The sequence below is a fragment of the Halichoeres trimaculatus genome, unplaced genomic scaffold, assembly GCF_033239565.1.
Source record: "Halichoeres trimaculatus isolate MK-OKI-2021-1 unplaced genomic scaffold, fHalTri1.1 fHalTri1_scaffold_11, whole genome shotgun sequence".
In the NCBI taxonomy this organism is placed as follows: Eukaryota; Metazoa; Chordata; class Actinopteri; order Labriformes; family Labridae; genus Halichoeres; species Halichoeres trimaculatus.
The window spans coordinates 20,052,683-20,326,929 of NW_027437189.1; the positions used below are offsets into that span (position 1 = coordinate 20,052,683).

General features: G+C 40.2%; 10 protein-coding genes across 25 annotated transcripts in view; 2 read left to right on the plus strand and 8 right to left on the minus strand.

The window, feature by feature from the left end:
* The window catches only part of casz1 (castor zinc finger 1), a 175,883-nt gene extending 156,625 nt beyond the window's left edge, over positions 1–19,258 (minus strand). The window contains exons 1-3 of the mRNA XM_074681913.1: positions 19,197–19,258; positions 17,874–18,163; positions 16,282–16,338 (exon numbers count right to left, since the gene is read on the minus strand). The gene's annotated coding sequence lies outside the window, so the exon portion shown is untranslated. The remainder of the gene's footprint in view (positions 1–16,281; positions 16,339–17,873; positions 18,164–19,196) is intronic.
* Positions 19,259–67,890: 48,632 nt separating this feature from the next.
* On the plus strand, positions 67,891–74,216 carry tardbpa (TAR DNA binding protein a). 5 transcript variants are annotated; one of them, XR_012599242.1, is made up of 7 exons: positions 67,892–68,665; positions 69,247–69,410; positions 69,534–69,674; positions 70,153–70,323; positions 70,424–70,508; positions 71,317–71,463; positions 72,222–74,216. XR_012599242.1 is itself a non-coding variant. In XM_074681863.1 (6 exons), exons 1-6 carry the CDS (start codon positions 68,416–68,418, stop codon positions 71,409–71,411), a joined length of 906 nt encoding a protein of 301 aa, XP_074537964.1. In that variant the 5' UTR covers positions 67,891–68,415; the 3' UTR covers positions 71,412–72,211. The 5 variants fall into 5 exon arrangements, 3 of the variants coding, with proteins under 3 accessions (XP_074537964.1, XP_074537962.1, XP_074537963.1); XR_012599243.1 differs by having other exon boundaries at positions 67,892–68,656; positions 72,222–74,213; XM_074681863.1 differs by lacking the exon at positions 72,222–74,216 and having other exon boundaries at positions 67,891–68,665; positions 71,317–72,211.
* Positions 74,217–75,982: 1,766 nt separating this feature from the next.
* On the minus strand, positions 75,983–82,997 carry pgd (phosphogluconate dehydrogenase). The gene is made up of 13 exons (XM_074681017.1): positions 82,853–82,997; positions 82,266–82,341; positions 81,986–82,165; positions 81,822–81,887; positions 81,616–81,734; positions 81,062–81,131; positions 80,828–80,962; positions 80,548–80,737; positions 79,271–79,401; positions 78,944–79,077; positions 78,332–78,431; positions 76,912–77,034; positions 75,983–76,471 (listed from the first exon to the last, which is right to left on the minus strand). The coding sequence occupies exons 1-13, from the start codon at positions 82,858–82,860 to the stop codon at positions 76,352–76,354; spliced, it is 1,452 nt and encodes a 483-aa protein (XP_074537118.1). The 5' UTR covers positions 82,861–82,997; the 3' UTR covers positions 75,983–76,351.
* A 1,694-nt stretch (positions 82,998–84,691) lies between these two features.
* kif1b (kinesin family member 1B) lies at positions 84,692–142,049 on the minus strand. 8 transcript variants are annotated; one of them, XM_074681014.1, is made up of 50 exons: positions 141,789–142,049; positions 140,423–140,576; positions 123,067–123,143; positions 122,788–122,967; positions 122,040–122,108; positions 121,551–121,729; positions 120,693–120,804; positions 120,098–120,175; positions 119,927–119,992; positions 119,747–119,764; positions 119,368–119,443; positions 118,791–118,869; positions 118,563–118,705; positions 117,853–117,894; positions 116,078–116,211; positions 114,259–114,338; positions 113,763–113,838; positions 112,482–112,561; positions 111,918–112,024; positions 111,527–111,610; positions 110,846–111,026; positions 110,650–110,722; positions 103,416–103,521; positions 103,304–103,321; positions 102,489–102,637; positions 101,513–101,691; positions 101,203–101,340; positions 99,834–100,085; positions 98,125–98,243; positions 97,605–97,690; positions 97,161–97,290; positions 96,328–96,481; positions 95,096–95,186; positions 94,882–95,000; positions 94,727–94,782; positions 93,184–93,292; positions 92,834–92,900; positions 92,536–92,620; positions 91,966–92,071; positions 90,541–90,655; positions 90,326–90,459; positions 90,174–90,235; positions 89,944–90,089; positions 89,577–89,837; positions 89,383–89,454; positions 89,084–89,205; positions 88,817–88,969; positions 88,356–88,548; positions 88,113–88,231; positions 84,692–88,008 (listed from the first exon to the last, which is right to left on the minus strand). In XM_074681014.1, exons 2-50 carry the CDS (start codon positions 140,526–140,528, stop codon positions 87,966–87,968), a joined length of 5,424 nt encoding a protein of 1,807 aa, XP_074537115.1. In that variant the 5' UTR covers positions 140,529–140,576; positions 141,789–142,049; the 3' UTR covers positions 84,692–87,965. The 8 variants fall into 8 exon arrangements, with proteins under 8 accessions (XP_074537115.1, XP_074537110.1, XP_074537112.1 ...); XM_074681009.1 differs by having other exon boundaries at positions 116,078–116,289; XM_074681011.1 differs by lacking the exon at positions 119,747–119,764 and having other exon boundaries at positions 116,078–116,289.
* Positions 142,050–142,972: 923 nt separating this feature from the next.
* ube4b (ubiquitination factor E4B, UFD2 homolog (S. cerevisiae)) lies at positions 142,973–161,685 on the minus strand. The gene is made up of 27 exons (XM_074681291.1): positions 161,343–161,685; positions 159,902–160,121; positions 157,542–157,677; positions 157,138–157,225; positions 156,664–156,808; positions 156,315–156,540; positions 152,686–152,827; positions 152,289–152,389; positions 151,991–152,105; positions 151,583–151,666; positions 151,228–151,284; positions 150,999–151,115; positions 150,699–150,797; positions 150,500–150,613; positions 150,020–150,218; positions 149,708–149,846; positions 149,524–149,623; positions 149,210–149,337; positions 148,968–149,066; positions 148,493–148,728; positions 148,234–148,360; positions 147,963–148,107; positions 147,326–147,460; positions 147,011–147,202; positions 146,186–146,360; positions 144,258–144,404; positions 142,973–144,081 (listed from the first exon to the last, which is right to left on the minus strand). Exons 1-27 carry the CDS (start codon positions 161,364–161,366, stop codon positions 144,017–144,019), a joined length of 3,555 nt encoding a protein of 1,184 aa, XP_074537392.1. The 5' UTR covers positions 161,367–161,685; the 3' UTR covers positions 142,973–144,016.
* Positions 152,861–156,300, minus strand: LOC141799157 (uncharacterized). The gene is made up of 2 exons (XM_074681292.1): positions 155,631–156,300; positions 152,861–154,321 (listed from the first exon to the last, which is right to left on the minus strand). Exons 1-2 carry the CDS (start codon positions 156,149–156,151, stop codon positions 154,027–154,029), a joined length of 816 nt encoding a protein of 271 aa, XP_074537393.1. The 5' UTR covers positions 156,152–156,300; the 3' UTR covers positions 152,861–154,026.
* A 601-nt stretch (positions 161,686–162,286) lies between the features above and the next one.
* On the minus strand, positions 162,287–165,076 carry rbp7a (retinol binding protein 7a, cellular). The gene is made up of 4 exons (XM_074681514.1): positions 163,594–165,076; positions 163,140–163,318; positions 162,925–163,026; positions 162,287–162,798 (listed from the first exon to the last, which is right to left on the minus strand). Exons 1-4 carry the CDS (start codon positions 163,664–163,666, stop codon positions 162,739–162,741), a joined length of 414 nt encoding a protein of 137 aa, XP_074537615.1. The 5' UTR covers positions 163,667–165,076; the 3' UTR covers positions 162,287–162,738.
* Positions 165,077–166,736: 1,660 nt separating this feature from the next.
* Positions 166,737–172,074, minus strand: nmnat1 (nicotinamide nucleotide adenylyltransferase 1). 4 transcript variants are annotated; one of them, XM_074681512.1, is made up of 6 exons: positions 172,006–172,068; positions 171,867–171,918; positions 171,533–171,661; positions 170,828–171,011; positions 168,126–168,250; positions 166,737–167,481 (listed from the first exon to the last, which is right to left on the minus strand). In XM_074681512.1, the coding sequence occupies exons 3-6, from the start codon at positions 171,645–171,647 to the stop codon at positions 167,081–167,083; spliced, it is 825 nt and encodes a 274-aa protein (XP_074537613.1). In that variant the 5' UTR covers positions 171,648–171,661; positions 171,867–171,918; positions 172,006–172,068; the 3' UTR covers positions 166,737–167,080. The 4 variants fall into 4 exon arrangements, with proteins under 4 accessions (XP_074537613.1, XP_074537610.1, XP_074537612.1 ...); XM_074681509.1 differs by lacking the exon at positions 171,867–171,918 and having other exon boundaries at positions 172,006–172,074; XM_074681511.1 differs by having other exon boundaries at positions 171,867–172,046.
* A 66-nt stretch (positions 172,075–172,140) lies between these two features.
* Positions 172,141–175,087, plus strand: lzic (leucine zipper and CTNNBIP1 domain containing). The gene is made up of 7 exons (XM_074681513.1): positions 172,141–172,361; positions 172,635–172,758; positions 172,928–173,063; positions 173,180–173,278; positions 173,421–173,516; positions 173,740–173,821; positions 173,914–175,087. The coding sequence occupies exons 2-7, from the start codon at positions 172,658–172,660 to the stop codon at positions 173,967–173,969; spliced, it is 570 nt and encodes a 189-aa protein (XP_074537614.1). The 5' UTR covers positions 172,141–172,361; positions 172,635–172,657; the 3' UTR covers positions 173,970–175,087.
* A 3,145-nt stretch (positions 175,088–178,232) lies between these two features.
* Positions 178,233–215,083, minus strand: clstn1 (calsyntenin 1). Of its 2 annotated transcripts, XM_074681507.1 has the most exons (19): positions 214,818–215,083; positions 196,787–196,909; positions 191,716–191,745; positions 190,009–190,204; positions 189,141–189,349; positions 188,286–188,435; positions 187,850–188,035; positions 187,486–187,734; positions 185,972–186,093; positions 185,669–185,831; positions 185,258–185,308; positions 184,091–184,248; positions 183,334–183,482; positions 182,349–182,593; positions 180,877–181,047; positions 180,598–180,743; positions 180,360–180,495; positions 179,401–179,585; positions 178,233–178,545 (listed from the first exon to the last, which is right to left on the minus strand). In XM_074681507.1, exons 1-19 carry the CDS (start codon positions 214,897–214,899, stop codon positions 178,351–178,353), a joined length of 2,946 nt encoding a protein of 981 aa, XP_074537608.1. In that variant the 5' UTR covers positions 214,900–215,083; the 3' UTR covers positions 178,233–178,350. The 2 variants fall into 2 exon arrangements, with proteins under 2 accessions (XP_074537608.1, XP_074537609.1); XM_074681508.1 differs by lacking the exon at positions 191,716–191,745.
* Positions 215,084–274,247: the final 59,164 nt, after the last annotated feature.

Genomic DNA, 274,247 nt, shown 5'->3' on the forward strand with positions numbered 1-274,247 from the left:
ATCAGACATGCATTCATTGTTGATTAATAAAGATACAGATGAGCACATTCTATTTTATCAAACCCTACATCGACCTCTCATTCTCCATATCTATCTGCTAATTTGCTCTTAACATTTCTGAATACCTGGGGTAACTGATACTGATAATCCCTCTGCATTGCCCTGTGAGTCCAAAGCTAAACAGCAGCGGGGCTGTCGACTCTGTCAGTGCAGAGCGGCTGACTGAGGCGGTGCTCAACTGTTAGTCTTCTCCCCCTTATGGCACGCTGTGTTTACGCTGATCCTCCAGGCCATTTGTTTGCAGCACTTCCTTGCCCCACAGCACCATGCATAATGCAGGAATGAAAATGTTAACTGTGGCAAATAAAATCGGCAAGGTGCCCCCACAAATCAGGGCAGTTTAGGAGCACATTTAATCATCCATGCATTTGGGACAACGCATAGCAATTAATTGTGGCATTTCAAAGAAGATCAGGACCCCATTTTTCCAGGGCCCTTTAAGCTTCTTGTACAGTTGCCCCATCAACTGCGGACCAATGGCAGCGGTCTCTGTGCACAGTTTGGCTCAATTATGTTTATTATCTCTTTGCTCTGAAGGAGATGAGAGGAGAACTCATTGAAAGTTGCAAAGAATTGCATCAACAGAGCCCACCCAGTGAAAGATATAACAAAAAACAGGCATTGTTTGAAGAGGGTCTCTCATGTATACACGCTAGAAGAAATCCAGTCTAGGTCTTGCATCCTCCACTATGCTCCAAGACAAACAAGTTTCAGCACCATATGGTGGTGTCAGGAAAAATAAATAATTTACAGAAATTCATGTGCGGTGCGCAGATGAGCAACCACAGAAATACCAACACAGGCATCCTCATACTTAACCCTTCTAATAAGAACCTTCAGCAGAAAGAGGGGAGTGGGGGGGCACAGAGAAGCAGCCACAATTCGGGCCCTAACTGGATTGAGAACGACTTTGGAATTTCAAAGAGCGGGACTGGCAACTGTCTGTGGACGTAAGGACAACATTTTGTGCAGATACGATCTGCAGTGCCTTTCAGCACTTCCCGAACACGAGACAGCCTAATCTAATGAACTGAGGGGGGCAGAATCAGCCCAGGCTTTTAGCCCAGTGCCAGCATGCTTCCTCTCACATCTGACTGCAGTCAAAAATCCACTTGTTATTTTTATTTTCACTGTATTTTCCCTGAGGTGTACTGTGCGCGGCTTGAGTCATCATTGTTCAAGTCTTTAGAGTCGGAAAAAAGCACACACACACGCACACACAAGCTGGTGGCAAGGTTATAGCAAGTCAGACAAGGGGCACTCGTATTCTGCCAACCCCAGGGAAAACTCACAGAGGGCTCCAGAGATGGAGAACAGAGATGTGCCATGTTGCTGACATGGCAGCCGTCACATCACACTAACCACTAAGAGTGATGTGCAAAGACAGCACTGAGATTTGTAGAATACTGTAGTGGCTTCTTACCAAAACAGAGAGGGCTTTGCTGACAACAAGGCCTGTGATAGCTAAAAAAAAAAAAAAGCGCATTAAGAAACAATGGCGGCAAGAAACAGTATGATAACAACCACTGAACAAACTGCTCCTGAAATATCCAGTGGTTGAGGAAGCAAAGGAGATGGCTTGCTACATGGACAGTGATCTTAACACCCTGATTCATCAGATCACCAACGTAAAGTGTTGAAGTAGTAAAAAGCATTAAAGTATGATTAAGAGGCCTAGATATTGTGCACCCTGACAAATAAACAAAATCCGTTTTAAGGTTCAGCTTTTTGTCTTTGTGCTTACCATGCATCTCTGATGTGCTGAGGATGAAAAGAAGCTTCTCAAGTTTAATTTTCAAACAAACTACAACCATCCCCAAAGCTACAGGTCTTTAAAATACTACTAGAGCAGATGCATACTGTAGGAAAATTGTCTGAGTTAATAAAGAGCATGAATTTAGAGACGATCGTAACCAAAGTGCAATAAATTAAGAAACCACTCTAAGTCAGAAAATGAGAGGCTTGTAGGGAGAAAAAGTTGACTTCTGAATTAAAATGCTGGAATGTGGCCGCTAAGGGAATTTGTGTATTGCCAACATAGAAAAAAAAAAAAATCCTCTGGAACACAGTCATGATACTCTGCATGACCCTGATTTGATACTCGATTCCAAGTCCAAACCAATGAAAGGTGCACCACAAACCACCAGACTGTGTCGCATCTTAAACTATTTTCAGACGTTTCGGCTTCTCATGAGCTTTACTTTGTAATTAAAAAGACGTGAGACTTCACATTCAATTTGTAGCACCACAAGTGAAAAAATGATTGTTAAAGAAGTAACACAGGAGACAGACATCAGGAAAAACTCTGCTCTTATTTACGTAAAACACACCATCAGTGACTCTGGATTTTGTTCACGAAGAGGTTTTTTGTACATTTGTACATTTAACCTTGAGCCTAACCCAGATAACCAGGTCAGACGAATGCTACCAAAATAATTAGCAAGCAATACCAAAGGTAAAACAAAATTGGCTCAGGCGTATTTTAGACCAAATCTGTGCAACATCTGATCAACTGTGTTTTCTTTCTTTTACATTCCCTCTGACAAAGAGAGTGGCTCCACAAAGTGTTAAACTGTACATGGGTATGAGACGCATTAAAACTTTTAAATGCTGAAGCCATATATCACTCTGTATTTCAAGTACACAGGTAGAACAATATCTGCTCCTAACATTTTCATGACTTGTGAAATGGCAGGCTTTTAACATGATGCTTCTCTCTTTAATGTGCGCATCAGGACAAAGCAAGCGACCAGGATAAGCAAAACAAAAACAAGATGGCCTGAGCTGCTCCACATCTATGATAAATCACTGCCACTTTTATAGCCTCTAATAAGTTGATGCAAAGCCATTTTTCTTCCTGCCCATCGTTCAAACATTTAGGGCATATTTACAAGGAACTTGTTAAAATATTTAATAATATTTAGTGGCAATTTAGGAGCAGCCTGTCACGGAGAAATTTATCACCTTTAAGTGTTTAAAAAGGCGATGACATGAATAACAAACTGTCAAAATTTCCTAATTTGCATAGACAGGCCATAACTTGTGATACCTTGTATTAAAAAAAGAGGTTTTTAACAAAACGAGTCATAAAATACGCATTCAAAGTGAGTGATGGCAAAGACTGTTCCACAAAGTCGCAGCGCAGAGACGGCCCCCCCACTACAGATGCTTCCAAGTTCAAGTCAGCCAATAAAAGGACATATATCCTGCTGCTCTGACTTATTTATCCTGTGTGGATGAGCTCAAGATGGAACATCTCCTATAGGCAAGCTTAATTAATTGTGATAAAGGGGCTAATTCAGAGGCTGCACAAGAAAAGTGAGCCAAACAATAATATTCCCCACAAATCATCACCACCCGTCAAATATTTCCTCCATAACTTTCTAATTCAAAGTCCTTCGGACGTGAGGCTTTTGTTAAGGAACCTCATGACGCCACATAACCTCCCACGTATTTCAGGTTTTCCGCCCGCTCTCCTGACTGAAATCATTAGATGAAACTGCCGCACTGTGCTGTTAAACTCCTGTCCTTTGTCTGACTCAACAAGATGGTGGCCATGTTTGATGCTGCGTCCTCCACCAGATCCAATGGTTTCCACGACAAGTCTCAGTGACCTGGGCCTGCCCTGGCTGTCCTAGTCAGAAAAGGGCCCCCGTTGACACTGATTGCAAGGCTATGAGTAGTCTCTCCCCTGTGCCCTCTCAGTGCAACTCTAATTAATAGCCAATTCATCTTCTCTGATCTGAGCCAGCACATGGAGTAATATATCGTTAGTTTGGCAAGCGAGCTATTAAAGTGTAATAACCAAGTACCAGCACTCGATTTGGAAGAGTAGCACATACTTAACCATGAAGTGGAAACAATTAATTTATTGGAGGATCTCCTGTAACCAATCATTTACTTGCGCTCACACTGTGATGCAAAAGCCATCCCCTGTTGTGTGTGGTACAAGTCAATGACATATTTTAGGCTCAGTGCCTGAAACCTCTCGCCCTGTGACCAGTTATGTAAGCTTCATCTAAGCCCCACCACATATTCTGCTCACAAAACAATCCGTTACATGGACTCCTGCAAGGTAGGGAGTTCATGACAGACAGGACAGCATGCCTGATAATAGATAACCTCTTTTTAGCATATTCACTTCATGCACCACTCACAACACATGAGCAGCTATTTCAAACAAAACATGATCATTCAAAAGTCAGGGCTTCATCATTTTAACTTTATCAAAAGTGTTTTTTCTTCCACTTATTTCTTCATCTTTTCACTGTCCGAAGCAACTCAGGCAGCAACTAAGTTACAAAACCAGTGTGTGATGACCTCTGTAATACCCAATGCCAAGCATAGGTTGTAAAGTTACTAAACTTATTGAACTTTCAGGAAGCTAAGTACACTTTTAAAAGGCTATTTCTCTAGTTGAAAGAAACATTTTTGCCCTGAGGAAAAAATAAAAAAATAAAATAAAACAAAATGAAACAAAATAAAATAAAATAAAATAAAATAAAATAAAATAAAATAAAATAAAATAATACAATAGAAATAACAAAATTTAAAAAAAATCCTCTTATCTCCTGAATTTTGTGAAGTAAAAATTAGTGGAAAACAGGAAATCATTTCAGTAATAAACTCATTTAAACTCATCAACCCTGGGTAACATGCTGCAGCTGAGTATCTCTTTGGTGAATCTCTGAGCAGATAGGAATTTACTTCACAGAGGGATCTAACTGCTGTATTTTCTTTAACTTGGAAAGTTAAAGAAAATGTAGTTAAAAAAAATTGGTCAAGAGTTCACGACCAACATTTTGACATAAGGCCAAAACGAGAGGCAAATTGGGACAAAAGACTGAGACACGAGTGGAAGAGCTGTGGAAGAGCTTCAAAACATTGCTTGTAAAAGATCCTGAAGTTCTGCCCCCTGAATAAGTTAACATGGTTATCTTCTCTCAGAGTCTTGTGCTGATCCAGCAACAAGCCATGATATTCACACTGCCCACTTTATTTGAACTGAGATAAAACACAACTCAACTTTTATCAAATAGAAAATAAGTGGGCTGAACTGTAAATTTGCTTTCTTCTGTGGTAAGGACGCTACAAATGCAAAAGAAAAATGTGGTGTATTAACACACAAGTATAAAAAGATACACAACCCATGGTTTCATCCTGAACATTAGCCAACTGTATAATCACCTTTACTTCTCAGAACAAGAAAACTATGACAGTTAGAAAACAAATATATTGCATACCACATTCTCCCAACACTGAATACAACTAACTTTTGTCCTGTCTCAGACAATTAAAGTGCACATTCAGTAAGAAAAACAATCCACTGTGTCTGCTTCCTCAATCATGCACCTTAAAACAATAAAGCCTTCTTTCCAACTTTGATAATTAACGGAAATGAATGAAAATTCTAAGTCACAAGACTGACTCTTGTGCTTTTACTCTGCCTCTAAAGCAAAACCTTTAAAACCCATTATTCGTTTTGCAAGAACTAATGACGTTTTTTTGTCTCTCCAGCTTAACACACTAATTGACAGTTTTTTTGGAGGATAGCCCAGATGGAAAAATAAGTACCCCCTTAAAGACCCAACTCCCTTGCTCATTCCCTGAGCTTTAAGTCCCTTATTAATTAAACTTTCACCAAGTCAGGATTTTTTATTAAAAAGATAAAGTCTGCTGTACCGTAAAACAGAACTAGCCTATTGTCTCTGAAGCTAAAATTTTATTTCTATAAATAAAAGAGACTTTTTAATACCATCATTTGCAGCATGGGGGACTGGGACCAAAGGCTCCACACAGTGCAGTAATTAGAGCGAGATTTTCATCCCCAACTACTCTGAAATTGGTCAGCTTTAACCAATACCCTTTGCTCCAACTGAATAAATACCCTCAGACTGTTCATTTGTGCATCATGGGATATTATTTACTGTATGGCAAACAGAGGCAGCATCAACATGCTCAGGAGAGACTGTAGTGTAAATATGTATTATCTACACTGTGTGTCTATATGCATCTGCCATACAACTGTCAAACTGTTCCAAGAGGGAATAAAGCTACAGTCAAATATTGACTGCAGCTTTATGATCAGTCACCCACTTGATCAATTAAATCCCCTCTTGTGTCATTAACTTTGCGACAATATTTGTCAATCAGCTTCCTAAGACTTCCTCGGATATTTTCCTTTTCTTCTTCTTTAGTTATTCTTTGCTGTTGCTTTAATATAAAACAACATTTTTTATTTATTTTTTCACTATAAGAAGTGAATATTCATTTAAATAAAACTGGCTTAGAGGTGTCAGACTAGGCTTCTCAAAAATCAGAAACTCAAACGGCTCTTAAACTAATCTAATGCTGTAGGGCACCTCTGCTTTACACAGAGAAAGCTGTTGAGCAATAGAAGTGTATTGGGTTGGGTTATGTTTTTTCTGTCTTTAAATTAAATGAAAGGTATGCACGTTCATGATGCTTTGAAAAGCAGAACCCGGAGAGGCTTTTTTTTTCACACAAGCAATAAGTTGCTTAACCAGTTTGTGGAAACAGAGAGCAGGTGAGGACATAGTCATTGGAAAAAACTGTCACTGTGTTATGTTTATGGCCTCCGTTGTTGTCATGGCAAACAGGACTTGATAGATAGACGATTTAATTCTAAAACCTCTGAAATACACGCCCAAGAAAAGGGTTATTCATATCAGTTTATTCAGTCTTAGAAAAGCAGAATAAAGGTCTCAAGAGATTTTTGTGTATTATTGTTAAAGATTGTTCCGGACTGTGTGTGAGCGTGGATATCCGTCTTGAAGGTGGGAGAGGTGTGTGTACATTTTATCTACACATGTAGCGCTCAGGTGAACACAACTGAGATGACTAGGCAACATGTGAACAGAGGGCAGAGACGTGTAGCATTCAGGTGTGTTAAATAGACGGAAAAGTCATTTATCATCCGAACAGAGTCATGATGCCACCACAGTCAGTGTTAGACGGGCAACAAATCACTGCCAATTAATAACCCTTTAAACATACGAGTCAAGCATCACTTGTTGTGCTGTCCAGGGTTGTATGGCAACGAAGCACTTCTGATGGCTGAATCAGTTTTGTGAACAATGTTGAACTTTACAGGAAATGTGGACTGCGTATAATAGTGTCAAAAGCAAACACATTATTTAGTGCATTCAAGAAACATGACCCAAAAGAGGAAAAAATAAACAGTGAACATTTGATCCAATTCCATCCCTTCATGAGAATCACACTTTCTTCTTGTTCTGAGGGATAAACAATTCAGCCCTGTTTCCCAAATTTTTGTGTCAGTTTTCTGTTTTCTGCTAACGAGATGTCACTAATACGTACTGGAATGCAGTGTGAACTGGCAATTTGATGGGCCACGAAGAACTTAATGATGTATACCAAATGTGGGGGGACAGCTTCTAAGCGCACATTTTTGTAGACAAACATCGCTGTTGACAACGTTTTCCACCCAGTTTGCTATTTCTGTCAGACTGAAAATCTGAAATTAAGCACAAAATGTTTCCAAGGTACCACAACTGTTAACAAATCAGGTCTTATTAGCATTTTGCCTCAATCGGTCAAATTGGTAGGACACATAATGTAAAAAAATGTCACTTAGCAAGTTAGAAATCATAATTAAAAGAAAAACAGAATTCCTGCATGCGAGTTGAGAAAGAACAAGCCTGACTGTGTACCTGAGCTCCTTTTAACTGATTTTAAAAAGCATAAATCAAACATTGCATGTAGTCCATTTACATAAACAGTCTCCTATTGCGAAGAGAATTTTGTTGTATTGTTCCTTTGAGCACACAGGAGCTTATTCCAGCTTAATTTGTGCCACTGTGTCTTCCTGTGAGCAGACCCAAGTCATCTTTAAACGGCTCCATTTAAAATGCAATTTGATTATCTGCCAAATTGCTACCAAGTCTTTCCCTCTGCAGCTTGGGGATGGGGGGTAAAAATTTTAATTAGCATTTGTGCATAAAAGAGAGGTCTTTGTTGCATTTTGAACACGGCATCCCAGAATGACCACCACTTTCAAAGAGTCATCACCCAAACGATTTCAAACTAATGGATCCAAAGGGAGACGAGCGGTCCTGGCACGAAGGGGTGGGGGAAATCACAGAGGTCTTCAGTTGTACTGACAAAAACCCACAGGACATGGCATGTTTAAATAATCCAAAACTTTTCTTTAATCGTAGTTTAGAAAATTGGCTGGGACCTTCAGCAGGAGACAGCTGCTGTGCCCCATAGCCATTTAATGAGATTCACCGAGGGTTTCCCTTAAAATATTTACACTGTCCCATGGCACAGCAATATTGTCCTAGAATGGGTAGATAAGAGCCAAGGAGGTGTGTTGAAGTTCTCCTAATCAATTTGCTAATTACTGGAGCGGCTATAGGAGCGTAGTGAGGAGTCCCTTCTGGCAAGCTGTATTCTAATAAACGCTGAAAAATTTATTTACTCCCTTAGCCAAGAAGAGTTCTGAAGTGGGATTACAGCAGAGAGCTGATTGAGACAGAGCTGTGTTTTGGTTGAGGTCGCAATCAAAGGAGCAAGGAGAGTTCTCCAAACATAAAAGGATCTCTCAGGACTTGCACCTTTGCATCTGCTTGGGGAATGAAGATGGCAGACTTACAGACTTGGCACAAAAACACCTGACTGCTATAGCTACAAATCAACAGATATTAATGAGACTTCTGGTTCCTGCATAATAAAACAGGTTGTTGTGACAGTCAGTTCATATATATGCACTATAGATGAGCTAAACTGGCCCCAAAAGCACAAAATAATGCATGAACAAAGTGTATCTATAGAAATACTGACATGAGAGCAGACAATCACTTTATTACTGTAAACAGAGAAGCAGAGAAGGGTTTCATCCTTATGGGAGCAAAGGGCAGCAGTCCTAGACATTTTGCCAGACGCTGAGGTTGTGTGTTTGAAGCCACCAATGTGCCCTCTGGCATAGGCTGACCCCTCCTCCCAACCCCTGTGACTAAGGGCAACCCTGGACCTGTCATAGGACACAGCCCACATCTTCTTAAGGGTTAGGGGTAAAATCTGCTGCAACTCTTCAATGCCACGTTTTCTTAAAGTCCACGTCCCACTCAGAGGCCTTTAGCCAATGGCAAGTTGCCTCTTTCAAGAAATGTCAAAGGTCAGCATAAACTGAAAGCTTAGGGGGCATTAGCCTAAGCTAATCCCTCGACACTACTGCAAAAGTACAGTAAAGCACTGAGCAACACTGAGCAACAATGGGCCTTCTAGTTACCAGTACTGTCTGCTGCAGGGTAATCTCAGGTTTTGATTTTAAATATCATATTAGGTTAAAAAGGTCAGGTTTATACATTGAGTTCTTTACTAATGGACCGAAGTTCAGGAAACTGCTGTACTCACTCTAGGTTACACATTTTAAGTTACGCAGATCCTGAGTTTGATTTCAATAATTAATTATGTTGCTTCTTTGAATTTATGATGAACTATTTAACCACTTAGGAAAAACTCAAATCCGTGCATTAAAAAAAAAAAAGATTTAATACAGACATAAATTTAAAAAATTGTGGGATTAATTTCCAAACAGCTTAGGATTCACACTTTTGAAAAGGACATTACTTATGTTACACAAATATTTTGATATAATTGTGTGATGAGATGCTAAATGTCTGAATATTTTAACTGTCAGGACCCAGAACAGTTTTGTTCCACTCTGACCTATACGTATCAAACACATTAAAAAAATACAGTCTCACATAGATATTGTGTGTGTTTTACCCTAATTGTAGACACAACAAAAAAGCGGGAAAAAAATGTCATTAGTATTTGCCATTCTATCCCCATGTCACTGTGTTCATTCCTCAGATCCACTTGTTTCTATAACAGACTCACAGTCCCTCCAGTGTATCATGGATCTGAGTACAATCCCACAGAGAATTGAGGCAAAAACAAAAACACAGAAAAACCTGTTGCTGTGGCATTTTGTTCCCTCTCACCTCAACGCACAGCAGCCACAATAGACCGGTGTGGGGGATCTGTGTTCAGATCACCATGGTGATAGCTCTCTGCCTCCCAAGGCTCCCCGGAGGGGGGTGGAGAGCTGGGGGGGGGGGGGGGGGGGGGGGGGGGGCATTAATGGAGTAGGTTGCCAACCAAGCCCTGGCCAAAAGACAGTCGAGTCAAGAGAATAGTGAAGATGATCTGTTCCTGAACCCACTGTTGTCTCTAAAGTCAACATACTGTACATACTGCTCCCCAGAGAAACTGACACCTCAGCATTCAACATGTTCACAAGTTGTGGCAAAAGCCATTCACTCTTTAACCTTTAAAAGAGCAAAAAATAGAACAAAAAGATGCAGGTTAAAGAGCAAAGGTCTAAAATATCTGTCTTGAAATAAATCACCCTAACTTGACAGAAAGGCAGAGATGGCTTTACATTAGGCAAGACAAAAACAAGCTCCAGTTGAGTTTCTTAGTTTAGCCACATTTGGACCAATAGCAAGCATGTTGACTGGAGGATCGAGTGACATTCAAATACACCAACAGTATGAAAAAGGACACAGATATTGTGTTCCCCTATATTTTTAAGTTATATTGGGTTCTTTTTAATCAGAGAAAAGCACAGTGGATAGAGCAGAAACCAGGCAAGTGTGGGGAGTGATCTGCAGGATAGAGGCCACTGGCTGGATCTGAACCTGGGCTACCCACTCGAGGGTCAACCTCATGGGGCACAATCCAAACCACTAGGCCTTATTTGTGCCCCAAGTGTCAAATATTTCAATGAAAAAAAAGTGATTATTTTATATCTCTCAAAATGGATAAAATCCAGTTAATTTAATACATCTTTAAATGCTGACCAAGTTTTTAAACCATTGCAATGTCATAAAAATGTTTTATTGTTGATTAATACTCATATTGATCATCTGTAATTGTTTAAGGATGGTAGGATTCACAACTATGAATTATTTTTCATAATTCATTCACATTTGACCCTTAAAAGCAGGAGGGGGGCATTACAAACACTTAAAGGAAATCTTGACGGTTAAAAGATTCATTCAAGTAAGTGATATTCACCATTTTATAAAATCTGGACAAATCACTAAGTTCTCCTTTAAAATATTAAAAAATAGTACAAACCTTTTTGTTATGAACATTTTAAGTCTTAACTCTTAAAACATCAAGAAGTTTTGTTTTTTTTTTGTTTTGTTTTAGATTTTGTTGAGATCATATTATCTCCCGATAACAGCTGAAATGAAATGAAAGAGCTTACAGAGGTCCAACTTTTTGCATACAGGAAAATGTAGGACGTTTTTTTATTTCAGTGAAAAATAAAAATCAATTTTCACACTATTTTCTGCTTTTTTCCATTATTCAAACAGAGACACTAATCAAGGCCTCTAATTTTAAGCTTTGGCGTGCTTCATGTCGTAATTAAACATGCTATGAGGAGGATCTGTTTTAATTGGACTGCCTCGCCACCTTCTGGCCTGGAGCCTCACGCACACTGATGTAAATTACTTTTAGCGAGGTGTGTGTTTGTTTTGGAGTTACATGAAGATTAGATCAAAATTAATTTTCAATTCCACTTTTTACTGGATACAACGTGCCAAGGTAAGGTATGTAACAGTACAGTTACATAGCACTACGGTTTGAAACATGACATCAAACAAATGTTGTAGTTGCCAGCTATATGTAGCTGCATCAGCAGCCCTGTGCTCTGACGTATCTGAAGGCTAATGTAACAACAAGTAAACAGTATTAGTTTGGTAGTTCAGTAGCTGTCTACATTTAGCGCAGCTGACAGCTGAGTGCTGAAAGACATGTCTGTGATGTGTAACGTTAGTGAATCCTAGTTAGCTATGTCCTGCCATTCATCTACCAAGCAGAGCTAGCGTAACCTCACTCTTCATTTTATTGATAGACTCTAAAGTTTGAACAGACCACTGCAGAATAACTGCTAGATGAGGATTGGAATGAACATTATCACAAACAGATTAGCCCCGTGTGTTAGCTTTTAGCTCATGCTCTATCTCTCTCCTGTTTAGCTTTCTTCTGCTCTTCTGTCCTTTTTCTGTCTGACAGTTAGGCTCCTGTGTCCACCATCATTACAAAATTAATCACAGAAATCGTTTTCGGCAGAGGAAAACACAGATCTCTCTTTTTACTACTAAACTAAATAAGCAAGTATGTTGTTTTCATAGAGACTTAGACATGCCATAAATCAATTTGGTCTGGTTCGACCCAATCGAGAAGCTAATAAGTAGCAATTTAAAATAAGCTGTAACCTGTAATATTGGTGCTAATAGTCTCATGTTTAAGGCTTTTTCAAGATCACTTAAAAAGTCCCCGCAGGCCCTTTGAATGGACCAAAAACACTTCTTTCATAACCGATACAATACTGATACAAATGAAATATGAATTTGGATTTAATCATGAGACTCCCAAAAATTCCAGCACTCTGTTATAAATGAAGTCTGAATTTAGTCAACTATTAAACGTAATCACCCACATCAGTCAGTATTTTAGAGTCATCAGAATTTCAAGTCATTTAAAAATATATATTTATATTTTTTGACTGTAGGCCCACAAGGCTAGTCATATGTTGTGCCTAAGCTGTAGCCTGTAGCATTGGCTGGGGCAGTCACTCATGTTTATTGCTACAGCCAAATGCAACTATTCTCCACAACCTATATGTAGGCATGCACAGATTTCGGATGGTATTTTGCACTGAGCCATGGTTTGGCATTAGTTATTTTTTGGAAATAAGATTGTTTGTGGGCTGTGTTTGGTTAAACAAGTATAGTACTGCCTGGCTAGAGAAGCTGACCGTGCACAGAGGTAATGTGGACATTGAGCTCACCCATAATGAAAAGTGCTCTATTAATAAATTTCTTTTAAACTTTATTCTACTTTCAGACATGTTAGGCTGTGTAGAAATAGATTGCGCTCAGTTTCCAATGTTTTCTGAATTTTTTTTACCTCTGTAGCTTCCCTAGTCTTACATTTAGGAGTCTTTTGATCAAACAAGCACTCCGCAAGGTGTATTAACTAAAATATACACCATTTATTTCTCTGTAGGCCTAATTTTGACATAATGTGAAAGAAAAGTTGCTAAATGCTGGTACTCAGCTTGCATCACTTAGCAATAAAATAAAACTATATTTTTAGAGCAATTTTCAAAGGAGAGTTTTCCAGGATGCTTCACAGAGGAAAGTGGGTGAATGCAAGAATTAACAGGAGCAAATATTCAGAAGTGCTGCAATGGGGCAGTAGGTCCGTACCATTGTCTAAATTTAAACAAATAGGAAATTAGTTGCTTCAGAAAATCCTGATTATATCAGGATTGGGTGAGGAAGTTATTTGTGTGTGTGTGTGTGTGTGTGTGTGTGTGTGTGTGTGTGTGTGTGTGTGTGTGTGTGTGTGTGTGTGTGTGTGTGCACATGTGCACTTAAGTTTTTATGTTTTGAATCTGAAATTAATTCCATGCCAAACTGATATGACGTCCTTATATTACACAAACATTAATACATTTTGCACTCAAGTTCCATTGGTGCATAGATGGGATTGATTATATTAGAGAACACAGGCAATGTAACAAAAGGAAAAACCACTGTACTAATTACCAGAAGTACAAAATCTCCTGCTGTGGTTTTACTGTGGACTAAGATTAATGTGCCAGACTTGTCTCACATCTGATTTGATTAATGAACAGGAGCACTGTAATATTACTAACACTGTAAAATGCACAGAGTGACACTGGGTGACAACACTGGACTACAAGTTTAGTACTGAATATAAAATAATGCAGCATTGAATTTCCATTAAAGCAACGTGGTTGATCAACCACTTCAAGTGGCTGGCAATTTGTCAAATGAGTTAATTGGTCACCAGTTCATCCAATTCATCTTAATGCTTGTTTCTGGACCACACCCAAAGAACAGTGAATTAGGCATGCACAGCAGCCAACAGTTACTTTGAGTACAAGACTGAATCCCTTGTGGCAAAGAGTGCCAAAGTCAAACAAGTCCTGTTTAGAATAAAGCTTGAACTCCTCACCTGTCATTTCATAGTTCTTCTTCTGAATTACTGCAGCGTACATCAGGCCAGATATGACTGCTTTCAGATTGACAAAGAAGTGTTTACTCACTAAATGCCAGGTGGCCCAGGCGCTGAAAAGCTACTGGCTGCAGGGGAAAGGGCCTAACCTTTATACAGTGTCTGAATGTCCTCACTTTCTCCTTGAACATCTATCCTTAACCGTGTTCCTCTGGTCCCCTCCCTGTCCCAAAGTGGCCAGCTGGGAACGGTGCACATGTGCTGACGTCCCTACTAACCTTGGCCAGTGTAAGGATTACCGTGCATTTACACTCAATGCTCCTTCTTTCCTTAAGACTTATTAAGAATGATAATGAGCTCGGAAAGGGGCAGCATGTCCCTTTTTCAACTCCGTGAAAGCTTTTCTCTCTCTCTTTCTTGCAGTTCACTCATCCTACAACTCCCTCTATTCCTCTTCTCTACCTTTCCTGCAGTCTATCTCTCTGTCCCAGTCCATGCATCTCTCTCTTTCTCTCTGCCTCTTTCTCTCTCTCCACATCATATTGAAAGGACCCAGGACAAATGACTAAAAAGGCCATTTTCATCTTTGAACTGCAGGATTTAATCGATACTTATTTCATGCCTTCAAAATCAACCCTATATTACTGTTGTCTGTGTGATTTGTTTATTTTGCTATGGAATATTCCTTCAGTCGGAGGGGGGAAATGCACGGGATGCAATTCACCTTGAACCTCCATTATATTGGATTTTTCTACTGGCTGATCAAGCATGCAAAAAGGACATTTCCTTAGCACTAAAATAAAAACAATAATGATGATTAAAAAAACATGTGTGCTATTTGTGCCGGTATAACAGTACGTGTTGAAGGCAGTATATTTTTACAAGGCAAAACACTGCGGCTGTGGTAGTGAGAATATGTATACAAAATCATTACAGTGAGGGCAATTGATAAAGCTTATGTGCCGAGAAACAAAAGCAATGGTTCCTGAAGCCTGTCAAATGCCACCTGGGATTACTGACGCTTATTTGACATCAAAGAGCTGAGGTCTACAGCCAAGGTCAAACAGAAAAGGAATACACATGGGTTTAATTCTACACACCCCTTGGCAGATGCAGATGGGTACTTATGAGATATGAGGCATTTCGCTGACTGATGGAGCAGCAGAAATAAGAATGTTTGAGGCATTGCAAACTGATTAAGCTGTGAGATTCAGGACTTGTACTGTGAGCAAGGAGCACTGCACTACAGGCAACAGTTTGAGTGCTATTTTAAAGAGAGACACGAGATCCAATCAAAACGCCTCAAGGAACACATCTATAAACACCAAACTAAACACACAAACCAAATTGCTATTAAAACAGCACAAATGGATGATTAGCATCTCTGCTTCCCCAGTTCAGAAGCACTATCCAGCTCTATTTTCACCTTTAGTCAGAATGAAAAATTATTGAAGACTGGAGGCAAAGGGTGAGTAAAAGAGAGGCAGAAGGAGAAGGGCAGTATGTTTGACAGATGGATATTGCAGTGTCTCATCAATGCCGAAGAGAGATGAGAACCCATACCACCAGTCTGACGGTGAAGGCTGGCTATGGTCCAGCTGCAGAGATGGACCTCCGGACAACACACACATGCTGCACGTTCCACAGATACACAGAGGGAGCACACACAGGATGAGGAGTCTTAAACTGCTTGGACTGATCACATTAAACACTTCTTTGAGCACTTCTACAACAGTGCATGTAAAAGTCTGCAGCGCTCTACGGTGAACTGCTGTACCTTGTGGTGTCACCTGCTGCTGATTATTAATTTTGGTGACCTCGTAAAGCATGAGACACCATCAAAGTAAACTTACCAATGTTCTGGCTAATGCTTGTTATTCAAGGCACACAAAATGGAAGCTGATTTCATGTCTAAACATGTGTTTTTAAGCTCGCTTGTTGTGTCAAGTGTGTGCTTGCTTTGCATGCATGAATACATCTGCAACAGTTAGGCGGCACAGCTGTTGCATTTTGAGGCTGTTATGGAAACTACCTTAAAAACACACACTTTGTTCATGATGCCTCTTTTTACATTGCATACACATTAAACCAACATCTAATTTCTTTACTAACATATAAAGTACAACAACTGATATCAAAACAGTAATATATAAAAACTTTAATGTTTACCTTGTGTTTTACTTAAAGTGGCATTTCCTATATAGAAGGTGGCTTTCCATGAATGATCTGTTTAACCAAAGACAGCAGAGAGGGAGAAAACAAGGATAATTAATTACTTTTGTGAGCTATTCCACGGCAGAGACAATAAACCTGCCTGGTCGCCATGGATATGACATATTTGCTCTGAAAACAACACAATAATTAGCAAAGGAGAAAGATCCGGTGAGAATATGAGAACTCCGGTTTTAAAGTGCCAGTGATCTATTCCTATTCTCATCCCTGTGCCTGAGAATAAACACAGCAAGCATCAGCACAGACGTTTATGAATCCACACAAGGCGAAAAAGTGACCCTTTACTCAAGCTTGTTCAATTAACTTTCATGTGACTAATGTGTTCTGTGTAGATCACAACAAACCAAACAGAATATGCAGTGTTTTGAAACAGACTGATTATTTAACAGCAAAGGTGAAAGACAGAAAACCTGCCTTACAGCCACTTGAAGTAGGAACTGCAGAAACATCATATTTGCCATAGCAAATACAGCTTGTGAGTGTGAGAGTTTCTATTTGCCTGTCTGCACTTGTGGTCTCAGAGAGGTGTTTTACCTGCCAATAGTTCAAACAACACAGAGCCAGATGGCCAGGTTTACTACTCATGCAATCCCTATGGTTGTATTTATTTATTTGTGTCTTTGATTCTTAAAAACATATTGAAAAATTCTCATAAAGTCAGTATGATATAATAATTATAGCTGTCTGAGGGGGAATCCTTAACTTTTCCAGATGCATCCTTATTTAAGTGTGAAGATGAAAAGCATATAAAAAAAATCTGATAAAGAACTTCCGCATTTCAGGCTTAGAATACTGGCTCAATTTTGAGAAGTTCCTCTATTTACGTAAATGAAACTGTTAGATGGCGACTACCTGTTTGGGGACAACCAAAGGAGTTTCACTTAGTTGATTTTTTTTTTTTAAACCAAAAAGTGACGCACGTTTTTGTCGTTTATGATACTTTTGGAGAAGTGTCACGGACTTCTACAACTTCTTCTGTAAATTTACCATAAAATGCGTAATGCCAGTTGGAATTGTCCGTTGTCGCTTCCATGCTTTATAATAATTGAGGATTTGAGATCGCCAGAACTGGGCAAAAAGTACGAACAGAGGGTAAAAGTTGCACCTTCGTGTCGAAACTTTACCAGCGCTGTTTTGGTTGAGTCGCATTATGATATTTCCGGTCACATTATTCGCCTGTTGTAAAATAAATTTCAAAGTTTGATGAAAGGTAGTTCCCTTCACCGGCTTTTTCAAAGATACACTATCAGACAGCATGAGTCGCTCCAGACCTGCTGCTGCTGCTGCTGTCGGCGCTGCTGCTGCCGCCGCTGCACCGGGGATAAGTCACACCGTGTATACCGACAAGTCCTTACACTGAGTCCAGACCCTACAATGTTTGTCATAACTGTTAAAAAACTACACATTGCTCGTTTTCTGTGTCGCAGCTGCTGCTAAGGACACTTTGAGTTCGCTTTATGTGGAGAGTGATGTATTTTGAAATAAAAGGAGCGCGTACAGTAGTTGGAGAGGAAAAGGAAAACTCTTACCTGTGTTACTTCGCTTGCTTTCGGTGACTTCCACCTAAAGGGACTGGTGTGTTTACGCTTGATGGCTTCAGGGCTTTTATTATTAAAGTTGCCACATTTTTTTTCAGTTTTTCGGGTTTTATTGTAGCATTTTCTAATTTCTTACAGGGCGAGTCGCCCGGAAGATCTGCCCTGGAGACCGGCTCCGAGTGGGAAGAGGATCTCCTTAATTGAATTTCTTGCTTCGCAGGTGTGGCTTGGAAAACCTGGACCGGAGTTAGGTGGTGGCCCCCATCTCATCCGAAGTCCGACTATATTGTTTACAGAATGAATAAATAAAATTGAACGACGTCATTAGCTCGAGAAAGTCATAAAGTGTCCATTTGACACCACAGACTGTGTGTTGGCAGCAAATACAACCTTTTTTTCCTGATACTAAGATAAACAGTCTAAGTGCCCTTGCCTAGCTTAGCTTTTAGTTCCTAAACATTAGCTAACTACTAGCAGACACGTCTAATAATATGCACTCTGCTAGCTTAAGTTGCAGAACAACATCTTTGCTAGCACCACTCCCATGTGCATCTTTGAATCATCTGCTGTTTCCAAACAACTCTCAATACTTCCTACAGTTTCTTTTCTCCACGCGAATAAAATGTTATTTTCTGTCAGCAATTTTATTTTTTCAGTAATTACTCAGGGTGTCCCCTGCAACTTTCACCTTAACGTCTCACTTTCGAAGCCCCACCCACAACTTTATCTTCATCTCCATAAAAGCTCCTGACATTATACAAACATTATACTTTATTCTGCTTTTCTTTTCACACTTTCTATTTTCTCTTTAACTGTGGAGGATTTGAAATGATCCAACAGTAAATAAATCAAATCAAATCAATTAGCTTGCTGTAGTTGCCTCATGGGAGTTGTAGTTAAAGTTGTAAATGTTTAACTCAATTTTACAACCGTACAGTAATATCATGCCATTGCAAGGTTGTATTTTTCAGATGCAGCCCAGATAATGTTAATACAATGCTAGAACTATACTTTAGCTTTGGTGAGAGGTTAGTGTGGAAAAACTCTGTGGGATAACATCTGCTAACAGAATCTAACCATGGTTAAACATGTAAGCCAAGTTATAAACGGATGAGGTGTTTGTTCAACTTGCTTTTATGGAGGTGATAGCTCCTTATGTCAGGGTTCAGTCAGAAAAACAGGAGCAGGGGGGGGCCCAGGTGCAGATTTCATCTTAAAATGTATTTATTGATCTGACTCAAATGTCCAAAGACACAATTGACAAAAACCAAAAGTCCAAATTTCTTTAAAATCAAAGTTCAAGAAAACACTTACATAGGGGAAACATACAAGCCCAGAAGACAAGATGACAAGAAGGACCAACATACAACAATGAACTGACCAAGAAGGGAAGAAACACAGACTAAATAGACACAGGGTAATCAGACACAGGTGAGACTAATGACACAGCTGATGAGAATCAGGGCAATCACAGAGGCAGGTGAAAAATACAAGAAAAGAAACACTCAGATACACAGGGAACTCAAGAATATGACGACCACTAGAACAAAGAAACTACAAAATATGACAGGGAGCACTAAGCACTAAACTATGAAACATTAAGACAAAAGCACACAAAACAGAACTTCAACACATGACACCTTTGATATAAAGTAAAACTTCATGGTCTTAGCAAACAAAATTTGATATTGATTTATGTAAAGCGATATCACGAACTGCAATTTTAAGTAGGATGTAGCAGCATGGAATAGAAGGCCTGTTTTTTATTTTATATAAAATAGAAGAAATATTTCAGGAGAGGGTTTGTAAAAGTTGAATGATGAAATATTTTTTAGAGAGTTTATAAAGTTTCTAAAAATGTATTAGCTGTAGGCTTTTTTAGGTAACATGCAGGAGTGGAGGAAGTGCTGAAATGTGAAATTTGAGTTTAGCACGATTCCTTTAGTAAAACTTTAAAACTTTGAAGTGGAAGTAAAAATGCCTGTATGTTGACAGACTCAAGTGAAGGTGAAAACTAAACTGTACCCTTCTTTACCCAGGGTTACTCAGCACTTTGGTAACAGGTTGAAGATATGTTTTGAAATTTTCAAAAGTAATGGCTAGCTGATGAGTAATTGACTCGAGAAGTTTAAATAAACTTGTGTCCAACTTAAGCAAAGTCTGTTTTTTTAGGGATTTTAGCTTACACATTCTCCTCTGCTTCATGGTGGGGTTTTTGTTTGTTTGTTTGTTTGTTTTGTTTTGTTTTTATTTTCATTTTTGGCAACAGACATGATGTTAAATGTAGCCTAGTGCAATACTTTTTACAGAAAATACTGACTTAAAAATTAAACTAAATGCAATTTTTGTTTACTTTCAAACCCAGATTGTAAGTTGGGAGTTAATGCTCCACAATTGCTAGGTATGTATAAATATTTTTTAAAGTCTAGTCTCGGTTTACTTTCTTAGTGGCAAAACAATAATGTCCCCTCTGTCTTTGTTTTTCTTCTCTCTCACCTTTCCTACCTCCTAGCTCGTATCAATAATTTACTGTAAAATATTCAGAGCATGAGACTCCTTGAAGATATCCCAGGAGCAAAGCCCAAAGGAATAGGGGGGGCTGTGATAATGTATTTTAAACTTGAACTTTCCTTATCTAAATTCTGCAGTCTCGTGAACTATCGACAAACAGATTATTGCCAATTAGCAGTTTTGTGATGTGTCCTGTTGTACATAATAAAGAATGGGGAGCAATCGATAGCAAAGTCAACTAACAAGGTAGATAGTGCTTTAATCTCTTCCATGTGTGCTGACAGATTCAAAGACTGTGACCTGTGCTGCTTCATATAGCACCATGAGTCTGGAAAACTGATTCTTCATAAAATCATAGAGTAACATAAATCACATCTCACTCATATCAGAAACACATTCTGGCTAAACTTTTATCCTTATTTGTTAGAGAACTTTTTTCTCATACATATTAAACATAATCAAGGTTTTCAATTACATTTTGGCTTTTATTTCAGTAAATAAATATTGAAAACTAATAGGTCAAGTATTTAAATCACATCAAACTCTAGTAAGGCACTGCAAGCTGTATCGTCCTTAGATGAAAATGCATAGAAAATAATACAACACAGACAGTGATTCTTTGTACAACATTCATTTTCATATGTTTAACAAAGCTGTGGGACATTTAAAAAAAAATTATAGGTGTTAACTTGCTATGAATGATAATATCTTACGCCAAGTACCCTGGAATGTGTTATAAATAGTACAATCTAAAGCAACCCCCCACCCACACGCCCCCACGGTCACTGCAGAGGTCCAAGCATCCCATCCATCAGTGGGTTCCTCCTGATGTTGCAATACTGTGATACAGAATAATAAAGAAGTAAGAAAGACCAGAAAATCAATAGATTATTCTGCAGATCACTTGATTCAGTAATGATCCAGTCCATTTATCGCTGGCCGTTGATTCATAAGGCCTGCTCTCAAGGGCATACCCACCCCACCTCTGCCCTGCTGACTGCTTCGCCATTGATACTACTAATTATAAAACATTTAAAGCTAATCACATGGCAGTCCAAGGTTAGAAAAGACTTACAGTTTGGTTAAACTAAAGGCTTCATAGCATCCTGAGAGGATCAAAGCTCAAATAAGCTTCGATTCAGAACAAGCTACAGAGAATTTTAAAATAGAGCCACACAGTCACACCTGGCAGGACCAAACATACATACTCCTATTAAACACAAGGCGGTGGTTTTGAATAACTTGACATTATAGTGCTACTTGTTTATTTACTTATTTAATTTTGATCTCCATTTACTGTACCCTGGAGCACAGCTAGTCTTCCTGGGGTCCGGGCTAAAAAAACAGACATATTTCCAAGCATAAAATATATACATCTAAATAAAAAAAAAACGCAACACAGTTTGTACAATCAATCACATTTTGGAAAGAGACATAACAACATACGACACACAAATTGAAACTTTACAATAACTTCTGTCAAAAAACCATAGATGTAATGCACAAAACATTGATACAAAGGTTAGGACAAGAAGAATACCACCACTGTGCCTAGTGTCCTGCAAATCTGATGTGCCAGTGTGTTTTTTTAATCTGTTTTTTAAAAAATACATTTTTGGGTTAATTTAGTCAATAACAGTGGTAGGGAATTCCATGTCTTTATTGCTCTGTTCTGTGCTGTACATTTTGGAAAATTTGTATTTTCTTTCAGTAATGAAAAGTGTACATTGGTTGCCTATCTAATGTTGTGTCTGTACGGTTATAAGTTAAGTTTAAGTTCTTCGTACTGATAAACAGGGATTTTAAATTGCAAAAGTTCCCATGTTGCCAGTGATAATGAAGCAGTCATCTTCTCCTCCACCTATAGTCAGCCCAGACTTCTATTCATGCTGTTGATGCTAGTGTCATATGGACATTGTAGAGCCAGGCGTGCTGCCTTGTTTTGCATGAGCTGCAGTCTACTTAAATCTTTTTTTGATGCATTTGACCATATTAATTAACAATAATAAAGCTGTGAGACAACAAGAGTACAATTTTAGACAATTCAGGGGTAAGAAAATTCTCTACTTCTCATTTCTTCTGCTAAAGACCTTCCCATTTTGCTGATCAGTGTTTCTATATATTTAGACCATAGACTGTATAAAGCATGGATGTAGTCTCCCCAATGTCACCCATCTGTTTCTAGAACGCACAATAAAGCATATTGGCTATAGCGGCCATATAGGTAGTGGCAAAGGCTTTGCTTACAGCTATAGGGGGCCTGTCGGTCACATGACCCTGAGCTGTGCCTCTGATTGGGCGCGCTTGCGATCTTAATATCCTCTGAATTGCTGAGGTAAGAAGACATCACACCCCCGTACAGTGTGTGCCAATAGTCAAATTAGCGACTCAGGCAGGAAACATTTTTTTTAACCAGGCTGTAAATAGGTTAATTTAAAATAATTGCTTTTAAAAAGGCTTTTTTGGCTTGGTTTGTACGTAACTTCCGTCACTTCCGGAGCCTGCCTCAAGCGGACACTCGAGCAACAGCAGATTGTAGCACTTCAGCATTGTCTCTTATTCTTAGGCCGGAGGCTCCCTCTTGCTTTGGATCAGGACAATTTGTGGTTCAAGGTAATAGTTTGATTTCCCTAACTTGCTCTATCTGTGAATTATTGATTAACAGTTTAAGCTCCAGCTCCTGCCTCAGAGAATGATTTGACCCAAAACAATACTTGTGAGTTCAGTATAAGCTTGTTTTCTTGAATCCATTTTCTTATAGTTTCTAATTCCTTGTTTAAAGTGGATGTCGATTCAGCCAATGTAGTTGTTGATGCATAAAAAGTGATATCATCTGCGTACATTATTGATATAGCATCTAATAGAACACATGGTAAATCATTTGTGTAAATAGAATAGAGCAGAGGTCCTGGGTAGCTACCTTGGGGTGGGCCACATTCTAAAGAGAAACTGTCTGAAAAATTTCCATAAAAGAAAAACTATTTATGTTCTATTTGTCAGATAGCTTTGCATCCAAGTTACTGCTGATGGCCTAAATTCGTAAGCTCGTAGTCTTCTTAGAAGAAGTTTATGATTGATCACATCAAAAGCAGCTGTATAATCTAATAGACTGCATAACTTTTTGTTAACTCTTTGTACCAATCGTCTGTCATTTGGGTAAGAGCTGTGCATGTAGAGTGTCCTTTTCTTTAGACATGCTGGGAATCTGTGATCAAATTATTTTCTGAGAAGTATTCTTGTATTTGATCAGATACTGCCTTCTCCAGAATATTACTTAGTACTGGTAACAAACTTATGGGCCTGCTATTGGGTTTATTGTTTAAAAAAAAAAACACCTTCTGGGGAAGAACAAATTTACGTACATACATATAAATAGAAAAGAGATCCCAAGCCAACTGATAAAAAGCACTAGTGGCTAAAGCAAAAGTTTTTTTATTTATTTTGGTCAAACCACATTGTTTTAAAGAAAACTGTTGTATGGGACAAGTTCTAGTTGTTGTCTTTTAGTTAAATATTAAATAGTCACTTGTTAATATTATACTCAGCATTCATTTAGAGTTATAAGTTTTCTGTCAAAAGGATAATTTATTACTGCTACAGCTAAAATTTATGTAACATAATGTTTAATTTCAGTTTTGGACTTTGGTGAGTTATTGTAGCTTTATGAGAGAACTCCATCAGGCATAAAGCCTTTACGTGCTTATACAGGTGAAAACTTTCTGGCAGTGCAGTCACACTGTTTTCATACCATGTTCGTGTCCTATATCCTATCTGTATTTTTGGTTAAACTGAAGATAAAGTCATCCTTCTGGAGAATTTTGTGACACTTTTGGAACAAACGTTTTTGTGTTTTTAACATGCAATGTGAAGTGGATAAATGCTACTACATACAAGGAGACACGTGTGAACTACCAGCTAGCCTAACAGTTTAGACTCCTACAACAGTAATTAGCCTATGCAAGTGTTTATAACAGTGGAAACATAGATTGCATGTAGTTTGGGTTTGTCATACTCGGTTTGTTCTATACAAAATACAAATTACTAACACAACTTCATCCAGTCTAACTTGGTACATCCACAGTTGCCAGTCTCTGGTGAATGTAGGGGCTGTCATGCACACATTTTTATGAGGAAACTGTATATAGAGTGGACAGGGTGGCTCCACCATTTACCATTGTGCGGTTTTGAAGCCAAATACCCCCGTCACAGGCGCAGCCATTGGCAGCAATTGCAGCCAGAGTCTGCTCAGTAGAGATTGTGAGGGATTCTGGGAGAATCTGAGTGGAGCTGGGTGACAAAAATAATAACATTTTTTTTTCCCTTTGAGAGTCTAATCACTTCTTGACCCTACCCCCCGACATATTTTACCATCCCTGAAAAAAATACATGAGACTGGCAGCTGTCAATCATCATTAAACTTTACTTAAAACTTCGTTTTTAACCTCGTATAACTAATGAAAACGAAACTTTTCAAAAAAAGACAACTTAATGCAAGACAGCCAACTGATATCTTCAAATCATCACAACAATCATGACATGAGAAACATTTCTACGAGGAGTATTGATTTTTCAAAGTTTGACCACAGCCCATCTGGAATGACTGGAGAGCCAGATTTTGTAACCTAAACTGCAGCCAGCCACCAGGGGGAGCAGTTTTGTGGAGACCTCAATTCGAGCCGAAAAGGGCACGTCCATTTTTTTTTAACTCTATGCTGACTAAATAGAACTGCCAGTCTTACAGCTGGTAGCTGCCAGAGCTGCCACACCAGTTTTGGTGGCTTGTTCCTACAAGCAGATGCTACAGGTGTTGATCCCTTAACAACCAAGAGCTACTGGCATAGTAGCTACCAGAGCAGCTGATAGTCATTAAAGACGTTAACATTTATAATTTTACTTATCCTTAGGGTATATGTATTCAGTTGATTATCTGAAGCTAAAAAAGGCAGGGTACACCTAGTGGCTACCAAGAGCTGCCATGGCTATGTTGACTCCTGAAAGTACGCTGATCGGTAACTAAGAAAGCAACACAGCAAATACTCAAAATAACATACTCAATGATACATGTGTATGACTTAACTAAAGTGGATTTTAATGTTAACTGATATCAAAACCTTCAGCTTTGTGATAAATCAGGGAACTTTTCCCCTGACTCGTAAAGTAAGTGGTGTCCTTCAGTATATGAATTACACCAAATTGAGAAGCCTTTCAAAGGTTAAATGATTTGTCTTGTGGACATAACAGCTTTTTACCCGTATATACAAGGCAACCCCACTTTGAGGACAGGACTTTTCAGATGCAGAGTGTGATTATGAAGGACAGCAGCTGTTGGTCAAAAATAGCTACAACATGCAACTGCTACTGACACCATAATGTATCTGTTTTCTTTGTGTACACTTCTGGAAAGAAAAAAAACAGTTTCAAGCTTTGGAGATTTGAATATTTTTTCTTAAACTTGAGTAGCTTTTACCCCCTACAGCTGGTCTTAACAGCTTTACCTCTTTTACTGTTTGACACACTGAGATAAAACTTATCTTATACTTGTCATTAGCTTTTGGATAACAGCTTTTATTAAAAAAAAAATTTGATCATATTTAAAAACCTCACCCACCATCGTACAACATATTGATTTCCAACCCTGTGTCTACCAGGGTTGGCAAGTTGTTGAAAATACACACACAATAAAGCAAATTAGTGCAAGAGGAGCATTTTAGTGGCTTAAAAATTGGCAGTGATGCAGATGCATTCACTGACATTCGGCTGTGTGATGGCGTATCCCATGACAATCTTTATGTCATCTGTTTAACACAAGCATTTTTGTTCTTTGTGAGCTGAAATAGCGGGCTGTGATACAGTGATTTGAGTTTAAATTCTAAAAAACTTGAATCCACTCACAGGGAAAAACAATGTAAAGTAAAAAAATAAGACCCTATGTGCTTTGAAAAACCACTGCACTTACTTTTATCAGGCCTGCAGGCTTCAAAAATCTTTCTTTTATCTTGAGTCAAACAAAACCAGGTTTTACACTGTAATCAATGGGTTGTCTTATTATTTTTCATACATAAAAAGTATTTCAAGATCAAAGAAACTATGAAAAACAAAAGCCTAGTAAGTTTATGTTTAAATAAATTAGCAGTACATTTTTCAACAAGAATTTCTGTCATGAAATCATTGTGAAAGCATAGCATTTTTGTGCGTACACTGATGGATTTCAAAGACATGCGTCCTCTACAAGCCTCCACACAGCCACCTGCAGGATCCTTATCAAGGTCGACATATTTTCAGTCACATTGCATGAGGCGGCCGATGAACTGGCATTCACCTTAATTAAATAAAGACATGTACAAATGTCCTTTAGCAGGTGGCTGTCTTATGGAACTTAACGGTGGTGGCAGCTGCCTATGTATGGTAAACAGGGAGCATTTTTGAAAAGTGATGGTGGCTGGTGAGGGAGGGAGGAGGGGGCAGGGGGAAGATTGGACAGCTGTCGCCATCCCCACCTCAGTGTGCTGACTTAGAGCTAATGCTTGATCAAGCCTTTGTATATATTTTTCCAGTGCATTTTCAAAACTAAGTACACCTAGAGTTTGAGGCCACACAGCGACACATGTGGTGTGACAGATGCATGTGGCATACGAGTGATAGAGGGCATGTGCTGAAGATCTCGGCCAGTGAATGACTCTTTTAGTCAAACTTCAGGGACAGGCAAGAGTTTCCTGTGACATCAGAATAACAGCCAGTTAAATGTGTTTTTGCACTGCAAATTGTCTCTTTTATATTTTGTTTTAGAAACAGATGACAAAGGCATATAAAAATGTTGTACATTCTCTCTATCAATACATGTATAATCCTATAAACTTGGCTGGCCTTTTACCTCCACTCAACTTAGGTTCCAAATACGGACAAAGGTCAACAAGAGCAAATTAGCTACTTCTAAAACCACCTCTAACAAGACATAAAGGAGCAATCAATCCATAAATTACATCAATCCTAGATGTAGTCTCTGTGTTCCTCTTGGCTCTACAGCCCCATCTCTACTAAGCGATCCAGTATGGATCAGTACAGTTTGGTAAGGGATGGATTGGTAAAGCCTGTTCCTGTGTGCATTTCAAAAGCTATCTGTGCTCTTCATGGTAGGCAGCATGTAGGTCGAATGCCTATAACGTCAGCTACGTAATAGCATGATGGCTTAGCAGCCCAACACAGTGTACCCTGCTAACTAAAGTTATCTTCACAAAGTTGACGAGAGATTTAAAACATGGCAGGCTTACGTGTTGTTCTTTACCATCTTTGTCACACAGAAAGTGATGTTCTTTCAATCAACCAATAGACTGCAGTGTTTCTAGCTCCACCTTGGTTGGAGGTTGGATCAGTATTTCTGGCACCCCAACAGAAGGGTACCCAAAAATGGGACAGTATAGCCACGTTTCCACCAAGCAGTCCGTTTCGGCTCAGTATGGTTTGGCACAGTTTGGTACAGTTAAGCCTGATCCTGTTTGTGTTTCCACAAAAAACTGTGCCCCCTTGTGGTAGGCGGTGTGTAAGTCGGATGCTTAGAGCCCCAGCTGTTGAATAATAGCGTGATGCTGTAGCAGCGCGACACAGTGTACCCCGCTAATAAATTCAACGAAGTAGAAAAACGCGACACAGTAAACAAAGAGCATTGATGGAAGACATCCAGCATTTCGTCCTCTCTGTGATTGGCATGTAGCTCTTTGATAGAAAGTGCAATCAAGCTTTGTTTCAGAGAAGTCTGTGTGCCGCCAGGAGAAATGCAGCCGCTTTTGTGATGATTCCTTTGGCCAATCAACAGTCTGCAGTGTTGTTGCTCCACCTTCCGAGGGCGGATCGGTTCAGTCTGGCACCCATACGAAAGGGTCCCAAAAAGTGGGACGGCTCGTCTCCGTTATTTGGGGATCTGTCCTGGGATAAGTCAGCGGAAACACCATAAAATGCACGCCGTACCGAGACAAACTGAATTGATCTGCTTGGTGGAAACACGGCTTATGGGTCATTAATTTGGAGACCTGCCCTGGTTTTAGTCAAAGGAAACGCCACAAAATGTTTGCTATACTGAGATGAACTAAACTGAACTGAACTGCTTGGTTGAAACGGGGCTTAAGATGCCAAAGGGTGGTTGTTTCCACCTTGGAAATGCTAGCTCCTACCAACATTCTGAAGTCTGGAAACTACCACAGTTGTGGCCTAGCTGCCCAGTAAACGGAAACAAGCCCACACCTTCCAATCAAATAAGCCATACCCTCCTCTGATGACACAAAACTCTCAGTCTACATATAATCAAATAGACAAGTGTTTAAAAAAACATTCACTGTCTGTGCTGTTGGGATGCATAAAAAATTGGAACAAAGTGACAAAACTGTGAGAGGGAATGGTTAAACTAGACATCTGAGGCAAGCCTCCAGTGGACATTTGGAGAAGGGAAGTTTAGTCTAATCCAAGGCTAAAGGCTAAAGGTGGTCTAATCATAAAAAAAAAGCTGTTTGTGATCTAAGTCAGTTCTGTTATTCACAATGTAAAATACCGTCAAGAAAGAGCTTTATCCAAATGATTCAAGAGGCTGTATTCCTGTATTCTCATTTCCAAACCGAAAACAAAGTGGTCACTGTACCATATGGTGACAAGGTGATTAGGTAAAATCTAATTTTAATAAATTCCTAATCAGCTTGGTAGGGTGCTGAAACAACGTAGTTAATACAAATGTGTAGAGTCAGCAAGGTCTTTCACAGCTGTGGTCTTTAATAAGATTTGAGAGGCATACAACAACACTGCAGTCAATGTCATGTTGAGCTACTCCCTCTGTCTGTAACTCTGGTGGAGAGAAAAAAGAATGGACAAATAAGGGAGGCAAGGGGAGGCAAACATGGTCATCTGTTTCAAAAGAGCTGAAATCTGATCCCTGGGGGGAGAGGCGTCGTCGTCGGAGGTGCTGTATAGCACATATCATCTCCCTCTGATCATTCATGCTTTCTAATTACAGAAGGTGAGGAGGGCCATAATTTTATCGTATTTGTTTTGCATCACTGCAAAAATAGAAAATGAGGGCTCGCCAAGCTGCACCAATTTACTTCATTTCGACCTTGATTAAAAGAAAATTAATTGCCACATCTCTCATTATGTCGCAGGCAGCATTTGATGACGCGAATAGAAAAACTCAAAAATAAGACGCAAAGGCTCAGAGGGAGTGAGAGCTCGACCTGGATGTTCAAGAGACCACTCGGTCCTCTGATGATGAAAATAAACAGACTTTCCAAAATACCACGTTTTAATAAAATGACTAAAGCATCTGAATCAAAGAGATGATTAAGTCTTAATATTCTGTCATGCAGTCATTCTCAGTATTTGTACAGCTTATCTATTATTGTTTTGAGCCAGTGACAACCACATTTTTTAAGAACACATATTATTTATTCATCGCATGTGTTTATTTTCAACACAAACTATTGCTTTAAAGACCTTGATTACAAATCAGCAAAACAGAGCCACTCCAGGGTGTTGTCACAAAAAAATTGCCCTTTGCAAAGAGTCACTAACCAAACATTTTAATCCTATTTATGTCGCCATAGCCCTAGAAGCTCCTCCCCTCCCTAAAACACCATATGTCTCCGTGGATCAACTTGAGAAGTTTTCAGTAACCGTGGTGTATGATTACATGAGAATTTCTCTCAGAGAAGGCCTCCAGGAGAAGTAAAATGCTAAATGCTATTTTTGAAATGAAATTCTCCTTCATGTGGCTGCACCTGTTTCCCTGAGAGAGTAAACAGAGCAGACATCTGATAGAGAGGGCCTGGCCCTGACACACACCTAATTCTAAAATATTTATTAGCTTTTGACACTCTTTAAAGTCACAGTCTAGGACAAAGGCTTCCCTGTTCCTTCTTCATTTGTTTGGATATACTTATTCCTCTTCCCCCCTCTTCCCTGGGCTCGCTTCAGCTGCTTATCTGTGATGACGCTGACAGAGACATTAAATGCAACTAGCTTCTCTTTGCTCTGCTGTTGACCTGGACCAGGTCGACCTGACACATTTTTCCACAGTTAGGGACCAGTCAACAAGGGTGGAATTAATGCTTTGCTGTTGTTGGGAGCCTGTGCATGTGAATCTACATGTTTAGATGAGTATTGGAATTGAGCATTGGAGTTAGATGGGTTTGTGCTAACTTGTGAGCATGTGCAGTGGAAGGAGGGGGTCATTGTTTGGCATGTCTCATCAAGCCATCATGCAGGCAATGGGGGCATTTGAATAATTGATTGAAATAATGTAAAGTAATCCAGCCAGCTTTCATTCTTGGATCACCTGCTTCTCTTCTATGACTGCTCTCAGTTGACAGGGGACAGGGAGGGACATTTAAGGACATAGGAGTGACATGGAGGAGCACATTTTACCCACCATTAGCTGTCGTCTCTTATTTCACCATGTTCTGACCAGCATTTTGTGGTGGATAAAAGAGCGTGTTTGCTCTCTTCACAACACTGTTACAAACACTGCTGGTACGTCATAGGAGGCATTCAGTAAATCCACATCAGATGATTTCCAGTTGTTACAGTTAAAAAAACAGTTTTAAAATCTTTTTTTTCACTGCTACAGTACTGTTTATATGAGTGCTTGTAGTGTGGCACATTATCAACATCAAGACTACATAAGAAATGTAAAATCATGATGGCTAAGTGTATAACTGATAACTTGTCTGAGTTTGAGGCACATCAGTCACACATGACCGAGCGTCTCTGTTTAGTATATGAACAATCAGCTCAGACTCTGTCACTCACTCTGTCTTACACTGTAATAAACTTGTATGATTGACCATAATTGTCCCCTCGGGATCTGAGGGCTCCTACTAAATTAAATTTTTCATTTTTAGTGCTTCTATTTAAGTAAGCTTAGAAGCTGACACACACAAAAAAAACATGCTTTACACTTCACCGAGGAGAAAAAGAAGAAGAAGAAGAAGAAGAAGAAGCGCTCTGTGACTGTTACGCCAGGTGTTATTAACAGATGCATACTGGCACACCTGCTCTCTACCCACACCTTGCCACTGTGAAATTCCATTTATTCACACTGTAGGATACAAATTGCTCAACTGCAATAATTGTGTTGTGATTTTGTGAATGACATATTTTGGGGAAAATACCTTACACCTAACTGCTGCTGTGTGCAGCTTTGTGCTGATTCTGTCTCTAGATGATCACATTTCCACCTGTTTGTCTGAAATACATCCCAGAACACTCTTTTTTTCTCTATTTGAAGCATGTTGTCAGACTTTCATTCATTTTTTCTTTCCTGTTTTTCACCTTAGGTAATACTGTGAGCAGTTGCAACAGTAAATTGGTGCTTGCTTCACTCTGAGGGAAGGTGTTGAAAAGCAGTTGGTCCTTCACAACTTCCCTGGCAAGACTCACAATCCCCCTCCTCCTGCATTTGGTTGAAACAGCATCGGGACAAGCTGTGTACTTTTCAGAGCGTCACGCTGGGTGCTGTTGGATCCACTATATCACCTGATATGGCGTTTATCCTTGAAAGCTTTATTGAATACCTCAAACTCCCCTGGCAGGGACAGAACCTGACATGTCTGTCCACAGTGCAGCTGTTAGTCAAACCGCTCTACTCAGACACTTTGTCAGAGTTAAGAATGAGGAATAAAAAAAACTGATGATGAATATTTTTTTAAATAACTCATCACATCTTGTACCAGGGCAAAGTTTCTGTTTCTCCAGTGTGTCCTCCACTCCTCACTTGGCAAATGGCGCCCGCTGAAAGTGTTCAGTTTTAGGACACAGGGGTCACACCTGTTGTGGAACTTGATAGAAGGCTTATTTATAAACTTTCTGAGTTCTAAATTCCTCCTTCAGAGAAAACGCTGACACACAAAGAGTGAGGGGGGGGTCAGCTTAAACACTGTTTATGAACGCAGCAGCCACTGGAAAATCCATATAAATACAAAAACAAGGTAATGAGCGTGCCATCTGATCGGGGGGTTTGAAGGATTTTAGGTTATGGATGGAGGACTTTGGACATGGTAGCAGTAAATGTGTCACCTGCAGTGTTGTTATCAGGGTTTTATAGAGGTCCACTATATAAAAGGTCTGTATTTTCTCTCCCTGAAGCTCTTATACTCTGTGTGTCATGTGTTTTCTGGCAGCGTTTCTCTCTTAACTGTAACTGTCGTGAAAACACTCCTTAAATCACGTCACATTGTGTATTCTGAGCGACCTTCGACGAGTCTTTGTGGTAAAACTAAACAGGACACAAGGACGGTGCTCCGTTAAACGGCACGCTTTGCTCCCAAAAAAAGGCAAAGAGTCATGAAGGCTGTCCGGCGGGGGGGTGTCTTGATATATTGCCTAAATTTAGGTCTTGAGTTATGGCCCAGGAGATATCTGGGTGGGCTCATGTGACATATGAAAAGTTGGAGAAATGCTGAGTGGATTTGAAGTCTAAGAGGGAATTAAATATGATGGCTGTGGGGGAGATTGCCGGAGCAACTGACTGAATGACAGTTAACAAGTTTCTGATGTGGCCTTTTGAAAAAAAATTTGACATTTAGGTGCTTGAGAGCTGTGTTTCCTTACACATAGAAGATAAATGTTTATTTCCTCAGATAGTTTCTTTTCTTTTAGTTTTTAGTTAAGCCCTCACACCTAACGGATAACAAATGAATATGAAATGAATGCAGCACCTCAGTGGTTAAATCCAGCATAATTTGCTGCAGACTGTTTCAGGTTGTTCAGCAGGGGGGCACTAATAGAAGGATCATCATATTCTGCTGAGCCCCTCTCCCCGCCACTCTTGCTGTGCCATGTAATGTAACGTTGTTCCTTTAACATTTAGCAGGGTTCAAGTCATTCTGCACTGCTCAGGAACTTGCAAGGACCAGATTGCGCACAAGTAAGCAGATACTCCACACTTTATTATAGACATCTGGGTATAATATTAGTCATCTCTGCCAATACCAGCAAACCTCACAGGCAAACCATGTGACAAGGTGCAATACCAGACAAATCGATGGCACAAAACAGATTGCATTGCAGAGATTCCCTTTGCTGACAGGCTCCAGGATAGTTTTGGCTTTTAAAAAATAGCGACATCTTTTGAGGTGACCCCTAGAGTGCTTCTTATAAAATTACAAGAGACAGAAATCCATTTGCAACTGTGCTATAACACCGAGATTACATTGTTACTTTAGAGCCTCGGTGCAAATTAATTTGAGGTTCATTTCATGTATTATATAAATGGATGGTGGTGGGAAAATTAAATCCCTGTATTGCACATTTCTATATATTGTTTTATTTCTGCAGAGGGTGTTTTGGATCACTGTGTGTGCCTTTCAATTGGCCAGCAAGGCAAGGTTCCAGCAGATTTAACTCTTTTATAGCTGCAGCTGTCAGGAGAGGACAAGGACAAAAACAATCCTGGGTGCATCATTCATGTGAGTAAAGGATAGGACTTCTTCAGACGCATTAATAAAAGTCAGGAAGTAATCACCGTGTAGAAATACAAATAACTGCAAGAGACATTAGTGAACATTATTTAGTTTCTCTGATTTTTTTTTAACTGCTTCATTAAACACTCATCTTCTGGCCACATATTTGAAATATTTATTCAAAACTGACAAAATTCTACTTTGAGATCTCCCCAGGAGTTTGGCTCTGTGTCAATCTGCATTTTTAATGCTGAAACTCACCTGGCAGCAAGGTCCCCTGATGATTTAAGACCCATACTCAGAATGGAGTGCAGCATTGTAAAACAAAAGTTTGCTTGTTGCATCACTTTGTTCTCTTTAGGCTTTTATTCCTAGCTATCAATTATGCTGTAAATGTATGCTGTCACAGTGGAGACGCATAGGACATTTTAAAGGTAGAGCAGAGTTTACTTATTTAGTTTTTTATTTCATTTTTCAATTCAATTACAGCTTAAATGTGTGTCTGCTGTAAAAAGCAAACTATCAGGACATTTAGTTTAATGTATAAAAAATAGCTTGATTTAAGAAAAAGAGCAATTTCTTTATCTTTGTAATTGTGGCACACTGGATTCAATCATGCAGAGGCAGCATTGTAACATATCTGCTGTTATGAACCTGGGTTTTTGAGAACTGTGATTTCTTTCCCAGAGGATTTTGGTGACTGTGTTTACACAGTTTACCCTCTCAGACATCTCTGAGTATCATTGTCTCTCAGCCTTCGGGCCTGACAGAGTTACAGCAGCAGTTACCTGTAAAGTTGTAAACTCTCTGGCCTGGCTCAGCACCCTTGTACCCACCAGCAGCCACACATATGGAAAAAGTGCAGAGCGTGTCAATGGGGCAGCCCTGTCAGGGATGAATATCGCAGCATCTCCTACCCTATCTGGGGACCTTGGAGCCATGTGTCGACATGCATCGCACTGTTAGCTACATCGCCTGGTCATATCGGGGACAGGAAAGAAGTGGCGGAACAGAAGCACTCCAGATGTTCTTCATCAGTGGGCCACAGGGGAAGTCTGTTACCACAACACCTGGCTCATTCTGCTCGCAGCGCTGATGCTCTGCCACAGTCTGGCTGTCCTACTGAAAAAAATCACACTGCTGGAAGAGAGCACCGGATCCCCTGCACACACAGACCATGGCATGTCAACCCCTCTATGGAAACTTTAGAAACAATATGTCATATTAATAATGAATAGATGCACAATGCATACACTATACAGGTCCAAACACACAGGTTTAAAGTTAAAGAGAGCCTCTACTCCATGTCTGCACCTTTAGACACTCCAGTTTGTTCATTAAGTTTTTAATACTTAACAAATGCACAAACTGAGTGTCTTTTTATCCCTGATTTATGACTGTATTTCTTGAAAAAGCATCAAAGCAAACTGCATAAAACTAAGAATGATTTTATGAATGAATAAAATCTTTATGTGGTAGCACCAAATCATGTGGATACAGTTTAATTATGACTGCAGCCCATCAAGGTGTAAAAGTGTTGTTCTCCACCTCAGTGCTGCATCCACGGGCATATGATTTGGAGCTTCAGGAAAGAGGCATTTGTTTTAATTTTTGCAGTGGCGAGCAGGGAAAGTGAAGAGGGCAGTGTCCCATGTAGGTGAAAAACGACAGATGCCACGCTCAATAATACCAATGTTAAAATCTCCTTGACCTGCAGGTCATCAAATAACAACCCCAATTCGTTTCATATTTTCCTTGCTGGATCAATGGTGGCATAAATTTGGGGCTCAATGACAAGAATAATTTAAAACAGATCTATAAACGATAGAATGCTATTCCCTGTGGTCACAGATGCATAACAATTTTCTCCCTGACAGGGTGGATCTTTCCAAAGCTTGGCCATGTATTCACATGCATGTGGGTGTAAGGAAAAAACAAAACACTCTCTATAATAACAGGCATGTGTGTACATAAACACACCTTGCCCTGCTTGGTGTCTCTGCGCCTTTATCTGGTGAGTTCAAGTACATATTGAGAAATCGATCTTTGCTGAATTTCTTAGGCTTTTCTGCTCTGATCAGCAAAGATAGGAAGGACAAATTGTTTAACATGTCTGAATAAATAACAATATCAATGCTGACCCCCACCCTCCCCTACTTAAGTCAAATGAGTCTGACTTTCAGCACCTTCAGGGGATAAATTAAAGCAATAACTGAGGGTGAAATGTGATTTTTTTTAAGGGGGTTGCCATATTTTTCCCTTTATTGTAAAAAATGTGTGATATGAACGGAAATAATACAAAAATGAGACATCTACAGGCTTATCACATCCCAAATCTGTCTGCACAACACACCATTTCCCTGCTTAGAGGACAAGATTATTGGAGTTCACGCTAATACTGTTTTGCAAAGCATAAAAGCCTCTCGCTGATAAATATTAATTTGAGCCTTCATGATGTATTTGAAAATTCCGGCTAAAATGTCACCACATGGAACATTAATGTAATATTTCAAGGCCTGAGAGCAATACTCATATTGATTGCATTTATTTGACTCTGGGGAGGAGAAATAATTCTTCAATGTGGAGACACATCTGGTAGCCAAAGATGCGGAGCAGGGAATGAGAAAATGCAAAATAACAATAAAAAATAATAGGACTTGTATTTAAATGCATTATCCCAGCATTGTTTGGATACCAGTGCCTTATTATAGCCAAGAAAAGACAGATGCAGCTGGGTCTTTTACTGCTACCTCTGAAAGGTTTAATTTTCTATAAAGTGTTTAATGCCCAACATGAAGAGAGCACATCGTTTGCATTCAGCTATTTTCTGCCCTGCCTGTTATTTGCAGCAGGTCCCCTGTGATAAAGCTAAACAGCTAAATGACAAGAGTCCTGGGAGAGGCTCCTTTCTGTGATAATGCTGCCTTTTCTTCTGGTAATATTAGGGCACACTCTTCGTTTCTACTTGTGAGCTTTTGCGTCTGAAAAATCGCGAGTGTACACGGGGAAGTTTCACGCGTGCTGGCACTGTGAGGCTCCTGTCCTTTGTTATGAGCGGTATTGACTGGCAGCGGGTCGAGGCGCCTGATTGTCGATGTGCAAATGAACTGAAATCTGAGAAACAGCACCTTGACCCTCAGTCCATCCGTCAGCTGCTGCACACACTTTATTTCCTGGATAAACAGTATTTGTTCACGGCCATGTGTCCCTGTAGAAAAACACTCACCTCCTGTGCAGCGCTTAGCAGCTTCTCTCTGTGATGTGAAGACTGATGCTAATGTCTCTAACTTGCATGCTTGAGGAGGCAAGTGATCCACCAATAAAACGACTTTATCTTTAGTTTGTGTCGCCTGAAGGATCTGATATGATGCATGGAAATGTGTCCTATGCGCACTTAAGCATTTTAATGCATCTGTGGAACAGTTGTGTCCTTGTGCATCAAAAACGTGATCAAAGCGTTTATAAAAATCAACCTTCATCTTTACTTGAAGGACCATATCTTAACTTTACAATATCAGTGAAAAAGACGTATTTTGTTAAGATCCACAAACTAAGAGAAGTGCATGGCAGAAAGTTTTCCACTTTGCAGAGAAAGCCTCTTCATCCTGCTCACCGGCTGTTGGGATACAGCACGGCTAAAGCGCCTCCCACTGGCGAATCAGAGAACCAGAGAGCCGGGCATGCTTCATCTAACACCTTAACACTTTTCTTGTGACTACCCTTGGATTAAAATGATTAGAATGATTTTTTTAAACAATAATAACAACAATAATTGGTATTAATACAGCTGGTAATAATGCTGGTGAGGAACTGGTGAATAAAATGCACACAGAGGAAGAAGACTGCAGCCTTTGCATGAGGCTTTGAGCATCTTTTAATCTTTCTTCTTTTCTTGAAATGTGATTATAAAGTGATTTTCGAATTATGTTAAGGGGTAATAAAAGTAAATCTTGCAGATGTAAACATCACTTGAAACTTTATTTACTGTCCGTTTTTAATGAAATGTCTCTTTGCTTGAATTCATGTGAAAAATCAGATGCTCTAACTTAAGAGGATATCACCTCTGACATCTTTGACAGTCAGCTCTCAGCAGGTGTTGATATCAGGCTATCGTGTAAGTCCATATTGACCCCATGTGCCAACTCTTGGTGGCCCATGCTACAGAGGCTTTGACAACAAAATCTGTTTTGTAGCTGAAGCTCTTGCTTGTTAATATAATTGTTTTGGACACTTTTGGGTGCATTTCTGTTTTACTGAGAACTTCAGAGCAAAAAGAGAGAAAGAGGGAATATGGGAGACAGATGATGTGACAAAGGTCCTGCTCTGAATTCTTTGCCAATTTGATCCCACTTCATTCATGTGTCAGCGCTACTCTACCACATTCAAACACAACCACAGACGATTTGAGCAGATATTCCCTCTCTTTGGGTACAAGTGTGTCAATCTGCTAAATATGCAGCTGCAGTGTTTGGCTGGGAGAAGTCTCTGCAGGGCCTTAGAGATGCAAGAATGAGAACGACAGGTCTGCTGCAGACAAACAGATCTCTTTCTTGTCTCACTTTTCATTAAAACTTTTTGAATTTGCACAGTTGCACAGGTGTAACATCCAGGGGAAACTCTTCCTGAGTGCGCTGGGCCACCAGGTACCAGGAAGTTTTCTCCAAATTCATAACAATAACACATCCAACCAAGGATATCCTAAATAATGGATTTAGACAAAAACCCAAGACAACGCCTTCAAAAAGCAAACACCTTTTATCACCATCTGTAGACGACACCTGGGAAGGTGGGCTTTGTGTGCGGCAGAGTGAGGAGGGAAATCAGGGTTTTGGCGCAGACAATGTGAGCATTTAAATAAGAAATGGAATCTGAGCCCTGACTGTTTGCTTTATTTCTCAATTCCCACGAACGCTCCCGAAAGCAGCATGGAAAAGAGAAAAAAAACTGAATCAGTGACAGTTTTTTTTCTGCCTGCATAAAACATTCAAGGAAATGACAAGCTTTAAAACAAACTGTGACTATGACCAATCTATTGAGGGCTTTTTTTTTTTTTTTCTCATCTTAGCTTTTATCTTCCTCTTATTACATACGCTGCTTTATAACTGTGGAAAAAAAGCAGTCACAAGGAGAGCTTATCTGGACCAGAACTATCTGTGACATAAAACAGAAGTATGTTCTGTAGGGGCTCGACGGGTCAGCCAGGCATCAGCAGCAGCATCAGTAAAGTGGCTGCTGTGTGGCAGGTGATTTAATGGTTGTCACAGCAGCGATGGAAGTGCACAGAGACAGGATTCCAGTCAAAGCTAATATTTGTGATGAATCACTGTCACGCCAGAGGTAAATGTAACACTAATAGACGTGGAGAGATCTACTGTTAGCTGCTTTGGCTAATGAGCGTATTCTTTCAGAGAGGTGGTGTCACTCCTGCACACTGGTTCCATACAGTTAGGAGAGAAATGAGGGGGGGCGCTTATTGGATTGGGTGTAATGAGAGTGTCACAGCCATGGTGACTGCTGTGAGAAGCTCAGAGGAGATGCACAGACATGAGGTGCAGACTGGGGTGTTAAGGTCTGAGATTTGAGAAACATTTATTGTTGATGAAGTTGAGGTGGATTTAGTTTGTCAAAGAGAAGTGCATGCTGGGTACTTAAACAGAGGTTGAGGCAGAGTTTGGGTCATTGCTACTTGAGTTAAGTATTTCTTGCTTGCTTTTCCCATCATTACAACAGCTATCGGTGCTTATTATTTTCTTTTCTTTTTGTTGTTGTTGTTGTTGTTGTTGTTGTTGTTTTGTTTTGTTTTGTTTTGTTTTGTTTTGTTTTGTTTTGTTTTGTTTTTTTTTTGTTTTGTTTTGCTTTGCTTTGAGATTCATTAACCATGAAGCATCTTGAATAGTTTGCTACCTTTTCTGAGTAACAATTGTCTTTCTCCAGGTGTCAGTCTACCTGGAAGAAAACGGTCTTTAATTCGATTTTTCCAACTCAGGTTTTTTGTTATTTATTCACATACATCACATGTAGATGCTCAACTTTGATCAAAAACAGGCTTTTCCCACTAATTTTGCTATTAAGCATGTTGCTACCTCCCTACAAATAAGGCTTGATTATTGACTCCTTAGCAAAAAGATAAATTGAGGCCTGCAGCCTGTCAAAAGAGAGAGCCACCACATAGAGTCTCAAATATTTTATTTAACAATCTTTTTGAGTGATAAAACCCTCAAAAGTTCAACGTTTAAAAGAATCAACCAGTGAAATAAAAGGGTGACCGTGAATGCAAGAAACAGAAGGCCACATGTAGCAAAGCTGAAAAAGATTAATGCCACAGTTATCATGATCACTCATACTGTCATTTATCCATGTGTTTAGACAAGTATAACTTCAGTAATATGCCCGTATAAGTACAACAATATATGATTCTCTTTGTCTCTATTCTTCTTTCACTTTCTGCAATTCCTTCATCACTCTCTTAGCCACTGTTGCTAAGTGCCTTCTCCCAGAGGGATCTTTATAAAACAACAAAGAGCACAGTTTAGACCTGCTGCATAAGTGGAAGGTGGTTATGATTTGGAGCTATATTAATAAAAACTGAGTGATTGATAATCTACTATATGACCCATTAACAAATAAAGCCCCTGTGAGGGACTCACTGCTTATATCACATAAGGGCAAAGTGATATGTAATATGTCAGCTGATTAAGTCCTGAAATGTCCAGGTAGTGTTTTTTCACTTTGGGTGACTCTCTTTGGTTCCATATATCACTTAATGTGGAAAATGTTAAAGAAAACAGAATAAAAGAGCTGTTTTTTCAGTCAGCTGTGAATTGTGTGGTTTTATTCCTCCCCATTCACAGTGAATAAAAGAATCACAAAGTAATTCATATAAAAAAATGTTGTTGTTGCTGGTGGTCTGGTTTGCTTTTTTACGTCATATAGAGACATCAATATTAATTTTAGTCTGTTTCTTAATGGAAAAACTCCCTCACAGTGGCTCAAATTAAAAAAAAGAAAAAATATATTTATATAACTAACCAATCAATCATTCATTTAGTGCATTATCACTGCAAATCCAGCATCTCAAATGTGAGAATTTGCTGTTTTCTTCGGTTTATTATAATTGCAAACCTAATATCACTGTGGGATTTTGAGCCTCTGGGAAATTTTGATCACTTTAATGATTATAATCATTAGCTGATGTCCTACTGTGACTTCTAATACTCTTCCAAAGACAATTAAAAGAAATGTCTGCCACATTATCAGCCTCCCGATACCTCATAAGCCCTCTTTTGATGACACTGGGATGTACTGTGGCTCTCTGTGAAGGGGGGGGGGGGGGTTCTGTTTTTGCTGAATAGCAAGTGTTTGGTTTCGTGTTCAGATCAGCCAGCTTTAAATCAGGTGCTGTGATACTCGACGTGTGGAGACAGTTTCTTCATGTCGGAAGGTCACAGAAAAGTTTGCACGATGAAGTGGCTGCCAAGGACTTTCTCAGCCAGGTGAAGTTGGTCCTGTAGTGGTGCTGGTTTTTGAATGATGCTGTATGATGCTATGTGTCGCTTTGCACCAAGATAAGTGAGCTGATAAACTCTATTAAAACCACTGGCTGGTCCTTGGTTCTGATGATGTTTGGGATGACATAAACTTGGTGTTTGATGTCAGGAAGTAGAGTTGCATCATGGGAGTTGTTGCTTATAACCCTAAATATTAATCATTACTGGTCAAATATACTGGGTGTGTCCCAGGCTGAACCAACCAGTTTTGTTATTTTTAATAATGATATTGAATATGCTACGTGTTGTACTGTTAAGGGACAGTTATGAAAAGTTATTCAAAAGTGTAACAAAGAGTTGTTTTTTCGCTGACCCAAGAATTTAAAGCCTAAAACTAATGTACTGTGTCAACAAAACTTACTCAGTCCCTAATTTTCAGCCCCCCGTTTCTTCGAAACTTCTGGTAAAAGATCAAACGTGTTTAATTCCCTTCTTGCTGTTAAAATATAAGCCATGCACACTTGTTGAGGTAGATTTGAGATTTTAAAAATGTCTGTTAAAAAAGAAAATATGTATCCCTGGTTTAACTTGACAGACCTTGCAGGACGTTTAAATTGGATCCAGCTGCACATGAAAAATTTGGAATATTTTCTCTTATTGTACCATAAATTTTGGATTGTGCTTGCCATCACAGAGCTGAAGCTACTCTCTATTTGTGTTTGAGTTGACACAAAAAATTCTGCAAACAAAACACCCATAAATTTTCCTCTAATTTCTCAATCTGGATTTCCACCCTTTCCAGCAGCTTCAGCTGAACTGTGGAGTCAGACAGCGATCATATTTCATTTCCAAGTACTGATGCCAATGTAGATTTACAAATGTGCCTATATAAACCAGGAACCACAAAAAAGCACTCGCAATGATCTCACACTGACTTAGTCCCGTTGGCCGTCCACCCACTCTTTGAACTCTATCTTGTGAACTGACTTCCTCTGGAACCAGACGTGGCAACACCACATGATATTGTTCAATTCACTGAGTCTTCAAAATGACTACACGGTCTGTTGCGTTTGCAGAAGCTCACAAAAAAACCCAAAGCCTATCAAATTCTGATGGCCTAATTTGTCTTGTTGGGGGTCTCACTCAATCCCCTGAATCTGAGTAACACACCATGCTCTCTCGCTCAGTACTCCCTCCCAACACATTCAGCCCAAGCCCTCAATTGCTTGTTTAACTTGACACATAATTACTGTGGAAATATTTGTGTATTTTGTACGAGTGCCACAGTCTGCATTGCAACTGACTGCCAAGTCCTCACAGCTCCCACTGCAGCTATCGCAGCCAGAATCCCTGATTAAAACAAGATGCTTTCATTTGGGCCAGCTTTGGAAGAAATCACTCCCAGAGACGGGCCTCTCCCTGCCAAGCCCTGCCGCAGCACACTTTGCCATGTGTGGCAAAGCTGACATGCTCATTGTACCAAAAGAGGATTTTTTTTATTTGGTTCAAACCCAAAATTTGCTACTGAATCCAGCCTGCTGCATCAAAGTGGAGCTCTAAAAGACCACAGTGTAACTCAGTCAGTGCCACACGGGTCAACATGAAACATCACTCCTATAGCTGAGCCAGTTGTTATTAAAACCCCATGCAGTCTGAGGTCATCCCTGTAATTTTTTTCAAACAAAACCCTCTAATTTAAAACCTATTTAATAACTTTTCATATGAAGATGAAGGTGAAATGTGCGTGAAATAACTTCCTTTCAGTAGAGGAAAACCACAGTGCTGCTGATTCGGCTAAACTTTGATGAGTCATCAAGAGTCCTGCTGATTTATTCTCAAATTTTATTTTATTTCTGTGTAGACTTTTTTTAAATAACGTGCAAGTTAGGTCAGTCTACAGTTCACAGTTTCGTTTAGCAGACGCTTTTGTCCAAAGCAACGTACAACACAAGCAAGAATTTACACAGAAGGAAAACCTAGTTAGTGCGACGACAGTGCTGCAAGTTATTTGGCTGCAGGTGTTGCCTTTAAGTGAAAGTTTTTTTCTTTTTTCCTTTTTTTTTTTTTTTTTTTTTGGGGGGGGGGGGGGGGGTACAATAATCAACAAGCAAACAAACAACAATTAATAGCTGCAACAGTATACTTCAATCTTCAACAAAACTCAGTAGTAGTGCTAAAAAATCACAAGAGCTGAGTCTTAGACCTACTGACTCATTCTACCCCTGAGGGCAAAGAGGAGAAGGGTCAGCTTAAGTGCACAAGTGTTCCCTGAACAGATGAGTTCTCAGACATCTCTTTAAAGTAGAAAGGGACTCTGTAGATTATATAGAGTTAGGTAATTCATTCCACCATTTGGGCACAACGGAGGAGAAGAGTCTGGCTAGTGATTTTTGAGCCGCACTGGGCTGGGAGCACCAAGCATCTGACATCTGACTCAAAGATTTAAGGGGTCTCAAGATATTTTTTAGGCCACTGTGTTTAATAAACTAAAAAAAATTCGAAATTTGGTGTGTTTGGTCCACTGGTGGGTTCTTACGCTTTCTTAACATCATTTTTTCCATCTATCTCTGTCTGCAAATGCAAATTTTTGTCAAAAAAGTTTTAACATTTAGAGATTTTTCCTTTGGTGAAACACTTACACAGGTCTGTGACACAAAAAGAGAGATAAAGGTGTTATTAAACTGTCGGTTTGAGCTGTGAATCTCCACTTTGCACTGTTTTTTTGTGCATCATTTTAACATTTCATATGCAATTATTAATTCATAGATGTCATGAGAATAAGCTGTTTGTGACATCTGTGAGCACAGAAGGATAAGTCAGGAAAATGCTGGGTGAAAATGTCCTCTGACAGGTTGTGAAGTCACTCTCACGCGGCAGTGAGTGGACGTCTGAGGAGTCTGTCTGCAGTGCCAGTTTGACCCCCGTCAGACCTGACTCACCAGCAGCCTTATGACACAAACTCCGAGGAGACGTCCGGTTTTATCCTGTCCTGGGACTCTGATTTGTTGTCTAAACTGCTGATGATTCTCAGTTAATTTATGGACAATGTAAATATTTTTCAGTGATTTTAATCTTTCCTACTGTAAGATGAAATACAGTAACACACTGTGAGCAGCAAAATAAGTAAAACCCAACACTTCAATCAATGTTGGGGGCCACTTTCATGTAAATTGGCACCTCATTCACAATATCCAAAGCAAATTATCTTCATTAGATTTCCAAAACCATGCCCCTGATTTGTCAAGCTGTGAATGATAATGAAGTTGTGTGGTTAATGAAGGGCTGAAGATGCAGGCTTTCACAATCATCATCATCTTCTATATAGCCCTTATGAATATTTAAAGATCTTAATTCTGTATATAATTGTGCACCAAAGCTTGCCATCTCTATAGACTTCACAAATATAGTATGTAATGGAGGAGACAGACCTGGCTATATTTCATTAATCATTGACATTAATTAACTGGTGATAATATAAGATGTTGCACTTATGGGACCCGCAGGGAACTGTGAAAAATGTGCCGAAGATTTCTGTGAAAATTTAAGTGAGTGACTGTTCGCAGCAGCTGGCTCACATTTGAGTTTGCACTTGTTGTTCTGCATTTGCAACCTGAGATAAGAGAGGATGAATTTGTTCAAATAAAAATGATTTATAATTTTAATGTTTTGCGAGATAAAACTTTTTTTTTTATTTCAAATCAGGCTTATAGGGTTCATATCATTCAAACTAAACAGAAATAGTTTAGCAGATGGATGAAAAATGCACGAGACTCACAGATCACAGGGTTAATAAGCAGGAAGTAAATAAGAGTGTTTGCATGGGGAGCCTACCTGCTGCCTGCTCCCAGAGCAGCTTTTGGAGCGAACAGGAGTGGATTTGAGTGTCATGGTGGAAATCCTCAGTCAAATAAAACAAAGTGGGGCTGCATCGATGCTCTGTCTTGTTTTATATGATGGCTTGAAATAAATGAACTTTAAATGGAACCTTGGCAGGGACGCGGGCTATTGATCGATTGAAGCAGGAGCTGAAGTTTAAGGGCACAGCTTTCCCGGGGCTGGGGCTGTAACTGGAGTAATGAAATTGATTAGGCCAGGGGAGGGTGACAAGCCAGCAGAGTCAAGCCCTTGATGTAAGGAAACAAGAGTGCCATCTAATTGGGGTGTAATATGGGTCTTTAGAGGACATTAAGCACACAAGTGGCGGAAGGGAAGCCACTCTTCTGGATGGAGCCCAGATGATGTTGCACCGGTGTTATTATTTTGTAATTATTCACCCAGCTGATTGGATTATGGGAGTCAAAACCGAGAGTCCAGCCAAGGGTCAGCTTCTACCCAAACTGTTGTGGCTTTCTTAAAGCACCTCCATCTCCATCTGGCTGGTGGTATTTCTGATACAAGTGTGAGTGTGTTGCACAAAGGACAAAATAAGATGTGTGTTTTCAAGAGTGGAGAGTGAATAAAAGATTCACTTCACTCTGAAATATGTAATATCACTGAAATTAATTTGATAAAGGGTACAGATGAAATGGTCCTTAATCAACACAAGGCACTGAAACAATCCTCCGTGTGGATTTCATGGCATCCCCTCCAAAAAACAGAGAAACAAAATCAGAGAATTTAACGACTGTGAATAATGAATTATTGTGTTTTATGTTTATTTTTTCCAAGAAGTCTGCTGTGTGTTTAGACTTTGTTTTTTAGCCATTCTTCGCTTGTTTGGAAATGTTTCGAATTAACAGCAGTGAGGCCAAACAACATTTTTGGACTTTATGTTCAGAAAACCATGGGATGAGGAGTGGGAGGCTGAGTTACAGGCTGATGGACATAATTTTAAGGCCACAGTCTCAGTTTGCTGCTAACGCCTTATAACAATGACAGCTTTCGAATTTGCACCAGTGCTAGAAATGCTAGAAATGCCTCTCCCTCTTCAGCCCTGCATGTTTTTAGTTTCTTTTATGTGTTATGTGTCACTTGGTTTCTTGGTTTCCACCAGTTGCATGATATTAACATCATCGCTCCTGCCCACAGTAATTTTTCCCAAGTATTTCCAGCTGTGTTCTCGCATCAGCTCATCTTTCTTCATGCAGAAGTTACACTGGGGACTGTTGGGGAAAAGTCTTTGTGTTCACACGTGCAGCTCACCTAAACATTTTCTGCAAATTTTAAGGACGTTTTTTTTTTTTTTTTTTTGCATGTGTGCATGATGCAACTTTAACCGTCAACAATGGAGAGAAATAAATAATTGTTTTCCTTTTTTCGAGAAGAATAAACGTCACTGCCAACAGTCACAGCAACACCCTAGTTAACTGTTTGAGTCCAACATGAAAATGCATTCAAACAACCCATTTTCCATCAGATTCAGCCCACTTTTAAGGCAAAACCTGGCCACATTTTGACCTGCCAACAGACAGATTGGCGCTCACTGAGCTGTCACTGTTTGAACTCCAGAGTGAGTGTGTCTGGGATCACAGGGAGTGCAGTGTCCTCCTGCCAGCAGAGGCCCTGTCCAGCACAGGGGCATTTATCTCCTGGCCTGAACTGTCTCACTCAACAGGATGGCCAGAAGTTACGGTGCATTACAAGCACTTAGCGCAGTGATATCAAGGTTCACCTCCGATTTCCAATCTCAGGCCAGAATAGTGGGCTGGGAGGCCGTCATTAAAAAGCCATTACATGCCCATATTTCATACAGCAGTCTCTCCTATGTTTCAAGGTGTTAAAAGCTCAATGTATATTTCCTCTATATTTAAGCGGCAGGACAACGGTGCAGCACATAGCATCTCACTAGCAGCCATTGACCTTGGCCTAGCCAGCCTTCATTAGCTTTTAGACACTTATCAGTCATAACTGGGTTTGTCCTCTCCGCAACGTTTCCTCCTTCACTTCACTTAGGCCGGAAAATAATGGCTGAAATCCATTTATCTGCCATTTCCAACAAGTGCGTGACATTAACAAATTATCTACTTTTCACTAAGTATGGGCAAGGTACCCTCTAAAGGATTCCTCCACTCTGCTGGCCAAGGTCAGACCTTTTTAGAAACTGACTTTTTTTTCCTTGTTCCTGAGCTATTTTCTTTCCTTCCCATCTTTAAATATTCATTCTGCTTTAGCATGCCAGGGCGGAGATTTTATGAGCACTATCAGCCGTATTTCTCCAAACACACATCTTTATTTGTTTTTGATTATTTATGCTCCACTCTGACTTTATAACTCACATCCCTAGGAAAACATTGATCCAAGAGGCAAATGAATCTAATTAGGGCCTCTTTCTTCTGTGCTGAATATTGACTTGTTTTGAAAGGTGCCTCTCCATTTCAAGTGAATGTCTCTGGAATGCTCAGTCCCAATCTCTTGAAGGAAAACTCCTAAACGCTGATGAGATATTTTAGTCCATAAATGCAATCCTGTAAGGATCTATAGTGGCGCCTAGTCATTCATAATGTATCACATTAATTGCAGGATGTCATCAGTGCTCTAATTTCCAGCTCTTAGAAAGACAGGAATTGTTTTTGCTATTCTCAAAGGCTTTCGTTCTTTCTTTCTTTTTTTTAAAATCTTAAATATCTTAAACATTCTCGAGGTGGAGATATGTGTAATCTCTGCAGTGCACTCTTGCACATCCACAGCCCCTTCCACAGCCTGTCAATCTGTTCAAAAGGCCGGTGTAAGAAGTGCTGATGTACCATTAGTCAAGAACCATCTCAGCTAAGAAGAATCTTTGTTCTTGACACAGAAAACTTGTGTTCCATCTCGATCAGCGAGGAAATGGGGCCTGGCGAAGCGTGCGTCGTCTCGCATTTGTCTTGAGCTGCCGTCCCAAGGCACCAGCGCTTGTTCACAGCATCCCGCTGCCTGCCTGCCTGCTTTTTGATGTAAAGCCTGAGCATTTGGCCATTTCACACAAACCCAATTCTTAAATATTCTGTCGCATTGCATGTAGTTGATTTCTATTTAAAACAGTCATGATTATTTCATTTTGTGACATTAATGGAAGTACATTCAGGGTGGAGGGAGTGGGGAGGGGACTTAGAAGGCATTTGCAATTCATATTCCCCTGCATGATTACATTAAGAGTATGTTCTGTCATATTTGATTAATGTATTGTGTTTTCTCTAAAACAGGATTAAAATATGAAAACCGACAGAAATGAAGCTGTTACAAAGAAATGATCAATTTTTAATAATCTGCTCAAAGGAGGAAAAATGAAGTGCTGCTCAGAAACACACTGATCAGGATCCTGCAACACTTTATAATCAGTGTTTGGCTGCAGAAACAAGCTTTGTTTTAAGGCACATGAACAATTAACATGAGAGGCTGCCAGGCCAAGCTTTTATAGCTTTCATGTTCTGAAGTTGAATTAGAGATATTGCCAACCACAGCTGCAAGGTGTTCATGTAATACCACGCTGCATGGCACTTTTATGTTAAACTGCACAGATTCTGCCGCTTTATTGGCGTGTTTTTGTGAGGAATGACTATAAAAAATCCTTTTTCTACTATCAGCACAAACTCTTAATGTATTTACTGTAGATATCTTTTAAATCTCACCATAATTTACACAAGCAATCATAAAGTTTAATGCGCAGTCTTTAATTCCAGTGCTTGAAAACATAAATAACTGAGAAACGCAGGCTTAAATACTGGTAGTGCTGAGAATGTTGTGAAAAGTACTTTAACTGTCAGTTACTTACGAGCCAGTAATACATCATCACATGTACCTGCACATGAATATTTTGAAATGTATTTTCAGGATTCTCTATTAAACCCTCAGAAGGAGACATTTTCACACACACGTGAGAAATACTACATTTTGGCGGATATTCAGCGACAGAAAAAGCAGCTCCTTGCTCTTTGGTCAGCATCAACAGCCGTTTTTCGAGACAAAGTGTGTGTGTACTGGAATAAACGTGGGCCTCCAATTCCACTGTCAGCCATTTAGCCTGACCATGGGTGACTGTGAATTAAAAAGAGGGGCCTTTATGAGCGACCCTACAGCACAAAAGGCTACATCCATAACTTATGGAGACAGGGAGGCCATTAGCCGCCACTGCCGGGCCACCTTTACATAATATGGTGTGTGTGTGTGGACTAATCACTGAGCTGAAACACCATGTACATCTACATCCACATGCAGGGAAACAGGGTAGGACATGGAAACGATAACATAACCTTAAGTATATAGACACACTGACACTCAAAAAGTATGGTCTCACCACTGGGCTGACCGTGAAACTCTGCTCAACTTCAGTTAACTTTTATCATATGAGATCAATTGACCATTGTGTGTCTTTGTCTGTGTGTGTGTGTTTGTGTTTGTGTTTGTGTGTGAATGGAAGCCTGCTTGCTCCTCCAAAACAAATCACACCCATATGGTCTTCCACATGTGAGGACAAATCATAAAGTCTCTGAAAAGCCAATTATTAATGCTGAAGTGGGGCTTTTTCTGAGGGCGAGTAAAGACAACAAAGTGTGACTGAGGAACCAGAACCACATGGGCCGGGGCGATGATGCTCACAGAGGAAGTTCCAACAACAAACGATTAGCAGCTGTCAACATGGCAGAGTGTGAAGCCCATATGAGCCACATTTTGTCCCAGGCTTATCGGTTAAAAGCAAAAACCCTCCTTAACATTTTTCTTACTTTTTTCAAATTCCCTGTGTGCTACTTTAAGCACACACACTACTTCTCTGTTATTTTGAAGACATGGTTTTATCCGCATTAAGCCAATAAAAATAAGTAATACAAGCAAATTGTTTTGCTCTCACTACCCAGCGTCTAAACCTTAAAATAAAGTGAAACACAAGTGTCTTTGATTGTGCTCATCTAAACCAGTTAGACTCACGATAAAGTTGCTACTTGTGCAGAAATCGGGTAAATGATACCGTGTACGCTGCTTAAAAAGGATTTGCAAACCATTTGGCCTGACTGCTCTTCATATTACCTTAATGTCTCCCAAAAGGCCAAAGCCAAGAATGAATTATTGATAGCCATCATATGGATCGCACGCTGTGGCTCCACATGCCTATTAGAGGGTTTTGTTCATTCATTTACGCTAGCTTGGACTGCTGCCTTGAAAGACGCATCACTCTTCTTCTTTTACTTTTATCCATTAGCTGTTAACAATAACTGACTTTATGCAGGATGCTGAGTTTCCAGCAAACCGAGAAAACAAAGTAGCATTGTGGAGAGATTGGTATGCTCTGAGCTGTGCTGACGTTCTTCTTCACTGCCTGTAATTTGACCTTTGACGTCTCTGGTTAGCCTGCAGTCCATTTGAGGCTTTCCTCCATTTCTGCATAGAAGCGGAGACAACACTTTGTCCTGAAATGATAGTCTGAATGATAATTGCAGAGTTTAAAAAACAGAAATCTAATTGTGCCAATCCCCCTGGAGACTAATATTGGACTATCTTATAAAAGGCCCACAGTATCCCAGCAATGATTTATTGCTGAATTCCAGTCATTTTCAATACATTATAGTTTCCAAATTGTGTTTAAATTGAGTGTAGAAGAGAAAAGGCCATTAGGAGATGCAGAAATGAAGATTATATTTAAATATTCATGCACTCGCTACCTTATTATTGAATCTGTACACTAACAAAATCAATATTAAGTGCAGTTTGACATAAATTTATTTATGAATTTCGACTTTCTAAGTACTCCCGTTTTTTCACTCAAAAAGGATGAATATAATGCTGTAATGATATCAAAACAGCGTGTCAGGGTGCATTAGTCTGGGAGTTTATGAACACCCACATAAAAACTCAGGAGCGTCCCTGTAGAAGTGCTTACTAGGCAGAAATGTCGCTTTTTACAAACATCAGTCATTTTACAGGCCTGTATCCTGGGCTGCGGGTGATAGTTAGAGAAAGATGCAGTCATCTTGTTTGTCCTAAATGAGATCTTTGCAGTAAGCCTACTTGTATTAAGGCCTGGGAGTGGGACTGTGTAACATTTAATTAAAATGGATGTCTCTCGTTGTGCCTAACCTGTCCCCCTAACTCCTTCTTGTTTCCAGGCCATGTCTTTGTTTAGACAACAGTCCAATGTGACACTTGTGACATGAGGACGCCCGGGTTCAGAGGATTTTCTCGTAGCATGAGTCTTAATACAGCAGCATAAAGTATCATGTGATTGGCTGTCCCTTGCTTCAAGGAGAATTATAAATATACTGTCAGTAATAAAATATCAATGTCTTTCCTTTTTCATGCTCTATTTTTTACTGAGAGCACAGGAATGGCAAACTTTCTCATTTAAAACACACGTTTTGTGAACACACAGAGGACAATCATTTAATTATGATTAATTTCTGTACGTTTTCAAAACAGTTTTCTCATCTGATTTTTTATAAGAATGTGAGCAAAGTTAAAAGGCTCTTTATTGGAGGAGCCACATCTCTGGACACAAGATGATGCCATAAAAGCAGGAAGGCATGGAAAAGCAAAACATCAATCTGAACTAAGAGGGGGAAGCAATAAATCAGAGAATCATAGCCTTCTGCCCCGCCTTTAAAATCATTTAAACAGATTCAAAAAGCCTGATTCTGCTCCAGTCTGTCTGTAAGCACCCTTATAAAGCCTTTATGTGCCTTAGACACAGAGGATAAAACCATGAAACCTTATTGAGAGACAGAAAAAACGATGCCCTGTTCTTGGGATGTGGATGCTTTAAAGGGTAGTATCGGTATCAGTATCACAGAGCGGAGATGAGTAAGTAAGGATCAAGGAAGGAGTCAGTGTTAAGCATTCCTCTAACATGTTTTACAAACCTTTCCAGGTCACTGTTCCAGTGCTCACTTCCAGGTTTGAAGAATTAATGTGAATTTATGTGATCTTAGTGCATCCAGATCAGTTTAAATTTCCTTTTTTAGACACACATCTGCGCCTCTGTTTGAAGTCAGATAAAACAACAATGTCAATTAATCACAGTAATGTCTGAGCAGATATTGGCACTTTAGCGCTCTGTGTGATACCCAGGGCAGAAATGATCCTGTGGAAGTACAACATATATGAAAAGGAAAAGCTACTAAAACAGGGCAGCCCATAAAGGGTCTGTGTCCTTGTTTTTGACTTTATCAGCACAGCAGAGCAAACACACAGGGCTGGCTAAAGTGTAGAGGAAAAGGAAAATCCCTCAGATGTAATAAGATTTGAGGAAAAAATTCTGGGTACTGAGTTATTTAAGTTAGCATTAGGCTTACAGACATTCAGTGAAAACAGGGAGATGATGGGGTCTGTATTTTATTTAAATTATTATTATTATTATTATTATTATTATTATTATTATTATTATTATTATTTATAATTTTTTAATTATATATATATATATATATATATATATATATATATATATATATATATATATATATATATATATATATTTATATATATATATATATATATATATATATATATATATATATATATATATATATATATATATATATATATATATATATATATATATATATATATATATATATATATATATTTTTTTTTTTTTTTTTTTTTTTTTTTTAATCAACAAACCTGCGTTTGGAGACATATTTTAGGAGACATCTGGGTTAGCCCTTAAATAAAGACAGGATGTAGAAATACTCCCACATTTTTGCACTGGTATTTTACCTGTAATTTGGGATCTGAATTAAACTTTCAGTTTTTGGTTTCATCTTCTATAATTAGACCATCTTCTCACTCCAGCAACAACAGTTTCTTGTAAAAAAGGAAAAATATTACATCAGAGTGGAGACTGAACTCAGTTAGCGTATTGAGAGAGAAATTGCTCTTTCATTTAGCATGAATGCTTGTAATTTCACTTTTCTAACACGTCATGTTGTTCACTGAAATGTACCGTTAATGTTTTTCTGCAGCTTTTGCACACATGCATTGAATCTTTTGCAATTGCTCTTTTTTCTGAAATTTCAATGGACGCTCTAAACAAAACCACTTCAGGACACAAAAATAGGCAAGTCATATCCAGTATCATTTTGGTGTGGGTTTGAGACACTGGGAGAATTTCATGTCTTCATGTAACAAAGATAGAATTGTTGTTTGTGTGTCAGCTGTGCATTGGCACATTAGGACTTTCCAGTTGATCGAACAGCTCTTTCTGATCCACTGGATGTTGCAGTGTTACTGTTGAGCTGATATCGTTATACAATAATGCATCCGAAATGTATTCAGGTTGTCTACGTGGTGACAAAAGCTGAAAATACTGGATATACCTATAGAGTGAAACAGACACTGCATCTCATTACTTCAGAAAGCAGATTTTTTAACACACTTCTACAGTAACCAATCAAAGATGGAGTCCAAAAACTGGCGTGGAAACAAATGAATAAAATCAAAAAAATTGTGGATGTTTTGCAGCTCTGGTTGCAGTGAAATAGCCAAAGATTTTTATCTACTATAACATATACTTAGAGAGGATTGAAAACTTCACGCTGAATTGAGCTCTTAAATGCTGTTAAGACTCACTGAAATGTTCTGAATCATCCCACAGTTTAGGCTTCATAATTTTCACTTGAAACAATACATTTGTGAGGAAATATAATAATAGGGATGAAAAACAATGAATAAGTGTTAAACCCTTGGTGTGAAAATGTGATGTACTGGGAGAAAGTAATCCCTTTTTGACACTATAAAGCTCCCAAACGGGAAAAAAAAATAATAAGGGAATAGCTGCAAAGCTTAACCAAAATGTGAAAAATGCTAAAATGAGGGATTAACACTGTGAGGGAAATTGGAGAAAATATGGTCAGGCAGTGTGAATAAGAGACTCACACTCAATTCACAGACATCTTCATTCATAATGTAACCCAAACATTAAATTTGAGACATTTTTTTTAACAAAGTTTGGCTGGGGTCTTTTAAAGGAAAGGATTGTAATGCATCAGTATGAGGGTGGTAAAGTTTTTCCAGCAGTCCTGATGTGTCCTCTGTCTGTTTCAACCCCTCGGTCCTCTTTCATCCCTGTTCACCCAAGAAATGGAATCATAAAAAGCATTCATGCTAAATGAAAAAGGGCATCATAAAGCTGCATTACACTGGAGTACACTCCTCTGCACCTTCCATCCTTATCAATATCGTCCTTCGTCTCCTCCTGCATCTCTCTTCCCGGAGCCTCTTGAAACAAAGCATAAAAGCTTGAGAAAGCAGCACAATCTGTCATTCCTGTAATATAAGATAAAAGTCTTTAAAAGCTAAAGGTGCAGGTTGTGTTTTTTCTCTTTGCTCTTTAAGACTGCTCCTCAGGATTAGCTGCATGGAGAACTATATATTATTTGCAGAAGAGCTTAGTGAGCAGAGTCTGAGCCTATACATATAAGTCAATTTATATTAGAATTTCCATACGTGCATTTTCTTGTTACCGTCAATATGCAAAAATGGTACTTACTAACAAATAATGCATAATGTACTAGAGGCAGGGCATCAATAACAGCATTTGAGCCTTAAAAGAAAATGCAGAAAGGCAGAGCATAAAGATGGGCCCTGTAAGATATACAACACATTAAAGAGGAAAACGTCAAAAATATAAAGATGGCTCTTTGCTCGGGAGACAGCAGGTCATTTATCTATAAAGAGGAGGAGGAAATAAAGAGCTTCCATCCCCGAGCTCCTGTGTATTTCATTTACTAACAAAGTCAGGTTATCTGCTTATACAGGCAACTCTCTTCCTGCTGCCAGACCTCCACCCTCCATCAGAGAGACAGAGACCGGAAGAAACAGACAGACATTCACATCTCTCATCATCTGTGCTCCCCTTTTAATTTAACTCCCAAAGAAAATGCTTTTTCTGCTTCAATCTAATAGGGAAAACACATGCTCTGGACACCTTTTTGGGCCTGAAAAGGAGGATTTGTCCCTTTTTAAAATCCAACGGGAGAAGAGAGAGTAGTTACTTAAAGAGGAACAGTTTAGGCTAGCACTTTTGAATACAAAACCTGTCAATGTACACCTCCTCCGGGCTCTTTGGTACACCACATAACACATGTTCCTGTGTGTTGGCTGGCTCACAGTGGAGAGGATGCCGTGTAGTTTTGTGGTGAGGTGTTCTGTTGCTTCTGTTGCATTTTCTCCCACTGGTTTGACATTCAAGATCGCTCAATTATGTATGAACGGCAAGCAATATCCTTTACCATCAGGCCCTGATGTAACATATTTCATTTTCAAGGGCTGCAGAGCACAATCAGACCCTCTGTGTAATTACGACTTATTAAAAATGATTCCAAATTATCAGTGGATCTGTGGGCTGGTGTCTGGGTCCAAACTGAGAGCTGTTGCTCTGTATTACTTGCAGAATAGCTTCCCTATGGGTGAAGGGTCTGCCAACAAAGATCCCTGTCCTTAGATCATTGAAGGCTACAAATTAATTAAAGGAAAATCACGTCCATCATTGAATTTGTACTCTTATACACAAAGAATCACCTATGGAAGCTGGGTTTTTTTAGTTTATTTTTTTTATTCTGTTGGGAATACTCATTATTGGAAAAGGGTGCCCTCAATGACTTGTTGCAATACACTTTAAGCACTTCCGTGACTAGTTTTTGCTCCCTATACACAGTCTCATAATGAGAAAACACAGTTCAGCAGAGAAAAGACATCTCAAACAGCATGTTTACCCTTCACACAACATGGAGGAATTAAAAATGGATGAGCACCCCATCCATTATTTCAGCCTCCAAATGGCAAAATCTGTATAAAGCTCTGAGTATCCGTCTGGGCGAAAATAAATAAATCAAATATGCACTTCAGCGTTTCCTGCCTTTTTTCTGCCTAGGATACGGTGTCGTGTTTGTGGAGGGCACATCCTGCTCTTGAAAACATGATGAGCTTTCTAAACGTATATAAATAAACCAAGACTTTTCAATTAGCTTTCGCATCTTTTCTGTTAATTCAAATGATTTTGTCACTTTTCCAGGGCAGTGCATTTAATATTTAGACCACTCTCATACTTCTGCCGGCCCCGTTCTCCCTGCTGAATTTCTCCTATCTGAAGTATTCTAATTTGCAAACACAGTGGTGTCAGAAGTGATTTTGCAGCAAAGTCACTAATTATATGCAACATCAACGCGATGTGGGGAAAACGTTAAAAATTTAGCATCACAAGACAAATGGAAAAATGCGTGCTGAAACAAGGAAAAGAAGCACTAACATTCACAGTTTTTCAATGAATAATGCATGTTTTTCTCTTCTGCTTCACCAGGACTCGCCCAGAATGGCTTCAGTGTCACTCTCATCTTTCTCCTCAAAAAACTATCTGTTTATGGCTCTTACAGGCAGCACTTCTGTTTGAATCCACTCAGAGGAATTGTTGACAGTACCAGACATTGTTCTGCTAACAAACAATAAGAAATGAGTCATGCAGTAAGAAACTTCACATCATGCACAGTTAATCTTTCATTTTTAACATGCAAGATACTTTTTTCTCAGTAAAGCAACATTAACACATAAAAGCAGACAAAGGAAGTCCTGTAAATCAGGATCAAAAAGTTCGTTTTGGCAAGAGGAATTGCATTATTTTTAATAATATGAAAGGTGCTATATAAACAAATAGGGCTGAACAATTAATGGATTTAAAACCAACACCGCAATGTAATAGAATGTAATTTTCAAATCGCAAAGGCTGCAATTAGAAAAAAAAAGTTTCATGTACACAGACCTGGAGGGAATATAGTAACTTTTACTTGTTCTCCCTTAAAACCAGCAAAAGTCAAAATGCTGGGGGTTTTTTGGCAAAAAAAAAACAAAAAAAAAAAACCTGTGAGCTACAAAGGTCCATCCAGTAGATTGTAGAGCCAAACCCCTTGGTCACTTTTTTGGTTTGTTACTCTTACTGACAACTGGAGGTCAGTAAAATTTCACAGTGTTCCTTTTCCTTTTTAATTAAGAAATGCAAAAAAAGACTTGTTTAATTGCTAACAGTATCTTTTGTTGGTTAGTCATACTATAAAATGACTTAAAACTTGTGTTAAGTGAACAATGCAGAAGATCCCCCCCCCCCCCAAAAAAAGATAATAATAATAAATAGATAAATAAATAAATAAATAAATAAATAAATAAATTCTTTAAAAATTAAAAAATAAAAATAAAAATAGAAATAAAAATAAATGAAAATTGTATGCTAAATCGCAATCGCAATATTGGTCTAAAAAAATCGCAATATTGGTCTAAAAAAATCGCAATTACATTATTTTTTCAAAATCGTTCAGCCCTATAAACAAACCACCTTTCATATAAATGCACAGCCTAGACTACTTCATGCAGAGACAGACAGAACAAATATGTAAGCAATTGAAAACTTTGTCATCATCAAAAGGATCAAAATGATTTTAGAAAGTTCAGTTCATAAGAAACAGTAAAAGAAAAAATAAACCCAAACAAACATCAGAGACAAAGCAGAAGTTCCTAAAAATGAATAAAGTAATAAACAGAGGGGGGAAAAAAACTTACACCCAGGTATAAACAAAGTAAAAGAAAAAAAAAAACCTCCTTGTAATTACTTCACCTGTTTACAACAAGACTGAACTCAAGTACCAGAGCCTTGTGGTTTATTGTTGCTCCCCAGACACTCACCAAACAGCAGCCATGTGTGCTGCACAAAGGTGCAAAGGAGCTTGATAAACTGTTGGTGCATCACTCTGACAGCAGCTAACATGACCTGCTCTCTGAACTCTGTTAACCAGGACTGACATAGTGGGTCAATGCTGGCCTGTCAAACAACTTTGCTTTATTTTGAAGGTATTTTCATGGCTCCCTTTACACAGTAATTATATTCCAAATCATTATGTGTTGTAAAGTCTATTGACCCCTAGTAAACTTATATTTACCAAGCTGGAACAGTTAATGAAATAGTCTTTTAATTAGCACTCCTCTTAAGGGTGGAACATCTGAAAGGGTCCCTGTTTTGTTTTGGCTTTGTGGTTGACTGAAGAGTGCAGATCCACTGTTCTAAGATAAAACAGTGGTATCTTAATTAAGACGAGCCGTTTCACTGTTTACAGGCAAGTCAGAGCCATGGTATGAATGTACATATGCATGTTGGTATGTACGCACCTCTGTGCCAGGGGCGGAACCTGCATTACAGGAATATTCACCACACCATGAATCAATAAAACAATATCATAATTTCTTCTTTTGTTTTGTTTTATTTTTTTAGGGCCAGGTCGTTTTTCAAGCTTGACTGATTGAAAGTGGTCTGACTACTCAAGGTAACAACTGGTTGGATATGTGTGTGTGTGTGTGTGTGTGTGTGTGTGTGTGTGTGTGTGTGTGGGGGGGGGGGGGGGGGGGGGGGGGGGGGGTTCTTTGCTTCTTGTATAATGCAGTCTTTGGCAGCCTCTCTCTTTGTATTAGATACATTAGGACGGAAATGTGCACTAACTTAAAAATGCTCATGTGAAAAAACATGGAATGTATTAAATTAATGGTCTCTTTTGCCTCGGGGCAGTAATGAAAAGGGACCCCCAATGAGTTCATTTTTCACGGCTTTGGTTATGCATTCAACACTCTAATTGAATTTCAATGTAAGTTTTACAAAGTCTTTATTACGGTGACTCTTGATGTAAATTACATGTGATCTATCGCGGGACTTCCACCCATTAAGTAATTTAATTGTGACATGCACTTTCTACGCACCTCGTGCTTTTATGCCTATTCCTCTTCATCTAAATTGTCAGTTTCTTCTATTATCGGCACTGTTTGTGTGGATTGAGGAAAGTAGTCTGCATTTACTCTGGGCAACTTTCATGAGAACAGCTCCTTAAAAGGAGTAATTGCTTGTCTCTCCCCATGCTAAGAGAGGGGACAGCACCCAACAGCTATTGTATACTGTAGTCAACACAAGTCACAAGGATTTGCAAGATGTTCACAGATGACTGCACAGGGTGCATTTTTATCTGGGAAAAGTATATTATTAGATTTATCTTGTGAAGAGGAAAAATACAGCACTCAGACCAAGCAAAATTTAGTCTGTTTTTGTCATTTCTGCTCAAAAGAAGCAAGATTGTGAAGAAGCTGTAAAATGTTTAACACAAGAAATACATGCACAATCCAAACAGAGACAATACGCTGTCTTTGTGCTTATTGTTTCAAACGCTACAAACTCTGTTCTCTGACCTTATGTATGAAAACTACCCAGGTGTCTGTTTCTCTGTCTCCATCTAGTGTTTCTGCTTGAAGCCTCTTTTTGGGCCTTCTCCCCTGCAGGGCATAAATAGAAAACTGTCACCTCCCTTTCCCTTTACCATAAAGGAACAATAACTCTAAAATAAAACATACACACACTCAAAAGACGGAAATTTTAATCACAAACTGTATGATTCTCATCAATAGCATGTCTGCATGTGGCCCACGTGTGAATGTGTCTGAGCTGTCTGAAATACTGAGGCTGATTTGACCTGATCATTAGAGGGGGGAAGAGGCTTGACCTGATATTTCCTCTGTTGTTTTGTCAGGAAAGGGACGTTATTGTAAAAAGGCTGTAAAGATAAATAACCTTGCCGTTTCCATGGTAAATGCGCAAACAGTGGCTGCTGAAGACAAAAGAGCAGAGGACAATAAATCCAGCACTGTCAATTTTGTTTAGTTTCCAGAGTGTTTTTGAGGGAAATACGGTTTCAAAACAACAAGCCACGTCTATTTTTCCAAGGAGAAAGGGAAATTAGATCAGTTTTTTCTGCTTTTCTTCTAAACGGGCCACAGTTTAATCTTGTACATTTCTTTCCAGGCCACACCATCCTGATGGTAATAGGAATATCTGACACCATATTTTGCCTTTGGATCAGGAAACTCCTTCTACAGCTGTATACATGTTTTTATAGCCTTCCAAAGAAAGGGTATTGTCTTCAAACGCCTAAGAATGCTTTGTCCAGCCTTCAATATTTAAGTGGAAAACCATCCCAGGCAATTTTTTTTCACTCCAGTCAAACAATCAAGGGTGCACATGCACATTTGCTTTATTTCTGAGGTCAACTGGAGTTTATCTCCAATGGGAAAAATCCAGGTTAAAACTGTCATCAACTTTTCTCATCAAACACGGACACATTAAAGAGAGAAAAATAATCTACACATCAAAAACATCAAAGTATGCCTACAGGACTTTGGGAATACAGCTGCATGCTTAGAAAAGTTGGTGTTTCTTGATGCTTTGTGAGTTCTGATTTATCACCTCTGATGATGTTCGTTGAGGCCAAATAAGTTTGTAATTTTCACAAGTCTCTGTTTAAGGAAGAAATGAACAGTTAGACTGAGCTGCAGTTTGCAGCTGGAGGCTACCCCAGCTCCTGAAAGCTCAAGACAACCCAGTCTTAACTTGGGGCTGTCCAGTTGCATTGTGGGTAATAATAGTAATAGGGGAAAAAAAGATGTAAAATGAAAGGGATGACATTTTGATGATCCTTTTTTAAAAAAAATTCTGAGTCTAAAATGTTATCAAGTGCAACACTTGATCAGGAAGAATAAAAGAAAAGGAAGAAAACAAAGGATGAAATCATCAGTAGGGGAAAAAAAAGCATCATGCCTCCTCTTTGTTCCCCCCAGCGCTGCCCCATCTTCTCATCGTCGAGGGAGACGAGCCCCGTCAGGGGCAAGGCATGATGAGGAGCAACCTTATCACTCCAATACAAGAGCAAACACAGGAGTCTTTACAGCACGTCGTCTCAGGGAGCAGCGCACATGCAGCGAGATTACTGCCCTTTAAGAAGTCATAAGACACAACTAATCCCAAGTAGTGTTTTATCTTGACAGTTTGCCTCGCTTTGTTTGCCTTTTTCTGTGAAGCCTGGGGATAAAAGAGCAGCCTCTGTGAGCTGTGTCTGATTAGGATCTAATTGTTAACATTCACTGTGTCTTTTCTTTTTTTATAATGGGTCTGGTGTTGCTGTGCATGCAGCAGGTAGAGAGGCCTTTCCAGTGTTGTGAAGGACTCTCCCCTCGCTGCTCTGGTGTGTTACTCAAGTACTAGTTAGCACTAAGGTGGCAGGAGTGGAGCCCCTAGCTCGTCGACATCAACAACAACAACAACATCAACAAACAGGAATTGATGGCGAGTGTTTATTATCTGGTTTAATTGCTCCTCATCTGGAGGATCTGACAGTTGCGGTTAATGAGAGAGGGAGAGGAGGCACACGCTGTTGGCATCAAGCTTTATAGTGTAAGATGTGTGCGCGCGCGCGCGTGTGTGTGTGTGTGTGTGTGTGTGTGTGTGTGTGTGTGTGTGTGTGTGTGTGTGTGTGTGTGTGTGTGTGTGTGTGGCAGTGTTGAAAACCTGAATAGACCACTTATAGTCCGAATAAAAGAAAACAAAGATGTGTGGAACATTTTGGAAAGGCCCTTTAATCAAGACTTTTAAGACCATCCTTGAGGCCTCCTCTTACTAGACTGCATGCCATTACTGCACAAGCTCTAACAAACGCACCTGTAAACCTGCACACATACACAATCACACACCTCAACAGATCTGAGTCCCTACACAGGCTGTGAACACCACTCAAAAGCCAAGCAAAGACAGGATGTCACTGAAATTGAGCCTCTTCCCCCAATTTTTCATCTGGCCTGCAGCAGAAGGCCCTGGCAGAGGTCCAACAAGGGACCTCCCTGACATTGTTAAGAGTCACGCACACACAACAAGCATGGTGTGACAAAGAAAGCAGAGAGGCCAGTGAGCCTTTATGCAAGAGGGAGATGCTTGGAGCACGCATGGAAGACTGAGGCAGTGTCCTCTGCTGCACAAAAAGGAGAAAATACTGGACTCACACATCAACACACGTATAAACACACATCACCACAACCACCGTCACAGGCTGGATGGTTCATTCATAAATTTCTCCCGTTAGGAAACATGGGCACATCTCAAACAGGGCATACCCGCCCCTTTTACTACTCCTGCTCAGCAGGCCCACATGGGAACAATTAGGGGTATACGCAAGTTTGGCGAGGGTCCGTAGCAACCAGCTGCATCTGTTTTTATTTACCTTTTGCTCTGGTGCCGGATAATGTCATGAGCACATCTGCTACTGTGCAACGCAACCGTGGTTACATGCGTGGTTGACCCATGATTCTGTAATTACCCGCCGAGCGAGATGAAGAGGCCCAGCAAACCACTCAAAACCACACAAAGCCTTCCTCCCCCTCTTCCTCCCCGCGTCTCTGCAGTGGCATGAAATCCCGTCTGCCTCGCCAAAAACATGAGGCGGTGTAGCCAGAGAGCAGAGGATGCTGAAGTGGCATTTAGTGACCCAAAGTTGGTATTGCAGTAATTTAGATTTTATTTTGGTGTCATTAAAAACAGCCGGTCAGTTAATGACTCCCTTTTTCTATTATTTAGGGTCAAAATGTGGTTATTCTCAAATAAGGATGAGATGCTCCATACTTATCAAATTTCCTGATCTGATCTGATTCCCTGTTTGTGGTCACAGGACTCAGGCTAGCTCTGTTTGCCACCCAATGTTGTTGTCAGATGACTTAGGGAGGTCTGTCAATTCAAAACCTATGACAAATTTTTACAGTTTTGATATGAGAAATCTAATCGGAGGCAACATTTTTTCACAGAAGGAAGTTTAATCACTCAGGGTTCCTTGTTAAGTCACAATAAGGGATGTATGTATACACAGGTTAGAGTAAGGGATGAGTTGTAGATATCAAATTCAGTGTTAAGGTAACTTGTGAAAATAACTTTTGATGCTACAAAGTTCTGAAACAAACAAGAAAAAGACTGTCACTGTCTTCAAAGGCCCTGCATGTGTTTGAAATTCTGAAAGTTCACATTATTGAGCATCTTTGCGCAGAAAAACTCAAAGCAGCCAATCAGCACAGGCCTTGTTTATAGTTATGATGAGTGATTATGAGCAATAACAATGAAGACCATATATGGATCACTTCACAGAAGCAGCAGTGTGTGTGGGGGTTGGGTGCCACCATGCTTAGCATCTCCCAGATGTGCAAACCATATGCTCTGACTGAAATTAAAACAAAAAAGAAACAGCGAAACATGAAAGGGATTTTTAACTTTTCAAAGACAGTTAACAGTCGCTACAGATAGGGTAATGACCGAGAGAGGCCACATGAAAGAAGTGGGGATGTTGGCGTGCTTTTTGCACCACTTATTCCATTTCCTGCTCACAAGTTCACTGAGCAGATGGGGACCAAAGGCACAAGGAAGTTTAGATTTTCTGCCCCACAGCCCATTGTATATGATGCATGTAAGTGCGTAACACCGCACTGTTATCATTTACAGACGCTTTGGCGCATAGAGGTCACAATAACAAGGGTGAAAAAAGAGTGGAAACTCCGGTGAAATCTCTTCAGTTACTTCAGGCAAAAAAAGGTTTGGGTGTGTTATTTTAAAAGAAAATAATTACAGGCAGTCATATTTACAACTGCTGGACAAATCAATTGATAAATGTGACAGCTCAAAAAGGCCTTTTTCTACACTTTGCATTGCACATTTTTAATTCATAATCAAGTTTAACTAGTGGATGCAAAAGTGATATATGAGGGAAACTCTGCTGAAAATGTTTAAGTAGTGGATTCAAGTAAATGAAACCTGCATCTGCAGGCTCCACTCAGTTGACAGTCTGCTGAAAACCCAATCAATAGTGCCCTCCTCTGTCAGTTCAGAAAACTGCAGTAAAGCCTACAAAGCAATAACACAACTACTTAAATCTTATCAATGGTCAGATATTATTTAACAGAGGAAGCCAAATGTCCGTTCAAAGATCACTGAATTAAACACTGTCAGTTTTTAATCCAAGTTTTAAATAAGGTGGTACCAACCAGAGCAAGTGCAGGGTTTTTTCTGCCTCAGTGCTTGTTGTGCTGCCCGGACAGAGACGTGTTTATTCAGCGCCTGCCTTGTCTGTGCCTGGATAATGTTCACCCTTAGGCAGTGGCTGGCAGAGATCTGGCTGTGCTTCTGCTTGTACAATCAGCCTTCACTGCAGTGACTGACCACAGCTTCACCTTATGAGACAACAAACAGACATGGAGCATGTGAAAACCATGATAACAAAAACCAAGTGAGTACATCTAAAAGATAAGCACACTTCTTTATTTAAAGAAGTTTATTCATCTCTTCTTGGCTGAGCTATTTTTATAAAAGCTTCTCTGTTCTTTGCTGTTTTGTATCACTTTTGTTCTAACTTCTATCTCACTTTACATATATTTCATTGATGAAAGGAGCTATATAAAGCCAAATCATCAGTTGATTGAGCAATAAACAAAAGTAAGTACCTGATGTGACTACAGTAAAAGCCTTTCAATGGTTAGTGGTCAAAATATCATCCAATAATTAATCACCACTTAAGTTTTACTGTGTTCATCAGCAACACACTCACCTGCGTATAGCCGTGTGTTCTCCATGCTCCAGTGCATTTTGTGATTTGTCTCTCTGAAGGTGAGCACTACATCCACCCCATAAAACGGCTGCAGGAGTTGTTTCCTGTGTGCGTGGGCCTGTCAAACAAACCTGGTTTAGACATTTCCCTCCGTGATGAATTCTAATGGGGAAAGAAAAAGTGCTGACATTTGAAGAAATGTCAAAAACAGGTTTAACTGCCTTCCACAAGAGAAACTGCAGGTCGCTTTAACACCAACATCTGTCTGGGGTGTTTGAGGTGTAGCTTGCTCTAAAAAGATATTGTATAAAAATAATCTGTAACAAAATGACAAGATTCTGTGGTTTTAAAGCATTCTAGTTTGTACTTTAGTTTGAGTTTTGTGAGGAAATCTGCTGTCGGGGTGACGGTGATCCTTATGAAACAACTGGTCATAAAGGCATCTGAGAAAGACTGGGCTATAGTTTAAAAACTGTTTAGCTTGACCTAACCACTGCAGAAAAACCTCTGCATACAAGATCCATTGACAAACTGCTCATAGACTCCTTGACACCATTTCTATTTGAAGTTGTTTGAGTTTTAAAAAAATCATCAACCATGAATCCTAACCAGGGGACCTACGAGGTTCTCTTTCACTGAGCACTGGTTACAAAGGAAGCACCCCCCCCCCCCCCCCCCCCCCCCCCCAAACCACTGTCACTCTGCATTTCCTTTCCTTGGAGCTCTAGTACTCAACTGGAAATGTGTCATAATTTCTTGTGAAGCACCAATAAACTTTATCAAAATACGGAACAGGCTTCATTTATGTTGATGTACAACAAGTGGTTACTCTGGGCTTTGTCAAGAAATTGTAAATAATGCTGTTAAGTTGATTCCTAACTAAAGCCGAGAATATTAGTACAGCTTTTGATCACTGCAGCTTACATTAAATTACCCATTGTGAAAAAGAAATACTTGAAGCATGTGATCGCAGGTTGGTGCAGGCACAGACAGAAAGGAAAAACATGCAAGCAACTTTGACTATTAATCTAAAGAATTTTAGGGGGTTCATCATAAATAGGCAAAGGCATATCACGTCCTTTAGCCATTTGATTTCCAAATAGCCAGAAGTGCATTATTTCTAATTTCGCTTATTTTATATCACTGAATTGCAAAAACTAGTTGCCCCTACATCTGTTTTAAGTCTAGGTATTTGTTTTCCAATTGATAGTATATGCTTGAGGCCTCTTCAGGAGCCTCTTTTGGAAACTCTGAGTTGCTGTTCATGGCCTTGTGAGGTAAATTTGAAGCATAACATACACAAAACATTAGTGTACATTTTTTTAAAAGCTTATCCAGTAACAACATATGCCAGCTCGTCACCGTCACTTTGACTCAAGAAGCTTTTTCATACATGTTATTCACTATGACTCGTGCTATATGTCTGAATGCTTGACATGTGTTGGGGTGGACTCTGAAATCTGCCCCTTTGCGTGCTTAAAGCTGACCTCCTAAACTACCTCTGACCACATTACAGCTGTGATGCTTCTGATGGTTTTAGTGTAACAGTACACCACATTAGGTTTCTAACTACACAAATATCTTAATTTTCTTTAAATAAAAAAAAAGTTTTAGAGAGTTTTTGCTGTAAAATAGCAGCTTGCTACTGAACTTTTGGCTATTATACATATAAAGATAAGCTCATGATTGTCAATGTGTTGTTACCACAAAAAGCGCATTCATTTTTTTTTCATTATTGACACTAGCAAAAAGTCTTCCATTTGTGTTTTGCTGGATTAATATTGGGTTGTTTATAAAAACAGCACATATAACAGAGTATGCCCTAGCTAGACCTAACATCTAATGATGGGGGCTTTACATATAAAGATGGATTAGTTACCTTGCTATAAATCTATTACTTAAGACAAACTGTCATATTGTTATGTAGAGGAAAGAGGTTTATATTAAATACATTGCCTAAACTTTTTACACTCACTGGAAAAATAAATAGGCCTAGATTTAAAAAAATATTTAAAAAAAAATAGAGTTGAATATTCTACAGATTTCCCCCGCCATATTCATCTTACAGTGATGTTCAAACTGAACTGCAATATTTAAGAAAACTTCGAGCAAACTTTTGAAAGGTGAACGCATCATTAGTTGCATTTGACTTCGTCTTCTTTACACAATAAATTCTACCACCTGATGGCAGCAGAGATTCTGTGGTGAGGGAGCTCAATATCTTGAAAGTGGATCAAATAGGAGAATAAACAGACAATCAGGCAGAATTTAAAGCAAATTGACTCCTTGTGTCAACATTTGTTTCATTCTTAATTTGATTTGTTTGTATGAAGGAAATTATTGCACCTTTTACTTTGAACATAGACTGAACCCTTTATGTTAAAGAGCCTCAGAGTGTTGTCCTTTTTTGGTGCAGAGAACTTACTTACTTACTTTAAAGGGGGTAAAAACAACGGTATCTTGAAACACTAACCCTTTTGTTCCATGCTAGATCAACCCGTGTAATCACATCTAAGTATAAAGTTCTTCTGTGAGTATTTAGAACGGGAGCGCCAGTGGAAAGCAAAATGTGATCCAGGAGTCAAATGCTTTTGTAATTGTTCGGTAAATCTGGTAAATATTTAATGTCCCTGTGTTATTCTGCATCTCCTTCACCTAAAAAAAGGCACATCTTCTGGGCTGGATTTTACTGCAAATGTCACTTTCAATTGTGTCTTTGTCTTTAGAAAGGACAAAACGTTATCTTGTGAAGAAACGCTGCAAAAAGACGATGCAGCTTGATGTCATCAAAATGGTGACTAGTTAAAGTATTTTTACCCTTTCTCTTGCTGACGTTTTATTTTTTTTTTAATTGATGCCCGTTGATACGTTCACATACGTCAACAAGTCTAAAACACGCAGAATAAATATTTTATGCCACACTTCACAGGACATGTTGCACACAGGCCTTTCTTAAATTTCATAGTGCGCACCTTTTGTTTAGGGTTTGAGGTGAGTCCTTTAGGTCTGAATCTAAAGGGTAAACCAGGGGCTTAAAACTTCGTATTGTCGAGTTATTAAAAGCGACACGATAATTGGAGTCACCTACTTCGCATCACATGTACACTAATTAAAAGTATGATTCTCAACTTTTCGTCTTTAAGCAAACAACTAACAAAAAGTAACAATTTTTAACTGTTGACATCCCTACAAAAACTATCAGTGTGCCCTCCCAACCAAATGATGTCATACAACTCGCGCAGCCATTTTGTTAGCTAGCTTGAGGTTATAGAGGTTAGCTGCAGTTACACAGCTGCAAATTTCCACAGCGGCTTAAATATCCACCGTATGAGAAGACGCCTAAGTGCTGTTATTTACGTACTTTTTTCGGCCACGCTTTTGTAGAGTAGAGGAAGAATCGTGTATTTGTTGACAGTCAACACTGTGCGATACTGAATGGTCATTCATTTATCAAGCTGCATTCAGTGTGCTAGCTTGTTAGCTAGCTGGCTAACTTGTTTACGCGTGCTGCCTGTGGATAAGAACAGAGGCAAATCCATAGCCTTAAGCTATTAAAAGTAAGAGTGTCGTAGAGTAAGTGTTTGCGTTTGACAGCGTTTGTCTGTTTGCGTCTGACTGTCATTGCCTTTCAGTTGCGTCACCCGGTTGAAGAAGTTAACTTCGGCAACGGTCGTCACTGCAAACTCGTGCGCATCATTCCGGTGTTTGCTGGTAACTTGAGATCCTTCCGCTGATTCCTCTTGGACCAGCGGTCAGCCAGTGAGACACCATGTCCGAGCTGTACATCAGAGTGGCTGAGGATGAAAGCGAAGAACCCATGGAGATCCCCTCAGAGGATGATGGTACTGTTTTGCTATCATCGGTAGCTGCTCAGTTCCCAGGGGCGTGCGGGCTGCGGTACAGGAACCCTGAGTCCCAGTGCATGAGGGGAGTCCGGCTTGTGGAGGGTGTCCTGCATGCACCTGAGAACGATTGGGGAAGCTTGGTCTATGTCGTCAATTACCCCAAAGGTGAGACAGGTGTGGTATTAGCTACTTTATTTTTCTACATTCCTTTATGATAACACTATCTGACATAATTTGAAGTCAGGCACTAATTTAGGTCCCTTCTCTTTATCTCTATATATGTTAATATGTCTAGAGATACATACCTTGATTAAATTGTTAAAGTCAGTAAAACAGTCAGATTTTAATATAATTTTCACAGAGCTGGATTTGTTATAAAGGGGACATTACCTGTTTAAATGGACTTAAACAGTCCTGAAATGTCTGTCCTTAGACCCTCTAACAACTCTGCACTGAATGGGTTTGTACCACGATTGACCCGATGTTCTTGTAACTCCACAAAGAAAGTCTTTGGAGCCATGCTACAAACTATGGCAAAGAAACCTCCACAGAAGAGTGTTACAGTATTATAAGAATTCACACCAGATAGTCAGCTTATGTTGTGCCGTTTACTAACCTTTAACTATGATCTGCAATGTGTTTGTTGTATGTCACCATCCCCAAAGGTGTCAACTTACACCTTATACTCCATTTCCAGGAGATCTATATATTTACATGCCTTGTGCCTTTTTCAATTTATCTTTTTTTCCCCACAGATAACAAAAGAAAGATGGAGGAAATAGACGCTGCCTCAGCAGTAAAAATAAAAAGAGGCTTTCAGAAGACATCAGATCTCATTGTGCTTGGGCTGCCATGGAAAACAACAGAACAAGATCTGAAAGATTATTTCAGTACTTTCGGGGAAGTCATCATGGTGCAGGTAATGGCATCTCTTAATAGTTTCATGATTTTTGTGTCATGCGTAGTTTAACACAGTGTTTCCTGTTTTTTTTTAAAGTTGCCTATAAAGCCCCCTCTCCTTCTTCTTCTTTGTTTCCTGCAGGTTAAGAGAGATGCAAAGACTGGCAACTCCAAAGGGTTCGGGTTTGTCCGGTTCACTGAGTATGAAACACAAACCAAAGTGATTGCTCAGAGACACATGATCGATGGACGATGGTGTGACTGCAAACTGCCCAATTCAAAGGTAACACGGTCTTTTTCACATTTTAAACAGCAGGGGTGTACATGTCAAAAGTAAATATTTGGAGGACTTGTCCACCGGAAGTTTCTGTTCAGAGCAAACTGGACTTAACATCCTGTTGAAGAGGATTTTACACTGATATTCTAGTTTTAAACGGCATTTACAAAACATTCTGTAAGGAGAATGTTTAGCCTCTGTAGGCTTTGCACTAACAGACACTCTAAGAAAAAATCCAACAGTTTGGTTGAAACAAGTCTTGAGGTCTGTGTAAGAAAAAGAAATATTCATAAATCAACTTGGCCCTGCTTTAAAATGGAAGTAATAGAAAGTATAGTTATTTGTGTTATAAAACAAGGTATACAAGTTGAAAGATGTCGCTTAAAAGTAAATGGCAGATAGCTGAAAACTCTACTTCAGTAAAATTACAGTTATGTTGTCGTGAATTGGACCAATAGCCTCGTTTTCATTGTTGTCTTTTCAGGCATGCCCAGATGAGCCCATGCGAAGCCGTAAAATCTTTGTCGGTCGCTGCACAGAAGACATGACAACTGATGAATTGAGGCAGTACTTCATGCAGTATGGGGAAGTAACTGATGTCTTCATCCCTAAACCTTTCCGGGCATTTGCATTTGTCACCTTTGCCGATGACCAGGTGAGACCTACCTTCAGTCAGCCAGCTTTGATAATGCGGTGGCAGCGTTAAAATGGCAGGATTAATTGTAGTATTAATACCCTCCTCACTTTCTTCTCAGGTCGCCCAAGCCCTGTGCGGAGAGGACCTGATCATCAAGGGCATCAGTGTGCACATCTCCAACGCTGAGCCCAAACACAATAATAGTAGGCAAATGATGGATCGAGGGCGGTTTGGGGCTGGTGGGTTCAGTGGGGGTTACGGCAGTAATCGTGGTGGGTTAGGTAGCGGTAGTGGTGGGGTTAACTTTGGGGCTCTTGGTCTTAACCCTGCAATGGTTGCTGCTGCCCAGGCAGCGCTACAGAGCAGTTGGGGAATGATGGGCATGCTGGCTAACCAGCAGGGTCTGACCACAGCTGCAGGCACAGCCACAACGACCCGAGACCAGACCTATAGCTCTGCCAGCACCAGTTACAGCAGCCCCAGCTCAGCCAGCCTCGGCTGGGCAGCAGGCACTAACACGGCCTCCAGTGGTGGCTTCAGCTCCGGCTTCGGCAACTCTATGGAGTCTAAGTCTTCTAGTTGGGGAATGTAGTTAGTTCAAGTTGACCTTTTCTGTTGCTATTAGGTTAATCTGGTAAGTATTCTTACAGGGGAACTGCTTATATCTTATGTTCCTATAATTTAAAAAAAAAAAAAAAACACTGCCTTTTATTTTGTTTACGAGAAAATTTATACTTGTGTGACTGATTATGTGGTCAACATTTAATGAGTGAAAAGTTTAGTTTGTGTTTTAGTGGAAAATGCCACACTTTTTGTTTGTGAGAAATCTTACACAGATGACTGTGCATGCAAGAGAAATATTTATGAACATGCACGAGTATCTCCAGAGCCCCCTCAGCCCCCTGTACTATGGGCCTGATATGTTGATATGTGTTCATGCAGTTGATTGCATCTTTTGTTTGTTTTTGTTTGACGTCTTTTGAAAAGCCTTCATGAAAATCTCTTCTGCAGTTCAACAACTCTTTCCCAATTTCCCGGGAGGAAGCGCCTCATTGGCTGCAATGTTCGCCAGATCTCAGTATCAATTCCCCTCTTCCCATGTGTAAATGCTTTGTCATCAAAGAACACAGCTTCACTCTGCATTTACTGTGTTAGACGGTGGGTGTTGTCTTTTTTCCTCTCCAATTTTTTTATGGATATAGAAATCGTGTCTGCTGTTGTCGCTTTTTTTGAGATCAATGAGTGGGACTGGTGTTGGGCCGAGTGAGAGTGAGCGAACGGGAGAACAAAATGAAAGAAAGCAAGTGTGAGGACTGTTTGTGCAAAACCCTTTTTTAAGAGAAAAATGCCTGCGAGCGTTGAAGAACCTGTGGCTTTGTGCGAGTGTGAGAGGAAGAAGCAAGTACGAGTGTGTCCCCACTGGCCATCACAAGGACATTTACTGCGTCTGGAGATCCCTATGGTCTCTGCTTTCTCTCATTGTTCTCTATCAACTTTGATTCCTTAAGATCACCATGAAAATGACAAGTGCTAAGAGTATTTGTATTCTTTCATAGCTTGTTCTTGCTGTCTGATTTGATGTGAATGCTGTGTCTGGTTGTGTGCTTTTTTCCCACCTTGTTACCACCCTCTCTGTGTGAAAATGTGACTTTGTGAAGCCTGTGTGGGGGAGGGGGGCAAACACTGAAAGCGTGTTGAAGTTTGCAAGTGAGCTCTGAGGTTGATGTGGTGAATGTTTGAGGAGTTCCCATTGAAAGTTTGTGTTTGAAGTGGTGACGAATGCATTTTCTATGTTTTGTGAATAAGGGAAGTCTGAATAAAACTGAATTTGACTAGGTATAACACACCTTTGACAGTGACTTATTTTTTTAACTTAACATTAATTGAAATGCCAACACTTTAATTCACATGTATAGGGACCTCGGACACGGACAGCCAAGGTTTCCGTCTGAACCCCGGTTGGAGTCATTTATGGACAAACTGAAGACATTGTCTGCACAAACGACAGTGGGAAAGCTGCACGTCTGCCTTAATCCCTAAAAGGTTCATCTTCACCCTCACTTGCAAGAACACTTGGACCATCCTGTAACACAACAAAAAGTGGACCACAACCATTGGGTATAGGTACTTATCGATGCCTGCAAATGTCACAAACACAGCCAATGTCACACTTGCAGTCAAACAGTTCATTTTGGTTTTGAACTTGTGAAACATACAGTCTGCCTTTATTCTGCAACATGCATTATGTCAGTAACAACTCAATCCTTTGTCCTCTGGAAGTATTAACTATAAGGTCTCTTCGATGTGATCAATAGCATTTAAAAAGGCAGCTTGTGATCTTGTGTTTTTTTACTTTGGTTGTACAATTGTTTGAATGTATGAGCTAACTGAAATCCAAAGGGACTTGAAGAATAGGATGAACATACCAGCAAGAATTCACACCTTCTGTATTGAAATATCTTAGTATTGAGGTGTTAAATAAAGGTCTTGAGTTTTTTTTATTGCCTGTCGTCTGTTAATGTGGTTAAGAAATGTAGGACAGTGAGAGTCTTTCTCTCCACTCGACTCCTCATTTTGAGTTTTCTGTAAGCTCACATTTGGCTCTTGGTCTAAACTGCTCAGTGCTCCTGCTGTGTACAGTGTTATGGATGCTGGCTGGTTAGTAGTTGAAATGTTCTGCCTGGTGGGGGTGCTGTTGAGAAAAAAATACATTGGCAACTCTTTATTTCTTGAATCCCTGGATTTGTGAAGGATTGGTTGAGTTTCTGTGTTTTGGTGTTAAAAATACAGGATTTATGACAGGAGAAATTAAATTGCAAACATTTTGTTGAAATACATTTGGAAGGCCAAGACAGGCTAATAATTAAAAAAAAAACACTGATGTTAATGGAAAAAAGTGACCACGGTGGCATCAGGTCCCTTACCCTATCAAGCAGACCAGGGTGTTTGAATAAAGAGCACATTTTCAAAATAAGTCATCTGAAATTAATTCTCAATTTCAATTTGTTGTCTTATCTTGGATGTTATTATTTTATTTTTTTTGCTGCATTGAATGAAATGCATACAAGATAAAACTTTGAAACTGGTGGCCCAGGGCCGGTCTCGTCTTTTTTATAACAACACAGTGACAAAGGAAGTAGTACCAACTACTTGATCTCTGTGAAGGATCTGGATTTCATACGAGGCTGGGAGAAACTGCCCTTTATTAAAGTGTTTACTTGATGAGACAAAGACACCCAAAAAATTTCATTTGCTCTTTGGTCAAAGTAAAACATGATGATGCTGTTCATTTTGTTCACTTTGTAAACTGATGCGACATCTTTTGCTGTAAATAAGTCCAAAGGAAGTTGAAGCAGGATGAGCTGCTCCCAACTGGAGGTCTAAACATGAGTGTTTTACTCCGCCAGTTTTTCACTAAGGCATCTCCTCTGATCTGAGAACACAATTAAAAGCTCGATCTTCCCTTGTTTTCATAACCTCATACCTCATTTTGCTCACTTTAGTTGTACTAATGCATTTGATTCTGTTGATGAGTACCTCTCTATAAACCAAAAACAGTTTGGTCGTGCCATTCTGTGTATCTTATAATACAAAGCTTAGAAATGTGAACCTGACCTTGTGTCATATAAAGTATTGCCTTGTTTAGTTTCATTCATTTTGGAAAGAAGTGATCTGTCTGCATCCATTAACACTGAAAGTCAGTTAACTGAAACAAACTAGAGAACGGGTGACATGCTCTGTCATTTTGATAATTATGAATTGATGATAGTTTTGAGTTAGTGCTTCATGTGTTTTGATTCCAAAATGAGTGCAGTGTATAAACTGTTGAAAAAATGTTCATTAACTTATTATTTACACCTCATAAATGATTTCTTTTGGACATCATAGTGTGTTTTTGGTGTTATTCAGTGTTTTTGTTAAAGGGTTGATGATGATCACAGAAATCCTAAAATAAAAGCATTTAATCCTGATGAAACCTATTTGCATGCACTGACTGGTCTTCTTCCTCCCTCTCTGTAATGCATCATGGTTCAGTCTGATGTGGCCTTGCTGCCTGTTTGGTCAGCAGACTCATTTTTTCATGCTCTAACAGCCTTTCACTTGATACAATTTCTAAACAACCAAAACAAGCCTTTTATAGTGAAGAAGGCTGTGCTTTAGAGGTTTATTTCCACAAACTAAACATGATTCTATTACCTTCTTGGGGCTTTCTGAGAACAAAACAACCCGTTATTAGTAGACACATGTGTATGTATACAAGTATATAAAACCCTATGTTTGTATCTGCTCTGCTCTATTCCTCATCCAGGATCAAAGCTTTGTGAAGTGAAACAAAGAGGTCTTTGATCATACGATGAATGAAAAGAAGAAATACACCTGATACAAACTGTTAACCTGCAATCAGCTCTGAGCTGCACAGATTAACAGAGGTGAGGCTTTGTTTACTGTATAACAGCAGGTGTACTCACAGAAATCACACAAAGATGGCCAATTTGTGTAAAGCCTTTCCTCAGAATCTTTTGGATTATTCCATCTAAATGTTTTAAGAGGCCTAAAATGACCTTTCTCTGAGGATAGTCAACTCCCTCCATTTGAATGAGTCCTCTTGTTCAGCTTTAGCCTTTATCAAAACTCTTACTGTGTCAAAAGGAGTTGAGGTTGTTGGCCAAGAGAAAGGTTGGGTCTGTTTATGCCATAACAAAAAGAAAAATTGTGCATCAGACTGCCCGGAGTAAAGATTACTTCTTTCTGGTCTGTTGCAATAAACTTATTCGAAGCTGCTCATCCTGCTTGTTTTGGAAAGACCTCTCTTTACTTCTTTCTCAACACTGTTTTAAACAGCTCCAGCCTCTGAGTTTAGTTAACTAGTAATTCAAACTTACTCAGGTGTAGGTATTTTTATACGTGTATGTCTATTTATATGTTTTTACATGTAGATGTAAAAAATTTGCCCTTTTAGGAAAGCTGTTGTGTGACTTACAAGACTGGACAAGAACATACAGGAGAGCACTGTTGCATATTTCTGCTTTACTTTTCTATCATTTCATTATTATGTATTTATGTTTACCTATGATTATAAAGGTGAGAAGGCTCCTCTGTAGTGCCACCTGCTGTAAATCCATTGAAAGAACAACTCATGAAACGGTCAAGTAAACAGTTTACTGCGAGCTCTCTCTGTTGACAGACATTATGACTAAGCTTCTGTTCAGAGCCCTGTGTGTAAGTCACATCTGTGACCAAAGGTCAAGTTATTTTGGGCATTATCTCCACCTATAGGAATTTGTATGTTTTTTTAATGTAGCAATGCACTCTATGTTTGTCTGTTATCTGTATGAAGGTTCAAATCTGTGTTTACAAGATGTTGAAAGCACAAAAATGTTTTCTGGGACTGATTTGATCTTTCTATAGAGCAGCTGAAGCAGAGTTTTGTATTTTCCTTCTTGTACATTTATATCTCAACATTTGTTGTTATCGATACCCACATTCTGACATGTGAAGACACACCATGAAAGAGCCATCACCTCGAAGCGTCCATCTTTGAACAGATAGCCCTTTAAAACGGAATATCCTGAGTGTATAAAAAGCATCTTCAGTCACTTGTAGCTAAAATTAGCACTTCACACAAACACACCTCAATCCTGTTTACAGCACGCAGAGTAAGGACCATACAAGCTAATTATAAAGGGATTGAAATCTTTATTTAGCCTAATACAGTTCACCCTAATCCAGTGTTAACACCTTGAATCCTAGGCCCAACATCACTGGTAAACATTGTTCTGGTAACCAGCAGAATAACAAAAGTGTCTAGATGGGTTTTACTTTTTTTTTTAGAAAAAGTTGTTGCACCAAAGCACACAGGGTGGAGCGTTTACAGCACACATAATCTATAATTTCACTTTTGATAAATAAAACTGCAGTAACACATCTCTGAGGGGAGTAAAATGCTGGATTAAGGTGATTGTTGGTGTGTGTGGAATGTGTAACATGTCCTCTTCACCTCGCCCTCTCATCTTGTTTGTGTTTTCAGCTGATGTGAAGAAGGTCCTTAAGCATTGTAGGATGAAGAAGAGACATTTCCGCCATGGCCTGTCCAGTTGGTGTGGATATATTTGCCGGGGTTTGACAGCAGTTCATATGTGTGGGCTCCAAAGTAATCCCTCTGAGCCTAAAAAACAAAAACAGCATTAATAACTCCTGGAGTCCAGTTTTAGATTAATTTAACAACTGTTAATCTGTGATTTAGTCCAGAAAATATGAGTTTTGTGAACCAGCAAATATTGAAATTGCAAATAAGCAAAACAGCAAAAATAACATTCCCAAGCTATAACCAACAAAATATTGAGATTTTTGATAAAATATAAATAATTTTGTTTCAGCTCTGGAATCACATTAATTTTTAAATATTTAATAATAAATAATTAAGAAGACTGATGAGCTAAGAAGCTACAAACACAAACATACTATAAACCCAGAGGGCATTAAGGAGCTAAGACCCCAATCACAAACACACGACCGCTCCACCAGATCTTTTTAATCTGACATGCCTTCAAACTTGAACTGTATGCTCAATGTGTTCAATTGCATCATCATCAGCCGGTTTCTTACCTGGAGGAGGTTGGCTGGCAGCATATCATGTCTGTAGCCGTCGTAGAAGGACAGCGCTGTGGTGAAACACGGCATGGGGATTCCATGCTGGACTCCAGTGCTCACTGTTCTGCGCCATGACTCCTGAAAGAGCCGATCAAACACGTTATAGGCTGTGTGTTGATGTGTTGAAGGGTCTTAGAATATCATTTTTACAATCAATCTATCCATAAATCCATGAGTGATGCACAGTTGTGTCAAATAGGGCCAGCACTGTAACTGATGTTTGAAAAACAATTTTGGGTAAACTCTTTTTAAAAAACTTCTTTTTTTGTTTTTAGCATCTGCAAGTAGATTTAAAGGTCCCATATTATGAAAAAATCACTTTATTAAGTCTTTTGGTGAAATTTGTGGGTCTTTGGCTTTCCTCCCAGCCCACAAAATGTGATATTTAATGACAAAACCTGTACTTGGTAGTTCTTGTGAATGTAAAATCCTGACCTAAAACGAGCTGTTTGGATTTTGGGGATTTGCCGACATCAGCGATTCCCTTTTTTGACCAATCAGTAGCAAGTCTGACATGATTGGTCCACTGGAGCAGATACCCCCAAACCCCCTCCCTGAGAAGTCTCTCCAGCAGCAGGGAGAAGAATGCCGTAGTTGAACAGCCATCAGTGCTCTGTTTTTGGCTGTAAACAGCCACATAGTTCCATGCACAAGCTTCCCATCTCGGAAGAAGACAAGACTAAGTGGCTAGAGTTCATTTATCAAGGAAATGTGCCAGCTACGCTCAGTAAAACTGTGCATGTGTGAGCTAGTCACTTCACAGCCGACTGCTTTTCCAACTTTAGACAGTACAACAGAGGGCTAGCGAATAGACTGGTCCTGAATCCAGACACAATACCAACCTTCCGCCAACAAACCTCAGACCCTGGAAATGTGAGTATTTTAAATGCTGTGTTTTTAAACTGCAGAAAAGAAGCTAATATGGGACCTTTAACACTTGAAAAGGCAGCTGGAACAGGTCTTAAAATCTGCAGGAGGTAGATCTTTCTCTAAGATGCTGTATTACTCAAAAACTGCTGACATTTTCTTTTATATTTGACAATGAAAACAAACCTGAATCAGCTGTTGGCTGTACTAGCTGACCAACTTTGACCTGATCTGACCCAATATAAGAAAAATATCAAGCTACAAGCATAAGTCCAAACCAGCTTATTTTCTAATAGGATGTGATAAATATGGTCCAATCCCAGACTCGTCAGTGCATCCCTTAAGTCCACCGTGACTGAAGTTTGTATATCCTGTTCTAAAACTAGCTTTTGAGCAAACACAGTGCTGTTAAATTCCCTCATTGTGAAAGGGGAAACAACTTGTTTTTGTGTCTTTGTCAATGTGGGTATTGCAAATTGTTCTTTGGCCACTTCCTCCTTCCTCATACCTGACAGTCCTGTACAGCATCACTGAAGAAAGAGTCCAGCAGCAAGTTCTGCAGCTCAGGGTCTCTGTCAAATGCTTCTTTGATTTTACCCAGGAAGACACTGGTTTGGAGAGTAAAGGGCATCGTTACACACAGTAATGAAAGACAAGGACAGACTCTGTTTGCAGGAAAATACCATGACTGAAATTTCATCTAAATTTGCATCAAGCTGAATGGTAGCTACACACTGAAAGTCACACTTGATGACTTGATTTAGGTTTATGCAACATCTTTGCAAGATTACACAGAGCAAAGCAGTGTCACAACCAGCATTTCCTCATTCTCCTCGATCTGATTGCACAGGAATGCCATTTTTGCATCAATCTGTAATTTTTACTCCAAAATCCCACTGGATCAGAAAAATAACTTCATTTATTGCTCATGTTTAGATTTCATTAACTTTCCACACCCTGAAAAGTGAGCCTCATTAAAACAGCCTTCCCATTTCATTCTGTTTTTCTCAGGTCTCTTTGTTACACTGTGTAACCAGTGGTTTTCACCATCGGTGTGAAAGATGAATGTTGACATAAAGTTGCACAAAGAAAACTTGCCAGCAAATGAAGTTGAATGTACCTTCGAATAATGCAGCCTCCTCTCCACATCAGAGCAATTGCGCCATAGTTTAGGGACCAGCCAAACTCTTTTGCTGCCTGTCGCAGCAGCATGAAGCCTTGTGCGTAGGAAATTATCTTGGAGGCATAAAGTGCCTGAGTGAAGAGACATAAGAATTGGTTATTGGTTGGGCAAATGCTTGAATATAATCATGGTAACAATGTGACAAAGTTACCTTCAGGATGCTACAATATCTTACAATACTGTTTCTGTTCATGAATTGGTATTACTAGTTTAAGCTTGGTGTACCTATTAAACTGACTGACTGTTGTTTTTGATATGCTTCACCTTTCGGATGTCCTCCAGGAACACAGCCTTGTCGCCGCTGAATGTGACCCCCTGGGGCCCTGAAAGGCTGCGGCTGGCCTCCACTCGCTCATCTTTTAGAGAGGACAGGCATCTGGCAAAGACAGCCTCCCCTGAAAACATGGAGTGAGGGAGGAAGCAAAGGGGGAGGGGATCCTAGTTAGTTCCCTTCATACATTTCTCTTCACATTTGGAATATTACACAGGAATAAAGCTCTATGAGCTGATAGAGGATCCTCAGACCAGTAATCTAACTGCTCTGTAACCTGTAACAGTGGTTACAGAAAAGAAACACCGTCACTGGCATGAGGACAATGGCTATGAATCAGCATGACTCAGCAATTACAACACTACTATTGTAAATACTGGTGTATTACAGAGCAAAGACCGCCAGTCCCAGTAATCAAACTGATCTTAATACACCTTATTTTTACATATACAGAGATACAAGGAAGAAGTGTTGGGTAAGCATGACTTGCAAAAAACTTCCCAGTTCAGTGATGTAAGGCACTGACAGGGGAACAGGCAGACACACAGGGACTGAGGGGAATATGTCTGGTAATTGAACAATCCCTGTGAGGAATGCGATCTGTGTTGGGTGTCAAAAAGTCACCCCCATGAACACTGTACAGACATGTCAGGCTGCTCCGAATGGACTGGCTCAGCAGCTCTGACACAATAAAGCCTTTTGTGCTGCCTTTATCTCTCCCTTTAACAAGAGGATCTGCTGCAGTGCCAGGGATTAAGCAAACACATACATTCAATTCAAAAGACATCTAATCTGAGAAATGGTCGCAGGGATTTGCTGACATGCCGAAAAATTTCAGGTGGATTGAACTTGGATTAGTTTTTGATGCATGTAATTCAGTCTGTGATAATCAGATGGCATTACATCCTTGATTGTATTGTGTTTACTGCTTATGAAACAGTCACAGTTATCAAGAGAGCAACAACCAAAGCTGTGCGGAGGATCACAAATCCCCCTTATGTCACCTGGGATGAGCAGCCCACTAGAAAAGCCTTCAATCTTCTTAGACACAATCATTCGAATATGCTCCTTAGCCACGCTGTCAGCTAAACCTAAACATTAGCTCAACAAACTACAATCATGTGACCTACTGCCCTTTAATAGTTTAAAGGCATGGTGAAATCCCAGCAGGTGTGGCGTACCACCTTTTGCTATGTCATTATGACAAAGAGTTTACAAGGAAAAGGAAACCAGACACTTCCTTGTCTACAGCCTCTTTTCTTCCTCTTACCGATCAAAGTGACAGGTGTGCCGTACTCCAGGGCTGAGATAGCCGTCCACTTCCCTGTGCCTTTCTGCCCAGCACTGTCTCTGATCTTGGGCAGCAGATGTGTGCCATCAGAGTCCCTGAATTTCAGGATGTTAGCAGTGATCTCGATCAGGAAGGAGTCCAGCTCTGTCTTGTTCCAGTTATCAAAAGCCTGAGTGTTGAAAAACATGATGTGATATAATTCAGTCCAGAACTAGCATGTCACTGAAATTATACATACAGATTTTACACGACAGCTCACCTGAGCCATCTCATCATGGTCCATTCCCAGAACATCCTTCATCAGATGGTAGGCTTCACAAATCAGCTGCATGTCGCCATACTCGATACCGTTGTGGACCATTTTCACAAAATGACCAGCACCTTCATCTCCAACCTGCAAACAAACGCAGAGGGGATGAGAATAAATGCTGCAACAACAGACCGATCAGTGCAGTAGGCATTACATGCAAAACATAAATCAAATAGCACTCACCCAGTCACAACAGGGCTCTCCTGTTCCAACCTTTGCTGCAATGCTCTGGAAGATGTCTTTAATGTGTGGCCTTAGAAAAAAAGCATTAATGGGAGTTAAAATTTGTATGCATGCATTGAAAAAAATGTATCACAATAGAATAGAATAGAATAGAATAGAATAGAATAGAATAGAACAGAATAGAACAGAATAGAATAGATTATTGTTTTGCTGTTACAGCAGCAACAAAAAAAACAAAATGCAATAACAGAATAAGAAAAAGTCACAAGAATAAAAACATTAAATTAAGGTAAGAATAAACAGTGAATATGAAGACAACATATTCAAAAGACTGTATTGTTTAAATATCGGATGGCATTGTGGTGTGTTGTAGATGAGAGTAATGACCTGTGCCAGTGCTCTTTCTTACAGGGTGCATGGATTAATCTTCTGAAAATTTTAATAGTAGTTACTGCATTTACCCTTTTTGGAATGTCTGCACCCTGTGTTGAATATCCTGTGCAGCTGAAGTGTTAAAAGTCATGCAGATTGATAATGAGGTTGTGAGGACTCACCAGGCCTCTTGGTGTCCTCCTGGCATGAGTGATGGTCCATAACGTGCCCCTTCCTCTCCACCGCTGACTCCACTGCCAACGAACAGCAGACCCTTCTCCTTCAGGCTCTTACACCGCCGCTAAATAGCAGAAACATAAAACAGCTGTTAGAAAATCTGAAAATTAGACAAAAGGATTGACTGCAGAACAGGGATTTCCTGACTTACTGTTGTGTCTCTGTATTCAGAGTTGCCTCCATCGATGATGATATCCCCAGCATCAAGAAGAGGAACCTAAGGAAATTGCATGCAGAAAAAAAGCCAGTTGGTTGCACACAGAAGAATCAACTTCCCACAGTAATCTCAAACACAGGTCTTCACAAACTACCCACCAGTTTGTCAATGAAGTCATCCACAGCCTGTCCAGCCTTGACCAGCAGGATGATCCTCCTGGGCTTCTTGAGCTTGGACACCATGTCCTCAAGAGACTCTGCTCCAATCACCTTGGAGCCCTTTGCCTCGTTCTTCAAGAAGTCATGCACCTTGGATACGGTACGGTTGTAGGCGCAGACCTAACAGAGAAGTTTTGAAATTATAGACACTGAAATAAGAAAGAACTGATCACCAAGTTATACTTCCAGGAGGCATTAGACACAAAAGTCATCATCTTACCACAAAGCCATGGTCGTTCATGTTCATTATGAGGTTTTGGCCCATGACAGCCAAACCAATCAGTGCAATGTCTGCTCTGTAACGAGAAAGGAATAATTACATTTCCTCAAAGACTCTGACGGGCATCTGATAACAGTCTGAGCATCAACAAGCACCAAAGTGTTCTCTATTATATTACTCACACAGGTTTCGTACCTGTGAATTACAGTACTATAACCTTTACAAATTCAAAGTTTAATTTATAACAATAATCATATCTTCTGTTTGGGGAGAGCGAAAACACAACCTTAAACGCCAAACTGACATGACACAACTTGCCATTTCAAGGCTTAGGTTACCCATCGTTACCCATGTGAAACGGGAACAACAACGACGACGACATTTGACGATGAAAATCAACGCTACATCTAAATGTTTCACATGTTTCTTTACTAAACAAGAAAGCGGACGTTAAACCAGCTTAACTGATCAAGATAACTATCGGAAAATTTGCATCACTGGTGCAAAGTGAACTATGACTTTAAAAAGCGTATTTGTGACAAAAAATCTAGTAAAATACATCAGTAAAAACTTAACAGAGAACTTACTCAGCCATGGTGTTCGGAGGACGGCGTAACAGGTAAGTAGCGGTGTTGAAATGACAGTCGGGCTCGGACTACAATCCACCTCACTTGGATTTCCTTCTCGCTAGTTTTTGTACTTCCTTGTTCCCTTCATAACGTGACAGAGGCGAGGGGGCGCTTACGTACGCCCTGCGACAATTTCAACCAATCACATAACGTTCAGGAAACAAGCCATGTTGTTTGAGAGCTCTCATTGGTTCAGAATCCTGAGCAGAGGTATCACTTTTTCTATTGGCTTGAGTGGCTGTCAATCAGATTACGTATGCACACACCCACAATCGAATGAGTGTTCATTTTCCTACAAAGTGAATTCATTTAAATATACTAAAAAGTACAACCGCTGACACAATGTAGTGAGTTTTTTCAGGTTCAATCACTGCTTAAATGTTGCCCAGTTTATCCTGCCAATATATTTTAAAAATGTATTATCAAGTAATCCTTGGATTTCGATATGACATTACATATGTAAAGTAAACTGCATTTATTTTTAACGATCCAATTTTCCATCAATAGAAATATAAGACGAGAAAATAATTAAAATTAGTCCAGCATGACTAAGCATTTTTATTTTTATACTTTGATAACTTAAGATCCCGTTGAACCGTTGCTGTATCCATAGACTATATGGTCATAGCATGTGTTTAAAGTTATGGTAAGAGCGCTAGAACCCAAAATCAATGGACTTGAAATGAAATGCTTTAGGGTTCCTACAATTCTACTTTTTCATGTTAACTAAATAAAATACTTGTGAAAAACATGTGCTTTGAAGAAATGACAGAGATACAAGGAAGCAGTGTTGTCTTGAGGTGTCTTGTGTGGTATTACCATAGACTGTAAAAAAAAAAAAAAAAATTACCTGTATTACCTGATTTTTGACACTGGTGTTTAAGAGGGTCCCTCTGTCAAACTCTGGCTTAAGGGCTGAATTCCTGCATTCTTCAGTTCCACAAAACTGGGACCAAAAGTGAGAGAATCAGGAGACTCATTTGATCTTGTGCAACCAAGTAAGTAAATCCATGACTACTGATCATTACATACCCTAAGAAATACACAAACTATGCTTGAAAGCTTGTATCTTTTGTGTTTTATATAATGTTCGATGCTCTGTAAGATAGCACAAAACCCAGTACATATCCCCAAAAAGTCACGAAAACCTTTTATTACAGCTTATTATCCCCACCATTTTATTCTAAAGTAATATAGGGAATCTATGGTAACCAACAAGAAAAGTGTCCTCACTCAACCAGTTAGACCAGGAAATCTTCGAAATCATGCAACCAGGAAGGAGGAAATAGAGCCATATGGAAAGAATCCAGATCCAGACTGTTTAGTTAGTCAAATTAAATTTTCCTCTGTGTTGTTGTCGGGGTTGGAGAGAGTAAATATAAATATCAAAGTTCAACTGAAAAGACAAAATATCTAATACATTACTGTCACAGTTAAAATCTATGGAATGATCCAAAAGGGTGTAAAGCTGGATTTTCTGTTGGTCAGAATCTTAAATATATAAATTGATTAAAGGACAAATTGAAAAGTGAACAAAAACTACTGTAAGATTCAAATATTGAAGTCAAGGGCCCCAATGCCAAAATTACACAATTCCAATAATTTAAATTCAACGAGTATCTAATAAAAAAAATCTTGGTCAAAACTTTGACTAACTACATCATTATTTATGAGAACTGAATGATCTATATATATTCATTCTTGGCAGATGCAACAGGAAGTTGAAACATGGAAAATCATGTCGTGACTGGAGTCAAACTGTGCCCAAAGGAGCGGACAAACAGGCAGCACTTGTTCTGCTAATGCACAGTTTGCACTTTTATTGTTGCCTCATTCACTAAACAGTTCAATGGTGCAAGATTACCATACACAGAATTAGGATATCTGCATGACACATCTATGCTATACAGCGAATGGATTATAATTATTACAAATACAGTAAACATATTTACATTTTAATTCAAGCTCCATACAACACATATATTTACAAAATAAGTATGAAAATGAAACCAGTCTGACAAATAATGTACAGTGTTTGATGTCATGGTCTGTCTTTATCTGTCACTGAACAAATCCAAAGGGAGTCAACTGATATTTACTGTGAAAGGGGTAGATGGGAAATATCATGGCTAGTTTTGATTTGAAAGGCATCAACGGAAAGAAAAGTGTTGAGGTGAAGAAAGACACCAGCACAACAATAGTATACTGTCATTTTAGATGTCACTAGCTACTTTGTATTCTATTCCCTGATATTAGAAAAAAATGTTAAAACCACACTTTTTGTTATAATTCAAGTGGCTGTGTAGCATGAGTTGAGTAAATAATGTCAAATCATACGTAGACTTTCAGTCAAACCATGTTCTAATAAAGAGGACACACTTTTGTAACTCACCTCCCCTGAAAAGATGCAGCAGGTTACATTTAACTTATCTTTTTTCAAATGATGGAAAAACACACATCATTGTACATTCAACGCTCCCCCCGTTCAGACAGGAAGAGGCTGCCACACCGTCATTTGGTTCATTCTGAGGAGAACAACTAAACCGCACAGACTTTATTTGATCAGTTAGTTGAACCTTTTATTGATATGTGCAAAGAGCTGCAAACTAATATATACATTGCAAACAATAAATACACAATCCAAAATAACAGACCTCTGCAAATTGGTCACCCAAGAGAAAATGTTTGCTCTGACAGGGATCATCATGTCCATACATATGTAACATATGTTGAAAACACTCATAGTTCATGTGAGCACTTTGCACTTTGAGCCTTGATCAGTGCATAGATAGACTTTTTTTTCTGATCAATATTTTTTTTCATGTTGCTGTGGTCTTTTTTAATTCTTAACAGAAAACATTTTCTCAGAAACATTTTTTTACAGCTCTGTTTCTGTGACCAGCAGGCTGTCTGACCTGAGGGCACAAACTTTGCAATTTAAATTCACACCCACATCTGACGCAAATTGTTTTTTGTTTTATCACAGCAATAATGAAGATACTGTACATTTCAAATAGTTCCAGTTTCACTTTGTAACAGACATGGCTACTCCTGTTTCTACACATTTAACCCTTTCATACAGTACAGAAGGCTCACTACTGGTTGGTTGGCCAGAGCTTTTATCGCCTGTCTGGACTCATAACAGTTCTATTTGTAGAAACAGAGGCAGCAAAAATACTCTCAATATTCATCAGGAGCCAAATGCAACAGCTGTGGTGCAAATATACAGAGCAAATATTTTCATAAACAATACCAGGAATAAAACCTTTTAGTATATGTCATCCCTTTAATATCTCCTCTGTGGTTTTTCCTTTCCTGTAAATCTTTTTGACTAACAGCTCTCCAGTGTAGCCTTGATATGTGCTCATATCAGAGATCCCCATACTCGAAAACAATCCTGGGTCCAACATGTGTGACGATCTGCCCTTGTCTTGCTATAGATATGTGTTAATGTGCAAAATAAGATTAAACGTCAATAAAGTTGGTTACAAATGAAGTAATAAATGCCCTCTGTTACATTTCATATAAAACTTCACTATGGAATGGTTAAAAGCATAATAGAAAAACATAATTAGATGTTAATAATTAAAAAATAAAGTCAACCCAATGAGAGTTAGATGAACACATGGTAACCTGCGGTGCAACAGAACAAGAAGTACTTCACTGAGTGAGTTCTGGGTTAGACTGTCGTCGTCCCTCCTGCAGGCTGTGTGCTAGCAGCGTCATTAGTCAACTACTGGCATCAAGGCTAACACATCTAAAGAAACTTCATTCTCAATCCTACTTCATCCTCAACAGGTTCTGTTTAGTCTTCAATATCACACAGGCACACACACACACACACGCACACACACGCACACCCGCACACACACATGTGAGACTTTAACGTTTAGCAAATGTTGAGCCACTTGAAGCTCAACATGATAGTTTAAGAAAAAGCTGCGAAAAGCAAGAGGAGCTGAGAGGAATGTCTTTGATGGGTGATAACTACCAAACTGATCCCAGAACAGACTGTATATACAATGATGTTCATCTCCCTTTCCCTCCTCCCTCATCTTTTTTTTTCTGTGTATGAAGAAGTTAAAGGACAGTGGCCAACATCTGATATAAATCTATCTTTGTATTTTTCTGCATGTTCAGTAAGAACGGGTTTATGTCGTTTTTTTTGTAAGTGATGCCTCACTGGCTGGAGGGACTTGGAGTTGTTGTATTTACATGGACTGAGAGTGGGATCTGAATAACTTGTGGACGAAAGTGGAAAATCCAGTGCTGCCCTCATATTTGGCTGAGTGGGGCTTACACATCTTTTTTTTTCTCCAACTTGACCACTTCTTTAAAGGTTTTTTGAGAAGCAGCCGAGGGGAGCTACAGACAGCGGTCTAATGCAAAACTAATGAAGAGAAGATCTGCCTTAAAATTCATTGGCAGCACTAGATCTTTAGGTAGCCTTTCTAGCAGAATGTTTACAGATATGCAGAAGGAGATTTTATTTGTTTTTCCTCCATTGTTTCATCTAATTTGTTCTTATATGAAGATGCCTTGTCTACTCCTGAGGACTGCTGCAGTTATCATGCGGGCATAAAAAAAGAAACAAAAAGATAAAAAATAAATGTCTTTTCTGGACACGAATAACACTGATAGAGACATTTTTGTACAGATGATTGGCAAACTGAAATAAGTGGCCAGAAAGAACGTTTTTCTGAAGAATCGTGCACACACAAGTAGACTATTACAACATGCTACTAGTTAGGGAAGTTAGGGAATGACAACAAAGCGGAACAAACTTAGACCCAAACATTGTCATAAAACAAAAACACTAAAAGCTGAGGAGGAGGGGGATAGAGAGGAGGAAAGCTAAGTTGCCAGAGGTTTGTTGGAGGGAGGAAAGGGGAGGCATATTCCTCCAGAACAGAAACTTTTAGTCGCATGAAAGGAGACTCAAGCCACAAGTCTACTTACAAGAGAAAACCGTCAAGAATCACAATGTTTAATAAGTGTTAACACTCGGTATGTTCAAAGGCTTTCAGAAACAATGGAAGCTGTGTTGTTTTCTGTGTGCCAGACGACTCACTCAGTTCTTCAGCAGGCCACTGCGCCTCCTCGCCAGCTTCGATCTGTGGGAACAGGATTTCATTGGATGGGATGAAGTGAGGGGTTAAAAAGTAAGACAAGACAAAAATATTTAATGGTGTTAGCAGTATGAGAAAAGAGTGTGCACCTTATCGTTCCCGCCAGCAGAGGGTTAAAGGCGTACAGCCAGTCGTTCATGTCTTTCTCATTGTTGGCCTGCAGGAGGATTCCCCGATGTTTTGTGCACACAGCAAACGTGTTGGGAGTCTAAAAGAAACCATCAATTATTTAACCTTTTTCATTGTTGAGGAAGTATTTTTACTTTAAGGAGATTCAGTTTTCAGTGACTTTTAATAGAATGTTAAAAAAAAAAGCACAACTGAAACAATACCTTGAGCATGGCTTGCTGGTCTTCACTGTATTCCACCTGCGCTGTGGAGAGGTTCAGCACGCCCCGCTCCACTGGGTCCTTGTCACTGTTGTAGATGAAGACGTAGGGCCGACGCACAACCACAAAGTGCTTCACCCAAGAGTTGGAGCGTGGCTCCATGAAGCTCAAGAAACCTTTCTTGGACACAACCGAACTGAAAAGAAACCCAAACAAAAACAAACTAAATAATCAGTTAAAAGTCTCCTGTTATTGAGGGGAAAGATGTTTTTCTGTGATAAAAAATATGACAAATTTCCATATAAGAGTATTCTGTTTGAAACAATTTCCTCTCGGATAAAATTTACGATTATCTGTTTCCAGTCTCACCTGCAAATTGCATCCATCAATAACAACTTTTTCCATATGGCATCACAAAAAAAAATAAAAAAGAAAACTGAAAGAGTCAACATGTCGGCACTCACCCTGGCCTCATTTCTTCAATATCAGGCACCAAGTTGAGGAACTCGTTCTTTCCTGCTCGTGCCAGGTAGGAGGTCTCCAAACTGGGAACCATCGGGAAGTTTTCATAGTCAGAGCAGGAGGGACTGGAGGCACGGGAGCTGTTCTCTGGGGTCCTTCAGAGCAAGGCAGAGAAAGTTAGCATTGGAGTGACACCCTGCAAGCTGTAAGTATGTGAGACACGGATAGATATTAAAATGAGCTTTATTGATGAACTAGGGTGTATTTACTTCTGGTCCATAGAACTACAGCGAGAGTCAGCCAGAGAAGGGCAGGTGGAGGAAGGGGTGAGGGTGGCGCTGCTGAAGCTGGTCACTGATGGGTCACGTCCCATTGGAGAGATGTCAGACAGCTGGAAGAAATAAAGTCAAGGTCTTTGTTTAACCTTTTCTTTTTAAAAGCAAAATCGGTGAGAGGGAGATGTTATTTGAAGGGTTACTGGCCTGTTGAATTCATCCTTTAGACTCATTTATAAAACAAAATTAAGATGTGATTTAAAGCGTTTAGAGTTTTTGTAATAATTTCTCACCTTGCAGTCACTGATACTGTTGACCACCTGGTTGTATTCACTGTTGAAAGTGTGTGTCATGAGACGCAGGCACTGCAAGAGAACACGTATGAGACTGTCATGTTCACAGAGGAGGAGGATCAGCAGCTGTTACCAAATAATGAGTGGATGGTGAATCATCACGTCAAACATCCCATAACACTTTTTGTTCTCACCTTCGTAGCCAGCTCCTTCTCACGATCCACCAGGCTCTCGATGTCCGCAGAGTCGTAGCCGCTGCTCTCGCTGGGGGTGATGGCACTTTCAAAGGTGGTGCTGGAGATCTGTGAGGAGATGGAGGTGGAGGTGGACAGGCTGTCTGAGCTCATGCTGGGGGACAGCAACTCGCTCAGGGTCTTGGTGGTGGGAGCTGTTCCCACTGGGGCGGCCTCTCCCAGTTTGTCCCTCAGCAGGAGAAGGTGACGGGTTTTCTCCACCTTGAAGGCATGAAACAGGCAAGTCAGGACCACTATGTAAAAGAAAGTGCAAAGAAACGTTTTATAAATGTGTTGAGACTCAGTAGGAGATTTTATTTGCACACACCTCATGAAGCTGCTCCATTTTCTCCAGCTCCCATTGGTGCTCCAGGATGAGACTGTCTCCCCTGGGCCTCCAGCCAGCCAGGTTCTCCTCTCCACGTACATAAGCCACTGATGTGTCCAGAATCTTCCTCCTCCTTCTCTGCATCCCTGCTCAGGACAAAAGCACCTGTTTAAACAAAGCAGCTTGTCTTGAAACGTTTCCTCAGTGTTATAGATGTTGAGTCAGCTCACCTGGGCTTCCAGTGTCAGACATCTTGCACAAGCTCAGCTCATAGATGCCAGTGACCCGATTGCTTTAACGAAACAGAGGAGAAGCTGTTAAAGTGAACTGTATGTGTGCGTATAACTTAATTCAAACTTCCTGCTGACATAAATGCTTTTACCAGTCTGGGGTTTTGGAGTACCCGCTCCCAAAGAGGTTCCTCAGGGAACGTGGAGGAGAGATCTTTGCGTCCCGGGAGTAAAACACCATGCAGATGTCTTTGGTAATGATAGCAGGCTGGATACAGTGGTCCAGCTGTGAAGAAGAGATGTGTGGAAGTTAGCTGTGTTTAAATCTAGGAGGGAAAAAAGAAAACACAGAGAAGCAGCAACTGACCTCTAGATACGCTGACAGGGTCATGAAGATTTTCTCTCCATACGGAGTGACTCGGTTTAGCAGGAGGGAGTTGTGCAGAGAGCTGTCCCACACTGCCTCAAAACGATAGAAAGTCCTGAAACAAAAGAAAAAATCTCCTGTTAATATATTCTCTTTTGGGTCAAATTAACTCTTTACAAAAGATGTAATAGAATTTTTAAGCTCTAGAAAAGATGCAACTCTGTAATCTATAACAGATTAGGCAGTGAATTCTGTGCAGTGATTAAAGTAGCTCTTTTACTTATCCTTAGTCGTTACAGGATGTGAGCGAGCAAACAGAAGTGTGAGCAACGCTGTGATCAGGAGTCAAAGAAATTAATCAGAGAGTGAGAAATGTGCTGAGTGTACACAGCCGTGTCTGACCCACAGGTACAGATCATGTCAGAAAAAAATATATACAGGGCTTGTATGTTCTGTCATGTTGAAGCTGCTACAGAAATAAACTACCTGGAAGCATCAGTGTACAGTTATACAAAACAAAGAGGAAACATGTATTCACATTTTAATGGTACACTGTGTCCTTCATCAGAGACTGCCAGCCTCCTGAAAAAACTGTTGTGTATGTCTCAGAGGTTACTTTGTTCCTGTCTTTGGCAGCAGGGGGCACTCTTACCCACAGACTGTGAGCTAGAACTGCCCTGTTTGTGCCTCACTTGGTTGTTATTGAGCAGAGACTCACAGCGAACAGCAGAGAGGAGAGCATGATGGGAAGTCTGGGTGCCACAGAGCATGAAACAAACTAAAGGAGAGGGGGAATGCATTTGCATGTTGATCGCCTTTACTGATATGTAACTGATTCAGACTCAGGTTTGTTTTTATATTAAATCTTGAGTCAAGTAGAGGCAGACCTAATGCAAAATGCATTTAAGAATCAGTGGGGGACTTGTGGAGGACTTATTTCTATAAATCTATAGGACTAAAGAGAAGCATAAAGGTCTTTCACAGAAGGAGCCTTATGTTCTCAAGTCACTGGTACCTATCAATATCCTTATCAATAGAAAGCCTGTGGACAATCAAGAGTCCAGCAGCAGCAGGAGGAAAAAGAGAGTGCAAGACAAAAAAAGAGAAGCACAGAGAGTCAGGCAACAGAGACAATGGAGCAAATTAACAGGAAAAAAACTGCAGAGATAAATGGAAATGGTCATGCAATGATTCAACTGTTTCCAACGAATACACACAAGAGAAGACAGAAACTGCCTGATGCTGTTTTCAAACTGCATGAAGAGAAGAAATAACTCAAATGGGTGGCATTAACTGATCCGCTTTGTTCAATGTGGATGAATATCAGTAAAACAGTATTAGTACAAAAATAAAAACCCTTTGAAAAGTTCAGTCAAGCTATATCAAGTACAGCTGTACACGAGATATTTAAATGCACTCAGGTACCTGTTGGAGTTGTGGGATGATTTAATGTTCTTGGCTGAAATGATGTTCAAGGAGAGGACTGCGTCTGCAGCGCTGTCGTCAACTTCAGCTTTATTTCTGATACGACCTGTTGACACAGCGAACAGACAAACACACTAACGTCATGCCATCTGGAGAGCTGAAATGACTTATCTTGGAGAAATATAAATATAGTTGAGCACTATTACAGCCGGTTGGTCTATTAACAGCTACTAGGACATTTTGTCAAGAGCCATTCTGGATACCAGCAGCTTTAGGTCTAAATTTGTGAGAAAGCGATTATTTCATTCATCCACTGCAGCTTCAGTAAAAAACTCCTTAAAGAAGGGGCAGTCTGAGGCCAGAGACAGACAAAGCCTCTAAGCTGTGTATGAACATTTACAGTGTTGCCTCACAAGCCTCCAATGAGACAAAAAGGTGTTGAATCATACTGCCACAGTGTCCACTGAGGCTGTTGTGTGAATGGCAAAACAGTCATTTGGTCACTACTACTTCTTATCTTTTTCCTGATAAACTGCAGTGTTTTTTGAGTCTAAAATCCCCGCTGCTCACCCACGACCAGCTCCCGGACGTCCTTCCAGTGGAGCTCACTCCCTTTCTCGTGAATGAGGGTCACTGTGATCCTCCGCTGGATCCCCTGCAGGAGAAATGACAGGAGCTTAGGATCAGAGCAGTTAAAGCTGAAACAACATTAAGCCTCTTAATGTTATTTTTAAAGAAATATTATTTTCTGATCTACAAACAGAAAATATGATGCCCCTCTTTTGATTTTACTGGTTGACACGGCCCAGTCTGGTTTAAAAATGGTGATTTACTGGGATGCATGATGAAGAAGTATAGTGTATTGTACCTGGTGCAGAAGGTAGGTGCCATGACAGGGGAGTCCTCCACTGTGATCCACTACAGCTGGGATGTACCTATGGATAGAAGGACATCATATTTTACCACACACTCAATATATTGTTTTTATTTCCTTAAATAATGTACTCAATGTGAAAATGCATATTCGTTTAAAACCCTTTCACAATAAAAGCTGTTTAACACTCCATTCTTGAAAGGGTTTCCTCTAAGACTATTTTACAATAAATTCAAGATCTTCCAGTGTATTTCTATTTTAATTCTAAATAAAAAGTAGCAATGTTTTGACAATTTCATAGTTGCTCCCCTTTCACATTAGAGTTTGCATGAGCTAAAACTCACTCTCCAGTTGGCTCCAGCTCGCTGATCTCAAACCACACCAGCAGGTCGTACTTGCTGACGCACTGACCCAGGTTGGACTTGGTGATGGTGTTTAGCTTGGTGGCTGGAACTGACACACGCACGCGCGCACACACGCGCGCACACACACACACACACACACACACACACACACACACACACACACACACACACACACACACACACACACACACACACACACACACACAGACAGACACACACACACACACACACACACACACACATACAAACACACACACAGATGTATTAAGAGATTCTCCACAGTGTGATTAATAAGAAGATGCTGGTGATGGGATGTGATGACACTGCTAAAACCGGACTCTGAGCCACCAGCCAATACATATTTTTTATGTATGAAAAATACGAATTTATTCAAATTATGGAGACAAACTATTTAAATAATGTGGTCACAAAAGAATAAAATACAAGATGACATATTCAAAACCAACAGGAGTTCACACTGAGACGCCATGAGGGGCTACATCACAGATTACACCACTACTGACAGCTTCCTGCTGTCTGGCACTTCAGGATTATATTCCTGATGAAACAAGCTAATCTCTGAGGCACACAGCTCGGTTCATTCATATTCAAAATGGCTGAAATGAACGTGATTACACGTGAATTGTACTGTAATTGGACTGCAGCTGAACCTATAAAAGCTAAAGCCTCTGGATTCTGATTCAGGCTGTGAAAGCTGTGTCAGTGATTTCCTATGATTATGATAAATACTTGTTTTATTCTTTGGCTTAGGATTCAGCTCACAGAGCAGCTTTACCTGGAGGTGTCAGCGCAGGCCACTTTGCAAGCGACAGGGGAGGGTTGGACTGAGCTGACTGGACCTAAATAAAGCTGCAGTGAGGTGCAGCACACCAACCACTGCAGAGCTTTATCCTGCTACAGTTGGCAGTCACACAGCACAACAGGAGCAAAGCACAGCACTAGTCTAATCACTAAACAACAAACAAAAAACATCTAATGCCTCTCTGCGAGCTACCACAGTATCTGCAGTACCAACCGTGGTGCCTGGGCACAATAAACACAGGGTCACTGGTCATTGGGAGGAACGGGAAGTGGGAAAGTCGATCAGCCTCATCCTCCAGACTGGCAACAGCGGAGGAAGCCAGGGCGTTGGCGTGCTCAGACAGCGTGTCAAGCACTCTGCCATTCACATAGCCACTCATAAGGTAACGGACCAACTCTATCTTACGGGTATGGTCTGAGGTATTTAAATGTGACATTGCATGAACAGTGAAAAAAGGATTGTAGGGGTCGTGTTAAAACAGGAGATGTGGAAGAGGGAGGTCATGGTTGGGTAAGAGGATTACGGACAGAGACATTTTGACAAGACAAAATATCCAGAAGAGGCAAGAAACAAAAGAAAAATGGAAGGAGAAATGAGGCATGCTGATGGAACTGGAAAAAACTGAAATGTGATGATTTGAAGGTGAAAAGATCAGAACATGTTGTACGTTTCGTGCTGTGATGACACTTCAATTCTTACCTGGTTTTGACAAGGGCATGGGAATAGGATAGTATTTCCTTGATGGGGTTGGAGGACTGTTAAAACAAGAGACAATTTACTTAAAATAGTCATATAATATGAAAAATAAACCATGTGTCCCTCATCAAAGGAACATCTTTACATAAACCACTTACCTGATCAGGTCCTGACCATGAAGATGCAGTGGGTGCTGCTGGTAGTGGCCGAACACCTCAAACACAATGGGCTTGCTCTTGATGTACTCAATGAAAGACTCTGTGACCTCAACAGATATCTGTAGCAGCAGTGGGAAAAGGGGTTGTCAAAATAAGTTTATAACACAAAGCTGTAAAGGTATCTCTTGTGAGGGTTGTGTTTGCATGCACTCACGTTCTGAACATGGTAAAAGCCCAGAGGAGCTCCTTTGCCGGCATTCTTAAGAGGTTCAGTGGAGAAAGCCTCGTCATGACGATGCAGGAAACTAAGAAGGAGAAACAAGAAATTACTGGATTGCAGTAATTACAAGTGTTTTCAATTTTACAAAAGCTCAAGCTGGGTTTCCATTACACCTAGAATTGCGCAAAACCTAAATATCACAATAAAGAAATGGTAATGGAAACACCACATTTTTGAAAAACCTCTCAAATTTTTAAAAAGTTTTTACACTCTCATGAGGTGGTTTTTCAGACGTTTCGATACTGAACTTTGTCCCAAAAGTGCAATGGAAACATCTTTTCTGCACGTTGTCATAACAACGCTCCTCCCTCACCTCCTCATACGTGTCCAGTGCCACACAAACAGACTCCAGCGTTCATATTTTATCAGCTCTGCTCTCATTTATGTGTTTAATGCAGGGTTAGGGTTGTTTGTGTTTTATGTGAGCTGGATATGATGATTTTCAGTCAGTGTTTTGTTCTGCCTATTTTGAGTTAACGTGATCACGGCCGACAGTTTGAGCAGAGAATAAAAACACTAATGTTGAAGAAAATTGGCACCATGAGTGCATTATGTTCTACTTTACTCAAGTTGTGCACAATTCTGGTCGTAATGGAAACACCGGCAAGGCAAAATTGTTCTTTATCAAAACTTCAGAAACATCGCTTTTATTTTGCGAAAAAGTGTAATGGAAACCCAGGTATTGTTGGATTGTGTCACTTCTGGGGCTTCCTGTTGACAAAGACATGCATCTTGCTAAAAGCTGGCATTTGCCTTTTGTGAAATCATATCCCTCACTATGGCTTTAGACTTAAAAATTCCAATATAGTGACAACAAAAGTACTGCCAATGGTGTTTTTTTGTTTTTGAAGCTGATTGAGAAGTGTCAAAACTAGTTTCCATCTATTTGATATCACAGACACTTGGCAGCTGCTGCTTAAATCCATTGACCATGAGAGCTACATAATTCATTTTATTGTAGTTACACCACACAACAGCATCATAGCTCGGCATAAACTAATTATTTAAAGCTACATACAAGCCCCTATCATGAAAACTGTACAGCCTCAGGTTTCATATTTATCCATGCTTAACAGTTAGATTCAAGCTAATCACATGAGGAAATTCACATTGTTGAAAAATAAGAAGTAAAAAATTAAAGCAAATCTTCAGAGTTGTGAACTTACTTGAACTGGCAGAAAATATCTGCATACTCAGGCGGGATGCCGCTGGCTTGGAGCACAGTTACACGGAAGGTAAAGATGCTTCCCACCTCCAGCTGGTCTGCTAGACCGTCACCAAGACCCAGCTTGGTGTCAGCGACATTTCCCAGCTTGAGGTCTGAAGAGAGCCAAAGGAGAATGTTTAGAAGACTTGTGCTGTGTTTTTTCACAATTACCTGTAGCTGGACCTGCACAATGGAATCTTTATATACTAAGCTTTTATACAGTTGAGGCCAAAACTATCGGCCCACCTTTCAAATTTCCAGTTTTGTTCAAAAGTTTCCCAAGTGCTGTTAAACTGATCAAAGGATTTTTCAACACAGCTATTCCAAACATCTCAGTTTCATTTTTTGATGCTTGAATTATTTCACTTTGCACACAAAAACAAAATTGTTTCACAAAACCTACCAGGATCAAAGTCATTATCATAAGAACTGTTTTTTTAGCAAGTCAAAGCTCAAAACACTGCTGTGCAATCATGTGCTTTGACTTTGTAATGCTCTCAGCTTGTAATCAGTCAATCATCCCAAAACTGAGATTTGTCCTTCACTTTACACACAGTAAAAAAAAACGTGTTAATAATTTTGGTCTGAACTGTATGAAGTCTTTGATAGTTCATCATAGAGCCTCAGAACACATTCTCACACAGAAAGAGAAAAAGTGCATCAGTTTCATTTCCATAACTAAACATGTGATGACCTCTTTTACATTTAACAGGACCATCTGCCAAGTGTATTTCCCACCGGGCTTAAAGGTCAAGATTTACGTGTGCAGAGGTGAAGGTCTGGCAGACGTACCCATGTCATTGATTCTGTTCAGCTCCTCTGAGGGTGTGATGACCTCTGAACTCTGGCCCTGGCCCTCCACAATGCGCAGCTCTTCCAGGGACATGCCGGAGCGGGTCATGACCGTGGAGGGAAAGTCATTCTGATTGGATGAAAAGAAGATGGATGAAAGAGTGGAGGGGGGAAATTAGCATATAGCTGCTATGGAGGAATAGAGCAGACACACCTCATCCTATACAAACAAAGTGGATGGAAACTTTAAATAATATTTGCTGTGTCTTGTGTTTTTTTCTCGTTTAGAAAAATGTGTAAAGGGTTTGAAAGTCCAAAAAAAGCACAAATAATTCTGCCATCCCCCAAAAATTTCAATACCCACTGTCACAGAGATAGAGAATGAGAGAGGAGAGAAAGTGTGGTTTGAAGTTTGAAAGCACTTTCATCAGACATGGAGCTTACCTTTTTGAAGTACTCATCATCAAAGGAGATCTTGGCGGTTCCTGACTGTCTAACTCCTGACCCGTAGTCTGGGGCCTCCTCATCAGCTACAAAGAGAGAAAGCATCCTCCCATCAGAATCTAGAGCAGGTGACTTAAAACTGTCAAAACACATTAAAGGGAATACACAGGGAATCTGCGAGAATCCTCTTCTTTGCAGTCAGACTGGTAGCTTACAACTCTGATATCAAAGTGAAGTTTGAAACTACTTTTATGCACTTATTTAAGAGGCTGAATGATAATTTTTTGACCCAAATTAAAAATCTCTTCATATTGCATGTATGTATAAAAATTCAAACACTTGAGCTGCAGTCATGTACTAGCTTCTCCAATAAACACAAACATTGCCGTCTGTCTATGAAAGTTCAACACATATAAGCGTGACAGTCTGCTTCACACATACTGTGAGCCTGATAAACAGGATTTAACCTTTACACGATCTCAGCTGTCTTGTTCATTAGAGAATCTCATTAATTACTCACCAGCTATAGCCTGAACCCCCACACGCAGGAAACCACGCACCTCACCCTTCTCTGTTACTATGGCAACACGGTGCACCAGTGGCACAGGGTACAGCAGGTTGCTCAGGTACACAAAAGCTCTGAGAGTAGAAAGGAAAAGAGGGACATGAAAACCAGATTCTGGTGCAGTGTGAAACTCCTGCTGCAGTGTTTAGATCCACAGTGTTATGTCATCTGTTATCTGTATCTACACCGACTGAAATACAGAAAATAAATGAAACCAGACCAACACATACGTTACAATAAAGATATCTCACACATATATCTCACACTCATTACAATAACATTTTGTTAAATATTAGTGACAATTCTGTGAAGGAATGACCTAAACAAAAACAAAACAAGAGGAACAAACATAATCAAAACATAAAATAATGAAAGCTGCTGGGCAGTGAAATTAGTAGTAGTTTCAAGCCTCCATGTTATTTTTTAACTGTGTTTTACTGTGTGATGTTGTTGTGATGTTAGTTTCTCCCGCACACACTGACTAGCATTTTGTTTTGTAGGGCTTGATTTGTTTTGCTGTACCCCTGGTGACCTCCTCATTCTCCACCCCCCCCCAGCCCCCCTCCCATCGCTGTGAAACTCAAGGCCAAGGCTGAGGGGGGAGCATCAATCTGTTAAATCTATGAAGTCTCAGTGACGTTAGTAGCTGAGCTATGACTGTTGCAGTGTCTGGCTGGCTTAAGGCCTGCATTGATCTGTGGTCTTCTTCTGCACATGCTGTTTATTTTTAAGCCGTGATGTTTACAGCGGGTGGCCACCGGCTTTTAGAAAACCTGTGCTGTGATTACAAATGTGACTACAGCCATCTAAATATGATACTGACTGTAAGCTGAAATAGATAAGAGAAATCATCATAAGGAGACAAAACTACCAGCGAGTTAATTTCATCTACAACATATTCCAAAAGCAATGTTAAAACATAGGGGTTGTTTTCATATGATGTTTAAAAAAAAAGACAAATAAAAAAAAAAAACAAGGTTTGAATAAACATAAATGACAGACAGCTAACAGCATAACATGTTCTGCACACAGAGATGGGAGTCAATACAGTCAGCGTTGTAATGATGGCGGGGGAGGAAGAGACACCACGCTGGGAGGATGAGGGGGGAGAGGATGCTGGCTTTTTAATTTTTGGGAACAGAGTCTAAATTAAAGAATACAATCCTGTAGGCCCGTGAGACCAGAAGCATGACTAATGGTTTAAAATCATATCAAAATTAAATACTTGTTTAATTTTTCTCTCCAAAGCTGCTATGAATACATGATCTAATCCTAAAATTATCCCTGCCTCAGCAGGAGTTCAACAGATTATTAATGAATGACATGCTTTCTGATACGCTTCACATAAACTATAAACTGCATATCAAAGCTTCCTTATCTCCCACTGGTCTGTTTTAGGTGGAGTTAATCAATCTTCTATCTTAACAGCTCCATGAAGGTATGCTGAATTCTTATCTAAGAATTTGTTTTTTTCATCAGTTTGGATCATGTTTTCTCTCAAGTGTTCCTCAGCTGCACTTTATGTTCTTATCTTCACTTCCTGCTGTTTTGCCCTACATCTGTGTAAGTAAAAACAAACTTAGCTAAACAAAGCCAGCATCCACCAATTATCCTGTCCCAGCCTGTGTGTGGAGGTGGAGGAAATGCCACTGCCGATCACCAACCTTCCCACCAGGATGAACCAGGGGGAGCGGTCATAAAAGGGGTCCTGGCCGTCGCTGAAGATGTCCGAGCCCTCCTCTGTTCCAGCATCTGAACTGGTGTCGTCGACGAATGCCTCGTCGTCAATCAAGTCGGACATTTCGCTTTGCCGCTCGTCTGCCAGCTCGGTGATTTCTGAGTCAGTGGTGGAGAAAGTGGGCGAGGGCGTGCGGTCGGCCAGGCGCTCATTGACACAGCCGTTGAAGATTGGGGAGCTGAGGGGGTTTGTGGTTTGGGATCATGGGCAAAAATTGAAGAAAGGCAACAATGGAGGAAGAGTAGAGTTAAACAGGCACCACAGCTTATTTCGTCTAAGTTCAGTTGTGATCTTTCCCTATAAGTACTTTTTTACCCTTCTCCCTGTCTAAGAAAAAGTAGATTGTGTTCTAATACACAAAAGACTACAAAAGGTTTGTGTGATTTAAATTGCATTATCAAAAACTCCAGACAGTAGTTGTACACTCACAGCACACTTTCTTTTTCTACCATGTGGTAATAAGATTATTCAGAAAGAATAACTTTTTCTAACATTACTCCTTACGCAATTGAAATTCTACAGTGGGATTGATTTTATAAAGAGCAGGTATTACAAAACGCCCCTTGGTGTCACAACTGTTATTAGACACATGGATATTTCATACTAAAATGAAATATCAGTTCCAAAGGATTAACACATAAATCTTCTAATGTGTGCTGGCTCAAAGAGGATAACACACAGAATGCCATGAATTTTTCCTTCTATCCAAACCAACTGTGGTACTCTCAAGCTTTTGTGTGAGCTGGGATGATTATTAGCATGGGAATGGCAACAGACAACCAAAATGTTACAACAGTAAAATGAGATACAATGGAAAAATGAAATAAATAAAATGATAAAAGGGGAAAAAAAATAAATGACATGTAAAATAAAATAAAAGAAAAATTCCATTAATAAATGACAAGAAATCAAGAGTAAAAAAAAAATTCAACATCAAAATAAACATGTCAACAACAAAGAAATGTACATTGAAGGATTTATGGTGAGAAACAAAATATCACCCAACAAAAAAAATGACAAAATGACACAATACATGATATAAGTGATACATAAGGCTAATGACAAAAACTGGATTTGTGAGACAGAATTTTGGCAGGAAAACGAAAAATGGATGGTTAATGCATCGATCCATTCACCCCAGATGGATCACAAAAGCTGACACAGATGAGCAATATCAAATAAGTTAGTCAGGTCAAGAAATCTTTAATTAAGGGTTCCAAAGGTCAAAAACTAGCCAAACAAAAAACGTCATCAACATTGTTGTATGTGCTTTTTTCTGTAGCTGTGAAACATACCTCCCAACCAGTTTAAACCAATGGAAGCGATCATAGAAAGGATCATTTCCTGTCAGAGTTCCCTCTCCGTCCTCCTGGTTTGAGGAAGCCATTTCTCCTGCTCGGTCATACATCTCCCTCATCTGGTCCAGCCGCTGCCTGCAAGCCATTACACAGTGTCATCATTTTTTTATTTATGTATTTTTAGAGCGGTTTCAAAACTCTTACATTGTATCTAAGGTAATAAAGATCACAACACCTGAGCAAACGGGGACACAACGACAGATTAATCTAAAAAAAACGGTAAGGTTAGGTATGGTATAGGCCTTACTTGAGTTTCTCCAGGGACCAGTAGTGTGTAGCTCCGTTCTTCAGATCCTGTACCTCAACAGCAACCACAGTGCGAGGGAAAGGCCTGGGGTCTCGCTCCTTCTCTGGCTCTGGGGGCAGGAGCTCAGGGGGCAGTGGGGAGTACAGTGTGTCTGTCAGCAGGACAAACTGGAACTGCACCTGAAATATTGGAGAGTTGTTAGAGGGGGGACCTAGTAAAGAGTTTAAAAACATTGAGAGAAGTCAAAAACACAAGTATGACAATTCATTTTGACTTCAAGAAAAAGGGCTTTCTGCTTCAATCGTCAAAGTCTTTTTTTCTTGTTGCTAATTTAGACTCAGCTATGCCAAAATAAAAGGCTGTATAAGTAAAGATCCCCTTAACAGTAGACACACTGAAGATGATGTAGCATAGCTTAAATCCAAACATCACTGTGACCTCGCTGAGGTAAAGTGCTAAAGCAATTAACAACAGCAGTAATAAATTACAGAAATCAAAGGATACATAAAATCCCTCTGTAAGGTCTTTGTGACAGACAGACGATTTCCATTATCAATCATACAGTGCCAAGAACTGGACACGAATATAAACTACACTGGTCTCCAGATGGAGAAGGGGGACCACTACTGACAATTCATAACAAATATGATTTCTCTGCTGACAGTGAGTCAACATCCCCTCCCCTACACATGCCGAATGATTTAATAGACTGCCAGTGCGTTATCTCCAACATACATTATGTTTCAATGCAGCTGTCAGCTGAGATGATTCATGAACCACAGGCTGAATTGAACTCTTGATAAATTTTGTGGCACAGTCGTCATGACGCCATCATTTTGTCTCATTCTCATACGCATTTTGTTTGAAGCCTTTAAGAGGTAAAACTCTGCTTTGTGAAGTGCAAATACACACCAGATACCTTTAACCAGAGGTGATTCACCATGCCATGAATTGAAGTCTATTTTGTTTGTCTTACTTTCTTCTTGAGCTCCACACTGATGGCGTTGGCCTCTTTCAGGTACACTGCATTTCCCCACAGCTGGTCACGGAGGGAGGTGAACTGATGGTATCTCCACTTCCTAAAGGCCCACTGAGCCAGCTCAAACTCATGCTGAGTCCATGGCACTGCATTGAAAAATGAAACAGAGTTGATGAAACATTAACACACATACAACAAGAACGAAGATTAACTTTAAAGATTCATATTAGTGGTTAAAAGTTGTTTTAGTCCAACCAGAGCTGCAGCACTTTACATTACCGCCTGCAACTGTGGATGATACATCATAAGGAATAAGGTGTCACCTTTATAGTAAGGCAGTATTTTATTTGAGCAGTGGCTGTGCTGAAAACCTTCACAATGGGATATGTTCAGAGAGAACAGAGGACAGAATTCATAGTAAGCAGCTAAAGCATTAAATTCCCAACAATGTGGATTCAGAAAATTGTCCAGATGACAAACAATAAGCTAAATCAGTTTTTTTTTTTGTTTGAAATTAAATTTAAAAGGGCGCTTACATTTGAAAATGTTGTTTGTAAATTAGATGAAATGTTAAGTTGATGGGCTAAAAAACAAATCTTCAGTCACGATCTTATAGACTTAAAGCAGGATGTTTCTTGATTAGTGGTAATGTGTTAAGTGGCAAAGGATTCATAAAATGCCTCACCTATGGATCAGTTTGGCTTAATACTTTGTGAGTGATTAGAATGATATACCAACAAATTTCATTAATCTGGGTGAAGCTGAAAATAAATGATTTCTTTCGATGATGAAAAGCAGAATACTATACGCACATCCCAGTACTTTGGGTTCTGCATAGAAAAATGGGAGAAAATATACTTTTATATTGTATGTTCTGGCTTCAATACAAACAGATGTCTGGGAATAAGTATTATAGCTAAACACCTTCTTCTTCTTCTTCCTCTTCCAACTCTTCTTCATCAGGAGTCTCAGCTACCAGAGAAATTGTTTCCACTTGTTTCTGAAGTTCCTGTAATTTGCTCTCGTACACCTGGACACAGACACATCAGGACAAAACAGAGAAAACAGCCAAAAGCAGGTGAGCTAAACTACACATGGGCATCACGTTTTGATCTGACATTCAAAGAACCACGCTGAGAATATTTTCACCTAGAGCATAAAAACCAAGTTATGGGGACTTTGATGACACTTGGATATATAAACTATGTGTGAGAATATATGAATATATATGCAAATAATATTTAAAATAGACATGTGTTACTAAGTACACTTCACATAACTGGACTTAGATAAATTCAAATACACTGTATTTACTAATAGTAAAAGATTATGTTTTTTAAATTACATTAAGAAAATATAGCACTCCAAGATATTTGCTTTCCTAACACTTTAATTACTTTATAGGCTCAATGTTGAGTCAATGTAGCAAAAGAGAAATCTTAACATATTAAATGATTGTCATCCTTAAAAGTTAAATGAAGATAATATTCTAGAAATGAAAAGTGAAGCACTGAAACATCAGTTTTTATTCTGATAGGCACGGCTGAAGTGGAAAGGGAGAAGTGCTGGTGGAAGCTGAGTCAACTGTAATCCAATGAGGGGCGCCATCATCATCAGAGCAGGACATGCCGCTGTCCCGATGACCTCATCCTGTTTGTTCAGTGTCTTCTGGGAAGACAATGCAGCCTTTTCATTCGCCGTTTACCTCCTCCCTGCTTGGTTCCTACCAACAAGCTACAGGCCAGCCTGCCTCAGTGCAGACAAACTTTGAAAATCCAACAAGAAAGTTTTACTGAGTGTAACTATCTGCAGCTGCTTTTATATCACTAAACTTCATTATATATGTTGTGTCTGATGTAGAATTTAATTATATTTTGATTTTTTATATTATGAGTTCAATAAAGACTTGACTAATGTCTAAAACATGTCAACTTTCATCCAGTGTTGCTAGGACTGTATATGTGAGACATGATCTTAATGGAGTACTGAATAGTTATGACTACATGAGGCTTATTGATACAGTTTTATGACAAAGGTTGCACATTTACTTGGAATGTTTTATGAACTAAAATTTAATCTGTATATATTAAGGGACGTTCAGTTTCTTTTACTTCACCTCAAGTGTTGCTAATGGTCTACAAGAGCCACCCCTGAGCGCATCAAATATGTAGAGGTATGATTTATTTCACTCTAACATCTTTACAGGCAGTGCAATCCAGCCCATTATATCAACAACAAAAAGGTTTAAAAAAAAACGGCACTTTTAGCATGTCATTTATTTCGTTCATACTTTGAAAATAAACTTCCAGCAACACAGGCATTCAGTATGTTCTTTTTTTTTTTTAAACCTGTGAATACATTTGTTCACACATGAACTGTGCGTATATACGTAGTGATTGATTAAGGAGCAACACAACTTGGTACAAAGCCACAATGATGCACTAAAAATGATGTTTCAAAAAGCAGCAGACAACAATGAGAGACACTCTGAATTGAGACCTAACACTGATATATATATATAAACATTTCAAACAAACGACACTGTATGCATTGTCCATTTGATGTCAAAGTTCTTTCAAGCTTACCTGGCTGCCACCAGCACCAGTGCATAGGTTACATAACATCTGTTAATTGAGGATCTATTTGAGATGAAGATATGTAAGCGTCTGCATACAGAGATAGTCAAAGATGTAAGGCATAAAGTGGAGGGAGTGGACTTGCATATTGCATTACATAATTTGGTTTTTGTTACAGCATAGTAAGGCAGAATATATACTGGCAAATACTTACAGTATAAAACACAGGAGTCATTTCATCATTCTGAACCCAGTGTGTAAAATTGTGATACTACTTGAAGGTCAAAGTATCTCAAAAATCATCTGAAGGCCATCTGGTATTGAAATGCAATAAATAACTGCTTTTAAAGCATTTGAGGCAAGGAAACAAATAACAGGCAGACGTGCTACAAATACCAGCATGTGCTGCGAAAGCGCTGAGGCTGGAAACCTGATCCTGGTGACTGATTTTCATCATACATTATTATAATGGATCAATCATTGCTGTATGAAAATGCAGTTTTGATGCAGCTAAAACCAAGCAGTCCCCAAAATCTCATTTGACATGGGGAGCTCTCCCAAATAACATTATGCAAACACTTCCAGTCTTTGTGCTACCTCCAACATTTTTTAAGGCGAGTCTTTGGGAACCATGACAACCCCCTGTAGGACATCCAGTGGAGACACGGTGAACCTTGTGCCAACTCCATGAACCCCAAGCTAAATGTAATCGTCACACTGAGAGAGAGACACTCTATAGTTTATACTCACAGGGAGGGGAAATGATTAAGAACATTCTGGACTTGTTCTATCTAAAATAAAAACAGAAACATTTCTGAAATTTATCTGACTAATTTAGTTGTGCTTCAGCATTTCAATTCTGACATTGAATAAAGATTTCAGGGAACCCAAGGAATTAGGGTATAACATTTTTTCTTTAATTCATCCTAGAATAAAAACAACCAATCATGTTGGGAGGGGATTTTGATCTTTTCAAGGTGTGAGTAACTTATTATGTAACACGTGAGTTGGTGTCCTAACTAACTCATACTACTTTATTATACTGGAGTGAAACACTGAAATACAAGTGGGTTGCCAATATATAAATACATAGCAATCAGGAAGCTTTTCGACTATTAAAATCAGTATGTCATAACGCCAAAGTTAGTTTGATTAGGCAAGATGTTAAGTACTTTTGCACTCTAAGCTGAGCCCTCATGTGTTAGCACTGAGTTCTACAGGAAGAAGGAAAATCTTATAACGCACAGTGGGATTAATGAAGTTAAAGCATAAAAGGCACCTTTGGAATACCCCTTTCTTTGCCCGCAATTTCAAGGCAGTCAAACAATTGACTAGTGCATCGATTTGAAAATATCCAGCACACTGGTGTTTTGATTCCAGATCTAGGCTAGTGATGATTTATGACAGAAAATGCTTCTTGAGACACAACATAAAATGTGAACTTGCAGATAAACTGCTTAACCATAATAATGGTTCAGTTACGTGGTATGTAAAAATAAATATAAGGTATTCTTCAGTTCCTAAAGTGGACTACTAAAACAAAAACTCTCAATGAAAATGAGACTGTTCAATGTGTTCATACTGCAAGTGGCTAAAAACATTCATAATAAATCAATACTAAAAAGGCAAATATGTAAACCATGAAGATCATTTTGGCAAATCAAAGCATGATCTGATGAATTGTCACACATGCTGAAAATGAATTGAGTTGGCATGGCATGTCTCTTCTGAAAAACAGTCTGTTGGCTTGAATTCCTTATGACAGCTCTCCCAATGATAGTGGTGACAAACAATGCAGCAAAAACTGAAAAACGGCACCCATTTTGATGAAGATGATGATAAAATGTCTTCTTAAAATACAAACAATACGTTTGGGTCAACCAATAACACACTGATCAAGTGCAAAAGTCACAATAAGGTTTAGCTGTTTGATTCTCATGGTTCAGAGTTGTTGTGATCTGTAATGTGTTTGCCTACTAAAAGTTTATCAATTAGTTCCTAATTCCTCAGTCCCACTCAGACTGCCGTCTCTCTGCTGGCTTTGAGATTGGGGGCTGATAGTTGTCTGCGCATTCGTGGAGGTGCCTGAAAGTTGATTGGATGGTTAGTGTGGTCAGCCTGGTGATACTGCTGGTAGCCATTAAATCTGCCATCCGTATACATCATGCTGTTGTAGTGGCAGGGCTGTTGTTGGTAGTGTGGTTGAGGGTGTGGCGGTTGGTTTTGATAGTGGCGGGGCTGGTAGAAAGCCTGTGTGTGCCTCCTGTTACTTTCAGACTGCTGCAGCGACTCCATGGAGCCTGACGGCCGCTGGCGGTGATTAAAAGAGTTGCTGCGGCCTCGTTCATGGGGCAGCTGATGTTGGTTGTTCCGATAGTTATATCTCTGACCCTGGCTTAACCCTTGCTCCAAGTCTTTGCTCCTGTGCTGGACTAAGGGACTTGGCAATGAGGGAGTGACTTGAACAACTGAAGCAGCCATCTGTTCTCTAGGCTGCACCCCCTCCTCGGCCTGGCTCTCTCCCTCTTCTTCTTCTACTGCTTCTTTAGGCACCTTTAGCTCAATGACCTGCTCATCTGTGATTATGATGTGAGTACCAGGACTCCAGGAGTTTCGGTGCTTAGGGTTACTTTTGAAGGGGAAACGGAGCTTGCGGTCTTCTGGGGGTATAAAACGATGTGGTCCGTTTTGCCGACGAAGCTGCTTTGAGATTTCTTGCTGCTGAAGATTTTTGAGGCGCATCTGCTCTTGGCGCATCCAGCGCAATTGAGCTCCTCGCTTTAGGGTTGAGTCATCCCCAGCACTTTGGCCTATTTGCAAATCTGCATCCTCTGCATCAGATTTTTCAGGAAGGGGTGGTTTTGCTTCTAGAGGGCTTGGAGGGCTTGGAGGGAAGGTAGCACTTGTAGAGGTACCACCACTGGGTGGCTGGTCTTGTTTGTCTGGGGTGATGAGCGGAAGGACCTTTTCCATTTTGACCATCTTGTTCCTGAGAGCACGGATCTCCTCGTCCTTCATGTTATTCTGTTTCTTGACTTCATGCAAGATATCCTCGAGTTTGTCAATGTGCACCTTCAGATCATCCATGACAACCCCTCCAGGTCGGGTCCCATTGGTCATAACATCCTCGATGCGCTCATCCCCAACCCCAACAGTGTCCCACACATCTCGAGCCACCGCCCTCCACGAGTCCCGCTCGTTAGGGTCCTTCTTGCTGTAGCTAGCACAAAGCTCTTTCATCTTGACAATGGCCAGTGCCTCGATTTCTTGCCGTGTGTGTCTGAAGTCATTGAGCGCAACTTCATAACAAATCTCCTTGACCGCCTGGATCTTCAGGTCGGAGATGGTCACCCACTTGGAATCCTTGGTGATGCGGCGCCTCTGAGGGATCTGGTACATTTTTACAGGCTCCCTTCTCTTCCCACTGCTGGGTAATCCACATTTTTTCACTATGGTTTGTAGCTTGCTGGGGGGCAGCTTTTCCCTCAAGGAAGTGATCAGCCTCCAGCTCTCCTCACAAGACCTCTTATCAGAGTCATCCCCACTATCAGAGTCTCCATCCTTGAGAAAACAACACAGGAAACAAACCAAAAGGTTCCCAAAAAAGGAGAAATTAAAATGGGAAATCAAAGAGAAAAATGAAAGGATGACTTTTTTAAAAAGAATGAATTAAAAGTATGAATATGCAACATGGGAACTTCAGCCTTAAGATTAAGCAAAGTCAAGCTGGAATATGTAAGTTAATTTAAGACAGACTTTTCTGGTTCTGAGTTACAAGATTTGGATGGTTCACCAAAGATGATTGCTACAGTAACTTTAACTGAAACATTTTGCATACATCATCACTGTATAAGATGTATGGCAACATGCAGTTCACAGGATTATACACATTTGCAGAATTATGCTCAAATAAAGGAAGAAAAACAAATGAATCCAACAAACAGTGGCTTCCATTGACTTTCTTGTTGGTATTGTATCATTTAATATTTCTTTCAGTGAAATGGTGAAATGGATATTGCTTTACTAAAAAAAGACCATATCACCTTAAATAACTTTGTTCCCAATGTTGCATATTGATATGAAAGGTGAAGCATATCTAACATGATTAGAAAAGAAATAACAATAGAGAGAGTTGCTGATTGGAGCGCTTCTGTATTGTTTCGAGATAATCCTCTTCTCAGTTTAAAAATTTGTGATTTAAAAGCTTGGTCCAAAAAACGTGCTACAATGACATGCATGTAGATGGATTTTGGAGCTTTCCCCCTTTAGTCCAGAAGGTTTGAAGTCTGAGGCTTTAGTATTAGCGGTGAGTTAGAAAACAGAGTGCTCTTGCAGTTGATCAGAAAGCCAGTAGAGAGGAGAGGCAGAAGTGAGGGTAAGTGTTACTCCACTACAACAAAGATGTTAGTTGGAAAAAAATGCAGTTTCTCATTCTCCATAGACAAAATACATTACAGATCACAACAGTTTAGTAATTCAGGTCTTGTGTGTGGTGATGTATCAGTCACTAGAATTGGAAGGGCTATGTTTCTGGGAGTTGAACACTAAGCTTGTAGCTCTGCACATAAATCACCAGTATAGACATAGTCTCTGTGTCACTGATTCAGCTGTGATAGCTCTGTTGTTGAGCTTTGCCCTCAGTGTACTGTACAGATATTGTGAAGGTTAGCAAAGAGAGGTAGGCCAAAGAAGTCAATGAGAAACCACATTGAACAATCCCTGAAAAACACTATAGCAGGAACTTTATTGTTATCCCAATGCATTGTATTGTGAGCAACTGCATTGAAGAGACGAAACTCAGGACAAAACAGAGCAAGAAAATCTAGAGTAGAAATCTAATCCAAGCAAATCAACAGCCACTTCAGAGTTGACCAGCTCAACAGCAAACACTGCAACTTAGTCCAGAACCAGTACTGAATGAGTTAACAAAACATGCTATTAACATGAACCATGCAAAAGCAGCGTTGTATTTTGAAAAAAGGTGTTTGAATGTTGACCATGAGTCAATTAGTTACATTTAATTTTGATTTTTATTTAAAATCAGATTGCTGTTTTGCAAGATTCAGATTCTCTTTAAAAGACACAAGAAAAGTGAAAACAGGAATTCAAAAAGGGGAAAGCTCTACAATCTATTTCCTGATCGATCAAATTGCTACAGAAAAACAAGTTACAGTCAAAAGGAAGTAAAGCTCATCCGTCTCAAACCAGAGGAAACTTCCATGCAAGAAGAAAAGACATGCGCTTGTAAAAAAAAAAGTGTGATTCACACGCACACATATCTCAAAAGGTTCAAAGCTTAGAGTGAGAATTAGTGCTAGTCAGATTTAAATGGACTTCATGAAATCCAAGTAACAAAGTCTACTTTCAAATTAATGACCAAAGATATACCATGCTGTAACTCTGAATCACAAATTAACACTCCAGAAGCTTCCTCTCATTGCAGCTAACTTGAAAAAACATCAACCAAGTAACAACTTTCTGTTATTCCCAATCTACAGTTACTACTGCTTATACAGAAACAGAAGGAAAAACAATGGCGCTCAATAGCCAAGAGGGTTTATTTAGATTTCACTTAAACTTACCAGTCGCTGTTGCTCCAAAAGTTGGTCTGCCTCCTCCTTCTCTTTTTTGTACAAGATTTCCATCTCAGTGAGTCTACATGAATAAGGATAACTTCCTGTTAAATACACCCAATGACGATACAAGGAAACCCAAATTTAACACAGCCAAATATTATTTTAATCAGGTTAAAACCTACCAAAATAACCAATCACATACCTTTTCTCCATCTCCTGCTTCATGTCAATGCCCTGCTTCTCCAGAAGCTCTCTCTGAGCAAAAGTCCAATCCACCGGCTCTACTGGGGTTTCAGCAGATGGTGTCTTCTCTCTCTCAGCTCTGGCCTGCTCAGGATGGTTAAATCGGAACACATGGTTCTTTCCCATAATTATACGATTACCTGAAAAACAGTGGGGTGGAAATCAATCAGAGGGAAGAGTACTATAACCTAGAGAAGAACCTTAACAAATAGGGATGTCCCGATATTACATTTTCACTTCCGATACAATACCAATACTGCAGCATTGAGTATTGGCCGATACCAATATACATCCGATACGATATCAGCATTAAACATGCATTCTTTTATTACTTATTTTGTAGTTTGTCTGTCATGTTAGAAAAGGCTTGATTAAGTGATATTATTCAAACAAAGAACAGTAATCAGCAACAGTAGGTATGAGGAAAAACTGACCCATTTATTATTAACCAATAGGTAACAGAAACTGCTTAGATGCATTCCGATCGATGCCGATACTTGTTTTTTTGCTGATATCGGACCAATATCCGATATCAGTTTTGGACTGGGACACCTCTATTAACAAATGCATTAACCTGAGGATAACCCTGACATCAATGATTCAGTTATCTTCACATATGAATTTACTTTGAGACAGTTACCTGAGCGCAGCTGGATTGCATCCTCAACACGCTTGCCATTAACATATGTTTCAGATCTCTCACAGGGCACCAGCATGACGATAACTTGAAAAAACACATCAACAAAACATCAGTGACTCACTCCAAAAAGCTCAGTGTCTTTTACTAATGAATGAAGTATCTTATCCAGTGTTTGTAGTTATTGCAAACCTTTAACATCACGAATCACAGGATTTATTCCAAGTTTTCATTTATGCAATAATTCAATTCATTAACAAAGAGACTCACCTGTGGACTTTTTAAGGGTAAGAAAAGGTATTGGAGCCAACACTTCTACTTCATTTAAAAAAATCAAGACAAGCAACACCCCATCTTACATACAGTATAGCCACTCATTAGAAATGAGCCTCACCATCTCCATTGGCATTCCTCTCGCTGCGGAAGATGCAGTGCTCTTCCCTGATATGAGCACCACTTAAAACAATGTCTTGCCTTCTTTCAGCATCAGCTTGGCCCACCCTGAAACAATCACAGAGGCCATTTTGAGAGAGCGCTCACTTCCCTTTCTTATTTACAGGCAGCCATTTTAGCACAAAGTCAGTTACATGTTGTTATATGTTGCTTTAAGACGATTTCTTTTAGAAAGAAATGTTTCTCATGCTTCTGCTTTTGTCCATGACTCTAACATCTCTTATTGTTCTCCTGAGACAGAAATATAATAATATGGTGAACAGAGAAAATCTGCTGAGGCAGCCAAAAGGACAAAAATGGAAGAAGAAGTAACTTTTGAAAGTGAAACTTTTTAGGATCAGTGTTGGGTTTTAAGCCAGTATACCCTGGCTCTGACCTCTTTCCTGAGATCAAAAGCAAATAATTTGAATACAAAGTAGATTTTGGAGACCCTGCCAGAATGAAATTCAAAAACCTTTCTTCTTCCTTCACAGCCTTAGAGTTTCATCACTCTGGTTTATGTTACCTGGTGATTCCGTCTTTGATGTAGTAGAGCAGACACTCTGACATGAGAGGGTCTTCATTCAGGTTAACCAGGTGTGGAGTCTACAGATGAAACACAAGAGGAAACCAGTTAACAAACAGAAAGTTTGCTGATTCACCAGTTACTAGTTTTGACAATATTCAGCAGTGCTGTAACTTCACCAACTCCAAAATGTTACTCATGTCGGCAAATGCTGCTGACGTTTCATTCAGAACACAAGCCAAATGAAAATGGTCACAATGACAAAGTACTGACATCTACAAAGTCTGATAAGCCACAGTACAACTAAAAACAAATCTAGCAGCTACTGAGCCAGCTCACCAACCTTCTTAGGGGAAAACACCCCATTAAAATCTGTATAAAGATCACAGTGCTTCTCAACGAAACCATAACCCAGGAAGAGGCAGTGAGTGAAAAGAAAGATAAAATGAGTGGAAGACAAAGATGAGAACACAAAGAAAAAGACTAATCATCTATCAACAGAGGAAGGAGCAGACAATATCTGTAAAGGGATTATCATCATAGGTAGGAAGTTTCTGAAGCCAAAACTGATCTAGTGCACAGTCAGAGATAAAAAGATAGCAAATCTTTTTGGGTTTTCTGCCACAATGGGAACTCCTTTAACAAGGATTCACCAATAGACCAACTGGTTTTATGTGTTACTATATTTCCAACCTGGAAGTTGCTACAGGAGTAAGAGGCAAAGAGGGAGCAAGTCTATTGATAAAAATCAAATGAAGGGAAATTATCAAAACTTGAGGGAAAAAAAAACCTGAATTCAAATATAAGCTTGGCTTAATTTCAGAGTCATTTGCATCTTAGTATGACCTTGTCAATGTTAATGTTTGTTTTAAGGTTATGCTTAATGCAATTACCTGATTGATGAAAATTTTACATTTTGACTGATAATTCACTCTCTAGGGGCCAGACTTAACTTATTTAAAGGACTACATCTAGTGCAGGAAAGGTGCTTTTATTATTTAACAAACCTTCTTGGTGGGAAAACAATCAAGCCGCTCATCAAATGGGCTTTCATGGCTAAGCTGAGTAAGTGAAGGAAGCAAATAACAAAAGAGTGGAAGGACAGACAGACAGAATGATCATGTGAGAAAAAGCAGACGGTACAAAGTGGGTGCTTGTGGAAAAAAGATAACACTGGAAACAGAAGTGAGGAAGTCATGGTGGAAGAGTAAGCATCATCACCCAGGGGGGAGTCACACAGTTCCCCGCCAACATTAATGTCTGTGCTCATGTCTGTGCTACCTTTTTAGGAGAGAAGACTCCCAAAGTGCCTCCATCTTCACGGATTGCCACACCCATCTCTGCAAGCAAGGCCTCCCTGCAATGAAAGAACATTTTATGCTAAATGCTACTGAGGAAATAAAAAAGAAGAGGAGTATGATATTCAAGTGAGTGATTTGGTTTGACAGCAAAAAGAAAATGGCTTGAGTGGAACTCAACGGACAGACTTGAACGTGTTTGACGTCTGCAGCCACAGATGAGTGGATAAAGGGTGTGAGAGAGCTGCTTGTGCACCAGAGTGTGACGACAGAGAGGAGAGAAAGAAATAGACAGGATATGTGTGTGTGCGTATGTGCGTGCGCGTGTGGATAAAAAGACACAGATTGATAAAGAAAGCAAGACAGTTCAAAAGACAAGGGTGAAGGAGACTGACAACCCCCCTGTAGTTTTCAGTCTGCATCACTGACAGAACACAGAGGGGTTGGGGAGTATGACAAACTTATCTTCTAAAACTGACCTCTCCATGCGGATAGCTTCAGTTTTTCTGAGTTTCTCCTCCCAGGTTTCATTGAGCTCAGCGATGATCTTTTCTGATTCCTAGACACAGAAAAGGCAAAATGAAGGGATAACACAACCAGTTACATTAAGTCTTGTGTTAAGTTTGGTGATAATAGGCACACCCAGTCTTCATTCATGAGATTCAATTAGTTAAACTGTTGCCTTCCCTATCATCTTTTAAAAAAAAGATAACTTAGAGGCAATAATCAAAAAAGAATACTGCCTCATATGACAAATAAATTAAAACTGTTTAGGTCCTCTGCTTAGAATGTTGTATCCAGATTCAGTAGCTATCAAGTATGCCAACAATGCATGGTCTTTATTTTCCTAAAACAGTGAGATATTCAAGCACCTGCTCCTCTGGATGCAAAAATTCTCCATAATTTTTAATACTCTTAAGGTTTAAGAACGCAGCCTACACTTTAGCATATATTGATAAATGATTACTCTGAACATTACTGGCAAATGTGAGCTCTGACTTGCAACAAAAGCTTCAACCATTATCTTGTTTTGGATGACTTAAAAATAGCCCCAATGTCGTGGAGACTCATAGAAAAGCATTATTAAGGATCTGACTAATAGAACCGAAAGCCAACACGACAGGGTCTATTTTGGTCCGATTTCCTCCATATCTGCGTCGGTGCTTGACGTCACTAGATGACAGACAGACTGGGCACCGCGGTTGCCATGGAAACTGCAGCTCCTCATGGTTGGGAGATGCAATCCTACGTGCTCCCTTATCAACATGTGTGTGTGAGAGATGGAATACTCAGAGGCCACAGGAGGACTGGTGGGAAAAATGTACTTTGATGTAGGAGTATTAGTGTGCTCAATTAAACAGTGGCCATCCTGGCATTACATTACTCACTCAATCACTGATCAAATATCCAACTATTTGCAAGGTTAGACTTTAATTACCAAAAAGAATTATATTTCCAATTCAAAATACTTAAGAAATGTTTACAAATGTATTTGGGAGGCTCCACATTTCACACTTGCTTCACTATAAGATAGTTACTCTGTAATTACAACAGATTCCCTTGAAGTGGCTTTTCATTAATCAAATTAAGGGAACATTTCCGTACATTTTAAATTAAAAAAATCACAACTTAAATGCTTTACTTTAGGCGGCTCCTACATTTCAACAAACCTGTGGTATTCAGGGTATTAAATATGTGTCATGCTAGGCAGTTAGGAAAACATTTAATTGATAAAAACTAGGGATGTCCCAATATTACATTTTCACTTCCAATACGATACCGATACTGCAGCATTGAGTTTTGGCCGATACCGATATTAATCTGGTACGATATCAGCATTAAACATGCATTCTTTTATTACTTATTTTGTAGTTTGTCTATCAAGTTAGAAAAGGCTTAACTAAGTGATATTATTCAAACAAAGAACAGTAGTCAGCAACAGTAGGTATGAGGAAAAACGGACCCATTTATTATTAACCAATAGGTAACAGAAACTGCTTATATCAGAGATTTTAGATGCATTCCCATATGATACCGATATTTGTTTTTTTTGCTGATATCGGACCGATATCCGATATCAATATCGGACTGGGACACCTCTAATAAAAACTGTTGAAGAATCGTAACATGATAAGAGTCACAAATACTAAACAGATCTAGTTTGTTAAACTTTGCAAAACGTAGAGATTAGGTAACTAGAGTTAATGATGGGGGAACACAATCTTCCTCACACTAAACTTAGGTCAATATGGTTTATGTACTTTGAACTTTACGGCAGTCTATGCAGACAAACATTACCTTGAGTCTTTCGATAGCCTCCTCTCCTCCAGGGGTGGACATGATGCGCTCCTGGATGCTGGTGACTGACTGAAGGCCACCCTGGCTGCACAGTGAGCCAGAGGATGGAGAGGCTGTCAGGGAACCAATAGGTGCTGTGGAGAAATGGCCAGGGCGTTGATTCTCTGAAGCTATCAAGTATCTATTCTTATTGTTCTGAATGTCTTTGAGGTCTGAGCCAACAGCAGAAGAGAAAAGGGGAGACAGGAAAAAGAAAGAGAGGGGTGGGATAGGCCCAGGACAGGGCAAGGAGGGAAATCCACATAAAATGAAGGAACCAAAGAGCAAATAAGAGGAGAGAAGAGGAAAAGAGATGGGAAAAGAGAAAGGACAAAGGAAGGGAAGACCAATGTAAGACACACATTGTACATCAAAGGGTTAAGACAAACATCCAGCATTATGGTCAGCTACAGAAAGAAGCAGTTTTCACTCCAGGTGGACATATAGCCTTAAATATAATGTAAAGCAGTCAACTATGAGCAATGAATTTTCAGTGAATTCATCTCTTAAGACTAGGGTTATTTCATTTGTAGTTGTTTTTTGTCCTGAACTCTTCACGTGAATAAAAGTACACTGTGTGAAAACTGCTATCATTGTAACAACTACAGGATGGGAGGGGGTGGAAACTGCAAGAAGACCCAGAGGGAGGACAGATGAGGGTCAGTGACACATGCTGCCAAAGTTCAGCCAGCAGACGAGTGGTTTAATTCACCACATTCACACACACACCCACACCCACACACACACACACACACACACACACACACACACACACACAAGTGCATTTATGCATCAATCAAAACCGAGCCATAGCAGCCTTGGTAAAGGTCAGGTGGCTCCCGTCAATACAGAGCCACAAAGACGTTCAAGGGAAAACACACTCTTCTTTTTAAGATTAAAAAAACATCGGGCATGAAAGTTAAAATGCAGATCAAAATGTAGATACATCTTGGGTGTAGCAATACAGATCTTTAAGTTTTGGAGAAAGGGTTATGCAATTGGGCTCAAAGCAGTTCAGTTATGCGTGCTTTTAACCTGCATACAGGTAATACAGGTAAACACTCCCCAGGTTGACTTTACTAAAACTATCAGAGTAACAGGGCAGCTAGAGCACACAAAAAAACTGACTTGAACTACAAACTATCAAATCACATCTACTTTATCAAACCTTTAACTACTCAGGTGTGGCTACTTAGAAAGTGTAAAATCATGCACCTTTCCGCCTGTAGCTCTGAGCCTCAGTTGGAGAACTGAGAAGAGGCTCTCTTAAGCTTTGGGGACTGTCAGCTGCAGCCAAGGGTTAGTAAGAGAAATCAAAATGAAAAGCAAAAAAACCACCGTCAAGAAAAGAAGCTTGAGAGGGGGAGTCAAAGTCTGGCATGGTAAGCAAATGTTGTGGGTGCTTTGGGGGTCAGAGCAGACAGACAAGCTATTCTAAAAGTATTATTAGCATTACAATTAAAAATAGAAATAACCCCCATTTTCCAGAAAAGAAATGGAGGCACAAGCGTTTAGCATGCTAACTTAGTGTCATGCTAACCCTTGCCAGATCAGGACACCTACTGAAGCCTTGCATTTCTGATTCTCCTCTTAAGCTCAAGCTTTTGCTTTTTGGACATATACATGCAAAGCTGGGAGCTGAGTAACTATAAAGGGGGAGGGGGCATTAGCAGTAATTAGCTTGTTATAAGGCAAAATGTAATAAGACAATCCAGGACCAGCACACATATACACACATTTGATTCCACTTCCTGGGTAATCGTCCCCCATTGTATCAACTGAGGGGAAGCAGGAAGAGATGAGAAGGGTCAGACATCAGAGTCAGTAGAATGAGAGGAAAAGGTTACAGACACTTCTTAGAGAGCTTGATGAGAAGGATAATTTGGATGAGAAGTAAAAGCATAAATTGGCTTGTTATGTATGTGCCATGTCATTAAGCATGATGTGAGCAGGCATTAGCAATAGGCAAGTGATTAATCAGTTGAGATATTAGAAGTTATTAATGGGTGTATTATGTCTCTAATTGACGAGGCTTTGAGACGTTACTCTTGTGTACAGCAAATGGAGTGTGACAGTTTAATGTAGCCGTAAACTGCCATTCATGTAGTTTGTCCTCATCAGCTACATGGAAGCAAGTGCATTATGATTAAAGGACTTAGGGAATAACTGTGCAGTTTGCAAACTTGAATTTTCGTTGAATATCAGAATAGACTTTATAAATGTTGACCTGTAAAGAGGCATAATAAACCAGTGTTGTGGTAAATAAAGTGCCAGAGGCTGTCTTTTTAGTTTCAACAACACAGGGGTGAAAACAGGATGGATGATTTAGGGCAATGAGACAGTGAAGTAGAAAGAAGATGATGCCAGCTTTGGGAAACCCTTGGAAAGAAAGTAAATGTTGCTGTTTGGCTACAGATACTGTCTGCTGTGAAAGCACAAAACTCACTGTCAAGGATGTCTCCCAGGCCCTGCGCACGAAGGAGCTCCTTTAGTCGAGCCACTTCATCCTTCAGATCACGCACCAACTTATTGTTGGGATCTTCATTGATGACAGCATTGCATTTGATGTTCTTGGCCCGGTCAGCATAGCTAAAAAAAGAATTGTAATATACTTCAGTCACAATAAATGATCAAATACAAACAACTGTGAGTGCCTGTATGCTGGAAACCTTACCGAAGAGTGCTGAGAGTTTCATCATAGTTGATGTCTGCAGGACTGAGGGCAGCTACCATGGCTGTTCTTGAATTTCCACCTAACAAAAAAGCAAGAAAAGAAGTTATATGCATGACAATTAAAAATAAGAGGCCATTTTCTACATTAGATTAAGTTTGCTCAAAGACAAATTTAATGCAAATTATAAAACAAAATAGCACAACAGCAGAATTAAGTGCTGAATACTAATCCCACTAATGTAAGGCTTCAATTTCATTAGACTAAATAGTAATGTGCAGCATGTGTCAGCTAAGATTGAGGATACACTGTCCATACGTGTCTAAAGCCAGGAGATGCTTGCCACATTAAGCTGAAATACAGTCTGCTGACAGCGTCCTTCTAAAATCAGCAGAGAGTGATGAACCAAAGCTCCCACCAGTTTTTTTATAACCTCTTCATATTACAGGATACAGATGTTTCAATTTCCGATGCTCTCCAAGAATAGGACATGTAAGATCTCACCACACTGTTCACAGACATGAATTCAACCCAAACCCACAGGTAAAGGAAGGCTCTATGGTTGTATTCAAGTCCATACCTAGGTTCTCCCTTAGCAGCCATGTCAAGACAGAGTCTCTGTACGGGATAAAGTCACTCTTCTTCTTTTTCTTGCTCTGCAACAAACAAATGTTAATTTGGTGGGCTGAAAAAAATTCAGCTGATTAAAGGCTTTCTGTTTTGACAGTGACAGTTAAAGATGGCTCACTGTACTATAATGTACCATGATTAACATGTAATGTCATGGACTGATACAATGTCAGGTAACATAAGTACAGGTTTTGATCCAGTTAGATTTCAATGTACATGATGCATGGAAGTGAGAAAAGCAGTGGTGAAAAACCTAAACACATAAACATCAAAAATCTGCTCCATGATGGGAATCAGAGGTTAATGGCTGAGCTGCCAATGGGGTTTACCTTGCTGGTACAGTTATCCTGTGTTAGCAAGCATTACCAGGACAAGAGAAGAGAAAACAGAAGGGCAGACATTACAGCATGCCAGACTACAAACATTAATTCCTGAACAAGTGGGGACTGCAAAGGGCAAGAGAAAGGGCTGAAAGGAGGAGAACAGGAAAAAAATAAAAGGACACTAACCACTTCAGCCAAGGCAGAGATCACTTTTCCTAATGTAGTGAGAGATTTGTTGATGTTTGCTCCTTCCTTTAAACAAAGAATAAAACAACATTAATAAGAGGCACTAAAGTTTTACTTGTGAAACATGTTATAATAATTGCTTCAGGGTGTCTGTAATGACAGGGGTCTTACCTTTAGCCTGGTGCCTTTGGCTCCAGTGGAATCTGCTCGTTCACTTCCAGCCAAGTCTACCAGACTAATTTTACTGACCTGAGGAGGAGGTTAATGCAATTTAGATCCAACAAGGCTATGAATAATTGACATCCAGCAGTAACATTATAAGAGAACATGAGGACAACACTGAAACAATCTCAGCACTGACTTATGAGCTCTAAAGGTGATGTTTTAAAAAACATTGAAAAAATAGAATTATCTTAAACATTTCTAGTAAGATGCAGCTTGGCAGTAAAAGTGATGGAGTGGCTATTTACAGTGAGGACTTTGTTTACAAAAACACTGTGGTCTTTGTTCTTTGGCAGTCAGAGGAAATGTGGAAAGTCAAACCCAAAATGGCTCTGGCTTTTTTCTTCTCATATCATCACTAACTGAGAAGGTTATTGGGGCCAACTTAGCCAAACAAATCTTAGATTTTTAGGAGAATTTAACTATTTTGAGGAAGAGCTCTGGCCATAGAGTGGGTACTAAATTAATAATATTTAAAAAATAATAATACTCCATTTTAATCAGGAAGAAATAAGAGGGGTCTTTTCTATCAGCTGCCTCTGACCTTTTCTGTAGAGAGGTCTGTTTCGCTGTCGTGTTTTTTCTGTGTGAAGACAATGGTGAACACAGCATGTGACCTGCTGCTCGTCTCGTTCATGTTGGTGGCAGCCACAGTTCTGTAGGTTAGCAAACAGACAAGGAGGAGAAGAACAGACAAAATGTGGATGTTACACATTATTTCAAAGCACCTCAGTAGTTTTGCAGTTAAAATAAAAAAATATCCTGTATCATTAATTCTGAATTTGTGGTAAGGCTGTTGCTATCATCTCTGGGTTTTATGCCTATTAGAGTGAATTGAGTCGAAAGGATTACTTTGTGCGGCGTAGGTGGATAATACTGTGAGGACACCAAATACAAATACACAAGGCACACTCAGAGGGACAGCCACCAGGGAGATACGGCTGTTCATGCCGTGTTCTAGAAATAAGCCTTCTGAGTCAGCACAGGAAGATTAAGCAAGGGTTCACTCCTCCCCTCAGCAGCTCTCGTGACACTCACACACTTAAATGGAATAAACTCACACATAAGCAGCACATGGCTTCATTTCCAAGAGAAATACTCATCAACAAACTAAGACTTCATTCTGTGGAGGCTGAGTAGAAATTATGGCAGTTTCGTGAAGTCTCAGCAATGAGGCTCTAGTATTCTTATAAAAATATTTTTATACTCTTTGATTAACACCTATGATCCAGATTTAAAAATCTGTGACAGGATTATTTCCTGATAAATCATTTTATCTTCACGCAATTTTCAGTCTCCATTATCTCATTACTCTGAGTCCTTGACTGTCACATATTTAGAGCAATCAATATAACCTTCTCGCCTTGCTGTGGCCTGAGCATGATCCTTTGGCTCAGCTTACCTGGCCTTGTTGCCTGCATCCATCAGGTCAGCAATGTCTGTGTAAGAGGTAACAGCGAGTTTGGAAAGGTCCTCCACATAAGGGCCCAGCAGCGGGTGTTCTCGAACTCGTAGATTCCCTTTGTTTTTTGGGTTGAGCAAATCTCGCACCCGCTCACAGTAGATCTCCATGTAACTGACCTAGAGACAAGTACAATTATTAGTTCAGGTATATATTGTATTACTACACTTTCTATGTTAATGTTGATCCAAAGAAAAATAACAAGCTGTTCTTAGACTTTCATTTTTTTTACGATTTGGGAAAAGGGAAGTGTCCTGAGGAAACCAAGAGTCTTGGAAGGTTCGGTCAACGTGTGATTGATGTCTGACTTTTTCTAGATTCACTGTCAGGTGAAGGCTTGTATTGGTTCATTACAGCTGGGCCGACACAAAAGTCAGAGGTGAGGGATGAGAATGGGGATTACAAATGCCTAAGCAGTCTGAGACTCACCTCCACTGAGTAGGAGAGCTCCTCTTTGTTGCTGTCCTCATTGATTTTCTCAAATAGATCTTCACAGAGCTGAGAGGTGGAGAAAGAAGGTGTTTAGTGCAATTTAACAGCAAGTGAAGAAGGAGAATAAGGGGAATAAGTAGAGGTTGTGGACCCACAGATAAATAATTTGTTGCTTCAATAATTTGACAATAAACAACACTATGATTAACAGATGAAAGCCTTTTTAAAGAGTTCACATGGAAAAAAAATTCTGGCGTACTGGAATAACAGCTTTTGTGATGCAGCTCTACCATCACCTGTCTGTGTACATTCATACCCATCCTGCAACTGTGTTACATTGGTGTCCCAGTATGTACATTATGGCATCAGGAAACATGAGATGTAAACACACGGCAAGAGCTCTGCATTCATACACAGAGATATTCACACATGCACCCTGCCTGCCCATAGTGATCCCATCTCTGTAATGACTGGTGAGTTCTGGTGTCAGACAGTGGGGGAAACACCTTTAAGATCAGCTGTCATATCAGAGACAAGATGGGCATAAAATTAACTATAGAGGCAGGAAATTAACTAACAGTGTTAGTATGACTTAAAACCCTGCAGCTGTTGATCTTGTTTAATAGAAAGCTCCTGACTGTAAGAGTCAGGGGATTTCTTAGAAATTCTCAATGAACAGGTAGCATATGCCAGTGGAGAGGGTTTATCTGGGGTATAAATAAAAAGGATGCATTAAAAAACAAACCATGGGAATGATCCCCTCTTGTCCCTCCTCCTGTTTGCCCATCATGGTGTATGATTTGCCAGCTCCTGTCTGACCATAGGCAAAAATGCAGACATTGTATCCCTCAAAAGCATGCTCCAGCATTTCTTTGCCGATATCATTGTACACGAGGTTCTGTGATGCAAAAGAAGGGTCATCCGGCTGTGGAAGACAAAGAGTTGTGAATTAATTCCCAGAACTTAGAGAGGCACTGTATTCAAAGTTGACAGAGAAAAACAAGTGAGGTAACTTTAAACTTACTGAAGTGTGCGACCAGTAGGAGTAATCAAAACTGAAGGTCTTTGCTGGTTCCTTTGGGGCTTTGGGGTTGGAAATAGCTGTGGGGAAAGGACAAATTAGTGATGTGGCTGATAACATCTGAGTACATTTGAGTCATAAGTTCAGGACTGTATTACTTCTGATACATTGGAATCAAAATGTGCTCATTTATACACTAACTGTTGTATCCTAGTGTGCTAATAGTTGACCCTTAGAGCCTGTTCCTCAATCTGAGTTTTTACAGTGATACACTTGGAACTGGAAGTCACATGAACCAGTGACAGGTTATGTGCCATTGCACTTTTTGAGTCAAACTGGAACCCAAGAATGCAAGAGGCTTCATTTATTATGTGAATTTATGAAAGTTTAAAAACAGATGAACAATTCAGAGTTAGAGCCATAAAAGATAAGTCTACTCCTTCTTTATTACAGTCACCTGTTTTAGTTGCAAAAGACATGATGAAACCATATTTCTGCGCCACCGTGCCATTCCAGCACACAGCCACTCAGACATGTCTTAATGAACAAGAATCTGCAGCCACGCCTGGCATGTCATCCTTCTTAACCATGCTCGCCTGTACCCCTGGGACCTATGTCAAAGCTTTCCACACTGTGAACTGGATTTGTGACGGAAAGAGGGGAGGAGTCGAAGAATGAACTAAAGGATATGTCTTTATATTCCATACACCAGAAGCTCCTCAAATCTCCCTCGAAGACAAACTGCAATTTTATTGACTAAAACTGCTGTGTGTCAGAGACAATACAGAGTCTGCTCAGGCTGCACAAAAAAAAATGTGCACCTCCACTATCAGAAATGAGGGGGGAGGTGAAGAGAAGGGAGCGTTTCACAGGCTAGGGGAAAAAAAGAGTTGAAGAGACTGAAAGTAACCGGTGTGCTCTACGGCCTAGCAACAATACAAACAGAGCCACAATAGAAACCAAAGGCAGAACAAAGAGAAATGTGGGAATCTGGACGATCAAGCAAATCAAAGTGAGCGCCACAAACAAGCTAAATACTCTGTTTTGTGTGAATCATAATTTTGCAAAAGGCAAAAATAATGCCAGTCCTGGTCCGCCAACTTGAGGGTGCTTGTGAGGCATAAGCGTCAAAATTTCACTGACAGCGTGCCTTGTGCATTCAGAGGATTTCAGCACACTTATCAATAATGCAGGAGATGAGGAGAGACAGGGATTGCATATCGCCCTCCACAGGTCACATGCTGACAGAAAGGCACAGCGTGTCCTCTGAAAACTAGGTCTTAAACTGCTTCATGCTAAATGCGTAATGATTGTAGCAGCTGCTACTGCAATGGAACTAATATAGCTTTATCCTAGCACAGGTGAAACAATGCACGTGTTGGGGAGCATACAAACAAGTTGGAGGTGCACAGCCAGGGCAGTGGCTTCCATTTTAGGCACGGGAAGAGGATACAGCAAGACAAGTGGCTATATAAAGTCAAATCTCACCTTTGACCTGCCGCTACAGGGAAACTGGAGCCAAGGTACGAAGATACGAAAGGGGATTTAGGTTACCAGGCTCCTATTCCACTTTCCTGGAAAAATCTACAGTGGCTATTCATGAAAGGGCAGCCTAATACTGAGTCATTCAGTGTCAATAAGGCAACTTAGCAGGAAAAACAGAAAGATGGAGAGTGCCACGTGTGGGGGCATTGTGAAGGTGGGATGCCAGAGACAGGTCAGCAGACTGAGGGAGAAAAGCCTGACTGACTGATATACTCAGAATGACAGCTTTAATCTGTCAAAACATGAAGTGTTTTGAGGTTTCTAACCTGTCTGTCAACCTCAACATCAGCGAATGTGACCAAACACAGAAAAGCTATATGGTAGCATCCAGTTGGAGACGACCCAAATCTCCTTAAGGTGAATCATGCTCATGATGTGGCACAACTGTCTCATTCGTTTGCCCACTCCGCTGCTCTTAAAACAGATAGCTGCATCACCCATGTGGTCCTGTCACTGCGTCAGCAAAGTGAGTCTCATAGACTAATGGCTAATGAAGCAGTGAGGTTCAGCAGTCTTTCAGTGTGAGTGGTGTCTAATTTTGCATCATTCGTAGCTGTCATATCATTATCTGTATCTGTTGGTGTATGTTTCACTGCTGTGTCACCTCACATGTTTCAAAACCATGTTCCTCGATGTGAAAGCATGGGGCATGATGAGGTCCTTCATTTGGTTAAGCAGGCTGAAAGGAAAACCTTATTTCTCCCGACATGACTCACACACTCTTTCTCCATCGAGTGTGTCACTTGATTCACTTTGTCAACCTGCTCGTGTACATCACGCCTACAAACCTAATCAAAGTGAGAGCTGGGGCACAGTAACGGCCTCTACCTGTCAACGAGGAAATCCTTTGCTCTCCAAGTATAGTTCATATTCCCATCAGAGTCCTGGATTTAAAATGGCAGACACATTCTGCCGCTTTAGCAACGTCATCACTCTGACTTTCTCAACCATGGCAACAGGTGTAGGACTAGATTCTGGTTGCCATAACAACCTCGACTTGGCACGGAAAGGGAGGATGTGGCACATTGTGTTCTATTTTCTCCCTGCTACTACACAGTAGAAACTCTATGAAGCATCTTTTACACGCAGGTTTATGGTCAATTACAGATTAATGAAAAAGTGATTTCAGGATTCTAATCCTGTCGACATGTGAAAGCCATAGGAAGAAAAGCTGGAGGATTTGTAACTAAGACATTAAGCTACTTAACATGGCAGACTGCATGAGAAATCTCAGAATACTTTCACACCGCAAAAATCTGTTCTTAAATAGTCTATAATCTGAACACTTCTGACAAAAATAATGTAATAAACTACAAAACAGTAATTATTTTTTCCTTCATAAGACCTTGCGAGCACAAAATCATGTCTATAACATAAACAGGTTTAAACCTGAGATACACAAATAGATGACGTGCACATCTGTGTATGGGGCCCTTTAAGAAAGTAAAGGTACCTTTTCCAGAAATTTGCAGTAAGGAGGAGCTTACTTCCTCACGCCAGCAATAAAAAGGAAGAGTTTGAAATCTGGCTTGGAAATGAAACAGTGTCTTTATTATATTTCTGTTTTGTTTTAAGAACTTTATTCCATTTCCTGAAGTACAACAGAGCAAACTTCATGAATAAGAACAAGACCCTTCCCATGCCAAACTACCCACCCTGGCTTTCCTTTACTCACAACCCCAACTCAGAAGAACAATCAGTGATATGTCTCAACAATAGGGATGGGTACTGAATTAGGTACTTTTATAGGTACCGATTGAATTCTGTCAAAAGTACCAGGTACCAATTCATGTTAAACCAAAAAGTACCATGTTTAGGTACCTAAATGCATCCTTGTGACTGTGAGGGAGTGGAAGAGTAGGTGATTTTTAATGCTGGACATGAACACAGCATTGCAAGGTTATATATTGAAGAGTAAATTTGTTAAATTGAATTTTTTTAATATTTCATTATTAAACAAATTGATATTCTTTACCACATAAACACAAAAAAGTACCGAAACTTGTTACTGTTGAGTACCAGTACCGATTGCCAGGTACCGGGCATCGGTACCGTATCGTTTCAGATGTGAAAGGTACCCAACCCTACTCAACAACCACTTTACTCACATTCTTTTCATACACCTTTAATAGAATATATTCAATTAAAAGCATTCAGGTTTATATACATCGAGCTTGTCTGATGTTTTTGTGTTGTTCAGGTTTAGTCAAATAAAGTTTTGGTTAAAAATAGAAGAATTTAGTTTGTCGCACAACATAAGCTACAGGATGGTAAAACAGCTCTGCTTTCTCAGTTTATGTTGAGCAGAATACTAGCCTGGTTGGTTGCTGGTCCTCCACATGAGCTCTCCATTTCCAGGCAGGGTGGGCACCAGTTAACTAACCACATCCTGCTATCTAAAGAACACCACTCAGCTGGTTGTAGCCGGCAGACATTTTGTGCTCTAGTGTTCAACATGGGGCCTATAATCCAGCCATGAAAGCACAGAGACCCCTCAGTAATTAGGCTGTTAGACTGTCTCTGAGCACCAGATGGGGACTAAAAGCCAATCCTGATCACCTGAGACCAGCAGGCAACCAGGTCTACAATAGCGAAACATTATCTGCCTCTCTCTTCCGGTTATCCTCTAAGGGTTGGTGAGCTGTTATAGAGGATCGATGCCTGTCTAAGATCATAGGAAGGGGACACACACAGTGCACACGTGTATATGTAACACAGAGGAGAACTAACAGATGAGCTCTTAAGGGAACTAAAGCATTCAGAGAAATAATATCTGTGCAGAATTTCAATTACGGCATGTGCTTCTTTCAGCAAGACTGAGGAATTGTAATAGTATCCAGGGGGTCTGTGTGCATTTAAGCGGAGGTGTGATGTAACAGTTCACTTCTGACAATAACAATTTCACTCATTACATTCACAACATTTAGCTCGCTCACATGGTTACAGACATCCATTTCTACATAAACAGTTTATCTATTACGTCAGAAGATTGTGATCTTGCTAACAACTGCAACTCCTTAATGTATCATCAGCATGAAACTATTGTTGTAAAGCAAGAATATAAATATTTCTGACATATTATGGTGTAATTAATCACTACATTTTCAGAGGCTGTTCAGAGAGATTAAAAACAGAGAAATCTCACACAAATGTTGATGGAAAACCACTGTGTGTTTTTCAAATGAGCATCTATTTTACAGCGTTGTTTCTGTCGGTCAGAAAAGTACCACACTGGCAGATCGCAGCTGTTCATATGAGTTAATATGGTCAATGAAGGTTTCACATGTCTAAAAATGTGATGTTATGAGATAAATATTGACAATTTTTATTGTTTTTCCAGAACTTAAATTTTGGCAAGAAAAAAAAAAAACTCCACAAGAGAGAAAGCAACAACGCTTGAATGCTTTTTCCATACAGCATCATTAATGCACACTGTTTGCATGAGTGTAAAGCATAGCAGCTGCCAGCCTGAGCTGAAGCTTTGAGCCATACCACAGACACATTATGGTAGTTAAATATTAAACAGGTAGCATATATAGGTTGAATGAGGCCTCTGAAACACTCTTCCTGTTGTATCCAGTATCTTTGGAGCAGTGTGTGTGATGACTCGGTTGCCAGGGCTGCGGCACAGGTGACAGAGTTGTCACTGGATGCAGCTCAAAGCTGAGGGCTAAAAGTAGTGTGTGAGCACTGCTGCGCACATTTGACAAACAGCTGAGCCCGCTGCAGCCACAACACAGGACATACAACAACTCCAAAACAGAAACCGACATGCGGTTTCTCGATTACCCCCTTGGATAAGGTGAACTTTTGCGTCTACTCAGGGAGGTGCCTTATGGCCTTTAATTTAAAATTAACAGAGCAATTCAATGCAACTCTTTTGAGTGCTCCTGCCAAAATATCCGGGGAAATTTCTAAGCTGGCAGATGAGTTTGTCTAGTCAGGAAAAGAGAGCCTTCAAAATTAGACTCCATATTACAGTCTGGACTCAAACAAACAGACTGGAGCAAACTTCCTATCCCTGATATGATTAACCAGTACATCAGAGTAATTAGTTTGACTGTAATGAAGGGCACTGTGTTCCCGCTAACCAATCTTCTGTTTCTGCTAAGAAGGCTGATCACGTCATTTTTGTCTTCCTACTGGGCAGAGGCGAGAGGGGGGAGAAGTGCAGGAAGACACCAGAACAATGCACTGAATGCAGGGTTTGCAATTGACAACAGAGCCTGCGAAACACATTAGGTAATCTGTTATGACAAGGCTTAATGTGTCCAGTGCCCTCAATCACAAAGACTCTTTTCACACTGCCTGAACCACCCCCCTCCTTCAAACCAAAAGTGATTGCTGCGTTAAGTCAAAAGGACATTTTCAAAGTTTTATGAAGTTTGTGAAGTCAGCTTCATGCAGACTATTTTTTACACATTATTAGACTGTAACAGATGGTACAAAACTGCACTTTCAAAATGAAAATGAAAACAGTGTTTGCATGCACTGAAACCTGGGTCAGTTAAGGAAATCTGAATGCTATACATGCATTATTCAGCACTCAGATTTAATCCTGTTTTTGAGAATAACTGAGATGACAGAACAGTGAAAAGAAAGAAGAAGAAACAATGTCATGGGAGAGACTGCTGTGCCATTCAGTCTTACTATCCATACACATTAGAGGAGAAGCTTCATGTCTTTCTCACCCAAAAATGTGAATTCAAACTCAAATCAATAAGGGTGCACGATGTTATCGGCACAATATCGGTATCGGCTGATAAAAGCTTAAAAATATGTTTATTGGTATCGGCACATATGAAAATTTCTGCCGATATACACAGCCGATAAGGTGCTCTTCAGTTAGGATTATTATTATTTTCCATCTGAAAAATAAGCTCCTTAAATAAAATGTAGCACTTCATTTATTTGCACTGCAGAGCTCTGTGTCTGTCACCAGGTTGTTACAGTAGCTCTAAAATAATCAAATGCAACTTGGTTATGTTTAAAAATGCATTGTACATTTAAAGTTCATGTGATCTAAAGAAATTATTTTTCTGTACTTCAATACTTAATGTCTTAAGTTTAAAAAAAAATACATTTCTTATTTATGGTCAAATCAAATGTTTTTTGTCTTTTTTTATGTGTGTTTCTTAAACAAATAAGACCGTCACAATAAGAGTAACATATAAATTCCAGTACAGGATAGACTTAGCTTTCTTTACAGTGAAAAAAACAAACAAACTTGTGATTATCGATATCGGTATCGGCCAACAGGGGTTTCGATATATCGGCAAAAATCCAATATCGTGCATCCCTACAAATCAATTTATTGTTCCCAATCATCACAGATTTTTCTCAAATTTATTCCTTATAAGAGTCATTTGTATTGAACTTTGACATGTAAATGTCTTTAGGTGAGGTTTTTAGTGTAGTTAGAAAGCAGTGGGAAAGGGTGCAGTTCTGGCCTATGTGCCAGCTGTTCCAGCTCTGACTACTGTCTATTTATATAGCAGCAGATGGCAGCTAGTGCTTTGCATGCCGACAGACTGTCAGTGACAGGAAGGAATGGACAGATTTCAGCCGCCCAAACCTTTCCGCCAAACTCATAGCCAAACCATACATTGCTTTCAGCTCACAGATACTGATAGCCAGCGAGGGCTGTGAGTGCAGTTTGATATCAGCAGCTTACGCAGGCTCACTGAGTCCAGGATAACAATGACTAAAGAGAGGCTTCTAGAAACCACCAGACACGGAAAACATGCTAAGCCAGCAGGACTCCATTCAGAAGCTGAACAAACACACAACTACAACAAAGAGCGAGGGGTATCAGGCAGCCTCTTAGGTGATGACATCGGGGGGTTAAATCCACAAGCGACACTGAGCTGGAATGAAATCAGAGCCTTAGCAACTGTAATTATCCAAATAACATGTTAGAGACATCCCAGTGTAGTGCCTGGGGTGTATGAACAAAGTCTGTGAACATCCCTGACTTGTCAAACGTGTATACAGTACATTGTTTGCACCTTTACGTTGACATTCCAAAGAGACACAGGATCTTTTTCTCAGGGATGTTTTCAAAGTTCAGAGTCGGTGCTTCCCATGGATCAGCTCCAAAGAGGATATTCTTCTCTTCACAGGTGCTGCCTGAAAAGGTCAGAGGTCTGTCCAAACACATCCTGCGTCTTGGAAGGCCATGCTCATACATCCACAGCTTTAGACCAGCCTGGTATTCTGAGGTTTAAAATAGCCCTTAATTTATTATCAGTTCAACCTGCTCATGTCAGCCTGTCACAATGAACCCAGGGGGAGGTTATCCGTATGAAAAAGAAACTTTAAAAATGGTTTGGGACAAGATGTTCACCCCACAGCACAGATCTTTAAGGGAAAAAGTTGGATAAACTAATTCTTCTCAGCTTAACTGGATAATAGTAATAATGAACAAGTGGCAGTCACAAGAACCAAATGCGTTAAACTATTTTACACTGGATTTGTGTTGCAGTGTTAATTCACATATTGAAAACAGTTGCACATTTGTTTAAACTCTTACACCATGGTTAAACAGAGTCTAAAATTGGTCTGAAAATGGCATACAGTCTATCATATGATCCAGAAGTGATCCAGGCTGAGAGGCTGAGTTGGGACAACAGTATAGACCAGGCTGTGCAGAAAAGGGAAATACAGAGAGCCTCTTACATTCTGTGCTCACAACACGCACCCATTTTACTGAGCAGTGACCTGGATTTTCTTCACTTGCTTCCACCCAGACCGAAGTCTTGCTTTAAATGCTCTCCGGTTTTATGTAACCATCATGACATCATGAGGACAACTCTAGCACGCTGATGTGTAAAACTCATCTTTTTCATGTAAAAATCTTTGAATTAAATTGTTTGTGTGAGTGTTTGTGCATGCAATCTTACACCATCTTCTGCTTTCACAAATTGTTGTAAAGCAGCAGATGAACAGATGATCCTAGTGGTAAACAGGACCACTACGATTACATCTCCTGTCTGATAAATATGGTTTTAACAAAAAAAAAAAAAACACAGCTACCAATTCCCAACCTCTTGCTCATAAATAATACAAAATGAGCAATTTGCCACCACCAAGCTCCTCGTGCCCGGACTGCAAAGCCCTCCAGCTCGCCTCTGAATTCAGACCCCAGACTGTGGGAGGAAGCTAAACAATACAGTCTGGAAAGAGAGCCGTTTCAGTCAGGGCACAAAAACTAAAAACACATTCACTTTCTTGAATGTGGGAAAGTCCAGCCAGTTCACCCAACTTAGGCAAGGAACCAAAGGTAAGAGGGGCAACCAGGGAGTACCATAACTTTAAAACAAACACACCATTATCTGCTGTTTTGTTGTTGTTGTTTGGATCTCCAAAAGCGGGACGAATGTTGATAGGAGATGTCTGCAGTGAGTGCAATCTGATGTTAGAGTATAAGTAGGCTGTCATTTAACAAGTCTGATTCCACTGGAGCATTGTCAGGAATCTTTGAAGTAAAGAAAATAGATAAATGTGTCAAATCAAAGCTTACCACGTCTGGCACAAGTTGCATTTCTAGACTTCTTTGGGACCTTTTTCTAAATGATAGAATTTTGTTTTTTTAACATCTTCTGTCGCCCACTTATTATTATCATTTACCAAAAGATTCCTGGACCCTTTTTTATTCTCACACTCTCTGTAACCCTCAAAGCGTGCTGATCCAGCTGTGAGTGCATTTAACCAGACTAATTTGGCTTTTTGCTTGTTTTATGTGAAGGAAGACGGATGTTTACTTTGGCCTTCATCGCTGCTGATATTACTAACATTAATGGATTTTTCTACTCTGGATGCCATTAACAGATCGAAGCAGAGCTTTTTAGGAAGAAGTCCCTTAATAAAAAACCTATATCTTTTTGCTGTCTTTTCTGAAGCGGTCTTTGCTGCAAAGAATTAGGCCTGGTTAAAATTTGAGATAAGAAATAAGTCCAAGCAATTTCAGTATCTGCATCACTAAATTTCATGTGCTCTTTTATTAAGACTGTTTCATGTCTGTATTAAAGATAGAAACATTTTTAAAAGGTACAAAAAGAAAAAAACTGCTCTTTATTTTAAATGTATTTATGTTTTTAAAAGTGGTTTTAAGAAAAGGCATCACACAATCCGAGAATAAAGCTTTTGCCCTTTCTTTCATTTTTAGCTTCACTGAATGAACCCCACTCCTCAGCCTCCACAAATATGACAGAAATCCCATCATCCCCTGCTGGATACTGTATGTGATGCTGCCTCACGCTGTCTTACACGTGAATAGTGCTCGTGCACGACTTCTCTATCTCTGCTGCTGTGGATGCGTTTACATCTCCCCTCCCCCTCTCTTGAGTCAGCTCTGATCGCATCCTCTTCTCTTATAATTCCACTTTTTTTTTACAAAAGGCTCCCACAGCTTCCTCTTCACAGGGTAGAGCAAGAGAATGATTAAACAAAGAAACAAAAAGAAAAACTACAAGGTGATCAAAGCTTAGACAAGCTGGGAGATATTCATTGATAAAGGGTGAGCGCTGAAACACTACTGTAAAGCTACTGTGCTGCGTGAGATCCTTTGCAGAGAGGGATCCACACAGACTGAGGAGAGGGAAAATTAATTCAAGCAAACCTCAAGTGGAAATAAATTAGAAGATGAAAAGCTTCATTCTGCTTTTCATCACCGTTAGTACCGCTCTTATCTGAAGACATCTGAAGCTGGTACTTAGGCTTCATGATGTCAGCGGGGGGACATGCCAACAAATTCCTCTAAAACCTGAGGGTTACATCATCACCATTACGTTCTCTCCAGATGTGGTGAGATGCAATCTATGTTTTAATAAACCTCAAGGTCCTCCTAATCTTAGAACAATGATGCATGGCAGAAAAAATTAGGAGTCGACTTGGTAACGTTTGAATAGAATAGAATAGAATAGAATAGAATAGAAAATACTTTATTTATCCCCGAGGGGAAATTCAGGAGTCACCGCAGCATTTAAGAAAACAAAAGTAAGAAAGAGTATAGAAAGTGCAAAAAAAGTCCATAAGAAATTAGATGACGACATCCCGTCCACCACTCGTCCACCACTCTCCAGCCCAGTCAGTCTCCACCTCCACAGGGTCCAGGACTGAGCCTCTCCAGCAGTCTGTTCAGTCTCTGTCTCCTGGATCCTGTCTGCTCACAGCAGGCGAAGCTCCTCCGATGTGTCGCGGCGTCCGATGTCAGCTCCGACAGCCACGTCCGTGAACAGCACGATGCCGCTGGGTTAGCACAGCTAGCTCATCCATCCCCCGGAGCGAGATCCCACGTTCCCAACAACGATGGATGAAAGGACAGGTCCACGTCGTAACCTCCCAGCTCACATCCGAGAACCAGCACGTCGTCCTCACCTCCTCCTCCTCAGCTCGAGGGAAATCATCAAGCCCTACACTAGTTAGCATTGACATGCTACAGGCTGCTAACAGCTAATTTCGCATGTAAACAATGCAGCCATGGTTACATGTGGGATCTCCAGACAAACACAGGAGAAAAGTAGTAAAAAAATACCGCCGAAGCCACAAAAAGTTTGGTGTCCATGACCGACAATGAACCATACAAAGTGATGATCCACTCCAAATACAAAGATTATGAAAAAGAGACGAAAAAATTTCAAGAAACGGACAAAGACGAGAGAGCTGCTGCAACAGGCAGCTACTTGGGTAGCGCCTAGAATATGGGCACAAGACAGAAAACAACACATAAAAAGGAGGTTGTGAAGAGTCAACATACGTTTGGGAGTGAAAACCACAAGTGGTCAGTGACAAAGCTGAAACTGCAGTTTAGTGGGAGGGAGAATTTATCACTTTCCCCCTTTGACCTCTGACACATCAAGTGCATTCCAGCATTCAGCTGATCCTTTTGTAGGCAACGCTCTTTGTGGTTTCTCAGTCACTTTAAACAGTTACTAATGAGAAGGATTTACTATCAGCGGGAATGGTAAGCATGGCTTTGTGCCTTATTTTGTCTGCGTTACAAATAAAACTGTTACCAATGTGTTCTAAGTTCAAGTACCAGTATCCTCAGATTAAAAGAACCAATGACCTTAGCTTTGGACATTCCTAAAGTACTATTACTTTTATACTGGTAGCTGTTCAAATCATACAAAATCTATGGCGGGAACAATCACATTTATCATGGCTACATGAACCCTGCAGACTATTTATTGACAAACAACACCAAAAAAAGAATAAAGACCCAGCAGCATGTCAGGAACCAGGTTAAACTTCAATACACCATGAATGGAACAGTAGAGAAAAGAACGAATTTGAGAAGTCATTCATAGGGATGGGCACCTTTCACATTTGAAACAATACAATACCAATTCCCGGTACCTGGCAATTGGTAGCGGTACTCAACAGTACCATTTTTCAGTACTTTTGTGTGCATATGTGGTAAAAAATATCAATTGATTTAATAATAAAACGTATATTATTTTTAATTTAACATATTTATTATTCAATATAAACCCCTGTGATGCTGTGTTCATGTCCAGAATGGAAAATCACCTACTCTTCCACTCCCACACAGTCACAAGGATGCATTTAGGTACCTAAACATGGTACCTTTTGGATGTACTTTTGACAAAATTTGGTCTGTACCTAAAAAAGTACCTAAATGAACATCTTCAACCTTATAGAAATGACAGATGAGATTTGATTTCTTCTTATCTATTTTTTCTATTCTATGGAGCAAGATGCCCTTTGTTTCTGCAATTTATCAAAAATGTCTTTAAAGCAGAAATTATAGTTATTATATTATAGTTCCTGTTGCCTTGACAACCAACAGAGAAGACCACAGAGGATATGACAGCAATGAGAGCATGAGATTCGTGTCCCTTCATATTAATCATGATTAAACAGATTCAAAGGATGACTTAATGCTTTGATGTTAAAAATGTCAAGGACCAAATTGTTTTAAAGGCACAGACAAAATGGCGAGCTAGAGTAAGTCGTTTTCTGTCATACAGATGTTTACGTTACAGTCGCAATAAATCTGGTTGAGCTGCTTGGTGTATATTTTCGCCTCTGGCCTGAAAGTCCCATGACACAGCATGAGCTGATACCAGACAGACATCTGCCTGTCCTCCCCCCTCATTAGGAGATCAGTCTGGTATGTGTGAGTCTGCTCTGTAAGTAAGCATGTGGGCAAATGTGGTGTCACTCCAAAACAATCCCAGCGTGCGGGCTTGAGGAATGTAACGCCCTGAGTGGCCGTGTGTAGGTTTGTGCACACCTACAAGGGTCAAGGAGGATTATGGCGGCACGGCTTGGCGACCTGAAGCAAGCCTGCAGATTATGGGTCCTAATCAGGTCAAGCAGACCTGTCTGCAGAGTTCAGCTGCAGGATGGCCATCCCTCATCCAAACCCACCATCCCTGAATGACCCCCTCTTATTCTGCAAGCTCTCCTCTCAATGATCAAAACCCATTCATACGAGATGAAGCATTGTTGCTCCTGCTTCAGCAATAGCATCCACTTCTGTGCAACAGACACTTGAACTTAGCAGACTCCACCCTGCAGGATTTTGAAAGGTCATCATCCACTTATCCAGTGATGGTTGGACACTGAACTAAGTTGCATCTGAAAGGTGAAGGTTTAATTGATAAGTTGACCTTCTGTTTGTGCTATGACTCTGTTTACACTTAGACTAGGACTAGACTAGGTCATTTTATGAAACATTCAAGCATTTCTTGAACAAAAACAGATCTGACTGTTTAACCATCCATATATCAATGCAAATCTCTTACAGCATCATGTCAAATCTGCCTCCTGCACAGCCATGCATGAGATCTGGCGCCCATCTTTGGCCATACATACATGAGTAGCTGCCCACTGGCTGAGAGGAGAACATAGCGCACAAGTTACATAACAAGACACAGAACACATCAGGGCCCTAATGAAGGCAAGCTTTTGGGTGCCCTGGCGTTATTCAACATTTGGAGCACCAACACTAACTAATGCAATGGCCCATCACGTCACCCCTTTATAATTACATTAGCTCTGGTATGTTTAAGAGCTCCAACTGAAAGGGGCCTTCACTTGTTTCCAGCCTGCTTGCAGAGGCTTTGGACACATTTCCTGCACACTGGGGAATCAATTTGCTGCCCCTCTGCCTGCACCCTAACCTTCACAAGCCGCCATGCATGGTGAAAGAGGGACAGAGAAACCTGCTCTGAGAGAGAAGGAAGGAGAGAGCAGATCCTGCCCTTGCCCCTATGCCCTCTCTGTCTGTGTGCTGTGTGCTGTTGACACACATGCACACAGACACATAATGCCCCTGAGTGAATTATAACAATAAGGGGAGTGTCAGGGCCTCATACACACATCTGCCTAACACCTACAATCTGACCAAGCACAATCATTGAACATCAAGTGACTGTGAGGTAACTTTTTCAGTCTGACTTATCTGTGGGCCGTCAAAGAAGACAACTAGAAAACTGTACTATGTAGTATAAAGGTATTTTTTGCACTGAGGCATGCAAGGATTGTGTTCTGGATGATTCTGATTGAAACAGTGGTGTTATAAAGTATGATAAAGAAGCAACTAAAAAATACATGAAGAACGATAACTAGTAAAAGCAGTTAGACAAGTTTGTGCAAAGGTTCTAAATAAGTTGAATTGTATTATTTTTTTCTTCTTTCAAATGTGAATATGCAAATAAATAAATACCTGGAGAGTCAAGAATCATGAACATTTTAGACCTAAGTTTAGCCCAAGCTGGGAGTATTTGTTATTCAAACAATAGCTGTGATGACACCTTGGTACTCAATCTTTGACAGATGCTGTGATGGAATCTCTGACCAATAATGGAATGACATTCATTTGGTATGACATATTCACTGTTTTATGTTTACAGTGTGTAGGAATGGGAATAGCGGTCAGACCCTGGATTGAAACACTCCTTTCTTTAGAAAATGTGTGAAAAACTATCAAAATGGCAATATATCATGATACTTTGACCTGTGATAAAATATCAACATTTCAGCTCTTAACATCAATATTGTTGTTACAATAAAAATTAATATTTCTGGTGAGTTGGAAGTAAAATATGTCTTCCACACCTCAACTGCATTTGACGGCACCCGAGGAGCTACTCTGCTGTATGTTGCATATGAACTGTATAATAAATATAATCTCTAAGAATAGTATTCAAAATTCTTTGTTCCCAAACTTTATGATGTAAGTTTTAACAACGCCAACATCAATGTTTTCTCTCTATTGTTGGATCAGTTAGTTTAAAATCATTTTAAGCTTAATTTCACAGTGTAATAGACTGATATAATAATAATTAAAGTCCTGTTTTGTGCAGTATTAGATTTTCTTTGAAGAGTAACACTGATTACACCAAGTGATATTTATCAGTTCCCCCAACTGATCACATCTTTCAAACAATATGTTTTTTGCAACATTAGTTTAATGGCACAGTAGTGTAAGTGACAAACTTGATGCACTTTATGTATTCACGTAAAGTGTATGTATGAAACACTGCATCTGACGTTCTTTATTTTAACCACGATAAAATAGAAAAGCTGTTTTTAATCAAATAGTTAACTGTGTGGAATATCGCAATATATCACAATATTATGATATTCTGATATTATCCTACCGTGACCCAAGTATCATGATGCCTATCGTATCGAAAGGTTCTTGCCAATACTGTCCTCTACTCTTCATAAGACAAGAAGATCTATTCTAAGTATGATCTTCCATTTGTTAAGATCTTACCATCAAAATGCTTATAAGATAAATTTCCGTCACCACAAAAACAACTCTCCTTTTCATCTCCCAAACAGTGCATTTCATGAGGCCACGAACTGAATGGAAATTGAGTATGTTACATGTTTGTTCTTTCAGTGCAACAGTACAATGGTGTGAGATGGCAGACACTTCGTAGATATGAAATACCAATTTTTTAGAGTCAACAAAAATAAAATTACATTCATATTCATACATACATTCATATGATAATTAAAACATATTCGCAAATATTATAAACCACTTCCACCAGATCTGTTCTAAGTGCAGCTAATTACTATCCACTACACCTTTAAATCCTGAAAAAATAGAATAAATGTTTCCATACATTGAAATAAAAGGAAACTTAATCACTTTCACATCTGTTTAAGTGTTGAGACATGAACTCAAGTTAGCTGACTCTGGAAGAAAGTCTCAGAAAGTATGCAGAAGCCGGAAAAAAAGAAAACCACTACTGCAGCAAGGTCAGATTTTTACTCTGCATCCCAAATAGTCCCAACTGAAAGTGTGAATTGACGCAGGTTAGAGCAAATATGTACAATTCAGCCTCTCGGCAGCCAAAAATGAGCATTCTCGGAATACCATCTGCAATAAGGTCCTGGCGAAGGGAGAGTATGGCCGCCTGCCAGCCCCCCTTTCTGCTCTGCAATCTGCCCATGTGATAGGAGGTAGAGTAGGCAGTACTGCAGCCTCCTTCTCCTCTGCCTCACTCACACACTCACTTACTCACTAACCCCTAAAAAACACTGCATATTCCTCTGCAGTTCTGCTACAAACCACGAGTCACCCTCCAGCACCTCCGAGTGACATTGGCATCATGAAAACCCAAGGATATGGAGTGAAAGAAGCAAGGATTTGAAACAAAGCTTCTCTTTGGTAGAGTGTGAGAGATTAAGAGCAAGTGGGCCATAACTGGTAGGGACACTTGATCTTATGGAAGATTCATAAAAGCTTAGTCTAATGAGCCCAATAGAACTGACAGACATGACTCCTGGCATATAAGAGAGTGGGCTGGGAGTAAAGGTTTTTAAAAAGCTGCCCCAGTTATTGTTTCCGTGCTCCTGTCAGGGGATTGTGTTCACCTGCCTGTTGAACATACAGCCCAGTCATGAGTAAGGAGGCAGCTAGCACGGCACTTCACAGCACCTGATGACTCACAGTCACAAGAGGGCAGGTTGAATCACAAGACTGCAAACCACATTCAGATCTTCTCCTCTAGCGCTGCAACGCCACTCCTTTCCTACACTTTCACTATTACCAAGTGATCAATTATAATGATTAGTTTGATTTAAGAGGATTTTTTTATTTTGACAACTGTCTATATTTAGACAGTTCCAAATTATGTTGTTTTGCAGGCCAATTTCAATACATTTTGCATTATTTGTGCATGCCACAAAAGAATGTAGCTACCAAACCTCCAAATTAAACTTATTGTAAGACACAGATAATATCATTACTGAATGATCATAGGTTGTAAAACATGTTATGTTTATTTATGCTTAATGCCTGAAGGCTGTCAATTTTCACTTTCTCTCTGAAGTTTTGATGCACAGTGCAGAGCATGGTTAAAATGGTAAATGATTAACTTTTCCCCATAGCTTTTACAAACTGTTTGTGTAGAGTAGGAGATAACAAAATCATAAACTACACAGTAACACCACATTTGTTCTGAAACACCGACTGTGTGATAAAGCTTTGATGAATAGAGGGGTATGGCAAGGCCAGGCTTTGTGTTGACCCCCGGGTCTCCCAGTATGATCCAACTCAGCGTTTCTCACACAGTGTCTCCTTAGGCATGCAGGCCCCTTCGGAGGAGGAATTTCACTCTGTAAGCCTTTTATTCTCTTTCAGGCTGTTTGTCCCCAACCGTCGACTATTCAGTGTGCTCATTCTACTGTTCTCAGCCAAGACCCCTGATGGAAGACCGAGCAGGAGCATGCATGGTGTACTAAACTTTCTTCAACAAAGAAGCCTGCATCAATTATCATATTGGCTCTGTATGCATGAACATGGTTACAAGATATTACTTACTGGTAGTGTTCCCTTGCATCTGGATGATACATTTTGAGTCCTTGCTTGTCTCCCTGGAGTTGAAGGGCCGAACACGGACGGCGACTTTTACAGATGCTCCAGACATGTTTGCAGTTTAAGCTCGTTTCCCAGTAAGTTAGCTTTTATGTCCCTCCTAAAGTAAAACACAGATAAGGAGTATGTTTGCATCTGCTTTGCAAAAATAAAACCTGGCATAAAATAACATTTAGCTTAACACAAACACAATGAAAGACTATATCCTCCCAATTTCAGGTCAGAGCAGCCTAAAACAAATATGGCCGACCAAAATCATTAAGCCTATGTATTTTGTAAACAGCAGCCATTCAGATGTAAAACAGTCTTAATGTGAAAGAATTCAGTGAGGGATTTTGTGTTTTTTTTCCCTTTTTTCCATCTAAGTGAATAAACTGCATTTTAAAAAGCCCCTGAAACAAGTTTATACTTGCATGCAATTATTTGAAACAGAAGTGATTCATTATTTTTAATTATTTTGTCATACAAAACACGAATTTGCAGTGTGGTCACTTTAATTATAAGTCGTGCATCCCGCACCCACGGCCCACATATGACCAGTATGTGATGTTTTTCCATGTCCTTGCAGTCAGCCATACTTGCTAAAGCATACGCCCATGATATTCTATCTACCTAATTTGGCTTAGGCTACAGCGGGACAGCGATCGAGGCCTGTATGCAACATCCAACAGTGTCCACTGTGTGCAGACAAAGAGCTTAAATTGTGTTTTTTAAATATTAAATTCGGCAGCGTTGGGAAGTAGGCTAATCCTCTGATACTGTATGTTGTATGTTGTCAAATGTAAAAGGAGGAGTCTCATGTCCGTTTAAGCAGCACAGACCCGACGCATTGTACCGTATGTAACATGCCTGGAAGGAAATGGGGAAAATCAAAACAACCGCTAACGCATAGATATTTTATCCATCATCTAGAAGTGACTGGGATCTCTAATTGTAAGCCTCCATAAAATGTCCCCTGCTGTCAAATCAGAGAACCGCATGAGACCGAACGAGCTCCTCCGGTGTCTGTAATGTAACTTTTATGTAAACAATGCTCATACAAAGGAATCAAAATGTAATACCTGTTAACAGAATGAACGGAAGTTTGTTTTGTATATAAAACGTTGTTGTATACAGGACCTAACGGGAAGATGCACTGCTAGACCTCGCACGTCTGTGACTATACGTTAGCTTATACAGACAACTGCTTTCTAGTCACCAACAACCCCCTGAAAATTATCTGTAAAGGGAACCCAGAGCATAGTACACATTTCCACCACGAGAGAATGACACCAGAAAGAGAAAACCACATAATTTGGCTGTTTTGACTCACGTTTTAAGACACTCAGTTGGATGAAACCATAGAACAGAGGAGAGAAGTGACGTTAGCTAGCTGGCGTCAAGAAATGTTGTTTTCTATCTAAATCCGTGAGCACGAAAGCTGTTATAAAGTCCACTTTCGCGATGAACACCCATTATAGCGGTATCCTCCGCTGAATGGAGCTGCGAGTGCACCGGTGACTCCTTGGCGAGGTTATTTTCCAGTTGAGAAGCAATGAGGACGTCTATCTGCACACAAGCGAAAAGAAGAATTGATAGATAGGCTTGATTTACCGAAGAGATTACGTCAACTCCCTCACGGCACACTGACCGACAGCATGACGGACCAATCAACGAAGAGATACCGGTGACTAATGTGTCGTAGAACCAATGATGAGCCTTGGGATCAGAAGTGGGTGGGGTCTCTTTTTTTTTTGACCGTGACGCCACACTGCAGGATTTCTACCCACCGCTCCCCGCACCGCTGCCACCGCAACACACAGGGTCACCGCAAAGAGCGCCGACCTGCGGTGAATGGAGTATGTATCATGCATAGGAACTTCAATTGTACAGTTCCCCATATTAACTTAATCGTCTAAATAACTTGTCGGTAAAATCACACCAGGAAAACGTTTACGGTGTTTGTGTGCGTAATGTATGTAATATTTTATTTTCACCAAGTTTTCAGGTAATTGTATGTGATAAAGTTACTTATAATGTGAAAACGAGCTACCGGGGTTACAACTCAGGGCAGTTCTTCATGGAATGCACTCCGAGATAAGATCATGATTTACCCAACAACTCAAGTTTTAACAGCTGGCAGGTTTTATCTATTAGTTAATTACATTTACAGGCCGACTACGCTTCTGCTTTTGGGAAACCACATTCCACAGCCATGTTATTCCAGGAGGTGACGTACTACAACAGCTCATTTACAATGTTTAAGGGATATGTAAAACTATGGTTAGTGAGACACCTGAAGTATCATTGTATCTCTCTGCACATTGAACGTACCACTGAAGGTATAGCTTTCAAACTACGTATAATCACAGACATTTTTTGTTTAATCCTTTCAAAATGAAGTCAAACAAACTTCCCTCTCCAAAAGACTTTTGAGGATAAACCAGCAAAAAATTTTAACACAAAGCTTCAATCTCAGGAAAAAAAACAGTGACGAGTGAGAAATATAATATGCATCATCATTTATTTCAGTTCAAAATCCTAGCTTCCAAAACAGGTTTGTGGATTAAGGAAATCATTTCCTGTACAGTTAAGGTCAGCAAGGTCAGGTTAGGTACAGTGCCTTTTGAAAGAGACCATCTTGAGGTGAGATATCAGTGGTTCCAAAGAGCAGACTTTTAATGGTGTGCTCCTACGATGGTGTTACTTGTGGTCATGCTACATTCTCTCATGATCCTTCCATTCCGCCTAAAGAGGGCTAATTTGTCCATGAGGCGCTTAGGAGAGACTGCACTTGAGGCCATGCACACAAGAAGTAAATTCAGTCCATCAAAGTCAGCAGGGAAAATGTGACTCAAGAGGGACAACTGAACATACTGTGTGTTGGTAAACCACTGCTTATCTTTCTACTGTACTCAAAAGGAAGCTGATATTTAGGTTTAGTTTACGTTAAGCTACATCCTTAATGGATATTCCCAAGTCTGAACTTTGTCTACAAGCAAAACTGTGCATCCATTAGCTCTAGGACACCAGCACACATTATGTGGACTCAAGTTCATGACTGTCACAGTCTTGATAGTGAAAACTCAGGGCTAGCAAATTTATCCAAACCCACCCACACTCTCCCAAAAGTACTGCCCTTCCCTCTTCCTCATAAGTCTTTAATGAACATACAGAGTATTACAAAACAAAATGAGAACCATTAAGGAAAATTATCGATGAAGTGACAGTTTGCACCTGGCTGGTAAACCTGTTGGTGGTGGAAACTTGCAGCATTATAATGCATCAACTAACTCTTGTTAAATATATGTATATATTTTGTTATATATATACACAAACTCATGAGAAAAACTTAAAAGTCTTAACTTTATTATATTTTGTTTGGAGAGCCATAATAATGGTTTGAGACAAAAAGGGTAAATGCGAATAAAAATCAATTTAGGTCTCCTTTTTTTTCCATTCAAAATGTTGCTTGTCATCGGTTGTAGTGACTTAAATCAGGTGGTTTGGACAGATCCCTTGATGATGGTTAACAGGGCAGATGATGGCAGAGACGGCTGCTTAGACAAGTCGCCCGCCCTGTTTCTCTCTCATCCAGGCGTGAATCCTCTCTTTTAATTCAGGTACTGGAAAATAAAAAAAAGTTTGTTAGGAGAAACTGACAAGAGAATGTCACTTAGCTGGACATAAGTTATAAAATGATCAGTTGACATTAATCTAATGGCTCAAACATTACTTTGCTGTTCTCACTTTTTTGCCTCTCTAGAACAAATTGTTTCAAAAAGCATCATGGTGGGGTTACCTGACTCCAGCATGCTCTCTGTTAGCGGCTGCCTGTTGAAGGGATCAGTGGGTGAGTTGAGGAGGTGGCGCAGAATGATGGATCGGTCCATTATGTTTCCAGAGGGTAGAATCACAGGGTCAGTCATCAGTGTGTCCATAAGAGGGTCTATGACATCAAAGTCAAAGTTGAGTTGAAAAATAAACACTTTTGAAAACATTAACCACCAAGCTTCCACAAATTATTCCAATAGCATGCTGCTGTAAAGCAGCATTTGCCCATCAGTGTACAAATCTCATTGTTTATTCCTACATTCTGAACAAACGTTATTGTCCCCCATTCTCCTTTAAAACATATTAGAATCGAGAGTTGTTCAAAAAGATAAGGGCTGTCAAAACAGATTAATCTTATCATCATGATTTATCAGATTAAAAATTTTAACTCAATTACCTCATCTACTGCACAGAATGACCTAAAATCCCTGAAATGTCTGGCGACGCATTTTCAGTACCCAAAAAAGATAGAATGGTGGACCATCAAAAAGTATTATGAACACTCTGCAGGAAATAGTTTTCTTTTCTGCTAGCGCTTCAACTAATGCGTCACCCAGCTTGTGGAACGTTGGGGCCTCAGTAAGTCCACCTCAGACAAACTGACACAATTGCCAAGTGGATTGCAACAAACTCAAGACCCATTAATAACGTTGAGGACACAGTTTTTATAAAGGTTTTGCAAGTTGCCTCTCAAGGTGCATTGAACAAGGCAACATCAAGAAACACAAAGCTCTTTGTTAATATGAACTGTTAATTAAGGTAAATATGTTAAATGCAAAAAATATTCCCTTCTTTCTCGAGTCTGTTTGGTAATGCAAAATGAAACATGACTAATATCTACAGCAACCGTGTGATTAATCTGATTAAAAATTTTAATCCCTTGACAGCACTACTCAAAACAAAATTCAAGTCAATTGTAGTATTTTAATAATTCTATCTATTTATAGACCCACGTGAAATGTTTGTGATTAATCATGATTAATCACAGAGCACCATGTGATTAACTTTTTAACACTTTAACACTTGACAGCACAAACAAAGATACAAAAGAGGTATGCCACAAACAGGTCTGTCCTGTGGCTTTTAAATTCATCATTCCGACCTGATCAAATAAAAAAATAAACAGTTAAAACAAAACAATTTAATGATGGACTTAACACTCTTGCAGCTAAGTAAGGCATTTCCTCAACTTCCTGAGCTTGTTCCATCCTGCTTCTTTAAGTAGAATGTATGTTGTACTCCAGAAGTATTACTGCCCCATATCAAAACACTAGTAAAGAAAATCTCCCATAAATACCCAATGAGGCCTTTGATTGTGTGCCCTATGTTGAAATGCCATGAGGTTGTTACAGAAGGACTTGTGAGTTGCAAAAATAAAACCCGTCATGGGAGATTTTAACCACATGGAAAGCGGATACTCAAGCCCTCTGTATGGCACACTCCCATCAACTGTGGTGGGCTGGCTGGCATATCTGGAAATCAAAGGAGGTATGTGGGCCACGTTCTCTTACTAGATTATATTAAGTCTGCGGTTATAGGATAGCCTGGCTGTGAGCTGTCTATATGACCTCTAAGAGCTGCAAAATCCCCTTCAAATGTCTGGAATTTAACAGCACCACAGGATGACTATCCTGTCTGTCTGCACTGGCTGACCTGAGGTCTCTAGATTTTTGCGCAAGTGACTTGGGGCTAAAAGTTCAGCAACTTTAAAGACGTAGATAAATTAACCACAAAAAGTGTGTAAACTTTAAAACTTTCATGTTTAATGTGATCTTGAATATGTCACTTTGGTTTGGGTTTGGAGATGAGGAAAAAGAAGGTCCTGCTTCTCAAACAAAGTTGGATAAACCAGTTTGCAAGTATGTTTAAAACATGCACACACACACAAACACACACCTTTGAACTCATCTGGTGCGTCACTGTAGTCCATTTCTGACTGGGAGTTCTTGGCGACTATTTCTTCAACCTTCTCTAAAAGCAGCTTAAATTTCTCAATGGCAATAGACGACTTGATACCAGCCTTTCTCATCTTTGATATCACCTCTTCAAAGAGCTCGCGGCTATATGACCTCTGCAAAAGAACAAAAAGAGGGAATATTTATTAGGACGCTGAAAGAGGGGGCTGTGACTTACAACACAAAAATGCTTCCACACTGCATCATCTGCTGCTTCTTGCTTCCATCCTACGGGGAATAAATTCTGCATGACAACATGAAAAAATGAATTACAATAGAAAAAATATATCAGAGAAACTTGGATGGAATCTAAAAACCAAATAGTGGAATGAAGGAGATAGGCTGTAGTGCTAAAGTCCAGTGACAGAAATGGAGTGTATTTCACTACCATGTCATGAAAGATGGTACAGCAAGCTGTGTTGTGTAACAACACAGTAAATGTTAAAGAATTTCATCTTTAACACTTTAATGAAATAAAGTTCTGTCTTGTTCGATTTATCTGAGGGTGTGTGGGTAATTATGTTCATGGCATGACCTCTTGAACACTTGCTGAAACACTGTTTTTCATTCACAAAGTAGAAGAGAGGATTCATGCTGGTGGCTTAGAGGCAGTTTTACGATAAATGATATGATCTCAAATCCCTGACGCTTTATCTCATGACCATTATTTTTCAAGATGTGTTTATCATGTGTGACAAAGCGTGCAAAACAATGTAATAAGATGTTAAATGCTGTAATTTGATCAACTGGAAACTTCAGCACGAACCTGGTCATCTGCAATAGCCTTCGCAAAGCGGGCACAGTCAAGCTGCAGGTAGATGTCAGTTAGCTGGTCTAGCAACTTCTTGGGCTCAAAGCCGTACTTCTCAGGGTTCTCCACCTTCAGATCACGACACTTAGGCCCACAGAGCTGCTGGAGGTTAAAATTCAGCATTGCAGCTAAACGAGGTCCAAGCTCCTGCATTGGGAAAGGAACAGTATAGAAATGTTTATCAAGTTTAGGTTGCACCATAATGTAGAAAATTATATCTTTGAATCATATCAGGTTTTTGAAATGACCCATCGGGGCATCAGTACTCACAGGCCTGAGGAAAGGCTTCTGGACCTGCTTGGTAAGGATGTGGAACATTTCAACCGTCTCTGTGGCCAGAGCCAGATAAGAGCGAGACACCCGTTCATCCTGAGTCAGCTGGGACTGGCGGCTCTGCTGCTGCTCCTGAAAGTTTTCATGGAAACATAGTCACATGCTATTGTAGCCAAATCTGCAAGTCACATTCAGCCAGGTGTCATAGCTCTGCATAAATCTGAGTAAGTTCATATTGTTCCCTGTCTTCAGCAAGAACCCTGGTGTAATCATTTCGTTTTACAACTTTAATTTTTTCAGCTGTCCTGTGACAAAGACACGTCCATCAATTAAGGCTAATTCCATCTCCAAAGTGAACAGTTAGGAGAAACAGAGTTTAAGGAGAGAGAAAGTGAAAGCCAGAGCAGCTGGACAACCAGCATTTCCGATGGCATGTATTGCACAGCATTTTTTTGGGAGGGAGCACATATTGTTGCTTACTTTTTATATGACGGGATATCTTAATGCCCCGAAAGTCAAATCCTCACTGCTTTTGTTTTATTTTCAATTCACTGTTTTATTGCCACAATAAATTATTTTTAATGTCTGATATCAAGGAATAGAAAACCAAAACCCTTTGATGCCGAGCACTGACCCTGGGCAGCTGTTCCCACTGCTCTTTGTTCTTCATCTCCTCTTGGACTTCGTGGATACGCTTCAGGGATTCCAGGCTCTCGTCTAACAAGAAGGTGGTGTCATTTATCAGCATGTTGATGTAACGCACAAACTGCTTGCCAGAGCTAGAAGGGGGGTAAGCAGAAAACAAAATTAAAAAGAATTTCAGGTTACAATGGGTCCATGTCAGACAGCCACTGATATTAACTGACATTTCGTACATTGTGAACACAGTTTGTCATGAAACTCACTTGAATTCCTCCATAAAGGTTCCATGGTGGGCAAGGTTTTGCCAGAGACTCTTGAAGATAGTGCTGATGTGGTACCGTATAGTGAACTTGTCATAGAACTCGCTGGTGGCGCCAGTATGCTCAACATCTGACAAGAGAAAAAACATTTCAAGTTGAAAAATAACACTTGAGAAAAGGAAAGCATCAGCTGTACCAAGACAAAAAAAACAGGCATTCTGTGCATGAAAATCTATGTGAGCTCTGAAATTTAAGCACCCACCAGTGTAGAATTTCATGAGTGCAGGGACCAGCTGTTTGACGGACAACGGGTGGTTCTCCATCATTTCTGAGAATCTCTGAGTACGAGGCTGTACAGCAGGGTTGGTGACAAACAGCACCTCAACCAACTTGGCAATAAGGTAGGGATTCCTGATGTAGTTCTGGCTGCAGATGAACACGACCAAGAAGGTGACAATGTCCTGCACACACGGCTCATATAAAACCTGGGGAGAATACCTGTACGACGAAAAAAGAAGAAGGAATAAAGTGGAGGAAGAGGCCCAAAGCAGCTTGTTCTTACTTCTTTCCGTGGATTCTTCACAGATTCAGAGAATCATTTGAAGCACAAAAATGATCACATAATGTGTATAAATCTGCTTATAAGGTCTTGTAGTTTCTACTACAATCTAAAATAAATTCAATAGTGAGACATAGATGACCTATAAAACCAGCTCAAGACAAAACTACACACTTACTGCACAACAAAAAGCAGAAACTCAGCCACATCTTCGATGTAGAACTCTGGCAAAGCAGCAAAGCTTTTGGGAATCTCAGGGTTAAGTGGCAAGGTAATGCTGTGGTAAATAGAAAAAGATGGAAATACATGTTGACTTATAAGGAAGAAGCAAAGACAAAAGGACCTTGTGTGATGACAATTCGATTTACATAAATAAAATGACAAAAAGCAACATGGCCAGTCAGGGGTAGAGAGACTCACTTAGGGTAGGCAGGATCCACCATGCGGAGAATGAGCTGAATGACAGTGCTGTAGAACTGCAGACATCTGCGCAGCAGGTTTTCATCCAGAAGGCCCACGTCAGCACAAGCTTTGGCTCGCACCAGTTTCTGACAGGACAAAGTCACACATAGTTTAGATCACATCTAAACAAATATGTTCTGTCATAGGATCCTGCGTCTTCAGCATTGCAGGAATAGCTCAGTAAACTGGGTGGCGAGTACAGGCAGGGCCACTCTCTTAGCATAGTATTTATGACAGAATTGTTTGTGCCTTTACAACAATGTTAAACTCACCTTCAGCTGGGTTTTGCATCGCTTCAGCATCTCTCTGTGTCTGCTAGCAAGAGGAGAATCTTTCCATTGGCTTTCACTGTTCTTCAGCTCCTCCACAGTCCTAACAAATAAAAAAACACTTGGAGTGAGCATGCATGCCCCAAAGAAAGGGACTGAGGGTGTGTGTGTGTTTGTGAGTGTGTACCTGTTGAGTTCACGGATGGCTCGCAACCTGCGAATGTAGCGCCTGCAGCCAGGCAGGATGGACAGGTGGTGGGTGTGCAGCGTCAAGAAGAAGCACTCAGTAGGGAACTTGGGCTCTGAGAACTTGGTAGGATCTTCATCTAGTCGATGTGAACAGACAAAATTAATTTATTGTTGTGGTTTGTGTTTTTTTAATCATTATTTTTGTTTATCATTTGGTATAGATAATAATCAACAAGTTGTGTATATTTTTACAGTATCTTCATGGTATTCATTATAACCAAGCTGTTTATCTTTACTTGTGCTCACTTACGCAGTTCAGTCATCCAGCTTTTGAGCTCCTCCATGGTGGCTTTCAGACGAGTTTCCTCTGGGCTGACAGCAAGGCGACAACGTGGATGGAAAATATAGTAAGGGTCCACTGTCTCCAGTTTGATCTTCATGCTCAGCTGCTGCAGCACCCATAAAAAGTTGAGCATAAAGCCGTCTGTAGACACTAACTTATCATCCGTCTGAGAGAGAAAAGGCAGATTGAGACAGATTAGAAATCCATGTAACAAAAGACAGCAGTTTTATTTGAAAACATCTATTAGAGATAAAACTGAGTAATTTTATACAGGTGCAGAACAATGAGTCCCTTAGAACACAACAGAAGAACATAATTCTGCTTTTTTGTCCAATCTTATTAAAACTTAATGGAAATAAAGGAATTAAACTATGTGAACATGTATGTGAGCAACACTGAAATTGGCTTAGTTAAAAGGAGAACACATAAGTAACTTCAGTAACATACCTGCATCTGAGCTTTCTTCACATTGTAGTTGACTAAAGCTGCCATGTAATTCAGAGCTGACTCACGGGTTTCTCCATTTAGTAGGATGTTATGGAGAATTTTGAACAAGTCACCCTTAAAAAGAAAAGCACTCATTAACACAATATTTCATGTAAAAGCGTCAGCCCTCTATGTGAGCCATTATAAAGTCAAGACTCACCCTCGCTGACTCCAAGTAGTGCTGCAATGACTGGCTTACGACTCGTGTGTTCTCCATGGTGATGGCTGGGCCAGAGAAATACTTGTCTCCTACTTTGGTCTAAAGGAAAACAGTTAAGAAAACTTACTCATTAATCTCTGAAAAAATATCTGCTCTTTGTTTTGGCAAGATCACTGTCTTTGCTCTCTGATTTGGAGGCACTTTTCAGTCTGTAGCACAGCCTTGAATGCAGAGTAAATTGTGTATTGCAAATAATGCTGCTAATTAACATTTATTTTTTTAACTGCTCTGAAAACTCACATCATCCTCAGAAAACACAGAGAGGCTGAAGAAGGCTCCTAAGTAGGACAACCTCTGGATCTCTCTTCCACAACCAGGGCTCAGAGGTTTGGGACACCAGAGGGGCAGCGACGTTACCTGCACAAAAGGATAAACTTGATGGATGGAATCTATTTTACTGCTTAAATTGAGAGCTTAACAGCATCAACATCAACATAAGTGTTGCTGGGTAATTTAACTGAGTACTTACCAAATTACACACTGGATGAGTCTTACCAAACTTGATTTCACAGAGCTCAGCTAATGCCTGTACAAGCAAAACAGGATAAAAAGAAAACACTTGAATGAAAGTGTCCATTGGTTTTTCTTTCTAGGTAAAAAGCATTATAGAGTATGAATATTATAAATCAGCTCAACAGCCACTGTAAGATTTAGACAGCTTGATGATGAGTTTATTAATATACTGCAGCATGTCTAGTAACGTTTTACATTTGCTGTGTAAGTGAAGTTATCTAGCCATCTCACTGGGCCCTGCAGACCTGTTTATCATTTTAATGCAGGGACTCCTTCCTGTTATTACAGCAAAGGACAGGCCATTTCCTTACCATGAGGGGAAATTTAAAGTTGTCACTATCAAAGGAACATTCTTTCACTGCAAGAGCCAGACCATGGAGGATGGGAATGAAGATCTGAAAAAGAAAAAAATGAATCAAAACCCTGACAGCTTCAATAATTGCATTTCCAGCCAACATTGACACCAAGTGTTCCCAATATCTATATTTTTTCTTGATTAATTGCAGAATCTTAATCAATTTGAAGATGCTGTAGAGTAACCTCTTGATCTTGTATCACTCCAAACAAAGCAACACAGTGAAATGCTACCTCATTTATTCCTTTTTATTAAAAGAGACTGATTAATTTAATGCCTCTCCATCACCTAAATGTAGTCAATAGGAAAGTGTTAAGGTGATTTTCTGTAAATATAAACGTAGAAAGACAGCCATGTTCCCCACCTGTCTGAACACTTCTTCCTCCTGGTGAGTGATGCGCACCAGCTCCTGAATAAAGCCATAAGGAAGGTTCCGACACAGCATATATGGTACGAGCAAAGACTGCTCCAGAGGACTCCTACACGCAGAACACAGAGAAACACTGCTCAAAATATATGAATAATGTCTCTAATACCAAGGTGAAAGAGTGGTTGCTATGGGGACTCTAACTCAAAGAAGAGGACAGAATACCACAAAAATATAAAAAGCCATAGAACAAAACAAGCCAATTTGTCACAGTATGTGGCAGGTTCAGACGTACCGTGGCTGGGTCAGGGTGCCTTGCAGGACCAGGGCAACATTGGAAATACACTGAGAGCGAATGTTGCTGAGAAGCTGGCTGACATTTGGTTGGCTACACATCTAGAAGAGAGACAGAAGGGATTCAGAAGGGAAGAGGACGGTTATAGGTGTGATAATGTGTAAGCTGTAATCTTCACACCAACTCTTTCCAGACTCGGTTAAATACAGAGTTCTTTGACAAGAAAATCTCTGCTCATTTCCAGACCATCTGGCCTGCAGCTAGTCAGTTAGTACACGCTGTTCCTCTGTCCTCTGGATATTTTGTAATCAGTTTAGACATGGTGGTAAGGCTGAAAAGATCTTTCTAGTTGTTACCAAAAGAGTGATCATTGGTATACCAGAGCTGTTACTTTTACCTTGGGGGCTTTCCTCTCCTCCATGCCAACACTGTCAAAACGCTCAATGAGGTAGTTCAGCATCTCTGTCTCTTTGCAAGTTTCAATGGTGAAGCGGTCACTGGCTGCGTCACAGGACATCGACCCTCCACATGCACCAAGACTAAACAAGAAAGTGAAACACAGACAAAAAGTGTTCAAAAAAGAGATAAAAACACAGAGGTCTCCTTTAGAATCAAACATAGTCATGAATGAATTGTTCACAAACTCAAACCCAGCCTTAAGGAATCCTGAAAGAAACAAACTGTAAGTCATTAGTGAAAGCATTTCAAAAACACAGTATTGGAAACATCAGAAAGCAAAAATGAAAATTATTCAAGACCCATTAGGCGCACATTTGAGGCTTATATTAGACTCAGCTTAGCACAATTAACTGACAAAATTGTTCAAACTGTCGTTAGTGTTCAGCTGTAAACACAAAACGTGTGTGAGTCGCTTCAAGCAACAAAATCCTCCGCCAAAGTTTTAACATATTATTTATCCAACAAACACAGGCAATGCAGGATAGATAGTAGATAGATAGTATTGCAAATATATCGTACCAGGTTTTTTTTTCAGAGCTTAATTTTGTTACTATTCTTTTTGAGGTTTATTTTAAAGACCACTTTGCAAGAAACTGAGCAGAACAACCAAACTCATGCCCCTATTTAAGATATCTAGTCCTAAAAGGGAAACAGAATTGACCATTTAAGCCAAAGTATCTTATTGAAAATGCTGAAATGAAACACTCCACTCCAATATTTTTGCTTTACTTAAAAATGCAGATACTTCCTTTTGTTTTTCAGGGAGTACTCAATATCTATTTGTTACTATGATTCGTTCTGTATGAAGTTCTTTTACTTTTTTCATTAAGAATTTAAATCAGTATGATTCACATTGTATCTCATATCAAAAACAGTATAATTCATTATTTTTCTAAATAAAAAGAAGAAGAAATTATTCACGAATCAAGCCTCACCTAAAACTCCTACAAAGCCATAGAATAAAGTTTCCATCTATGCTGACTCTGCAGTATTACTTTTATCACCTGTCTATGAGTTCACCATTGTTCCAGCATGACTCTTAACTTAACCTAACTCTTAACACCTCTTAACAGAGGTGGGCATGTAAAAAAATTAAATTAAAACTGAATGAGACTTCATATTTTCACTTACCATCTTTGCAGTGCGCAGCATGCGTGTAATCTACCACTGACAGGAAAATTGTTGATCTCCCACTAACGAGTGGCTGCACTGCTTATCATCAAACTATAAACCTCTAAATGTAATGTTGTCAAACTTAACCACATCAAGTGAATTTGCTTTATCCTGAACTAAAATACCGTGACGTGGTCTGCATCAGAACCTTACGTAACTCAGGGACATGTTCTTTACAATCTAATACATCAATGTGTGCAGTTAGTGCTAAGCCTTCTGGGTACTGCCACTGGAACATGCAGTGGACTTGTAACTGAGCAAGCACACACAAATGCACACATCGTGCAGCTGTGTACCTGGACCCAAATTGAACACGTGCAAAATCCTCTTCTTCCTCAGATTCTTCATCACTGCTGCCCTGAGACATGTCAGAGAGGGCAAAGAACAGGAGCGACAAGGGGCTAACATGACGAGGAAGTAGACAACAGAAGAGTGAGGGAAAGATCGGAAGAAAAAGGATAATGTGCAAACACAAGGAGACAGAAAGTGGGTGGAAAATAAGATAAATAAGGAATAGTAACAAGTCACAAAAATCAATGTGAGAAAGGAAAGCACAAAGGAAAGGATGCTTAAGGGCTGCATGCATGTTTGCTTGAAGAATACTTTAAGCTATTCATATTTTTGTCTGCATTTTTCAACTGAAAACTGGACCAGGTGTCCCAATCACTCATACAACTACTCCCAAACAAGTCAATGCAGATGCATAAGCCAAATATTATGTCAAGAAACATTCTTCTTGCAAAGTAGGCAACCTAAAAATGTTAGACTGATCTGCTATTTCGTATACAAAAAAGTTATACGTTTTAAAATAATATATGTTAGAAACAAGCGTCATTAATATTGATAACTAATTAACACTTACAACTGGAACGTCTGCACCAATGCACAGTGTAGAGGTGTCCCAGTCCGATGTTAATATCCGATATCAGTCCGATATCGGCAAAAATCAAATATCGGTATCGTATCGGAATGCATCTAAAATCTCCGATATCAGCACTCCGATACAAGCAGTCCATTCCAGACTCCGCTCCTGTTATTTTTATTTGATTAATTTAGGTTATTTTCTGGGTCTTCTAATTTATTCTTTATTTTATTCAATTACTAGTATTTTTTATGTTTAATGTTAAAATTTCTGTTACCCATTGGTTAATAATAAATGGGTCAGTTTTTCCTCATACCTACTGTTGCTGACTACTGTTCTTTGAATAATATCACTTAATTAAGCCTTTTCTAACATGACAGACATACTACATAATAAGTAATAAAAGTATGCATGTTTAATGCTGATATCGTATCGGATTAATATCGGTATCGGCCAGTACTCAATGCTGCAGTATTGGTATCGTATCGGAAGTGAAAATGTAACATCGGGACATCCCTAGCACAGTGACATGTTATCTAGTTTATATTGTAAGACACAAGATGTTAAAGCACAGAGATGTTGAAATATGAATCTGTTCACCAACTCTACAGTGACTAGTCTGGAGCTTAGAGCATGCTTAGTCAAGTCAACTACAGCAGTTTGTGGGTAAGTTTGACAGCACCAAAATGTGTGTAAAACCACTCGTAAGAAAAAACAGCTGGAATAAAATCAGGCATAGAGACTTTGCATTAACACAGCCTTAAATCTGCTGTTTCACAAAAATTAAGGTTTTAGTATTATTGATGCATGAGCATCGCACGCTGACATGCTAATAACACAGAAGATACCTAGATGGTGGAATCCTGGCAGCAAAGGCAGCCTGTCGAGCATGTGTTCTGGGAGAGGGGGGGACTGCAGATGGGGTGGTAGTGGTTGAGGGAGGGTTGTGAGCCCTAGGGGAGCTCAGGGACAGGGATTGAGGGCTTGCTGGTGGTACAGGGACAGGGGTGTTTGGAGGGACAGATGGGCCTGTGGAACCAGGAGAGGGTCCAAAGAAACTAAAGGCTCTCAAACCAGGACTGGTAGGGGAAGGGACCCCCAAAGGAGAGGTGACAGAGTAAGGCCGATAGCGCTGTGAGATGGGCATGGGGGCAGAGGGGGGGTTGAGTGTGTGTCTGGGAGTAGCAGTAACAGGTGGGCTAGGAGGGACAATAAACTGTGGGGTCGAGGGTGTACAAGGTACAGAGGGTGTGGTAGGGGAGGTGAGAGAAGGAGTAGACCTCTTGGATGCACTCAGTGCCTCTGGTTGAGAACTACAACACCCGTAAAGACTGTGGACAACATTGAGACAATGATTGGCAAAACTCATCCAGCAACAATGTTGAAAATGTACAAATGACCAATGACAGGTTCAACTCTTGACACCAACAGAATATTGACAGCACAGATTTCAGCTGGAGTTATCCAGGCTTGCAATGTCTGCCTGAGTAACACAGCAGCAGCAGCTCGTGGAACTGACTCATGGTACTTGCCTTGACAGAGAGCTGGCTCCAAAGGATCCTGCACTGGGGCCCATGGGGCTGCCACCTTGGCTGGAGGGCTGCACCAGCGTCAGACGGTGGTCCGGGGATTTGGCTGCTGCAATTGGCTGAGAGGTGGCGGTTAAGCTGGCAAAGGGGTTGTGAACACGTGACTGTGTGGACATCATTAAGACTTCCATAAGGATCTGGCCGATCAGATCTTTGAAGTCAGAGTATACTGGAGAGGCAAAAGAAAAGACGAAACCTAAGTTTTATAATGCAGACATCTGTAACATATGGCCAAATCTGTGATTTCCACAGCGCCACATAGCCTGTATTCAGACATCACTCAGTGACGTACCATCTTTAGGGTTCTGCTGGAACTCTGCAGCCAGTGAAGGGAGAAAGATGACATCTCTGTCCTGCTCCTTCCACGATACGCGGAGGATCTTACAAATGAGCTGCAGAGCCTGTTCTTCTGAGACATCTGAATTCGTAGAGGTTTCCTGGGTTGCAGAGAAAAGGAACAGTGAGAATTTACCTATAATCCACTGCCATTTACAGACAAAATAATTGGATAAACGATGCAGCCTTGACACACACATCACCATATTCAATCTGGCTCCAAGATGGTTTAGCAACAACTACATGCCTTTAATGAAAATGAAACTAGAATTTTGTTTGTAGAAATCATTAGTCAACTTTTTGTAAATGCAAAGACTCTTAAAGTTACCAATTTAAGACTTATTTGTTCTGAAGATGAAGAAGTAAAGTAACCCAGGCTGAAACACTCATAAGGACAAACGTCATTTTAAAGACGTTAATTGCAAAATACCTTTTCAGTCAAGTTCCTCTTTTCCCTGCGATCACTGTCCTCCACCTCCATGTTCTCGATCCCTGAGTCAACATCCACCTGGGACATGCTAGAAAAGCATCACAAAGCTCAGCAAGTCTCTTTAACAAAGGCAGACAATGTTAAAACCAAAACCTTAAAGATCTGAATGAAGATTTGTCTCAGAACGAGAAATGAAATAAACATTTCAACCATGGCTACAAATGTTCAAAAGACACAGCATCCATGCTTCATTGTATTTTTTTGAATTGAAATATTAAAACCTGTCAACAGAGCAATACATTTAATGGCTATAAATCAATCTTCAACTGCATATAGTTAAAAAATAAATATCTAGAAAGTTTTCCAGGCTGGGATGGGAAATATGCTATCATAGAAACTTTTACCTCTTTTCACAGGAGGCAGTGTCAATGTCCATGCTCTGTGACCGGGACAAGCTCTGGGACTGAGTCTCAAGGCTGTTGGAGGGGGAGCTGGAGAGGGAGCTCACACCCTCACTGCTCTGACTACCGTATGCCACCCCTGCAAATGCAAAACAATACAAACCTTAGAGAAGAAAACACAAGTTTCTGATGTGAAAGCTCTGCTGAAGAGCAGCCAAATACGCAGGATTTATCCACAGGTAAAGTTTGATCTTTTACACTTCACCTCAAAAAATCTAAAACGGTTGATTTATGTTTTAGCTGGCATGTCTAAGGTTTTGTACATCATTTCTGTTCCTGATTTACTGTATATCTATGGTGATTTTATCCCTCTAAATACATTATGGTTTAAATTATGCTTAATTCAGATTCAGACAACTTTATCAACCCCTCTTGGAGAAATAAGCATGGGCCATAACGTAAGTTTTTAAAGAGTTAATGTTATGTGTCTGGGATTGTGTACAAGAAGTTGATTAGGGACTTTCCAAGGACATCAGTTTTGTTTCAATTTCAATTTCAACTGATTACGCGTACAAGCATAAACTTGGCTTGGCTGGATTGTTGTAGTCAGCTTCATAAGGGTAATTAAATGGCTGTTCATGCTCATTACAAGTACAAAGTAACAAAAGCCTAACACTAGGAGACACTGCTTACTTGATACTGTGTTTGTTCACTTTTACAGCTCAAGTGCTCAGGTTTACACTGTTAAAATGCCCTTACAGTGTTTCAGCTACAACGCTGCTTCAGAGCTTTCCTCACCAGTCCATTTCTTGTACAGTAAAGCCATCTTTAAAACCATCAGTGATCACATTTTTGTTTCCATTCTGAATTTATCCCCAATTTAAAAGTGTTGTCAACATATTGAACAATTATAAACATGAACACACAGAAGCGCTGGTATGACCTAGAAGTTTAGGTTGTGTGTCCCATGAGGCTGACCCTCATGGGACACAGGCGGGGTTTGAGTGCAGCTTGCTTTCTGCATGTAACCCACCACTCTCACCCTGCTTCCTGCTCTATCCACTGTCCTTTCCTTTCAATAAAAGGGATAAAAAAATTACTTTAAGAAAAGAAAAAAATATATAAACAGATGTAAAGAGTGTAGATATAATTTTCATTTTGCAGATACCTGTGCAGCAGATTAAAAAATGTATAGTCCATGCCTAAGCCATGCTGCTCTTTCAGACATTGCAGAATTAACCAAGTAACAATGAGCTGAAGTTCCAGTTTGGCTCAGTTTGTTATTAACATTAATGTATGTATACAAACAAATATTATCAAATATTTTTAATTAATATGATGAAAAAAATCACAAAGCAGTTATCCCACAACAATATATAAACCACTGGGGAAAAAAGAAGCGGAAAATAGATTGTGCCTTTAATCAAAGGTGAAAATGAAGAAATAAGCCACAAAATAATCCAAAAAAAAATTGGTTTTCACTTTCAGTAAAAGGCACAAAGTGTCTGTGTGTTTCGATGAGTTTTTCCCCAAGTTCCTGTCACTATACTGCATGCTCTTTTCTGAGATATACCAACAAAGCCAAATATACTCATATCAGGCTAAAGCAAAGAGGCTCATCTGAGCAATAAGCAAACTAGGTCAAAACCAAAATCTTTGCAATATCTTCAAAAGATTTAACACTAATCCACCAACGTGCACAAACTGAGCCAATAGCTGAAAGGAAACACTGACCTACACTTACATCTAGATTTTTACATGATCATATCTTTGTTCAATTTCAGGGCACATAGCACTAAGACTTGCTGTCCCAAATGCACACAATTTTTTTCAGTAACTCCATTCAGCCTAAAGATTGTTTGCATGTTATTTCAAAGACACTGAACAGTGCATGTGATTACTTTTGAACAATGCTGACAAACTGTTCCTGTATCCACACATAGCTCAACAGTGATGTCCTTTTTTGAGCACAGTTACCCAAAGGCACAATTTCCTGTGTCCAGGCCGGAGTACTGAGTCAAACGGGGATACAGTTGATTACAACAATTTGCCATTGTTTGTGTTGATGTTGTACAGGGTCTTTGACATAATGTATACAAAGGTCTCTTTTAGCGTTGCACAAGGCTGTTTCTCTTCAAAGCCTTACAGACCGTTAGTTTTGCAGAGTGACAGAGTGGAACTTCAGCTCAGAAAAGATGTTGAAAACAATATCGCTTCAGAAGCAACTTGAAAAATTCTTAACTGGATCTTGACCTCTGGTTCATATCACACCTAAATAACAAGATCTTTCCAAAATGCATTCTTTGGTGTAGGTTGATAGGCTGAATACATTACAAAACGTACAAAAATCATTTTGTTCTTACCAGAAGTGCCCATAGGGGATGTGGCAGGGGTACCACTGTTGACATTTAGACCCAATGATTGAGAGGCAGCTGGTGGCAGGGGCTGAGGTGTGGCACCTGAGGGTCCAGGGAGCGGTCCAGGGGGAGTTTCTCTCTGTGGGGATGTCAGGGGTGTGCTGAGAGGGGTGCTGGGCTGTGATGTCTGTCCCCCTGCCAGTCGTGCCAGTCGCCTTCTGCGAATCTTAGATGAAAACACCAGAGACTTTGAATTTTCAAAAAAGGTATTAAAACTGTTTAATATATTGCCCTTAATGATACAAGGATGTACCTTTAAAATAATATCAAAACGTGTATTTGCCAATAAATGAAAACATTAGTTATAATCTTCCTGGGTAAGTGTCTGGCACAATCTGAATGTGATAAGGAAAGTAAGTTTATAAAGTCAAAGCCATTAACAGCTGTTTCTGATCACCACCACCAAAAGGAGAAAAATATAAAGCAGAGATTAATTTGTAAAACATATTCATGAATGACAAAGTCTTTCGCTAAAAGACTGAATGCTGAATAAATACAATACGACCAACAGTATGAACTAAGTTACAACTTGCAAGTCAGCTGAACACCTGAGCCTCTGTAAATCAACAGCATAGTCTATTGTGATTTGACCGAATGGCCGATTACAGGTACAACGCAAAAGAAATATTTGTCTTAGGTGTTATTGCTGCGGTTTTTAAAGACAGCTCCGTGACCACTCAGGCGGCCCACAGTTGGTTGCACAATGGTGGCCCGGTGTGTTTTTTATGCTGAGTCGTCTCGCAGGCTAATTTTTGTCTGTTAGCAAAACAACATTAGCAACTGTCATATAGCCCCCCCGAAGGAAAGAAACACCAAATCAAGGAAGGGGACCAAACGTATGATATCATTAAGTTGTCAAAATACAGCGCAGAGAAACACGAATTAACCTGATGAAAACTTTTATAAGCATTTTTGTAAACTATTAAGAAATATGTTCAAAGTATGCTATCCAAAGGCCAGTTTGTGCAAAGCCTCTAGCTTTGAGGTTAGCTCGTTAGCATTACAGTGAGGCAAAAAAAAAAATCAGAATCAAACTAGCACCGGAGACAGGGTCAAACGAACCACAAATAAATTGATTCTAAATTTACTCCTTTCAATGTGACTCTCCTCAATAAATATGTTGTAGTTTGAAGTATGTTACATTGACCTATGTATACCGGTGCCGGGCTAAATTATATCGCGGATGCTTTTCTTGTATTCAGACTAAGCTAGCCTCAGAAGCAGCTCCAGGAGCAAGTAGGCTAGCTTAGCAATTCTTAAGACCATTTCTCATGGTGTACAAAGGAAAAGCATGGACACGTATAAGACAAAAAATGCTTGGTTAATTAAAAACAAGAATGCGTAAGCTCCCAAAAGATGTTATAGCCATTTTCCATTGTCACCTTACCTCATCTGCGCTCAACTCCTCCATCGCTGCTAAGTTAGCTAGCTATTTTACTTTCAACAGCGTTAATGTGTGCCAGCCAGAGCCAGCTAGCTAGCTTCTATTGGAGCTAAATATGCATAGTCTAACTCGTCAAACAAATAAGTGTCACTCTTGATTGTCTTCCAGTTAAAAATTAGGGCACGGGTACACGGACGATGGAAAGACACAATTCCCCCAGCAAGACTCGAGTTTGCTATTTTTCTACCAAGAATGAAACAAAAAGAAAAGTAGCTAGCTATCATACGTCAAAATACAACAGCGGCCATTTTGGTTCTACACACTGTCACGTGACTACTAGGGCTACTGGGGGAGGTGTGAATCTTCACTTTGTACGCACAATGGACTAATAATAATTATGATTAAAGCTAATTATTTTAAACTAATTATTGTGTCACTTTTTGTCTGTTTCGTTGTGTACAGGACTATATATTGTGCCAGCCAATGTATCCAAAAATATATTTTAAAAACAGACCGATGCTCATGTTTCCATTACCCTGTTACATGGTAAACTCATTGGCAACAACAAGCCAAGGGAGCAGGCAAGGTCGTTTGAAAAAGTTTAAAGCTGCTTTATAGGTTCATATTAATTGACAGAGCCAATAATTTCAAACAGCTATTGATGGTAGATTATCTTTGTTTACAAATACGAGCCTCTGCTCATCATACTACTGACTCACTTATATATTCTACATAAACGTTCTCTAACATGAGACGATGAGAAATGACACAAGATATGTTTGAGTAAGGGGAATCAAAAGTAGTTAGATGAATAAATGTTTCTTGTTGAGGAAAAATGATTTGATCTAAAACCAGTTATTTTGTTCACATTTTTCAGATATTTTATTATAGGCAATACAAATAATTTACAAAATTCCAATAAAACTCTGTTTCATGCATATCCCAATCCCATCTGAAGTACAGTTGTTACATATGTATGTTTACAAGAATAAAGGATAAAGTTTTCTATAAACATCTCAACCAAATGAATAGTAGAAGCCAGTGCACAAAAACATGGTACCTCAAATTCATCCAGTAAATCTAAGATTTGAAGAATTTGAAGAGACAGTCTGTTCAGCCAGCTGACAGGCACCAAAAATTTGGCAGAATGTTCTTTTTTTTCTTTATCTGTCCAAGGCCAAGCATCTCTGAGTACCAAACAAGAGGAGCTAAGTGTCTGACAAAAGTAAAACACTGATGCCACCTAGTGGTGTTAATTCAAACCCTGCGTATACACTTGAAAGTTTGAAAACCACAATAAAAAATAATTTTAATCTGGTTATCTTTTCAGGGTTTTGACTGTAGTGACACATTATGTGCTCCATCATACAAAAACGTCAATATGGGTTGTTGCCACGCTTCACTCATTCACATTCTTCTTATAGATCTGCTTGCAGACTTCTCCCTCACAGTACATCTCCTGATGTGACAAAAGATAGGTAAATAAATGTTATATAAATATTATTTAAAAAGTAATATGCAAGTTATAGGTAGCAAGTTAAAAATAGTTTTGTGTGCTTCTGCAGTGGGTATATATAGTGTTTACCAGATGAAGCTTGTCCTCCTCAATCCAGTGAGCCCAGCCTCGGTTCTTCTTTTCTCCAGTCTGTTCACACACCAGTTTACTCCCCTCCCATTTTACTAGGGACTGCGCATTTCACATGGAAAAAAAAATCACAGAATCTGACATCCCTTGCATTCATTTGTTTGCATTTATGATATTTAACATCTTATTCTGTGCCATCAGCTGTTGATCCTCACCTTGACATGTCTGTTGTCTAGTCCCTTGGTGAACTCTGCAAACTCCTGACCCACTCTAAAGGAGATAGTGTAGTTCCGAAAGGTGCTGGTGGTCTTGATCTTGAATTGGTCCCCTTGCTGTTCAATGATCTTCTTAAACTTTAGCTTTAGAGCAATTTTTCGCAGGGAAGGACTAATACCTGAACCAGTAGAACAATAGGTAAATTAAATGTGTAGAGAAAATCATGTGCAATTCTACAAACACATTCCCTTGTGCACACAGACCTCTGCGTACCATAAATAGCCCTGCTGCAAAAGCATAGTGTGACTATATTTTTCACTCATTGAGCTTTTTGTTGAAGTGCTGGAGATTTTCTTTGAATGCATTTTCCAAAATTTGAGTGCAACAGAGGTTTAAATAAATAACACATTTACCAACATTGTTAGATTAAAGAGGGGAAAGTGCAGGATTTACCCAGAGCGATCATGTAGCCTTCAAAGTTGACACTGCTGATGAGGTCCCATGTACCACAGAGGCTGGCTGGCATTTTGATAGCTGTCTTTTTTCCAGAGATGTGAGTAGATGGAGTGTAATCCTTCAACCAGAGGGCTTCTGAGCACTGTGAAGCTTCTGAGAAAGGCTGTTTTGTGTGTTTTCAAGAAGGTGCGCCTCCAACTCACCCACTGTCACCTGAGTATGTGTAAGGCTGAGGGAGGTGCATCAGTGCCAGGGTGCAGAGGGAACGACAGACGGGTCAGACTGGTCCTGCAGCGCAGCTGTAAAACTACTGAACACTTCCAAAATTCCCCCCCTGGGTGTCCAACAGTGACAACCAATCTGTCCATGCATGGACTCGCACAAGGCAGAATGTGGACATCAGCCTTTGGGGATATCATTATTTAGAGAAGATAATCCATCTTGACTGTGATTTATTACTTAACTAAAGTGATGTTCACATACCTATTGCATTTAATACCTTTTAAGTTCTGCAATAAAAGCCTAAAGATAAACTAAAAACCATATGCTAATCCAAAACAGTTTCTTAAAACTGCAAATTCCTACAAGACATTTGTGTGCACTGAAGTCTTACTTTCATCTGTCTCTAACTGTGGATGGAAAACAATAATGACATTTGTAGTAAGGTATGCAGTGCAAAAAGAAATGGCAGCCAGTTTTAAAAGAAAACAAACCACATGCATGTTGTCCATCAATGAGGTACTGTTTCCTCCTCAGGACATCCCCTAAGCAGAAATCAGGTCAGCAGTTCATGATTTACTGCAGACAAACATGTTACAGATGTTATCCCCTGAACCCTTTATATATGCTTTCTGTAATGATGCAGGTATTATTTAACTTTTGATAATCACCACTGATCATTTATGCAATGCAATTAAACCAAAGCTTCTGCCCTTTAACTTGCACTGAGCTGCTTAAACTTAAAATGGTGTAAATTAATCTATTTGATGAAATCGTTTAATACTATCACACAAACTAAAGGTAATAACAATCGGCACTGATACTGATAACCATGTGATGTGATGTGATGTGATGCAATTACTTAAGCATTCATTTCAACACAGAGATCTCACAACGTCTCACTTCAGCTGTAATTTCCTGAAAGACAAGTTAACCCTCAACTTCACAACCAGCATTGCACTGACAAGGAAAGGGCTTATTCAAGAACTTTTTAACAGTTAATCTGTGTGATAATGGTATCATAAAAATCAACAGCCCATAAAGATGGAAAATAAAGAGTTGTTTATTTGATTTCTAGCAAATAAAAATCACACCCCTATTTTCCATTCTGTAACAAAGACTTTGTGTATTTGAAGCTTCCTTTTACAGAAAAAAAGGGTATGGAAGGATCTTGCTCTAGATAAGCAATATATGAATAAAATGAGGTGAGCTTATATGTGCCGAGGAAAATGCAGCAAAAAAAAAAAAAAAAAACCAAATCTTATTTAGGGCCCGAGCCCCGGGAACCGGGGGCGAAAGCCCTATTGAAACCCTTGCGATTATTATTATTCTTCTTCCGTTCGCGCCTTTCCCCAAAAATTGCGTGCCTTTCACTTGAAATAAACGTGAACGCGCGTGTGCCCAAAATTTAAACCTGGTGAAAAATTTATGAATCTGCAACTTGCACAAAAATGAACGTGCCATAGCGCCCCCTAGTGGCTTAAAACTGCAGCCCCTGGGCCGACATTGAGCTACAGCCCTGAAATTTTGCACACATAACAAGCATGCCCAGCCAAACAAAAAAGTCTCTTACGACTTTTGGGAATTCCGAACACGAACTTCGCTAATTGCACCTAAACGTCGAAATTTAGCAGTTTTGGGCTACGTATTTGAACGAACTTGTCCTAGGGTTTTTGGCTTATCAACTCCAAACTTTGCATGTGTATACAATCCACAGTGAAGATTAAAAGTTATTAAAAGATTGTTTCTATCTTGATGGGCGTGGCTACGACATGGGCTCAAAGTTCGGCATTTCCTCAACTTTTTCCGATATGCACGAAAACGGACACACATACTCAGTGTTGCGTCCCGGACGCAGCCATGTAATTATTTTCACCAGAAAGTACAGCGCCCCCTAGTGGAAATGGCCTGAAATTGGCAAAAAATGCGTTCATAGGGTACGTATTTGAACGAACTAGTCCTAGGTTTTTTCACAGATCAACTCCAAACTTGGCCTGTGTGAACAACACATATTAAAGACAAAAAGTTATTAAAAGATTGTTATAATTTTTTTGGGCGGGGCCACAAATGACCGCCGAAGTTGACCATTTTGCTACTTTTTGAAAATCTTAATAGCTCTCCTGTACAAAGTTGGATCAAGACTAAAATTCACAAACGTGTTCACTGTCACATGCCGATTCTGTTTCTATCATTATTTGCATTAACATTAATGCTCCATAGCGCCACCCAGGGGCTCAAGATTTTTAGCCCCCCGGCTACTTTGAGCTACAGGCCTGAAATTTGGTAGGCATAACAAGCATGCCAAGACCTACAAAAAATTGTATTATGACCATAGTCAATTCCGAACAGGAACTTCGCTATTTGCCCGTAAACATCGGATTTTGACAATTTTTCGCCTCAGACGAAATGCAACAATTCTTTGGTTTTTCATCAGATCAACTCCAAACTTGGCTTGTGTAATCTACACACACTGACAATGATACCTTCCAAACTGATTTTTGCTACGTCAATGGCCGTGGCTAGAAATGACTGTCAAAGTTGACCCTTTTGGCTGCTTCATTAAAAACTATATCTCTCTTGTGTAGTGTTGGATCAGGTTCAAAATGCACACAGAGGTTCAGTGTCACAGCCTCAGTGCATTTCTATCACTGGTTGCACGAACATTTATGCACCACAGCGCCACCCGGGGGCTCATATCTGCAGCCTGTCCAGCTACTTTGAGCTAAAGGCTTCAAAACTTTTGAGCTTACCCCTCGTGCCTAGACCTATGGCTTTTGGCTGAGCCACATTTCGCTGCTCACGCGGCAGCTGGGACATGCTCCACTTGGCAAGCCTTGAACGAGCGCATGCGGCGGCTAGCACACGCAACGACTGGCGCACATGGGGCGAGGGCCCGTTCATCGCTGCTTGCAGCTTTAATTGTTCTTGAACCTTCCATGCAACACCAAAAAAACGAATTACTGCCATCAAATTATGACTCGTTTGATCAATGACTTCACACTGGCTTAATCACATCATGAGGTGTAGATGGTTGAACTGTTGCTCAGTTATCCTGGTTGTTATTATCACACTTTCCACACACATAGGTTGATGTAAGGCAGACATAAGTGCAACTGCTTCACTTATGTTACAGAATGTTTATGCAAGATTTACTTCTTTAAAAACACACAAAACACTAAAGGCACTGGTCAAAGTTAAAAAAAAGCTGGCTATTATGTGTTCAACTCTATAAAAGATCACAGTAAACCCCTAAATTGGGTTAAGTTCAGCTACTGGAAGCACCAGTGTATTTTTGAAAAGGTGCTAGAACCACATCTGCGTTTTTCTGCTCACTCTCAGCACTGTAGAGGTCGTTCTCTTGTATGTAGTGGACCACTTTGTTTGGAAGCAGGTACCTGACACTGTGACCTCGACGCAAGGCCCGGCGAACATGAGTCGCTGAGATCTCATTGGTTACCCACTCTCGGACCACATGGATGTTCTTGCGGTACTTCCAAAGGGTGTCGGACTGATGGATGAACTTGTGGGGGTCATTGCCACTGCGGGTGATGCAAACCAAACCATATCGACCCACAATCTCAGTGATATCCTCCTGCTTCCACAGATTGGGGACCCCAAAGGACTCGAGGACGTCCGCCCCACAGAGCAGCATCAGCCGAGAGACATCTGAGTAAGAAGAGGGAAAGGTATTAAATCTTTATTTATGGTTGTGGGGTATTCTATTAAGAAACAAAGACACTGAAAATGAGTCAATCTATCATCAAATTTAACTTTAGATCACCCATTGTGGGATCAATGAGCCCCTCTAATAGCAGGTACAAAATTCAAGTGGTTTAAGGTTCAGACACCAAGCAAAGCTCAGTACCAAAAGAATATCTATAGAAGTATGTCTTCAAATCTTCTATGACTGTATTACTTGGTATGGTCAGTGCCTCTGCTCATGCTTATTTTCCTGTACAGTGCAGCTGCCTGTTAGAGGTTCACATGGTCTATTTCTCATCACTAGATTCAAAGAATGTTATCAAACTGCGTGGGAAACTTGGCCACTAGCTTCATCATCGTTGCCACTGACACACTGAGTCTCAGCCCCTTCATATTTGATATATATATATATATATATATATATATATATATATATATATATATATATATATATATATATATATATATATATATATATATATATATATATATATATATATTTTTTTTTTTTTTTTTTTTTTAATTTTTAATTTTTTTTTTTCTTGCTGAAGACCATGGTTTGATTGAGTTAAACTCATGTCATAATGTCGAAGGCAAATGTGACCTACCTCTCTGTTTGTAACAAGATGAACCCTCAAATTGATTTTCCTCTACACGTCTCTTTTTTGGGTACATGACTGTGTCCACATCATCGTTGTTCTGCTCTGCTGCAAGCATTTCATCATTGTGATGCCTAAAAGGATACAAATAAGATTAAAACAGCCTGAATGGATACTTAACAAAGAAAAAAGATTATATGTTAAACATTTTATCATACAGCACATTTTTGAACATTTTGAACATCCTTACTCTCTGGATTTCCTTAAAAAGGTGAACTTTGAATGTGAATAATCAGATTAGTCAGATTTTGTTTGCAGAACTTTCAGAGGTCAAAACTGTGCTTCTGAGTCGTCTTAATAGCTTTGAATGATTTTAACAAAAAAGTCAGAGGCCACTTCTCTATGACAAACATCCATTTATATACCACACCTTTTAAAATCATACTAAATAGGGGGACGCACCAAAAGAAACAATGAATTAAAACACATGTCAAAGTCAGAAAACATCAGGATGCCATTAGCCCAGCAGTTTAAGTGCACACCTTATGTATAGAGGCTTACATCCCTGATGCAGTTCAACTCCCAGCCTCAACCATTTGCTGCGTGTCTTCCTCTACTCTCTACTCCCCACATTTCCTGTCCCTCTTCACCATAAGAATACATATAAGGTGAAAGACTCAACAGAAAATACTAAAGTTTCAGGTTTCCCAAATGATGTAAAATCATAGGTTGTTATTGAAGAAGCAAAAGTTGTTGGCAGAAGTGTGGGAGTGGAGCAGGTCATTGAGGTAGGAAGGGCCTGGTGATGGTGGGCTTTGAAATTCAGGAGGAGGACTTTATACTGAATTCATTGTGGAACAGAGAATGCGAGAAGGTTCAGGAGGGCAGAGGTGATGTGGTCATACAAAATACCAGTTCAGTGGTCAGTTCTGGGCATGATCAAAGCATGGAGTCTTTGCAACATAGACGGAAAACAATGGGCAGAAATAAGTCATGTGTTTGGGGTGGAAGAAGGTAGTTTTGATGATGTTACTGACATGGTGTTCAAATGGGAGATCACTGCTGAAAGAACACCAAGGTGGATATATGGGATGTGAGACAGAAGTTTGGGTGTTTTTGGTGAATGACTTGGAGCTGATGATCATCATATCTGATATGTCACAGCTGAACTGGAGGAACTTGGCTTTCATCCGTGTTTTATTTCAGTGGGGAAGTAAGTCAGTGTGTAGAATCTGCTGTAGAGACAGATAAAGTTGAGAAGAAAGTCTGAACTTCATCAGTGCTAAAGTAAAAACGAGTACTACATTTGAGTTAGATGTTTCTAAGGTGGAGCATGTTGAAAATGAGTAAGAAAGGGCCAAGCACCGAAACTTTGAGAACAGAAGAGCAGTTGAGAGGGTTCAGCTATTGATATCGATAAACTGTTGTTTTTGACAGAGATAAAACCTGAGCCAAGAGAGGACAGTGCCAGTGATACTGACATGACTTTCCGGGTGATACCATACTACTAATGTTTTTATAAGCACGCTGTTCCCCTTCTTTGCAGTCTGGAACTGTCTAGCTACACTGTAGTGATATGAAAACTGACATGTCCAGAGGCCTTCAGCTGATGGTGTTTGTTTTGAAAAGAAATGATTAATAGATACTATGCTATGGAATATTTTTTAATTGTTTAGAAACTAAGACAACATAAATATTGTGCAAAAACTTGTTGAATGGTATATATATATATATATATATATATATATATATATATATATATATATATATATATATATATATATATATATATATATATATGTGATTTAAAACCCCAAGTTCTGAACATGAGTTTCTATTGATCAAGGTTATTTAGATAAGTAATCCACAACATCCCACCACACAGTTGTAGGATGCTGTATCAGTGATACAAAAAAAATCAAAAGCCGCGTTTCCACCAAGCAGTCCGGGTCGGTTCGTCTCGGGACGGTGCGCTTTTAGTGGCGTTTCCATAGACTCATCCCGGGACGGATCCCTAAAAACCGAGACGAGCCGTCCCACTTTTTTGGGACCCTTTCGTATGGGTGCCAGACTGAACCGATCCGCTCTCGGGAGGTGGAGCAACACACTGCAGACGGTTGATTGGTCAAAAGAATCGTCACTCACCTCGACAGCGGCTGCATTTCTCCTGGCGGCACACAGACTTCTCTGAAACGAAGCTTGATTGCACTTTGTAACAGAGAGTTACATGAAAATCACAGAGAGGGCGAAATGCTGCATGTCTTCCATCCGTGCTCTTTGTTTACTGTGTCGCGTTTTCTTCTTTGTTGGATTTAATCGCGGGGTAAGCTGCTACGGCGTCGCGCTATTGTTTACCAGCTGTGGCTTCCGGCATGCGGCTTACACGCCGCCCACCACGAGAGGGCACAGTTTTCTGTGGAAACGCAAACGGGATGAGACTTAACTGTCCCAAACCGTCCCAAACCGTACTGAACCGACCCGTACTGCTTGGTGGAAACGCAGCAAAAGAAAACCCCTATTTGATCATCAATAGTGATTATTGCTGGTGGTCAATGCATTGTTTGCATTAATAGCACAGATTACACAGTACAAAATATATTATGACTAAAAAAAAGGTTGTTACAATAAATAAATGTCATTTTTCTTGTACACTTTTGGCTAGCACAGCCCCTGTCACCCTGTTACTAACCACATATGAATTCTAAATTTACCTGACAACCTTAGCTGTCTCCACCCACTCTGGCTGCAAACCCTCCCAGGCATCTACAGTGATCCAGCTCGAGTCTTCTGTGGCCAATCTGGCCATCTCCAACCGATGACAGGCCTCAATCAAACCCTTCTTCTTGTAGCCATCACCCACGGGGGAGATGATACCTTTCACCACCCTGTAATGACCTGAGGGGTTTAAGACATGATAAGACAAGATGGTTTGATCAATCAACGTATTTCAACTTATATGGTTAAAAATACAGATCACAAAAGTTACCTAATGGTGCATTGAATGCAGAGAGGCTGTGGACCTCTTTTTACATCATTTACAGAGACTTCACACAATCTACCAATAAGGAAGTGAGCATGGTTCTGCTTTTCATCCAGCTTGAAAACTTGGTGTTTTACTACACTACACTGTTAAATCTGGATACAGACAGCTATAATTAATTCAAAGCAAAACTAGTTTCTTAAATATGGACACATGCAGCTCTACTAGAATTGAGTTATTTTTGAAAGGGCTAAACCATGACAAGCTTTTTTTTTTTCTAATTATAGTTAAATCTTCTGATCGTGTTTTAATCCCATAATGTTGTTTATAAAGTAGAATACTGTTTATACTTTGCCAGGAGACATGTTGTTTGTAAGTACAATCTTCACACATGTAGAAAATACATATGGAGCGTTTAATTCTAACTTCACTCAACCTGTTTCCTCCAGATGATCTCGGGCCAGTTCAAACATTCTCAGGTGCATGTTTGTGATGGGGTTGAACGACCCACAAGCCAGCAGGACCACTTTGGTGACATCCCGACCCTCCATGCCTCATGCTGTGGCTGGATTTATACGAAAAACAAAACAAATATAAAAAACATGATGAGAAAACACGGCAAATTGAAGGAAGAAAACAAATCACGTTACTTACAAAAGCACCCTTATTAAACTTTGTGGTTACTGAATGACACTTAGAATGTGACCACAGTATCGAGAAAATGCACGTTAGCTTCATTGATCGTCGGTGCTGTCATCATATTGTCACACCTGGCTACGTTAGCTTTGACTGCAGTGCGGGTTTGCTAGTTTCCCATAAATACTGACGACAGGACAAGAAAAAATGAACACAAAAGTAAGCTTTGACAGAAACAGGTTCTTCTCCAAATTAATAAAAAGTAATAATTACAGCATGGAAGAATTCGCTCTTTTCCAACAGGAACCGCGGCAGTCATTTGTGAATGTGCCACAGTTTCCGCTACAAACACAGGGCGCGTCATCATATTAGAGCTATCTGATTGGACAGAATGGACCAGGAAGAAGATAGCCGCACCCACACACTATTGAGCTGCATTCACAATCACAAATCCAAAACCTAAAACGCCTCGACTTAATCTTTTTACCATCCACACAAAAAGTTAATGTCCGCTGTTTTTATTTATTTTTGGAAGTACAGTCCAATAATTCTGATCACTTAATGATCATTTAATGACCAAATTATATGACAAACTAAACAACTGGTTGACAACTGTTCAAAGAGTCCGGGTGAGATGTTTTTGCTAACTAGCAATTCAGCTAACCAAACAGCTTTTAGTCGTTTACATGCTTTGATCCTAGGGCTCATACTTTTATAAATAGATTTTCAGTCAGTCATTACCTAGATGTTTCTGAACATGTAACTTTGGCTTCAACAAAGTGATACTGATACAGACTAAATAGCATGCTAGGTTAGTGATAACTTAATTTTTGAAACACTTGGTAGAGGGATTTAAAGGGTTTTAATCTGTCTCTCTTCTTTACTTCTGGCATCGTCTGAAGGCTCGAGACAATTTTCATCAAAGATGGCTTCTCGAGGGAAATCAGAAACAGGAAAATTGAGGCAAAATATGGAAGAGCAACTTGACAGACTGATGCAGCAGCTCCAGGATCTGGAGGAGTGCAGGTGCAGAAAATAAAGATATATACGTCTATAAGCATGAACATGACTTTGAATAAATCAGCAAAATTTGAAGTTTAGAAAAAATGATATGTAATTTGTATTCAAAACAGTAAATGCATTTGAACACATTCCTGAGACTGATAGTCGCTCACTTTTTCTGTCTTTATTCCAGAGAAGACCTGGATGAAGAGGAGTATGAAGAGACAAAAAAAGAAACGTTAGAACAGCTGAGTGAATTTAACGACTCCCTGAAGAAGATCATGACAGGAGACATGACACTTGTGGATGAACTGAGTGGAATGCAGCTGGTACGAACAGTCAACAAGTAATGTGCATTCACTTTATGCTGTGAGGTAATAACACATGGCACAGGAGCAGCTTACAGTTTGGATGCTGATCTGTCCAGTGTTTTTCTTCCTATCAGGCAATCCAGGCCGCTATCAGCCAGGCTTTCAAAACCCCAGAGGTTATTCGACTTTTTGCGAAAAAGCAACCAGGACAGCTGAGGACCAGACTGGCAGAGGTCTGCACTTCAATGTTTGCAAGATAACTGTTGAGACTTTTCTATGTGCAGAAAATGTGAAATTCAATATCTCAGCCACTCCTAGGTGTTTCTTTTTATGTAGCCTGAAACCTGTCCAACTGTCATGTGACATTTTTCACAGATGGATCGGGATGTCATGGTGGGAAAGCTATCACGGCATGTGTACACCCAGCAGAAAATGGAAATTCTCACAGCCTTGCGAAAACTTGGAGAGACGGTGAGGATCTCATAGAGAGGAAATTTTCCTGTGGATGATTCACAGGCTTGTGTTTATGAATCCATAAGCTGCACTGACTTATTTTAGTCATGTAACTGTCACTACACAGACTGATTAGTTGCTACAACAGGCTTCAGTCTTATTTTAGGGGGAGATGCCATGTTTTAGATACATTAACATTTTCTGAAGTTGTTTTCTTTATTATTTCTTGCTGGTTTGACAGCTGACTTCAGAGGATGAGACTTTTCTCACAGAAAATGCGACAGCTACTCTCAGCCAGTTTGAGAAAGTGACTGCAAATTCAGGTAAGAACCAACATAATCTCACTGGAATGTTTTTCATTACAAGGTCTTGCATGAATATTTCTATTTAACATGTTTTCTTTCTTTCTTTTCAGGCTCTGAAGACAAAATAATGGCTTTAGCTAGCTCTGGGGTGAAAACAAAGGCATAATGATTTTACAAAACACCAATTTTAACTCTTTGTTATTACCAAGAAGACAATGTGCCAATTGAACATCGATTCTTTTAGCAGTCAGTGCACTTTTAGGGGTTTTTGAATGTTATCACACTTTTTAGCAATATTGTTTTCAACCTTTAAATTTTGTATGTATTTTGTTTGTCCAGATAGATGCTGATGGTTTTGTCTTGTAAGTACGAAAGTTGTAGTTAGTGAAATGTTGAGAGGCCAAGCAGTTCAAGAGAAATATTGATGGGTGATTCGCACTGTTAGGCTTGCTGTAGCCCTCTTTCCTCTGAAGTTTAACAGTAAACTTTGTAGTTTTTATGATTATTTTCTATTTTTGTGCTGCAACTATCCAAGATGCTTTTTGATATTTTATTTTAGTTTGACTGTTTACTGTGGGATTTAGAAAATGATTGTCAAAACTAACATTACTATTAAATCAATTGGTACACTGAATAATTAATTTTATGTTTGCATCCAGTATTGTTTGAAAGTAAGTGGAGTGGTAGATTCTTAATTTGTGAAATTAAAAGAAGCTCCCCAGAGCTACAAAGCTTCAGTCACCTTCACCTTGAATATGGGACATAAAAAGTCCAGATATGTTCATCATGGGACAACATATTTCAACATACACCTTATTTTGTATATTATTTTATTTTTCTTTAACCTTTGCTTTGTCATAAACAATGAAGCATATGTGTGCCTTCAGTTTATAGTGTTTCTAATTTTAAGGTGGACTGGCTCAGATTATTCAAAGCTTAAAGTCATAATGTTTACAATATATCAAAATGAATTAAACATTCAACTGTTTGGCTGAATCCAGAAACAGCAGCAGTGTTTATTTATTCATTTGATTTGTTCAACTTTAACCTGAGACATTTTAATCTCACCACCAGAGGGCACTATTGCTCTTGTTTGAGCTTGTCAGCAGCGCTGCCTCCAGATTTACAGCTTGCTTCATTCTGCCTGGTGTATTTTATGTTTCTTTTAACCTAATTGTCTTTACATGGTTGTTGTCTCTGTGATGCATCTGGACCGGTCCTTTTGTTTCATATCTGTTTTAATAATAAAATTTCTTTCCTATGCCTAACATTTCATTTTTAGTATGTGTTGAAGAAAAACAAGCAGACAGAAGTTATACCCCATCTCATCATCCTTTATTTGTTTATGAGCGAGCATCAACTTTACTACAATTTGCCTTTAAATTGGTAGAAAAGTGAGAGCAGCTCCAACAAGCAGAAAGGAAGCGCTCAATCATTCTGAAAACATTGTTACCGTCCATTTTGAGCAAAACGTTTTTAAAGTAAACAAACGGGGAAAAGAAAAATATCTGGACATGTGAAACAGACAATCAGAAAATCAGTAGTGTATCATGTCTTCTTTCTCATTCCGGTCTCACAAGCCCACATGGAACGTAACACAAAATTGTGGTTCATGCAAAGTAAAGTCCCCTTTAATCTTAAGTGTTATTAGAGTATGGCTGCATTTCAGTTTGTTAGGCAGTGACATTCAATTCAACCATCCCACACTTAGCTCAGGGGCTGGTCAGAAAGCATTACACCAAGAAAACAGGAGATGGTGGAGTCACTGTGGAGACTTGACTGAAGAGTCAGTGTGCACATAACAGTAACCCATGGGATTGTGTTTTTCAGTAGATGAAATGTGGACATCAAGTGTCTAACAAAATGAAGCTTTCCAAGCCGACACGCTCATTATTCTCTGGTTCATGTGAATTTCATGCTGCCCTCAAAATCATTTCCCAACAACTCAGGCAATAGGACACTGTTCAAAATGACCTTCCACTATACACAAAGAGGTGAATTAACAGTATACCCATGTATGCTGCCAAAGCAATTTAATAATGTACTGTACATCTCTTTAAAGGTGGATTCCGTCAATGATTTAGTACAATATCTATAGAAGATACAATATGGTTCTAGTTCCTCTAAACATCAACATGGACACATGACATCTATGTAAAACGTTTTTCACTTTTAATCAAACTATTGGTGGACTATAGTTACAACAAACTGAAAGAAAAGTGTAAATCCCCAGCTCTCTTAGAAATCTAGCTTTAAACAAATACAAATAAAAAACAAAATATTTTAACAAATAAAAGCGCACAAATGAGTGTTTTTTTGTTAGACCTGCTAATTTGCGCTATGATCGGATAAAGGCACTCCCATCTCAGCCGGTTCAGACTTGGAACTCTTATAACAAGTCCAAGTCATCATGGAGGGGAGACTATTAACTCACTTTGCACCCCAGACCTCCTAAAAATTATAAATTAACTAAAACACCAACTGTGGGGCTCAAACCCACAAAAGTACCTGTCCTCTTAATGTGTTTGCAAACCCATTTGGCCTCTGAAAATAAATTTGCATGCAAAATAGAGACTCGCAACTTTAACGTTTCTGCTCCTGATAATGCCACATTCTGCCCACTTCAATGCCCCAAATCTGATCTGCTTTCATTATGCAGGTTTGGGAAATGTTTACATTTACTTGGTACCCCGAAACAAGACACAAACACTTAACAGTAAAGTGTGAAGGTACAAGGTTGTATCTGGTTTTGTGAAAGATATATACAACAGTGATGGACAACAGAGTCTGAGAGGTCGGACACATTTTCCCAATCAGATGTATAAGCTTTATACTATTACCAGAAGGAAAATAAGTTTACCAAATGTAAACAAATATCTTTAGAACAACTCTACAGTACAGTTCCATGTACAATAAAATCTAGTGGTCTATTGCAAAAAATAGTTCATTTAAGATTCAAACAAAATTCATTTTGATGTGTTTTCCTTTTGTAAACTAAGCAGTCACACCTTTAAGTGTCATTCCTTAAGGTGTCAGAGAGCCTGTGCTTACTATGCAATAAGAAAACAGTGTTAAATTCTATCTTATATGTTCTATTTTTTCCGGTTTAAATAGCTGTGCCACTAGAACAAACCTGCAATAAAACAATCCCGAAAAGTACTTAACCATTTCTCTTCTATCCGACGATAAACTATGCCAGCAGCTGCACTATTCCACCAAACTCCACTAAAGCTGTCTGTCATGAATCTGCTTCTTCAGTAGTTTGAGGGGTTTTTCTCCTCTAACTTCTGTCTGCACAGCAGGACGAGGATACAGGCGAAAGACTTTTAAAGCTGCTGAGGAAATCTCTCTACTTATTCGAATACACTGGCAGAAATGTTAGTCCCTCTGACAGATCAACAGCACTTCAGTACCTGCTGGCCCAGGGTTTTTACTGTTCCACTTGAAATGTAGATTTGTACATTGGCATGTATGATTACCCAGAACAAAAAAAAGACAATCCCTTCTGTACAACAGTGAGATCTACTGGGAATGAGATACACCGACGCCTGTGCAAGCAAAGCAAAGCAATGAATGGAGCTGAAACCATCGATCAGTTCTGCCTGTGAGAAAGCAAAAGAAAAATTATTTTTGCCAAAAAAAGAAAGACAAAATGAACGTCACTTTGCCATGAAAGCCTCAGTTTAAAGTCCTGGATTTTTCATCATGAAGCAGATTTTTTTTTGTACAAGCATGGTGATGCAGCTTTTGCAGGAGTTGAGCAACATGCTACAGCCTTTGTGACACAAATATTCTACATTGGGTACTGCGTCATTTTAGATATTGGACCCCGTTGGAGTAGGCCTTCACTAACACATTGACTAATTACATGTTTTCTTTTATATTTACAAAATCTTTAAAAAGCAATTTATTTCTCTACACATGACTTCTCAAGTATCCTCATGCACTAAAAGAAGACAAAGAAAATCAAAGAAAAAAAGCAGTCTACCAGTTGAAGCGTTGTATACTGAGGACTACAAGTCAAGAGAACTCAAGTCAAAGCAGTATGAGTTTTGCGGCAAACAATTCTAAAAGCATTAAGCAAAGAATTGACATCAGGAAAAGAAATTCTCCATTTGAAAGCCTTATGTCTGAGAGAAAACAGAAAAAGTGCAGGGTTGGCTTCCTCACACAGTTCAAAACAAATGTAGGCCAAGTTTTCCCGGGAATTAAAATATAATAAATAAAAAAAGAGTAAAAATCAGCGATGCGGTGATGACTACACTACACTGAGTACCACCACTAAGATAACGACAGGAAAACCTTGACCATATATACGCTGAAGGGAAGTTTTCTTTTTCTTTTGTGTTTTTTTTCTTTTTACATCATGGCTCCTTGGACATGTAGCTGTACTGGGTGGGAGTGTGTGTGCATGCGCTTGTGTTAACTGTTATGTTCATGTGTGTGTTTGTGTGTGTGTGTGTGTGTGTGTGTGTGTGTGTGTGTGTGTGTGTGTGTGTGTGTGTGTGTGTGTGTGTGTGTGTGTGTGTGTGTGTGTGTGTGCTGTTTCAGTAGGTGAGGGTGGAGTCGTCCCACTCCAGCTGCTGCTGTCTGCTGGCCCCCTGCTGGTCCTCCGGCTCCCCGCCCTCCTCGTCTTCACTGCTCTCTGACTCAGCACTCGTGATGTCATCTTCCTCCTCTCCATCCTCGCTCTCTTCCTCCTCTTCCTCCTCCTCCTCGCTGCTGTGTTGGTCCTCATATGTCTATGTAGCAGGCAGAGAAAAGAGAGATTCAAGCTGAGTCAAACAATAATCTAAAAGCATCCAGATGCATCTTTATGTTAAAAAAACAACTTAACAGGCACATTGTAACATCTAACTTTCTATGAGTGTTCGAGAAATTATCAAATGGAATTCTTTGAGCCAAAAAATAAAGCTCTTTACTAGTTTTTCATTTTTATTTACAACACCCTATCAGTGAACTAAGCATTTTGGATGATGTGACTTACATTTGTCAGATCTGCTTTTCATGCAAGCATTTTTAATGAGCTCAATTTATGTTGATTATTTTTGAAGGACTTCATAACTCCATTAAAGAAACAAAAAGATAGATATTTTTAAACTTGTCCAGTCCGAGCAACTGTTCATGTCAAGGTGCTATTTACATCAGCGATGTCCAATTACATCAAAAAGGTGTGAATTCACTTTGGAGATATTTATATCCTGCCAATAAGCTGACTCATTAAGTAGAAAATGGAGTGGGAGAACTGGAGTGGAGCTGTTCTCATGACTGAGGCACTAAATGTCTGTAAGACAAACTGCTTCAGAGAAATTCATCACATGAATCAAAGATATTGATGTATGTCCTTTTTCATTACTTGGCAGGCTAACACACCACAACATCTACAGAGTGTGTCCCTCATCCCAGCAGGGCTTTTAAAGTAGGCCACAGTTGCAGCATCACACAGGGCTTTAGCACGTGCTAAGCTGTCTGGCCTGTAACACAGCCTCACTCTGTTTGGGGGTAATTCTGTACAAATAGACATCTATTTACTGGACTGACACCAAAAAATCTGTACTCGTTTAGCCTCCCTGCAAACACTGAGTGTGTGTTTTCACCTCCATGGGGTTGACAGTGATGGTAAGCGCTGAGTCATCCCAGTCCATCTCGTTCTCCTTGCCGTTCTCCTGGTCTCTCATTGTGCGTTGGTGTGCAGCACGGATACGGAACACACCAAGGATGATCATAAACACCAAGAAGCTGACACACACCACGATGACAATGGTGGCAGCACTGGGAACCACTGCAGGGGACACAAAAACACAGCAAACAAACACAGAATGACAGATTAGTTGTTGGTATGCAGAGACACACAGCTTCAACAGTCATTCAAGGCATTTTCTACCTCACACCATGCTTTACCTGGGCTGGTTTTAATAGGTTCTTACTGAGCTGCAGATGGATGCTTTAGGCGGCTTGAGGTGTGTCTTTCTTTAAATAAATTTACCTATCTGCTGCCAACCTGCTTTACTCTGTCCCATATTAGCAGCAGAGGGCCTCTCTCATGTGGTTACAGGCTTACTGAGCCTGACAGCCTGCAGGATTACTGAAGCTGGGAAATAAAAGGTTGTGTTCAGACCACAGGCTGTGCAGATGTCGCAGACAGCACTCAAGTGTAATCCCTAAAGTTGTGCCATTAAAAAAAAATGGGCAAATAAACAGTGTTCAAAACGTGCCCTATTTCTGGTTAATGAACTGTAATCCATTCCTGGTAAGGCTTGCCATAACAGAGGCCTAATATTTTTTTTCTGCCACAGCAATTAAGCAGATTACTGGTTTGACAACGTTTTCTATAGAAGTGATTCACAGGAAGGGAACTTCAGGAGACACCTTTAATTAAAAAAGAAGATCATAATTGTTAAACTTTATTTAAAAAGAAACACAATCTGTAAGATAGAACTTAAACTGAAAGTCCGCTGAATCTCTTTCAGGATGATTCTTTCTGAGTGTTTTCATAATGAAATTATGTGTGTTTTTTAAGCCCAGTCTTTCATGTTAAACTCTTGTGGATCAGTACCTGAGGCCTGGTGAGCGTTGACCAGGTTGTGACCAGACAGATCCACAGAGGCGTGGTGCACAGGGTTTATGAAGTTTGGCTGAACCATGGCATTGTTGGCATGCTCCACAGGATTGGCTGTGTGGATAACATTCACCTACAAAAACAGGAAACACAATTTAGTCAAAAAAAAAGTCATTTAGGTGCAGCTCAGGGATTATTAGGTAGCATTTTATGCACGACGACGGCTCAGTCGTACCTCAACCTTGAAGTCATTGCTGATGTAGCGCCCGTTGAGTTCAGAGCAGACGAGTTTGAACTTCCTGTCAAAGAGAGCCTCTGTATGCCAGTTCTTGTAGCGAATAAGATGCAGGACCTGCTCATAATTGGACATGGTGCTCACGCCTGGAACACACACACAGAACAGCTTGTGTTAACAGAAGGTGTTAGGTAGGCCCAAACTCACCAACTACAAGTACAAGAATTGACTGTGTAATACACAGCTATGATCTCTTCCTGACAGCTCTAACGTCAGTACCTGCTATGACAAGGCCAAGGTTAGAGGAGCTCATTTCCAGGCCATGCTGCTGCAGCTGGGACATGTCCACCTCCAGGCTCTCATGCTCCCCATCCAGCTCATCTCCCACCACAGACACCTCACATGTGTCCAGGTTGTGCATAATCTCCTCTGACACCACTGTCTCTTGGACTGAAGGAAGAAGAAAATATATTCAGAATAAACATTTGACAAACTTTAAAAAGGAGAGGGTATTAAAATACTCAAGTATAACTACAAGTGTGAAGTGTTCCCCCTGATCTAACACTGGACTCACAAAGGATGATTCTAATCTTTTTTTTTTTCCTTTAAGTAACCTAGCACCTACATTTCCAACTATTCAAATCAAAGCTTACAGGTGGGAAAAGATCTATGTATGTTAGTTGAGTAGCAGCTGCTGTATCAAGCCACAGGCTACACACAGAGTTGAGGAGCAGGCGAGGGGTCTGTTACATTTCAGTCTTTTTCACTCCATTGTCAAAAAAGTTGATAGGTTTCTGAAACATCTTATTTTAGAGAAACATGTATAAGAAGTGGGTGAGGGGTTAAAGGCATAGGATGAAGGACAACATGAGCGAGCATCCTACATAAAGTGTGGGACACAATATTCTGGTCATTAGTCATTCTTGGAATAAGTTCAGCCCGGTGTGAGCCCCTCCCTTTACAATGTCATCGTACTCGTGGGCTGAACTACTTTGGGCTAACCATAGTCATAAATCAGACCTCCAGGAGAGTCACTACTTTAGCATTAAAAGCTACAGTGTTGCTACAGAAGATACCTCCCATGACTGAAATAAAAAAGAAAAAGAAAAAAAACCTACAAAATTTTACATTTCATAAAATATCTTCAGTAATGTTTTACTAATTTCCTGAGATTGATATGTTCAGACAATCAAAGCAGGTGAAGCTGATACTTAAAAACATTAAAGGTGCAGGTGAGGCCACCTGCCTTTTTTCTTGTGGTTGTAAATTAAAGTTCCTGCACAGGCTGTTTGAACCTCTTGACTTCATGTTAGCTCTCATTAAATGACTCTTAGTCATCTGCCATGACATCTCACATTTGTTCACAGCTGAAGGCGGTGCAAGTTCATGCAGGTAATACTTCCAGGGCTTTGTAAACCCTTTGTCCCATATGGCGTGCTTTTCTCTGCAGGACATGGCATCGCCCTGTATCTGTGTCAACCCCCGTGCTCATCTATTGTGTCTTCTTGTCGTAGCGGGTATACACGCTGAACAGATGGCACGACTGGCCACTGATCCCACCCTTAAGAAGTAAACAACTAATCTCCTCTCTCTGCCTCTGCCTACAGAACTCAGCCTTGCATTCAGCCTGCAACTGTAATCCCAACCATCTCCTTCTGCTTTATATTTAGTCATGAGGCATACGTGAATGGGTTAACTGTGCAGTCAGTCTTCAGATGACCTGTGACATTATCTAAACGTACTCCTCTTACCTGTAGGGTCGTCATCAGCTCCCTCCGCTGCCTCTGACTCTGTGTCAGCCTCCACCTCGCGGGTGATGGTGCTCACAATGCGTAGCTCAGGAAACAGCGTCACACCTTCCTGGCTTTCAAATTCAGCAGCACTGCGGGCAAAGTGATCGATGCCGCTCAGGCTGATCTTGGGCTCCTCGGGCTGCAGCACCATCACGTAACCTTCAGCATCTGGCACGGTGACGCAGGCCTCTTCATTGAAGCATCTGGGGAAATAATTATGTTTAGCATTTCAAATGAGGCCTGTTTCTATCATCTAATAAAGGTCTTTTTCAGGCAGGGATTAAAGACAAACACAGAGAGAAACAGTAACAGCATGTAACAGTAAATACATTCAAACCACCTGGATTTCTAGGTCTCAAAAATTACTATCTGTTCTAAAATAAATTTAAAGTGTTTGCTCAAAATCAGTAAGATGTAACAACATTTGGGTGACTTTCACCTGGAAAGTGTGTAGTTCAATATGAGCAGCTCTAGTTTCTGGGTCTACTAAAAAAAACTGTTGAATTCAATAAGTGAACATACCAATCTTGAACGAGGCTTGGCAAAAATCAGAGTCTAAATATATTCTTTTCACACAGCTAATGCAGTGCTATTTATTATTCATACTTAAGCCCCTGAGAGAATCTTTGTCGTAAGAAAAATCTATATCAAGGGCAGCTGATAAAATATAAAATCTTCTGCCTGTCATTCATCAACCACAAAGTATTACGAATTTACTGTTTGTAATGGGAATCAGGTAAGCTCATGACCTCTTGTTTACCTCAACAAACCCTCCTTAAATTTAAAGGAGAAAAGAAAAAATCAAACCCCTGAATCTGAATGCCTAACAGGCAAAAAGAGCCCGTTCCACTTGCTGCTGACTGACAGATGAGGTGACACATCCGAGACCGAGCGAGGAAAATTAAAATCAACGGGTGAAGTATTCTTGGCTCCTGCTACTCACTTGACAGTGGTGGAGATGCGAAGGTGCCTGATGCCGGGGGTGGGGAACTGGCGGGAGTTCAGGTAGGAGATGTGCTGCATCACCTTGTCAAAGGCATCAATGTCATCGCCCTCCACAGTCAGAGAGGACTGGTTAGGGTTGAACTCCACCTGAGAGAAAAACGTGGGGGTGACAGAGTTTGTAGTTTAAAACATGTCTTTGATTCTATGCTAGCATCCAAAAGTGTAAATGTGCACCACTGGACAAAAAACGAGCAGTTATTCAATCATGAGAAGAAACTGAAATGTCTGAGATCAATATCTAGGTTTTTACTTGTAATATACAATTGTTTCTTAAATTTTTAACAGTTTATTCTAATTGGTGAACTATAAAAAGAAACTCATCATTTTGGTTCAAACTGGTTAAAACCTAAAAATTAAAACCCTGAAAAAAATGTAATGATATATTGGACAAGTTGCAAAACAGCTGACAAATACACAAAAGCTTCAAATTCTGATTTTTGGGGTTTTTTCTTAATTAAAATTTTTGAATTCTTATTCTCACCTCTCATAAATACTGTAAAAGCTTGAACTTGTTAAATTTATCAGCCATAAAATTAATTACAATTAACAGCCTTGTGAGTACTTGAACATGTCCTTACAGGATCATAAGCCTGAGAGTGTGATTTTATTTGACTTTCTGAGACACAAGTCTGCTCAGATCCATCCTGACTGAGAAGTTACATTTTCGTGTCTCTACAACTCTCTGTCCTCCTCACCTTGACAGCTGAGGCTACCTCTTCAGGCAGCTGCACATCAAGTCCTTCCTTGCAGGTGTACAAACAGTCGATCACCTTCTTGTTCTCCAGCTTCCCGGAGCGGATCATCAGCCCCGCAAGGTTGCCCCGGAAAAACTGAGCCATCCGGGCATTAGCACCTGAATGTGTCAAGGTAGAGAGGCGGGAGGAAAGCAATGAAGACAGTTATTAAGGCTTAAATTCCACAGACTGGTCTGAAGATTTAATCATGCTGGCTATGTGTAAAGCTGACATGAGTGGTATTCATGCAAGTTAGTATGTGTGTGTTTATGACCCCAAGGCCTACTGAAGGATAGGAGAATGATGGATGAGCATTCACACACCTAAGACTCATCATGCAACATCTGCATCAGGCAGGTGAACTGCTGCTTTACTCAGAGTAAAAGAAAATAGTTTTGAGAAAAAAAGAAAATTTAAGGAGGCTCTGGTGTAATTGTGAAATTTATCTGTTTATGATCATGTGATTATCATAAAATAATTAAACCCTCCTGCTAACTTTTAGATGCTAAAGACATTAAATACTGAAAACGGAGTCGTTTTCTGTTCAGTGAAATGAGAGGTGGAATACAGCTGAAATATACATGAAGGCTGGGGAAATGCAGAGGCAGAAACAAACCTGAAGTTTTCACATCTCAAGGTCTCACATTTCTACATTCATCCTGAGTGTGTGTGTGTGTTTTGGTTTGTATTGGCAGAAGTATCTGCTGCGGCCGTGTTATCTGATACGGGGGAGATACTGATTCTGACCCCTAGGTCATGCTCTGAAAGAAGAGCCAAAACTGCAGCCAAAAACCTGCAGCCAGGTCATCGTTTTGTCCTCATTAAACGTCTATTTCTGTTCTGCGTGTGAATCAGGGTGTGGTGAGGAAAAAAAAGCATAAAATGACCTGACTGCTGTAACAGGAACAGGGAACACACAGAAATTTAAGAAAACGCAAAAACAATACTCCAGGCAGATATGCAATAAAACCAGACTCATTCATTCTGCATCATGCTCCAAACACTGATGAAAATAATCTGTGTGAAAAAAAAATCATTCTAGTCAAATGGGTGAGGATGCAGTTAAGGTGGTGGGACATTGGTGGACACATGGACATATTTGAGGAGAAAGGGAAAGATTTGAGCAACCTGAGGTGGGCTCAGAGACTGACTCAGTGTCATTGTCATGTCCTGAGTTGTCTGTAAAGGACAGAAACAAGAGAGCAGGGAGAGACAGGGAGGAAGGTTGAGGGTCTGCAGTAGAGATTCAGATGCTTCATACGAGATCATGGTGCATCAACTGAGACTCTATGAAAAGAGTTAATAAAATATCATGCGCACTACATAGGTCTGAATATAAAAAAGCATTGTAATAACCCATGTATTGGACAGGAATAGAGTATATTTTTTTCCACGTTGCCATTGTGAACAACCCACGTCTTTACAATGTATCTCTACTTTAAGAACTTTTTGCAAATTTTTCACACATAAAAGAACCATGGCTCATTAATCTGATTGCTTTTGTCAAAACAAACAAAAAAAATTCCTCATCAAGTTTACCTTGCCAGCAAGCACCAATGGTAAGCTGAGTTTCAATCTTGGAGGCGTGCAGTGGGTAGTCCTCTGTGACCAGGAATGGCTCGAAAGAGGTTCCATCAACAAACAGAGACACAGTGGGGAACTCCACATTCAGCACGTAGTGATGCCACTCTTTGTCACACACCTGTGAAGAAAACAGCAGACAGGAGTGAAAAGCTGAAAAAGGGGATTGTCAAAGTTACATCTAAAGCTAAACCTGTCGTTTGGTTTGTTGCCAAATATTGAGGGTCACAGGTTATTCTCTAAATCTGTAAAGCAGCTAACCTGGTCGAGTTTCCAGTGAAACTCGGCTGGTTTGTAGTTCTCAGCCTCAGATGGGTCCTGGCGAAGGAGGAGGATCAGTCTGCAGTTGTGGACGTAGAGGGAGTAGTGATGCCTGTTCATCTCTGCAGAGAAGAATATGAGAGGTTGTCAAAAATGCAGCTGTGACTCTTAAACCTAAATAAATAAAAAATAAAATGTCAAAAAACAGTCATGCCTTTAGAACAATGGTCCTGTATTTGAACTACCAAATAAGGTAAAATAATTCACCTATGAACACTACACATTATGATAACATCAATGTTATTCTTATCTTTATTATCCACAATTGTGATTGAAAAGGTTTCTTATAGCTACAAAAAAGGAAACAGTCAGTTTAAAATGTGTGAAAATATAATGTCCTGGTGCCTGAAAATGCGAGGTTAACCGTAGGTTATCGATAAATAACTCAGACAAAAAATGTCAGTCCATCTGTACATGTACTGATGGTATTAAAAACCAACTGGCTGTTAATCCTTGAACAGGTTGAAAGATTTACAGTTCATCCTCAGTATGAATCTAGAGGCTTACACTGTTACCTAACAGATATCTGCCATATGGTGTCATGTGCTATACTTCAAGAGCAGAAGGGTAAAGGTCAAGATAATCTAAATGGGCCGTGAAGTTATGATCCACTACCAGAGGCCGCATTATCTGCTCACTTGTTTTGGTGATCAGTGCTGGGCTACCCTCTGAGAAGAAGAATTATCTCATGTTCCAGTAATAAGATCCTGAACTTTTGACTCTGGACTGTTATTACTTGGGAAGATTACACTTAATGTATCTGGACTGATGAACTTTCTTTCGAGATTTTTAACATGAAAAATGAATCAGTAATGTTCACACTGTTTTACCTTCATCTCAAATATCAAAACATATCTACTTGTTTTCAGTGAACCCAATGATGTGGTATTCATTGTATGCATGAAAAAGATGCTGTACTAAATGGAGATTGTGAATGGTGCTGGGATCATGAGTATGGGAGCGTCCCGTCCAGTGCACAGCAGCTCTGATGTAATCCTTCTTATATAAGCAGAAGCACAGAAGCTGATGAGCTGCTGCACACTGGTCGTGGCAGAGACTTTACAGTCAATAAGATCAAGGAGCATGTGACCACAAGCAAAAATATTCAACCAATGACTAAAAGGAAAGGTCAGGCAGCACACGACAGGTGAAAATAAAATGAAAAAAAAAAGTCTGCAGAGGATATCTTTGTAATTTGCCAGGTAAATAAGTTTTCAATTAAAAAGAATACATGATTGTTTCCTATAAGTAGTTATAATTTTTTAAGTTAAATATGATGTGATTCATATAACTATATTTGGGCTACTCCTGTGTTTTCTGATTTAAAGGTATGTAAAAGCTTAAAATAAAGAGAATGAAGAAAGAAATCTTGAATTTAGAGTTAATTTCATGTATTAATGTGTTCAAGTTGGTGTGGGGTTGTTTCACCACTCCTTGCTGTGTGGGCTTGTTACCTGTCTTATCAGAGTTGCAGAGGATGGTCTCTTTCTCACGGGCCCCGGGGCCATGCCTCATCCACACAGAGATGGTGAAAGGCTCTTTCAGACTGGTGGTCACCATGCCGTCGGGAACTTTGATGGCCTGAGTGCCGTTAAACTCAAACACCTGGTCACTGTCGTGACCGTTATCAGTTGGCAGCCCCACCGTCCAGTTCGAGGAGCTGCTGGGAGCAGGCAGGAGCTCCACAGTGCCAGAGCTGGCTCCTACAGATCACCAAGGAGAGGAAAAGGAAATAATTTTGCTGATAGCATTCATGCAAAAACATTGGATTTCTTTCCAGCACTGCTAACCAGCATTTTCAGTGGAGCAGTTACTCACCACACAGCTTGTGCAGAGACTTCTCAGAGTATGTGTCCCGATCGCAGCCCTTCCCAATATGGTTGGTTTCCAGTTCAATATTGGCTCGAATGGATGTGATTGGCTCATCACAGGTCTCCAAGTGCATGCTGGGGAAAAGAGCAAGGCTACCTGTGCCAGGCTCGTATTCAATCCTCTTATTGAAGCCTGAAGGAGAAGTGAGGGAGGCAAATGTGTCCTTCAGCACAGCACTGATAACACGTGAGTGGTCAATAAAGGAGCTGTCAATAGTAATTACTCATGAAGAAGCACTTCAGGTTTTTCTAACATGGAACAGGCCCTGTGCCATCAAAGGATAAAAAGCCTCTTGACAATGGCAGATTTTGTGTTCAACAAAGAGACACACCTTAACATTGATGGTTGCCAAGCAAAAGTAGGCAGACAGGAGCTTTGATACCTTGCCAGCTGGGTTTGCAGGTGGGCTTGACGCTGATCTTGACCAAAACGTCCTCAGAGGCACGGTTCTTTCCACAGTCGTAAGCGGTCACGGTCAGCTTGTACATGCGTTCTTTGCCATAACTTAGTTTCTCAGTGTTCTTGATAAAACCTTGAAAGGAGGAAAAAAAACGTCAGGATTATTCTTTGTTTAATGTCAGAGCTGCAGCTGTGCTAGGACTCTTAGAAAAAACCTTTTGAGCTGAATTCATTGGTTGACAGCTATTAGAGCCACGCTTTATTACTGGGACATTGTTTTTTTCTTTCCTAAAGATGATGTACAGAGGGCTCTTTATTGAGCTCAGTGCATGAAGACACAGATTAGCTTGAAAATAATGAAAAGATATTGTTTAATTTGTTGAATAAGATCAGATTCCTGCACCTTTTTTTACTCTAGCATTAAAAATTAATTAGCTGTCACAGCTGAGCAGCTTCACCAACACTATTTATCATCGTACTTGTTTTTCTCCTCACACTATTATGTCCCTGTGTTTTATCAGAGCCAAGCTGGAAATCAACAGAGCCTTGGCATCTAATTTCTTTCAACTGGATCTTTAATTTTGCTCAACAAGAAAAAAAAAAATATGCTCTAGCAGGACAAGAATGACTAACAAACCTGGGTGGCATTTCAAGGAGACTGGTCTCCTTGTGAGGTGACAGGCTGCGGTGAATTCTAAATGACAGCCTTGCAGCTCCGTTGTTTACACAGATCGATAGACTGTGAGATGTGTGTCAATAAAACTGTGGCTCTGAGACAGGTGCTGCAGCTTTTTTCCCTTCGGGCAATAAGTAAAGGCTGCTTGGTGAAGGTCCTTACCGTCTTTGTCGATGGTGAAGGGCACATCAGGGGTGACAATCTCGTAGTTACAGATTTGGCTAAACTGGAAGGAGCAGTCGGCGTCCACAGCTTCGACCTTCAAGATGCTGTCATACTTCTTTCCCTCAATAACTGTGGCTTTGTAGGACTTCTCCTTGAAGACTGGTGAATACTCATTGATGTCGTTCACCTGGATGTGGACAGTGGCCCTGATAGATACATGCTTTTGTTAGAATACAGTCCACTTTTTCTGTTTCAAAGAATTTTAAGTGCTTCAGATTCATTTATATGCATCTTATAGTCGTTTCCTCTTCTGTAGTTTGCTTAATAGCTCCACAAGGAATCAAATCATTGTCATAAATGGCTTTATATCCTTCCAATAAACATCAAAAATAAAAAAAACACTTTAAGTCTTGGTTAAAAAATAAAGCTGACTATAAGTTTAGTTTGTTTATGTTTCAACTTCAGGACTTCAGGACCAGACAAAACATTATTTCTTTGCTGTTTTGCCAGAAGTTGATAGAAAACATATTTTATTCACTTGTTAGTGAGAAACCGAAAAAATACTTAAAGAGGAAATTAATTTCATCACGCATGCATTACACTATTACACTCTGTCTGTTAAAACTTTTCGGATCATCACTTTAAACACAGTTTCGCTTAAAGGCATGGTAAAAATCATTCATTTACTATTTCTCAGTTCAGAGGGTGAGTTTTTTTTTCTGTCCTCTAACAAACAAAATTTATTTATCGTTTTATTACAACTTGTAAGTTAAGTTAAAGATACAAATGAAAAAGAATAATTTTAAAAATCTGCACAGTTTAAAATGCATCTACCAGGAGGACAAACTGGCAGCGTTTGACTTACTTGTGAGATTTCTTCATGTTGGCACCGTCAGGCCCCTCTCCACAGTCGTAGGCTTGGATGGTGAAGGTGTGCTCCTTCTGCAGCTCACAGTCCAGCTTGTCCTTGGCCCGGATGACCCCCTCTCCAGTGGACTTGTCCAGGACCACTGCCTCGAAGGGGACGTTCTGCCCGTGGATCCTGAAGCCGCAGATCTCACCTGAACATGTAAAGAGCCAGAGGAGAGCTTGCTCAGGGACAGACTGTAGGTGTGAAATCACATGTTTGAACTTTAGAATAATGCAAGAACTAAACCATAATTTCACGCAAAGAAAAAAATATCAGCCACAGGTTTTGGGTGCCAGGGAGTTGGGTGGTGGCTGTGGAGGAAGCCCAAAAGCACTGTCATATGGGTGAGTAGAGGGGAGGGGGAGTTGGGGGGAGGGTGTGGGACATTTAGTATCAGAGAATAGAAGGTGTCTTTCCAAGCCACTTGAAAACATTGCATCCAGTCATGCAGGCAGAAACTGAAAAGATGTGGACAGGCATTTCACAGGAGCACTCAAAGTATCATAAATCAAGGTCATTAAACCAAGACCCAAAATGTGAACAGTATCTGAACTGAAGACCAGTTAACTCTGTAATAACTGACTCTTACAGGAGACTGGCTAATAAACATGAAAGAAATATAAAGACTCAAAATAAATGTTTAAACCACAGAGCACTTTTATGTTGTGATGGTACACCAGCACCAGTTAAGTCCTTAATTCCGATAAATGTCTGCAAAAGAAAAAAACTCTGAATAACACCCTGAATATTTAATATCTGTACTGATAGAAGGTCTTCCTGTGTAATTTTGCCTCTGAACCAAAACACTGCAAAATGAATTTAAATCAAATCAAATCATAGAAAACTCAATTCGGTACAATAACAGTATTAGAAATAATAAAGTGCTGGATGAGAACTGGGGTTAGAAATATCAACTTGCTTGACATCCACATCAAATGACGACTGCAGCCATGCTAATGGAGGAAATTAGTGGCGGAGAATTAACTCAACAGATCCACTGAGGCAAAGATGCAACAACAGAAACTTTGAAGCAGAGAGTTTGCATTTGTTAACAATCTCAGCAGCTTTCAGTAGAAGACTACAAGTTCAGGAGTCATGGCGGCTGCTCAGATCTGATGGTTAATGCCAGAGTTACCCCCTGACAAGGCGTGATTTATTCAAGGTGACTGAACTCACTTTACATTTCAGCCCTGGTGAAATTTTGATCTCCAATTTGGAGAAATGTGGTTGTCAAATCATTGGGTATCTCTTGATTGTTCTTTATCACGGATTAAGCCGAATAACAGACTTGTTCTTCTACGTTCTTATTTGAAGGGGCTGGATTGGAGTGCTGGGCAGCAAAGTGACTGAGAACTCCTGTTTTAAAGCAGCTTTCTGTTTCCTGGTGACAGCTGAAAAACTGTTAGGGTCTGCAAACTGCAATGGATGTCTCATGCACAGATATTTCTAAGTACAGTCAGCCCCACATCACACTTTTCATCCAGCTGTTGGAACTCGAAAGAATTCAGGGTGAGAAAAACATAAAAGTTGAGAAAAAACCAAATGGGAAGATTACAGAGCATGGCAGGAGGTTCTGTGTAAAAGTGTGGATGCTGTCTTTGTTGCGTTAGTGGGTTAATAAGAACAACTAAGCACAAGGCAGAAGAAAGAGCCCAAGATCACCTTCTTCAGTGAGGGTCACCTCAAAACTCTCTACAAGGGAGGGAGAAAAGATAAACCCAGATCAGTTAAAAGAAAAGTTAGAATCTCAGAGAAAAAGCAGAGGACAGAAAGAAAGAAGAAAATGTACTCTTATTGTAAGCTCATGTTCAGTTTCATATAACCTAAAAGTCTTCTGTTGTTTGAAAGAAAGAAAAGGTTAGAGCATTTAAGAAAAGCAGGCTGTATCAAAGTCTCTTTACTTTAAGAAAACTGATGAAAAGTAAAAGAATATTCACCAACAACCAACAAAAATATGACATTTAATGATGAGTGTTTGGAGAGTCATTTCTTTAACTAGTTCATCTCATATTTCAAAATAAAAGGTTGATAGAAATAAGGATTAACAAAACAAAAACTAAGCAACGAGTCAATGAAACTGATTTACATGCTTAAAGAAATAAGACGTGACTCATGGTCATCTCTGCTGAGCTGTTTGTTTTAAAGCCCCGTGCCAGCCTCCCGTGGACAGGCCATTTTGTTTTCACCTACTCAACAATTAGAAATGGATTTCACATTAGGGAGTGCTGTTCAGGGCCAGTCATGCAGTTGGAGCTGTGGGCCTCCGTGTTCAGCACAGCTCTAATGACCGGCTCACACCAGGGCTTTAGGAATTCCTCCTCTGTTCACTGGTCACATAGGCCCCTCAGCACGGGCTGAGTCAGCCGTCAGAAAGACTGGTACACACTGAATTTACAGCCTTGAACTGTAGTCATTTAAAGGGGACATATCATGCTTGTTTCTCCTTTTCACTATGCCAGACTAGGATGCCTGTAAAGCAAGTCATTTAGTTCCTTTATTGCCCCACAATAGCATTCTCAATATCCTCATTTTAGACCATTCTGAAGATCTTGTGAAACGCTCCGTTTGGAGAATGACCTCCAGAAACCTTGCAACGTCACAGCCCTTTGTGCTCTGATTGGTCAGTTCTATCAGAGGGGCGGAGGGGGTAGAGCCAGGGGGTGGTTTTTGCAGCATGGCAGTATTTACAAAATCACCACATTGAATGGAGCAGACCAAGCGAGTTTGCTGTTTGCCAAAACTTCACCGTAAGGCATTGATAGCACTAATAAAATGGCAGAGTGTAGGATACATCCTTTTGTATTGGACCCCGAGTCAGACCCAGACGGTTCTGCAGCTCAGGAGGAAGAAAATCCACTTCGACACAGATCATCTCAGGACGCTTCAGTGTGGTGAGTTAAACCGGTACTGTAACATGTATAGTTTAGACGTGGAAATATAGGCAGACTTCACCAATAAACTATTTCTATAACAGGGCTCCATCCTGCTCCTTCACTTTTCTCTGTCTGTTTTATCCATCATGCTGAAAGTGTAGTCTAAAGATCGCCTCTTCTGTCAGTTCGTCACTATGTTATTACCGCAGCATTATTGTGGTCCAGGTTCACAGTGCATGTCAGAACTAGCATGCAAATATCACAGTCTCACAAGTATTACGACGTCTGCTAAAACTACAGTGTTTTAACTGCTAATTCACCATGTAAAGCCAAGCTGCTCAGCAGAGCAGAGTCCCTGCATCCAGCATCTGAGGGGGATACTCTGCTCTTGGTGGGTGTATCCCTCGGTGGCGGTTGTGTGACTAACTGACATCACAGAGGAGGAGCTGCTTTATCAGATTACTCCAATAAAAAGAAAGGATCCTCGTGTCGTCCACGATTGAAATCTCGCGGCCAACTGGCAATGACCTATTTTCAGAGGCATCAAATCTCGTTCTAGGATATTAGAAAAAATACAATATCTCATTTTTTGAACATTCAGGGGGTGAAAGGTCTTGTTTTCAAATTTATTATATTATATGTAAGTATTAAATCAGGGATCAGCATATGTCCTCTTTAACTACTGGTACGACATCAACAGTGAGTTATGATCTCAAGACTATGAATTGAAAAGCAAGTCAATATGTCGCTGCTTTTTAACCCATCTGCAGGAACTGTGAAAGCTGGGATGTTGTCTGTGCTATTATTTCAGAATGTGATGAATCCCAACACCCAGATCTGGTGAGAAAATGCTCCCTGCTTCTGTGAGGCTTCGAATCATGTCACATCTCACTGAGCTGCCTGATCATCACATAAGTCAGTCTAATATTAACTCATAAAGTCAGACACTGGTTTCTTATTATGTTAAATCTTCACTCAATCACTGAGCTGACACCACAGCCTGTGATTGTCCCCCCCTCGGCCTGTGGGTCAGCTTTACACTAAACTTTGTTGTTGGCACAGATGGACCGGCTACAAGCACGCTGACACGACAGACCCACTCACCCCTCCTGCCACGTGAAGCCAGCTCACTCATTCTGTGTCCACAGAGAGAGGGAGCTCGCAGGGACATGCAGGCTATTCGCTAAAACGCAGCTCATCAACGAGGGCGCCCCAAGCTCTGTGTTCATTGTGAAGGGAGGTAAACATCATGCACAGAATGGGTATATTATTCAATTTCCTGCCCTCCAGAAACGTTGGGCCCCTTGCTGTAGTTTCCCACAAACTGTATGCTGCCAGGCTCAGCTCTGGAGAACCATCGATTTCCATGTAACGCTGAAGGATGGTACATTTTGCATCTCTTCAGACAGATGTAAGGTGTTAGAGCTTCACTAAATCAGGAGATTTCACTTGACATAAAAATGACTGCGTTAAGTGGAGCGAGGGCGCAGAGTGTGAAGGGAGAGGCAGGCGAGATCACAAAATACGCATGTGATGTGAAATGGTGGGAAATCATTTCCAGTGCTGTGGGGCTTTGAGTCCTCGCCAAAGTCAATCCTGATGTGATTAAACCCCCCAAGCTTGAGCTGCATAAAGCACACTAATGGTACCTCTCTACTCGTAGGAGGGAAATAAAAAAAAACCTCAGTGAGTATTTTGATCTGAATATCAAAAGCGGAGTATGAAGGACATGGTGGCCAGATGTATGTCAGTGTAACAGGCACGTCATAAAAGTGTAATGAGCAGAACAAAGTCACAAAGTCTCCTTCCAAAAGTTCACACAGGACTATGATTTAAAAATCAGCAAAGTAAAACTCTCCTTCTTGAATCAGTGAGTAAACAACTGCTTTATCTGAGTGCACATGTAACCTAATCGAGTCTGATATTGAGTCCTGATCTATTTTTTGGGGGTTTGCAGAGATAAATTTTGCTGAAGAGGTCAAAAAGTGAAGCTGCACATTTTTTGTGTGTGTGTTTCAACAATGAATAGTAAAAAAAACAAAAAGGCTAAAATATGTCTTCAGCTTATTAATTCTGTTTACTTAGTCCAGCTAGTTTTGATGTTAAGACAGATCTATTTAACACGCTTTCTTGTATAAGGCCCCTTGAACTTGTGTGCGTGCAATACAGCACATTTAAATCAGAGGCTGCCCAGCATGCAACTCTCATGAGACGGTGTGAAACTACAAACATAAATACTAGTCACAAACACCACTATCTTGTGTGTTTCCCTCATGTTGTTAACAACTTAAACTGACCTGAATCACCTCAAACTGGAAAGTTAAGAAATCAATCTGGTGTGCTGCAAGGGTCAGCAGAAATACGTCTGTAATAAATCAAATCACATCGTGTTTAAATCAAGTCACATCTTGTCACAGACTGTGCTGTACAGCTCCAGAGAGGCAGGATGTAAAACAAGTGTCTGAGAATATCGGAGATGGCATTACTCTGCCTCCCATTTTCTTCTCAGAGCTTTATGGACGCTCTCGTTCTCTCTCTCTACTTATCCATTTTTTGAAGCCCAGAAACAGTGGAGCAGCCTCTCTTCTAGGGATACGGTACCGAAGCCCGGTATCTGGCAATCGGTACCGGTACTCAACGGTACCAATTTTCAGTACTTTTTTGTGTCTATGTAGTGAAAAATATAATTTTTTTTAGATAATTAAATTAAAAAAAATTCAACTTAACATATTTATTCTTCAATATATAACTATAACCTTGCAATGCTGTGTTCATGTCCAGCATGTAAAATAGCTTACTCTTCCACTCCCTCACAGTCACAAGGATACATTTAGGTACCTTAACATGGTAACTTTTGGTTTTACATGAGTTGATACCCAGTACTTTTGACAGAATTTGTTTGGTTCCTATAAAAGTGCCTAATTTGGTACCCATCCCTACTCTCCTCTGTATGTGAACTACGCTGCATGTTGTTTTAAGAGGTTTTGGTCATACTGAATGCCTCAAGGAAAGGTCCTAGGGCATAAATGTTTTCACCTGTGGATGTTGGACTGTTTTCACATTCTAGTTTGATATATTTACACACTGCTGACATTTAAGCAACAAAGCTGCTAACGTTAAGCTAACAGACTGTCCCATATGTGTTTCTGTTTGCCTTTAGATGCTGTAAAGCAGATGTTATTGCTGTAATGTGTCTGGTTGTGCTGCTGTTCCACATCAAACCTTATTTTGATCTATCATCAACTTTAAAATAAGGTTGGGCAAATTCAGAGCGCTAACTTATACTGACATTAGTGTCCAGCAGCAATTTTTGCTCAATGACGGCTAAAATGAATGATCTGTTGTGAAGACTGGCTATCTTCTATCTATCTAATGTAGATCACTGATCAATTATGAAAAATGCGAATGCCCAATCTGATACTTGTGATAAGGATTAGGACATCCCCACCTAAAATAAGACCTTAATCACAAACAGCATGGTAGTAAAAGACATACAAACAGCCAGAGAAGGCAAAGGTTTACATATAAAACAGTAACCACAACATGATCTTTAAAAGCGTTATGTTGACAGAAGTTTGAGCGACTACTTTCTTGTTGAATAAAGCCTTCTTCAGTCTGATCTACATGTTTAACTAATTGTTTATTCGTCTTTCACATCAATGTCTTTGAAATGTCTGCTCAGTTTGTGTAATTCGTAGATGAACAGCTTGTTCACTTTCACAATTTCAGAGCTTTCACAGCACAGAGTGATTGGTTTGTTTTCTAGTTTTATTTTATAGATCAACATTGGGAGATTAACAGAAATGAGAGGCTATGGGAGTGAAGGATAGGAAGCAGCAGTGCTAAACCTCCTCTCTCACCTGCATAGCGTAGAGGAGCATCCTTGTCCAGTGCAATTAGAGGAGGGTCTAGAAGCACTTTGTCATCGTTTTCCGTTACGATCCCGTGGTATGTCGTCTCGATCCATGGTTTGTGCTTATTGACTGTGAGAAAGAGAGGAAGAAAATGTCAGCATCTGAACAGACAGAGTCTAAACATTTCTGTCCTGAGGCAAATTACTTAATATGCAATGACTCGCTTTCTCTCACCAGCACTAATTGAGAATTCAAGCCTCGTTTTGCCCCCTTCAATAACCAGATATCATCTTTGTTTCCTCAACTTGCTAGTTTGACTTTTATCTTCCCTCCCACTGCAGCCAAAGTCAATTTTTAATGAGGCTCTGGATGCTGTAACTGCTATTTTTAGAAGCACTGCACATAATGAAGGCATCACCTACAACAGAAGCACACAGCCATGAGCCAGGACTGTGTACTTAATCAGCTGCTGTTCCATTTGGTAGAATAAAAAACTCTTTCGGAAATCATTCTCCATCCCTGATGTAAAAAAGCTGTACTTTATCACACGTTCTGTTGTTCACTTTATCCAAATTGAAGACAAATTCTTCAGGATGACTTTATAACAGCTCTTTCCACAGCAGTAATGATACAAGAGAGAGACAGATCCCGTATCCCGTACATGTTAACAAGATTTGACAGGAGTATCACAGGGACAACAAAGGCTCTGGCTGTGGTTTAAGGAGCAGCAGTCAGGCTTATTACATGAAGATTTGTGTACGAGTCGACCTGGGAAGCATCCCAGCTGCAGACAGGACTCTGTAGTAGCTGGCGGCTACAGAAAAAGCTGCAGTGAGTGACATATTTGGGCTGGCTTTGGGAACGGCATGACGCAGGGGAGATGCAGCTCTCTTACAGCCAATATGTGCGAGCTCCTGTGCACAGGGAGGGATGACATTCAGTGCTACTGATCTGTAAAGGTGATGCTAACTCTGGCAGACAGCAAGCTGAGGGGCACTGAAACACAGGGCGAGGTAACCAGGACTGACATATTTCCTGACAAGACAGAAAGGAACAGTCGGCCCATATCATAGATGTAAATCATACTGTATCCAGGCGCATGCCACCAAAAGCATTACATAATCCCTCTGTCCAAGACCTATTAACTCCTGCTCTTTAGTTACACTTATCAGAAAGTATTAAAATTGTTAAAATTAACTGGAGAAACAATGAACAATAATTTTATTCATCAGAATGAGAAATCGAGGAATCCACAGCCTGTTGAAACGATCTGTCCTGCTGCCTCTCTGCCCTCATCTAAACCTGCTGTCCTTATTAGCATCCTCCTTCCAATGTGAAGTGTCTCATAAACACAGTGGGGTCAGACAATGTGTTGAAGTTGAATGCACTAACAAAGAACTGGAGAGACAACATGAGCAAAGTCAGGAAATCATTGATCCCAGCACAGTAAGCATGTTTAGGAAACTGTTCTTGTTATGCAAAAATCCCTTTTGCGTTAACAATAATCGATCTCGACAAAGCATCTTAACCCTGTAAACTAAAGCCTGACCCCGAAAAAAAAAAAAGAAAACTCTCATTTGTTTGGAACTAAGACGTTTATTAACCCTTTTAACAAAATCCCCAAAAAAGGTATTGCTATATCATTGAGATATAGCAAGGCGCCGCCCTGTTGGCTGTGGCTGTCTTTTGCAGCAGCTCTCTCTTCTTTGTCCGTTTCTTGAAATTTTTTCGTCTCTTTTTTGTAATTTTTGTATTTGGAGTGGATCATTACTTTGTTTGGCTCATTTGTTGGTCATTGACACCAAACTTTTTTGTGGCTTCAGTGATATTTTTACTACTTTTTCTCCAGTGTTTGTCTGGAGATCCTTCATGTAACCATGGCCGCATTGTTTACATGTGAAATCAGCTGTTAGCAGCCTGTAGCATGTCAATGCTAACTGGTGTAAGGCCTGATGTCTTCCCACAAGGTGAGGAGAAGGAGGTGAGGACGACGTGCTGGTTCTTAGGTGAGAAATAAGAAGTGACAACATCGACCTGTCCTTTCATCCATCGTTATTGGGAACGTAAGATCTATCTCCAATCAGATGGACGAGCTAGCTGTGCTAACCCAGCAACAGAAGGAATACCAGAGTAGCATCATGCTATTCATAGACATGGCTAACGAAGCTAACATCAGACACCAACGCCACATTGGAAGAGCTTCACCTGCTGTGAGCAGACAGGATCCAGGAGACAGAGATGGAGCATGACTGAAGAAGCTCAGTCCTGGACCCTGTAATAGTGCGTTGATGATTTAATGAAAGCAGCTAAAATGCGACATCAGCTGTTCATAGCGGACTGATAATCCCAAGGGGCAACATCCGGTTTAGAAAGATGAAGCCTACGCAGAAGTGCCAAAAGTTGCTGTTCATCGAGAATCCGCTTGAGGCTGGCTGCAGAAAGACCAAAAACCACTAACACACCAAGCCGAAAAACAGACTTTTGTGGCATTAAAAAGCATTTTAACAGCCTGGATCAAAAACGGCTTGGGTCTGAAACACAGATTTAAATATGTGCACGCACTGTACAGGAGGGTGATCTTATTTGTAATTTGGTGGTTTAGAAGATATTAGGATTGTTCGATTGTCCAATCAGAGACACAATTTAGCTCACATGACTGACGGGCGCCCTGTACTGTCAGAAAGGAAGCTAAAAGCTTGTGGCTGCATCCACAGATTGGCTTCATTTCACTGTGTCAGGAACAGAGGGAAGATGTCCATGTTTTAATAAACAGGTTTTTAAGAAAACTTATTATTATGTTGATGAGCTAGAGGTCTTTAAAACTTAGAAATCATGTATGATACTGTTGATGTTGTAGGGTTAATTTAGAGCCATTTATGGCAGCATGCTTAACCAAATGATCTTTAAACCTTTACAGAAATACAAATTCTAAAGGGCAGGCAACCAATAACACACAGTTTATTCACCAATGGTTTTTCAGTAGGAATTAAAGTGGGTTTCTTGGATCTTAAGCTCTTTGGCACTGATGTTAAATCTTCATACCACGACAGGGAAAAGTGAATAGAAATGCATGATATTACCAAAGCAGATCCTACAGTATGGATTCATGGATTTACTGGTAAATGACAGATTGTAAACACATCGCACAGGCCACATTATGTAAACAGACACTGGCTCATTTCTTTGATTCTGCAGCAGCCAAAATGTACATTTACATATTTAATTCCTCCAAAAAGGAATCATTATTTGATTTTTTTAAAGTCTGAAACCCTCTTGTTAAATTTTTATTAGCATTTCTCATCAGGTAGTAGGAGCTCATTTTAGAGAAAATTCTAATTAATAGCAGTGTTTCTTTCTCAGTGACTCGAGTTAAATCCTAATTAAAATTTCACTTTGCAGCCGTGTCATTCTGCAGAAAGCCTCAACACAACAAAAATTATCATCTGACTAACAGCAGATGCTTAATGTTCAACAACACAACCTCTGCTACAATTATATTATGAGCTTCAAACAGGAACTTAATGAAAAAAAAACAAAAAGAAAAGATATTTCCCCAAGACTTTAGAGTCATTCCTCCAAATCCAATTTCAGCAAAGCAAAGGACTTATGTTTGGTGTCTTTGCATAATGAGTGTAATTCTGAGTCATTACAAGATCAATGAAAATTAATTACAAGCTCCCTGCACAGGAATGGTGCAATGTGTGCGCCCAAATGATTTGAAGGTGCACACGGCAAATTAAATTTCCCAATGAGACGTACACATTCTTTCAGATGAGCCAGTGCAAACACTAATTATCATCTTTATGTCCTAAAACAAACCTGTAAATGTGCTAGCTGTGCGTGAAATAAGGGTGTGCAATATTTGCACAAAAAACAACAAGTGAGCTAAAATAGAAGTGTCTGTCTCAGCAGAAAAGATTCTTCACTGCAGCAAAAATATATTTAGGAGTTAGAGGCATTTTAAGCCGTAACTAGAGATGTAGCAGTAAAAAGAAAACAGGAGTGAGGTGGAACAGTTTTATCAGAGAAAGGCTCTCTTGTTGTGATATTATAGAAATGCAGATTAAAACATGGTAGACAATGTGCAACTAGGGATAGCTCTTGACACCGAACAGGGTTTGGTAGGAACCCATGCTTCAGATTGCCACTAATTTGGTATCCATCAAACCCAATAAATCGTCTTAGCTGAGCATCTCGTGACTTCAAATGAGTGGGATGTCTTTAGACAGATTGCCTTGCCAGACTACTACAATAATCTGCTTTAGCTTCTACAGATACACACTTACTGTTAGCCAAGTCACATGCCGACCTCACATTTTCCGTGAGTGGCTTACGGCCCTCACGGCACAGAACTGCACTGAAGCTGGACCAGCACTGAGTGGTACAACGTCAGGCTGCATTCTCAAATCTCTTACAGTTTATGCAAGACGTTCAGCTTGATCCTGGCTAACATCAAGTGACCAGGAAGGCTGTGCACTCAGGATTTTGCATTGAGACTGGAAAGACAGTCTGAGTGGGCGTCCTCGATACCCAACACCAAACAGCACACTGAGATGAGCTGCAAAGATCAGCCAAAATAAGACCTGAATGTGCCCTGCAGGTGAGAAGTGGAGCTGTTAAGAAACACTGGTAGATGTTGGTGTACACACAGTCAAAGCTATTCTCAGAAGACCAATTCTAAACCAATCTACACTACTATTGTGCATCACAGCTAAATTTCACTCTCACATACACCTCCCATGAAGTGGCATCTGAAGGACGGTTTTATTTTAAGCGTGAAATTCTCACATACATTGTGTGAAATTGCCAACAAGGCTCTTTTGTCAAGACGGCTTTATCATCCTGTGCGCAGTGAATGGAATGAACACTGCTCGGGCTTGAATAAAAAAAGACATGATTCACACAGAAAAATAACACGAAAAACTGTTAATTATTTACTTTCACTGTGTTTTATTTCATACAAGCCTGGAGACAGTCTGTCTGTATCTGGGTGCTTTGTTTTAAGGAGGAAAGGCTTCAGGATTTAGGATGGTAGGAGATTAGGAAGAGGGGACTTTGAAGTGCTTGAGTCAGTCTGAGAAGAGCTCGCTGGAGAAGAAGTAAGGATGTTCAGCATGGAAGACTGCCATTTTCCTCATTTGACTTAATTAGGAAACTAATTCATCTGATGCATTGCATACTGACGACTGGCCCAGTTACAACCTGCACTCAGTGCTTCATTCAAGTAAAGCAGATCATTGATGAGAAACACTGATTAAAATGAGAAACATGAGGCAGATTCCTCTGATATCCTGCAATAAAAGCTATGTGGCTGTTCTTCTGTAGTTTGCACTCAAACATACTTTGTCCTGTCTTTATCGTTTAAACATGGCTCATAAGGACAAGTCACATGGAGAGGTGAAATCAAATTCAAGATTTGTGTTTTAATAAAAAAAGTCCATTACAATTTTCTTCATATATTAAAGTTGCAAAGAACTGATAAATTACATTCTAGAAATTTCCTGAAATGTCAACCAAATGTCTTTCTAACTCTGAAATCTATTGTTGATCAGCACACTCCTTTTGTGTTTGATTCCACACTGTAGGTGGTTAATTATCACATTTAGTTCAATGAGGAAATGCAACAACACAAGTAGAGCTGAAACGATTCCTCGAATTATTCCAGGTACTCGATTACAGAAAATACTCAAGTAATTTTCTCCACCTCGAGGAATCGTTTAATTTTTAAAAAGATCAAAGAGTGGTATTTCAAATAGAGCTGAGGCCATATTAAGAGAGTTTTCAGACCCCTCAAGCTACCTCTTATACAAAATAGCAACTAGCAACAAATCTAGCTTCTTTTCTGGAGTTTGGAGACTAATGGGTCATTCTAGGAAACGGGTGCCATTTGGGTCCGCAACATTTGATGAGATGTACAAGGCACAAAAAATGTGTCAAAGTGTGTTTACAAATTTTGGAGCCACCAAAGCAAGTGCTCTTATTGACATGCTGTATCAGAAAATTCTATTTCTTTAAGAGAAAAATTTTCATTTGAAAAATAACTGCTCTTTAACTAAACAAAAATGTATCTTATCCGATTAATCGATGGGATTTTCAGGAGAATACTCGAATACTAAAATATTCGATAGCTGCAGCCCTAAACACAAGGAAGCTCCACTGTTCAGTCAATCTGTGATGTTGTTAATTGTTGACAACAATGTATTTTTTCCTCTTTGAAACTCTTTCAACTATACTGTACATCTGTAGAACTATCAGCACGAGATGTAACTGTGTGAAAGAGAGTCAAGCTGGTGACGCCTCCTTATGCTTTCCATCATACCATACCCAGCAGTTCAGAGGGACAAAAAAAAAGGAATCACAGTTAGTTGGGTGTTCATGGCAAGTTTTTACAACTGTTTTCTGAGTCTGACAAATCGTGAAAATGCTTGTCTGCACTACAAAGTACCCTCTTGCACATTTTTATGGAACAAAGTAATTCCCAACCAGTCATTTAAAACACTTGGCTAACACACAGATTCATGCTGGACCTCATTGTGAATTCTCACTGTATGTGGGATTGGAAGCTGAACCAAAAACTGTAAACAAGAAAAAAAAAAACAGCAATCTATTTATTGAACCATGGACTCTTTTATTTTGGAGACCTAGTGTAGTGTGATAACAATCCCAGTGAAGATAGCACAAAATTCAAGCTTGTTAGGTCAACTAAATGGTTAAACATCACCATACTCCCTACCGCTCCAGTAGACAAAGCATAATGGGTATAAAACAAAGTAAATACACCTTTGGGTGGATGGTATGATCTTAAAGACAATTCAAAACAAAAGTGACCCGCAGAAAGGAGAGGTGTGGGTCGAGCAGTGGCTCCATCATTACCTCCAAACCATCAAAGCGACCATCAGATGAGGTCAGCATGGCGAAAACGGAGTGAGAACATCAACAAACTGCTTGTTGCTGAACAGGCAAGGAGTCTTCATGCAGGGGGACAGCTTGAATTGTTTACCTTGTACACAATAGGATTTATAATCCAGACATTACGGTAAACAACAGAGGGAGGATACAAATACACAGGGCTGATATTACACGTCTTGACAAATTAAAAGAAATCAAACAGGTGCTGTTATGCTTTGCTGATGCTGAATGTCCTAGAGTTTCTGCACTTGTATTTAGGTAAGTTACCTGATAGTATTCCCCTCAAAAATCCAACATCAGATTTATCCTGTTCACTGAGTCCACCTGCAAACAAATGGGACCCCAATCTGGCAAACACAGTCCCAACAATGTGACAGCAGCAGGGGACAAACACAAACATCAAGCCATTACTATACACGCACAGATGGTAATGCAGTACGTGCTATTCAATCCTGTTACGTAGAAAATAAAGCCAATGGCATTTAATCCTATTATGGGATGGATCTATTTCATTCACTGACAAGGTCGAGCAACAAGCAAGATAATATCAAACAAAACAAGAGAGGCTGCCAAAAACAAAACCAGACGAGTTTGTGTTATGGATGTCTAAGAATGAGCATGACACAGAGAACTGAATAAAAAGGTCCTGCTAAGTTTACTTTAATGATGAACAGAAAGAGCGCTGAGGTGAGCACCAACTCTCTGGAAGGTGTCGACATCAGCTGACTTCTGACACAGGTGGACCAGGATAACACACTGAGTTTGACTGTGTGTGTGCCAAGGTGAGCAGTGCCAAGCCATCTCCTGATCAGCTCTATGTGTCTGCCACCTGTGCACATGTATGAACCACACTGGGATTTGTACAGGAGCTCATTGATGCTTTAAAACTCCTGATAAAGAATCTGTGCTGTTTCTATTTCATTACAAACTTTCTTTATTTTCAAAGTGACCTGCAGGCGCTCAGTTTCTCACCTCAATCAACAATGATGGAAAAAGTCACAAAATAATCTTTTATTTGTGCACTGATATTCAGAGGACAGTTTTGATGTTGATGATCTTTTAACTCCAAATCTTTATAATATCATAGTTTACTGTGCCTGGGAAGAAGCCAAATAATCCTGGAGTGGGAGCAGTTTCACCTGCCTGACTACTTAAATGATTCCCTTTGTTACGTCAGCACAGGAGCAAGTTTAAATAATTTCCTACGGACTCTGTTTCGCTTTTAGCATAGCTTTAGCAACAACACATGATCTTTTGTTTCCACATTTTCAGGGCTGCTAACCCAGGGGATGATTAAAGGATATCTGTGAAGGCAAAGAAGAAATGTGTTTCTTCATTCTATATTTTACTTGAGAAAAGAAATATAATTGTAATTCTGCATCATTTCAATATAACATACATTAACCTTTTCAGTTAATCTATTTGAATCTCAATCAGAGGTGACCTGGGTCATTTAACAGGTTATCCTGGCCCACCATAACTTTTTCCATAAGTCACTTAATAACTGAATATTCCGCTATTTAGGTCACAGGTTTTGTACAGTTCCATGTATAAGTCCTGCAAAAATCCAATCACATGTAAAACCATGGGACAACACGTTTTCAAACAGAGGTCTATAGTCTGAGGAGTGGACTGTGAGCCAGTTGTTGAGGATTTCCCTGAACTGATTCCTCCACTTAGACAACTCCTCCACTGTCTTTTTATTGCTTAGTTAGCTTTATTGCTGGATGCAGTTAGCTGCATCCATGCTAACAGCTAACTGTGTAGCTCTCTTCTTGGAGTTAACTCTGCTGTTGTTATAACTCACTTTAAATCAAAGTTGTAGTAAATGAGTACAGATGTGCGAGATCCCTGATTTAATACTTACATATAATATAATAAATTCGAAAACAAGAACTTTCACCCCCTGAATTTTCAAAAAATGAGATATTGTATTTTTTTCTGATATCCTTGAATGAGATTTGATGCCTCTGTAAATAGGTTATTGCCATTTGGCCGCGAGATTTCGACCTTCATGACGACACAAGGATCCTTTCTTTTTATTGGAGTAATCTGATAAAGCAGCTCCTCCTCTGTGATGTCAGTTAGTCACACAACCGCCACCGAGGGATTCACCCACCAAGAGCTGAGTATAAACGTGTAAACTACACAAGGTCCAGTACCGGTTTGACTCACCACACTGAAGCGTCCTGAGATGATCTGTGTGGAGGTGGATTTTCTTCCTCCTGAGCTGCAGAACCGTCCGGGTCTGACTCGGGGTCCAATACAAAAGGACGTATCCTACACTCTGCCATTTTATTACTGCTATCAATGCCTTGCGGTGAAGCTTTGGCAAACAGAAAACTCGCTCGGTCTGCTCCATTCAATGTGGTGATTTTGTAAATACTGCCATGCTGCAAAAACCGCCCCCTGGCTCTACCCCCTCTGCCCCTCTGATAGAACTGACCAATCAGAGCACAAAGGGCTGTGACGTTGCGAGGTTACTGGAGGTCATTCTCGAAACGGAGCGTTTCAACGAGATCTTCAGAATGGTCTAAAATGAGGATATTGAGAACGCTATTGTGGGGCAATGAAGGAACTAAATGACTTGTACTGAGGGCAGAAATGCTTTACAGGCATCCTAGTCTGGCATAGTGAAAAGGATAAAAAAGCATGCTATGTCCCCTTTAAACACCGCTGTACTCCTTGATGTGTGTTGTATTAATTTCATCCACAGTCTTGAGTTTTGCAGATATTTCCATCACAGCAGTTTTGTCTCTAACCTCTGCCTTTTCTTTGCAGTCTCTGTTTTTTTTTTCCACTAGCGTTGTATTATTCTGACTTCTTTTAGAGTCTAAGATTTAAGATCTTTCTGTAGCGGGAGCCTGCTGTTTGCGAAGAACAGACTGCTGCTATAGAGCACTGGCCAATCTGAATTTTATGTGTGCACTTGTGTCAGCAGAGGGGTCCTCAATGTGTGAGAGTTAGTTAACTTTGGGTTTTTGCTGAAACAGGGTTCACAGAACAAAATGAGTTTCTCACGGAGCAGTTCAGGTTAATGTACAAATCAAATGAGCCGCTTAGTTAATGTGCTAAGATTTCTGTCCTGGTCCTGTACTGCATGGTCTTTGTATTTTTGTATGGTGATTGATATGCGCAGCGTTTAAAAACACCCAGACTTAGAATCATGTTCATTAACTGTGATTTAGGGATCCCTTTACCACAGTAAGGTGATAGCATCACAACCCCAGCGGTGAGATATTTTAGCCCCCTTGCCATCCTCCATTCATTCATCACAGAAACTTCCAGGAGGAAGACAGTACACGCAGAAAATGAGGCTATTAAATCTTCTTTGGTACAAAAACATTTGTTGTCCAGTGAGATCAGTTTGGAAACTTTGATTCTACACAAGTCCTGATGAACTACCAAAATGACAAACTGTTTCAGTACTAAAGATCTCAAAGGAGTCACCACTCTGCATGGAGACGTGTTTTATACGTTTAATTTCCTATGAGTTGAAGCAGTAATCCTCCAAAGCAAACTGTTTATTTATTCAATCTATTTATTTATTTTTGGGGGGTTAGTACAGGGTTGGTACACAGTGTGATGCCTTCTCTTTCTTCTTTATGACCTCCCACAGAGTGCAGGGTAACATACGGGCCATTCACATGGACACAAAGACAAAGCTGCTTCATGTTGCCAGGCTCTTTTATTGAAGCCAAACCTTTACAGTTTGACCTATTAACCGTGATGAAACACTTCCGCGAGAATTTTAGGGCCACAATAGGTCCCACTAATCCTGACATCCAATAGGACGCCATTGCACACTCCCTCTCCCTCCATGCCATGATTTCACTTCCTCATGGAAGGGCAATAAAATCATTCTGCCACAAAAATACTCGCCAAAAGCTCAGCACGTGTTCAGCCACCGCTGGACACTCGCCACTGCCACAGACTGGACAAATATGATCAAGCCAGACGGTTTTTCCTGCTCCTGGTCACCATGGGAGGAGCTCAGAAACACAACACAGCTGTGTGCAGACTGTAGCAGAATTACTGCAGCAGATGATCAGTTTGTAACCATCACATGAAGCCTGGGAACCTCTGTGGGCGCGTTGTGTAACAATAAAGCTGCGGCCAAGTGTCAGATTGTGTCATGGTGCAGAGTTTAAATGATCGATTTTGTTCATACTCCACATTTGACACCTAACAGCCTGCAAGCGTTCATCTTATTTGATCACATGCAAGCTTGTCTCCATGGATCTGCATTCAACCGTTTTATCACGTTGTGACATTTTGTCCTTAGAGATCTGATAATGCAAACTGCAAAGTATCTCAGCAACTGCCCACAGTGTGAAAGCAGTAAGTGGATGTGTTCTACATTGATTAAAAATTCTGAATAACTAGTCCACGCTCTGGTGCAAATGTTTGATTACCCAGATTCATAAATAAAACAAAATCTGTAGCAAAACCTGCCACTCACAGGCAAACAGTCCTGGCAGTAAGGTCCCCGTGCAGAGTGAGCAGGCTGTCTTATTATCACTGAGACTAAATAAAGCCTCTCTGTTGCTGGGTTGTTGTTCTTCTTCTTGTCCCATTAGTTGCTGCAGTAAACTGAAGAAAGGAAAGTCTGCACTCAGGTGATAGTGAGAGTAGGGATGCACGATATTGGATTTTTGCCGATATCCCATATGCCGATATATCTACACCCCTTTTGGCCGATACCGATACCGATAATCACAAGTTTGTTTGTTTTTTTCACTGTAAAGAAAGCTAAGTCTATCCTGTACTGGAATTTATATGTTACTCTTATTGTGACGGTCTTATTTGTTTAAGAAACACACATAAAACAAGACAAAAACATTTGATTCAGAATCAGAATCAGAATCAGAATCATCTTTATTGGCCAAGTATTTTCAAGAATACAAGGAACTTGACTCCAGTTTAAACTGCTCTCTCTCAGTACAAACGTGGATAGAATTAACAAGAGTAGAAAAATAGAGTTTAAGTAGTAGAAAAAGAATAATAATTATTACAATATTAAATAAAGAACTCTGCACAGAGTAAATACAAAATATATACACAATTTAAGTTAGGGCAATAGTGCACTGAATAAATGTCATAAAAAATGTGCAAATTTTTTTACCATAAATAAGAAATATATTACTTTTTTCAAACTCAAGACATTCAGTATTGAAATACAGAAAAATAATTTCTTTAGATCACATGAACTTTAAATGTACAATGCATTTTTAAACATAACCAAGTTGCATTTGATTATTTTAGAGCTACTGTAACAACCTGGTGACAGACACAGAGCTCTGCAGTGCAAATAAATGAAGACATTTTATTGAAGGAGCTTATTTTTCAGATGGAAAATAATAATAATCCTAACTGAATAGCACCTTATCGGCTGTGCCTATCGGCAGAAATTTTCATATCTGCCGATACCGATAAACGTGTTTTTAAGCTTTTATCAGCCGATACCGATATTGTGCCGATAATATCGTGCATCCCTAAGTGAGAGCTCAGGTGTTCCTAGAGAAGGGGCAAAAAATGCAGAAATTTGAGCTGTTAAAAGTTTTTCCAAAAGCATTGTGCAAAATGCTTCACTTAAATCAGCAGATCTAGTTTGTAAACAGTGAGTAAGAGCAGATGTTTACTGATTCCTTAGTTTCTCCTGAAATATATTCAGTGATAACCATTAGACTGGTAAACGGGATTGCTTTCAACAAGCAGGGTCGCTCCAGCAGCACGATTTGATGACAAACATTCCACAAACTTAAGTTTCAGCCAAAGAGGTGATGGTGTGAGATGCATACAAATGGAGGTAAAGCGTTCACTTCTGCTGCTGAGTGGCTCTCCTGATTCCATCCAAAAGGAGTAGTCAACGGACAATCTGCTCACCCTGTGAGACAGCAGGCACACTTCTCTGTTTGTCTTTCCTAACAAGCTCCTGAGCTTGTTGACGCAAGCCATCTTTATCACAGACAGGGGACTGTTCTAGTAAGCCACGCAGACCCTTAAAGGAAACCCAGACCCCAGGGGCCCTCGGTCCCCAAACACCACGCTCACACAGGAGAGTCTCTCAGTTGCCCTGCCAGGCAACAACATTTGTTTGTCCTCTTTGCAGACTCAACCGCCCAACAGAACGAACACACCCTCGCCCGGCGCAGCGCTCCACTGAAGAGGGGGTTGGGAGTCGCATAGCCTTGAACGCAACTCAATCACCTCTCTGTGTGAACTGCACAAAAGAGCCAGTGAGAGTGGAGAAGTGAGAGTGAGACGGCTGGAGCTCTGCACAGGCGTGTCGCTGACCTGATGCAGGTGATGCGTGCTCTGGTTACCAGTTTCCCATGAAGCCTGAACTCTAGCGTGGACGCACCCACGTGAATAGCTCTCCAGTGCTGTTTTCCCCTGTGAGTAACAACTCCACGGAGCAGGTATCATACACAGATAAGCTGTAGGCATCAGATTAATGACCTGTATCCTGTTATTACTTTTTCAGCTGAAACATTTGCTAAAGTCAGGATGAACTCCTTCATTTAGAATAAATATTCTGACTCTTCTTTTTATTAATTTCCCAATATTTTTTTTGTTTTTGTCCTGCACTTTTACAACAAGAGCCTACTACAAACCAAAGGAGTAATGTGGTTATAAACAACTTTCTTGGTGGCCGATACAACTTCCCAGTGATCTGGCACGACTTAATATTCACAACTGAATGACCCATTTTACAGGGTTCACTGACTCCATTCAGCCCCTGAAGGCACCAATGAGCAGAAAGTCACCGCAGACCCAAACTGAGCCCAGTATTCTCATGACCCATCTTCCCAGCAATCACTGGCATATTACCAAATCCAAATGCTTCAGCAATTTTGCACTTTCAGGGGATTATCTCATGTACACATTCTTGAGGAGCTTGACCCGTGGTCCTCTGAACAGAGACCCTTTTGTGACGTGTTAAATCAAGATCCCAAGCCTGGAGTCCAGGCCTAAAAGCCCTTTGTTCCGCTGAGTGACTCTGAAGAAATAGTCAAAAATATAAGAGTGAAAATGAAGGAACAGAGCCTCTGTGTATGCAAAGTAAACAGTTATTCTGATCAAAGCCAAGTGAAGCAGGTCTTAAAGACACACATAAACATTCACTAGTTAAAAATGACGCTTGGACAATTTCTTTAAGCTGTGACAGTTTGAAAACTCTTCCTTTTTATTTTCTGTTTTCATAAAAATGTTCAAACTTTACATTTATCTGGTGCTAATATGGAAAACCTGATACTGGATCAAAACGACGACCAAAGTAAAGTGTAGAGCTGAAACGATTCCCCAAATGATTCGAGATACTCGATTACAAAAAAATACTCGAGTAATTTTCTCCGCCTCGAGGAATCGTTTAATTTTAAAAAAGATCAAAGAGTGGTGTTTCAAATAAAGCTGAGGCCATATTAAGAGTTTTCAGACCCCTCAAGCTACCTCTTACACAAAATAGCAATTAGCAACAAATCTAGCTTCTTTTCTGGAGTTTGGAGACTGATGGGTCATTCTACGAAACAGGTGCCATTTGGGTCAGCAACATTTGATGAGATGTACAAGGCACAAAAAATGTGTCAAAGTGTGTTTACAAATTTTGGAGCTACCAAAGCAAGTGCTCTTACTGACATGCTGTATCAGAAAATTCTATTTCTTAAAGAGAAAAACTTTCATTTGCAAAATAACTGCTCTTTAACTAAACAAAAATGTATTTCATCTGATTACGCAATGAATCGGTGGGATTTTCGGTAGAATACTCAAATACTAAAATACTCGATAGCTGCAGCCCTAGTGAAGTGTTCCCAACACTTCCTTATTCCAAAGTGATAGACGAGTGATGTCAGAAATAACCATGACCAGGTTATCCTTCATAAAGACAGGACTCAGTCACTTTTCATGAACAAATCATGGCTGATCGGCCAATCAGAATGAAAGAAAAGACTGTCTTTAAGATCATACAGTTTCAACAGAAGTCCTCCTTGGTTACATGTGGGATCAATGACAGACGATGATAAAGTCATGAATTTTAGCTGGAGCGACAAGACGCTGTGTGAAACATGAAGATCACTCAACATCAAAAATGGACCCTATCAATCAAACGAGCCCAAGTGGCACTCTGACGACAGCTGATAAAGCTCCGCTACGCTCAAAGTGAAACATTTAAACTGAACTGGTTCCCTTCTTTCCCACCGGCTTCACGTCCTCTCTCATCAGCTGTCACCCTGCTGACATTTAATGATGTTATTTCCGAGAGGAACGCTTCTGTAAAGTGATGCCGGGTGACGACACACGACTGTGTTACTAAAGTTGCATGGGATCCCTGAACAATGCTATCATTGTGGGCTGTGTGGATTCACATTGTTTCTGCCTGCCATAACATGGCCAGATGACATACGTCACACAGACTGGAGCTCCAGGGTTCAGAGGGGAAACTGTCAACAAAAGTAGAAAATCAAAGGCAACTTATTTCAACAGGGGGAACTGGTGGCTCTCATCCTAGATTCTGGTTAGAGAGCTCTGAAATGATTGGCTTACAGTGGGCTTCAAGTGATTTTTATAGGTGGATATTGGAAGTATTTTGAAGAGTTCACTTGTGTCCATTAATATCTTAATGCATAAATTGGCTGATAGCAAAAAAAATCTGGGTTGTGAATACATACAGATACATTTATATGAGTAAAGAAATATAGCTAAATCTGTAATCTAGATCCTTTATTTGATAGGAATGAAGGTGATGATCACAAAGAACTAGAGGATCATCATCACTTATTGACCACTGAGTCATTAATGAAAAATAAATAACGGGAGACATTTCTCTGACCATGGTGAGATATCTGAGCTGTGACCATAAATGACGAGTCATTTCAGTGGATCAATGGTGAGTTTCTCCAATGAATGTGTAAAACTAGGGGGTCCAGACCTGACCTGTGTTATTTGCTTGTTTACTGCCAGGTGAGGAGAGTGCATCTGTTTACTCTGCACCACAAAAAGCAGGGCCTCCAGTTTCTTCGACTACAATTTCTTAATTGGATGATGAATGAGCCATGAAAGTTCCCAGCAGCCAGCTCTTTCTTTGTCTGGCTTTGTGTGCGCAGAGGAAGCTCATGCATATCAGCAGACCCAGTGTTTGACTGTGGAGCATGAGGACACCCAGCAGCTGCTCACAGCCACAGAAAAAGAAAAAAAGAGGCTCTGAATATAAGCGGTTAAATGTTTGAAAGACATGAACTTAAGAGATGGCTGCAAAAAAAAATGTGAATCACAATCATATTCTTCGACATACTCGCAAGATTTGCTGTAGCATTGTTTTCAGTGATTAATCTTTGTGGAGGTGAGCAGCTGAGGTACACAGCTTCCCCTGCACTTACTGCTGAACACCTGAATGAAGCTCTACATCTCTTTCTGTTCCTGCAGTGATGGTATCAAATCATTTGCAGACATCTTAACTAGAGCACAACAACCTCGTTCTGATCCGCTTTCTATTCCAATGCAAGGTGGCAGGCAATGAAAATGACTCGACTGTGAGTCAGGAAAAAAACAGCAACACTGGACCGTGACAAGAGGTGGTGCACAAAATAAGCACACGACCTTTGATTATTGGAAGACAAGCCCTCACCAAGATGGTGATTTCACAGGCCTCTGCTGATAAGGACAGGGAAGTCAGCAGGTGCCGGAGCAAACACACACACACACGCACACTTGGCTTTAACATAGAACAGCAGTTTCGTATACACGAGCCAACACCAACTGCTGCAGGCGTTTTCTCTTTTGATTGATGAAAAAGAAATGAAGTAACTGCTTAGAAAGGTAGCCTCCCACTGCTGTGCATTCTCAGCTGCTTGGCTTGGGAACAGGGTAAAATATGGCTCTTTTAGAAGCCCCTGTGCAGACTTTTATGGCTTTCTTTATCCTTTTTGTGGGCTTCGTTTTGTCCATTGATCATAAAGCAAGTGCAACGTTAAAGTAAACAGCACACACTGGCCCAGACATGTTGAGGCACTAATATGCACCTGCCATTACACACCCACAGATCAGACAGCTCACACAAGAGGCAGTGGATTAAGTTAACCATTAAAACACAGATCATAAATTCATGCAGTGAGCTGGTTTCATGTCTGAGCAGAGAGCTGCTGAAAGAAGGGAGGCGGACCGCCCTGCAGCAAATAAAGGCATGTCTCTACACTGTGTGTGATTCACTTTATGTGTGTCCATCGGTGACATTGCAAATGATGAGCACAGTTGCACTTTTGCTTCTAACACAGGCTCTACTCAGAAGTAGGTCCAGACCTGCCGTGGGCTCTCCACTTAAACCTGTGATCGCAACACATAAATATTTAAATCCACCGACGAACAGGGGCTGCTGAGGAGGATCTGCAATGCGTAGCCAAGCTACATCCTGGTGCGACCACAACGATGCCAAACCAAGCATTAGGCCTACTGAAAGAATAAACCTGTGTAGTACAATAACACAGAATCCGAAATAGAGATGCATTTTATGCAAAAGGAAAAATAATCATAACTGGATGCGTAAATATTAGATGCATTGAAAGAGCATATTAAAAAAATAGAGGGTACAAGGAGTACCAGGCACTGACCAGTAAAAATAAACTTTCACACCCCAAAGTGGCTTTTAAATATCATTTATCCCAAGTCCGACTGATCAGAAATAAAAGAAGAGACCAAAAATACACAGAATGAAGACTAAAGGGGTCATTTCGTGGCCTTGATATCATCTTCAAAGTAGCCCACTTCAGGTCATTAAGATTTCATACATAATTTTACACATAGATAGAACATCTGCAGTAAGGATTTATTGCGACATTTTGGGCTGTTTGCGGCTAAAACTGACATATTATGACTGTGTGCACTTGCTGTCGGCGGGATACTCCGCGACATCATCCGCAGCGGCTCGCGCTGACCATCCCTGAACAGGTTAGTGAACGTGCATCCTTCTGGACCGCACACTTGCTAACGTCTCTTTCTAACCTTCAACGCCTAGAAACAACCAGAAAGCTCGGGGCAACCGTTTTCTTTCAGCTGGTTCGTTTCCAAATCGTGAAATAAACCTGTAGGACACACACAGGCAGACAACGCACAACATAAATCCCAGCTTAGTTACCTTTAGCTGCCTCCACCGCACATAATAGTCCGAGGACCAGTCCGACAGCGGATGCAAATTGTTTATTCCCTCGGAACCGCATCCCGACTTCGAGTTCAACAGCGGTGAAGCGAAAAAAAACCTTCTTCTTCCGTCGTCAGTCAGCCGAAATGTTTCTCTCACAAGAAAAATAAAATCCAGAAGATGAGTGTCGGTTACCACGGTAGCTCTAAGATGGCCGTCGTCGCCGCCGCCGCTCTGCTCTCCCCTTCAATCAGCGCTTCTCTCGCAGTTTTGCAGCTTGCTGCGTTCAGGGACTGTCGGGCGTTTTGAGACACGTCCCAAGCGTGCTTAATCACACAGATACATTCTTGCTGCGAATTCATGCGTTTCCCCCGTGACATTTTTTATGTAATAACCAACCACAGACACATAATATTTGCATACAGTGTTCATTTACTCAACATGCACAGGTAGGCCTACGTCAGAATAAAATTGATCTAATAGCGAACAACTAAGTCCCAATGCAGACTGCTGTATAGAGACCTGTTTTCTCAACTAGCTGAGGCCCTGCTGCGAGATTAGCCATTTTTTATTTAAAGTCAACGAATTAATGTCCTAATATCCAGAATTTGAGCTACTGCACATGTTCAGGTTTTTTTCTCTTTGTTCTTTTTCATGTTAAAATGATGTCCTTCTGTTTTTAACATTACAACTTATCACCCATGGTAGATTGCCTATATTTGTTGTAGAAAATGTATTTAGAAAAGCTTTTTCTTTGGCGTGTAAATGTTATGACTAGATGAATAGATTTGTGGTCTTATTAATTTTTGTAGGGTGTAAAGAGGCATTAGGATAACGTTCAATAATTTTTAAAATCAGTCAACAAATTCTAACAGGAGTCTATTTAAATTTAATACAGCAGGTGAATTTAACCATCATTGGAAATCTGTTGACTTTTCCCAAAGTAAGTGACTGCTATACCTGTATAATCAAAAGCATACAACCAGTCAACACTTGTTCACCACTTCCCAACTTTCAGAACAGATCACAGTTCCCTAAATGTTTAACATGTATTCTCCTGCCATTCTACTGCAAGGGCCAAGCCAGACCTTTCTGGCTGGGCTGGCTAAACTGAGGTACTGACTTTTATAAATGGTGCCAAGCAAACATGCAGGTATTGATGAATAACGTTTCCTTTTGAAAATAATAATAATAGTAATAATAATAATAATAATAATAATAATAATAATAATAATAATAATAGCACAACTTATGGCCATGAAAACATTGATAACTTTCTTATAGAACATCCCAACAAGCAGAATAAATACTATTCTTTGCTAGAATATGTGTCAACAGAAACAATAAAATATGTGCTACAATAAATTGTGAGAGGAACAATAGCCTGTTGCAACAAAACCTAGTTCATTTTAACATCAATTCCACCTCTGATAATTCCATTTTAAATCTTAACAGAAACCTAATTAACCTTATTGTGAACCTTCATTATCTACTCAAAATAAAAATTCCTCGGCCTTGTTCTTTTCAACCTCTGGCCTCTTCCACACGTTCTGTAGTAGAAGCTTAAGAGGAGCACCTGAATGCACCATGTGTCCAACGATGGCCAGTGACGTCAATACTTTTATTGTGAGAGAGCGTGTAGCTCTTTTAGCACGGACGGCTAAACTAGGACCGAGGGCGGGGGGTGGATGCCTTCTGGGGTGTTACAAAGGTCTGTGAGGATACAGACCCCCAGTGATAGTCATTATGTGATGTGAACGACCGAGTCAAACACAGCTCTTACACGGTAAGGAAGTTAGGGACTTAGGGAAACCTCTAAGGTCCCTTGTTTGACAGAAATAGCAGTGTAATTGCATATTTGCTGAATGGTTAAACAAGCTGTTTTAAAAGTTGTGAGATGGGAATGTTGGATTTTAAGCCATCAGTCTCCTCAATTATAACAAGTGTTTCTTGGTTGCAGAGTGTTCCTGACTGTGTTTAAACATACTGCATGCTGCCTGAGGCCATGTTTAGATAATCCAGTAATGTAAATAGATATCCTAACATGGCACATTTGGACTAGGACAATAAAAAGTCTGATTCTGCTTATGTGCCTCAAAACCAAACACGCTGTCTTATCCCTTATTCCAGACAGACAAAATGGGACTTGAAAATATGAAGAAAAAAATGAATAAATAAATAACAGAAAAGGAAAAAGAAAATCCATGCTTTAGTTTTGCCCTGAATTTATTCCCCATTAAGGAGACTTGTATAACATACAATAAAAATGAGCACCAGATAGATCATTTATGAGTGAATCACCATCATTGCCCTTCAAAGCCACCACACAACAAGCACTGGAGTAAGTGAGAATAGTGAGGCCTCAAATTGCAAATGTGGGTGGGTGGGGGCTGCTATCTAATCAACACCCTTAGATATGGATAGCACCCCTGAGGAGACAAGGATGGAGGCAATGAGAGAATTGCTCCCAAACATCTCCTTCCACATTTTGCACAACAGTTAGCAACCTTGGTATGACTGCTCCTCATGAAAATTCATAAACAGGTGACTTTAATTTGTTCAGGGAGGCTCAGCTGAAAAGGTCAAGAGACTATAGTGAAAACTCATGCTGTGAGTTTGTTGCTACAAAGTAAACACAACACCAGGTATCATCCTTAATGTTATATTGACACAAACAAAACTGCAGATTTTCCTCTCTGTTTTTAACCCAGAAATAAACTTTATAGCAATATTTAAGTCCATTTAGTCTTTGTGCGGACTCAATAGTCGCAGTTATCACCGAAGAGCTGTAGAGAATAGGCATAGTTGTGTGAGGCCACAATTAAGAGATGGGTCTATAAACAAGGACAGTCTATGGGCATCAGGGCAGCAGCAGAGCTGAAGCACAATGCTTAGTTGTCCCCACTTTGGCAACACATGAAGAGACAAGTGGAGAAAGTGGAAGCAGCCCCCCTCCCTCACAGATGTCCGACACTCTGGGGAAGACAGAGCGGCCATTATCATTCCTCTGTGAGACAATGAGCAGCAGTAGGAGGGCTCGGTGGATAGGTGTGAGACATCACTGAATGTTCAGAAAAGGTGTTACTTCCTCCAGATCAGAGTGGCTGCTTGTTTTAAACCCATTCCCATAATGGCATGTCTGCTGTGCACACATGTTTATTGGCAGTTGCTGTTCTTCATCACTGTTAAGTTCTTGGTAAACAGATGTAGGCCCCGTTTACACGACAACGTTTCATCTGAAAACGCTAAGACCCTGTGAAAACGCAGTTAAAAAAAATCTGCGTTCTGCTGATGGGCTGAAAACGCTGTAGTAAGCACGCCAGGCCTGTAGGTGGTGCTATAACTGTCTTGTCAAGAAGCCGCTTTTGGGAGATCTTCACCGAAGTATTGAGCCGGTCATCTGGTGTATTGGGGAATACTAAGTTAAAAAGTGGCGTAACAGATGCACATTTTGTTGAAAGACAGTCAGCAGATTCAACAGATTGAGCAGCACAAGCACAACACAGGCGTTCGCGACGATCCTAACAACGGTACTGTTGTCCTGTTGTATGCTCATGCGCGAGGCTAAGTGTGACGTCAGAGTTTCCACTGAAAACGCTGGCTTACTGTTTACACGGCAACGGCATCGGGAGAGTTTCAGAAAAATCCCACTCTGGAGGCCGTTTTCAAAAGTTTGCGCTTTAGGTCGACTGAAATGCCGTTTTTGTGTAAACCCGAGGCTGAAACGCAACAAAACTTTTGCGTTTCACCCAAGCGGCAACCTCCGGTCTGAGAATATGAGACGATGCGGGTGCTAAAATCTGCTGTTTCTGGAGTGTTCGCTTGAGGCTGGCTCCAGAACAAGCAGAAGTCTCAAACACACCAAGCCAAAAAAAAGCCATTTTCAAAGCAGAAATTAACCTATTTACAGCCTGGTTCAAAAAACGTCTTCTGTCTGAGTCGCTAATTTTACTACCGGCACCCACTGTACGGGGGGTCAATTTTATTTAACGCAGCTGTTCAGAGGATATCGAGAAGAGGCACAGCTCAGGTTCACGTGACCGACAGGCGCCCTTTGGCTGTAGGCAGTGGTGTGCTGTCAGGGGAGGCAGTGCCTCCCCTAGGCTAACAAGAAAAAAATAAATATATTTTTTTTATAAATATATTTTTTTTACAGTTGTTCGTATACAATTTGTCATGATTAAAAAATAAAAAAAGGAAATTGCTGATTTGTCAATAAGAGGGAGGCTAACAGAGGGGACGGACAGCGTTTCGCGCTGGTTTCATGCTTGTAATGTGCGTCGGAGGCCAGAGACTTAGAGAGAGAGGGAGACCGTTCACTTGAAATCACAACATTTTGTAGGTTCGCGCATGCGTACCAAGGTCTCACGCTGATTGACATGGGCATCGATGAGGCACAGCGCTGCTCTGCCTCCTCAGGTTGTAATACCATACCCGCTTTGAGGTCCCGTGATAGTTTGTCACTGCAGACGTTTAAAAGAGTATACCGGAGGTGCCTGGCCTGTGTTCTTGTGTTGTTGAGATACCGGTTATTTTTGTTCGTATTTAGCTCTTTCTCTTTTGATGTAAATCCAGTAGAAATGCAGGTGAACGTATGTTTTGGGTTTTAATTGGCATTTCGTCTTGTTAACTCCGGGACTGCAGTCTGTCTCCGAACCGTAGATGGGAAAGCTGATTAACATTTATTTACTTGGCTCGTTGCTGGTAACCCGTGTCTAGGAGTCTGGGCCAAAGTGAGGGAAAAGACTAAAGAGGAGGAAAAAAAGGTGCACCTTGTGTACAATCGCACATTTATTGAGGAAACAAAGACCAATATAATGTACTCCTGCCCCACACACACCATGCATGCACTCAGACCGTCTCTCCTTCTGCTATGTCACACGCACACACACACACACACACACACACACACACAGCACAGCACAGCACAGACTGTCATCGCGTTAAAGGGGCAGGGCTGGCCAGTTACAGTTTGTATAAGCAATGGACCTCACCGCACGTTACTGGCTGTAGGCGAAGACTTTGCCACTACCAATATGGCCGCTATAGCCGATGTGCTTCATTTTCAGTTTCAGAAACAGACTACTAAGTTGGCGAGACTACGTCCATGTTTTATACAGTCTATGGTTTCACCATAAAACCATTGTCGTGTAAACGGCCTTAGACATTATGGATTTTCCCTACTGGTGAGTGAGGCTGTCATCTTAAACTGTTCACCCAACACTGTAAATACAACAGTTAATGGGTAGTTTTTTAAAAAAATAACCACTAAAATTTATACATTAGACAATTAGATGATGACGATAACTTCAATTTTTATCCTTCACAATCATCTACTCTAAACTAGTTTATCACACTCGTAGTGGTGAATATCTACATTTAAACCGCACAGGAGTGGCCTGCTGAAATGTGACACTTATGCTTGTTTTAAAGCTGTGATGCTTCTTGCCAAATCATTCCGGAAACATTTTGAAACTGTTTTAAGAGAAAATAAAATGTCATGACAGTTTCATTTCACATCAAAATTACGCGGTGTGTTTGCAAAAAGTGTAGCCGTAAACTGAAGTGAAAGAACAGTAATTTTATGCTTCATTAAAGCAGAGTTTGTGACATTTTCTTTACAAGTCACCTTTCCTCAAACCCATACGTATGCAAAACCGTATTTGATTATGTGTTAACATTCCGAATAGATAGATATATCACCGGGTGGATAAGAGAGACTGAGAGGGCTGCTCTGGATAAGGATATGTGTATGAGATTTAACACATTATTTAAACGGTGGAAGGTCATGAACGTCCTACAGCGCCTCATAATATCCCCAAATCCTTCCACCTCAGTATCCATCTTTCTGCCTTTGTTAAACTCTTTGTTACTGCGGATAGAGGCTTGTTAAACTGTGCTGTGGGTTGAACATTTTCACTCACTGACCATGGTTAAAGACATAACTGTGGGCTGCAGTCATGGTGGGCGGTTTGCAGCAGACGGAGCACGAAAAAGACTCAGCTATCAGTGGAATCAAAGTGGCTGTGACCATTAAACACTTCTTGATGTTCTCTTTCCTGCCTTGTATTTAAACTGCAGCTTGTGCCATTAATTTCTGTTTTCTGTGCCATCTCAGCAACCAGGAGATTTATGAAGCCTGGTATTAGTACTACTGACACAGATTGCTTTTGGTAAACTGTAATACTTATTGTTTCAGATCCTGCAGTTTGTATTCCACTTTTTAACATTTTTATCTAACTTTACTAATGTGTAGGTAAACATTTGTTTGTTGATGTCTTTCTGACAGAACAGCACCATATTTTTAGGAAAATGTAACATTATATAAGTGCCCCAAGGGTGGACTTAGAAAAGTTGCTGCAGAGGATTAAAGCTTTACATGCAAATTTGACCCATCTCTGATTTTTTTATCTGCTAATCAAAAATATATCCAATGAAACCTAACTGGGTGTAACTAGATAAATTTATAAGCCTCAATTTTCAAGGTACATTTCCGGGAAAAGATTAATTTTATATAAAGCAGACATTGGTCTTTTTTTCTGCCTCAGTACGGATGTCTGCTAGACTTTGCTCATGAATACATTTCTTAAAATCCTTAGCTGGGGGAAATTAAATCTCACTTTAGAAGTTCCGGATATTATCAAGTTCTTTCATGGGAGGTTTTAAAGCCGGTGGGTCTGTGTGTGTGCAGGAGTCTGGCAACAAATCACACCGCGAGCTGAAGCAGTGCACCTTTAAGCTGCCTCTGCTGTCTAATTCATACCCTCTCCACAGGGAACATTCTAAACTAACCCTGTGTGATTGATTCCTTTCCACTTAAGTTGCTTTCATTTATCTTACGGCCAGGGCTGTCACTCATGGTCATTTATTAACCGCTGGCTCTTCCTCCATGTGTACACTCCCTTAAAACGATTGTCCTTAAAATGCACTGTCAGTTGTCCTTCTCTGCACTTATTTAATCCTTGGTTGTCAGAGACTATCAGAATTCAAGTCAGTTCGGCCAGATAGTATTCGCAGATCCCTTCTAAGACAAGAAACTGATTTATCACCCCACTCATTCTTTATTTGCTGATACTGTGCAGAAACCTGTTGTCTATGTTGGTTCATTAAAAAAGCCATAGGGGACATGTTTTCTGATCAAGTCTGACAGCAAGAATCTGTATCCCATACCTGCAGTATTCACTTTCTTATAACTCTCTTTGTATATTGCCCTGAAGATCTATGAATCTGCTGGGGCATTATTTGGCTTACTGAATGTTTCTATGTATGCCATAGCCTCTTTTTTAAGAGTTGATGAGAAGTAGTTTCAACTGCCTTTATTGGCCCCTTTGTTGCTGATACCAGGCGAGAGTCTGAAAACACATGGCAGGAAGAGAGTGGGAATCTGACAGATGGTGGTTTCATAACCTCACAGAATACTTCATCCCTGTCTATGGGGATCAAGGACCCTGCAAATTAAATTTTCAGTCAGCAGCTTGAGTTACATCCATATTTATGAAATATACCTGAGTTTAATCACTGAGTCCACTGGAATAAGTTATTTCACGTTTTCATTCATCACGTTCATTTGAGAACAGTATAAAATCCTAATTGAATAACAGAGACGTCTCTGTTTTTCCCCAGTGTGTGTCGGATTCCTCCAGATGGGCATCAGGTTGCTCAGAGGAGTGTTGATGTCATGATTTTGATGTTCTTGTTTTAAGACCTTGACCCCTGACCCCCACAGAAGGTCACCTCTGACATGCCAAGCAAAGGGTTCATACTGTGGGTCAAGCTTGTGTCAAACTCTCACCTCGTCAGCTTTATTGCCTCAGATAGTTTAGGGAGGGGGGACCGACATGGCTGTCACAACGAGCCCCATCATTCATTTGTGAGAGGCAGGGTCCCTCTGCTCCCCAGAGACTCCTATTTGAACACTTTAAACCAGGGCCCTGGGGATGGCAGCTGAGGAATACAGACATTGAGGAGTTTTGTTTGAATAGAGGAAGGTAGGCGGAAAGTTCGTAAAGTATATGATACATAAGAAGCAAATGATTTTCAAAGGGGGTTAAATCTTTGTTACATTAGGGGAAACTTGGATAGTTTGAGCCAAGAGTTGCCTAAATTATCTGACAAAATGAAAAATAAAAGCTGCTCTTTTACATATTTTTGAGATTCATTTGACATATACACATAATGAGGAGTGAATCAGCAGATTGATGTAAAAGCTTAAACACTGAGTGAAAACTTGATGGCAAGGAAGCTATGATGTTAAAAGAGCTATAACTGAAGGATATGCCAAGCTACAGGTAATGAAAGAATAACTGAAATAGCCAAAATACCATTAGATAGGGAGAAATAAAGGATTAGCCCAAAATATGTAGCTTTAGTAGTACGTACATTAAGCCATAGCTGAAAGAAATGATAAAATTTAAAATTAATGACTAAGTAGTTTGTGTTTAGCTACAAGTATTGGACTGAGTCTTACTTTTATTGGAATGGATTTAGCACAGTTGATAGCTAACGTTTGTTAAGTTGTAATAAATGGTTGAAAGTTAAAATAAACATCTAGCTACAGTTGGTAGATAACTTATTGGCTTAAAGTGTTAAACCGTTATTGTTAAAAGCTAGCTAAATATTTGATTATGTTGACTGATTGCAGCCAGTGAATTTTAATAGTTAGCTATAAAGGAGAGATGATAAATGGTATGAGTTTGAGAAGAAATCACTAAGAGAAGGCTACAAAAAGAAGCTTTTGGTAAACATTTTTATTCAATGTAATGGATAAATAGTTGTAAAAAATAGTTGAGTTCGACCTTAAGATACTTTTAGCTTTGTAGCTTGAGTAGCTATTGGTAAAATACATTTCATGAAAGCTAAATACAACTTTAGCAGCAATGAATTTTGAGATCAAAATCAACTTTTTACATCTTTACATGTTGAATAATGACTTGACTAAACAAACTTCAGTTTTGGTTATATAAATAAAAGAACACCCGTGTTTTATATTCTTGTATTTTACTACAAAGGGTGGGCTGAGACCGAAAACATCTGGCTAGATATCTGAACTGTTGGCAAATTGCCCTCTAATTTGTGCTGAACAGAGATATTACTTCACGCACATACACAAAATTGCATGTGTACACCCACACACCGGATAAAGCCAATAACACAGACCCAAGACACATTGCCCACCCATTGTAACAGCCCCCCAAGTCAAGACATGTCTGTGATTAAAATCTGCGTCCCACTTGTGCACGGAAAAAGCTGCTGTCCAGACAGCAATGTGAGCAGTCTGCTCCCTCATTACCCTTGAAGGAGGCTCATATGGCGAGTGGGTGATATTAAAGTGGAGGAGGTTAAAAATGGCTTGGAGCCAGTGTGTGCTCCTTCGTCTCTGACCGATTGTGCAGTGCAGTCAAGCTCATGCTGACCCAGATGCTGAAAATGGATTTTTAAAAAAAACCTTGTATACATTGTGTAGTTTAGGAATTCATCTACTGAAGTTAAAACAAGTTGCTAAAACTCATATTTTCATTCAAGGATTTATTTGACAGTCAGACTCTGTTTCATGTTCCTGAAATGTGTACAGATAGTAAAAATCAAAAGCAATTTGTGAGCTTTCCCCCCTTTTTTTTTCTTTGTTTTATTTCTCTGGTTGTTACCATTCTGTGACATAAAGTTGAAGTGAGACACATAAGGGATCAATCAAACGTTTATCAGGGTCTCTGCAGTCATGTTAACCATACAGGGGCTCTGGTCTTGTTTAAGTGTTTCTTTCATGCCCCCTAGTTGCTCATGATTATGTTGTTAGTGTGCAGTTAACCGGGATTAGTGATTACTGTCTGGTCAGGTCAGACTGGAAACGATTGAGGCAGGGAGCAGTTCATGTTTACCCCGCTGAGAGACATCAGAGCAACAGGAAATGACTTAGAGCTTTCATAAAACATGACACATGACCCTTAGACATGTCATGTGTGATTACATCCAGAGTATCTTTTGACCCCTTTGAAGAAAAAAACACTCCAGCTAAGCTCATCAGGATCAACACATCAGGGCTGTGTGATATTCAGGAAGGTAGAAAGCTGCTCTTAATGCATCCACTTAGCTAATTATTTTCATTGGCTTAAGATTTTGTTGAGCTTGGCCCTTTCCTGTCCAAAGTCTGACTCCGTCCAAACTAGACAGCTGCTGATGCACTTTGTGATTACACTGGGTACCTAAATGCACCATGGGGTATTTCCATGAACTGCTATTTTTGAAATTCACTTGCACAGCACTTCAAATACAACAAAAGGAATCTAATGGTGTGTATCAAATATTGAAAAGGGAATTTATAATAGGGGCATGTTTTTTAATATTTTCACAAGACGAGACTGCATCATCACCTCTCTCATGTGGTATTCACAACATCTTAGATATCTCTGTGATCTTTGAGCTCGAGTTGTGATGTGCAGCATGATGTTTTCAGAAATGCCAGAGCCCAGGGAATAAGTTAATCACATTTAGTCATTTTCCTTCAAGTTTTTCTGATGCATTTGGTGAAAATATTCCCTGTGTAGTAACATATAAAAAAACCTTACCACACAACTTTTTTTATTCATTCACTCTATGGCAGAGCTAGACCTTTTTGGCTTCACCACATCTGCAGAGCTTTTTTTCCGATGCAGAAGAATACACCCACAGCTCGACAGGCATCTTCTTCCAAATGTATCCAAGCAGCAATCTCCAGACTCAGAATATGAAGCCTGTGTGGAAATGTTCAGAACTGCAGTTCATCGAAAGTCAGCTTGAGGCTTTCTACAGTAGCAACAGAAACCATGGAAACACCAATTAAAATAATTCTGATCTGTACAGCAAAAATAAGCAGGTTTACAGCTTGATTCAAAAATGGTATTAATGTAGTGTTCTGAAGTGGAAAGGGCCTTTAAAGCACGGGTCACCAACGTGGTGCCTGTGGGCACCTGGGTGCCCCCAAGAACCACTTAAGGTGCCTGTGAGGCATGTTCCAAAAAAACAGCACTGGTCACAATGGAGCTCCATCCTACCGCCATTGTTCTGTAAATCATGAATAATATTTGTGAAGCAATTAACTCTGACCTGTGAGCAGACTCTTTAAATAGTATTACTACTTCTTCTATGATTAATGTTATTAAAAAATAATCTGTTCAATTTTGTTAAGAAAATTTTTATCAGTCAAGTAGCCCTCCGTGCCACTCATTTGTTGTGAGGTAGTCCTTGGTCTCAAAAAGGTTGGTGACCCCTGCTTTAAAGTCTCAAAACTGACAAAAACTCACTAACAGGCAGTAACGTGCGGTGAGGTCCATGACGAGAGAGGCAGGCAGCCAGCTAAAGTTGAAATTTCTATATGTGTGTGTTAGATATACAGCGCACTGCTCACATTTGCTAATGCAAACTGTTACTGGCCAGCCCTGCCCCTTTAACGCGGTGACAGTCTGTGCTGTGTGTGCGTATGTGCGCTCGTGTGACATGGCAGGAGTAGGAGAGACGGTCTGAGTGCATGCATGGTATGTGTGGGGCGGGAGTACATTATTTTGGTCTTTGTTTCCTCAATAAATGTGGGGTTCTGCACAAGGTGCACCTTTTTTTCCTCCTCTTTAGTCTTTTCCCTCACTTTGGCCCGGACTCCTAGACACAGGTTACCAGCAATGAGCCAAGTAAATAAATATTAATCAGCTTTGCCATCTACAGCTCGGAGACAGACTGAAGTCCCGGAGTTAACATGACAAAATGCCAATTAAAACCCAAAACATACGTTCACCTGCATTTCTACAGGATTTACATCACAGGAGAAAGAGCAAAATACGAACAAAAATAACCCGTATCTCAACAACACAAGAACACAGGCCAGGCACCTCCAGTATACTCTATCACAATCATTCCCAAAGTCTGGGTCCTGACCCAAAGGTGTGTCGCCAGAGATATTTTATGGGTCACCAAATTAGTTTTCAAAATGTTTACAATAAATTCATGTTTCCCTTAACCAGGAGAAGTCTAACCTCATTGATTTGTTTACTGATGATTGGCTCCTCACACATCGCCAATTTTTACTGTAACTGGAAACATGTAACTGTTTTTCAAAAGTCTGAAGCCATGAGCTGGTGCTACTCAAACAACCAAAGCCAAGCCACCGTATGTTTCCGACTGTTTTACAGCACCATGTCACCATCACACCTATGAAAGAGCTGACCCATTGATTACTCAGATCATTAGTTTCCAACGGAAAGATATGGAGTCAGATTCAAAACCTCTTTGAGTTTGAAAGTCCAAAGTTACTGCTGGACCCTGGACAGGAACCAGCTGCAGAAATGGAGCTGTGCAGTGACGTCACGCTGAAAAAGAGGCATGGACTGATGCTGTTACCTTATTTCTGGATCAACGTCGCATCTTAGTATCTTGTCTTGAATATTACATGACTGAGAAACAATCCTGAAAAGCAAGCAGGCTAACCCCTATCGTAAAAATGCAAGTATTTTTGGTGTGTAAGCCTAACAAAGCTTATATACATCTATCAAATTTGTTTGGTCTTTTAGCTGGTACAAAAAATGTAAGAAAATGCAGAAACATGATTAAAGAACCTTTTTTTTTTTTAAATCTTTGCACCGTTATCCTGTCAATTGGTTTACAGATTGGACATATCTTGGATTGGGTCACCGTGGCTTGTTCCTCCAAAAAAGTGGGTCACCTGAAAAAAAGTTTGGGAAACACTGCTCTATCAAACGTCTGCACTAACAAACTATCGCGAGACCTCAAAGAGGGTGGGGTATTACAACCTGCGGAGGCAGAGAAGCGCTGTGCCTCATCGATGCCCACGTTAATCAGCGTGAGACCTTAGTACGCATGCGTGAATCTGCAAAACGTTGTGATTTCAAGTAAACAGTCTCTCTCTCTCGGAGTCTCTGCCACGACGCACATTACAAGCATGAAGCCCGCGTGAAACGCGTAAGCCTCCCTCTTATTGACAAATCAGCAATTTCTTTTATTTATTTTTTAATTATGACAAATTGTGTACGAACAACTGAAAAAAAAATTATATAAAAAAATATTTTAGTAAAAAAAAAATTTTTTTCTTGTTAGCCTAGGGGACGCACTGCCTCCCCTGCCTCCCCTGACCTCACACCACTGCCAACAGGTACTCTTTGGAGTTAAACAACATACCCTGTTCATGTTTCTCCTCTCACTCTCTGTGCTGGCAGGGACTCAGTGCAGAGGTATAAACCAGGCATAACCCAAACCAAGGAATGTTATATCCACCAACCACTTAACTTTTAATATAAAATAAAGTTCAAACATCATTAAAATGCAAAGAAATTTACAGCAGCCAGTTGAAACACAACCAAAACAGTCCATTTCTTTGAACTGTTGCCTCTGACTTGACTAGAGAGATCGTATTCTGAGGACGCGGTCACACTGGCCAATCGTGCCGTGCCTAAGCACGCTTCAGCCGTAAAGCACATTTGGAATGGCCAGTGTGACCGCAACTGTGCCGTGCTCAAGCACGATCCCCTTCCGTGCTTCGGCACGCTTCGAAGAGGTGCGCTTCGGCACGGTTTACTTCATGCACGAGCACAAGCACACAGCGTGCGATCCATTACGTATAATCACCGTGAGCGCACCTCTCGACAATCATTTTAAACAAAGCGGGGATGTTAGAGGGCTGTGTCTGGTGTAAACGACTTAATATAAGCCCAAAAGTCTCTAAAAATGTCGCAGTGCTCCCTGTGTCTCATTGTGCTGACTCTGATGAGATCGCGCTTCATGTAAACAAATGCTTCACAATGACGTAAGCGGGCTGTGCGCGTGTCTGATACCCGCTAAAGTCTGGTTCATATTGGGGTTGTGTGACCGCTGGCCATACTCTCCAGCTGGGGAGCAGCACTGCAGGGGGGCAATCGTGCTTGAGCACGGCACGGTTTGGATGGCCAGTGTGACCGCGTCCTAAAAACCCAAAAAGAGGGCACCCTACCTGGAGTTACTGCAAAAATAGATAGATACTCAAAGACGACAAATTAGCCCCATAAACCATACATTTTCCATAATGTAAGCGTATATGATGTCTCACTACATGCTTAAATAAAAAAAAGAGGTAGCCAATCACTTGAAAATATGTGTCGCTTGTGTAAAACTATAGATAATGCCTCAAAATTTTAGTTAAACAAAAAGAAAAACAGACGCGTTCTTCAGAGAGTTTTTATATGAGTTACATTTGGAGGTTGTATTCCAGATCTAAAAAATTTGGACATTGTTAATACGCCAAAAAAGCTATGCATTTTATTGCTACTGCAATAATAAAAAGGGCACCTAGTTGAAAATATCCCCACTAGGTATCTGAAGAGCTGCTATTGTAGTTTTCATTTCATTTTCTAAGAAACCAAAATACAAATTTGTTCAAGGAAACATGAGCATTTTTTAAGTCTTTACAGAAATTTGGGGATTTCTTTAAGACATATTTCCCTACAGCTCAAATGTGTTAATAGGCTCAAAAGTGCTTGAGAAGAATATTTGTTTTAATAGTTTAACAGGTTACACTAAACAGTTCTTAATGAGAGGATAATTGTGAAGGTCATTTTATATCAACAAAGTTCAATATTAGTGATGCTTGAGGTTATTAAAAACAACACACTTCATTGGTCTTATACTCTAAAATAAGCAGACTCATAAAATTAGGCATATGCAGGACGTGATCACACAGAAAAAAAAAAAATTGCATGAAAAAATCCCATGGTGCTGTGGTGCTGATATCCTCAGTGACCTCACATGATGAGGAAGCAGGAGATTTTGGCAGCTGCATGTGAATAGAGGATTAAGTTTTAGTTAGTGGGCCATTTTCCTCTTGCTCTTGCTCTTACGCTTTTATTCTCTTTCTCTCATACTCTTTTTCTCCACATGACCTTTTAATTATTGATTTTTTGCCTCATTTCTCTTCTCATCGCGCCTCTTCTTCTCTATCTCACTGTTACTCACTGTCCTTTTATCTTTTTGGCCTCTTTCATCCTGGAAAAAAATTCACTTACAACAGTGGCCTGTTTATTTCTAAACACACACACACACACACACACACACACACACACACACACACACACACACACTCACACACACTCACACACACTCATACACACACACACTGAGAGGCTTCTCGTCTCTTCCCTCCCCATTTTCTTTCCCTCTCCTCTCTTCTCCCTCACTTGTCTCCATATTAAAATGTGTTGCCGCTGGCCGCTAGCTGCAGTGTCAGCAGGGGGGAAAAGAGAAGGTAATTCATACCCGGCTGTCACCCAGGCTGGAGGTGAGTGAGCACACCTCTCCCCTGAGGAGACAGCCAGAAATGAGCCCAGCAGAGAAGCTCAGAGGCATCAATAATCCAGCAGCTATCCGTGCTCTAACTGCAGCCTTGCACAGTCTCATTAAACTCGTCATGCTCGTCGTGCTGCCATATTTGTGCAGAGGGAGCCCCAGCTGAGATGAATAGGTAATCTCACGTGTGTCTTCCTTTAAGCACACACACGCTTCAGCAGTTGTAGGTGTGAATGAAAAATAATATTTTCTTAAACCTGCATATTTTATTGTGTAGATAATGCCATAGTCGAACCAGTGAGATGTGATTCCTGCTCTGGGATGTCAGTATGGGAAGAGACCTTGACATGTTTGCATCCTCATGATGTTTGAATGTGTTTTTCATAGGGCAGCAGCCAGGCCCTGTGGGGTGCTACTGCAAATAGCTGCCACACCTCCCAGTGGGACTGCATTAGGAAACCACAGTGTGCACACAAACATGTATGGAAAAATCCCCTAAACTCTCAGCAGCATCTGCCCCAACACTTAGACAAATATATATGATGTAAAAAAATAAATACTCTAACTGATGGGTTTTTGTTTGTTTGTTTTAGCTCATGAAAAGGCATCTGTTTTATAGCTAGTCTTTTCACAACCACTTACAAACTCCTCACAGGAGTTTTGTAACCATTTTGTTGTTTTGGCTGCATTTATTGACTTAAAATATATGTGTTCTTCCAGCAGCTGTGTTGGAACTGTTTATTGTCGATATGAGCGGAAACTGGCATGAATTGAAAAAATATAAAAAATGTTGATATCCATGCTTTGATGTGACTTCTTTATCAGCATAGGGCTGCTTGGTGCCACCCTGTTGGCTATGGCTGCTTTTTGCAGCAGCTCTCTCTTCTTTGTCTGTTTCTTGTAATTTTTTCATCTCTTTTTCGTCATCTTTGTATTTGGAGTGGATCATTGCTTTGTATGGCTCATTTGTTGGTCATGGACACCAAACTTTTTGTGGCTTCAGTGATATTTTTACTACTTTTTCTCCTGTGTTTGTCTGGAGATCCTACATGTAACCATGGCCACATTGTTTACACGTGAAATCAGCTGTTAGCAGCCTGTGGCATGCCAATGCTAACTGGTGCAAGGCCTGATGTCTTCCCACAAGGTAAGGAGAAAGAGGTGAGGATGATGTGCTGGTTCTCAGGTGTGAGCTAAGAAGTGACGACATGGACCTGTCCTTCCATCCATTGTTATTGGGAACGTAAGATCTATCTCCAATAAGATGGATGAGCTAGCTGTGCTAACCCAGCAACAGAGGGAACGCCAGAGGGCAGAGTAGCATCATGGTATTCACAGACATGGCTAACGGAGCTAACATCAGACACCAACGCCACATTGGAAGAGCTTCACCCTCTGTGAGCAGACAGGATCCAGGAGATGGAGCATGACTGAAGAAGCTCAGTCCTGGACCCTGTGGAGGTGGAGGCTGGCTGAACTGGAGAATGATGGACAAGCTGTCATCGATTTTCTTATGGACCTTTTTGTACTTCCCTTATACATTCTTACATTTGTTTTCTTGATTGCTGCTGTGACTTCAATTTTGATGTACTTGTTACAATGACAATAAAGTTCTATTCTATTCTATTATAAATTTCTTTGTAGAATGTATTCTGTCTGTTGCAGATCATGTTTTTCTCAGTTAAGAGACAGAGCAGAACAGGATCCACGAAATCTATTAACCAGAGAGGGAAAAAAAGATATAAAATTAAGAACACCATAAACTTCACGCACTGTGCTGAAACCAAAACAAAACTCTCTCTTTAACCCGCAAAAAGAAGCCATAAACCTCCACTCATCGACATCCATTCCTGGTCGTTAAATCTCTGACTGGAATTTAACCTTATACTGACATGTACATACACAGGGGGGTAACTTTTACAAAGGTGTGTAAAGAAACAAACAAACCTAATTTCTGCCAGGCCACTGCCTGCCCAAAATAATCATTTACACACACACACCTCCCCAAAATGGCTCCTAGCTCCATTCCTCCTCTCTCCTTCACCCTCAGGATAATTCTGTCCCCGGTATTTAAAGAATCTGTCTCAGGATAAGATTATCCAAGGACAGCTGCTCTCTAATTTTAAGTTTAGGACTTGAGGATATGGGTGTCACACAGGGTACTAAGAGCCGTAAGATATTAAAGTGAGTAAAAAAGCTACATGTTGCATGGAATGAGCTGAGCATCATTTCACTGGCTTCCTCTGTGACAAACTATTCTCAGGGGCCTTGCAGAGGCCAGAGCCATCTTTTGTTACCATGGCAATGACACCTGCAGACAGATGGAAGAACGTGCGGTGACACCCAGGAGCACTTTCCTTGCGTTTTGAGAGCATGAATGAAAGGTTTGTTCTGGAAACTGATTCTTTGTTCACATACTTTGTCAGCTTAGAAATGTTTGTGTGAATTTGTGTTCTATTACAAATTCTTATTTATAACCTTGGGTAACTATTTGTTGTAAAAGCCCCTAATATGTTCACCATTAATAAGAGACGCTGCAGGTTAGACCCTCTGCTGTGTGAGTGATAAATTATTTTGTTACACAGCTTCCAGTTATTCTATTAAAAATACTGATGTACTGAAACACTTTGACAGTTTTGTTCCTCATTCATGCCAATAAAGCTCTGGGAATAGTATTGACCCATGCATGTGTGAAGTCTTACGTAGAGGTCATCTACAGTGCAAGGGCTGATGTGTCGGTCCCCAGTCTCTGAAAACAGCCACTGTACATTAAAGACTTCAGACAGGAGCCTGCAGGGTGCTGCACTGCAGATAACCTTGACCTCTGGATAAACACAAACCACAAGAGAAGATGTTATCAGTCAAAGCACAAATACAAAAGCTGCTTTTTTCCAGAGGAGGCAGACCCAACTGTGTTTTTGAAACTTTTGATATCATGTTGCACACCTGCAGGAGGCTGACGAATAAACACACACACCTGTAAACTGTCAAGCAGTAAAATGTGTCACTAGATTCGGCATCTGTTGTTCTACCTTAAAGCTGCTGAAATAATAATAATGATCAATAAGGTCCTGAAAGCTCACAGTTTAGATCTTGTGAATAAAGCATTAGCAAATAGAAGATGGGAAAGATCTAAGCCAACAATGTAATTAAGTTGTCTTCATTTAACAAGGTTTTAATTGTTTAATATGGACAAACAGGAAAATTGCTGCCTGATTTTAAACGACAGTGTTTAAATCACAGCAAATCTGCAAATAGACCTCTTCTTTGACTGTATTTTGACTCTACTTCTCAACCGAAGAAGACCCAGTGTAATGGCTGCTGGGGCTTCATTTTCCATCATCAGTAGTTGCTGCCTGGTAATCAGGTAGAAATAAAACAGCAGCATTAGCAGAAGTAATAGCCAAACACTTCTCTTTTCAGCCTTTTACTGTCACTGGTGATGCTGTTTCTCTCTCTTGTTATCCAAAGGTTTTGTCCTGGGGGAATCATTTAACATTCATGTTGAAGGTGAGAAAAGTAGGACTGATGTGCTCCCATGGGAAAGCAGAAGTGCTTGAAATTTATGCCACGGTGGAAAATCATCCCTGGATAATGAACAGCTTGGGTAGGGTATATTTTCTAAGTTAACCTTAAATAGAAACAGCAGCATTACTTTGTGCTAATATGATGCTCCCTATCCCATTTCAGTATGGTTCTGTTTGCCTGGCCTCAGGCTGGTAATGTGTGGGTGCATCAAATAGATTGTGAGAAACATATCTGATTCAAAAATATGTAGTCTAGTCCATCCTATATTCACTGCATGTCAATGTGGCATGACATAAGGCCATCAGTTTGTGGCACCGCTGAAATGTTTTGGTTTAGGGGTTTCTAGATGCTCTATCCGGTTGAGGTGAGGAAAGTTGTTTGGCCAATTCAGCAGTAATGTCATGATCAGCCAATATTTGGAAGTCATTTTAGCACTGTAAGCTGGAGCTAAGTCCTGATGAAAAAACAGAATGGTACCTTCATAAAGTGTGTCAGTGCTTCTATCTCACTTCACATTATTCAATTTTTGTAGATTCACCTGTAACAATGTACAAGGATTGTATTCTATTATGTCATATGCAAAGCAAAAGCACTACATCAGCAGCAGCGTGGTAGAGGCTGAACCTTTCTCTAGTCCGAGGCCAGTTCTATTGCGAGGCGCCGCCGTGTTGGCTATGGCTGCCTTTCGAAGCAGCTTTCTCTTCTTTGTTCGTTTCTTGTAATTTTTTCATCTCTTTTTCGTAATCTTAGTATTTGGAGTGGATCATCACTTTGTATGGCTCATTCGTTGATCATGGACACCAAACTTTTTGTGGCTTCAGCAATATTTTTACTACTTTTTCTCCTGTGTTTGTCTGGAGATCCTTCATGTAACCGTGGCTGCATTGTTTACATGTGAAATCAGCTGTTTCAGTCTGTAGCATTTCAATGCTAACTGGTGTAAGGCCTGATGTTTTCCCACAAGGTGAGGAGAAGGAGGTGAGGACCACGTGCCGGTTCTGCGGTGTGAGCTAAGAAGTGACAACATGTCCTTCCATCCATCATTATTGGAAACAAAAGATTTATCTCCAATAAGATGGACGAGCTAGCTGTGCTAACCCAGCAACAGAGGGAATACCAGAGGGCAGAGTAACATCATGCTATTCACAGACATGGCTAACGGAGCTAACATCAGACAACAACGCCACATTGAGCTTTACCTGCTGTGAGCAGACAAGATCCAGGAGACAGAGATGGAGCATGACTGAAGAAGCTCAGTCCTGGACCCTGTGGAGGTGGAGGCTGGCTGAACTGAACTGGACAATGATGGACAAGCTGTCATCATCTATTTTCTTATGGACAATTTTGCACTTTCTATACACTTTCTTACTTTTGTTTTCTTGATTGCTTCTGTGACTTCAATTTTGATGTACTTGTTACAATGACAATAAAGTTCTATTCTATTCTATTCTATTCTATTCTATTCAAAAAGATTGTTAACCCATTGTATCTGAATTAACCATTAATACTTTTTGGATGCTACTTCCTTGATATACATACATTTGTAAAACACTGTTTGATCACATGACCCTAACGAAACTGGCAGACAGCAAACTTGCATTGTGGTTCAGGAGAAAATAGGAGATTCAAGCCGCCCCAGGAAGTTAAAATGAAGCCAGCCAGCAGCTTAGTTCTGACCCAGGTCTTTCAGCAGGTTAATGTGGCCCTGACTGAGAGACTGCAAATTAAATTCCACTGTGAAGGCCTGTTTCCAACCTAATCATGGTTTACATTTTTCCTCAATTCCACTAATTACTTCTTCCTCCCCAAAGCTCACATCAGAGAGCCTTGACCCCTGGGCTGGTCAGGCTTGGTGATATTTTCTCAGCAGTGTGTGCTGTGCCGCACAGTGAGCCAGCAGAGACAATGTCAGAGCAGCGTCAGGCTTCTAGTGGCGTGATGGATGTCCCCTCTGCCAGCATCCTGCCGAGTACGCTGAGTCATTCTACGCATTCCCAGCATTCAGTGGGGATGCTGCAATAGCTTCACTGATCCAATTACTTTTCTGGGGTCAAAGTCCACAAATAGCCCAGTTCTCAGCGGAGAACAATATGCTTTATCCTGCTAGTCGGATTCAGGGGTCCATCTTATGATCAGCACTTGAATCAACAGCTCATCTCTTTGATAACACCAGATTCATTTGGGATATGAGTCATAAAAATACAAAGAGATTTGTCTGTCTCTTTAGGGTTTCTGTTTTCGGTTTACAGACTCCATCATCTGCAGGATCCAAACAGAGCTATAAATACAGCTTTGAACTTAAGGGCTTAGAGTCTGTTTCATTAATCAATGCCAGAGATGCTGCTAGCTGTGCATCTTTCTATTCCCTCTCCAAAAACCTCAGGGAGGAATTTTATCACTCAAGCTTCAGCGTTTTGAATCCTTTGCATTTGATGAATAAAAATGAGCGAGCATGTTTCTGCAGAGGAAGTTTAACATCTGGCTGATAAAATCTTTCAGTGTCGAAAAGGCGAAACCATAACCTGAATGCTACATCTGACACAAAACTGAATCACTATTGTGATTTCCCATTAACCTTCAACGACTAAAACACAGTACAGTCAACTGCAGCACTTGTGTTATTGTAGAAGCTGGATCTTGTCTAAACACAGTCTAAGTATATTCTGCTCCTGCAGCAACAGCAGTCACTCAGGCTTATTTCAGTCCACGTGATGCATACTTTGGGTCTGATGGCACGGCCACAGTCTGTTTGTTGTGACAGCCAGTTACAGGCCTGATATGATATTCATATTATGAATACATTTATATACAAGACAAGAGTGGAAACATGTTGATACATTTATATATATAGTCATCCCATTTGTTACAATGGGGGTGATTATACATTTGCATTCTGCACAGATTTGTCACAAATCAAAGAGATGCTGTCATTTCTTTACCTAAAAAAAGTAACACACACACACACACACATATACACACAGTATGAGCTATGAGACGGAAACACAACAATCTGACATTAACGTCAGAATTTAAGGAGTAAGTTTGCCCCACTGTTTTCTCCTCTTTAAATGTGTTATATCTAAAAACCAGAGATGACATCTCCATACATTGTGCCCACGCACTGTCGCAGGAACAGGAAACAAATCTCACTCTGTAAAAAGTATTGTGGAGTGGGAATCCTGGAGGTGGACAGGTATGCTGATCCTGAGAATAAGTTGTGGAAAAGAAATATTCTGTCAAAGCAATATCACAGCTAGAGAGAGCTTGAGCAGATGGTTGAAGTCAGTCTGCCTTCAGGGGAGCAGCATGCCATAACACTCAGGTGGAAAACAGAGGGGAAGCGGCAGATCTTTGTTGTAACAGATACAGTCTCTTGTGGTCACTGGTTGATGGGATTAAAATGGGATGTGTGTTTTTTCAATTCTAAAGTGAGACAATTGTAACACAGGTGGTCCACGGCAGCTAAACAAACACATGGCCCAGATTTGGTGCGACAAGCATGCAGCAGGAATCTGGTGCAGTAATGTGTAATGAGTGAGGGTGTCTCTTTTGAACAATGTGGGCCAAAACGTGGGTGTTAAAATAAAAGCCTGCATCATAGGTGATCGTCAAAAAAAAGTTTACTTGTGCATTAAAAAAGGTGAAGTGTGTTGGTGAAAAACTCTGAGTGGGGTATAAATATATTGTTGGGGATTGACCCTTCTACTGTAACTGTTGTTAGGTGGCCACATTCACACAAATACCCTAAAAATACAGTGTGAATGTCATTCTCCACTGTGACCTGACCTCTGACCTGACCAGGTTGCAGCTAAGCACTGTTCACACAGTTCAACTTTATTTAGAGAAGATTCTTCCTGAAAATATGGGCAAAACAACAGTAGATAGTCTGACAAACATGAAAACTACTTTATGCCATGTACAATGAGAAGTTAAAAAATGTTGCCACACATAACACATGTAAAGAAATTTACATACAAACATACATACATTTACAGAAAACACATTTGTAATAATAATAATAATAATAATAATAATTATTATTATTATTATTATTATTATTATTATTATTATTATTATTATTATTATTATAATTATTATTATTATTATTATTATTATTATTATTTTATCTATCTGGGAGGTTAAGGACAATATTAACATACCAACTTAAAATATTCAGCTGTATCAGTCTACAACACATTCACATTAGCAATAGAAACCAGGAACTCCCAGACAAACTGTACAGGAGAATGATCATCACATCATTTTAAGACTATATTTAATCCATTCCACTTCTTGATAAACAACAGCAGAAAGAAACTGAATAACTAGTGGTTTTGGAGCTTCTGGTGAAATTGTGGATGTCTAACGCTTTAGGGTCTTGTAAGTCCTGTAGGGTCCAGCCCAGCCATGGATGGTTAATGTTGTCAAGTTGATGTAATGTTGTCAAATGTTATATTTACTGGCAGCCTGGTGCTCTTCTTCCACCTTTGGTCCAGCCAAGTGCTGCAGTATTTGGCAACAATATAAAAATGATATGCAAATCACGCTCTCCTAGCCCTTCCCCCTGCAACCCTCCTGCAGAAATATTATAAAAATGAAATAGTTTGATAATTTGATGTTAGTGTTTTTAATTTCAGCAAAATGTTATTCATGCCATTATCTGTTTTAATGCCATTACAATTTTTTATAAGACACATTTTTCAATGCAAGTGTTTCTTTTTTCAGTTACTTGGTGTGTTTTTCCAATACCAAATTTTAATTCAATACCACATTTAAGTTATCGTTTTGGCTCCATATGACCTCTGGTTGACCCTAGCATCAAAAGATGCTCACAGTTCCAAAGTAAGCATGCTAATAATGAACAGGTAAAAGTCAACCCCATTCACACATTATTTAGCTTGTTAGCATGTTAGTATTAATTGCAATATGCTTAGGACAGAGAAGCTACAGGCTAACACCCCAAACATATTCAAAGAAAGTGTTAATGTGCTAATAGTTAGCATGTTGTGAGTTTATTATGTTCACATTGCTAATTCATCTAAGCGTGGATTTAGCAGTGTTTGCCAATTTTAGGATCACCTTTCATGAGCAGCTGGAACATTTTTATCATATTTGTGCAACTCGCTATGGAAAACATTTAGGGTTAAATGTGTTAATATATATTTATGTTAGCCTATCTGTTGTGGTATTATGCCAATGATCTATGTTACCATCAGCAGACTCCAGCATTTTGTTTATAAATACAAAAAACTCTCATCTCACAGGAAAGTATCTATCTCTGGGTTACAGGGAGGGACACAGAAAATGCAGAAAAGCTGAGTGCCTGATGCATAAAAGGAGGGTTTTCCTTTCTGTGAAGACAGCTTTAGATGCTGCCAGTTGAAGGAACTGAGCACAAATCTCATCTATTAGTCATGAGGTTTAGGGAGGACTAAAGTGTATCTTTGGAGGTTTGTGCTGCAATACTCCTCAGCATGTGCCCTCCCTGCCTGTGTGCCTCTCCCTCCACTCCTCTGGATCCCTCCAGGCTTTGTTTAATAAAGTTGAGTCATGGGGTGGGAGGCAGAGCCACCTCCCTCGCTCCTGGTGCCGCCTTGTGCTCCTTTTTTTATAGCTTTGAAGATGAAAGGTGGAGCTGATCACATTCATTAAAGGCTGTTTAGTTCTATCCCTCCTCTCACATTTATCAGGTGGAGCTGTTTTAATAGGGTCAGGGGAGTCCTGTGGATTTTAACTTCTTTTTTAAGAGGCCTCCCTTCTAGTTTCATTAAATTCAAAGAGTAAGAGTTTTAACATTTTAGAGGTTGAAAGTGCTAGCACAGATACTCCCCTCAAATTCATGCAAGAAGAAAGAATTATGTCTCAAATTCTCCTTTTTGACTGTTTGTAAATCTGAGGATTCTCCAGGACACCATCGTTTCATGAGCCAAGAAAGGCAGTCCTATTTTCCTCTTTGTGACAATACATTTTCACATAATCCACAGGGTTTTGAATGGTTTATTCAGCCTAGAAGCACAGTTGCTCCATGCAACTGTTTGTATTCAGGACAGACTTCAGAGCCTACAGCAGCTCTGGTGTAACTCAGGGACAAAGTTTTCTTTTTGATGAAACTGTAAACTACATTCTCGCAAAGCTTACCTCACACTTACAGAGCTACTGTAACATTATTTGTGTTTTTAAGTCTTTGTATTGAGTGAGTCTTGTGTGGACTGGCAAACAGGATGTATGAAGCTGATTCATTGAATATTTTTGTTTGATGAAAAATAAGCACATAGATTTAACAGTTCAATGAGGGAAATATTGGCTATAGGTTAAAGAAATGGCGCTGAAGTCCCACAGAGACATTAAATTCTTACAAAACATGGAAAGAACCAAACAAACACGTGGATGAAGGACAAGATATGGAAACGTAAGAATCCGCAAAACTGGGGAGAAGGAAAAAAAGCAGGAAAATACATAATATTGTGTGTTTCAGGGTAAGGGTAAGGGTTAGGGTTTGTGTGTTTTAGGGTTAGGGTAAGAGTTTGTGTGTTTTAGGGTTAGGATTAGGATTAGGGCCAGGGGTTAGGGCTTAGGTTTTAGCTGACTTTTTTCCTTCTACTCCTTACATTTTTAATGTACTTTCTACTCCACAGATTTTTTTTTAAAAAAAACCTAGCTACTCCTGTTTTATCCACATTACAGAGATAGCAAAAGTACCTTGATTCCTTACTTTATTAGAAGTAAAATACCTTTGTGAAATAACAACTTGAGTAAAAAGTTCTGATCTCAATGTCTCGTGGAGTAAAAGTAAAAAGTATTGGCTCCCTAAATGAACTCAAAAGTAGGGTTAGGGTTACGGTAACGGTTGTGGTTAGGGTTAGGGTCAGGGTTAGAGTTAAATTAGGGTTGTGGTTAGGGTAAGGGTTAGGGTTAAATTAGGGTTGTGGTTAAGGTTAAATTGGGTTGTGGTTAGGGTAAGGGTTATGGTTAGGGTTAAATTAGGGTTGTGGTTGTGGTTAGGGTAAGGGTTAGGGTTAGAGTTAAATTAGGGTTTGGTTAGGGTTAGGGTTGTGGTTAAGGTTAGGTTTAGGGTTAGTGTTAGGGTTGTGGTTAAGGTTAGGGTTAGGGTTAAATTAGGGTTGTGGTTATGGTCAGGGTTAAATTAGGGTTGTGTGTAGGGTAAGGGTAAGGGTTAGGGTTAAATTAAAGCCAAGGTTAGGGTTAGGTTTAAATTAGGGTTAGGGTTAGGGTTAGGGTTAAATCAGGGTTGTGGTTAGGGTAAGGGTTAGGGTTAAATTAGGGTTGTGGTTAGGGTAAGGGTTAAATAAGGGTTTTGGTTAAGGTTAGGGTTAGGGTTAAATTAGGGTTAGGGTTAGGGTTAATGTTAGGGTTGTGGTTAGGGTTAAATTAGGGTTGTGGTCACGGTTAGGTTTAGGGTTAGTGTTAGGGTTGTGGTTAAGGTTAGGGTTAGGGTTAGGGTTAAATTAGGGTTGTGGTTATGGTCAGGGTTAAATTAGGGTTGTGTGTAGGGTAAGGGTAAGGGTTAGGGTTAAATTAAAGCCAAGGTTAGGGTTAGCGTTCAATTAGGGTTAGGGTTAGGGTTATGGTTAAATCAGGGTTGTGGTTAGGGTAAGGGTTAGGGTTAAATTAGGGTTGTGGTAAGGTTAGGGTTAAATTAGGGTTTTGGTTAGGGTAAGGGTTAGGGTTAAATTAGGGTTGTGGTTAGGGTAAGGGTTAAATTAGGGTTTTGGTTAGGGTTAGGGTTAGGGTTAAATTAGGGTTAGGGTGAGGGTTAATGTTCGGGTTGTGGTTAGGGTTAAATTAGGGTTGTGGTTAGGGTTAGGGTTAGGTTTAGGGCTGAATCAGAGTTGTGGTTAGGGTTAAATTAGGGTTGTGGTAAGGGTTAAAGTAGGGTTGTGGTTAGTTAGGGTTAGGGTTAGGGTTAAATTAGGGTTAGGGTTAAATTAGGGTTAGGATTAAATTAGGGTTGTGCTAAGGGTTAGGGTTAGGGTTAAATTAGGGTTGTGGTTAGGGTTAGGGTTTAATTAGGGTTGTGGTAAGGGTTAAAGTAGGGTTGTGGTTAGTTAGGGTTAGGGTTAAATTAGGGTTAGGGTTAAATTAGGGTTAGGATTAAATTAGGGTTGTGCTAAGGGTTAGGGTTAGGGTTAAATTAGGGTTGTGGTTAAGGTTAGGTTTAGGGTTAGTGTTAGGGTTGTGGTTAAGGTTAGGGTTAGGGTTAAATTAGGGTTGTGGTTATGGTCAGGGTTAAATTAGGGTTGTGTGTAGGGTAAGGGTAAGGGTTAGGGTTAAATTAAAGCCAAGGTTAGGGTTAGGTTTAAATTAGGGTTAGGGTTAGGGTTAGGGTTAAATCAGGGTTGTGGTTAGGGTAAGGGTTAGGGTTAAATTAGGGTTGTGGTTAGGGTAAGGGTTAAATAAGGGTTTTGGTTAAGGTTAGGGTTAGGGTTAAATTAGGGTTAGGGTTAGGGTTAATGTTAGGGTTGTGGTTAGGGTTAAATTAGGGTTGTGGTTACGGTTAGGTTTAGGGTTAGTGTTAGGGTTGTGGTTAAGGTTAGGGTTAGGGTAAGGGTTAAATTAGGGTTGTGGTTATGGTCAGGGTTAAATTAGGGTTGTGTGTAGGGTAAGGGTAAGGGTTAGGGTTAAATTAAAGCCAAGGTTAGGGTTAGCGTTCAATTAGGGTTAGGGTTAGGGTTATGGTTAAATCAGGGTTGTGGTTAGGGTAAGGGTTAGGGTTAAATTAGGGTTGTGGTTAGGGTAAGGGTTAAATTAGGGTTTTGGTTAGGGTAAGGGTTAGGGTTAAATTAGGGTTGTGGTTAGGGTAAGGGTTAAATTAGGGTTTTGGTTAGGGTTAGGGTTAGGGTTAAATTAGGGTTAGGGTGAGGGTTAATGTTCGGGTTGTGGTTAGGGTTAAATTAGGGTTGTGGTTAGGGTTAGGGTTAGGTTTAGGGCTGAATCAGAGTTGTGGTTAGGGTTAAATTAGGGTTGTGGTAAGGGTTAAAGTAGGGTTGTGGTTAGTTAGGGTTAGGGTTAGGGTTAAATTAGGGTTAGGGTTAAATTAGGGTTAGGATTAAATTAGGGTTGTGCTAAGGGTTAGGGTTAGGGTTAAGTTAGGGTTGTGGTTAGGGTTAGGGTTTAATTAGGGTTGTGGTTAGGGTTAGGGTTAAATTAGGGTTGTGGTTAGGGTTAGGGTTAGGGTTAAATTAGGGTTGTGGTTAGGGTTAGGGTTAAATTAGGGTTGTGGTTAGGGTAAGGGTTAGGATTAGGGTTGAATAAGGGTTAGGGTTAGGGTTCAGTTAGGGTAAGGGTTGGGGTTGTGGTTGTGGTTAGGGTTAGGGTTAGGGTTAAATTACGGTTGTGGTAAGGGTTAGGGTTAGAGTTAGGGTTAAATAAGGGTTGTTAGGGTTAGGGTTAGGGTTAGGGTTAAATTGGGGTTAGGGTTAAATAAGGGTTGTGGTTAGGGTTAGGGTTAGTTTTAAATTAGGGTTGTGGTTAGGGTAAGGGTTTAATAAGGGTTGTGGTTTGGGTTAGGGTTAGGGTTAAATTAGGGTGTGGTTAGGTTAGGGGTTAAATCAGGGTTGTGGTAAGGGTTAGGGTCAGGGTTAAATTAGGGTTGTGGTTAGGGTTAGGGTTAGGGTTAAATAAGGGTTAAATTAGGGTTGTGGTTAGGGTTAGGGTTAGGGTTAGGTTTAAATCAGGGTTGTGGTTAGGGTAAGGGTAAGCGTTAGGGTTAAATTGGGGTTGGGGTTAGGGTAAGGTTTAGGTAGGGTTAGGGTTAGGGTTAGGGTTAGGGTAAGGGTTAGGGTTAGGGCTAAATTAGGGTTGTGGTTAGGTTAGGGTAAGGGTTAGGGTTAAAAAAGGGTTGTGGTTAGGGGGAGGGTTAGGGTTAAGTAAGTGTTGTGGTAAGGGTTAGGGTTAGGGCTAAATTAGGGTTAGGGTTAGGGTTGTGGTTGTGGTAAGGGTTAGGGTTAGGGTTAAATCAGAGTTGTGGTTAGGGTTAGGGTTAGGGTGAGGGTTAGATCAGGGTTGTGGTTAGGGTTAGAGTTAGGGTTAGGTTAGGGTTAGGGTTAGGGTTAAATAGGGTTAGGGTCAGGGTTAGGTTAGGGTTAGGGTAAGGGTTAATTTAGGGTTGTGGATACAGTTAGGATTAGGGTTAAATTAGGGTTGTGGTTAAGGTTAGGGTTAGATTAGGGTTGTGGATACAGTTAGGGTTATGGCTACGGTTAATTTAGGGTTGTGGATACAGTTAGGGTAAGGGTTAGGGTTAGGGTTAGGGTTGTGGTTAGGGTTGGGTTAGATCAGGGTTGTGGATACAGTTAGGGTTAGGGTTAGGGTTAAACTAGGGTTATGGATACAGTTAAGGTTAGGGTTAAATTAGGGTTGTGGATACAGTGAGGGTTAGGGTTAGGGTTTAATTAGGGTTATGGATACAGTTAAGGTTAGGGTTAATTTAGGGTTGTGGATACAGTTAGGGTTAGGATTAGGGTTAATTTAGGGTTGTGGATAAAGTAAGGGTTAGGGTTAGGATTAAATTAGGGTTGTGGATACAGTAAGGGTTAGGGTTAAATTAGGGTTGTGGTTGTGGATACAGTTCGGGTTAGGGTTAGGGTTAGATTAGGGTTGTGGATACAGTTAGGGTTAGGGTTAGGGTTAATTTAGGGTTGTGGATACAGTTAGGGTTAGGGTTAAATTAGGGTTGTGGATACAGTTAGGGTTAGGGTTAGGGTTAATTTAGGGTTGTGGATACAGTTAGGGTTAGGGTTAGGGTTAAATTAGGGTTGTGGTTACAGTTAGGGTTAATTTAGGGTTGTGGATACAGTAAGGGTAAGGGTTAGTTAGGGTTGTGGATACAGTTAGGGTTAGGGTTAGGGTTAATTTAGGGATGTGGATACAGTTAGGGTGAGGGGAAAATTAGGGTTGTGGATACTGTTAGGGTTAGGGTTAGGGTTAATTTAGGGTTGTGGATACAGTTAGGGTTAGGGTAAATTTTGGGTTGTGGATACAGTAAGGGTTAGGGTTAGGGTTAAGTTAGGGTTGTGGATACAGTTAGGGTTAGGGTTAAATTAGGGTTGTGGATACTGTTAGGGTTAGGGTTAGGGTTCATTTAGGGTTGTGGATACAGTTAGGGTTAGGGTTGAATTAGGGTTGTGGATACAGTTAGGGTTAGGGTTAGGGTTAAATTAGGGTTGTGGATCCAGTTTGGGTTAGGGTTAGGGTTCATTTAGGGTTGTGGATACAGTTAGGGTTAGGGTTAGGGTTCATTTAGGGTTGTGGATACAGTTAGGGTTAGGGTTAGGGTTAGATTAGTGTTGTGGATACAGTTAGGATTAGGGTAAATTTTAGGTTGTGGATACAGTTAGGGTTAGGGTAAGGGTTAAATTAGGGTTGTGGACACAGTTAGGGTTAGGGTTAGGGTTCATTTAGGTTTGTGGATACAGTTAGGGTTAGGGTTAGGGTTCATTTAGGGTTGTGGATACAGTTAGGGTTAGGGTTAATTGAGGGTTGTGGATACAGTTAGGGTTAGGGTTAGGGTTCATTTAGGGTTGTGGATACAGTTAGGGTTAGGGTTAGGGTTCATTTAGGGTTGTGGATACAGTTAGGGTTAGGGTTAAATTAGGGTTGTGGTTAAGGTTAGGGTTAGATTAGGGTTGTGGATACAGTTAGGGTTATGGTTACGGTTAAGTTAAGGTTGTGGATACAGTTAGGGTTAGGGTAAGGGTTGTGGTTAGGGTTAGGGTTAGATCAGGGTTGTGGATACAGTTAGGGTTAGGGTTAGGGTTTAATAAGGGTTATGGATACAGTTAAGGTTAGGGTTAATTTTGGGTTGTGGATGCAGTTAGTTTTAGGGTTTGGGTTAATTTAGGGTTGTGGATACAGTAAGGGTTAGGGTTAGGGTTAGATTAGTGTTGTGGAGACAGTTAGGGTTAGGATAAATTTTAGGTTATGGATACAGTTAGGGTTAGGGTTAAATTAGGGTTGTGGATACAGTAAGGGATAGGGTTAGGGTTCATTTAGGTTTGTGGATACAGTTAGGGTTAAGGTAAGGGTTCATTTAGGGTTGTGGATACAGTTAGGGTTAGGGTTAGGGTTAAATTAGAGTGGATACAGTAAGGGTTAGGGTTAGGGTTAAATTAGGGTTGTGGTTACAGTAAGGGTTAGGGTTACGGTTAATTTAGGGTTGTGGATACAGTTAGGGTTAGGGTTAGGGTTAGATTAGGGTTGTGGATACAGTTAGGGTTAGGGTTAATTTAGGGTTGTGGATACAGTTAGGGTTAGGGTTAAATTAGGGTTGTGGATACAGTTAGGGTTAGGGTTAGGGTTAATTTAGGGTTGTGGATACAGTTAGGGTTAGGGTTAGGGTTAAATTAGGGTTGTGGATACAGTTAGGGTTAATTTAGGGTTGTGGATACAGGTAGGGTTAGGGTTAGTTAGGGTTGTGGATACAGTTAGGGTTAGGGTTAGGGTTAATTTAGGGATGTGGATACAGTTAGGGTTAGGGTTAAATTAGGGTTGTGGATACTGTTAGGGTAAGGGTTAGGGTTCATTTAGGGTTGTGGATACAGTTAGGGTTAGGGTTGAATTAGGGTTGTGGATACAGTTAGGGTTAGGGTTAAATTACGGTTGTGGTAAGGGTTAGGGTTAGAGTTAGGGTTAAATAAGGGTTGTTAGGGTTAGGGTTAGGGTTAGGGTTAAATTGGGGTTAGGGTTAAATAAGGGTTGTGGTTAGGGTTAGGGTTAGTTTTAAATTAGGGTTGTGGTTAGGGTAAGGGTTTAATAAGGGTTGTGGTTTGGGTTAGGGTTAGGGTTAAATTAGGGTGTGGTTAGGTTAGGGGTTAAATCAGGGTTGTGGTAAGGGTTAGGGTCAGGGTTAAATTAGGGTTGTGGTTAGGGTTAGGGTTAGGGTTAAATAAGGGTTAAATTAGGGTTGTGGTTAGGGTTAGGGTTAGGTTTAAATCAGGGTTGTGGTTAGGGTAAGGGTAAGCGTTAGGGTTAAATTAGGGTTGTGGTTGTGGTTAGGGTAAGGGTTAGGGTTAGAGTTAAATTAGGGTTTGGTTAGGGTTAGGGTTGTGGTTAAGGTTAGGTTTAGGGTTAGTGTTAGGGTTGTGGTTAAGGTTAGGGTTAGGGTTAAATTAGGGTTGTGGTTATGGTCAGGGTTAAATTAGGGTTGTGTGTAGGGTAAGGGTAAGGGTTAGGGTTAAATTAAAGCCAAGGTTAGGGTTAGGTTTAAATTAGGGTTAGGGTTAGGGTTAGGGTTAAATCAGGGTTGTGGTTAGGGTAAGGGTTAGGGTTAAATTAGGGTTGTGGTTAGGGTAAGGGTTAAATAAGGGTTTTGGTTAAGGTTAGGGTTAGGGTTAAATTAGGGTTAGGGTTAGGGTTAATGTTAGGGTTGTGGTTAGGGTTAAATTAGGGTTGTGGTCACGGTTAGGTTTAGGGTTAGTGTTAGGGTTGTGGTTAAGGTTAGGGTTAGGGTTAGGGTTAAATTAGGGTTGTGGTTATGGTCAGGGTTAAATTAGGGTTGTGTGTAGGGTAAGGGTAAGGGTTAGGGTTAAATTAAAGCCAAGGTTAGGGTTAGCGTTCAATTAGGGTTAGGGTTAGGGTTATGGTTAAATCAGGGTTGTGGTTAGGGTAAGGGTTAGGGTTAAATTAGGGTTGTGGTAAGGTTAGGGTTAAATTAGGGTTTTGGTTAGGGTAAGGGTTAGGGTTAAATTAGGGTTGTGGTTAGGGTAAGGGTTAAATTAGGGTTTTGGTTAGGGTTAGGGTTAGGGTTAAATTAGGGTTAGGGTGAGGGTTAATGTTCGGGTTGTGGTTAGGGTTAAATTAGGGTTGTGGTTAGGGTTAGGGTTAGGTTTAGGGCTGAATCAGAGTTGTGGTTAGGGTTAAATTAGGGTTGTGGTAAGGGTTAAAGTAGGGTTGTGGTTAGTTAGGGTTAGGGTTAGGGTTAAATTAGGGTTAGGGTTAAATTAGGGTTAGGATTAAATTAGGGTTGTGCTAAGGGTTAGGGTTAGGGTTAAATTAGGGTTGTGGTTAGGGTTAGGGTTTAATTAGGGTTGTGGTAAGGGTTAAAGTAGGGTTGTGGTTAGTTAGGGTTAGGGTTAAATTAGGGTTAGGGTTAAATTAGGGTTAGGATTAAATTAGGGTTGTGCTAAGGGTTAGGGTTAGGGTTAAATTAGGGTTGTGGTTAAGGTTAGGTTTAGGGTTAGTGTTAGGGTTGTGGTTAAGGTTAGGGTTAGGGTTAAATTAGGGTTGTGGTTATGGTCAGGGTTAAATTAGGGTTGTGTGTAGGGTAAGGGTAAGGGTTAGGGTTAAATTAAAGCCAAGGTTAGGGTTAGGTTTAAATTAGGGTTAGGGTTAGGGTTAGGGTTAAATCAGGGTTGTGGTTAGGGTAAGGGTTAGGGTTAAATTAGGGTTGTGGTTAGGGTAAGGGTTAAATAAGGGTTTTGGTTAAGGTTAGGGTTAGGGTTAAATTAGGGTTAGGGTTAGGGTTAATGTTAGGGTTGTGGTTAGGGTTAAATTAGGGTTGTGGTTACGGTTAGGTTTAGGGTTAGTGTTAGGGTTGTGGTTAAGGTTAGGGTTAGGGTAAGGGTTAAATTAGGGTTGTGGTTATGGTCAGGGTTAAATTAGGGTTGTGTGTAGGGTAAGGGTAAGGGTTAGGGTTAAATTAAAGCCAAGGTTAGGGTTAGCGTTCAATTAGGGTTAGGGTTAGGGTTATGGTTAAATCAGGGTTGTGGTTAGGGTAAGGGTTAGGGTTAAATTAGGGTTGTGGTTAGGGTAAGGGTTAAATTAGGGTTTTGGTTAGGGTAAGGGTTAGGGTTAAATTAGGGTTGTGGTTAGGGTAAGGGTTAAATTAGGGTTTTGGTTAGGGTTAGGGTTAGGGTTAAATTAGGGTTAGGGTGAGGGTTAATGTTCGGGTTGTGGTTAGGGTTAAATTAGGGTTGTGGTTAGGGTTAGGGTTAGGTTTAGGGCTGAATCAGAGTTGTGGTTAGGGTTAAATTAGGGTTGTGGTAAGGGTTAAAGTAGGGTTGTGGTTAGTTAGGGTTAGGGTTAGGGTTAAATTAGGGTTAGGGTTAAATTAGGGTTAGGATTAAATTAGGGTTGTGCTAAGGGTTAGGGTTAGGGTTAAGTTAGGGTTGTGGTTAGGGTTAGGGTTTAATTAGGGTTGTGGTTAGGGTTAGGGTTAAATTAGGGTTGTGGTTAGGGTTAGGGTTTGGGTTAAATTAGGGTTGTGGTTAGGGTTAGGGTTAAATTAGGGTTGTGGTTAGGGTAAGGGTTAGGATTAGGGTTGAATAAGGGTTAGGGTTAGGGTTCAGTTAGGGTAAGGGTTGGGGTTGTGGTTGTGGTTAGGGTTAGGGTTAGGGTTAAATTACGGTTGTGGTAAGGGTTAGGGTTAGAGTTAGGGTTAAATAAGGGTTGTTAGGGTTAGGGTTAGGGTTAGGGTTAAATTGGGGTTAGGGTTAAATAAGGGTTGTGGTTAGGGTTAGGGTTAGTTTTAAATTAGGGTTGTGGTTAGGGTAAGGGTTTAATAAGGGTTGTGGTTTGGGTTAGGGTTAGGGTTAAATTAGGGTGTGGTTAGGTTAGGGGTTAAATCAGGGTTGTGGTAAGGGTTAGGGTCAGGGTTAAATTAGGGTTGTGGTTAGGGTTAGGGTTAGGGTTAAATAAGGGTTAAATTAGGGTTGTGGTTAGGGTTAGGGTTAGGGTTAGGTTTAAATCAGGGTTGTGGTTAGGGTAAGGGTAAGCGTTAGGGTTAAATTGGGGTTGGGGTTAGGGTAAGGTTTAGGTAGGGTTAGGGTTAGGGTTAGGGTTAGGGTAAGGGTTAGGGTTAGGGCTAAATTAGGGTTGTGGTTAGGTTAGGGTAAGGGTTAGGGTTAAAAAAGGGTTGTGGTTAGGGGGAGGGTTAGGGTTAAGTAAGTGTTGTGGTAAGGGTTAGGGTTAGGGCTAAATTAGGGTTAGGGTTAGGGTTGTGGTTGTGGTAAGGGTTAGGGTTAGGGTTAAATCAGAGTTGTGGTTAGGGTTAGGGTTAGGGTGAGGGTTAGATCAGGGTTGTGGTTAGGGTTAGAGTTAGGGTTAGGTTAGGGTTAGGGTTAGGGTTAAATAGGGTTAGGGTCAGGGTTAGGTTAGGGTTAGGGTAAGGGTTAATTTAGGGTTGTGGATACAGTTAGGATTAGGGTTAAATTAGGGTTGTGGTTAAGGTTAGGGTTAGATTAGGGTTGTGGATACAGTTAGGGTTATGGCTACGGTTAATTTAGGGTTGTGGATACAGTTAGGGTAAGGGTTAGGGTTAGGGTTAGGGTTGTGGTTAGGGTTGGGTTAGATCAGGGTTGTGGATACAGTTAGGGTTAGGGTTAGGGTTAAATTAGGGTTATGGATACAGTTAAGGTTAGGGTTAAATTAGGGTTGTGGATACAGTGAGGGTTAGGGTTAGGGTTTAATTAGGGTTATGGATACAGTTAAGGTTAGGGTTAATTTAGGGTTGTGGATACAGTTAGGGTTAGGATTAGGGTTAATTTAGGGTTGTGGATAAAGTAAGGGTTAGGGTTAGGATTAAATTAGGGTTGTGGATACAGTAAGGGTTAGGGTTAAATTAGGGTTGTGGTTGTGGATACAGTTCGGGTTAGGGTTAGGGTTAGATTAGGGTTGTGGATACAGTTAGGGTTAGGGTTAGGGTTAATTTAGGGTTGTGGATACAGTTAGGGTTAGGGTTAAATTAGGGTTGTGGATACAGTTAGGGTTAGGGTTAGGGTTAATTTAGGGTTGTGGATACAGTTAGGGTTAGGGTTAGGGTTAAATTAGGGTTGTGGTTACAGTTAGGGTTAATTTAGGGTTGTGGATACAGTAAGGGTAAGGGTTAGTTAGGGTTGTGGATACAGTTAGGGTTAGGGTTAGGGTTAATTTAGGGATGTGGATACAGTTAGGGTGAGGGGAAAATTAGGGTTGTGGATACTGTTAGGGTTAGGGTTAGGGTTAATTTAGGGTTGTGGATACAGTTAGGGTTAGGGTAAATTTTGGGTTGTGGATACAGTAAGGGTTAGGGTTAGGGTTAAGTTAGGGTTGTGGATACAGTTAGGGTTAGGGTTAAATTAGGGTTGTGGATACTGTTAGGGTTAGGGTTAGGGTTCATTTAGGGTTGTGGATACAGTTAGGGTTAGGGTTGAATTAGGGTTGTGGATACAGTTAGGGTTAGGGTTAGGGTTAAATTAGGGTTGTGGATCCAGTTTGGGTTAGGGTTAGGGTTCATTTAGGGTTGTGGATACAGTTAGGGTTAGGGTTAGGGTTCATTTAGGGTTGTGGATACAGTTAGGGTTAGGGTTAGGGTTAGATTAGTGTTGTGGATACAGTTAGGATTAGGGTAAATTTTAGGTTGTGGATACAGTTAGGGTTAGGGTAAGGGTTAAATTAGGGTTGTGGACACAGTTAGGGTTAGGGTTAGGGTTCATTTAGGTTTGTGGATACAGTTAGGGTTAGGGTTAGGGTTCATTTAGGGTTGTGGATACAGTTAGGGTTAGGGTTAATTTAGGGTTGTGGATACAGTTAGGGTTAGGGTTAGGGTTCATTTAGGGTTGTGGATACAGTTAGGGTTAGGGTTAGGGTTCATTTAGGGTTGTGGATACAGTTAGGGTTAGGGTTAAATTAGGGTTGTGGTTAAGGTTAGGGTTAGATTAGGGTTGTGGATACAGTTAGGGTTATGGTTACGGTTAAGTTAAGGTTGTGGATACAGTTAGGGTTAGGGTAAGGGTTGTGGTTAGGGTTAGGGTTAGATCAGGGTTGTGGATACAGTTAGGGTTAGGGTTAGGGTTTAATAAGGGTTATGGATACAGTTAAGGTTAGGGTTAATTTTGGGTTGTGGATGCAGTTAGTTTTAGGGTTTGGGTTAATTTAGGGTTGTGGATACAGTAAGGGTTAGGGTTAGGGTTAGATTAGTGTTGTGGAGACAGTTAGGGTTAGGATAAATTTTAGGTTATGGATACAGTTAGGGTTAGGGTTAAATTAGGGTTGTGGATACAGTAAGGGATAGGGTTAGGGTTCATTTAGGTTTGTGGATACAGTTAGGGTTAAGGTAAGGGTTCATTTAGGGTTGTGGATACAGTTAGGGTTAGGGTTAGGGTTAAATTAGGGTTGTGGATACAGTAAGGGTTAGGGTTAGGGTTAAATTAGGGTTGTGGTTACAGTAAGGGTTAGGGTTACGGTTAATTTAGGGTTGTGGATACAGTTAGGGTTAGGGTTAGGGTTAGATTAGGGTTGTGGATACAGTTAGGGTTAGGGTTAATTTAGGGTTGTGGATACAGTTAGGGTTAGGGTTAAATTAGGGTTGTGGATACAGTTAGGGTTAGGGTTAGGGTTAATTTAGGGTTGTGGATACAGTTAGGGTTAGGGTTAGGGTTAAATTAGGGTTGTGGATACAGTTAGGGTTAATTTAGGGTTGTGGATACAGGTAGGGTTAGGGTTAGTTAGGGTTGTGGATACAGTTAGGGTTAGGGTTAGGGTTAATTTAGGGATGTGGATACAGTTAGGGTTAGGGTTAAATTAGGGTTGTGGATACTGTTAGGGTAAGGGTTAGGGTTCATTTAGGGTTGTGGATACAGTTAGGGTTAGGGTTGAATTAGGGTTGTGGATACAGTTAGGGTTAGGGTTAGGGTTAAATTAGGGTTGTGGATCCAGTTTGGGTTAGGGTTAGGGTTCATTTAGGGTTGTGGATACAGTTAGGGTTAGGGTTAGGGTTCATTTAGGGTTGTGGATACAGTTAGGGTTAGGGTTAGGGTTAGATTAGTGTTGTGGATACAGTTAGGGTTAGGGTAAATTTTAGGTTGTGGATACAGTTAGGGTTAGGGTAAGGGTTAAATTAGGGTTGTGGACACAGTTAGGGTTAGGGTTAGGGTTCATTTAGGTTTGTGGATACAGTTAGGGTTAGGGTTAGGGTTCATTTAGGGTTGTGGATACAGTTAGGGTTAGGGTTAATTTAGGGTTGTGGATACAGTTAGGGTTAGGGTTAGGGTTCATTTAGGGTTGTGGATACAGTTAGGGTTAGGGTTAAATTAGGGTTGTGGTTAAGGTTAGGGTTAGATTAGGGTTGTGGATACAGTTAGGGTTATGGTTACGGTTAATTTAAGGTTGTGGATACAGTTAGGGTTAGGGTTAGGGTTGTGGTTAGGGTTAGGGTTAGATCAGGGTTGTGGATACAGTTAGGGTTAGGGTTAGGGTTAAATTAGGGTTGTGGTTACAGTAAGGGTTAGGGTTACGGTTAATTTAGGGTTGTGGATACAGTTAGGGTTAGGGTTAAATTAGGGTTGTGGATACAGTTAGGGTTAGGGTTAGGGTTAATTTAGGGTTGTGGATACAGTTAGGGTTAGGGTTAGGGTTAAATTAGGGTTGTGGATACAGTTAGGGTTAATTTAGGGTTGTGGATACAGGTAGGGTTAGGGTTAGTTAGGGTTGTGGATACAGTTAGGGTTAGGGTTAGGGTTAATTTAGGGATGTGGATACAGTTAGGGTTAGGGTAAAATTAGGGTTGTGGATACTGTTAGGGTTAGGGTGAGGGTTAATTTAGGGTTGTGGATACAGTAAGGGTTAGGTTAAATTTTGGGTTGTGGATACAGTAAGGGTTAGGGTTAGGGTTAAGTTAGGGTTGTGGATACAGTTAGGGTTAGGGTTAAATTAGGGTTGTGGATACTGTTAGGGTTAGGGTAAGGGTTAATTTAGGGTTGTGGATACAGTTAGGGTTAGGGTTGAATTAGGGTTGTGGATACAGTTAGGGTTAGGGTTAGGGTTAAATTAGGGTTGTGGATCCAGTTTGGGTTAGGGTTAGGGTTCATTTAGGGTTGTGGATACAGTTAGGGTTAGGGTTGAATTAGGGTTGTGGATACAGTTAGGGTTAGGGTTAGGGTTAAATTAGGGTTGTGGATCCAGTTTGGGTTAGGGTAAGGGTTCATTTAGGGTTCTGGATACAGTTAGGGTTAGGGTTAATTTAGGGATGTGGATACAGTTAGGGTTAGGGTTTGGGTTAAATTAGGGTTGTGGATACAGATAGGGTTTGGATAAATTTAGGGTTGTGGATACTGTTAGGGTTAGGGTTAGGGTTAATTTAGGGTTGTGGATACAGTTAGGGTAAGGGTAAATTTTGGGTTGTGGATACAGTAAGGGTTAGGGTTAGGGTTAAGTTAGGGTTGTGGATACAGTTAGGGTTAGGGTTAAATTAGGGTTGTGGATACTGTTAGGGTTAGGGTTAGGGTTCATTTAGGGTTGTGGATACAGTTAGGGTAAGGGTAAGTGTTAGATTAGGGTTGTGGATACAGTTAGGGTTAGGGTTAGGGTTAATTTAGCTTTGTGGATACAGTTTGGGTTAGGGTTAGGGTTCATTTAGGGTTGTGGATACAGTTAGGGTTAGGGTTAGGGTTCATTTAGGGTTGTGGATACAGTTAGGGTTAGGGTTAGGGTTAGATTAGTGTTGTGGATACAGTTAGGGTTAGGGTATATTTTAGGTTGTGGATACAGTTAGGGTTAGGGTTAGGGTTCATTTAGGGTTGTGGATACAGTTAGGGTTAGGGTTCATTTAGGTTTGTGGATACAGTTAGGGTTAGGGTTAGGGTTCATTTAGGGTTGTGGATACAGTTAGGGTTAGGGTTAATTTAGGGTTGTGGATACAGTTAGGGTTAGGCTTAAATTAGGGTTGTGGTTAAGGTTAGGGTTAGATTAGGGTTGTGGATACAGTTAGGGTTATGGTTACGGTTAATTTAAGGTTGTGGATACAGTTAGGGTTAGGGTTAGGGTTGTGGTTAGGGTTAGGGTTAGATCAGGGTTGTGGATACAGTTAGGGTTAGGGTAAGGGTTTAATTAGGGTTATGGATACAGTTAAGGTTAGTGTTAATTTTGGGTTGTGGATGCAGTTCGTTTTAGGGTTTGGGTTAATTTAGGGTTGTGGATACAGTAAGGGTTAGGGTTAGGGTTAGATTAGTGTTGTGGAGACAGTTAGGGTTAGGGTAAATTTTAGGTTATGGATACAGTAAGGGTTTGGGTTAAATTAGGGTTGTGGATACAGATAGGGTTTGGATAAATTTAGGGTTGTGGATACTGTTAGGGTTAGGGTTAGGGTTAATTTAGGGTTGTGGATACAGTTAGGGTAAGGGTAAATTTTGGGTTGTGGATACAGTAAGGGTTAGGGTTAGGGTTAAGTTAGGGTTGTGGATACAGTTAGGGTTAGGGTTAAATTAGGGTTGTGGATACTGTTAGGGTTAGGGTAGGGGTAAATTTAGGGTTGTGGATACAGTTAGGGTTAGGGTAAGGGTTAGATTAGGGTTGTGGATACAGTTAGGGTTAGGGTAGGGGTAAATTTTGGGTTGTGGATGCAGTTCGTTTTAGGGTTTGGGTTAATTTAAGGTTGTGGATACAGTTAGGGTTAGGGTTAGGGTTGTGGTTAGGGTTAGGGTTAGATCAGGGTTGTGGATACAGTTAGGGTTAGGGTAAGGGTTTAATTAGGGTTATGGATACAGTTAAGGTTAGTGTTAATTTTGGGTTGTGGATGCAGTTCGTTTTAGGGTTTGGGTTAATTTAGGGTTGTGGATACAGTAAGGGTTAGGGTTAGGGTTAGATTAGTGTTGTGGAGACAGTTAGGGTTAGGGTAAATTTTAGGTTATGGATACAGTTAGGGTTAGGGTTAAATTAGGGTTGTGGATACAGTAAGGGTTAGGGTTAGGGTTCATTTAGGTTTGTGGATACAGTTAGGGTTAAGGTAAGGGTTCATTTAGGGTTGTGGATACAGTTAGGGTTAGGGTTGATTTAGGGATGTGGATACAGTTAGGGTTATGGTTACGGTTAATTTAAGGTTGTATATACAGTTAGGGTTAGGGTTAGGGTTGTGGTTAGGGTTAGGGTTAGATCAGGGTTGTGGATACAGTTAGGGTTAGGGTAAGGGTTTAATAAGGGTTATGGATACAGTTAAGGTTAGTGTTAATTTTGGGTTGTGGATGCAGTTCGTTTTAGGGTTTGGGTTAATTTAGGGTTGTGGATACAGTAAGGGTTAGGGTTAGGGTTAGATTAGTGTTGTGGAGACAGTTAGGGTTAGGGTAAATTTTAGGTTATGGATACAGTAAGGGTTAGGGTTAAATTAGGGTTGTGGATACAGTAAGGGTTAGGGTTAGGGTTCATTTAGGTTTGTGGATACAGTTAGGGTTAAGGTAAGGGTTCATTTAGGGTTGTGGATACAGTTAGGGTTAGGGTTAATTTAGGGATGTGGATACAGTTAGGGTTAGGGTTTGGGTTAAATTAGGGTTGTGGATACAGATAGGGTTTGGATAAATTTAGGGTTGTGGATACTGTTAGGGTTAGGGTTAGGGTTAATTTAGGGTTGTGGATACAGTTAGGGTAAGGGTAAATTTTGGGTTGTGGATACAGTAAGGGTTAGGGTTAGGGTTAAGTTAGGGTTGTGGATACAGTTAGGGTTAGGGTTAAATTAGGGTTGTGGATACTGTTAGGGTTAGGGTAGGGGTAAATTTAGGGTTGTGGATACAGTTAGGGTTAGGGTAAGGGTTAGATTAGGGTTGTGGATACAGTTAGGGTTAGGGTTAGGGTTAGATTAGGGTTGTGGATACAGTTTGGGTTAGGGTTAGGGTTCATTTAGGGTTGTGGATACAGTTAGGGTTAGGGTTAGGGTTCATTTAGGGTTGTGGATACAGTTAGGGTTAGGGTTAGGGTTAGATTAGTGTTGTGGATACAGTTAGGGTTAGGGTAAATTTTAGGTTGTGGATACAGTTGGGGTTAGGGTAAGGGTTAAATTAGGGTTGTGGATACAGTTAGGGTTAGGGTTAGGGTTCATTTAGGTTTGTGGATACAGTAAGGGTTAGGGATAGGGTTCATTTAGGGTTGTGGATACAGTTAGGGTAAGGGTTCATTTAGGGTTGTGGATACAGTTAGGGTTAGGGTTGATTTAGGGATGTGGATACAGTTAGGGTTATGGTTACGGTTAATTTAAGGTTGTATATACAGTTAGGGTTAGGGTTAGGGTTGTGGTTAGGGTTAGGGTTAGATCAGGGTTGTGGATACAGTTAGGGTTAGGGTAAGGGTTTAATAAGGGTTATGGATACAGTTAAGGTTAGTGTTAATTTTGGGTTGTGGATGCAGTTCGTTTTAGGGTTTGGGTTAATTTAGGGTTGTGGATACAGTAAGGGTTAGGGTTAGGGTTAGATTAGTGTTGTGGAGACAGTTAGGGTTAGGGTAAATTTTAGGTTATGGATACAGTAAGGGTTAGGGTTAAATTAGGGTTGTGGATACAGTAAGGGTTAGGGTTAGGGTTCATTTAGGTTTGTGGATACAGTTAGGGTTAAGGTAAGGGTTCATTTAGGGTTGTGGATACAGTTAGGGTTAGGGTTAATTTAGGGATGTGGATACAGTTAGGGTTAGGGTTTGGGTTAAATTAGGGTTGTGGATACAGATAGGGTTTGGATAAATTTAGGGTTGTGGATACTGTTAGGGTTAGGGTTAGGGTTAATTTAGGGTTGTGGATACAGTTAGGGTAAGGGTAAATTTTGGGTTGTGGATACAGTAAGGGTTAGGGTTAGGGTTAAGTTAGGGTTGTGGATACAGTTAGGGTTAGGGTTAAATTAGGGTTGTGGATACTGTTAGGGTTAGGGTAGGGGTAAATTTAGGGTTGTGGATACAGTTAGGGTTAGGGTAAGGGTTAGATTAGGGTTGTGGATACAGTTAGGGTTAGGGTTAGGGTTAGATTAGGGTTGTGGATACAGTTTGGGTTAGGGTTAGGGTTCATTTAGGGTTGTGGATACAGTTAGGGTTAGGGTTAGGGTTCATTTAGGGTTGTGGATACAGTTAGGGTTAGGGTTAGGGTTAGATTAGTGTTGTGGATACAGTTAGGGTTAGGGTAAATTTTAGGTTGTGGATACAGTTGGGGTTAGGGTAAGGGTTAAATTAGGGTTGTGGATACAGTTAGGGTAAGGGTTAGGGTTCAATTAGGTTTGTGGATACAGTAAGGGTTAGGGATAGGGTTCATTTAGGGTTGTGGATACAGTTAGGGTTAGGGTTAATTTAGGGTTGTGGATACAGTTAGGGTTAGGGTTAGGGTTGTGGTTAGGGTTAGGGTTAGATCAGGGTTGTGGATACAGTTAGGGTTAGGGTTAGGGTTTAATAAGGGTTATGGATACAGTTAAGGTTAGGGTTAATTTTGGGTTGTGGATACAGTTAGTTTTAGGGTTTGGGTTAATTTAGGGTTGTGGATACAGTAAGGGTTAGGGTTAGGGTTAGATTAGTGTTGTGGAGACAGTTAGGGTTAGGGTAAATTTTAGGTTATGGATACAGTTAGGGTTAGGGTTAGGGTTAAATTAGGGTTGTGGATACAGTTAGGGTTAGGGTTAGGGTTCATTTAGGTTTGTGGATACAGTTAGGGTTAAGGTTAGGGTTCATTTAGGGTTGTGGATACAGTTAGGGTTAGGGTTAATTTAGGGATGTGGATACAGTTAGGGTTATGGTTACGGTTAATTTAAGGTTGTGGATACAGTTAGGGTTAGGGTTAGGGTTGTGGTTAGGGTTAGGGTTAGATCAGGGTTGTGGATACAGTTAGGGTTAGGGTAAGGGTTTAATAAGGGTTATGGATACAGTTAAGGTTAGGGTTAATTTTGGGTTGTGGATGCAGTTCGTTTTAGGGTTTGGGTTAATTTAGGGTTGTGGATACAGTAAGGGTTAGGGTTAGGGTTAGATTAGTGTTGTGGAGACAGTTAGGGTTAGGGTAAATTTTAGGTTATGGATACAGTTAGGGTTAGGGTTAAATTAGGGTTGTGGATACAGTAAGGGTTAGGGTTAGGGTTCATTTAGGGTTGTGGATACAGTTAGGGTTAGGGTTAGGGTTCATTTAGGGTTGTGGATACAGTTAGGGTTAGGGTTAGGGTTAGATTAGTGTTGTGGATACAGTTAGGGTTAGGGTAAATTTTAGGTTGTGGATACAGTTGGGGTTAGGGTAAGGGTTAAATTAGGGTTGTGGATACAGTTAGGGTTAGGGTTAGGGTTCATTTAGGTTTGTGGATACAGTAAGGGTTAGGGATAGGGTTCATTTAGGGTTGTGGATACAGTTAGGGTTAGGGTTAATTTAGGGTTGTGGATACAGTTAGGGTTAGGGTTAGGGTTGTGGTTAGGGTTAGGGTTAGATCAGGGTTGTGGATACAGTTAGGGTTAGGGTTAGGGTTTAATAAGGGTTATGGATACAGTTAAGGTTAGGGTTAATTTTGGGTTGTGGATACAGTTAGTTTTAGGGTTTGGGTTAATTTAGGGTTGTGGATACAGTAAGGGTTAGGGTTAGGGTTAGATTAGTGTTGTGGAGACAGTTAGGGTTAGGGTAAATTTTAGGTTATGGATACAGTTAGGGTTAGGGTTAGGGTTAAATTAGGGTTGTGGATACAGTTAGGGTTAGGGTTAGGGTTCATTTAGGTTTGTGGATACAGTTAGGGTTAAGGTAAGGGTTCATTTAGGGTTGTGGATACAGTTAGGGTTAGGGTTAATTTAGGGATGTGGATACAGTTAGGGTTATGGTTACGGTTAATTTAAGGTTGTGGATACAGTTAGGGTTAGGGTTAGGGTTGTGGTTAGAGTTAGGGTTAGATCAGGGTTGTGGATACAGTTAGGGTTAGGGTAAGGGTTTAATAAGGGTTATGGATACAGTTAAGGTTAGGGTTAATTTTGGGTTGTGGATGCAGTTCGTTTTAGGGTTTGGGTTAATTTAGGGTTGTGGATACAGTAAGGGTTAGGGTTAGGGTTAGATTAGTGTTGTGGAGACAGTTAGGGTTAGGGTAAATTTTAGGTTATGGATACAGTTAGGGTTAGGGTTAAATTAGGGTTGTGGATACAGTAAGGGTTAGGGTTAGGGTTCATTTAGGTTTGTGGATACAGTTAGGGTTAAGGTAAGGGTTCATTTAGGGTTGTGGATACAGTTAGGGTTAGGGTTAATTTAGGGATGTGGATACAGTTAGGGTTAGGGTTTGGGTTAAATTAGGGTTGTGGATACAGATAGGGTTTGGATAAATTTAGGGTTGTGGATACTGTTAGGGTTAGGGTTAGGGTTAATTTAGGGTTGTGGATACAGTTAGGGTAAGGGTAAATTTTGGGTTGTGGATACAGATGGGGTTTGGATAAATTAAGGGTTGTGGATACTGTTAGGGTTAGGGTTAGGGTTAATTTAGGGTTGTGGATACAGTTAGGGTAAGGGTAAATTTTGGGTTGTGGATACAGTAAGGGTTAGGGTTAGGGTTAAGTTAGGGTTGTGGATACAGTTAGGGTTAGGGTTAAATTAGGGTTGTGGATACTGTTAGGGTTAGGGTTAGGGTAAATTTAGGGTTGTGGATACAGTTAGGGTTAGGGTAAGGGTTAGATTCGGGTTGTGGATACAGTTAGGGTTAGGGTTAGGGTTAATTTAGGGTTGTGGATACAGTTTGGGTTAGGGTTAGGGTTCATTTAGGGTTGTGGATACAGTTAGGGTTAGGGTTAGGGTTCATTTAGGGTTGTGGATACAGTTAGGGTTAGGGTTAGGGTTAGATTAGTGTTGTGGATACAGTAAGGGTTAGGGTAAATTTTAGGTTGTGGATACAGTTAGGGTTAGGGTAAGGGTTAAATTAGGGTTGTGGATACAGTTAGGGTTAGGGTTAGGGTTCATTTAGGTTTGTGGATACAGTTAGGGTTAGGGTTAGGGTTCATTTAGGGTTGTGGATACAGTTAGGGTTAGGGTTAATTTAGGGTTGTGGATACAGTTAGGGTTAGGCTTAAATTAGGGTTGTGGATACAGTTAGGGTTAGATTAGGGTTGTGGATACAGTTAGGGTTATGGTTACGGTTAATTTAAGGTTGTGGATACAGTTAGGGTTAGGGTTAGGGTTGTGGTTAGGGTTAGGGTTAGATCAGGGTTGTGGATACAGTTAGGGTTAGGGTTAGGGTTTAATAAGGGTTATGGATACAGTTAAGGTTAGGGTTAATTTTGGGTTGTGGATGCAGTTAGTTTTAGGGTTTGGGTTAATTTAGGTTTGTGGATACAGTTAGGGTAAGGGTTACTTTCGGGTTGTGGATAGAGTTAGGTTTAGGGTTTAGTTTAATTTGCGTTGTGGATACAGTTAGAGTTAGGGTAAGGGTTAGGGTTAGGGTTAGTTAGGGTTAGGGTTAGGGTTGATTTAGGGTTGTGGATACAGTTAGGGTTAGGGTTAATTTAGGGTTGTGGATACAGTTAGGCTTAGGGTTGATTTAGGGTTGTGGATACAGTTAGGGTTAGGGTTAGGGTTGTGGTTAGGGTTGTGGATACAGTTAAGTTTGGGGTTAATTTTGGGTTGTGGATACAATTAGGGTTAGGGTAAATTTAGGGTTGTGGATACAGTTTGGGTTAGGGTAAAGGTTAATTTAGGGTTGTGGATACAGTTAGGGTTAGGGTTAATTTAGGGTTGTGGATACAGTTAGGGTTAGGGTTAGGGTTAATTTAGGGTTGTGGATACAGTAAGGGTTAGGGTTAGGGTTAAATTAGGGTTGTGGATACAGTTAGGGTTAGGGTTAGGGTTAATTTAGGGTTGTGGATACAGTAAGGGTTAGGGTTAGTGTTAAATTAGGGTTGTGGATACAGTTAGGCTTAGGGTTAGGGTTTAATTACCGATGTGGTTACAGTTAGGGTTAGGGTTACGGTTAATTAAGGGTTGTGGATACAGTTAGGGTTAGGGTTAGGGTTAATTAAGGGTTGTCGATACAGTAAGGGTTAGGGTAAGGGTTAAATTAGGGTTGTGGATACAGTTAGGGTTAGGATTAGGGTTATTTTAGGGTTGTGGATACAGTAACGGTTAGGGTTAGAGTTAAATTAGGGTTGTGGATACAGTTAGGGTTAGGGTTAGGGTTCATTTAGGGTTGTGGATACAGTTAGGGTTAAGGTAAGGGTTCATTTAGGGTTGTGGATACAGTTAGGGTTAGGGTTAATTTAGGGATGTGGATACAGTTAGGGTTAGGGTTTGGGTTACATTAGGGTTGTGGATACAGATAGGGTTTGGATAAATTTAGGGTTGTGGATACTGTTAGGGTTAGGGTTAGGGTTAATTTAGGGTTGTGGAAACAGTTAGGGTAAGGGTAAATTTTGGGTTGTGGATACAGTAAGGGTTAGGGTTAGGGTTAAGTTAGGGTTGTGGATACAGTTAGGGTTAGGGTTAAATTAGGGTTGTGGATACTGTTAGGGTTAGGGTTAGGGTAAATTTAGGGTTGTGGATACAGTTAGGGTTAGGGTAAGGGTTAGATTCGGGTTGTGGATACAGTTAGGGTTAGGGTTAGGGTTAATTTAGGGTTGTGGATACAGTTTGGGTTAGGGTTAGGGTTCATTTAGGGTTGTGGATACAGTTAGGGTTAGGGTTAGGGTTCATTTAGGGTTGTGGATACAGTTAGGGTTAGGGTTAGGGTTAGATTAGTGTTGTGGATACAGTTAGGGTTAGGGTAAATTTTAGGTTGTGGATACAGTTAGGGTTAGGGTAAGGGTTAAATTAGGGTTGTGGATACAGTTAGGGTTAGGGTTAGGGTTCATTTAGGTTTGTGGATACAGTTAGGGTTAGGGTTAGGGTTCATTTAGGGTTGTGGATACAGTTAGGGTTAGGGTTAATTTAGGGTTGTGGATACAGTTAGGGTTAGGCTTAAATTAGGGTTGTGGTTAAGGTTACGGTTAGATTAGGGTTGTGGATACAGTTAGGGTTATGGTTACGGTTAATTTAAGGTTGTGGATACAGTTAGGGTTAGGGTTAGGGTTGTGGTTAGGGTTAGGGTTAGATCAGGGTTGTGGATACAGTTAGGGTTAGGGTTAGGGTTTAATAAGGGTTATGGATACAGTTAAGGTTAGGGTTAATTTTGGGTTGTGGATGCAGTTAGTTTTAGGGTTTGGGTTAATTTAGGTTTGTGGATACAGTAAGGGTAAGGGTTACTTTCGGGTTGTGGATAGAGTTAGGTTTAGGGTTTAGTTTAATTTGGGTTGTGGATACAGTTAGAGTTAGGGTAAGGGTTAGGGTTAGGGTTAGTTAGGGTTAGGGTTAGGGTTGATTTAGGGTTGTGGATACAGTTAGGGTTAGGGTTAATTTAGGGTTGTGGATACAGTTAGGCTTAGGGTTGATTTAGGGTTGTGGATACAGTTAGGGTTAGGGTTAGGGTTGTGGTAAGGGTTGTGGATACAGTTAAGTTTGGGGTTAATTTTGGGTTGTGGATACAATTAGGGTTAGGGTAAATTTAGGGTTGTGGATACAGTTTGGGTTAGGGTAAAGGTTAATTTAGGGTTGTGGATACAGTTAGGGTTAGGGTTAATTTAGGGTTGTGGATACAGTTAGGGTTAGGGTTAGGGTTAATTTAGGGTTGTGGATACAGTAAGGGTTAGGGTTAGGGTTAAATTAGGGTTGTGGATACAGTTAGGGTTAGGGTTAGGGTTAATTTAGGGTTGTGGATACAGTAAGGGTTAGGGTTAGTGTTAAATTAGGGTTGTGGATACAGTTAGGCTTAGGGTTAGGGTTTAATTACCGATGTGGTTACAGTTAGGGTTAGGGTTACGGTTAATTAAGGGTTGTGGATACAGTTAGGGTTAGGGTTAGGGTTAATTAAGGGTTGTCGATACAGTAAGGGTTAGGGTAAGGGTTAAATTAGGGTTGTGGATACAGTCAGGGTTAGGATTAGGGTTATTTTAGGGTTGTGGATACAGTAACGGTTAGGGTTAGAGTTAAATTAGGGTTGTGGATACAGTTAGGGTTAGGGTTAGGGTTCATTTAGGGTTGTGGATACAGTTAGGGTTAAGGTAAGGGTTCATTTAGGGTTGTGGATACAGTTAGGGTTAGGGTTAATTTAGGGATGTGGATACAGTTAGGGTTAGGGTTTGGGTTACATTAGGGTTGTGGATACAGATAGGGTTTGGATAAATTTAGGGTTGTGGATACTGTTAGGGTTAGGGTTAGGGTTAATTTAGGGTTGTGGATACAGTTAGGGTAAGGGTAAATTTTGGGTTGTGGATACAGTAAGGGTTAGGGTTAGGGTTAAGTTAGGGTTGTGGATACAGTTAGGGTTAGGGTTAAATTAGGGTTGTGGATACTGTTAGGGTTAGGGTTAGGGTAAATTTAGGGTTGTGGATACAGTTAGGGTTAGGGTAAGGGTTAGATTCGGGTTGTGGATACAGTTAGGGTTAGGGTTAGGGTTAATTTAGGGTTGTGGATACAGTTTGGGTTAGGGTTAGGGTTCATTTAGTGTTGTGGATACAGTTAGGGTTAGGGTTAGGGTTCATTTAGGGTTGTGGATACAGTTAGGGTTAGGGTTAGGGTTAGATTAGTGTTGTGGATAAAGTTAGGGTTAGGGTAAATTTTAGGTTGTGGATACAGTTAGGGTTAGGGTAAGGGTTAAATTAGGGTTGTGGATACAGTTAGGGTTAGGGTTAGGGTTCATTTAGGTTTGTGGATACAGTTAGGGTTAGGGTTAGGGTTCATTTAGGGTTGTGGATACAGTTAGGGTTAGGGTTAATTTAGGGTTGTGGATACAGTTAGGGTTAGGCTTAAATTAGGGTTGTGGTTAAGGTTACGGTTAGATTAGGGTTGTGGATACAGTTAGGGTTATGGTTACGGTTAATTTAAGGTTGTGGATACAGTTAGGGTTAGGGTTAGGGTTGTGGTTAGGGTTAGGGTTAGATCAGGGTTGTGGATACAGTTAGGGTTAGGGTTAGGGTTTAATAAGGGTTATGGATACAGTTAAGGTTAGGGTTAATTTTGGGTTGTGGATGCAGTTAGTTTTAGGGTTTGGGTTAATTTAGGTTTGTGGATACAGTAAGGGTAAGGGTTACTTTCGGGTTGTGGATAGAGTTAGGTTTAGGGTTTAGTTTAATTTGGGTTGTGGATACAGTTAGAGTTAGGGTAAGGGTTAGGGTTAGGGTTAGTTAGGGTTAGGGTTAGGGTTGATTTAGGGTTGTGGATACAGTTAGGGTTAGGGTTAATTTAGGGTTGTGGATACAGTTAGGCTTAGGGTTGATTTAGGGTTGTGGATACAGTTAGGGTTAGGGTTAGGGTTGTGGTTAGGGTTGTGGATACAGTTAAGTTTGGGGTTAATTTTGGGTTGTGGATACAATTAGGGTTAGGGTAAATTTAGGGTTGTGGATACAGTTTGGGTTAGGGTAAAGGTTAATTTAGGGTTGTGGATACAGTTAGGGTTAGGGTTAATTTAGGGTTGTGGATACAGTTAGGGTTAGGGTTAGGGTTAATTTAGGGTTGTGGATACAGTAAGGGTTAGGGTTAGGGTTAAATTAGGGTTGTGGATACAGTTAGGGTTAGGGTTAGGGTTAATTTAGGGTTGTGGATACAGTAAGGGTTAGGGTTAGTGTTAAATTAGGGTTGTGGATACAGTTAGGCTTAGGGTTAGGGTTTAATTACCGATGTGGTTTCAGTTAGGGTTAGGGTTACGGTTAATTAAGGGTTGTGGATACAGTTAGGGTCAGGGTTAGGGTTAATTAAGGGTTGTCGATACAGTAAGGGTTAGGGTAAGGGTTAAATTAGGGTTGTGGATACAGTTAGGGTTAGGATTAGGGTTATTTTAGGGTTGTGGATACAGTAAGGGTTAGGGTTAGAGTTAAATTAGGGTTGTGGATACAGTTAGGGTTAGGGTTAGGGTTCATTTAGGGTTGTGGATACAGTTAGGGTAAGGGTTAGGTTTAGATTTGTGTTGTGGATACAGTTAGGGTTAGGGTAAATTTTAGGTTGTGGATACAGTTAGGGTTAGGGTAAGGGTTAAATTAGGGTTGTGGATACAGTTAGGGTTAGGGTTAGGGTTCATTTAGGTTTGTGGATACAGTTAGGGTTAGGGTTAGGGTTCATTTAGGGTTGTGGATACAGTTAGGGTTAGGGTTAATTTAGGGTTGTGGATACAGTTAGGGTTAGGCTTAAATTAGGGTTGTGGTTAAGGTTAGGGTTAGATTAGGGTTGTGGATACAGTTAGGGTTATGGTTACGGTTAATTTAAGGTTCTGGATACAGTTAGGGTTAGGGTTAGGGTTGTGGTTAGGGTTAGGGTTAGATCAGGGTTGTGGATACAGTTAGGGTTAGGGTTAGGGTTTAATAAGGGTTATGGATACAGTTAAGGTTAGGGTTAATTTTGGGTTGTGGATGCAGTTAGTTTTAGGGTTTGGGTTAACTTAGGTTTGTGGATACAGTTAGGGTTAGGGTTACTTTCGGGTTGTGGATAGAGTTAGGTTTAGGGTTAAGTTTAATTTGGGTTGTGGATTCAGTTAGAGTTAGGGTAAGGGTTAGGGTTAGGGTTAGGGTTAGTTAGGGTTAGGGTTAGGGTTGATTTAGGGTTGTGGATACAGTTAGGGTTAGGGTTAATTTAGGGTTGTGGATACAGTTAGGCTTAGGGTTGATTAAGGGTTGTGGATACAGTTAGGGTTAGGGTTAGGGTTGTGGTTAGGGTTGTGGATACAGTTAAGTTTGGGGTTAATTTTGGGTTGTGGATACAATTAGGGTTAGGGTAAATTTAGGGTTGTGGATACAGTTTGGGTTAGGGTTAAGGTTAATTTAGGGTTGTGGATACAGTTAGGGTTAGGGTTAATTTAGGGTTGTGGATACAGTTAGGGTTAGGGTTAGGGTTAATTTAGGGTTGTGGATACAGTAAGGGTTAGGGTTAGGGTTAAATTAGGGTTGTGGATACAGTTAGGGTTAGGGTTAATTTAGGGTTGTGGATACAGTAAGGGTTAGGGTTAGTGTTAAATTAGGGTTGTGGATACAGTTAGGCTTAGGGTTAGGGTTTAATTACGGATGTGGTTACAGTTAGGGTTAGGGTTAGGGTTCATTTAGGGTTGTGGATACAGTTAGGGTTAGGGTTCATTTAGGGTTGTGGATACAGTTAGGGTTAGGGTAAGGGTTAAATTAGGGTTGTGGATACAGTTAGGGTTAGGGTAAATTTTGTGTTGTGGATACAGTTAGGGTTAGGGTAAGGGTTAAATTAGGGTTGTGGATACAGTTAGGGTTAGGGTTAGGGTCAAATTACCGTTTTGGTTACAGTTACAGTTAGGGTTAGGGTTACGGTTAATTTAGGGTTGTGGATACAGTTAGGTTTAGGGTTTAGTTTAATTTAGGTTGTGGATACAGTTAGAGTTAGGGTAAGGGTTAGGGTTAGGGTTAGTTAGGGTTAGGGTTAGGTTTGATTTAGGGTTGTGGATACAGTTAGGGTTAGGGTTAATTTAGGGTTGTGGATACAGTTAGGCTTAGGGTTGATTAAGGGTTGTGGATACAGTTAGGCTTAGGGTTAGGGTTGTGGTTAGGGTTGTGGATACAGTTAAGTTTAGGGTTAATTTTTGGTTGTGGATACAATTAGGGTTAGGGTTAGGGTTAATTTAGGGTTGTGGATACAGTTAGGGTTAGGGTGAATTTAGGGTTGTGGATACAGTTTGGGTTAGGGTAAAGGTTAATTTAGGGTTGTGGATACAGTTAGGGTTAGGGTTAATTTAGGGTTGTGGATACAGTTAGGGTTAGGGTTAGGGTTAATTTAGGGTTGTGGATACAGTAAGGGTTAGGGTTAGGGTTAAATTAGGGTTGTGGATACAGTTAGGGTTAGGGTTAGGGTTAATTTAGGGTTGTGGATACAGTAAGGGTTAGGGTTAGTGTTAAATTAGGGTTGTGGATACAGTTAGGCTTAGGGTTAGGGTTTAATTACAGATGTGGTTACAGTTAGGGTAAGGGTTACGGTTAATTAAGGGTTGTGGAAACAGTTAGGGTTAGGGTTAGGGTTTATTTTGGGTTGTGGATACAGTTAGGTTTAGGGTTAGGGTTCATTTAGGGTTGTGGGTACAGTTAGGGTTAGGGTTAGGGTTCATTTAGGGTTGTGGATACAGTTAGGGTTAGGGTTAATTTAGGGTTGTGGATAAAGTTAGGGTTAGGGTTAGGGTTAAATTAGGGTTGTGGATACAGTTAGGGATAGGGTTAGGGTCAAATTAGGGTTGTGGATACAGTTAGGGTTAGGGTTAGGGTTAATTTAGGTTTGTGGATACAGTTAGGGTTAGGGTCACTTTCAGGTTGTGGATAGAGTTAGGTTTAGGGTTTAGTTTAATTTAGGTTGTGGATACAGTTAGAGTTAGGGTCAGGGTTAGGGTTAGGGATAGTTAGGGTTAGGGTTAGGGTTGATTTAGGGTTGTGGAAACAGTTAGGGTTAGGGTTAGGGTTTATTTTGGGTTGTGGATACAGTTAGGTTTAGGGTTAGGGTTCATTTAGGGTTGTGGGTACAGTTAGGGTTAGGGTTAGGGTTCATTTAGGGTTGTGGATACAGTTAGGGTTAGGGTTAATTTAGGGTTGTGGATAAAGTTAGGGTTAGGGTTAGGGTTAAATTAGGGTTGTGGATACAGTTAGGGATAGGGTTAGGGTCAAATTAGGGTTGTGGATACAGTTAGGGTTAGGGTTAGGGTTAATTTAGGTTTGTGGATACAGTTAGGGTTAGGGTCACTTTCAGGTTGTGGATAGAGTTAGGTTTAGGGTTTAGTTTAATTTAGGTTGTGGATACAGTTAGAGTTAGGGTCAGGGTTAGGGTTAGGGATAGTTAGGGTTAGGGTTAGGGTTGATTTAGGGTTGTGGATACAGTTAGGGTTAGGGTTAATTTAGGGTTGTGGATACAGTTAGGCTTAGGGTTGATTAAGGGTTGTGGATACGGTTAGGGTTAGGTTTAGGGTTGTGGTTAGGGTTGTGGATACAGTTAAGTTTAGGGTTAATTTTTGGTTGTGGACACAATTAGTGTTAGGGTTAGAGTTAATTTAGGGTTTTGGATACAGTTAGGGTAAGGGTAAATTTAGGGTTGTGGTTACAGTTAGGGTTAGGGTAAGGGTTAAATTAGGGTTGTGGATACAGTTAGGGTTAGGGTTTCTTTAGGGTTGTGGATACAGTTAGGTTTAGGGTTAGGGTTAATTTAGGTTGTGGTTACAGTTAGGGTTAGGGTTAGCGTTAGGGTTAGGGTTAGGGTTAGGATTAGTTAGGGTTAGGGTTAGGGTTAGGGTTAGGGTTCATTTAGGGTTGTGGATACAGTTAGGGTTAGGGTGAATTTAGGGTTGTTGATAAAGTTAGGGTTAGGGTTAGGGTTAAATTAGGGTTGTGGATACAGTTAGGGTTAGGGTTAGGGTTAAATTAGGGTTGTGGATACAGTTAGGGTAAGGCTTAGGGTTAAATTAGGGTTGTAGTTAGGGATAGGGTTATGGTAAGGGTTAAATTAGGGTTGTGGATACAGTAAGGGTTGGGCTAGGGTTAATTTAGGGTTGTGGATACAGTAAGGGTTAGGGTTAAATTCGGGTTGTGGATACAGTTAGGGTTACAGTTAATTCAGGGTTGTGAATACAGTGAGGGTTAGGGTTAGGGTTAAATTAGGGTTGTGGTTAGGGTTAGGGTTAGGGCTAAATTAGGGTTGTGGTTAGGGTCAGGGTTAGGGTTAAATAAGGGTTGTGGTTAGGGTTAGGGTTGGGGTTAGGGTTAGGTTTAAATTAGGGTTGTGGTTAGGGTTAGGGTTGGGGTTAGGGTTAGGGTTAGGGTTAGGGCTAAATTAGGGTGTTGGTTAGGGTTAGGGTAAGGGTTAAATTAGGTTTGTGGTTAGGGATAGGGTTAGGGTTAAATCGGGGTTGTGGTTAGGATTAGGGTTGTACTAAGGTTTAAATTAGGGTTTTGGTTAGGGTAAGGGTTAAATTAGGGTTGTGATTAGGGTTGTGGTCAGGGTTAAGTTAGGGTTGTGGTTGGGGTTAGGGTTAGGGTTATGGTGAAATTACGGTTGTGGTTAGGGTGAGGGTTAGGGTGAGGGCTAAATTAGGGTTGTGGATACAGTTAGGGTTAGGGTTACTTTAGGGTTGTGGATACAGTTAGGTTTAGGGTAAGGGTTAATTTAGGTTGTGGTTACAGTTAGGGTTAGGGTTAGGGTTAGGGTTAGGGTTAGTTAGGGTTAGGGTTAGGGTTAGGGTTCATTTAATGTTGTGGATACATTTAGGGTTAGGGTTAATTTAGGGTTGTTGATAAAGTGAGGGTTAGGGTTAGGGTTAAATTAGGGTTGTGGATACAGTTAGGGTTAGGGTTAGGGTTAAATTAGGGTTGTGGATACAGTTAGGGTAAGGCTTAGGGTAAAATTAGGGTTGTGGTTACGGATAGGGTTAGGGTAAGGGTTAAATTAGGGTTGTGGACACAGTAAGGGTTGGGCTAGGGTTAATTTTGGGTTGTGGATACAGTTAGGGTTAGGGTTAAATTCGGGTTGTGGATACAGTTAGGGTTACAGTTAATTTAGGGTTGTGAATACAGTTAGGGTTAGGGTTAGGGTAAATTTAGGTTGTGGATACATTTAGGGTTAGGGTTAGGGTTAGGGTTAGGGTTAGTTAGGGTTAGGGTTAGGGTTAGGGTTAAATTAGGGTTGTGGATACAGTTAGGGTTAGGGTTGGGTTAATTTAGGGTTGTGGATACAGTTAGGGTTAGGGTTAAATTCGGGTTGTGGATACAGTTAGGGTTACAGTTAATTTAGGGTTGTGAATACAGTTAGGGTTAGGGTTAGGGTAAATTTAGGTTGTGGATACAGTAAGCGTTAGGGTTAGGGTTAGGGTTGGTTAGGGTTAGGGTTAGGGTTAGGGTTCATTTAATGTTGTGGATACATTTAGGGTTAGGGTTAATTTAGGGTTGTTGATAAAGTGAGGGTTAGGGTTAGGGTTAAATTAGGGTTGTGGATACATTTAGGGTTAGGGTTAATTTAGGGTTGTTGATAAAGTGAGGGTTAGGGTTAGGGTTAAATTAGGGTTGTGGATACAGTTAGGGTTAGGGTTAGGGTTAAGTTAGGGTTGTGGATACAGTTAGGGTAAGGCTTAGGGTTAAATTAGGGTTGTGGTTACGGATAGGGTTAGGGTAAGGGTTAAATTAGGGTTGTGGACACAGTAAGGGTTGGGCTAGGGTTAATTTTGGGTTGTGGATACAGTTAGGGTTAGGGTTAAATTCGGGTTGTGGATACAGTTAGGGTTACAGTTAATTTAGGGTTGTGAATACAGTTAGGGTTAGGGTTAGGGTAAATTTAGGTTGTGGATACATTTAGGGTTAGGGTTAGGGTTAGGGTTAGGGTTAGTTAGGGTTAGGGTTAGGGTTAGGGTTAAATTAGGGTTGTGGATACAGTTAGGGTTAGGGTTAATTTAGGGTTGTGGATAAAGTTAGGGTTAGGGTTAGCGTTAAATAAGGGTTGTGGATACATTTAGGGTTAGGGTTAGGGTTAAATTAGGGTTGTGGATACAGTTAGGGTTAGGCTTAGGGTAAAATAAGGGTTGTTGTTAGGGTTAGGGTTAGGGTTAGGGTTAAATTAGGGTTGTGGTTAGGGTAGGGTTAGGGCTAAATTAGGGTTGTTGATACAGTTAGGGTTAGGGTTAAATTAGGGTTGTGGTTAGGGTTAGGGTTGGGGTTAGGGTTAGGTTTAAATTAGGGTTGTGGTTAGGATTAGGGTCGTGCTTAGGGTTAAATTAGGGTTTTGGTTAGGGTTGGGGTTAAATTAGGGTTGTGGTTAGGGTTGTGGTCAGGGTTAAGTTAGGGTTGTGGTTGGGGTTAGGGTTAGGGTTATGGTGAAATTACGGTTGTGGTTAGGGTGAGGGTTGGGGTTAGGGCTAAATTAAGGTTGTGGTTAGGGCAAAATTAGGGTTGTGGTTAGGGTTAGGGTTAGGGTTAGGGCTTAATTAGGGTTGTGGATACAGTAAGGGTTAGGCTAGGGTTAATTTAGGGTTGTGGATACAGTTAGGGTTAGGGTTAAATTCGGGTTGTGGATACAGTTAGGGTTACAGTTAGTTTAGGGTTGTGAATACAGTTAGGGTTAGGGTTAGGGTAAATTTAGGTTGTGGATACAGTAAGGGTTAGGGTTAGGGTTAGGGTCGGTTAGGGTTAGGGTTAGGGTAAAATTAGGGTTGTGGATACAGTTAGGGTTAGGGTTAATTTAGGGTTGTGGATAAAGTAAGGGTTAGGGTTAGGGTTCAATAAGGGTTGTGGATACATTTAGGGTTAGGGTTAGGGTTAAATTAGGGTTGTGGATACAGTTAGGGTTAGGCTTAGGGTAAAATTAGGGTTGTGGTTAGGGTTAGGGTTAGTGTTAGGGTTAAATTAGGGTTGTGGTTAGGGTTAGGGTTAGGGTTAGGGCTAAATTAGGGTTATGGTTAGGGTCAGGGTTAGGGTTAAATTAGGGTTGTGGTTAGGGTTAGGGTTGGGGTTATGGTTAGGTTTAAATTAGGGTTGTGGTTAGGGTTGGGGTTGGGGTTAGGGTTAGGGTTAGGGTTAGGGTTAGGGCTAGGGCTAAATTAGGGTTGTGGTTAGGGTTAGGGTAAGGGTTAAATTAGGTTTGTGGTTAGGGTTAAATCAGGGTTGTGGTTAGGATTAGGGTTGTACTTAGGGTTAAATTAGGGTTTTGGTTAGGGTTAGGGTTAAATTAGGGTTGTGGTTAGGGTTGTGGTCAGGGTTAAGTTAGGGTTGTGGTTGGGGTTAGGGTTAGGGTTATGGTGAAATTACATTTGTGGTTAGGGTGAGGGTTAGGGTTAGGGCTAAATTAGGGTTGTGGTTAGGGTTAGGTTTAGGGTTAAGTTAGGGTTATGGTTAGGGTTAGTGTTAGGGCTAAATTAGGGTTAGGGTTAGGGTTAGGTTTAGGGTTCAGTTAGGGTTGTGGTTAGGGTTAGGGTTAGGGCTAAATTAGGGTTAGGGTTAGGGTTAGTGTTTGTGTGTTTTAGGGTGATAGGGTCAGGGGTTAGGGGTTAGGTTTAAGCTAACTTTTTTTCTTCTACTTCTTACTTTTTTCATGTACTTTCTACTCCACAGATTAAAAAAAAAAATCTAGCTACTCCTGTTTTATTCCACCTATCAGAGATAGCAAAAGTACCTGGATTCCTTACTTCATTAGAAGTAAAATACCTTTGTGAAATAACAACTTGAGTAAAAAGTTCTGATCTTAATTTCTCCTGGAGTAAAAGTAAAAAGTATTGGCTCCCTTAATGTACTCAAAAGTAGGGTTAGGGTTACGGTTACGGTAACGGTTATGGTTATGGTTATGGTTAGGGTTAGCGTTAAATAAGGGTTGTGGTTAGGGTTAGGGTTAGGGTTGTGGTTACGGTTAGGGTAAGGGTTAGGGTTGGATTGGGGTTGTGGTTAGGGTTAGGGCTAAATTAGGGTATTGGTTAGGGTTAGGGTTGTGGTTAGGGTTAAATTGGGGTAGTGGTTAGGGTTAGGGTTAGGGTTTATTGAGCCAATACTTTTTAAACTTCACTCTCAAAACTATCACAAATACTGTCCCAAAGGAACCATCCTCAGTGTGTGGACACTGACACAGAGCAGCTACAGAATGCAAGCTGTCACGGTTTACACACACACACACACACACACACACACACACACACACACACACACACACACACACACACACACACACACACACACACACACACACACACAATGATGCATAACGTGACACGACAGTGCTGGTGGCAGCTATCGGCTGGCTGCAGCACAGACAGGCTGCTGTGGCTTTCTCATCTGACATGAGATAAACACGTTAGGCTCACGTGTACAGAGAGAGGGAGAGGGAGACAGAGGGAGGCTCGGGTGCTGTACTTTGTCTTTATTTCAGGCAGCAGCAGACAGACTGTCTAAACATCTCTACTTCAATCCATAAATAGCAGTGAATCAGAGAAAATAAATGTTACTTCATTACATACCAGTGGTGAGAGCCTGTGACCAAAAAAGTTATCAATTTATGGTAAACAGAGCTCTTAATGACAGTAAATGACAGCTTCAGTCCAAAGTGGTGCATCAACAGTGAAAAATGAGCCAACAGCTGCTGCGTTATTCCCAGAGCTCATTCACTCTAAAATTCTCCTGCATCTGTGAGAGGAATCATGGAGCAGCAAACAGATGCTGATCATTAGAAAAGGAAGAACATGGAGACTCTTTCCCCAAAGCTGGTGACTAGATCACACCAGATATAAACATCAACCTGAACTCCTGACAGACACTTGTGAAAGACATGTGGCAAGTAATACAACCCAATAAGGGTTGTGTTTTTAAGTGATAATTGATTTAAAAAGTTAATTGATGAAAACAGAAATAAAGTGTCAGCACAAATGTTGCTGAACAGTCTCTGAGTATATTACAGTGTGTTTGAATGCAAGAAAAACTGTCTAAATGTGACAAAAACTGCAGGGTAAAATTAACCTCTACAACTTCAGAGTGTAGAATAAACAGTGTCCACTGACCCACTTTTTCTGGAGCTTTTCCTCAGCCACATCTTTAAACTAAGGAACTTAACTCTCAAAAGCTTGAAAGACCGTGCAAGAAGAAGAGAGAAATCAGGTGATGGAAAGTTAGCCTTGCTAAAAGCAAGTATGTGTAGAAGTGTGGCAAAGTCCCAACCCTTTAGTGGTCCCAGTTGTCAGAGGCTGGTTTAAGTTCAAAAGAGCCACTGAGAGGACCTGTGGTGCATCAAGCTGTCAATTTGTAGCAGTGACAGTTTGATTGCATTTTTAAAATAAGCAACCTTGAAATGTGTCTTTGAGCAAAAATTGTATTAATTCAAATAATTATTCAGTTTAAATGCCTTCAACGTTACCCTCTACAAAGTAAGAATATTACACAGGAGTATAAAATCTGTGTGGTACT

Coding starts and splice junctions, on each gene's coding strand:
- tardbpa (XM_074681861.1), top strand. CDS start 68,416: ATGTCCGAGCTGTACATCAGAGTGGCTGAGGATGAAAGCGAAGAACCC. Junction 69,411..69,533: donor GGGAAGTCATCATGGTGCAG/GTAATGGCATCT, acceptor TGTTTCCTGCAG/GTTAAGAGAGATGCAAAGAC. Junction 70,324..70,423: donor TCACCTTTGCCGATGACCAG/GTGAGACCTACC, acceptor CTTTCTTCTCAG/GTCGCCCAAGCCCTGTGCGG.
- pgd (XM_074681017.1), bottom strand. Junction 79,402..80,547: donor CACACCTGTCACTTTGATCG/GTAAGAGGAAGA, acceptor CCATGTTTTCAG/GGGAGGCTGTCTTTGCCAGA. Junction 78,432..78,943: donor GGAGGCTGCATTATTCGAAG/GTACATTCAACT, acceptor TCTCCAAACCAG/TGTCTTCCTGGGTAAAATCA.
- kif1b (XM_074681009.1), bottom strand. CDS start 140,528: ATGTCTGGAGCATCTGTAAAAGTCGCCGTCCGTGTTCGGCCCTTCAAC. Junction 95,187..96,327: donor GATATTTTCTGCCAGTTCAA/GTAAGTTCACAA, acceptor TCTCCTTCTTAG/TTTCCTGCATCGTCATGACG. Junction 92,621..92,833: donor GCACCTACCTTCTGCACCAG/GTACAATACACT, acceptor TTTCTCCTGCAG/GGGATCCAGCGGAGGATCAC.
- LOC141799157 (XM_074681292.1), bottom strand. CDS start 156,151: ATGAGTTTTGCCAATCATTGTCTCAATGTTGTCCACAGTCTTTACGGG. Junction 154,322..155,630: donor GCCAGGATTCCACCATCTAG/GTATCTTCTGTG, acceptor TCGTCATGTTAG/CCCCTTGTCGCTCCTGTTCT.
- ube4b (XM_074681291.1), bottom strand. CDS start 161,366: ATGGAGGAGTTGAGCGCAGATGAG. Junction 152,390..152,685: donor AGGAGAGGAAAGCCCCCAAG/GTAAAAGTAACA, acceptor TCTCTCTTCTAG/ATGTGTAGCCAACCAAATGT. Junction 147,203..147,325: donor AGAAGCCTTTCCTCAGGCCT/GTGAGTACTGAT, acceptor TTCCCAATGCAG/GAGCTTGGACCTCGTTTAGC.
- rbp7a (XM_074681514.1), bottom strand. CDS start 163,666: ATGCCAGCCAGCCTCTGTGGTACATGGGACCTCATCAGCAGTGTCAAC. Junction 163,027..163,139: donor TAGACAACAGACATGTCAAG/GTGAGGATCAAC, acceptor TGAAATGCGCAG/TCCCTAGTAAAATGGGAGGG. Junction 162,799..162,924: donor AGGAGGACAAGCTTCATCTG/GTAAACACTATA, acceptor TTGTCACATCAG/GAGATGTACTGTGAGGGAGA.
- nmnat1 (XM_074681509.1), bottom strand. CDS start 171,647: ATGGAGGGTCGGGATGTCACCAAAGTGGTCCTGCTGGCTTGTGGGTCG. Junction 171,012..171,532: donor AGATCATCTGGAGGAAACAG/GTTGAGTGAAGT, acceptor TAAACCCCTCAG/GTCATTACAGGGTGGTGAAA. Junction 167,482..168,125: donor ATCTTGTTACAAACAGAGAG/GTAGGTCACATT, acceptor CTTCTTACTCAG/ATGTCTCTCGGCTGATGCTG.
- lzic (XM_074681513.1), top strand. CDS start 172,658: ATGGCTTCTCGAGGGAAATCAGAAACAGGAAAATTGAGGCAAAATATG. Junction 173,279..173,420: donor TGAGGACCAGACTGGCAGAG/GTCTGCACTTCA, acceptor CATTTTTCACAG/ATGGATCGGGATGTCATGGT. Junction 173,822..173,913: donor GAAAGTGACTGCAAATTCAG/GTAAGAACCAAC, acceptor CTTTCTTTTCAG/GCTCTGAAGACAAAATAATG.
- clstn1 (XM_074681507.1), bottom strand. CDS start 214,899: ATGCGGTTCCGAGGGAATAAACAATTTGCATCCGCTGTCGGACTGGTC. Junction 190,205..191,715: donor GGTGACCCTCACTGAAGAAG/GTGATCTTGGGC, acceptor TTACATGTTCAG/GTGAGATCTGCGGCTTCAGG. Junction 188,036..188,285: donor CTGCAAACCCAGCTGGCAAG/GTATCAAAGCTC, acceptor CTTCTCCTTCAG/GCTTCAATAAGAGGATTGAA.